The sequence below is a fragment of the Microtus oregoni genome, unplaced genomic scaffold (genome assembly GCF_018167655.1).
Source record: "Microtus oregoni isolate MIOR12 unplaced genomic scaffold, Mior012 000046F_ref0000063, whole genome shotgun sequence".
Classification (NCBI taxonomy): Eukaryota; Metazoa; Chordata; class Mammalia; order Rodentia; family Cricetidae; genus Microtus; species Microtus oregoni.
This window is the reverse complement of record NW_024543220.1, coordinates 2,116,465-2,404,822: the sequence shown is the minus strand read 5'-3', so window position 1 is coordinate 2,404,822 and position 288,358 is coordinate 2,116,465. Positions and strand designations below refer to the sequence as shown.

Genomic DNA, 288,358 nt, shown 5'->3' with positions numbered 1-288,358 from the left:
GGGGTACATTTACATAATGGAATACTACACAGCAGAAAAAAGTAATGACATCTTGAATTTTGGAGGAAAATGGAGCTAGAAAACATTATTTTGAGTGAGGTAACACAGACACAGAAAGACAATTATCACATGTACTCACTCATAGGTGGTTTTTAAACATAAAGCAAAGAAAACAAGTCTACACACCACAATCCCGGAGAATTTAGACAGTGAGGACACTAGGAGAGACTTATATAGATCTAACGTTCATGGGAAGTAGAAAAAGACAAGATCTCCTAAGTAAACTGGGAGTATTGAGACCTTGGGGGAAGGTTGAAGGGGAGAAGGGAGAGGCAGGGAGGGGAGCAGTGAAAAACATAGAGCTCAATAAAAAAAAATTTTAAAACATCTTGTCAATAGCAAAGGTTTAGAATTGAGTTTTCTACTACATGGCAACAAACTAAGATTATAAGGTATCCTACTTGTTCTTTATATAACCAAACGCCACTACCTGCAGGAAGTAACCCAAAGGATACTTAATCAAAGAAATGAAATCTGGCAGATGAATGTTTAATTTGGAAAATTAAAACATGTACACCACACCATTGATACCTAGTCAAGTTTCAATGGGAAAATGCTTTGAGTTCAGAAATCACATATTTACTAGAAGTTATGGCCATTGTGGGTATACCTGCACAAATAAAGACAGGCAATGGTCCAGCATATGTCTCTAATAAAATGAAGCAGTTTTTTGCTTATTATAATATAAAGCATATTGCAGGTATATTACATAATTCTACAGGGCAGGCAGTTATAAAAATATCAAATTGATTCATAAAGGTTATGTTAAACACATAAAAGGGATGAAAATACCCCCAGAAATATAGTGTACAATGCTTTATTAATCTAGAATTTTCTTAATGTCGATGAGGAAGGAACAAGGGCAGCAGAAAAACTGGATAATAGAAAAAAAACTTTTGAATTAAATCAGCCAGTATATTTCAAGGATGTGTTGACCTCAGAGTGGAAAGCAAAAGATGTGATATGTTGGAAAAGGGGTTTCACTCTTGTTTCTACAGAAGAAAAGCTATGGATATCATCAAAAGTTATCAAGATTTGGTTTGAAAAGGAGAAATCTCTTGATGAAGAGAAATGACAGCTCATCTACAGAGGTGACAATCCTATAGGTTGCAAGGAAACCTCATAAGGGTTAGGGCAGGGTTCTTTCTTGTTTTTGCAGGAGAATACCCATCTCTGACAAATAAAGAGACCTTAGACATCTAGATACTTAAAGATAAAAAGAGCATGGTGCACGCCTTTAATCCCAGCATTCAGGAGGCAGAGGCAGGCGGATCTCTGTGAGTTCGAGGCCAGCCTGGTCTACAAGAGCTAGTTCCAGGACAGGCACCAAAAACTACAGAGAAACCCTGTCTCGAAGAAAAGAAAAAAAAAGAGCTATCCAGAAGGAATCACCACGCAAAGAAAAATCTGGTATATGATACCAATATCCTCTGCAGGGCAAGATATTATTGACATACATATAATAGTAGTTGCCATTTATTAAAAAATAAAAGCTGGCTTTGGGGTTGAACTGTGGCTGTCCTTTTCTAAATCCAAACATGTTGTTAGAATAAAAATTCAATGTTTCTGTCTCATATCATCAACCACCTGGTATAGGGCAGAAGTAAGATAAAATTTAGGGACTACTATTATCAAAACTCTGCTCTCAAAAAGTTTTGCTTCTCCCCATACTATTTTTGTCTCTATGGTACCTTTTGCTATATTTTTGTCTGTATGAATAATGTTTAGGTTTTCCACAATGCACAATAAATTTTCCTGCAGTAATCTTTGAAGTTTCCAGGAAGAAGGTGAGGCCCCACAACAATGATTCCACCTGGTTGATATGATGTAATTATGCTGATAGCACCACTTTAAGATTGGTTTTGGGTTACAAACTGCTCAAGTTGATTCCATCTTTGCTAGCTGAGATGGTGTGCCTTCTTACAATGTTTGGGCCAGAACTTTAAATAAGAACTTCAGAAAAACCCTACCGACTACTCCAAGACTACCTAAATTATACCAGATAGTAATCTTGAAACTTAACCATCACTTATTTTTTACAGGAGCCCATAGAAATAACATTGCCTCATGACAGTTGGAAATAATTATAGAAAATAATGTCCCCTCTCCCAACAAAGTTTGTCCTCAGGACTAGGGATATTATTAAGTGTGGGTGATAAACTAGGCTCAGGGATCGCTCTTGAAAAAAAGGGGACAGGGTGAATAGATGGGATGGAATAATTGGTAGATTAGTGTGAGTTTACTCACACTAATAATAATAATGACATTACTTGTGAGCTATTATTTTTGGACAACTTACATTTGTATAGATTCTTTTTTTTCTTAACAGATACATGAGTCTTTAATATATTCTTGTACATTGATACAAACTCAAATTATATTTGTTATATTGAATATGCTCCTATTTTTGTTTACAATATTTGTGCAGCTATACAGTTATTTTGTCCATTGTATGCATGCATGTTTCTACCTCTGCTTAAGGTATTTTGTATGTTGATGCAATTTTATTATATATTTATCATATTTCACTATACATTTCTACTTCTGATCAATATATTGTTTACATTTTGAGGTCATTGTCCTCATTTGCTACAAGTTGTTTAAAGATTGTTTAATATTCTAATATGAAGTCTTAGTCTTTAAGTTATATAGGCATTAAGAACTGTAGGTCAACAGTCATCCATGTTTGTCATACTTATAGTTAGATTAATCAGGTTCTTTAGATGCATAGAGATTGTATTCTGTATAGATAGGTAATCTTCAAACACTTCAAAGAACTGTAGACTTGGCATTTAAATAACTTAGGATTCTGTTAATGTGGGACACAATTTCTCCTGGCAGCACTGATCCTGAGAGAATGTTGGGCACCAAAGACACTCCACTTGGAGCTTGTTTTCTTCTTGGCAGAACTGGCCTTTGGACAAAGAACTGCCCCTACCTTGACCACTGAGAAAATGAATGATATCCAGGATAGACAATCAAGATACAAGCAAAAAAAAAAAAAAACCTCCCAAACCTTGCCAAGACAGGATAAGAATGTTTTTCAAATTTTCCTGCCTGGGAAAATGGTCTGTTGGATACTCTAAGCCTTAGCCAAAGTTGTTTGCCCCAACGTTGCAAATGAGACTTTGAGTGATTGCACAGGGAGCCCGTTATCTCTGTCATTTCTTGCACTTTTTGAAAGTTGCTTGATTGTATTTCCTGTTCAGAATATTATTTTCCTTCTCATGTATTTGATGGGGTTGAAGACTAGATAGTCATATTTACTCTCCTCTCATGACTTAGCCAAGCCATTTTTAATATAAGACTTAGACTCCTTAGATTAGGACAACTATTGAAACATTGAGCATATTTCTTGTTTGATGTTGTTCATACTAGCTGTAATTCTAATTTATATACATATATATTGGTTCTTATTGTATATAGTTTTATATTAGGCTTAGAACTCTCTTATTTAGACAAAAGGGGGAGATACTGTGGGAACTCCCTCAAGCAGTAGCCTTTAAGATACCAGCCCACTTTGGGCGTGGTCTCAGTGCTATATATACAGATGAAAAGCATGCACAGATTTTTTGGCTGCTGGATTTGGTTTCAGTTCCCAGAGCATGTAGAAGATTGTGGAATGCTACCCTTCTATGAGTTTATACCCAAACAAATAAACCTTTGCTATACTCCATTCTGGGCTATTGTGGAACTCTTTTGTATGCCAACACTTTTCCCAAATCACTCCAGGCTGGAATGAAATTAACAGCTGGAAGTATGACAATCACTCATAAATATGTACATGATTTTTAAAAATTCTTATTGGATTTTACACTTAAGCTTCACATAAAAAATTGCTACTTATGAAAATCATATTCTTGCAACTTATGCCTAAAAACTTTTTCAAAAGTCTTAGGATAAATTTTAAGGTTATTTCAGGTCTTCTTCTGTTTCTTGTGTCAATCTTCTGACAATCTTGTGTCAGTAATATTTATATAGATATAACATGTTAAAATTGTGATGATTTTAATTTATAGTATTCTTTTTTATTTATTTATTTTGTTGCATTGGTGTCTCACCTTCCTGTGTGTCTATGTGGGGGTGTCAGATCCCCTAGAACTGGAATTACAGACAGCTGTGAGCTGCTATGTGGATGCTAGAAATTGAAGCAGGGTCTGCTGGAAGAGGGGTCAGTACTTTTAATCACTAAGCCATCTCTCCAGCCTACATGGTATTCTTTATTATTATATTTCACAGAATCTAAGATGGCATCAATGAAATGATCCCTCATTATATTACATATCGCTAAGGAATAAAAATTAATATATCATGAAGAGTCAGCCATCTGTATAAATGAGTTTTGCATTTGTGAGCTCAACTGACAAGCAAAAATCATTTTAAAATTTATATTTCTAAAAATCTAAAGATTATTAAAGTATATTTGCAAAAATAATATCTTTTGCATAAGGACCTTAAGCACCCATGAGTTTTAAAATACAAAGTTTAGGAGAGGTGGTTCTAGGTGACCCTGTTGCAATTTAATTGCTGTGATAAAATATATGATGTAAACAACTTAAAGGAGGAAGGATTTGTTTTGGTTCCTGTTTTGTTTTTGTTTTTTTTTTTTGTTATTTCCTGTTTTCAGAGGATGCAGTCCATGGTTAGATGGCTCCATTGTTTGGAGACCATGATAAGAAAAAGCATCAGGTTAAAGGGGTACAAGAGAACAGAGCTGCTCATCTTATGATGGCCAGAACATAAAAAATAAAAAGACAGGAAAGGGAGGGTCAAAGCAGGCCAAGGAATAACCTTCAAAGACATCCTCCCTCCCATTGATGTTCTTCTCTCAACTAAGGCCACCTTCCATTGTCCCACAACCTACGAATTGTCTACTCAAAATTTAAAACCTTTGATGGATTAAGTCATTGATGAACACAGAGCCCTCATGGTCCACTCACTTCTCAGAATCCCTTTTTCTGTGTATTGCTTTCATCGGGGACCGAGCCATACATATGCCACTGGGGGAAATATTCCATATCCTAATTATAACACATGCAATGCCTTCTTTCCATTTGATAGGAGATACCCTGAGTGACTGAGTGAATTTTAGAGTCAATGAATATGATCTGTCTTAAATCTCTTGTACACACATTTGCACACACACACACACACACACACATTTCCTGTTCATTCTAATGTTGGTAAAAAATATTGTGCCGTAAAGACAATTCATCCTGCAAAGCCCTAGGAATTTTATGACTCCAGACATTCAAGCCTGAGTAGCACCCAGCCTAAGTTACCACATTCATGAACATGTTAGCACAATGTATTTCCTGAAAAATGGTGCAATAAACAGATTTCAATTCTTTGTCATTGGGAAAGGGGGCCACAGTGGTTTTAGTTCACTGCTAAGCATGACTTTAAGATGTTCCACAGAGAATATCTATCTAATCATGCTTACCAATTTGAACTTTCCACAGTAAAACAGCAAGACTTTTTGTAGTCCATGAAGATAAGTCATGTTTACATATTTTATACATCATTGGCTAATGCATAGTATAAAAGGTTTTATAAATACTCAAATTAATAACTCTAATGACCCATGATTGTTATTTACATTACTTATATCTTTATAGCTAATTTTTGCCTGCTAAGGTCTCAGCCATATTAAATATCTTCAGTAATTGTGTATAGAGCTAGGACAGATTTTTCACATTTTGTCTTTATTGAAATGATATAATTTTTCTGCATTCCATAAACATCCTTTGGGGAACAAGCCATCTGAGAGAGGGGAGGGGAGAGAGACAGAGACAGAGAGATTTTTCACAATAACATTAATTTATTTGCAATGGAAATTCTAGTTCTCTTTTATAAGTTAGTTTGGATTTGACCATTACATTTTATAGAGAGAAGTTATTCTTTCATTTAATTCATAATGGTATCTCTAGTTGTATTTTCATTTGATTCAACACTGACATCTCTATATTTCTTCTCTATCTTTTTTCTTTTACTCGGACTTCTGAATTTCTCTCAGTGATCTCTTCTGATTTTCTCACTTTTCCTATGGTATCTAATATACTATTCAGGATCCTTCATCCTACTGTGTTGTTTTGTTTTGTTTTTAATCACCAATTAAACCTCCAAGTGGCTCTTGTCTATTTAAAGGCATTGTCCTTTACAGAGTAAATGTTCTCCAACATCTTTTTAAAAAGCATAGATTTGGTCTAATATTTCCTATTGCGTAAAGCTTTGGACTCATAGATGAGAACTAGATCTGCTTTTCAAATGCCTAATTTATTTAAATAATTTGTTTTGAGTTATGTTCATATATTCATATTTTTTTTTCTTTTTCTTAAGTTCTTTTGGATGGAGGGAGTATTCTAAGACAGGGTTTCTCTATGTATCCCTAGCTGTTCTGGAACTCACTCTATAGACCACGCTAGCCTCAAGCCCAGAGATCTGCCTGCCTCTGCCTCCTGAGTGCTGGGGCTTAAAGGTGTGACCACCACACCCAGCCCCCTTTTTGTTAAAGATATAAGAAAGCTTTACCCACATTCATACCTGTGATAGCTACTGACAGACACCAGAAGGTTAGATCCTTCAAGACTCAAGGAAGAAAGATGGAGGTTGGTTTTTAGTGACTAATTCTGGTTTTTGTTAAAGATATGTGTGTAAGGAAGTCTGTCTTCTGAGTGTCACGCTACATCAGTCTGGAAAGGACACGTCTTGATATTAATAAGGGTGTGTCTTCAGCATCCAACTGCCATGACTTTCCTCTACAACAGAACTTCCAGTTAGTGGATGAGTCACTAGAGGAAGTGGGAGACAAGTGTGTTTCCTTGGTAGCTCTGTTCCTGGTAGGCTTCAGAATCAGGGAATTTTGCACAGGCTTTGAACCACCCTGTCCAGGCCCCACAGCTTCTCCTTACCTCCATTTCCTAGCACATCAGTTGAGTATATCATTATATCATAGAGTTCTATTACAGAGCACTACTACTTATTAAAAACTGGGTTTTTCTATGAACTCTGAGTTGCTATACAAACTAAGTGGCAATTTATGTTAAAACAACAAACCACTAGTAATATGTTACCTTATAAGATAGCTTTGTTTACAAACAAGAGGATGACTAGTTATCTTCCAAAGTCCTGTCACTGCAATCTGCAGTACATGCTAGCTGTTTGAGTAACAAAAATTAATTGATCAGAAATATTTATTTTGTACATGTAATGATAGGTCTACAAATAAAGGTTTGAACTACAAACCAGATGACATCTTTCAAAGACAGTGCTCCAAGTGCTATGTTTGTTCCAGGACTACAGTAGTGAAAAGATAAAGAGCTTCATAGGCAGAGGCTGCTTGTTCGTTCCCAGCTGCCCAGACCGGATAACACAGAAATTCTATTAATTATGACACTGCTTGGCCAATAATGTACACTTCTTACTAACTAACTCTTACATCTTAAAATAACCCAATCCTATTCTACATTTTACCACGAGGCTCATGGTTTACTGGTAAAGTTCCGGGGGCATCTGAATCCTTCAGCAGCTACATGGTGTCTCCTAGACTCCACCTGATCTCTCTATATATCTCTGTTCAGATTTCTTGCCTGGCTATATTCTGCCTTGCCATAAGCCCAAAGCAGTTTCTTTATTAACCAATGGTAATAAAACATATTCACAGCATACGGGGGAATCCCACATCACTTCATCGCTTCAGAGTATGAGAATAACAGTGCACACATAATCATGCAAGAATTGCTCCCAAGGAACACCCAGTAACATGGTACTAGATAAGGAATACCTAAACACAAATGGGACAAATGAGTGGAGGATTGGGAAAAGAGTTTTCCTAAAGGAAATGATGTCTAAAGGATGCATTAGAATTATCTAGTCAATAAGAACATAGAAAAGTCTACTGTGTATCTGAGCTAGAACAGGTGATACTATTAGTGCTGTGTGGTTATGTGGTCAATAAAGGTGTGTCATGTGACTATGGATGAGAAAATTCATTAAAAAATTTCACTTCAGTAGTATCGGTGGCAGATAAGACTAGGGCAGATTTAGTGCTAGTAAGAGATACAGAACCACCACACACATCCCAGGCACTAAGAGAATACCTAGCACATGGTTGAGCACCTAGAATACATGAGGGAAGGAATATGCAAGATTTGTATACTACATTAAGCAGTCACGCCTTGTCCTAAGAGCAATTAGAAAGTCAACAGATGAAGGGGGGAGTCTGTGCTGAGGCATGTGGTTTCTCACATCCGTCTAGAAAGGTTGCCCTGATAGGAACCTTCCTCCTGCAGAGCTAGAGCTTCCCTTCCCCTCTTTGCCCTGCCTGTTCCTTTGCCAAGAGCACTGAACAGAAAGAGGTGTTTGCTTGAAAATGCAGCTGGCACAGTGAGGTTGTGAACAAGGATGGTACCCATTGCCTGAGCAGGAGACAAGGAACCCTGCTCACCGCACAAGGATTAGCTGATCACAAAGGCCAGACTTTGATCTGTATGTCACGCCAGACTTCCACAGAGAGATCAGGTAAGTCTGTCTGTCTGTCTGCCTTCCTGCCTGCCTGTTCATCTGTCACGTACCCCTGACACTTCACTTAAGGCTTCTATAAATGAGATTAGCATTGCCAAACTGTAAGCTTATAAGCAAGGGTCATTTTTAAGACTATATGTTGTTGAATTCCAGGAGACTTGCATATTGGACAGGGTTTTTGAAGCCACAAATGAAGACACAGTTTAGACCTAAGGCTAAAGTATACATGAAGGAGAAATAGCATGTCATGCTTTCTATCATTGCTCTGGACATGTCCGGGGCTCCTCCTTTCACCTGCCACCAGAATGCCTGTCTTAAAGCCCTCCCTTGGGTACTCTGAACAAGACACAAAGCTAAGACAGGGAGAAAGCAGTTTCATCCCCAGATACTGATGATGTTGCTCTGGTCCTCCTCACAGAATTCCCATCATCATGAACTGGAACATGATCATCTCGGGGTTTATTATAGTAGTGATCAAAGTTGCTGGAATGACCGTATTTCTGCTATATTGTGAGTATTTGTGTGAGCCTTCTCCCCAGCGCCCTTATTGTCGGAATGTCAGACTGAGTATAAAGGTTCAGAGCCCACATACCTCCACGGTGTCCTTCCTCACTCTGTCAGACACAGGGGTCAGGTTTACTGCTCTACAGTGGAGATGCACGGCTGACTGGGTAAAAAGGTAGAGTCCTTACATGAAGTTTTTGGAGAATATGAACTAAAATATTTAGCATGCCTTTTTATTATTGCTATAATTTAAAAATTAATACTGTTCCAGTTCAATCCAATAAGGCTGTGTGAAGGGCTAATATAAGATTAAGATTTAACTGAGGGATGTGTGTCTGTGTGTGTGCCTGCACACATGTGTGTATATACAAATTCTTCACAATAAATTTATTAATAAAAGGAGCTTCAAAACCAAAGATTTAGCTCTGAAGTCAGGAAAAAATGAAGGAGGAAGGAAATGTGAGCAAATGGCTGCAGTTGGGTAAGCGGTATTTTCCTTGTGACCCAATTTTAATATGCAATGACTATCATGAGAGCAGAGGAGATCCACAAGTAGGTAAGCAAAGACAACAAAAATATAAACAGTCCTCCATGAGGCAGAGAGCTCAGTGCTTCCTCCTGTGGTCACAGCTCCCTGGCATCCCCAGTGGCTCATTTGCTGCTGCTGCCATTTGCAGCCACACTGAGGCTGAGCCGCTAGCTGGTTTTCTTTTCAGTCCCACAGGTTTTTGGCAAGAGTAATGATGGCTTCATCCCCACGGAGAGCTACAGAACCACTAATGTGCAGAATGGTAATCTCCCTACTATCAAGCTGAATTCTAACAGTCCCTAAGAAACTTATGCACAAATGCTCCATAAAGGTCCTCATCATCTTTTCAAGTGTGAAAATGAATAGCAAACCTATTGATACTGATTTTTATCTCCTACTGGTACTAGGGATCAAACCCAGGACCTTGCTTGAGAAAAACATAAGCTACACCCTTAGCCTCTGCTTGAAATATACAATGCTCAGTTTTCCTCTGGGCCCGAGGATGGTCTGTGGGGGACTTCTGTAATGTTCTGTGTATATGTTTCGTAGAGTCTTACAAGAATGGTTATAAAGAAACCAAGTTCTAGACAGGTATGGTGGTGCAGACCTTTAATTCCAGCACTCGGGAGGCAGAGGCAGGAGGATCTCTGAGTTCTAGACTAGTCTGATCTACAGAGTGAGTTCCAGGACAGCCAGAACTATACAGAGAAACCCTATCTTGAAAAAAAAGGTAAAAACAAAAAAGAAAGTGAGAGAGCAAAGAAATAAAGGCAGGGAGGAAGGAAGGAAGGAAGGAAGGAAGGAAGGAAGAGAAACAAATTCCAGCATTAGGAGATGGTTCAGTTGGTAAAGTATCTGTCCCACAAGTATAAGATCCTGAGCTTGGATCTCCAGCACACTTGTGAAAGACAAGTGTTGCAGCAATGTCTGTAACCCCAGGTCTGGTGGATGGAGGCAGAGATGGGTTGATCCCTGGTGCTCATTGGCCAGTCAATCTAGCCAAACTAATAAATTCCAGGTTCAGAAAGAGACCTTGCCTTAACAAATGAGGTGGACAAGGTTTGGAGAAGGCACCCAATGTCAACCTCTGGGCTTCTCACATATGCACACACAAGTGCACGCACACTCCCACACACATGTACATACACCCACCAAAACATGTACGTACAACACACACACACACACACACACACAAAGAATTCTTGTTCCACAAAGAAGTCTAGGCATCTTTTCGTGTGCCAAACACTCTGCTAGAACAACTATAGGAGAATAAGACAGGTAAGTAATCAAGCCTCATGTATAAAACAAAAAGTTGAATGCCAGATGTTTCATACACAGAGAACAAGATGCTTCTAATCCTACTTCTTTTTTAAAAGATTTATTTATTTTTATGTGTATGAATGTTCTTACCTTTATATATATAGGTACACCGTGTGCATGTGTCACGTATGGATGCCAGAAAAGGACACCATATGCCCTGGAACTGGAGTTAGAAGTGGTGTGTGCCAGCTTGTAGGTGCTGGGAATTCTGCCACCTCTCTAGCTCCAAGCTCACTTGTCTGCAAGAACTCTGTCACTGCCTCTAAAGATAAGGGTTACTGTTGATATCTTTAGCACCCAAAACTGCCATCTCTAATTAAAACAGTCTTTTATAATATTTATAATATTACAATGTCTCTGAGCTAGGGAATGTATTAAAGGGTGAATGCTTATGTCTGTTTCATCATTATTATTTTAAGCAACAACTTCATGTCTGGGTAAATGGAAGTAGTTTTAACCATAACCAAAAAATAACCAGAGCCCCTGAAGGGAGATTTCAGCAGTCTATGGAGCCATTGTAGCTGTCTCTGCAGTCAGTGCTCTCAGAAAAAAGATCCTCTTAGGGGCCCATCATTCTCCATACCTTGTATTTTAAAAAGCAAACTTCTTATGCTTAGAGAAATCTCTAGAAGGTTACCTACCTCCTTATCTCCTGTAACTCTATGAATCTTGGATCTTCTTGTACTCAGTTACAATTCTTAGAGGAAATCCTAATTGAGAAAAGCATCTAAAAGCTGTCTGGAATGAAAGCTTTTTGTAGAGGGTTTGGACACCAGAAATAAAGAGAACAGCAAAGATGCTATATCAAGCCTAGAATAAAAGTGCTTTCAACCGCTCTCTGGAGGTGACCATATCAAACGTGTATATGGGAGGAGTAAGAGCCTTCTTGGGGTACTAGCCTCCTCTACCCCCACCCTCCTGTTTATTTTTGCCTCCTAGGCACCTACCATAATAGGGAGAAGTGGGGTTTAAAGTAGGACTTAGGCACCTAGCACAATAGACCACAGCAATAGCCAGATGGAAGCTTCAGAGAAGAAAAATTTCTCACAACTCTAGTTCAGAGGGACCAAGCCCCTTGTCTTCTCTATAGCATCTCTTTCGGGCCTTGCTTCCCTCCCTTCTTTCCCCCTTCCTTCCTTTCCACACACTCCCTTCCCAACTCCCAGCCTGCCCCAAACACTGGGATCTTCATCAAGAAAGATGATTTTTCTTTATACCTCTGGATCATCTAGAACATCTGGGATGCTTAGAAACAAACAGTCAGAGCTCAACAGCCCACACCTAATGGTTGTTGTGGTCATCGAATAGTAACCACCAGGCTTTCTTTTTATTTCAGTCTCACAGATCTTTGGGAGAAATAACGAAAGTGTCATGCCCACAAGGAGCTATGGAACAGGTACAGTGCATGGTCCCTGGTTTCTCCCATCCCCTCGATACACATAAGCTGGATTCTTTTGTTTTGTTCTGTTTTGTCTGTTTGTTTTGTTTTGTTTATTTGAGACAGGTTTTTTTCTGTGTATCCATGGCTGTTCTGGAACTCAGTGATGGCTCACACCGGTAGAATTTGCAGAAGGAGGCAAAGGCAGGAGGATCATAAGTTTGAGGCCAGCCTGGGTTGCACAAACTGGATTCTCAAGGAATTTTCCCATTGTCCCTTTCTTGTGGAACTTTTGTTCAAAGGAACATGGTCATTCCCTCTATGTTAGGGGCTGGAAGACAGACTAGAGCGATGGAATTTCTTCCTGGATTGGGAAGCATTTATACTAGTAGTTACAAAGAAACGTATGCCCCATCATTTTGTGTGTCAGTCCCAGGGTTCCCACTCCAGACCACTAATTAGCATGTATTCATTCTGCTTCTGCCTCTGCTCCTTACTCCCCTAATCTCTCCAGCCTGCCCCAAAGACTGGGATCTTCACCAAGGGAGATGCTTCTTCTTCTCCACCTCTGAATCATCTTGGAATAACAGCAGGGATCACTGTGCAACCAGAGGATCCACACTGGCAGTTGTCGACACACTAGAGAAACTGGTAACGACACTGGGAGGGTGTGATAAAATAGCCTGCCCGACGTCAGCTGCAGTTGGTGGAGTCTATGGGAAAACGTGAAGTGGGGATAGGACGCTGGCGAGAAATAGAGGCCTGCCTGGCTGGGGAGTTCATAGTCCTTGTTCTAAACCTGAGACTGAGAAATCCAGATCCTGTCGTCTTCCCCATAAACTACAGTATCAGGTTTATGTATTAAAGATGAACCAGGACATTAAAAGTGCAAGGCTTGACCAAAGACCTAGTGCATGCAGAAGTGATGTCAGGACCAGGGAGATGGCTCAGTGGGTAAAGTCACCCACTATAAAGCTTGATGACCTAAGTTCAATCCCTGGGACTTGCATGTTTGCAGAAGCTCCCGCAGGCCATCCTCTGACCTCCATAAATGCCACATGTATGTTCACACACATACATAGATGCATACTCATAAACTACAAAAGCACACAAACACAAAAGAAATATTACAGAATACTTTATGAGATGTTCATGTAAAATGTATATAGTAAAGGAGGAAGATATGCATTACTCATGATAGTAATGTGTCATCTCAGTGTGCATAAGAAAAAAGATAAATTACTATAATTAAAACAAAGAACTGGATCCCAGAGTTTACAGTTCACCTTTGTGAAAATGAGAGTAGAAGAATGCTTTGTCGCAGCTTTGTTTACTGCCTTCCATTAGCTTGTGGCTGCCATATTTTATGCATAGGCAATGAGGAAATTAAAGAAAAGTAATGGTTAGATTGTGTGTGTGTGTGTGTGTGTGTGTGTGTGTGTGTGTGTGTGTGTGTATGTGGGCACAAATGTGCCACAGCAGAAAGTCAGAGAACCACCTCACCTTCCACCTTGCTTGAGACAAGGTGCCTTGTTATTCACAACCGCATAACTAGATTAGCTGCTCCCCTCCCCCAGCCTTCCAGGGATTCTCCCCTTCCTGCCTCTCATCTTGCCATGGGAGCGCTGGGAAAACAAACGACATCAGGCTATCCCATGGGTTCTGGGAATCTGACCTCAAATTGCCACACTTACACAGCAAATGTTCCACCAACGAATACATCTCCTTAGCCAAAATAAAAGTTATTTGACCATCATATACTTAAACAATAGAACATTAAATTCATCATACTCATTTTACTTACAGTTGCCTCTCTTCAAATCTTAGCAATGATTGGATGTTGGGCACTAAACACTATTCATGTTTTCCTCCCCTATCCTAGCTTCTCAAAAATCATCCTGTGATCGGGCAGAATTTTCTAGGGGGCCAACCCTTGATAGATGACCAAGGTCAGAGATTAGGATCCCACGAAGCCTCTAGGGTAAAGCACCCAAGTGGAAAGCAATATGTTTTCCGGTAGAAAATCGGGAAGAAAAGAGGAGCAGGGTTGGGGAAAGAAAACAGGGGCTGGAGAGAAGAGAACGAGAAGAATTGATCCCTCTGTTTCCTCTAGTCACTATTTAAGTTTTGGTGCGTCCAGTGTTCACTGCCCACTCCCCAGCTTCTACTGCATAGTGACACAGACAAAGATCACACTGATGGTTTGCTGATAACCCGCAACACATTTTTCCACTTGATTAAACTTAACTGGGGATGTGAAATTTTCTGGAGTGATGAAAATCCCACAAAGAGAGGCATTCCAGACATAAGATGTGTACATGAAGCGGCCTGGTTTTGACTGTGGTGCCCTCCTTTCCCACACCTTCTGGGCAATACTGACATCACAGGGCATTTATCAGTGATGCAAATTCTTCATCCTTAGCTCTTCTGCACCGCAGGCCAAGCAATCTGTCTGGTCCAGATATCCAGGTGATCTTATGTCCGACCAAGTTTCAGAACTTCCCCAGGCAGGGTCCAATCCCCAGGAGCCTTCCTGGTTCCCAGAACCAGAGCCGCCATCAGCCACAAGCTCAGCACTGAAGAACTCACTGATGAGACGCTTCTTCTTTTTATAACTTCTAGAAGTATCTTCAGGACATAGCTGATGCCGAGAAGTACTTTGTTGGTTTGACACGTCAGCCGGGAGGAAAAAGGTGGCGCTGGGTCAACAACTCCGACTTCAATGGCAAGTACGTGAACACCCTGCGTTTATTTCCCTAGGGATTTTTACATAAGAAGACTAAACCTGAGAGTCACACTGAGACAGCTCAAAGGATGAGACTAGACTCTGTTCTGTTTTCCTAGCTGTTTCCAACCCACTCCCTGCCTATTTAGCCTATTTATTATAGGAAATAATCAAACATTTTGCATAATATAAAAGTAGAAGAAAAAATATTAGAATATTATTCCTATAATAAATTATCTTCTTCAAACTGACCCACATGCATAGCTCTGCTGCACCTCATATATTTCATAGGTCATTAAACTGCACATCATATCATTTCCCCCGATATAGTTCCTTTATCTAGAGAAAGTTTACTATATACCTATATCCTATCTATACCTTAAGGTTGGCCTGTATCTCTCAAGAACTATCTTCAGGGAATCATTTGGAGTCCACCTTTAGAGGAGGCTATACTGTTTCCAGTTTTCATATGGAAATACTGAGCTGGACAAGGAGCAAGCCAGGTCCCCTGCCTGCAAATGGATTTTCTTACAGAGAGGAAAAAATTAATATGTACTCACTGCCTTCTAAATATCAGGCACTATGCTGCGCTAAGCACACGCATGGATCATTTCTCCGTATTCACCAGGATGCCATGGAGTAATGCCATGCTATTACTTCCAAGTAGTTGAATTGGGTATGAGTGTTAAAATGAATATAAAATGTGTTGAATTTCACATAGCAGCAGGATAGAGCCACAGTTTGATTTCATGGATCATTGAGCCCAAATCTCATGCCACTTTTTCATGAAATGAGACTCTACAGTCAGACCAAAAGGATCCAAATGCCAGAAAGAAAGTAGGAGAAGGCCAACGGCTGGCCTCCACCAAGGTTTTCCTAGAGCTAGCTCCCATTCAGTAAAGGAAGAAAAATCTCTTTCCTCCTTTCTTAGGCCTTCCTGTTATAAACATGCAATCAATACTGAAAGATGGTTTTGGACGGTGCGACACCGCCCTCAAAGTTTGGAAATACTTCCAACCTTATGTGAACAAGTTAGACCTAGATTCTTGGAATCCGTGAATGCTCACAGGAGAGTTGAGAGGAAGCAGTGGGTACGGGACTGGACTGGAGAAGATGTATGGAGAAGAAAGACCCAGTGCAGAAAAGAAGGGTGTATCGTTACATGAGGCTGCATCTCCTCCATGCACACCTCCCATGTGACCCTCACCTCACTAGCAATCAAAGACAAAACTGAAACCAGGAGGCTTAACCATGCTTTCTCTACTCATTTAGTGTTACAAATGAGAATCAGAACTTCCACTGCGTCACTATAGGCCTGACAAAGACATTTGATGCTGCATCATGTGACATCAGCTACCGCTGGATCTGTGAGAGGACTCCCAGCTGATCATGGGTCTCTACAACAAGAGCAAATATATGTCTACAAAGACAGCAAAAGAGATTGCTTGCAACTGAAACTAGCCCAGAAAATACAGAACATCCAAGACTGTACCCATCTCCCATAGGCTGCTAGTCGAGCTTCCCGGTAAATCCTCAGGGTCAATAAATTATTCCCTTCCACACGCACCTTCACACAACAGGAGAATTCCTGCTCTACTCCGGGCACTTTCCAAGACCACACTTGCTGTGCTAGGGGACTGGATTCCAGTCATCTCAGTATGCAGAACGGGGAGGGGCTGAGTCTATGGTAGAGAGAATAAGTAACTGGATTCTAACTGGAGGTAAGCCCCAGAACCCAGACAACAGAAAGGAAATCTTGATCCACTTTGAGAAAAGAGAACTTCCATTGCCACACTTCCTGTCTTATGATAAAACAGTTGCAGACTATTGAGGCCAGGAAATGAGGACATCTCGTGATTTCTGTGGTTGAAGCCTGAATTTCCCGCAAGACGGGGGGTTACTCCTATGTAGCTTAATGAAGCTTGGGCAGGGACTGGAGTGAGAAAGAGGATATTCAGGGACTCTGTGAATGTTGCTTTAATTACTGGGGAAGGGCTCATGAAGGGTAGATAGATGTAGCCCTTACTAGGAAACAGTGATGCAGGTTTTCAAATGGATTTAGTAAGTCATTTGGGTTGGAGTTTTGACTTTGCTTCTGATACACTTTCCTTACACACTTCTTTAATGTCTGACACAGCTTGTATATTGTCTTCACAGCTTTATTGGGGCAGAAGTAGCATGTCAGAACATTCACCCATTTGAGATGTACAGTTCAATGGGCCTGGTACGTTCACAGTAGTTTGCAGCCACCACCTCAAAGAAATCCTGTACACACTAGCTATAGTTACATCATCTTCGTGTTACTCTCAGCCCTTTGGAACCACTTCTCTACTTCCTGTCTCTATAAAGTTCCTTATTCTGGGTTTCATATGAAGACAATCATACAGTGTATAATTTTCTTTCTTACTGACTTCCTCTGCTTATAATAAGGTTTTTAATACTCACCCACGTATTTCAGCAGGCAACAGTGTTCTAGCCTGGATCTGGAATACCCCCCATATGTCTGTATCAAAGACTTGTTCCCTGAGAGTGTGATATTTGAAGGTGAGAGAACCTTTAAGAGGATCTGGAAACTTTAAGACTCCTGGAATGTATTTATGACCCTGAGAGTGTGCCCTCTATAGGGCATGGACAACCTTCAGCCCTTTCATCTTCCCTTTCGCTCCCAAGCCAGGAGTGGTTTTCCTCCATTGTGTGCTTCTAACACAGTGTGTGCCCTCTCCACAGGACCAATAGCAATGAGGCCAATTGATTATGGATTGAAATCTCCAAAACCCTTTTCATAAGTTATTTATCTCAGGTATTTGTTGCAATGGTGTAAAGCTTGTTATCACAACCTGTATTTCATTCTATGAAAAAATTGTTTATTTCTGCATCAACTGGGTAATACTTAAGCTTTCCCATCTGTCAAATACTATAACTATTACAAACATTCACTTCTCAAGTATACACCTAGGAGAGTGATTGCTAGCTCTTGCAGTTCTAGGAGCATCTTCTATTTTCCAAAAGCTCCTGGAAATTGCATCTTTCCTTCTGTGATATATATATGAACTCTTAACAATTTCATATCCTTGCCAACATATGCTGTTATCTGTCTACTTGGTTTATGTGAATGACTTTCCATAGTGACTTTGATTTGTATTTGATTGCCATTCATCATCTGATAAAGAATTGGAAGCACCTTTCATGGACATATCACACTTTTCAGTTAAAGACTTGAGGAAGAGATATGGTCATATCAACATACACCTTATTCTCTTAACATTGCTGAGCTCTCAGCTTCTATTTTAAGATCTAAAAACATCTCCATACTTGTGGTTTTATGCCATATTAAAGATGAAATCCAGGGTTTTGTACATTCTAGGTTACCATTTGCCAATAAACTACAACTTCCTTGATTTTTTTAAGTAAATTTTATATAAAAACTTTCGTGTAAATAAGAACATCACCATGATTAACAAGACCCTAGATCTATACCATTTAACAAATTTATGTATATTTAGAATTGGTATTTGAAGTGAAAGCTGTGGGGCTTTACATTAAATTTACACTTTCAATAATAAATGTATTTTAAGCACTTGTCCACCACTCAAGCCAAAAAAAAAAAATGACAGAATTAGAACTTTACAATTAGAAAGACAAGTAATTTTACATCCTCTTGTAACTTCCCCATCATCCTCTTTCATAGCTCCTTTGTTTTAAGCCAGGCTATTACTGCACAGTTCAAGCCAGCCTAGAAATCACTATGTAACCCAGCACAGCTTCAGGCCTCTTCCATCTGCCTGCTGAGTGTTGGCATTGCAGCTATGCATCCAAACAGCTCCAAATGTCATACTTTGACTTCAAGACGATTTAACCAAATCTCTTCTTATTTGGACAAATTGTGTGATGAAGATCTTGGGCCTGCAGCATATATTAAGGATAGAAGTGTGATTTAGTATATCCTTAATGACAAATAAGGAAGATTCGATTATTTTATTTTGCATAGTAATTAGTATATGTACGCAGAAATGAATAGAATATTTAAAGGTGTACAGTGCCAGGTCTTCCTTTCCCTTCATTGCCATACTTTCAGGACAATTATTTATCACTTCCCTACGATGCCATTCACAGCAACTGTGAATACATGGCCACTGATACTCAGTACACTCTGGTTTCTCACTGAAGAATATGTGGCTCATAACTTTTCTAATCATTGCATGAAGAACATCTTTGTTTTGGCATCTTCATAAAATCCACTGAATAGCAGAAATATTGTTTAACTAGCTCCCTATGGATACCCCACAGAACATCGATGTGTAGTTTTTTTGAAATACTTCACTGGATTACTTTACAAAGTAGCCATGAAACCCTCTCTCCCCCCAAAAATGGAAACAATGATTAAGATCAGGGTGGGACTGACAGGAAGAAGGAAGTTGAGCAATGCTGGACACAAAAAGTGAGAGCAACACTGACTGCAGAAAGGTGGAAACCTCATGGAAAACTTTCTTGTTTTATTTGTTAGTTTGTAATGAGGGAAACAGGAACCTGGGAGTTTAAGCTGGAACAGCCAAGAGAGGAACACAGAGATGGCTGGAGAAGGGCAGCCACAGAGGATGAACAAATGAAGCAGAACAAAAGCAAAGAAGACCTTCTAGACCTGGAAAAGACTGAAGACTGAGAATCCCAGAGACGGGACAAGGGCTGCCTCTTCTGTTCCCTGCACTGCACCCCTTTGTCCAGGGCCATGGAAAGCCCAGCTCCCACCTCATTCTGGATCACAGAACACAGCTCCATCACCCAGATCCTTTGTGGCAGCAGGAAGGTAGGGGTGATGATGTAAAAGCTGAAACCTCAAGATAGCTTTCCAATCAGAGAGGTGACTGCTGTCTCAGGTAGTCCATATGTCTAGGAATCAACTCAAACTGGACTATGGGAGGATTTCTGATGATAAGATAAAGGCCAGCATGTTGTTAGTTGTTTTTGGTCCCATCTTTTGGTTCTTTTAAGGGCCCCACCACCCAGCTTCCAAATAAATCACACTCAGAGGCTTACTTTTAGTTATGAATGTCTGACCTTAACTTGGCTTGTTTCTGGCCAGCTTTTCTTAAATTAACCCATCCACCTTTTTTCTCTAGACTTTTATCTTTCTTACTTCTGTATATCTTACTTTGCTTCTTACTCCTTGGCTGGTTGGCTGGCTGGCTAGCTGGCTGACTGACTGGGTGGGTGGGTGCCTGGCCCCTGAAGTTCTCCTTTCCTTGTTCTCTTTCTGCTCCTCTCTTCCTTGTTTCTCTTTCTGTTTATTCTCTCTGCCTGCCAGCCCCACCTATCCTCTCTCCTGCCTCACTACTGGCCATTCAGCTCATTATTAGCCCATCAGGTGTTTTAGACAGGCAAAGAATCACAGCTTCACAGAGTTTAACAAATGCAACATAAACAAAAGTTGCACACCTTAAAATAATATTCCCCAACATTTCCCCTTTTTTTCTTTTGAAACAAATAAGAACAATTACCAAGTAAAGATTACATTCACAATATACTGAATTCCAATTCATTTGTGTCTGGTAAATTTAAAGAAAATAATCCATAATCTATCTTATTTTAGTAAATCCAAAATTTTTACCTAACTCACTTTCTATCACATCTAAGGAAAACTGCAACTCTAATGATTATCTAGCCTTCAACTCCTTCAAAGGCCCCAGTGTGCATTGCAAACTACTTCCAAAAGCTCTAGAAATGACAGTCGCCCAAAGTTCCTTTGCAATGCTGAGGCATCCATCTTTAGTCTACAGGCCCATAATATCTGGCAGACTTTTCAGTGAAGCAGGAAATTTGAAAAACGGTCCCACCTATATTGGCAGTTTGTCAACCACTTTCCTCCATTCCCTGCAGAATGTCTGTCTGTTTTTTCTGCAAAACAGAAACCCTGAAGACCGTCCCACCTTGTTTTGGCAAAATTCAATGGTCACTTTCCTGTGGGTCCTGCTAGTCCAGTTTATACAACATTCTGTCAAGCAGGCCAGGCAAATGCAGCTTCTTGCCCAAATGACTAGCTAGCCTTGCCACATTGAAAGCAAACTCCATACGGAGTTTCTTTGATGCCCATCATCTCTAAAGTAAATTGGTGTTGCCATGAGCAGATGTGTCTCACTGTCATGAAAAGTCCTAAGTTAACAAAATATTTTAAATGTCATATGCCATAGATCTTTGAAGTGTTTGAAGACCATTTATCTATCTAAAATATAACTCTATGTTTATGAATATATCTATTGTAGATAAAATGATCTAGAAAACATACCTAACATATCTGCAAATTTGGTTGCTATTAATGACGAACCACTAACCTATGTTTCCTGATTATTCTATGTAGTTCATAATAACTGCTTTTGAAAACTAAAATTTCACCCTACATTTCCAAATGAAATGAACTGCATAGGCACAATACTTTAAACAAAAAATAGAAACATGCATACATGTTTTAACAAAAATAATTTAAATTGTAATCAATATACAAAAATCCTTTTAACAAGAGTAGAAACATATATACAGTGTTGTAACAAAAGTGACCTTGAATTTGTATCAATATGCAAAAGTTCTTTAAACAAGAGCAAAGACATATATACAGCATAACAAAATTGATTTTGAATTTGTATCCATATACCAAAATTCATGCCAATGCAAAATGTCTGAGATTAATAGCTATCTTTTTAAACTATATTCCAATATTCACCTAGAGTATAACAAACATACATCCATGACCCACAAGATAACCAAAGACCACCCACACCACCTTTTCTCTTGGGAATATAGGCACAGTCCTCTCCATATTGCTTCCTGCTGGCTGTGGATGAAGACATCCCCAAGGGTCCCTGAGAAAAATTTGATCTAATAACCAAGTTCTGGGAAGACCAGTTATAACCTTTGTTGATAGATGCCAACTGTCAAGAGTCAAGAGCTCGGCCTTGATCAAACCAGATCCAAATCAGCTTGGAATGAATCTACAGCCTCTTGTTCCCGGTGGAAGCAAAAGCTAAACCACTTCTCCAACGCGTTTTTTATTTCCATTTGACAAATACATTTCTTGACATTTTAAAAGTTAAGGCATCCTTAAGATATCTAGGCTTGTTTACTTCCACAGTCCCTCTTTCAATGCCAGGTTTCTTAGCAGCTGTCCTTTGCTTTTCAGCAATCAAAAAATTCAAAATTGACACAGTAGCATACAGGATCCAGACTCCCTGTGAATTTTCCATCTTTACGTGACTTTTTTCTTTTACATTACTTTTACCGTCTCTAAAGACATTAATTCATCATTTTTAATCTATTTCTTTCTATGACTGCCTATACCCATTTTCTTTCATTCTTAAACCTATGCACACTGTAAAACACACTGGAACCTGTTTAGAGGTTTTTTCCACCTGAACCTCTTTTACTGCCTATCTTTTAGCTTTTTTTTTTTTTTTTCGCACAAGCAAACTTTAGACTGTTCAGCACCTGGATTCCCTGGGGGCTCTATAGGCTGGCTCAGTCCACTCTCAGGTCAGTCGGTTGGTCGTGAGAGCCAACCCCAAAGCTTACCAGGGTCAGAGGTGTGTGATCAGGAACTACATTCAATCCCCCAGAGCTCTAGAATGCCGATACCTGCCTGTGGCAGAGATTTTTTTTTTTTTTTTTTACTTAGTTTTTGTTTCTAGTCATCCTGGAAAATGCTGTTTAAGTGCTCTGCTTATGACAGGGTTTCTTCAAGGAAGCATATCTTTTTATTTTTAAGCTTTCTCAGGCTCTATGTGGAAATACAGCCCCACGTCGGTATGCCAAAATGTTGTGGTTATTTCCTCTTAGTTCTATTGCTCCTTTGCTCTTTTGGGGGACTGTTATCCAGCTCCCAAATAAATCATGCATGGAGACGTATTATTACTTATAAATATGTCCGTTCTTAGTTTGGTTTGTTCCTTGCCAGCTTTTCTTAACTTAAATTATCCCAACTACCTTTTGCCTCTGAGCTATTTCCTTTTCTTACTTCTCTATATCTTACTTTCCTTCTTACTCCATGGCTAACTGGATGGCTGGCCCCTGACATCCTCCTCTCCTTGTTCTTTTGCTCCTCTTTTCTTCGTTTCTCCTTCTACTTATACTCTCTGTCTGCCAGCCCTGCCTATCTTTGCTTCTGCCTTGCTCCTAGCTGGTCAGCTCTATATTAGACCATCAAGATGTTTTGGACAGGCAAAGAATCACAGCTTCACAGAGATAAACAGACGCAACATAAACGAAAGCGACACACCTGGAAATAACATTCTACAACACCACCATTCCCATCTGCCAAAGAAGCCATTAGTCTTTACCTCTTGCAGAAGGAGCGCATGATTACCTGGGGCTGTATGTGGAGCCCATGCTGGCCACCAGGTTCCCTCAGTCTCTATTCTCAAGTGCTTCTTGTACATTTCAAAGTCTCCTGGCCCTTTCCTCTCCTGAGCTACTCTGCCTCCTCATAACCCACATGGTTTATTCACAGCAAACATACATCCTCAGACTATCTCTTGCTCTCTTGCTAGCCTCACTATTCTCTCCTGTTATGCTGTATTCTCTGTCTCTTGCTGTCTCCACTGTGTTCACATGGCTCCACTAGCCCTGGTCATATCCAGTCTGTTTCCTTTTCTCTGTGCTCTGGACTCTTCAAGATGTCTCTGGATATTTTCTCTCTCTTATTCATAATAAAAATCCCCTTAATAAGGAAACAGTCATCACAAGTTTCTTTACTGTGTTCCCTTGCCTGTAGTGACAATGGTTTTGAAATGTCCCATCAAAAGCAGGGCAGATACACAGATGAACTCACAGGTACTGCAACAGTAGGCATAAGACCTATCCAAGTCCAAGCCTGAAAAAAAAAAAAAATCCCAGCATGAAGGAGGGGAAGTGAGCACAAACTCCCAATCCTACCCGAGAAGCCATTTGCAATTAATAGCTTCTGGGAGAGGGACGATGGATTCTCTTCAGTGGAGTGACACTTGGTGTACACTCCGCAGCAGGTCCCATGCTTGGGAGTGGATGAACAACACAACTAGGACCCACTGGTTTTAATGGAACTTTAATGTGGGGGGTTGTTTTTGTTTTGTTTTGTTTTAAAGAGAGAAAAGGAACACGAAGTTGGATGGGTAGGGAAGAGAGAGGACCTGAGAGGAAAAGAGTCCGATGGAAAAAATACAGTCACACCTTAAAGCCTCTGCACACAGATGATTTGATCATGATAGTGATTATGATGCCACTCAGAGCCGTTCTCCCATTACTCTAGCAATCTGAGTGCGTGCTTAGGCAGGAAAAAGGCCTCAGGGCGGGGCTAACTCTTGAGTAACTGGTAACAGTGTTCCACTCGGTCCTGGAGGGCTGCTATGACTTTGTCATTACGGAGCGTGAAGATGAAAGGGTAGAGGACCGGAGTTACGATGGAAATCATGACGGAAACCACTCTGTTGTAATCAGATGCCTGAGTTTGCTTGGGTTTTCACATACAGGAACAAGCAGCAGCGGTAGCCAATCACAATACAGGTGAAGTGGGAGGCGCAGGTAGAAAAAGCTTTCCTCCGGCCAGAGTCTGAGGGAATCTTGAGGATGGTGGAGATGATGTAGGTGTAGGAGACAATGGTAGATACCGAGAACCAAAGAAAACAGCCATTAAAAAGAGGATAAACTCTAGGAAAATAGGGTTATTGCAGGGTAATTTGAGCAACTGCCCTCGGTCACAGAAGAAATTGTCTACCACGTTTGATTTGCGGTAGGTAAGGTGAAATGTGGCATTAACTGGCCAGATTTGATAAAGGAACCCAAATAACCATGACACAGTTACCACGGCGCTGCAGGCTCGGCTGCTCATGATGACATTGTACCTCAAAGGGTGGCAGACAGATAAGCCACATAACGGTCCACAGGTATCGCTCCGAGCAAGGAAAACTCCGTGGTCCTCGGGGCAAGTTGCAGAAAGAGTTGTACAACACATTCAGCCACAGATATTGCCTCCATGCCGAAGAGCAGCAGCCCCCAAAGCATCACAGGAACAATAGTGGATGTGAGCAGGATCTCCGGGATGGAGAGGTGAACCACGAAAAAACACATGGGAATTGCAGGCGTTTATCAACACAGACGATCACGAAGATGACTGTGTTCCCCACTAGGGACACTAAGTAGAAGAAGCAGAAGGTAGCAAAAAAAGGATGTGGCACAGCTTTTCAGAGCCAGGGAAAACAACAAGATAAAACCCAGTGGCACTAGTGTAATTCCCCAACATTTAGCTCTGAGTCCTTGTTCCTTGTGAAATCTAGAATGAGAGAGAGAGAGAGAGAGAGAGAGAGAGAGAGAGAGAGAGAGAATGCTTCTCACCTTGGAAATGTTGAAGACATTACCAGTTTCAAGAAACATTTCCCCTGCATCCTTTAACTCCACAACATGGCTATTATTTCTATCTGAAATTGCTGTTAATGAATGGATAACCTATGTATGAATTCATATATGTAGACATATGTAATTATATAATAGAAGCGTGCAAATTCGAATGGATGAGTGCTGATCATCAGTAGCACACCATACACACCATAGACAGGGAAACTTACCCAGTATAACGTGCACCTTTGTCTCTGAGGGGGCTAGAAATCCTCCTACATTCTGCTGTGATGAGCCATCACACTGCTTCCCTCACAGTCTGCTCATGTATAACCCCTCCTCTCTGGCAGTTGTGTCCCCATCTTACAAAGTCCTGCTGCACTTCAATGATTCTAAGTATCCCCTGCCAATCCCACAGAGATGGGGATCCTTCTATCCTTAACGTCCGCCAAACACAGGCTCCATTTCCATTGTGTTCACTTGAAAGTTTTCACCTTTCAGTTATAGAGTGTGGTAGGGAAGCAGAATCTACACAGGATACTGTCGGAAGACAGGGCCTCTCCTGGAATCAAGCATTGTATCTTCCCCTGACTCTAGGCTTGCTTCCTGGAATAGTTCACCGCCTCTTCCACATTCTGATTTTCTGTTTGTTTGTTTGTTTGTTTGTTTCGGTATGATGAAAGGTATTCTCACCTCTTACCTCAGTGAAGAGTCCAGAAGGAGCAACAGAGCTCAAATTTTAATCTTCAGTTTCTGTCTGTCCTGCCAAGTGTCCTCCTGGGTCCAGAACACAACTGTGGAGTGAAGACAGCATGTGCTACGTCCCTTGGGTCTCAAGCTCTACTTTCCATGGGAGACAGGACCTCTGTGGGAGGCATGACCACTGTGCTCCTACATCCAACATGTCACGGTCTCGGTCTCACCAAGGAAATGCCACATTGACTCTTCTGTGGCACCCATTTTCTCCACAGTCCTGCGAGAAAGGGAAAGAATGAGAAAACACCAACGGGTCAGCGTGAGTTCCTCCCCTCACCTCCTCTGGGTCTCTGCACAGACGTCTCCTCCTCCCAGACTTTCATTTAGAGAGACCTCTTGCTCTCTGCCCTCCGCAGGACCGTACTTTTCTTACCATTGCTCTCACTGGTATCTCAAGTCATACTTTTGTTTGCTCAGTAATGTAGCCTCAAAACCCCACATTTAACTAAGATTTCCACAGCCCATCCTTCATTTTCTCTTTGTTGTACTGCCAGAGTCCCCCCACTGGAAAAAGTTTGATGACATATGTACTCAGTGATTTTTTTTTAAAAAAAATGATTTTGCCAATGAATAGAGGTGGGCGAATGGGGACTAAGCAGAGTACAGAGTGAATTGTGGATCTGCCAGTCCTAGAGAGCTACAGAATGACAAGCAGATAGAAGGATGGGGAGAAGAGAGAGGCAAACCAAGGAGAGCTTTGTGCCAGCCCTGCACAGAGCCCGGTAGATGTGCTCTCTGCTAAGGAGGACGCTGTGACTCCTGGCTCACCCAGTCTCTTTTCCATATGTCTATGTCCTTAGAAGATGAGGAGTCGAGCATTTTCATGATGGTGCTTTACCGTTCTGTAGTTTACAGGCAGAAGCGCCTGGAAGATGCCTCTAGACAAGGGGGAACTCAACCAGGAAGTTCATTGCCTCTCCAGGGTTCACCCAGAATGGCAAGCTCCGGGCTAGTCCAAACCTAGGGCCAAGAGGCAGAGCCAGCAACTGTTTTCCCCATTCACAGTGAAGAATGCTGTGCACACAGAGAAGCTTGGGAAACGTCCAGAAATCATAGTAGTGAGGAAAGTTCATTTGTCTTCTTTTCTGATATTCTCTCCTTCCTCCTTTCTCTCCTGCCCCCAGAAATAGTTCGCTATCCACTAAGGAACAATTTCTAAAAGTTCAAAGCTTCTCTAGGGATGGTGGCAAAGAAAAGCTGAACAGAACCTCTCTCCTTCTCTCTTGAGGCTAATCAACTTTCAGAACACTGAGAAGTTGGTTACCCTCCAAGAGTGTCTTTCCTCTGGGGAGACCCTTCCCAAGGAACAGCGAGACCACTTGTACGGATGCAAACAGCAAGAGGTTTATTCAGATACACAGGTACCTGGGGCGACAAAGTCTCTCGGAGGACTTGTGCACCTCCAGGTCGGGGTAATGGGTTTATATATGTTTTGGGGAGCAAAAAGCGCGGTACAGAAGCAAGAAGCGTAGTTACAGGGTTTTCATTGGTCAATTTGAATGTGGCCGAGTTCAGGTTGGGACAAGGTCTCTAGTTCCCGAGAATTCAGATATGGGTTGCCTTGGCTCTTATCTAGGGCAGACTTCACCGTTCCTCCCCGCCTGGGACAGACAGCGCCTAGCCACATTCTTGGTATTCCTGTTCCTCCCCCCGGCCCAGCCACAGGTGTCTCTAGCTCGTTCTGGCAGCTTCTAAACTGCCCTTTGTTCAAACCCTGAATATTCAGTACAAGCCTTGTAAAATGGCGTTACCGGTGCTAAGTTGTTTAACAAGCTGGGCGGGGGGGGGGGGGGGTCTTTCAGTTAGTCAGCAAACTTGAAGCTTCTCTCATCAGGAAGTTCTCAATCCCCAGGTCACCTTCTCTCAGATTTGAAGTTATGAACAAACAACCCAGACTGTGAAGGACAGGTCTGCACCTATCCTTGATGCACTTTAGCTCAAGAAAACCTAAGGTACTGTTGTGCTCTTTCTACTGGCCCCAATGTGGATATCAAAACTCGAAGTCAGAAAATAAAGGGCCAAGAATCGTCTCTGTGTCTCCAAGATTTTTATGAACTCTCTTTCTCAATTGATCTCTGGACCCCTCCTATCAGATCTAGTCTGTCTAAAATTGTGTGAATTATGGTAAGAGAAAACAGAGAGGAACTGCCCCTTATTTTAGCATCTTCATCTGCTAATGCTGAGTCTCTCCAACATGCACACTTTCCAGGGGCGGCCGCTTAGCTCAGCCATGCATTTTGGTGAGTATTCACACGCTATGCTTCTTTGCCTTGTCTAAATTGAGGAGTGAAACATAAAGAATATATATATATATGCAAAGAATATATATATATATATATATGCAAAGTTACATTTAAAATACTTATTTTGGGGCGAGGAGTAGGTTCACAGGGAAAGTGCTTGCTGTGCAGGCATGAGGACCTGAACCCAGATCCTTAGCACCCACATAAAAGGGTGTGATTTGTAGTGTGAGCCTCTCATCCCAGAAACAGAGGACCCCAGGGGTTTGCAGGCCAGCCAGTCTAGCTAATCAGTGGGATACAGGTGTAATGAAAGGGTCTGTCTCAATAAATAAGGAGACCAATAAAGAAGGCACTTAGTGCTCACCTCTGCCCTATACATGCACAGACACAGATGAGCACACCCACACCACATATGTACATACGTGCATATATCATACACATATACATGCACACACCACTATAATATAATAATAAATGAAGTAATAAGAGTGGCGGGGCTGCGTTCCCAGCACCCCGGCCGCCTGCTCGGCTAGCTTATGCCCCGAAATAACAACACACAAACTGTATTCTTTTAATCACTGCTTGGCCCATTCTCTTCTAGGCTAATTCTCACATATTAATTTAGCCCATTTCTAATCATCTGTGTGTAGCACCCCAAGGAGCGCTTACCGGGGAGAGTCTAGCCTAGTCCATCCTGGGTCGGAGCTTCATCCCGGGAGCGGGGCATGGCGTCTCTCTCAGGCTTCTGCTCCAGAGAAGAGAGCTGTCGAGAGACTGACCTCACTTCCTCTTCCTCCCAGCGTTCTGTTCTGTCTACTCCTCCCACCTATCCTCTAACCAATAAAATGGGCCAGGGCAGTTCCTTTATTAGCCAATGACCTTCCTCCATCAAATAAATAATCTATTTGTTTTTAAATTTTGTGAAACTTGCTTTTCAGGTAACTAGTACAGATTATAGTTTTAAAACAAAATTTTATTGATCTTGAAAAGATCTTCAGGCAACGTAGCCATTGAGTTCTTGAGTACAGTGATCTTATCATGTCCAAAAGACATTGTTTCAGCCTGGTTCTCCCTTGCCTCTGACTCTTATAATATTTCTCTGGTTCTGCAATGATCCTTGAGCCTCATAGAGGAGATAATGTGATATAGATGGCCCATCTGTGGCTGAGCACTCAACAGACACTTCTTTTCTCCACTTTGACAGTTGTGAGTTTCTTTGTCAACTGCCATCCACTTCACAAAGAAACATCTCTAATGAGGTCTCAGATGTGCATGAATCTATGGGTTTAGAGATACAAATTTAGAGGATTGTATGAGACTCAGCTGCTGCTGATGGCTGAGTGATGAAACAGTGACCAGATGTAACAAAGATGGGAGGGGCTGAGGGAAGCATTAAGTCACCATTTGAGGGTTCAGAGCAAATCATTCGGGACATGCTCTCCCCGAGGAAAGGTAGAGAATCCTGTTCCTCACAGCTCTGTCCTCGGAACCTCTGTAAGAAAGATAAGTGTTGAGCCTGAAGCTCCTCTTAACAGACAGTTGAACTAACTATAGTCTGAGGAGCTTTTAGAAGAGTAGCACAGAGGGAGACATGGACTCAGAAGTCCATTAAACATTTCCTGAAAAGTCCTAATAGAAGAATTGTCTCCTGATTCTTCGGTGTAAGTGCCCCTACCTAGCCATATCTGCTGGGTCTGGTAGACATCCCCGAGGAGACAAGTGGGCAGGGAATTCCAGTCTCTGCTGATCTTTTTACGCCTCACGAGGAAAGAGCTGAACCATCATGAAACTTGCTTTTTATTTGGCCATCCTAGCTGGTACGTATTTAAGACTTTCTACTCTGCCCATTAGACTCTGAGCTAATGTCAAATGTGGTGAGGCAACGGGAATGGGTGACTGACACACGGGCATCAAGAAATACTCTGAGTAGTTAGCGCAGTCTCTCCCAAGTGTTAAGCTTTTGGATAGGTTATGGGACATACCTGCCCTGGGGAGTCCTCAACAGTGAGTGCTCCTCTGGGTTATTGTAAACGATGGGCCTCATTACCCTCTGGAAAAGGTACGATCACAGGAACAGAGAATCCTGTTTGACTTGTGATCTCTTCTCTTCCCCATAACTTTTGAGTGCAGAGAATGGTAAAGGCAGGAACAAAAGGCTTGGTACATGGTCCCTCCTTCTGCAGTCACTGCTTTCATAAACGTGGAAGAATTTCCCACCACTCCCTAATTACCATGACCATGTCACATACTGGCTGGGTTGAGGCTGGGCAAGCTAATTAATCCAGCACCTAATATAGAGCTCAAAATCTCTTGCCCTTATTAATAACCTATCCACTTCGCTTTGAAGTTTGGAAGTGTAGTCACACGGAGGTGTGATGAGGTATAGGCCCAGATGTGGGAGGGTCAGCAGATGTACCAGTAAGAGCCAAGAAAAAAGCACCAGAGTCAGCCTTCCTCTCTTTTATACTCCACTGCTAATTTTTACAATATTTTATTAAAAACCATGTGTTTGTGTTATAAAATTTGGAAATCTTACAAGTAGGAAAAATAATCACACTTCTCAGTCAACTATACTGAATTTTCTTCGAGTTATTTTCTGCATTTAATTTGCTTCTTTTTGTTTTGTTTTTAGACAACTGAAATTGTATGTGTACCACTGAATAGAATTGTAGCATAAGTACATATAGTTTTCAATTCAAATGTCACTACTAACATTTTTGATGTGTTCTACTTGCTTAAATGTTTCTTTTTCTCAATATTGAGCAAGACATATTAGATATTTATCCTTCCAATGTTCAACTATTATAAGTATTGCTAAAGATAAGTACTCTTATTAAGTATCTTTGCCTACATCTGATTGTCTTTAAAGTGAATTCCTATTGTTGGAATTCTCAAGTCACAAGTTATGAACAAGTTACAATTCTTAATCCTTATTTCTAAATTGCTTTCCCAGAAAATAATATGAATTTATAAGTAATAAATTTATTTCTTATTATGTCCTTTAGTAGAAAAAACATTACCAATATTATCATCACTATGTCTTACATTAAGTATGTCACTTTAATTTACATCTTTATTAGAAAAATACTGTCCAGCTAACTGACTACTTCTTTAAAATTATGCACATCCCTTTTCTGCTGGGAAGATGTGAAAGTCTCATTTACTCTGATGCTTACGTGTTATTGCCTTCTCAGGGACAGTTTTCTTCACTCACTCAACTGTGCAGAAAGAGGACTATGCTCCTTATATAGCCTACCTCAAGTCTAACTTCAACCCCTGTGTGGGTGTCCTCATCAAGGCCAGCTGGGTACTGGCTCCATCTCACTGCTATTTACCGTGAGTACTGAGCATCTCTTCCCCCAAATGATTTCTACCCATCCTAGATCAGTGAGTCTCAAGTAGGGACAACTTTCCCCTAGGATATAGAAAAGTCTGAAGTTTTGGGTTTTCTGACTTTTCTGAAGTCTTGGGTTTTCACAATCAGGAAACAGGGCTACTAGCATGTAGTGGGACTTGCTCTAGCAGGATCCTGCTGGAGTTCCTGTAGAACACACGTCACCACCACGTAGACTCTGTGTTGCTGTTTAAAGGCTTGTCTTCGTTCTGTAGTTTCTCCCCACCCACCCCGGTGCCCCATTAGTATTTCTTACTGGAAGTAATTACATTTAATCAATTAGGGGTTCAGCAGGTAACTCAAATTTTTTAACTGAGTAAATTGAGAAGAGAATTTTTTTTAAGTAAAAAAAAAAGGAACTCATTGTAAAGAGATGGTTCATGTCCCACAGAAGAAGTATTAAGGAAATACAGTGACCATCCTTTTGCCTAAAAGGAAAGAATGGTTTCATCGGAATAACAGGAGTCCCTGCAGGAAGATGCTATCTGATAGAAACAGTAACCTTTGCCAAGACATAAAAAGTCTGTGCCATTGCCCCTGGGGAGGATCTGGGAAGACAAACACTTCAACAACACCCTTTCCCCTCCACTTTCCCACATTTCCTATAGACCAGAAGCCAGAGAAGAAAGCTCATTGATTTAAGACACATCACCTTCCAAATCTTCAAAAGGGGGGGGGGGGAGAAGATTGTTGGTGAGCTTGCTACCCAACATTCTGTCATTTCATTCTCCTGTGTCCACTAAGGTGGAAATTACTCAATTGGATAAATGAGGCCTGAAGCAGATTCAATACAAACTTTTATATCCATTATTTTTCCTTTCCAAGGCACTATATTAACAAAAAAAAAACAGTACTTAAGGACTCCACTGTTTACTCTGACCACACATAAATTGATACCATGTGTGCCCAGAACTTCATTTATAAAATGGGAATTAACTTACCGTGAGTAAAAGGTAGCCCAGATACAGCACTTGTCATGGTATCTTGCACACAGTAACATCTCATACCCATAATTACAATGATGGTGAGTGATGACGGTATGATCAAGATGGTAGTGGTAGTGATAGTAACGGTGGTTCCTTCCAACCCCTTCTTCCTCCAGAAATCTGAGGGTGATGTTGGGAAATTTCAAGAGCAGAGTCAGAGATGGGACAGAGCAGACAATTCACCCCATCCAGATCGTCCGCTACTGGAACTTCAGCCACACTGCCCCGCAGGATGACCTCATGCTTATTAGACTAGCTAAGCCTGCCACCTTCAACCACAAAGTCCAGGTCCTTCCCATCGCCACCACCAATGTCCGGCCGGGCACTGTCTGTACACTTTCAGGCTTGGACTGGAGTCAAGAAAACATTGGTAAGTGCACCTTCAGCGGCACGTAAAGCCTTTGGTTTCACTTATGGAACATACATGTCCTCAGAGCCATGAGATAAAATGGAGTAGAAAATGGATCGGAGCCAATGGTGACGCTATAGGAGTGGTCCAGAAAAAAAAAAAAAACCTGTCTAGAAGCCCAATACTTCTCTATTGTCGGGGTTTCAACAGAACCTTCATTGCCTCTGCGGGACTTTCCCGTGGGCCAACTGACGGCACAGAGACCTTATTGTCACAGGCACGATTACATTAAGGACTAAGGACACAGTGGTTCTAGTTCCCCGTGTTCATTTCACACGTAAAAAACATCGTGAAGAACCTGAACCAGATCACTTGTACATACAGACTAGAAAGAACCCCGTCAGCTGTCCACAGCATAAAGGACGATTTCCCATTGGCAGAATGCTTTTCTGTGGACCATTTCATCTGTAAAGTGAGGCTAATCGGCAGGGCTAACTCTCATGAAAGCACAACTTTGTTCCTTTTGCTCCTTCCTTCTTCTCTTTAGGCATACTCAAAATAATACCCGCTGAGGTACAGGAGGTGAGGATGAGGGACAGGTAACTCATGAACTGAGCCGGGTGTTCTTTCTCCCTCAGGCAGGCACCCTGACTTAAGGCAGAATCTTGAGGCTCCGGTGATGACTGACAAAGACTGCCAGAAAACACAACAAGGAAGCAGCCACAGAAACTCCTTATGTGTGAAATTCGTGAAAGTATTCAGCCGAATTTTTGGGGTAATCTTTTTGTCTAAGTTTAGATTTTATTTACTTGCAAGTGTCCAGTTGACTATTTCACCACAATACGTCTTAATTACCAAATAATTTGTGAGAATTTGGTAACGTTATTGCAATGATACCTGCATTTTCCCAGCACAGTCTGCCTACAAAGGATATTTATTTACTAAAGAGCATCATGTATCCCTGGTTAATAACATATTGATAGTGTTAATTATCGTAGAGACTAAGAAAAAGCTATGAAAACAAGCATTGTCTTAAATTTAATTTTTTTCTCTCTCCCTCCCTCCCCTCTCACTCTGGCAGGAGGTGGCTGTAGCTACTGTCATTTGTAAAGGCAAGCTCCAAGGAATTGAAGTTGGACACTTCATGGGAGGGGACGTCGGCATCTACACCAATCTTTACACATATATACCATGGATTGAGAAGACCATCAAGGAAAAGTTGAAATGATGCCCTGCTTTTCCCCTCTGCATCCCATTGTCTCTGCCATTGACTAAAGGAATTCACACATTCTCTAAACTCAAATAAACTCTCCAGGCGGAAAGTCTGGGATGCAGCACACTGGGAGCGCGTGTCTTTATGTCCACACCACATCACGATGGGAAGAAGGAATCTGTCATTACCTTATTCTTGGTTCTGGTCTCTATCATTTGTAAACTGTAAAAACCTTTGAAGTTGTCTTTTATCTCCCTTTAAAAATCAAATGTTGAGGCTAAAGTATTAACTGGTAGATACCAAAGCTTGGAATGGAATTGGATGTGAAGCATCAGACTCTAAATCCTGTGCTTTGAGTGTGAATATATGACACAACCTATTGCAGGATTTGGGGGTGATTCATAAAAAAAGGGGTGACCCAGTAGGAAAACTCAGGACAGTGCCGTAAACTCACAAAAAAGAGAAAGTATGCCTGAGGGAAGTTTCAAGACAGGCTTGCAATCTTTAAGTTTTGGCAGCGAAGCACAGAAGGCAAATAAATAGAGGGAGCTGGAAATGTATGCTTTCTAGGGGAGAAGAAGTCAGAGATGGGTTGGTTCAAGCAGGGCCTATGAGCACCTACCCAAGGTATATATATTTAGGGTTTATAAATATACTACTCATTAAAAAAGCAGTCATTCTATCCCTTCTTTACCATGTCTTCAGGAGTGCCACTTTTCTTCCCACCATTTGGCTTACACTGGTCTTCAGCAGGTAAAGCAGGACCTTTTCATCAGTGGAAGAGGGATTTCATAGCAAAGGAGATTCCCTGTTCTGTCCAGGTGCAGGAATCATATACTGTCTATATCAAAGGGTGATATAGATAGACCAACCTATATCATATATCATATAGCTATATGATAGGCCAACCCTGCCATTTGAAGCAGAGAATGTTATCCACAAAAAAAAAAGCCAGATTCTTTCATACTGATATTGACATGTGCCAGAGGGCAGCAGGGAAGCAAATAGCTATAGAACAGAAGCCCTTTGCCCTCTCCCTACCTTCTTGACTACCATGGCCCCTGAGCATCTCATCAGATGCTGGCTCCTGCTTTGTGGCTAAGGTCTCAAGTACCGCTAAGACCTGCTCATCTCACGGCTGCATGAATACCAGCATGCTACAGAAGAAGAACCCAGGGGAAGAGAGAGAAGGAAACAGTGAAGCTCTAGGCCAGTGTCAACAACTGTGAGAAATCCTGACCATTCAAAAGCCCCAAGTGTTTTCAACTACTGAGATGATCATGAGGACATTTGCCTTATGTTCGATTAATATGGCATACTAACTTCAAAGACTTTCCAATGGAAATAGCTTTTTATCACCAGAAAAACTTTCGCTATGTGTGGTACCTGGTCCTTATACATGTTGCTGAATTCAGTTTTCTAGTATTCTGTTGACTTTTTCTCTCTGTATTTATGTGCATTGTTGATATGTAGTTTAGTTTTGTTTTGTAATGTCTTTGTCTGATTTTTTTTCATAAGAGTGAAATTGACCTCATTGCATGAATGGAAAAGTTTTCCTTCCCTTTTTACTTCTTAAGTGGATTTTAGAAATCTTAGCAATATTTGGCAGACTCACCAAGAAACCCAATTAATCTTATACTTTTCGTTGAGGAAATTTATTATTATATTATACTATTCAACAGATCTTGTCATACTTCCTATTTCTCTTGGTTTTAGTCTTGTTTTATTTTTATCTGTGTTGCTGGGATAATATTAGTTATGTTAATCTTTTATTATAATACTGGAACCACCTGAAATAATTACTTTGAATAAGAAAAGATTTATTTTTGGAGGTTTCAATCCATGGTCAGTGAGTTCACTGTTGTGAGCTGAGGGTAAAACTGAAACATCATGGCGGAAAGGTACAGTGGAGGGAAGCTGCTTACCTTGTGAGCAGTGGCAGAAAAGTGAGTGAGGGCCTGGGCCAAGATATAATCAACAAGAACACATCATCACTAATGTACTTCAACTAAACCCCACCTCCAAAAGTTACCAGAAGGCTTCCAATAAAGCTGTCAAATTATAACTCCAACATGGATAAACGCAGAGTCCTCGTGTCCCAGGCACTATCTAAACACCTCACCCCTCACATTGCACTTAGGAACATGTCTTTAATACATCAACCTTGTTAGAACAGAGACAGGAGGGAGGGGCTCCATATCCAATGCTCTCCACAACCTCTCCAGCAAAGGCTATCATTGGTGTTTTTGATTTTAGCCATTCTAACAGGTGTAAGATGATATCTTAAAGTTGTCTTGATTTGCATTTCCCTGATCGCTAAGGAAGTTGGGCATGACCTTAAGTGTCTTTGGCCATTTGAACTTCTTCTGTTGAGAATTTTCTGTTCAGCTCAGTGCCCCATTTTATAATTAGGTTGATTAGTTTTTTACATTCTAGTCTATTGAGTTCTTTATATATTTTGGAAATCAGACTTTTGTCAGTTGCGGGGTTGGTGAAGATCTTCTCCCAGTCAGTAGGTTGCCTTTTTGTCTTAGTGACAGTGTCCTTTGCTTTACAGAAGCTTCTCAGTCTCAGGAAGTCCCATTTATTCAATGTTGCCCTTAATATCTGTGCTGCGGGGGTTATACGTAGGAAGTGGTCTCCTGTGCCCATGTGTTGTAGAGTACTTCCCACTTTCTCTTCTATCAGGTTCAGTGTGTTTGGACTGAAATTGAGGTCTTTAATCCATTTGGACTTGAGTTTTGTGCATGGTGATAGATATGGACCTATTTTCATTTTTCTACAGATTGACATCCAGTTATGCCAGCACAATTTGTTGAAGATGCTCTCTTTTTTCCAATGTATATTTTTAGCTCCTTTATCGAAAATCAGGTGTTCATAGGTTTGTGGGTTAAAGTCCGGGTCTTCTATTTGATTCCATTGGTCGACTTCTCTGTTTTTATGCCAATACCTACCTGTTTTAGTACTGTAGCTCTGTAATAGAGTTTGAAGTCAGGGATGGTAATGCCTCCAGACAATCCTTTATTGTATAAGATTGTTTTGGCTATCCTGGGTTTTTTGTTTTTCCATATAAAGTTGATTATTGTCTTCTCCAGATCTGTGAAGAATTTTGATGGGATTTTGATGGGGATTGCATTGAATCTATAGATTGCTTTTGGTAGAATTGTCATTTTTACTATGTTGATCCTCCCAATCCAAGAGCAAGGGAGATCCTTCCATTTTCTGGTGTCCTCTTCAATTTCTTTCTTCAAAGACTTAAAGTTCTTGTCAAATAGATCTTTCACTTCCTTGGTCAGAGTTACCCCAAGATATTTCATGCTATTTGTGGCTATCGTGAAAGGTGATGCTTCTCTGATTTCCCTCTCTGCTTCCTTGTCCTTAGTGTAAAGGAAGGCAACTGATTTTTTGGAGTTGATCTTGTATCCTGCCACATTACTAAAGGTGTTTATCAGCTGTAGGAGTTCTTTGGTAGAATTTTTGGGGTCACTTATGTATACTATCATATCATCCGCAAATAACGAGAACTTAACTTCTTCCTTTCCAATACAAATCCCCTTGATCCCCTTATGTTGTCTTATTGCTATTGATAGATCTTTCAGCACTATATTAAAGAGGTATGGAGAGAGTGGACATGCTTGTCGTGTTCCTGATTTTAGTGGGATGGCTTTAATTTTTTTCTGTTTAATTTAATGTTAGCTGTTGGCTTGCAGTAATAGCTTTTATTATATTGAGGTATGCCCCTTTTATCCCTAATCTCTCCAAGACCTTTATCATAAAGGGGTGTTGAATTTTGTCGAATGCTTTTTCAGCATCTAGTGAAATGATCATATGATTTTTTTCTTTCAGTTTATTAATATGGTGGATTACATTGATAGATTTGCATATGTTGAACCAGCCCTGCCTCTCTGGGATGAAGCCTACTTGATCATAATGGATAATTTTTCTAATGTGTTCTTGGATTCGGTTTGCCAGTATTTTATTGCGAATTTTTGCATCGAGGTTCATAAGTGAAATAGGCCTGTAATTCTCTTTCTTAGTTGGATCTCTGTGTGGTTTTGGTATCAGGGTAACTGTAGCTTCATAGAAGGAATTTGGCAATGACTTTTCTGTTTCTATATTGTGAAATACATTAAGGAGTATAGGTATTAGCTCTTCTTGGAAGTTCTGGTAGAATTCTGCATTGAAATCATCTGGTCCTGGGCTTTTTATGGATGGGAGATTTTTGATAACAGTTTCTAATTCTTTGCAACTAACAGGTCTATTTAGATCATTCACCTGGTCTTGGTTTAACTTTGGTATATGGTACTTATCTAAAAAAATGTCCATTTCTTTTGCATTTTCCAGTTTTGTGGCATAAAGGCTTTTGTAGTAAGATCTAATGATTCTCTGAATTTCCTCTGTGTCTGTGGTTATGTCCCCCTTTTCATTTCTGATCTTATTTATTTGCGTGTTCTCTCTCTGTCATTTAATTAGTTTGGATAGGGGTTTGTCGATCTTGTTGATTTTCTCCAAGAACCAGCTTTTTGTTTCATTGATTCTTTGGACTGTTTTCTGTGTTTCTATTTTGTTGATTTTCGCCCTTGGTTTGATTATTTCCAGTCTTCTACTCCTCCTGGGCACGTTAGCTTCTTTTTTTTTTCTAGAGCTGTCAGGTGTGCTGTTAAGTCTCCAATGTATGCTTTCTCTGTTTTCTTTAAGTGGGCACTTAGTGCTATGAACTTTTCTCTTAGCACGGCTTTCAGTGTGTCCCATAGGTTTGAGTATGTTGTCTCTTTATTTTCATTAAAGGAAGACTTTAATTTCTTTCTTAATTTCTTCCTTGACCCAGGTGTGGTTCAGTAGTTGACTGTTCAGTTTCCATGAGTTTGTTGGCTTTCTGGGGGTAGCATCATTGTTGCCTTCTAACTTTAATCCATGGTGATCTGATAAGACAAAGGTGGACACTGATATTTTTCTGTATCTGTGGAGGTTTCCTTTGTTAGTTTGAGTATGTGGTCAATTTTCGAGAAGGTTCCATGAGCTGCAGAGAAGAAGGTGTATTCTTTCCTATTTGGGTGGAGTGTTCTATAGATGTCTGTTAAGTCCAACTGCTTCATTACCTCCAATAATTCTCTTAATTCTCTATTAGGTTTCTGTCTGATTGACCTGTCCATTGGTGAGAGAGGTGTGTTGAAGTCTCCCACTACTAGTGTGTGTGGTTTGATGTCTGCCTTGAGTTCTAGTAATATTCCTTTTACATAAGTGGGTGCTTTTATGTTAGGGGCATAGATATTCAGGATTGAGACCTCCTCCTGATGAATTGTTCCTGTTATGAGTATAAAATGTCCATCTCGATCTCTTCTGATTGATTTTAGTTTGAAGTCCGTTTTGTTAGAAATTAGTATGGCCACTCCTGCTTTTTTCTTAGGACCATTTGCTTGAAAAACCTTTTCCCAACCCTTTACTCTAAGTAGATGCCTGTCTTTGTGGTTGCGATGTGTTTCTTGTAAGCAACAGAATGTTGGATCCTGTTTTTGTATCCAGTCTCTTAGCCTGTGCCTTTTTATAGGTGAATTGATACCATTAATATTAAGTGATATTAATGACCAGTGGTTGTTTACTCTGGTTCTTCTTATTGTTTTTGGTATTAGAGTTTGTGTGTCCCCCTTCCTTGAGTTGTGCTGGTGCAGGATCGCTAGATGCCTGAGTTATTGTAGGCAGTGTTGGCAATGTTGGGTTCCTTGAGTTGTGATTTTCCTTCTATAACTTTCTGTAAGGCTGGATTTGCGGCTACATATTGTTTAAATTTGTTCTTATCCTGGAATGTCTTGTTTTCTCCATTGATAGTGAATGATAGCTTGGCTGGGTATAGCAGTTTGGGCTTGCATCCATGGTCTCTTAGTTTCTGAAGTACCTCTATCCAGGACCTTCTGGCTTTCATGGTTTCCATGGAGAAGTCAGGTGTACGTCTGATCGGTTTACCTTTATAAGTTACTTGCCCTTTTTCCTTTGCAGCTCTTAATATTCTTTCTTTAATCTGTATATTTTGTGTTTTGATTATTATATGGTGAGGGAATTTTTTTGATCCAGTCTATTTGGTGTTCCGTATGCTTCTTGAATATTCAAAGGAATATCTTTCTTTAAGTTGGGAAAGTTTTCTTCCATAATTTTGTTAAAAATATTTTCTGGGCCTTTGAGCTGTGACTCTTCTCCTTCTTCTATCCCTATTATTCTTAGGTTTGGTCTTTTTATTGTGTCCCATATTTCCTGAATGTTTTGTGATGAGATTTTGTTGGCTTTGCTGTTTTCTGTGTTCAGTGCGTTAATTTTCTCTATGGTGTCCTCAGAATCTGAGATTCTTTCTTCTGTCTCTTGTATTCTATTGATTATGCTTGTTTCTTTAGTCATTGCTCGTTGACATAGATTTTCCATATCCAGCTGGTCCTCGGTTTGTGTTTTCTTCCTTTTTTCCATTTCAGTTTTCAATTCTTAAACTGTTTCCATTACCTGTTTGATCATTTTTTCTTGGTTTCCCAGGGTATCATTTACGTATTTACTCATTGCTTTAAACTTTTTGTTATACTTCTCATCCATTTCTATAAGGGCATTTTTTACATGTTTTTTAAGGGACTCTAATGCTTTCATAAAGTCAATTTTTTCCACTTCTTCTGTGATAGGGTGTTCAAGACCTTCTGTTGTAAGATCATTGGGTTCTGGTGTTTTCATGTTGTTTTTCAGATTGTTGGGTGAATTCTTGCCTTGGTACCTTCCCATCTCCTCCTTTCAATACTATCTAATGGGTCTTTTAAAACAGGATCAGGTTTCCCTGCTGGCCAGAAGCCTCTGCTTAGTAAATGCCCTCACTCCGTTTCCTGTCTCCCGCAGTGGGCCAAAATCCCTCTCACCACTCAGAAGGGTCTTCAGGAGCAGGACCAGGCTCCCTGTTCACCAGCGACCTCGTCAACAAAAGGCCTGCCTCTCTGCAGGCCAGCCACCAAAACAAAGAAACTCCCGTTGCCCTCTGCCCCGAGCACCCGACCCAGCGCCCAAAAAGGCTGAACTGGGTGATCCCATGGCCCCAGGGAAGGGAGGGAGAATGAAGGAGGCCCCTGGGCGCAGGCTGGGGTGGGCCAGGGAGAGAGAGGTCACAGCAGAGGAGTAGCAGCCCCAGCAGAGGGGGGCAGCCCTCACAGACTGACCAGATAGTCAAGGGGGTCAGAGAATGTCCCTGCACTGTTTCCTGGGACCCGCTGCTGGCCAAGAACACTCTCCCCACTCAGGAGGGTCTTCAGGGACAGGACCAGGCTCCCCGTTCTCCAGGGGACCTCGTCAGTGAGAAGCCTACCTCTCTGCAGGCCAGCCCCCAAAAAGCCTACTTGATTTAATTGTAGTGGGGTGATCTGCTCTCAGTGTGGGCTTTGGCATTTTAAGCGTGGACCGTCCGGTGTCCACCGGTCTCTGCGCCGCCGCGCGTCTGCCAATCCCCAGATTCTTATAATAAACAACTTGATTACAGTATATTACCATCTTCATTCAGTGTTGCATTCTATTCTAACACCTTGACCATATCTCTAACATCTTTTATATTTACATGAGTCTATAGTTTTCACCTCTTGTTTGTTTATGTATGATTTGGGTACTAAATTTCTTTGCTAATAGTGCTAATTTCTTCAACAGCTATGGCTGCTTTCTCCATACCTACCTTATCTTTAATTTTAAAGTCACTCAATACAGTGGGGATGTTCTATCCGGAATTCACCAAGGCCAGCTGGCTTGGGTCTGAAAAAGCATGGGATAAAACCGGATTTGCTGAACATAGCGGTCAATGAGGACTACTGAGAACTCAAGAACAATGGCAATGGGTTTTTGATCCTACTGCACGTACTGGCTTTGGGGGAGCCTAGGCAGTTTGGATGCTCACCTTACTAAACCTGGATGGAGGTGGGCTGTCCTTGGACTTCCCACAGGTCAGGGAACCCTGATTGCTCTTCGAGCTGATGAGGGAGAGGGACTTGATTGGGGGAGGGGGAGGGAAATGGGAGGCGGTGGCGGGGAGGAGGCAGAAATCCTTAATAAATAAATAAATTAAAAAAAATAAAAATAAAAACAATATATATATATATATAATATATATATATAATATATATATATAATGAAGTCACTCAAACCTTCCTTTCCTCACCAAACTGCATGTTTTATTCCTGTTTCTCTTGCTGTTCTCTCTCTCTCTCCTCTCCTATCCTCTCCTCTCTTTCTCTCTCAATGTAAAAGAAGCAACAATGCCACAGCCTGAAAGCTACCCTGCCTGAAATATTCTCCATTAAACAAATTCATCCATTACTTTTTTAAATTTGATCTCACTCAAAGTCTTAGGACATTGACAGAATGAAGCTAGATTTTTTTTTGTCAAAATGCAATGAGTAGTTAATTCTGTAACAAAATGTAGCTAATCAGATTTAACAGAAAGAAATAAATTTAGGGTGACGTGAGATAATACCACCTAATGAATAGAATTCAAAAGTGGGTACTCAATTATTTAGACCATGACAGGTGTGAGACTGATTTGAGTTTTAGGGAGAATACAACCCTGCTATCTCTGCTAATCAATCAGATAGCAGATATTGATTATTATCATCTAGGTAGTGAAAGTAATCACAAGAAAATTAAAAAGTGTGAAAAATGTGATTGATTGATTGTATGTAAGATGGAAGCTGATGATGATGAACGTACATTTTCTCTTATATGTAAGATGGAAGCTAATGATGATGAACGTACGTTTTCTCTTATATGTAAGATGGAAGCTAATGATGATGAACGTACGTTTTCTCTATGCATTGTTTGAGCTGTTTAGTCATGCTCATGTATTGCATTCGATCAATTCAAACATCTACTCTAAATTTATTCCGCGTCAAAGCACAGCACATAGTTGAAAGAAAGGTCACACACACACTCACACACATGCCGTACACACATACACACACATCAGCTACAATTCTGAAAATGCAAAATACAAAAGATGTAATTACATAGGATTCAATTCAAGAACCAAGATTTGCCTCCAGATTTGTATTTTTGCTAATACACAAAGCAGCCTTACACCTGTCACAAATTAAATCACCCAAAGAAGGGTAAGGAAGTCAAATCTCAAAAGGTGCATGGCAAAGAATACAATTTAACTGAGCTATAATTGGCAAATTAAAAACTTTATATTTATATTTTATTTATGTAATTCATGAAATGCCTGGCATAATAAAGGGAATTAACTTAACATTGTTTCACATGTTTTCCTCTGTATCCCCCATCCCTCTCCCTAGTACCAAGAAAAACAAGCTCTATTCCCCTAGCATATCTCAAGTGTGTCACAGAGAACTAACTGTGGACCTCATGCTGTATATCAGTTAGACCTGCAGAACCTAACCAGTCTGCCTAACTTAAACTTTATAGCCCTTGCTAAGTATCTCCCTATTTTCCATATCCTGACAACCACCATTTTACTCTGCTTCTCTGGGTTTATCTTTCAAATTCCATATATCAGAGGATCATCTGTCATTCTGTATCTAGCCTATTAGAATATTCTCCAATCTTCTTTAGCAATTGTTGGAGATATACAGTTGAATAATATTTTGTTGCAAACTTATATTGCACTTTGTCTATTTATGCAATAGTGGTCATTAGTTTGGTTTCACATCTTGACTATCTTTTTGTCATTAAATCATGCAAATTGGGATCATGGAAGAAACTTGAACTTAGTTCTAAATCATAAAACATCATTAAATTTGAAATATATTGGTACTTCACGTGTTTGAAACTATTAAAGTGCTTAATCATTTCACATGATAATCCTAGTATGAGTTTTTGTGTATGCAAAATGACCTACTGTTGATAAAGGCTGCTCGTTTGTTCCCCAGCCACCCAGACCTGAACTAATCACACAGAAACTGTATTATTACAACATTGCTTGGCCTATTAGCTCACACTTCTTATTGGCTAGCACTTATAACTTTAATTAACCCATTCCTATTATTTTATATTTTACCATGATGCTCATGGTTTACTGGCACTAGCACACAGACTTCTTTCTCCCTCAGCAGCTACATGGCGTCTCATTGACTCTGCCTATTCTCTTCTCCTCTATCTGTTTGGAGTTCCCATCTTGTCCTATTCTGTGCTGTAATAGACCCAAAGAAGCTCCTTTATTAGCCAGTATTCACAGCATACAGAGAGGAATCTCACATCAACCTACGAAGATGTCAAGAGAACAAAACTAGAGTCCAAAAGAATCTGGAAATGTTTCATCTGTATTGTTTACCAGCTAGTGAATCATGATACCAGCTTTGTCACCTATAAAGTAAGGATACAATTAATTATCATCATGCAGTAGGTGTTAAAATGATATATATGTGGATATAATATTGTTAGCATGATTATAGAAAATGACATCTATTTTAAAGGGACTAGTATGATAAACACTCATCCTATAGCTAAAAATACCACCATAAAGAAGTGCCCTTTATTTTAAAAAGAATTGATGTTACCATCTCCAGAACACAGAAAATGATACCTGGTGCCATGTAGCTCCCAGTAATACCATCAAAGCCAGTCTTCCCTTGAATAGTAGCATCCACATGTGAATAGCATGAAACGATTTGAAGCTTTGGGTAAGAGAAAGAGAATGACAGAGAGAGTAGATTATGAAAGTAGGTTGGTGTAATTTGGTAAGTAGGAAAATATTTAGTGGAATATTGATGTGGGAAGGTCATATGTCAATCTGTTGATTTCATTGGTTAATAAAGAAACTGCCTTGGCCCATTTGATAGGCCAGCCCTTAGGTGGGTATAATAGACAGAACAAAATGCTGGGAAGAACGGAAGTGGGTCAGACATGATGAAGCTCTGGCCCAAGATGGATGTAGGCTAGAATCTTCCTGGTAAGTCACCATCTTGTGGTGCTACACAGATTATTAGAAATGGGTTAGTCAAGATGTGAGAGTTAGCCAAGAAAAGGCTAGATATAATGGGGCAGGCAGTGTTTAAAGAATACAGTTTTCGTGTTATTATTTCGGGGTATAAGCTAGCCAGGTGGCCAGGAGCCGGATGACAGGAATGCAACCCACTGCTCCTTCTACAGTATATTCCAGATCCCTGAGAAGTGATCTAAAGAAACAAACAAGTACAAACAAAAATGAAAAAGAAAGCTGAGAAAGTAAAGGTCATAGAGAGGGGGATGTGATTTGCAGAATGAAGGTGAGGCTGGTGCTTGAGGAGACTGGCAAGGCATCAGGAAAAGAGAGCTAGACCAAGAGTCGGGGAACAGTAAGGGCTCCAGCACTGACACAGGCTCTCTATGAAAGCTTAGACAAGCACTGTCCCTGTCTGAGCCTCAGTTCCTTAATATACAGCACAAATAGGAACTTTAAGATTAATGAGTGCGGCTGATAAACCATCTTCAAAATACCAGTTTATTATGGGCTACAAAGTGTTCCCGTCTCTAGCATCATAGAAAAAAACAGAGTGTTGCTGTGGATTTGACATTCCAAATGCTCTCCAAACAACAAACACCAAATCCTGGTACTAAAGCTCCAACTGTGGCAAAGGAGAGCCCAGGGTGGACCAAGAAGGTGAAGGCATGACTTTTTCCATGAGCTGTGCTCTTTGGAGAGCAGAAGTAAGTGGTCCCAGTCTCCATTTTGCCCATCTAGGTCCTAAGCCTTACAGAATAACATGGATCACAGCAGTTAACTGACTTCCACAATAAAGGTAAAACTAGAGCGTAAAGAATTTTTTAGAACTTAAATGTTTTAGTATTTAAATTTAGATTTACTAAGGTGAATAAATGGGAAATTTGATAACTCCTTAAATAAACCTTATCCAAAATTATGAACACTGATAGATAGTTGAAAGCTCATAAAAGTAATGATAACATTTATTTTTATGATAAGAAAATATAATGTATACATATAATGTAAAAAATGAATTATTTGCTAAATAGAGAGGGAACACTATCGTACATTACAACACTCCTACCAAACATAAAATCCCTGTGTTCATTTTTATAATGCATTAAAATATTTTACTATACATTGTAAGAAGTGAAACAATGTTAGTTTATATTTATTAAATTGGTGTCAAAGTAGAAAATATTTTAAAAGATAGAAAATCCAACTCTGTTATAGAGAGCTAGCAAAAGAAGGTCTCCAAACATATCCTGACCTTCCCATCTCCCTCTAGATCCTGGGCCCCAAGTTCTCTTAACGCACACTGTCTTCCACAAGCTTCTCTGAGAGGGTTCACCCTAGGGATCCACATGCTCTACTAGATAGAGCGGAGAGAATGGTAAACAGCTATGAATGTGTCAGAGAATATGACCCTGGGAAGATCAGTGGGAGAATACTTGGAAGAGACAGAGAAGGGGATAGCCGCTTTATAAACCAGGTGAAGGACAGGAAAATAGACCAAGGGCTTCAGGGCAGTGGTGTGGGCCTGTGCCTCATCATTCTCCACCCAGTCATGTGGACATTCATCTTCCTGTTGTGTCTACACAGACAATCAGAGTCACAAAAGAAACAAGAAATAAACTGAAAGGAAACCAGCTTCCTGCGGTGAGATGAAATACAGAATGGAATGCTGCAGTTCCACCGGGCATTGGTGCTGATAAGCAGAAAAGTCATTACCAAGTGCCCCAGTAGGCACCAGAGACTCAAGCCTTAGGACTCCGGCTTCAATCACAAGTAGGCAGGGCGTTTGAAGGTCGTGATTTTGCTACAGTAGACGACACTGAGAAAAGGAGCAAACCATAGGCTGGCCTGACTTACCAGAGTCCACAGTACACTGAGAAAAGTAGCAAAAGCTCACGATTGTCCTCAAAACAATAAAGTAGAATTAACCCAACATCAGCAGCCACCGCAAGAGAAAGCAAGAAACCAGGCCTGGGCTAAGGAGGTTATATGAGGACTCCTTGGCTTTTCTGGTCCATCCTCTAAAATTCCTGGTCACGAAGACTCCATTTCCAACCAGGTCAACAAGAAATTTAGTTACTGCTACAGCCACCCATGGAACTAGAGCGACTGAGAGCTGACTGGGGAGGGAAGCCACTCAGCATCACCACCCGGGGTTGGGGGCATCCTGTTTCATGCTGATGAGCGGGCACAGCTCCTGACTAAGGTCACAGTCTCGGATATCATCCCCTGTTCAGACTTCCTTTTCACAGCATCAAACCTGGTTTCGGATTTGTTCTTCTGTAATCCATCCTCAAGCAGAAATGGAAAAGCTGTGGTCAGGAAAAGAGAACGTAGAAGTGAGAATGATCTGACGGCCCCTGTGCTTGGATCTGAATAAATGAACGCGAGACGAGACACAAAAGTTAGAAACACAAGGCCTTGACCTTCCATCTCAAGCTCTTGGAGGATAAGGCTACACACCAGGAAATAATTTAACAACACTCTCAAAGAGAAATATCAAATTAAAACATTCCCATTCTATAAAATGTCAGATATGGACACCCAGTCCCTTAAAACCAAGTTGTTTTAGCCAGGCACAGTGATCCAGGCTAGTATAATCCCTGCCATGGCGAAGCAGGAAGCAGGACGGGGGAGGTTAGATGCTAGTCAGTCTGAGTGACGTTAGACCTCATCTTAAAAAGTTTTATTTTATTTTCATAAAAAGAACATTGAACAAGTAAGCATGAAAGTTAAATAGCCAAAAATTGTTTTTATATTTCATTATCAAAGGGGGAAATGGGGAAATTTTGATAGAGGAAAACAAGCAGCAAAGGACATTCAAAAGCCAAACAATTGTTTTAAGTAAGCCAAGCAGTGTGGCTTCAGAGTCTGAAGATATCTGCCCTTTATGACCATTATCTGCAACTATGTGTCTCAGTATACTTCAGATACACATCAGAGAAAGGAAAAGGGCTCGGAGAATAGCAAACTAGATGAGTATGTTTCTCAATAAATGTAAGACAACTGCTTTGTTTACTGCCTTACAGATTCCTACTTGCTTGAAATATCAGTGTGTTTGTGACGAGCTGAATTCTAAGACTGCTCCTAGGGGTTCCATCTCTTGGCAAAGCACCTTGGACAATCTTGGGCATGGACGATGGGCTGTGGATGAGAGAGGGTGTCACTTTGGCAGTTAGACAAAGATCTTTTAGAGATGCTGTTCAGGGCCCAGCTCAGTCAGTTTTGAGTTAGGCAAAAGGTATAAAGCTCTGAAAGAGGAAATAGTCTTTTCTGTTTCTCTTTTCCCTTTTCCTGGGAAAAAAGTCCGCTGACCTTGAAGAATCTCACTACCTTGTTTTGAGAAGGCCCACGACAGGAGACTAGAGACACTAGGTGCTGAGGGTAGCCACTGGCTGACATATTGTGTTCTTCTTAGGCTGCTAGGCTTGTGCTACAAAGAAATAGCACAGTGATCAGATCCAGCTGGAGGTGACTATGAAGAAATATGAAGGGAAAGAAGTGTGAATTGGAGAGAAGTAGGAAGGCCAGGCTCTCTTCTTAAAAGTCAGTGTCTGTATGGAGGGAAGAATGACTTTCTGAAAGCAAGATTAGAATCTATAATGCTGCAGGCAGGCTACTGCCTGCTTCTGACATCAATTTCTCCATTAAAATCATAATGTAGCTTTTGGACGAATTTCTCATTTCTTCACAAAGGCGTGGAGTGTTTATTATCTGCCCACCAACACCATACTAGAAGTATCAATGTACACCATGGTCACTGTTGTCTGACAAGCACCCTGCCAACTGAGAAATCCCCCCGACACAATCCCTAGTTCCAGTTTCTTAGCCCCGGTGTTCACCATGAATGTCACTCTCTGTGGCTCTCATAAACTGGATGTTCTCAGAATATGGAAGTTCATATCCCATTCCCCAGAGCAGAGATTAAGTGGTCTCTGTCCATCTGTGTCTGTGAGACTTTGGTCTGTGCCCTGAAAAAGATGATGACCCAAGATGAAGAACAAAAGTTTTTGCCTGTTGATCAGAACAATCACCGAAATACTAAGGTTTGGCTGTGTGAAGTCAGAACATCTTAACTTCTCACCAGAGATTGTCTCTTCTGAGGCTCTCAAGGGCTCTGTCCCTAGTCTCTCTGAGCTTTGGGAATTGAAGGTGACCATGGTGTACATTGATACTTCTCATCCTGTGATCCTGTTTCTCCAGTTTCTGACACCTTTCTCTGTGTGTCTGTCTACTATGAGGGACCCAGCTACACAACGTAAGTTGAGAGCATCCACAGTAATTCCAAGTCCAGAAGAGATCCTTCTTCCCTTCCTGACACCAGGTCTTTCTGTGGGATAACCCTTCTGTATGATGTGAATTTGTATTCCTCTCATTGGCTGATGAAAAGGCTGATTTGGCCATAACAAGGCAGAATAAGGCTAGGTGGGAAAGTCAAACAGAGGTACAGAGAGAAAGAAGGGCAGAATCATGTGGGACAGGAGTCAGAACCCAAAGCACAAGACACAAGCAGATAGGTAAAGCCAAGGCCACATAGCAACACATAGATTAAAAGAAATGGGTTAATTTAAATGTAAGAGATATTTAGTAACAAGCCTGAGCTATAGGCCAAAATTTTGTAATCAATATAACCTTCTGAGTGATTTATTATTATTATTATTATTATTATTATTATTATATCATTATCAATTTGGTATTTCGAGATAGGGTTTCTCTGTGTAACAGTTCTAGCTGTCCTGGAAGTAAGTCCTATAGACCAGCTGGCCTCGAACTCACAGAGATTCACCTGCCTCTGCCTCCTGAGTGCTGGGATTAAAGGCATGTACCACCACCTCCTGGCCTGAGGGATTATTTCAAAGCTGTTGCTGGATGGTGCAGTCCAGAGAAACGTCCGTATTCAACCCCTCTCTATGAAATTTGTAAAATAGCTTCAGGATCACCTTAGTCAGAGAGTGTTGCCCCAGCATGCTACAGTATCTGATACAGATTTGTAGCACTGGACAGATGGAAGAGGGAGGCCAATACCTGTGATGTCAGCACTTGGCAGAAGAGTCAGGACCAGCAGATATTTGAGGTCACCATTAGATACATAGGGCCTTCATCGAGCTTCAGAATAGGCCACTAGCCCCATCTCAAAGAAACAGAAATCAAAATACTTTGAGATACACCAATAGGTCAACAAAAGCTCAATTAATTCTTTATGATTCCTTCTCCATTCTATCTCTCTCCCCACCGTGTGTGTGTGTGTGTGTGTGTGTGTGTGTGTGTATCTGTGATTCTTCTTACATGTATATGGATGCACTTGTGTCTGTGTGTACACATACATTCATTTGGTGTATGTGCATGTGGAAGCTGCAGGAAAACCTGTTTTTGTTCCTAAGACACATTCCTCTTGTTTTTTGACACAGGTCACTCATTTGTATCAGGTCTCGGTGATTCTGTTAGGCCGGTGGCATTGACAGTGATACCCAGTAACCAGCAGATGGCTGCCTTGCCCGTGGATTCCAAGCATATGTCACCATTCCTGTTTGTCAAAGGAAGGTGTGAAGACAGGATATCAAGCTTCCTTGCCTACCAAGCAATGAACAGACACCACTCTCTCAAGCTTCCTCTGCTCTTTCAGGAGAGGGTTTCTCTGTGTAACAGCCCTTGCTATTGTGGAACTAATTCCCTTTGTGAATGAGGCCGATATTGAACTCACAAAGATCCTCCTGCCCCTGCCTTCTGAGTGTGCTTCCTTTGCTTTGGTTTTTATGTTTTCCCTAGTTGCTCTGATATCTTTTTGTGTCTCTGAATTTCCTGAGGTAGGTCTGTGCTAACGGCAGGACAGCTGAAGCAGGGACATCTGAACAGAGGCACCTTCTCGGGCCTCTTTTTTTTTTTCTTGACCAATAAATGTTTTCCAATATGGTTGAAGCTTTACATAATTTAAGATCTCTTTTTCATTTGTCTATCCCAAAAAAATGTCTGTTTCTTCCCACCAGTGAGAGCTCTGGGACCATGTGACCCTGAGCACAGACCTTCCTAGCTACTTTCTGGACTACTCATGTCAATGCAGTAAGAAGCATCCAGTGTCCCTGTGGCCATGCGGGAGACATGACATGTCTGTGTGCTTTAGACACAGCTACCAATAAGGCATAGGTGCCCTGAAGCACAGGCTGCTACAAGAGTCAATTCCAAAGATTTTGTGTGGAATAGTTCTGAAAAATACCTGCCACAAGATCACAGAATATCATTAGAAAATCCTGACTGAGAAGCTGTGCTATAATATTTCAATTCACTTGGGATTGGATATCATAGGTTTATATCAATGTGAAGAGATGGGTCAGGATAAAAATCAAATGAACATTTAATAAAATAAATAAAAATAAAATAATAAATCAGCGCTTCCCAATCTGTGGGTCTCAACCTCTTTAGGGGTCAAATGAGCTTTTCACAGGCTCACCTAGGATCATCAGAAAACACAGATATTTACATTATGATTGATAACTGATGAAAACTTACTTATGAAGTAGGAACAAAGGTAACTATGAAGAACTGTATTAAAAGTTTGCAGTAATAGGAATATTGAGAACCACTGATCCAAAAATTCCCCTTGGACATGAACCCTGGATTCCCTGTCAGCTGGGAAGCCCTTGCTGACAATGAAAGCTGTTCACAACCTGCATGGTGACCACGAGGATTCTGCAGACACCTCACTCAGCAAGAATGTACACAGTAACACTGGCTGACACCTTGTAGCTCCATGACAGTCAATGTTTCCCCCTGATCCAGACCCCAGATGTCATCACTGGACACAGAGCAGTCCAAATCCTTGTCTGGCAGTGGTGTTCCACAGCCCTTTCAAATCTTAGTGACCTTTTCACAGTAGCCAGAAAAGTCCTGTAATTTTAGTCAATTAAAGTCAAAGGTTCACTCACTAGGATAAAAATACTACCACAGTTTCTGAACTTCTGGAACATGGCAAGGGCAGCATGGACCCTGGTGGCAGGAGGCAGTGAAGCAAAGGACACAGATGTTACCAGATCAGTCCAAGGTTGGTTAGAGCAGGAAGAGAAAGAGGCTCATGGGAAGGCATGCCCTTCTGTTCCTGGGAACTCATGCCCTGCACCCCATATATCTCTTCTTCAGGGAGTTTCTCCCGATCAGCCCGAGCAAGGTCCCTGTCCCTACCGAAAATGCTCATCTCTTTCTTCTCAGCTGCCTGACTGGAACTGGAATTTCCTATGGGCAGGCTCTCGTCCCCTTCCTCCTCACTCTCTTACTGATATTCTTCTGTTTTGCCTTGTCTCACACACACACCCCTCTCCTCCTCTGTGCCCTGTACCTCCTCACCTCCTGGGCTTGCACAGTACATGGACTTCTTTACAGTTGGCCATTGGTAGTATCAAAATTAGGGGATGACTTGGTGAAGACCCCAGGTTATGTGCAACACAAAGTTGTATAACGTGGATTGCAGAAGTTGGACAGCTGTCTCTTTAAAATGGGGTGACCGTGTGTCTCATTCCTATGTCTAGCCATAGTGCTGGGACAAGTATGAGCTCACCTTGTGGGAGCTAACAGCTCACACTGCAGGGAGAGGAGGGGTAGAGAGCTTGTACCCCTGTTGCTGGAGGTGTCTAAGAGGGAACATCATGTTTCTGAGTACACAGGTCTGTCAAGTTCTGACCTGGCTCCCTATTGTGGCTGGGAGACCACACCAGGCAGAACTGAGACCTGTGGTTTAAGAACCATGAACCCAGGCCTGTTCTTCAGTCCTTGAAAGGAGACACCAGCAAAAGACTCTGTTAGTGACCTTGACATCAATAGGACGTAACACTGGGCTAACCTGCTGTCCTATCGCTCTCTATTGATTCCTCTTGTCTAACCTGATCCCCCTTACCCAAGCCCAAACACCTCTTCTTCCCTCCACTGTCCTGGTTGCATCCTTTGCTTGTCTGCTTCAGGCTCAACTTCTCCAGAATCCACATAAAGGAATATAGTGGGAAAGCTCCTTCTAGGGTCACAGACACTAGGGTTCATGTCCTATAAATGGATGCAGTGTACAGTGCCAAAGGGCCTTACAAAAGCAAAGATCAAATACACAAGGAAAAGTCACTGGGCGTGCCTACTCGGTCTCATTGGGACTGCATTTCCCATGTCTTCCTGTCCCTCATCTGGGGCTTGGGTCTCCTTCCTTTGGGGTGAGAAGGCAGCAGAATAAACAGCAACACAGATGGTGAATTTGCATCCTCAAACCTTTCCAGCGCCTTCTTGGAGGACACAGCTACCCCCTAAGTTATTATCTCATTTTCATACTCTGTGTTCTGATTAGGGGGAGCATCCACGTTGTCCATACTGTCATGTGATAGCTCTATGAACTCAAGAGAGAATTCATTCAGGTCCCTGGGTGTGCTGATGCTCTTGGTAACCTCAGTATCATCCTGTGGTCCTGGGATTGGGCTGCAGTTTTTGTCTTCCAGGAGACAGCACATTGGGGGATGACTGACTGAGGGTGATGGTGTTTCCCATCTCCTGGATCTCAGCCTCCCCACCGTCATTCTGAGGCTGTGAGTTAGAAACCTCCAGGCATGAGAGGTAGTCAGTCCTTGGATGTTTCAGTATCACTACCACTATCAATAGAGGGAGTACTCTCTGTCTCCTCAGAATTTTTATTGATGTTATAGGCCTGCACACCATAAAACAGTGGGGCAGAAAAACATGGCCAGCTTCTATCTAGTAGCTTGTCTGGACGGCTGGATGATGTTGAGAAGCTCTTGTTATTTCTCGCTTCATTCACATCCTGCCCGTTGTTATCCTCAGATGCCAAGAACGTGGGCAAGGCAGGTTCACTCCCTCCCCTCCTTAGGGTGAGATGGAGGGTGTGAGGACCTGCAGGACTCCTGATATAAAAGGGTTTTGGAGCATGCCCTATTTCACCAAAAATGTTACTTTTTCTCCCATTGAACATAATTGTTTTTTGCCAAGGCACCATCAAGTCTGTTTGTTGCTATGAGTCCCAGGGTTTCTTTGGCCATGTGGCCTAAGCAACACAGAGCATCTACAATAGTGGAGATGAGCAGCCTGGGGTCAGTTTCTCTGGATGGTGCTGATACTTCTCCATTGCAGAGATTTTTACACTGAAATTCTTCCTCCATGATCCCCACCATGACAGATGGGGGATAGACCACCAGAATATACTAGAAGGAAAAAGACAGAAGCAGAAGAGAAGTTTATGGCTCTCGGTTTCTACATCATGAAATTCACAGCTCCCTCAAGCCTCCTTGATGTGGGAGTGTCATATATCAATCTGTTGATTTCATTGGTTAAGCAATAAAGAAACTGCTTGGTCCTGATAGGTTAAAACATAGGTGGGAGGAGTAAACAGAACAGAATGCTGGGAGGAAGAGGAAGTGAGCTCAGAGAGGCCATCCTCCCCTCTCCCGGGCAGATGCACGCAATGTAGCAAGCCGCCAGGTCAGACATGTTAAATCTTTCCCAGTAAGACCAGTGCTACAGTTTATTAGAAATGGGTTGATCGGGATATCAGAATTAGCCAGTAAGGGCTAGAGCTAATGGGCCAAGCAGTGTCTAAAAGAATACAGTTTGAGCCGGGCAATGGTGGCGCATGCCTTTAATCCCAGTACTCGGGAGGCAGAGACAGGCGGATCTCTGTGAGTTCGAGACCAGCCTGGTCTACAGAGCTAGTTCCAGGACAGGCTCCAAAGCCACAGGGAAACCCTGTCTCGAAAAACAAACAAACAAACAAAAAGAATACAGTTTGTGTGTTGTTATTTCCGGGCATAAGCTAGCCAGGCAGCCAGGGTGCCGGGGATGCAGCCCCGCAGCTCCTTATTACAACACCTCCTAATGATACATCTTTGGGTCAGAGGTTAAAAAGAAAATAAACGCCAACCCAAACCCCAAAGCAATTATGAGAAAGCATAAGAAAGATCAGAGATGAAATAAGTGGTCCCTTGAATCAAAGACCAAAGAAACAAAGATCCGGTGATTTGAAAGGATGAAGTCTGACAAACCCTGGACCTGTATCAACCAGAGAGAAGATTCTAATTCTTGAAATGTGAGACAAGATATGAAGTAGGATCTAGGGATCTGAGTGTGTGTGTGTGATGCGAACTGACTCTAGAGAGTTGATACTCCTGTAAGCAAGAGATTTCTTGAATCATGAAAGAGGCACTAACATTGATAAGATGTCAGTAAACTTAAATACCACTTGCTGCCTTTCAGCTACTATACCCTAAGTGTGAAGATCAATTCTGGATGTTACAAAACATGCAAAGTAATCAATTTAAGGGTGCAATAGAAAGAGGACTACAATTTCTGCTAGCAAGGACATCCCAGGACCAACAGAGTGCATGATGGGTCTTTCCATATAACGGAGACCAGTGCTCCTCGGGAAGCAACAAAAAGAAATGAGGAAAAAAAAAATGAGGAAAGATCATTGTAAACATAGTCTAGAAAGCCAGTATAACCTTGAGGCTGAACCCATAACAACAACAACCACCACCACAACACACACACACACACACACACACACACACACACACACACAGGCTTGAGTGCATCCCAATGTCCTTGACGAACATCCACTTGTACATGTTATCAGATTCCTTGCTTCTTCACACAAAGTCAAACAACACATGTCAGAATGGATGCTTCATGTTCACAGTGAGTTCAACAGGGAATCCAAGGACAACTCTATGGGGAAACTATTTGACAACACGCATGTAAGGAGGTGAAGTGAAGAGGCCCATGTTCAAGCACAAAAACATCAATTTTTTGTCATTCTCTAAAGAAAAATAGGCATGAGGCTCGTACTGTATCCCTCCGGTTCCACAGAAATGGTGACTAGAGCTGTGGATCAGTAGCTCCTTAATTGAAATGGGGGATATTGGGGCACACCCAAGGGACATCTGCAATGCCACAGAGCAGATAAAAATGATCCCAGGTCACTGCGTGCATCTATACAAGTATTACAGGGGATTCCTTACTTCACACAGATAAGGTTTAAAAAAAAAGAAAAATGAAACCAAAGTAAATTATGGCAAAAACTCCTAAATGGAATAATTAAGCAAAATGAACACATAAACAGAAATCCATGCCTCAACCAAAAGCACTGAGTTCATGTATCAAAAAGGAATGCAGAACACAAAACCCAAACAACAAAGAGGAAATCTCCCAATGTCAAAGTCCAGTTTATCAGGTCAAGTGTAGAAGTCCGGGTCCTCTCCTTCCAACAAGAGTTTCTCTGCGCATCAAGACGACCTGCAGACTGCTGCAGGACCTTATGTGAAGAGATTTCGATAACTTCTCACAAAGACTTTTTGTGATGTCATAGTAAGGAATGGAGCAGTAACAGCAAATAGCCCAAAAGATGATTCTCTTTCCAGCTTGAGGGACTGTGTAACTTTTGTCAAGGCTGTGAGTCAGTCCCAAACAAGGTGTATCATAAAGGGCGATGGTAGGGGAATGTGGTACAGTAGTGGTGTTGGGATATCCTGACTTATCGGGAAACCAGGATATACTTAGAGCCAGGATATACTTAGAACAGCAATAGGACAGCTGGGGGGGAGGTGAAGAGCTGCAATAGGACGGCTCTGGAGGGGGGGTAGGACCATAATAGTACAGCTCTAGAGGCTGGAGCTGCAATGGGACAGCTCAGCCCTGGAGGAAAGGTGTCCTGACTACCTGAAGGAAGCCAGGCTACCTGAAGCTGGGGTATGGTGGGGGATGGTCTCAGGATATAGAGATTCTGCTCTTCTCCTGGAGAGTCGCTACAGCTGAGTTCTGCTCTGTTCCTTTATGGGAGCATCCTAGCAGAGCTATCTGCTTCTTCTCTCGCCAAGATGTTCCTTCTGCTAACACTATGCTAAAGGGAAGCCCCCTGCAGAAATGTAGCAATCACTGGCTCTGGCGAAAAGTTGTTACTTTTCCTCCTCTGGCCTTGCTCAGCCGGCTTAAGGAGCATCTAGAAGGTTCTTCTGTTCTGCTCCACCTTGCTGAGGCCCCAGAGGGAGCCGGGAAGCATCTCAGCAAGGTTTTTCTGCTCAGTCCCCGAAGGGACGTCTCAGCCAGGTACTTCTGCTCTACACTCGCATGAAGACTCTTTTGAGAAAGAGATTTGGGAAGTAGTCCAGGAAAATGGCTGCCTCTGACACTCAACTGCAGCTCCTAACTGAAGGGGTGGAAAGGCTTAAATAGGGCTTCTTAGGGGTGGAGTTTTCCCAGGGAGAATGGGGATTGGTTAGTTTTCCCTACTCAGGGATTGGTCAGTTTAGCTGGTCAGGGGCAGAGATGGCCCTGACTTCATGACCAAACTGTGTTTCTTTCACTGGTCCTTTTTAGCTTTTTGACTCTAATCAAAGGACCAGGGCGTATTTCTTTCACTGGCTCTGGTTCTAGGGACAAAGTGTGTTTCTCTGACACTAGTTTCAGAGCCAGGGCTCATGTCTTTAGTTCTGAGTTCAGGGATAAAGATGTCTCTCTCCCTGGTTCAGGCCTCAAATACAGGGTGTGTTTCTTTCTCTGACTCTGAGTTTTGAGTCAGGGTGCTCAGTGATTGGTTGGTTTCCTGCTCCAGTTGTCCCTTTTACCCTACAGTGACCCTCGTCTCAGGCTCTCAGAGGACAGGAAGGGATGGCAGATGAGGATCTGGGAACTTGGGAAGACAGGTCTGAAGCAGTGGGTACGTGATTTTGGTAGACCCCTGTTGCATCCAGTCACCCACTTCCTCCTGATTCCCTGGGCTTTTATGACTTCCCCAAACTGCACCTCCTGCTAAAACCTAGGCATTCAGACACATGAGACCCTTCCTATCAAACCTGAGCGAAACACTTTGACTTTAAGAACATAGTAACCAGGTAACATAGTAACAAAGTAACAAGTACCATAGTAACAAGGTGGACAGACTCAGCAACTCTGTGCTGACCTTTGCTAGGGACATGGGTATGAACCTATGGTCTGCCCCAATGCCCTTTGTACTAGGATGCTAAAGTTCTCTAAGTATTCTGACTACTACAGACATCGTCTCCACACTTCATGTATTCAATTCCTTTATCTAAAACTCATATAGATGGTCATCTAAAGGATGCTAGCCCTCCCTGACACTGGGATGCTGTAATGAAATGGACTGTTCCTTGTTGTGGGACAATGGTCTGTACCCTATCAATTGTATTTTAATAAAACGCTAATTGGCCGGTAGCCAGGCAAGAAGTATAGGTGGGGTGACCAGGCAGGAAGTAGAGGCAGGGCAACGAGAATTCTGGGAAGAAGGAAGCAGATTCTGCAGTTGTGACCCAGCCTCAGAGGAAGCAAGACATGACTGCCTCACCAAAAAAGGTACTAAGCCACATGGCTAACATAGACAAGAATAATGGGCTAATATAAGTTATAATAGTTAATAAGAAGCCTGAGCTAATGGGCCAATCAATTTATAGTTAATGTAGACTTCTGTGTGGTTTCTTTGGGACTTAACGACTGCAGAAACTGGGCAAGACAGAAACCTCAGACAACAGTACCTCACGATACACATGGCATGGTTTTTGTTCCTTTTTGGCAGGGCATTCAATGCAACATAGCAAGTATGGAAGATAGTTACCAGGATAGGTGAACATGTAAGTGCTTCAGAGATTTTATGAGATAATAGATAGCACAGATAGATGGGATAAATATTCACATGGTGATGAAATAGCTGAGTTTTTTACAGGTTACAGTGGAGGAAAAGAAGCTTATGTCCAAAAACTCAGAAGGTAGAAGATAGACTCCTTGTTGCAACTCTCAGTCAGGGAAAAAGATCAACACCTACTCTACTCCCCACAAAATGGGAGGGTGCAGAGTTTTATGTAGCCCAGGCTGGACTCAAATTTACTATGCAGACAAAAATAGTAGGAAACCTTTGATCCTTCTGCCTTTGTCTCCCAGCATCTTGAACTGCAGGCATGAGTCCATACCTGCCATTGCCTTCAAAATTCCCTTAATTATTATTTTTAGTACACTTTGGGTGTGTGTGTGTGTGTGTGTCTTCTGATGTGTGCGTTCCTATGTGCATATGTATATGTTCCTATGTGTATGTGTTCCTATGTGTATGTGTGTTTGTTCCTACATGTATGTGTATGTGGGTTCCTATGTGTATGTGTTCATAGCATGTGTCTATCATAAGTACTTGCTATATATCCAAAGCTGGCACTGAACTCACGGGAATCCTCCTGCCTCTACCTTTTGTGTGCAGGTATTCTGGGTGTACTTTGCCATACCTGGTTTAATTTACTTTGTATTATGAAGAAAAGAGTTCACTTATGATGTGGGAGTCCCCTCTGTGTGCTGTGATTACCATTAATGAATAAAGAAACTGCTTTGGACCTGTTGAAGGGCAGAACTTAGGTAGGTAGGGAAAGCTAGGCTAAATGCTGGGAGGAAGAAGGGTAGAGTCAGAGAGAAGCCATGGAGCCTCCACCAGAGTCAGACATGCCAAAACTTTGCCAGTAACCACTGTCATGTGATGATTAATGGAGATGGATTAAATTAATATGTAAGAGTTAGCCAACAAGAAGCTAGAGCTAATGGGCCACGAAGTTATTTAATTAATACATTTTCTCTGTGATTATTTCAGGTCTAAGCTAGCCAGGCAGCCAGGAAGAACAAGCTGCCGTCCTTACAACACACTTAGTTTGTGTGAATAAAAATGTCTGAAAAGAAGCTGTATGGCTGTGGAAAACAAGCTGCTCCTGGAATAAGTCTGTATTATGTCTGCAGAGACAGATGGACCAGGGAGAATTTCAATACTGTGAAGAGGTTTGAATTGGATAGGTCCAGAGGCTAATTACTTTATCTTATGCTAATTCTAGCTCCTTGCCGCACTCAGTATCTGAGTTTCTTCCTGTCTTTTTACCCTCTTTTCTTTGGCTTTTCAAAGCCCACAGGGTTTGTTTGTTTATCCCTGACTGTCCTGGAATTCACTCTGTAGACCAGGCTGTCCTGGAACTCTGAAGATCCACCTTCCTCTGCTTCCTGAATGCTCGGATAAAAGGTGTGCACCACCACCCTGCTACCACTGGATCGGAACTAGTACCTCATGATAATAAATCAAAGTCTTCTTGAAACTATTAACTTAGCAGAACCTTAGCTTCTGCAAACCGAGAGCTCTAAGAAGGTTATCAGATCACCTCTTGAGCCTATAGAATACCACTCCCCAAATCTCAATGTACTAGCATCCCTGGTGTGCCCACAAATGTATTTTGTTGCCTTGACTTATGACCTTCTTTGTTCTGTAAAACTGTGCAAACCCTGTGAAACTGCTTCCACATTGAAACATGGAATTTTGGCTATGCTTATTAATATGTAAGTAACTGAACTTATTAGAAGACACCTATATAATAACAAAACCGGTGTTTCTAGGGGCTGGCGAGATGGCTCCGTGTATACGTTCTGCTCTTCTAGAGGAATCAAGCTAAATTCCCAGCACCCACCTACTAACCCAGCTCCAGGGAGACCGACACCTCTGTCCTCCACTCTCACCTGTCCCCACAGGCACAAACCCACACAAGTACACATACGGAAAACAAAGCTAAAATAAATTTAAAAACTAGTGTTAGCCATTCACAAAACTGCTTCAAAAGCTACAGAATGACTTAGAAATCATAATAAAATACTTGAAACAAAAGCACGTTTAAACAAGCAAACTTACTTTAAAGACACTGAAAACCAGTATCTCGTGAGCATTAGCTCTGTCAGTCACATTGGCTGCAGCGGTGGTGCAGGACAGAATCTGTGCCGGCTGCAGTGCGGGAGACCACGCATAGCAAGTGCCCCCTCACAGCGGCTGTGCGGACAAGGCCTCCCCCTTGTCTGGATGTTTGCCTAGACTGTGACTAGCTGTGTGCACCCGTCCCAGGCCTCGCTCTGTCTCTCACTGTTCACAAGCACACACGGTGACTAACGGTGTGCATCCGTCACAGACCTTGCTCTGTCTCTCGCTGTGCGGACCCACAGCAAAGCTTGCTCTGCTACTCACAGGTTTCACAAACTCAAACTTCTTTCTTTCTTGGATCTCCTGGAGCTTGCACATATATTCCAGAGAGTTTGTGGAAGTGCTACTGGGTCTGCTCCACTTGGAGATCTGCCTGTATTAAAACAACCACTGCGAGCTGACCACAAGACAGGGAGCTATCAACCCCAACACCATAGGTCAATAAACTCCAACCCGCGGTGCACTGTCTCCATAACAGAGGCACAGATGCACAAGAGTATGCATTGAGGATCAGCCATGAGGGAAGCACAAAGAGACGCCACCTTAGGGATGGGGTCATCCCAGAGGCTGCTAGAAGGGTCAGAGGTGGAAGGGTTGTTGAGGCAAGGGGGAGGCCACGTTGGGATCCTTGCGCACTTTAGTAAAGGCAGTAAAAATGGCATGGATGCTCACCACTGAAAACAGCAGGTGTGAATCCTACAAAAAGAGGGGGTGCTATCATCCCCCAAACATGCCATGGAGCACATATGCAAAGTACCTGAAAACACAGACTCAAAAAAGCCACGAGCGCAGCTTGGAAGGAAAAGCAACTGAAGTTTCTACGGACGGGCGGACATGCTCTATGAACACAACGGGATACAGTCTGCCCTTTGAAAGGAAATGGGCTAGACGGCTAGTTCAGTGGTACAAATCTCTGCTGAGCAAACACGAGGACCATAGCACCTACACAAAATGTCAGGTGACCATACACATGCCTATAACACAAGCTTGGGGCGGGTGCCACCATAACACGGACATCCCCCAACAAGACCACAATGGCTGTGGGGTGGTAAAGGATGCAGAGACAGTTTCAGGGAACAACATCTGCTTTATGGCATGTGAGCAACTGCTTATAAAGAGGAAGCCTATGGACCAGGATATGGACCTCTGACTGGACAGTGAGTGCTCACACCACCCGAGTTTCTGCAAAGAAGCTCATGAGAGGAGATGGAACATGCAGACTCGCCCACAGGCCAGCTACAGGATACTCACGTACTTCAGAATTCAGGGTTCTGACTTCAAGAAGATGGTGTGCCATGCTTCTTATTTAGAAGTGCAGTATGCCATGTTGACTAGCCACCAGGTCATGCCTACATTTTCTCCTACAGAGGGTGGACGGAGGAGGATTACTGGGGTTTGCTGGGCTTTTGCCTAGCCCCAGGTTCAAGGGAACAAGGCAAACTGATAATCGAGCAAGAAACCCAATGTCCTGCTGCTCCTTCCTTTGGCCTGTGCACACACAGGCTTGCATTCTCCCACACACACCTGTACACATATCACAAACAATGAGATATAACAAAAGGAGGCAAATCATACTGACAACATGAACACCTGTAGCCTCAGCTAAGGCAGGAGGACAAATGAGAGGCTAGCTGGGCTACTCAGCAAGACTGTGACTTTAAAAAGAAAAGGAAACAGTCCAACAGTGGTGATGCAGGACTTCAGTCCCAGCACTCAGGACGCAGAGGCAGGCGGATCTCTGTGAGATGGAGGCCCGCCTGGACTACAGAGTGAGTTCCAGGACAGTCAGGGCTACACACAGAAACTCTTATCTAAAAAGGAAGGAAAGGAGGCAGTTTGGAAAGGAAGGGTGGGAGAGCAGAAGGGAGGGAGGAAGGGAGGAAGGGAGGGAGGGAGGGAGAGAGGGAGAGAGGGAGAGAAGCAAATTATGGCAATGCTACCAGCATGGGTGAACTGTTAGGCTCTCGTAATGCAATGCTTCAGACACAAAAACAGAAACTCCAAATACATGAAATATCTAAAATAGCCAGGCAGAGTGACAGAAAGAATGGTGGTGCTGCTGGAAGCCTTGGGAAACCTACAGAGTCACAGGTAAAGGGTTTCTTTACGTTCTGGAGAGGGGTGGGGAATGGCTGCACAGCCAAATAAAGCATTAAGCCAATGATCCTGTACAGCTCAATGTAGTAATATGGGCGGCGGGGCTGCGTCCCCAGCACCCCGGCTGCCTGCTCTGCTAGCTTATGCCCCGAAATAACAACACACAAACTGTATTCATTTAAACACTGCTTGGCCCATTCTCTTCTAGGCTAATTCTCACATATTAATTTAGCCCATTTCTAATCATCTGTGTGTAGCACCCCAAGGTGCGCTTACCGGGGAGATTCTAGCCTAGTCCATCCTGGGTCGGAGCTTCATCCCGGGAGCGGGGCATGGCGTCTCTCTCTGGCATCTGCTCCCGAGAGGAAAGCTGTGAGTCTGACCTCACTTCCTCTTCCTCCCAGCGTTCTGTTTACTCCTCCCACCTATCCTCTAACCAATAAAATGGGCCAAGGCAGTTCCTTTATTAGCCAATGACCTTCCTCCATCAGCTCAAGAGGCTAAAATAAATGGAAGATAACAGTTTACACATGTTCTCCCTCCGTCTGCTCCTCATTGGGACCTTGGGAGCTCAGTCCGGTGCTCCAGTGTGGGTCTCTGTCTCTATCTCCATCCATCACCAGATGAAGGTTCTATGATGATATGCAAGATATTCGTCAGTATGGCTATAGGATAGGGTCATTTCAGGTTCCCTATCCTCAGCTGCCCAAGGAACTAACTGGGGACCTAGGTTTGGGCACCTGGGAGCTCCTCTAGGGTCAGGTCTCTTGCCAACCCTAAAGTGGCTCCCTTAACTAAGAATTGTGGTTCCGTGCTCCCCTGTCCAACCTTCCTTTATCCCAATCCTCCTGTTTCCCCAAGGCCCCCCCCTCCTTCCCTTCTAGGGTGCACCCACCCACTGAGACAGTGGAGCGGATCTATTGGGAGCTCACCAAGGCCAGCAGGACTGTGACTGAAAAAGCATGGGATAAAACTGGACTCTCTGAACATGGCGAACAATGAGGGCTGATGAGACGCAAAGGACAGTGGCACGGGGTTTTGATCTTGCTTAATGTGCTGGCTTGGTGGGAGCCTAGCCAGGTTGGATGTTCACCTTCCTAGATATGGACGGAGGGGGGAGGACCTAGGACTTACCACAGGGCAGAAAACCCTGACTTCTCTTTGGACTGGAGAGGGAGGGGGAAAGGAGTGGGGGGAGGGGGAGAAGGGTGGGAGGAGGGGGAGAAGGGTGGGAGGAGGGGGAGGGAAATGGGAGGCTGGGAGGAGGTGGAAACTTGTGTTTTTTTTCTCCTTTTCTCAATAAAAAATAAATAAATAAATAAATAAATAAATACAAAAAAAAGATAACAGTTTACAACAAATTTTAGAAGTTCCTAAAATCACAACTAATATTTATCTAGTATTTAATTCAAATGTTTTAAGTAAAATAAAGATTAAATGTAAAAGTTTAAATGAGAGATTCTACCTAAAAATTCGTGACTGTATGTCCCCAGAGATCATTCACCTACCAACAGTGTAAGCCACAGCTGAAACCCTGAAATCGTGTTGAGCGGTTAAGAAACTTCAGAGCTCAAAGGAACAATTCCTGCACATTATCATCGGTATAAAAGAGGGCTACTGATCTTTTTTGAGTTAATCTTGTATCCTGTTACATTACTGAAGGTGTTTATGAGTTCCATGGTAAAATTTTGGAGGCCATTTATACTATTATACTGTCAGTAAATGTGAGAGTTTGACTTCTTTTCTGATTTCTGTCCCCTGGATCTCCTTTTGTTGTCTTATTGCTCTATCTAGAACTCAAGTACTATATTGAATAGCTATGGAGACAGTGGACAACCTTGTCTTGTTCCTGATTTCAGTGGAATTGCTGGGCGTTTCTCTCCATTTAGTTTGATGTTGGCTATTGGCTTGCTGTATATTGCCTTTATTATGTTTAGGTATGTTCCTTGTATCCTTGTTCTTTCCAAGACTTTTATCATGAAGGGGTGTTGAACTTTGTTGAAAGCTTTTTTAGCATCTAATAAGAGAAATAAGATGATCATGTAGGTTTTTTCTTTCAGTTTGTTTATACAGTGGATTACATTGATGGATTTTCATATGTTGAACCATCCCTGAATCTCTGAGATGAAGTCTACTTTGTCATGGTAAATGATTTTTCAGATATGCTCTTGGATTCTGTCTGCCTTATTGAGTATTTTTGCATCAATGTTCATGAGTGAAATTGGTCTGCAATTTTCTTCCATAGTAGTGTCTTTGTGTGGTTTGGATATCAGGGTAATTGTAGCCTCATAAAAAGAGTTCAGCAATGATCCTCCTGTGTTTCTATAGCTTGGAACAATTTGAGGAGTAGTGGTACTTGTTCTTCTTTGAAAATTTGGTAGAATTCTATGCTGAAACTGTTTGGTCCTGGGCTATTTTTATTTTTTGTTGGGAGACTTTTGATGACGTTTTCTATTTCCTTTGAGGTTATAGGTCTATTTGATTTGCTTATCTGGTCTTGATTTAATTTTGGTAAGTGATATTTATCCAGAAAAAATGTCCATTTCCTTTAAGTTGTCCAATTTTCTGGAGTATAGCTTTTCAATGTATGACCTGATGATTCCCTGGATTTCCTCCATGTCTGTTATGTCCCCTTTTCATTTCTGATTTTGTTAATTTGGATATTCTCTCTTTGCCTTTTGGTTAGTTTGGATAAAGGTTTGTCTATTTTGTTGATTTTCTCAAAAAACCAACTCTTTGTCTCATTGATTCTTTGTATTGCTTTCTTTATTTCTATTTTGTTGATTTCAGCTATCAATTTAATGATTTCCCGTAGTCTAGTCCTCCTGCGTGAGTTTGCTTCTTTTTGTTCTAGAGCTTTCAGGTGTTCTGTTATTGCTAGTGTGGGATTTTCCTAGCTTCCTTGTGTAGGCATTTAATGCTATGAACTTTCCTCTTAACACTGCTTTCATTGTATCCCATAAATTTGGGTATGTTGTGTGGTCATTTTCACTGAATTTTAGGAAGTCTTTAAATTCTTTATTTCTTCCTTGATTCATTGAATTTCAGGTGAGCATTGTTCAATTCCCATGTGTTTGTGGGCTTTCTAAAATTAGTGTTGCTGTCTAAAATTAGTGTTGAATTCTAACTTTAACCTATGGTAATCTGTTAAGATACATAGAGTTATTTCAATTTTTTATATCTATTGAGGTTTGCTTTGTCACCGAGTATGTGGTCAATTTTTGAGAAGGTTCCATGGGGTGCTGTGCTTTGTCACCAAGTATGTGATCAATTTTTGAGAAGGTTCCATGGGGTGCTGAGAAGAAGGCATATTCTTTTATGTTTGGACAGAATGTTCTATAGATGTCCGTTAAGTCCATTAAAGTCATAACATCTGTTAGTTCCCTTATTTCTGTTAGTTTTTTGTCTGACAGACCTGGCAAGTGGTGAGAGTGGGATGTGGAAGTGTCCCACTATTAGTGTGTGGGGTGTAATGTGTGATTTAAGCTTCAGAAATGTTTCTTTTATATATGAAGGTGACCTTGTATTTCATCCTCTTCTTCCTCAGGGTTCCCAAAGTCCTGAGGGGAGGGATTTGATGAAGACATACCATTTAAGGCTGGGTGTTCCAAGGTTTCTCAGTCTCTGCAAACTGTCTGGCTGTGGGTTTCTGTATTTGTTCCCATCTGCTGCAGGAGGAAGCTTCTCTGATAATGGTTGAATAAGGCACTGATCTATGAGTATAGCAGAATGTCATTAGGAGTCACTTAATTGCTATATTATTTTATATATATTTATGAATATATATAATCAATATATATATATATATATATATATATATATATATAATCACTAGTATTGGTTTTCCACTAGGTCCCTGGGCTCTCTAGTCTCTGGTTCTTGGTCATTCAGTGCAGGTATGAGTTTCATCTGACGGAGTGGGCCTTAAGTCAGGACAGATATTGGTTGGTTACTCCCACAAACTAGTGCCACCATTGCACTAGCATATAATCAGAGAGGAATTGTATATCAGAGGGTTCGTGATGGTTTGGTGCTTATGCTTCTCCTTTGGTAGAATGTGGAATACTTTCCTGTACCCAAAACACTAGAATCTAGGGGCAAAGATTCTATGTAGGCACCATGTCTACTTCTCCATATTGTGTGGGTGTTGTCTTCAGAAATGGGACCTTGCAGTCAGTTTGGGGAAAGTAACCTATAGTCTTGGAAACTGTCTGGGATTTGGGGGAATTCCTATGGGACTCCTTTGGCCAACTACTCAATTAGATGTAATCCAATTCCAGTACTGAAAGTCTCATTTGGTAACAAGAGATGGCCAGTTGGGGCTCTGTCTCTCTCGTTATTTGGCAATTTCATTTAGATCAATCACCATCATATACGTATATATTTTAGAAAACCTCTACTGTATTAGGTTTCCATACTACCTCTCAAATGACCCTTAATTTTAGCTGTCCCTCCCCATATTCCCTTCCTCATCCCCCTCCATTGTGTAAATGTACTACATTTTATTTATCCTTTCTTTGAGGTTGTTCCCAGCTTCTGGCTATTATGAATAGAGCAGCAATGTTGGTTGAACAAGGATCTCTGTGGTAGGATGAAGCAACCTTTCGGTATATACTCAAGAGTCTTATGATTGAATCTTGAGGTGGATTAATTGTTATCTCCCTAAGGAACTAGCACACTGATTTCTATAATGGCTGTACAAGTTCACATTCCCACCAGCAATAGATGACTGTTTCTCTTACTCCACATCCTCACCAGCCTGAGCTGTCATTTGTTTTATTGATCTTAGTCATTCTGGTAGATATAAGATGAAATCCCAAAATAGTTTTGATTTGCATTTCCCTGATAACTAAGGATATTAAACATTTCTTTGTTTCTCAGACATTTGAAAAGCAATTTTTTTTTCTTTTGAGAATCCTGTTTAGGTTTCTACTCCATTTTTAATTGGATTATTTTACTTTTTAATATCAATATTTTTAATTCTTTATATATTTTTATATTAGCCCTTTATTAGATGTGTAGTTGGTGAAAAATAAAAAAAAAATGTTTTTCCATTATGAAGGCAGCCTCTTTGTCTGAATAAACTGTCCTTTGCCTCACAGAAACTTTTCAGTTTCATGAGGCCATGTTTATAAGTTGTTGATCTTAGGGCCTGTGCTATCCGCCTTCTCCTGTGTCAATGATTTCAAGGCTAGTCCCCACTTTCTCTTTATCCAATTCAGCACACCTGTTTTTATGTTGTGGTCTTTGATCTACTTAGAGTAGAATATAAAAGTTTTCACAGTCATTTTACCAATAACAAAATGTCTCAGCTTTTCTGTGAAAGTAAGTTGGAAATGTTGTCACGCACAGCCGGGATACACCTCTGTTTACATACTAGCTTTGTAAACAGTCTGTACATAGCCTCAGCCATTTGCTCAGTGCTTCTGAGCACTTCCTCATGAAACTCACAGGACACTTATAGCCACTTCTCTTTCCAAGATCTCATGCATCCCCACAGCCACAAGTCAGAGAACCCTCAAGCTGTTCTGAGGTTTCATTGACCTCATCTCTTTAGTTCTGTACATTTGAGGAGGGGTATACAGGCTGTGCCCCTTTCTGTCGCATATTCTCTCTATGAGCTCCGCTTCTTCTCTTTCCTTCCACTCATTCACACAGATCACACCCCTGCTGATTTGCAAGTCAGGCAAATTCTCATGCAGTCTCTTCTCACACTTTTCTCCTTATGGGATAAAACTGTGCATGGGCTGCCCTGTCTAAACTTAACACAACTGTTGCGTTCATTAACTCACGTTTGTGTTCCCTTGCACTCACTATCACATGAGCCTGGCCTTGTCAATCAGTCATGGAAAGGGAAGAGACTCATGAGGTATTCCCTTTTGTAGCTGAACTACTGGCTATTCACAGACTCTGGGAGAGGGTGATTACGGTCTTAGTTGGATTTCCATTGCTGAGCTCACTAAGGTTCTAATGCATGTCTCCAAACCCATGGTTACACAGATGGCCCTGGGTTTAGTCACTGGCTAACAAAACAAAATGAATAGACATGAACATGAGAGACTGTGGGGAAGAGGAGGTTTGACAGGAGTGGTAGGGAGATGGGAGAGAATAAGAGGTGGAAGGGATTAATATGCGTTGTGTATATGTGTGAAATTATCTAATGACAAATTTAATAACATTAGAAAGTTACCTTTTATTCATGATTTAAAATACTAATGTTTCTTCCCAAATGATCCTTTCTATTAGGAAAAAACCTTCGAAATGATTCATTAATGAGGAATCGCAAGCTTCAGTGATATAAAGAAACTTGTTTTCCTGTACTAGGCAGATGATAGAAGGAGATGCAGGATGTTAAGTATTTATACTAGAGAGCTGTTGTGTCAATTTCTACTTGACATGATGCAGAATCTCCTGAGAGATGAAACTACGAGCCTTTCTGGGGGAAATTAATCTTAATTTTCCTGCCCACTGTAGGCCCTGGTGGGAAACCTAGACTATGTAGGCAGAGGAAATGGGTTGGGTAAACAGCAGCATGTATACATGCATGCATTGCTCTCCTTCATTTTAATGGTGACTGTGTTTTGTGATGTGACCCAGGTGCTTCAATCCTCCTGCCTTGACCTCTCCACCATGATGGACTGTTCCTTCAACTTCGAGCTAAATAAACTCCCCTTTTCCTCAACATGCTTTTGTCAGATTACTTGATCACAGCAACAAGAAAAGAAGCTAAGACAAGAATCTGTATATCATGTATTTTTAAAAGACAAAACAAAATATGTTTATCTTCTGGTTAGTCTTTTCTTTAAAAAAAAATATGTGCCTATGTTGTTGCTCAAGAGTGGGTTTGTCACCCCTTTATGATAAAGATCTTGGAGAGATTAGGAATACGAGGGTAATACCTAAATATAATAAAAGCTATTTACAGCAAGCCGACAGCTAGCATTAAATTAAACGGAGAAAAAATTAAAGCCATCCCACTAAAATCAGGAACACGACAAGGCTGTCCACTCTCTCCATACCTCTTCAATATAGTGCTTGAAGTTCTAGCAATAGCAATAAGACAACATAAGGGGATCAAGGAGATTCTTATTGGAAAGGAAGAAGTTAAGCTCTCGTTATTTGCAGATGATATGATAGTATACATAAGCGACCCCAAAACCTCTACCAAAGAACTCCTACAGCTGATAAACACCTTTAGTAATGTGGCAGGATACAAGATCAACTCCAAAAAATCAGTCGCCCTCTTATACACAGAGGATATGGAAGCAGAAAGGGAAATCAGAGAAGCATCACCATTCACGATAGCCACAAATAGCATAAAATATCTTGGGGTAACTCTGACCAAGGAAGTGAAAGATCTATTTGACAAGAACTTTAAGTCTTTAAAGAAAGAAATTGAAGAGGACACCAGAAAATGGAAGGACCTCCCTTGCTCTTGGATTGGGAGGATCAACATAGTAAAAATGGCAATTCTACCAAAAGCAATCTATAGATTCAATGCAATCCCCATCAAAATCCCATCAAAATTCTTCACAGATCTGGAGAAGACAATAATCAACTTTATATGGAAAAACAAAAAACCCAGGATAGCCAAAACAATCCTATACAATAAAGGATCGTCTGGAGGCATTACCATGCCTGACTTCAAACTCTATTACAGAGCTACAGTAATGAAAACAGTGTGGTACTGGCATAAAAACAGAGAAGTCGACCAACGGAATCAAATAGAAGACCCTGACTTAAACCCACAAACCTATGAATATCTGATTTTCGATAAAGGAGCTAAAAGTATACAATGGAAAAAAGAGAGCATCTTCAACAAATTGTGCTGGCAAAACTGGATGTCAATCTGTAGAAGAATGAAAATAGGTCCATATCTATCACCATGCACAAAACTCAAGTCCAAATGGATTAAAGACCTCAATTTCAGTCCGAACACACTGAACCTGATAGAAGAGAAAGTGGGAAGCACTCTACAACACATGGGCACAGGAGACCACTTCCTACGTATAACCCCAGCAGCACAGACATTAAGGGCAACATTGAATAAATGGGACCTCCTGAGACTGAGAAGCTTCTGTAAAGCAAAGGACACTGTCACTAAGACAAAAAGGCAACCCACTGACTGGGAGAAGATCTTCACCAACCCCGCAACTGACAAAGGTCTGATTTCCAAAATATATAAAGAACTCAAGAAACTAGACCGTAAAAGGCTAATCAACCCAATTATAAAATGGGGCACTGAGCTGAACAGAGAATTCTCAACAGAAGAAGTTCAAATGGCCAAAAGACACTTAAGGTCATGCTCAACTTCCTTAGCGATCAGGGAAATGCAAATCAAGACAACTTTAAGATACTATCTTACACCTGTCAGAATGGCTTAAATCAAAAACACCAATGATAGCCTTTGCTGGAGAGGTTGTGGAGAAAGGGGTACACTCATCCATTGCTGGTGGGAATGCAAACTTGTGCAACCACTTTGAAAAGCAGTGTGGCGGTTTCTCAGGAAATTCGGAATCAACCTACCTCTGGACCCAGAAATACCACTCTTGGGAATATACCCAAGAGATGCCCTATCATACAACAAAAGTATATACTCAACTATGTTCATAGCAGCATTGTTTATAATAGCCAGAACCTGGAAACAACCTAGATGCCCTTCAATGGAAGAATGGATGAAGAAAGTACGAAATATATACATATTAGAGTACTACTCAGCAGTAAAAAACAATGACTTCTTGAATTTTGCATGCAAATGGACGGAAATAGAAAACACTATGCTGAGTGAGGTAAGCCAGACCCAAAAAGAGGAACATGGGATGTACTCACTCATATTTGGTTTCTAGCCATAAATAAAGGACATTGAGCCTATAATTCGTGTTCCTAGAGAAGCTAAATAAGAAGGTGAACCCAAAGAAAAACATATAGGCATCCTCCTGAATATTAACCTTTATCAGGCGATGAAAGGAGACAGAGACAGAGACCCACATTGGAGCACCGGACAGAAATCTCAAGGTCCAAATCAGGAGCAGAAGGAGAGAGAGCACGAGCAAGGAACTCAGGACCGCGAGGGGTGCACACACTGAGACAATGGGGATCTTCTATCGGGAACTCACCAAGGCCAGCTGGCCTGGGTCTGAAAAAGCATGGGATAAAACCGGACTCTCTGAACATAGCGGTCAATGAGGACTACTGAGAACTCAAGAACAATGGCAATGGGTTTTTGATCCTACTGCACGTACTGGCTTTGGGGGAGCCTAGGCAGTTTGGATGCTCACCTTACTCGACCTGGATGGAGGTGGGTGGTCCTTGGACTTCCCACAGGGCAGGGAACCCTGATTGCTCTTCTGGCTGACTAGGGAGGGGGACTTGATTGGGAGAGGGGGAGGGAAATGGGAAGCGGTGGCGGGGAGGAGGCAGAAATCTTTAATAAATAAATTAATTAATTTTAAAAATAGAAAAAAAAAGAATGGGTTTGTGTACAATGAGTGCAGTCTCTGGAAGCCAGAAGAAGGCATTGAATCCCATGGAACTGGAGTTACATGTGGTTGTGAGTGACCTGACACGGGTGCTAGAACCAAGCTTAGGTACAGCAAAAACAGGAAGTGCTCTTAGGCACTAAGACATCTACCCAACTCTAGTTAGTGGTTGATATTAAACAGAGAGTATGTTGAAACCAGAAAAGTCCCAAGCCTGTAGCAATAGAAAACAACAACAAAAAACAAACAAACAAAAAAACCCTTCAGTGAGGACTTTGGACAAGTGCTTACTAAATTCTCAAGACTTTTTCCAAGCAGCAAAAATAGTCAGTACAGAATTTCCATAGGCTTGTGTCCCTGGTGGCACACCAGCAAATGCAGCACTTCAGTCCATCTTAGAAGATATCCACCAAGGGAAGAGTGAGCATTTCGGGTCAAAGATGCTTTGAGAAATCCTTAAGCTTCTGCCAAAGTCAGAGGAGGTAAAGAAGTTAAAGACATTTAACGGCGATGTGTCCAAGCTTTCTCCTGCAGATTCCTTTCTGTACGGCTGGCTTTCGGTTCGGAATGAAGCCATGGTGCTAAGAAAGGAATTCCTGCCATCTTGCTCTTCTCTGTACAAAGACATAACAATGCTAAAAACTACTACACAAGAGCTGTCAAGTGAGGAGCTACATTCAATATTACACTCGGTGCTCCAGGCTAGGAATATCATGAGTGCCGGAGGGATGCTGGCAACGCTATAGGATTTAAACTGTCTTCTTACTCAAATTGGCAGACACAAGAGCAAACAAACCTGGGATGAATTCTCTGCATTTTCTCATTCAGGAAGCCCAGAAGCAAGATGTCATCCTTCTACACTTTTCCGAGAAGTTGCAGCATGTTCAGCAGATTATCTCTGGATGTCACTGAGGCAGAGCTACACTCTTTGTCAGAACAAAATCGCCTCAGGAAAACATCCAGCGGGACCAGGAGCTGGCTCAACAGATGGAATACTTCCCCCAGTTTTCTGTGGAACTGGTACTGGAGCTGGGACTCTGGAAATGGGAGCTGCAGGGCAAGGCTCATACCTTATAGATTTTTTTCTGTGAAGACAAACGGTGAAACTGGATAGATGCTTCTAGATATTCAGAGACTTCTGTATTCTGTATTTGTAGTCCACCAAGCAGTAAAGGACGGGAGGAACAAGAGCAGAAATCGCTACAGAGGCTGAAGGAGCTGGAACAGAAGCGACGTTCCTGGACAACTGGGGAGCTCGCGGGGTTTGGCAGGAGCAGCAGTGAGAATGATGTAGAGATCCTAGCTAAGAAGGGCACAGAAGATCTGCCATCCTTTCCGAAGCCCAGGCCCACCATCCCCTCCTACTGCCCCCCCAACAGCCGTTGCTCTCGCCTCACCCTGGGCATCTCTGCTGATCTGACCGAGAGCTTTTGACCTTCTTGGAGAGTGCCATCAGCAGTCCAGAGGACCCCAACAAATTCAGTTTACCCCGGAGCAGACCCACCGTCGCCTGGATGGAGCCCAGCAAACAGCAGAACCACGACCCTAACTTTGCGCAATTACCTCAGGCCTCCAAGAAGCAGAAGAAAGCCCTCTCCACTCCCCCCCCCACTCCCCCCCCCCCCCCCCCCCCGCTTGACAGAATCAGCTTCCTTCCAACACTCCGGTTGGTTGAGCCAGCAACTCCTTTCCCACTGGCTGCGAAGGAGCATGGCGAGTATTCTCCGGAAAAGGAACGGTGAACCTATGGGGTTGGGTCCCGCACAAAGCCCTCCTCTCTTACCATTGGATCTAGGGAACGTGAATGGGTCACAGGGTTGGCCCAGTTTGACCGCCAGAGTCCCAGGAGCCTGGGGGAAGCATCTCAACCGACTCTAAAGGACTTGTGTCCTACAGAGCTGCTCCCTCCAGGGGATCAGAGCTCATAATTCTTTGATGCTTGGTGACAGCCTCACACCCAAGGGCACAGGTCCCCAGGAGGGTCTCAGCCCAGCTGGGGAGAATGACAGGGCTGTCTCTGATGAAGCCAGCAGTGAAGCTCTTGTGTTTCTGGTTGTCACTGACCCGAAGGTAGGGATCCTGGGCCTCTGCTATGTCTCAGATAGCACAGACTTCTCACTGACTCCGGACTGCTCAGATGCCACGCACCACGGCCCCCGTCTGCACTCTATGAGTTAGAACCCAGTTCGCCAGCTTCGGGCAAGGGGCTGGAGGTTGGGAAACACACGCAGAGACAGACCGACACACAGACCTTCAATCGCTGGTACAAACGCCCTTCTTTAAAAGCACCATGGAGGCTTAAATACCCTGCAGTCAATGGCCAACAGGTGAAAATCCCATCCTCTGATCCTCTAGGCAAAGCACAGCTTTTAGTAACTTCAATTAGAAGGCTCTAGCAGGGAAGAGCAGCTGAAGGCCAGGACTCAATTAGTCCCAACACTCAGAGGGAACCAACTCCAGACGAGAAGGAGAAGAGCTGGAGGAAGAGAGAAAAGGGGGTGGCTCCGTGTTCTCTGGGACTGGAGAGGCAGGCAGCAGTCAGATCTTCTCCAACCCTGCTTCTAGTTCCCCTGTGGAGGTACCTGCTCCCGAGTCCAGCTGTCAGGGCGGCCTTTCGAAGGACAGAGCCAGCGAAGGAAAGGATACCATGGCACTAAAGAGAAAGTCCCTCAAAGAGCTATCACCGGGGGCCTCAAACCCAGTCAGTGCCTGGTGTAGCCAAGGGACAGCACCCAAACCTGTGAGAACTTTGAACGCCTCTGAGAATGAGCACATGTGCAAGGTGGTACCCATCTTCAAGTCCAACAGGGAAGCAGGGCCCTGGAAGCATCCGGAGCCAACATCCAGGGCCTCCCTCGGGAGACACCCAGCAGCATAGACACTGCTGTCACGAAGGAGCTCAGTACAGGGGACCTCTGACATTTCACCCAGGAGGCCTCACATGAGTGGACCTGGGGCAGAAGAGCCCAGGCTGCCCTGCTCTAGTGGCAGCACGAGTGGGTGGTGAGGGAAGGAGGCCTTGGGACAGCCCGGGCCCTTATTTAGGAAGCCCAGATGTCAGAAACATCTCCAGACAGAGACCCAAAGAAAACAAAGTCAGCCAAGTCACAAGACCCTGAAAGGCCCAAGGAAGAGCCCAAAGTACCTCAGGCTCCAAATGTCTCTCGAGCCCTTCCCCTTATCCCAAGTTTTGCTTGAAATATGGTGGCCTCCTTATCTTGGTGCATGTGTCCAGAGCCTCTGGCATCACCAGGACAGTCTCCCAGCTGCAGCTTAGGGTCAAAGGTGGCCCCGATGATTCTGCCTCAAAGGGCAGTGGCACTTGCAAGGACAGGCTGCTGGGGTGAGGCCATGAGAGGCCAATCTTTAATGTCTTGTTACACATCAAGAGACTCACGGGTCACATCATGAAAGGTACGTGGAGATCTGTAGCCTGCTGTGCAGACTTCTGCTTCAAAATCAAAGCTGAGAGTATTCTATTGCACAGAGTGCTTTCCCAGGCCCCAGCACCTCCTTATCGTTCATACTTAGGATCCTAACCCTAACTCCTACACGAGACAAAGATCTGGTGATAGTCTGGACATGTAAGATGGCAATTCTTATGTAACAAGTAAAAAAAGTTCTGGCCAGTTTTTATATATCAAAGACTTATTTTTAATATTATAAATATAAAATGATGTTTTTAGCTGGAAAAAAACCAGTTAGTACAAAGTTAGACTAGCTAACACCAAGTAGGAAGAAAAATAAAGATAACATAGGCTAATCAAGAGGCGAATCAGCAAAACTTTGTCAGAACAACTTAATATGTAGAGATTATGCCCATCCCAGAAACCATATATTGGAAAATAAAAAGCCCAGTGTTTAGTGTGAGATATATCTCCTCAGCTTGTTAGACAGAGGTATTCCATAGGCCCCCAAACAATACAAACCATTGCCATTGCTCTTGGTTGACCACTAGAACTTGATGGTAAGACTGTATTGCTGCAGACACTACACACGTTAGTCATAGGACATGGAGAAATCAGCATGGACTCACAAGAAATCTTCCTTCCTGATGGGTAGCTCTCTGGTGGTTTGAAAGAAAATGGCCCCATATAGACTCATAGGAAATGGCACTATTAGGAGGAGTGACCTTGTTGAAATAGGTGTGACCTTATTGGAGGAAGTATGTCACTAGCGGTGGTCTTTGGGTCTCAGAAGCTCAAGCCAGGCCTAGTGACTTACTGTCTTGTCTTGATGCCTATGAATCCAGATATAGAACTCTAAGCTCCTTCTCCAGCACCATGTCTACCTGCGTGCCACCATATTTCCCATCATGAAGATAAAGGACTAAAGCTCTAAAGCTGTAATCCAGCCCCAATTAAATGTTTCCCTTTATAAGACTTGCCATGGTCATGGTGTCCCTGCACAGCAATAGAAACCCTAACTAAAATATTCTTTTAGTATTGGAAGGTGTTAGAAAGGCTTCTGGCATTGTGGGGGATCATGGACAGTTTTACCCAGCTCTGAACCATGTGAAATGTAATATTGACCAGTGTGGCAAGCTATGCCCATAAATACAGTAATGACAAGAATGTCATGAATGTAGTCAACCACTTTCTCACAGGATGTAAGACCCACTCCACTGTAGGAAACACATGTCTAATACTTCAAACCTGGCCAAGAATCCATGGTTGAGGCAGAGGCCCCTGGAATGAACCTATTCCTATTATTTTGCTAAACAGACATTGTATCAAACTGCCTTTTAAATCTCTATCTATAGAACAGCTCTCAGATCACATCAGAGAAGTTTCTTTGTGAAGTAGGCGTGGTTAACACATTTATGACTGGCCAAAGTTCAGAGAGTACTCAGTCACAAACGGGACCTCCACATCACACCCCATTGCCAAGGCTCAGAGACCATTGCATAAGGGGGGGGGGGGGGGTAGAAAGAGTCACAGGTCACAGGTCACCATAGCAAAACATGCCTAGCAGTAAAAAAGAAAATCAATTTTCAACATAAAAATAATTGCTGTGTGCATGAATATGTCTTTATATGTTTCCTTTTAGACTTTTCTTCAGATGTACATACTTTTAAAAAACTGGCATAACGCATATATGTTCTTTTGTTTTACTTAACAAATAATATGTGTTTTGATTAGACTATTACAAGTAATTACATTCTATTTCATCATAAAGACATGAAGACATGTTATTGTATGAAAGCATGCTAAAGTGTAAGTTCCTTCATCAAGTTTACAGAATTAAACAAACTCCCGTTTTAATAAAAAACAAACAATGGGGATGTTTGTTTCTCATGATCCATTCTGGAATGTAGGCACCCACTTCAGAGATGGTATAGCAACACTCCCATGTCATGAACCATGCCACCAATTCAAGACAGATAACTCCATCATCACCAAGGGTTCTGCTCAGACACATTGTTTAGAATAGGCAAACCTTCCAGCCTATGGGCAAACACAAAATCAAACAGAAGAGGCAAATGAGAAGAAAGGCAATTGCTAATCCGGAAGCACACCTAGGAATTACACACATTGCCTCTCTTCACACTCGAACCGCAATACAGCACCAGCTTAGAGAAAAAAAATTATAAGTTCTGGACAGCTCATAATTTGATTACTAAGTAAAGGAGGAGAAGGGATAAACACTAAAGGACTAATGAAGGGGTCTGCCACTCATTTTGAGTTCTTATGGCACAGATTTCATTTATCACTTCATTTATCAGCATCTCTTTTAATCTATTAACATGACTAATACCTCCAGGTTTTATACCACTAATCCTGGTTGGGTAATATTTACTAAATATTACAGTGAAGACTGGGGTGGGTAGGAAGTGGAAAAGTCAGGCAATTTATACATTTTGAAAGTTTATTTTTGAGATGTATAAATATTATATAAGCATTTGATTCTAACTGTATGACATAAATGATGAATGCTCAGTCCCCACTTGATAACTTGTCAATACCATCATCAGCTCCCTCAAACAGCATTCTCCTAGACAACTGAGCAGTGTAGAAACCCATAGAAAGCCCGCCCAGCTCAGCACTCCACCAGCAGCTAGATGCTCTTGGCCTGCCAGCCGAACCCTGTCGCACAGAAGGCGGGTGCTGGGCTCTGTATTTTTACTCAGGGAGGGTTACTCTTACTATCTGAATAGAGCTTGCTTTTTCCCCAGGGCTACACTCTAGATATCAAGATAGAGTCTTGGAGTTTCAATTTTTTTAATTGAATAGTTTACTATCAGGGGCTAAATCAACTCGGACCCTTTCTGGATCAAGCCTAGAAATCCGGTGGTAGACTTTCTTGATAGTCACAGCTCAACAAACATCAGGACCTTTATTTGTTGTGCCCCACAAATGTGCACACCAATTTCCTTTCATTGTTCTCATTCTCTCTGAGACCCCCTCCCTCTTTTCCTTTTGTGCCGCCTTGTTACGCTTCCAGCCAATCTTCTGTCAGTGACAGCTTAACTATGAGTGGTATCTTCTTCGGGCATCCATGGTTAAATTCTCTAATTTATGCTCACCATGTACATCACAATGTGACCTTCACTCAGGGACACCCCCCCTATACTTCAGCAGCCAGTGGAACAGGATGACAATTCCCCATTGCCTAGGAATGTAATGACCACGCAAAATACACAAATGTCTCATACAATTCCTTAAGGAATGTGCTTTACTTCAAAATATTAGCCAAAAGACACAGTATTGACTAAAACACAGGCCCTCAGTATCAGGGTCAGGATGCCAGATACAGGATTACAAAATCAAGTCCTTAGATCACTGGGAAATTTCTAACCCTTGCAACTAAACCACGAAAAGATGCTGTCAAGCTTTCCTAATGAAACTCCACTGTTTGTAGAAACAGAAAATCTTCTTTGCCTTAGCTCTCAGTTTCTGATGTGTGATAATGAGGAGGACAGAATGTCCCGGAGGGTAAGCCGCAGTAATAATCATGCTAACACTGTGGAGTCTCAGATCCTTCCTTGCATGAGAAGGAAAATAGAGCAGGGTAGCCACTGAATACGGAATGTAGAACAGGAGGAAACAGATCATCAGCCGCATGGCACCCATGTGAGCCTCCACCTGGGGATTCCAAAAGCTGGTAGTGTTTCTCTTCATCGTCTGTATATGTCTTCTCAGGGAGTGTATTAACAAGGAAGCAAAGGTCACATTGAGCACAAACTGTAACAGCGAGCTCAGGATCAAAGAGGCTGCTAGGGTGAAGATGCCCTCACTGAGGTCAAATAATGTGTCATTTCTCCCCGTTATGTGTTCAGGGAAATGTGACATCTGTGTGAGCACGAGATACAGGAGAGTGGTGAAGGCAGAAATGAGAAGGCAGGCCAGCAGCAGGCTGGAGGTCTTTGCAGAGATTGTCCGTTTCAACAGAATAAACACTGGGTGTTGGAAATTAGTAATTTTCATGCAATACAAACTGTTCAGCAAGGTCACTAGCCAGAGACTGTTGGAGTCCAGAAACTTCCAACATGTTAGAAAAAACGTGGAAAAGTAGACTGACCTTTGAGCATTTGCAGTAAGGTAGAAAATGTTCAGTAGAAACAAGCCCAGAGTCAAGAATCTAGTGATGGCCAAACTGAACAAAATCCTGTCCGAAGAGGAGATTCTGTGGCTTTTGATCCATGTCTTATAAATGACCACTATAATAAAGAGATTTGCAGTGATTCCTACAAAATTAAAAATAAGCGTGGCCACATACATAAATAAGAACGTCTTCCAAACCATCTCTACTCACTGAAGCCTCAGCGTTTGCAGTGCCGATGAGAACAAACTGAAATGTGGTGAGGTAGGCACAGTGGTCAGCCTGCGGGGCTCCTTTTTTCTTATCCACCGCAGCAAATGAGCCCTTTCTGGTCTAAGAGGCAGCTGCTTTTACTGGGATGCAAATCTTTCAAGGATTAAATTACTATTTCTTCACTCCTCGTCTTATTTTCTTAGAAATGCCTAATTACAAGCACGCTGAAGTGAATCTGGAATCTATTCCTCCAAGAGCAGAAAGACTAGTGGGAGCTGTATCAGACTCCAAGAATTTCAAACCCGGACCAGAGTGCTCTGGCCCAAGACTATTGAAGTCTCTCAACAGCTTTACTTCATAGAAACCACACAACGTTGTGGGATTTCTCATGCCTCGCTCTTCCCATCTCCCTTCCCTCACGGCCTGTCTGAACCAGTGTGTGTGTCCCCATCTGTCGAAACTGCAGCCATTTTCTCTGGCTGCATTCTGACCAAGCCACTGCCACTCTTCGTCCCTCCACATCTGAGGTGACTTACTGATCCGTCCCCTTCCTTGAGACAAACTTTTTGTAAGACAAGTTGAGGAAAGGGGCAAAGCAGAGAGAGGGAAACTGTGCCATAATCTGTTCTGGGGTTCACCTAGGAAAAAGATCCGCTCTTTCATATTTTCCTTCATAAATCTGGATCTATACTTATGTCTATGTAGCTACAATATGTCCCCACAGGCATCAAAGTACTTTGATGTAAAATCCAGGGTAACTGTTTAAGCAATGTGGGTTAGAAACCCACATTCAGGAATGCCATGTATCCTAACTGATTATGTTCACAAAGTTAAAGAATTTTTTATGATACTGAACAATATTCTCACTGATTTAGTGGCAATAAATAAATGTCTATTCTTCTCTTTAAGTAATATTAAACATCAAAGTATATATACATATATATCCTATAAATTTTAAAAGCATATGTGCATCTTGGAAGGAACAAGCATAGGGAGAAGAGAGAAGAGGAGGAAGGAGAGGAAGGACAAAAACATTTGTCCTTTTACACAGTCAAAAAAACAAAAAAAAATTATTTGGAATTAACTTCAGTAAAATGTCAGTGAAACACAAGAATGGACCGGAACCTGGAATCCAAGGGTCTTGGTTTTCGTGCTATTGTTTACAGCATCACACAAAGCTTGTGGAAAGTGCTATCTTAAAAGGATTGATGTTGCTGCATAATTCATTGTTAGACATAATGGCAGCCTTCACTTAATCCAGCACTTTGCAAAACACATTGTTCTAAAATGTTGACACACATTGTCTCAAGAATTTCTACTACTCTCTGCATGATGTTATCATCCATATTTTAGGGTGGCGGAAAAGCACAAAAATAATTCATCCAAGAACAAAAATGGGAAATTGACAGAACAGAAATCAAGCCCATATCTGTGAAAAGCAAATGCTTTTGCTCTTCGTCTCAAGTCTGCAGCAGGTCTTCATTTACATACACATAAAAGTTAAGGTAAAACTAATATACAGACTGGCTATGCTTAAGTTAATGGTTATTAAAATACATCTCCATGTCTGCATAGTGAATGTTCTTTTTTGTTGTTTTATTTTGTTTTAATTTTTTTTATTGAGAAAAGGAAAAAAAAAGTATCTGCCTCCTCCCAACCTCCCATTTCCCTCCCCCTCCTCCCACCCTTCTCCCACTCCCCCCAAACTCCTCTCCCCCTCCCTCTCCAGTCCAAAGAGCAGTCAGGGATCCCTGCCTGTGGAAAGTCCTAGGTCCGCCCCCCTCCATCCATGTCTAGGAAGGTGAACATCCAAACTGGCTAGGCTCCCACAAAGTTAGTACATGAAGTAGGATCAAAACCCCGTGCCATTGTCCCTGGCTTCTCATCAGTCCTCATTGTTCGCCATGTTCAGAGAGTCCGGTTTTATCCCATGCTTTTTCAGTCACAGTCCAGCTGGCCTTGGTGAGCTCCCATTAGATCAGCCCCATTGTCTCAGTGGGTGGGTGCACCCCTCGTGGTCCTGACTTCCTTGCTCATCTTCTCAACATTAGCAGTTCCCAAAGACTGTTGCACCTGTCCAAACAGTCCTGTGGAGAGAGGTCTTCAGAAGCATGGCTTTTTATCTCTGAGACAGGTAGAATCAGGGGCAAAGCAGGCAACACCTCTCCTATTGATGGTATGGACTGATAAATGGGAGAGTCAGAAGGGCTCCATAGTGTTGAACTAGGCTGAAGAATCCCCAGGCCCCATCCTACGCCCTCTGCTATTTTTAGATCCAGGCTTCAAGTGAGCACAGACGTGAAAGCATCACTAAAAATGTCTGCTTCAGCTTGTTGTTGTACAAAATGAGAATAAATGAGTCCCCGACAAGGTATAACATTGTAATTACTACACCAATTATCCTGGCAATCTTAGGTGCTGGTAGAAAACGACTGAATGACAAAATTAGAAAGCAAAGAAGGTAGCCTAGGAAGAGTAAGAGGAAGGAGAAGATGATTCTGATGGCTCGTTTGTGAGCCTCAGTTCTCTGATCTCTGGAACCAATACTGTATTGCTGCATCTGCTGTGTGTGCTTCCCCAGAGAAAGGAGGAGCAGAAAGTAAGCAGCCAGGGAAACAATTAAGGGAGGAAGCTTCCACAGATTTACGAGGACATGCATCAGATCATATTCACTTGTTTTCAATCTGTAGTATTCGGTCATATTGGATATGCCTCTGTGTCCACTGAGGACAGAATAGATTTTAAATTCATTAGTCAGAGAAATGGTACAGACACAGGATAAGAGCAGTGCACCCCACAACATTCCAACAACCACCCTGGAAGCTCTCCATTTGAGCCAGAGGAATGTGGGGTGGGAGAAACTGGCTATTTTCAAGCAGTAGAAAACACCAAGACAGGAGAAGAGCCAAAGACTGAAGTGGTTTGTAAATGTCCACGAAACATCAATAAGTTGCATGACTATCCCTGAGTCGTGGGTATGGTAAGAGAACGCTATTATAAGGCCCTCAGTAAAGATGATCCACAGCAGAATGATTCTGAAGAGGGCCAAGCTGGTGATGATAAAGTCAGACAAAGACATTTTCTTGCTCTTAAGCCAGTGGCTGCCATTGACCAACCCAATGAAACCATTCACCAGATTTCCAAGAATAAACTCGGTGACAATGAGAACCAGGAACACCCCTTCAGTGAATCCCAACATATCAGAACTTAGGTCAACCTCCTCCTGCTTCTGTTCATGGATCTCATCTCCTTGTCAGTTTTAAGTTTTTTTCTGAGATCTACCTCCTCCTGTTCCTTCACTGCATGATTTAGTCTGTCTTACAGCTTTGTGGATCTGCTCTGGTCCTCTTCACAGACGGAGCACAATGTCATTTCTATGATCTTAACAAACCAGTTCCTAGTTAAAATGCAAATAGTGGCTGGTGTCACATGGACAAGGAAGGCATCTTAGTCGCAAAGAATATGGAGGACTGAGGCTCAATTTCGGAGGGAGCATGCATTGTGATTTGAATGCAAAACATCTCTGATCAGCTCATGTGTTTGAAAACAAGGTCCCCAGCTGGTGGTATTGTTTGGGAAGGTTAGGGAAACCTTAGGAGGTGGAAACTGGCAAGAGGGAAGTGCATTACTGTCACCAGAGGTGATTGGAATTTGATTCTTGTACCATTTTGTGTTCTCCGATTCCCATACAATATGATGGGCTGGCCTGCTGCACCCTCTGGAACTATAAGGCCCAAATAAACCCTTTCTCCCATAAGATATTTTTATTGGGGAATTTTATCACATTAACAAAAAAAGAAACAACAGGAAAGTGGTGCTGGGAACCACCCAGAAAAGAAAGATGAATAGTAGCTAAGGGAAGCATGGAACTACCTAAAACATAAGAGGGAAACAGGGAAATGCCATAATTCTAGCACACTGTAACATTTAAGAGCATAAAGTTCAGTGTTACTGGTCATAAAATCAGCTCATTTATTAAAAATTACTTAGCCTCAACTCGTGAAAACATTGTCAAGTTTTGAATTTTGCAAATAAGTCTCAATAGTCAAAAATTAACTTTGCATAAAGATTCAATTTTTCTCCCTACCCCCAAATGAGTAACAAATTTTACTGGCATCATATGTTGAATAGCCTATGCCACATACTACTTTTATTGGCTATTATCTCCACATAAGCATGATCAATTTCTGGACTCTGTTATGTGTCATTACTTTGCTTTGTATCCACATCAACAGTATACTTCCTCACAGTACACACACACACACACACACACACACACATACACACACACACATACATACACACACACATACACACACACACACTCACACATACACACACACATACACACACACACATACACACACACATACGCACACATACACACACACATACACACACACATACACACACACATACACACACACATACACACACACACATACACACACACACACACACACACACAAACCTTAACTAGCAGAGCATGGCCTCTAGCTCATTCTCCAAGATGTTATTCTTGGGCACTTGCTTGTCAAAGCATCTTCAAAATCAGCTTGTTGTGTGTCCCCCAAAGGATTTCTAAAAATTGATTTAAATTTCTTTCCAACTATAACGATGGCAATGTTTCCAATAATCATGTTGTACCAGTGTCTTTTAATGTGTTTTAATAAGGTTTTATAAGACTCCTCAGAGATCATTCTTCAAAGACTTTATATTCTGATATTCTAACACTTTTTCAAAATTAACTTTCTTTGATGTTGTTTAGAACTTGACAGTTGGGTATTCCTTAATTTCCTATAACTCTTATCTACATTTATTCTTGATGTAATCACAGCATTTGTGGATCACTTTCTCTCCATGATCCTAACTCTCATAACAGTACTTGCTAGTGTTAGTTCAACTATGTTGTTAAGAGTGCTCCTCTTTCCATAAAAAAAAAAAAAAAAAAAAAAAACTTTTAATGTTTAAACACACCTTTGGTACATAGTATTTATTTGTAAGCCACAACGTCAAAATTGGTGCACCATTAAAGAACCCTTTGTTCTGTGATTGTCCATGTTTTAGTTCATATTTTTAAGATGTTAGACTGAGTGGTTTTCTTTCTGCAAGCCCAATGCTAGGGACTGCATGAGGTCCCTGTTCCCCAAATCCATGCAGTCCTTGGCCTCCTTGTAACATACCACGCAGAAAAGCACTTGGAGATGACATTTTTAAGGAGGACACTAAGGTTATGTGAGATCAGAAAGGCAGGGCTCTGCTACCGCAAGCACACAAAATAAAGGGCAATTGAACCCAGCAGGACAGCCGCCACCAAGCTAGGAAGTCTTCTCCAGAATGATCATGCTGGTCCCTGAGCACAGCTTCCAAGGCTAAAAGGCAATGTCTGTTCTTCTCACTACCAATCTGTATTTCTTCCTGGCTGCCTGTGCAGACCAATAGACCTACCAACGTAAAACAAGCTATTCTGCAATTAGGAAATCCTCCCAACTCAATTCTCTAATCTGCCATCTGGAAGGGAAATATAAAGACTTTTTTTTTTTTTGAGACAAGGTTTCTCTGTGTAGCCTTGACTGTCCTGGAACTTGCTCTGTAGACCAAGCTGGCCTCAAAACCAGAGATCCACCTGCCTCTGCCTCCTGAGAGCTGGGATTAAAGGTGTGTACCATCTTATTCTTAACCTACCTATTCCCTTAGGAGGGCTACAAAGGTTCCTCACTAGGAACTATAAGAAAAATTTAGCTTGACAAAAACAAGAACAAAAACAAAAAGTTTGCTCAGTCTGACTGCTAACGTTTTGTATATTTTTCATGTCCCAACTCCCTCCCCAAATTCATAATGATCTGAGTTTAAATGGGAAAGACTATGGGATCACTGATGTCTTTCTTACTTCAACTTGCAGTATAAGAATATATATGTATATATAGCAAAGATGTAACCATTTATGTGACTATAAGGGTAGATGTTTGTGAATTTGTAAGGAATATATTCAATTGCACACAAACACAAGAGGTTTATTTGCATCTCCCAAAGAATTCAGAGGTAGGCTGTCCAGGTATGCTCTGGTGGTTGTTTATCATCACAGACTTGGCTTCTTCCATCTTCTACTCTGAAGACTACTTCATGCTCTGGATGGCACCTGGACATTCAGCCAGCATGTTCCCATTACAGAAAAGAAAGAACAGGTCAAGGAATGAGAGTCTAGAGAAATACAAAAGACACATTTCCAATAGTTCATCTAAGAACTCTCCTAAAAGCTCTACCAAACGACTTACACACAGCCTTTAGGCAATCCAGAACCACAAAACCAAGGATGTAGTATTTGAGTTGTGAATATTGTCATTCCAAACAAACACCAGTTCTGTGAACACAGAAATAATGGATAATGAGTAGTGTATTAATGACATTTGTAGCCTTGAATTATCAGAGCCCAGAAAGGGAGCTGTCCTCCCAGGGTTATTTTCTATGTCCCTTGCCTTGCTTAACTGTAGACCTTCCAGCAGATGTCCACCCTCTCAAGTCTGTTCCAATGCAGAAACACGGTGGTACTGTCTACTGCACACCCGACAGGAGGAAGCTCCAAATAGCATGGCTGCTTTTTTCTCTTACAGCTACTAGATGCCAGACAGAAACTGTCCATTTTTCTTGACTTTTTCATGTGTGCATGTGTATGGTATACCCATGATAGGGTACATATGCCCATGTGTACATATGGTGAAAGTTCATATTGGTTTCTTCTGTTGTTCCCCACCTTATTTTTTAATATAACCTGCAGCTAATCAATTCGCCAGAAAAGCCCTGGAAGCCTCCTGTCTCTGCCTCCTGACACTGGAATTACATGCATGTACAACTGTACTGGGTTTTTTACATGGGTTCTGGGTATCTTAACAGCAAGCACTTCACCCACTGAGCCATCTCCCCCAATCTTTTCTTGAATATTTCTAAGCTACAGAAAGCACAGGATCAGACTGAAACTAGAGCATAAAATGTGTTAAAACTATCTGAATTACAATTGTTCCTCAAGCCCAAAGAGGGATACATGAATTTCCCTGGGAAGGGAAGACAGAAGATATCTCCTAAGTCAACTGGGAGCGGGGATAGGGAAGGGGACACGAGGGACTGGGATGAGCAGGCTGGGGGGTAGGAGAGAGGGGAGAGTAGTGAAAGAGATGTCTTGATAGAGAGGGCCAAGATGTTCTGAACATTGTTCTCATTTATGATTATGTCACAAATATTATATATAGCCTCTTCGCAGCAGGCCTATGAGGTAGGTACAATCACCCATTTTACTTAAAAAAAAAAAGAGAGAATAACCGAAAGCAGAGGAAATCAAGTAACTCACATTCAGCTGGTAGGTGGATCTGAACTGTTGGACTGTATAGCCTTGCCTCTGAAACTTAGTACTAAAGACCACCCTTCTTTCTTTTAAAACAACTCATAAGACAGAGAAAGTTGACCTGGACACTTGTATAGCAAAATAAGACCCGGAGGTCTAAAACAAGCAAATGATTGGACAATTTTTAGAAATTAAAAAAAGATGCTTCCATAGTGTGGCTGCACGACACTGCCAGCCACAGAAGTCACCCACTGTCATAACATGGGGAGCCAAGAGGAGACAGAGAGAAAAACTGAGGCATGAGACCAAGGTTCGATTCTATTGGTGCCACCATTTTCTAAAAAGTGAGCCTGAAAAATTGATTTCAATGCTAGGTAAGTCAAGAGTAAAACCAGCGGACACCCCGAAGCTACTCGACCTGTAAGGAGACACCTGCTTGACACAAGGAAAGTGAGATTGTCCAGAAGCCAGCAGAGGAGCTGGGATTTGTTTTCCTATAGGATCACCAAGAGAGTAAGAGTACAGATATTTCCTTCACTCCTAGTTCTCTCCCTAACTGAAAACTACTAATTATCCCTAGTATATTGGGAAGTACACCGTATGGGACACACCAGTTTAGCAGTGGGAGATTACAGCTACCTAAGGCCAGCGGAAGGTGAGCACTGAGCAGAAAGCTAAATGCATCACTCACATACCTAAGTTCAAACTCCCACTGTGTGCCTTTGATTTTAACTTTTCTGTGTTTCTGAGCTTCATCTGTAAAATGAGACTGCCACTTTCTTCTTGGAAAGCAGTTACTCACATGGTACAGACTCATCCAGTGGGCTCAGACATGTCCAGCATTACTGTGATTGCTGCCACTGTCTCAGAGGTTTCCCTGTGACTTACTAACCTGAGGGGCTCCTTTGCTATGATTTGTCTTGCTGTCACTCCCACCAGTCTTCACAGCATATAATGCAAATCCTGAAAGAAAGTAAGTAAAATGATCCCGCTCTCATTTCCATGCCGATGAACCAGCACAGCACAGTGTGCTAGCCTGAGCCAGATGGGGACAAAGGGATAACTGAGTAGGGAGAAACTAATTCTAACAATTAAATGACCTCTTTTGGGAACAAGGGGAAACTTCTTGATAACTTTCTCACTGAATATTAAACTTAGCCTATAACCTAGTTGGCAACAATAACCAATCTCTCTAAATAGCCTAGCGAAAACAAATGTGTTTTGGGTTTGAGGCTGTGTGAGTTATCCTCCATTCTGAGAACTGTGACGGAGGTAAACAGGGTCTCACGCTGGCCAGTCTCTAAAGTACAGCCTTCAGAGCTATGTGCACACTGTTACAAGTGAATGAAGACAAACGACATAGCATAGGAAGATGCTGAAGAGCAGGAGACATAGCATAGGAAGATGCTGAAGAGCAGGGGGCTGTGAGCATGACAGCACTGACTACAGGGTGAGCAGGGCTACCTCTCCATGGTTTGGAAGCATGCATGGGAAGTATGACATAAGGAACTAGACACAATACGCTAGAGACAATCAGCATTTGCCGCTTATCTTTCCAGCCTTTTAAAGCACATCTATTCGCCTTACTTTTGAAAAATAACTATTTTTCAAAATTAGATACTACCACACATGCCATTAGACATTTTTCTCCTACCTTTCATCTTTCCATTTAACATGGAATAAAATCCCAAATCAAACTCACTAGTAAGTTTTCTGTAAATTTATACCTTGATACATAATCACATAAAATATAATCACATTAAAAAGGGAGCTTACAAGACCCCAAACTTGAATTACAAGTCCCTGTAGTCTCAGGGCAGTTAGATTCTACAGGTTTGCTCTGTGCCTGGTCCAGCCTGGGAGCAGTGGAGTTTCTCAGCAGATGGGGCTGTGTGGGATTAGGTGTCAGCAAACCTGACAGGCTTGGGATTGGCCAAAACCACTAGGAAGGCAGAAGCGTCAGCCTGAGTGAGAGTGATGCTGCCTCCACCTTGCGGCCTGTCAGAGACTGGAGGGCAGGCAGTCTCCAGCTCATGGAGCTGACCTGCAGGATGCACTGCACTACTTCAACATCCGAGACTCGGGAACAGCTTTGGGTTAGCTCTTATACAAGATCAAGTTTTTTCCACTTTCACCTTATTTTGTTGCTGTTGTTTTGTTTTTTTGCAACAGGGTTTCTCATTAGCTATGGAGTCTGTCCTAGGACTAGCTCTGTAGACCAGGCTGGCCTTGAACTCAGAGATCTACCTGCCACTGCCTCCCAAGTGCTGAGATTAAAGGCGTGCATCACCAACACCCAGCTGCTTTCCTCTTGTTTAAACTTCACTCAGAAATACACATAACCCCTCACTAAGTTTAGAATTATAAAAACTGCTTTGCTGAAAAAGGCATGGCAGTTGCTTAAAACAGACAACTGTGCCACCAGATTCAACACGTGAACACATAAAGATCTAGTATGTTGACCAATGATCCCACTAGCAGAAAAAGTAGGCAGATGGGAAGGACAGCAATCTTCTACTGTCCCTGGGTAAGGAGAGAGTAAAGCTAAGGAACAACTCCTTCCTTCAAACAAACTGCACTGTCAGTACAGAAAGGCTGTTCATGTATGCAGGAAACACTTCAGTAAGCCAAGAGTCCATAACACAGTACGTGAATTCTGAACTTCTTACTAATATAATCTAAGCTACAGTTGGCACCAATTCTCAAGGCAAGGAACGAATACGCAGGCTGGGTTGGGGACCAAGTTGGGAGCAGTGTGGAATAGAAGGAGGAATTCTCAACACTTGAACAAAGCAACAGATTGAGCAGTAGACAATCTCTGGAAAGCTGCAGGCTCACTATCGTACAAATTTTAAAAGAAAAGAAATATAAAAACTCAGTTTTCATAATCTTTATTGGCAAATTCCTAGTAAACTTAAAATGAAATTAGCTGTACATACTCTGTAGGGAGGCAAACCAAAGGTATTAAAGGGATCCCTGAAGTAGGTGTAGCTCAGTAGGAGGGGGCCTGCCTAACTTGAGACTGTAGGTTTGATTCCCAGTACCACAAAAATGACCTAAATTTTCACCCTCAAGAAAGAGACTAAAGGAACTAGAGTAACTGGAGAGGAACGGTGTCAACTCTACTTAGACTTCACTCTGGTCCTCAGGGCTGATGAGAGATCTGATAAACACTACAGAGAGATGACCAGTAGACAAGATATACGAATGGGTGACTCCTGAAGCAGTCCAGATGCCATATTAACTGTGGCCTCCTTTAACTGAGTGGCTCTTCCGTGCCAACACGAGTACGGGTGCAGGCACAAAGGGCAAAGTCAGTACTTACCATCAAGTCTACAAAGTCAAGTGGAGAACAACAGCATTTACAACATGCGACAGACTCCGGACACACAAGGCTAAAAATTAACCAGTGGCTGAAACAGCACAATGCAAGTGTGAAGCAGAAAAGAAGGCCTTCCGGACAAGCGTGTGCCTTGGCCACAGCACACATGGTGGAGCCTGAGAGGTCACTACTTTGTACACTTGTATAAAGCAATCACTCCTAAAAAAAATAAGCAACTAGTAAATGCCATAACTGACCAGAAATACAGAGGGTTATTTCACACACACAAAAGAAGACATGTCAGTCAGGAAAAATATTATGACTCATTTTATATAAAAATTTTTAATCTTTATGTTTAAACTATAGACTATACATGATTTGAAAAGGAGACTGTAGCAAACAATGATCAAAGAAGAATCATCCGCTCTATGCCTTTTCTTTTATCTGGTCACTCAGAAATATAATGTTATCTGGAAAGAAACCAAAGCGTAAGAGTTAGTTTCACAATGCTATCTTCATTTCATTTGACAATACCCCTCCCATACATCCTTTAGGGGTATTATATAATTTCAAAATATTAAGTAACTTTTGTTGTGTTCATGAGAGGTACACAAAAGGGGCATAAAATAAATAAATAAACAAACAAATAAGTACAACAGGCTGAAGCTGTTTGTCCAACAATTCAGACTTCGTTCTAGGATGAGACCACTAAGGTCTTCCCCAACATACTTTATACACAAGGTAAACATCTACAGATGCAGCCGAGACTAGTACGCACACCCATAAACAAGAGGACCAAGAAGACATTCCACATGCTACAAACATGCAGCAACTAGTATGCCCATGGCCACCTAGCAACTGCAAGTTTACTTGCTTTTAAGAAGATAAAATTATTTTAAATTCGAAAAATTAATTTCATATACTGATTTTTTTGGAAAGGCTTTATGTATTACAAAATAAAGCATTTTTATACAAAACCAAACTAACAAAATTGGACAATGTGATGATTATTCCAAAGAAAATTAGCTAAAAACAAGCAAAGATAAAGAGGTTACGGAGCATTTCTTGAATAATGCCAAACATTTTAGACCCTTGGTAACTATAAAATCATGTAAAGACAGTTATTGCAACCGTCACTTCATGACTGCACAGGACGAAGACTTGAAGGAATAAAATGGAAGTCACTATCAAAAGCCAAGAGTGCCATCTACTGGTGTGCTTCTGCTTTTGTTTTAAAGTTAAATATGGTCCCTAGGTGAAAATGGGTGGTGGCGCACGCCTTTAATCTCAGAACTTGGGAGGCAGAGGCAGGAGGATCTCTGTGAGTTAGAGGCCAGCCGGTCTACAGAGCGAATTCCATGACAGGCACTAAAGCTACACAGAGAAACCCTGTCTTGAAAAACCAGTAAGGAAAAAAAAAAAGAAGATGAAGGAGTTGATAAAACTGAAAAAATAAACAACAATAAAAAACCTAAAGATTAATTTAGGATGGTAAACATACTTTTGAAATTTTTAGATTAATCTCTATATTTGCTAGTGTTTACAACATGAAAAACAGGACTTGCTTTTGAGATTATATTAATATACATAAACAAAAAAGTTAAATGTAATCAGAAAAAAAACATCAAATAGGTACTATCTTCCAGAATCACTGAGTGCTCGTCAACAACAGAGTCGCCTGAGCAGACCAGTACCCACCATGACAAGACACTGGAACTGAACAATGTGAGCTGTCTCCATGGCTTAGTCTGTAACACCTCAATCATTCAAATATACAGAGTTTATCTGTAAACCTGGCTTACAGTGGAACACAAATGGAGTTTAAAAAATAGCTACATTGGTTTTCAAAGTCAAAATATTTTCCAAAAAAGATTACTATTAGAAAAATGTGATTATTGCTTAAAACAACTTATAATTTACCAATATGAATAGTGGTTAAGACATAAACAAGTAAAAGAGAAAGTTTAAAAAAAGAAAAGAGTTTAGATCATGAGGAAGCTGGAATAAACCAACAAAAGTTGAATATAGTGACAACTCTTTAAAAATGCTACAAGAGGCCCATTGGTGGTGGTGCACACCTTTAATCCCAGCACTCGGGAGGCAGAGGCAGGCAGATCTTTGTGAGTTCGAGGCCAGCCTGAACTACAGAGCAAGTCCCAGGACAGGCTCCAAAGCAGTACAGAGAAACCCTGTCTTGAAAAACAAAACAAAACAAAACAAAAAAAAAAAGTGGTTTCTTGGTGTTTATATCAATAAAAACAGAATAACTAAACTGAGGTTTTTAGTCACTTATTCAAGAATAAAAATATCTCATTAAAAGATGTATTTTAATAACATGTTAATTTGCATTTAACATTAAAATTTGTCAAAACAAATACTAATGAAAAGATTACTTTTTTAATTAAATGATCGGAGTCAAATTGGTAAGTTACCTAGACTTCAATACTCTACATCTAATTTTATACAAAACCACTTTTCACATTAACTTACAGATATATAAACAGCTGTACTGTTTTCAAAGTTCAGAAGTTTCAACTCTCCACAGTGCACTTCAATCTCAAGCTTTATCTCTATGCGTCCACGTTGTTTTATATTTTGTTTAAAGACAACAAATGTTTTTAAATTTCAAATGAAGTTGCTGCACTTTAAGTTTCAAAGTTTTATATAAATCACAAGTTCCTAACATCACATCTCTGCAACTGCCTTGGCACATGCCTATTCTTATGTGTCTTTAAAGGACACTAAGATTAAATTCTTCCAAGGCTTAGCAGCATGTACTCGAATGAGCACCTCGATTTTATACTCAAAGTTCCTCCTGAACTAAACATGTGAGTATAGAGAAGATTCTGAGAATAATAAATAAATGGAGACAGCCTTAGCAAACAGTAAAATAAAATCACAAAGGTCCACTGGAGAGGTCCCTGCAGCATTGACAGCATGGGTACTCACAGCCCCAGCGAACGCTGCTGATAGCACGCCAAGCTTTCCAGTGAGCACAGACAGGAAAGCCATCTACCACTGCTTACCAGCTATGATCGTCGTTGCCTGCCGCCTCACGTTATTTTTATCCATGTATTCACCATAGTCCACTTTCCCTTCCACAAATATGCGAGCCCTGATATAAAAACAAACAGTCATTAGTCTAAGAGTCTGATTCTGCCTCACAGAGGGTCAGGGCACAGGTGACAAGCGCAGGCTGAAGATGACACAATGGCTTTTCTAACACGTCTCCAGTCTCAGGAGTACTAATACACACAATGCACAATGTTGCCAGGCGGTGGTGGTGCACTTGGGAGGCAGAGGCAGGTGGATCTCTGTGAGTCTGAGGCCAGCCTGGTCTACAGAGGGAGTTCCAGGACAGCCAGGACTGTTAGAGAAACCCTGTCCCAAAACAAAACAAAACAAACAAAAGGATAACACTACCCAGGTATGGTAGGTAGTATTTACCTATAATCCGATATACAGTAATCCAAAACCAGAGGCCTGGGCAACTCAATGAGATCCTGCCTCAAATTTAAAACTTTATGTATGAAGTACAGGAGATGTGACTGCAATACAGCACTGAGCATATGCAAGGCCCTGAGTTCAATTCCTAATCATATTCATTCTCTCTCTCCCTCTCTCTCTCTCTCTCACACACACACACCATAAATGATACTGTTGACATTTTCCTTCAAATTTCCTGTGTTGAAGAAAAGGTGTGCAATTACTAAAAGAAATTAAAATTCTAGTCACTGCTGAAATTATTTCACATGAACTATTTTAGATCCATAAGTAAGCACATTTCTAAACATAAGAAGTACATCCATACAAACATTCTTTTGTCATTCTATGCTTTCAGAAGACACTTCTAATACATAATCAACCCAGGCATTCCAAATGAAAATTACTAAGTCTAAAGAATTATCAAATATAACTACTGTGAATATCACCATAATAACTCAGTACATCAAACAGCAAATATTCCAGGTTCTCTAAAGACTTCCTGTGGTTGCTCAGAGGTCACACGTGACCTCCCTGGTCACAGTGGCACAGGATCTCCTAGAGACGTGCTGTAGATGCTTTGCAAAAGTACACGCTGCAGTAGCACCAACTGCATTGCCAGATCCTGCCTCATCTGCTCTGTTTATGTACATACGCTGTTTGCCCGAACATGTCTGCAGGCTAAAAACCACAGAGACTTTCCATGAACATGATATTAAGGAATAAATACATGTTAATGTCAGTACTTAGGAACAGTCAGACAAGAGAACATTTGCTATCAACTCTTCGGGCCATTCAATCCAAAGATCCTTTCTTTAACTTACCCCTTTTTCACATACTGATATGCCAAATCTCTGAGGCCTGGTCGAAACACTGATATTCTGTGCCACGTTGTCTTCTGACTGACATCACCTAAACCACCAGGTATAGGAAATGGGGTTACAGATGCCAGCAGATAACACAAATGCCAACAACACAGAACATGTCTTGAGAAGACAAACTTATAATTTCTAAAAGAAAGAACTAATAAAAACTGACTTCACCTAAATTTCTAATGTTAGATAAGCAGTAATACTGTCTATTTGCTGTTGGTAAAATAAAACTATGGTCTTTTCTACTCACCCATTTGGTATGCGTCACTCTCCCCTGACCGCCACATCTCATTTGTTGCCATAGAAAATATCGTGACCGGGTTTTTTCCTTCCACCTGTCTCATGACAGGGTCCTGCCCGACTCGCCCAAGTAACTGGACACGGTTCAGAGCTGAAATACAAAGCGGAGAGGAAATGAGGCTGAGCCCCTGCTGGTGACTGCACGTTCACGCTCCCTTCCAGTGGGACAGCACCTGGAGGTGAGCTTTGCGTAAGTAATTAGGGTGAGATGAGGGTATGAAGGTAAAGCCTCCACGAAATTAGTGTCCCTAGAAGGGAAGAGAGAAACCATAACAGCCACCACTCCATCACCACCACAGAAAAACAAGAGAGGGCAACTATCCTCAAACCAGCAAGTGGGGACTGACTGGCAGCCTAACCAGGCTGAAAGTCTAGTCTTGGCCTTCTAGCCTGCAGAGTTCTAAGAAATACTATTGCTTACGTCATCTGGTCTATTCATTAGAGTAGCCAGGATAGTCACACAGGATAAACCCACACCTGAAACTGACAGAAATGCCCAGAGAATGAACAACTACAAATACTGCTTTAGCTTCAACCTCTGCATTATGAAAAACGCAAACTATTGAAGATCAACAAGTTTAAAAGGAAAATACAGGAAGGCAGGGAGGGGAGAAAGGGTTGACAAGAGAGAAAACAGAAAGCAGCCGCACAAAACAAATTTTAAGCTCTTTATCTTGAGCTAAAAGAACAAATCTGGGATTTAAGAAAATCTCTACTATAAAAAGAAGTATTTCTGCGAAAGTATCCTCCGCACCCCATGTAACACAGCCATGAAAGACTGAGCAGGACAGTGGCAGCAGGAGGGGGTGGCATCTGGACTGTAAGCTCTGTTTATACTAGGTCCTCACAGACAGAGGCGCAGGGGTAAAATGGACCAGAGATAACGGGCGGCACAGTTCTACCGTCCTGTGAGAGCATTAGCAGTGTGGTGTGAACAACACGGTAAACTTAGGAATCTGTTACTTACATCGTTCAAGAGCCAAACCGCCGGGCACTTCAGACTCATGCCTTACAAACTGATGAAACACCTAAAGGGAACAACAAGTAATGCAGCTTTAAAATTTTTAGTAAAGAAAAATATCAACAGAAGACCTACCCATATTAATTCACCATTTAATCAGTAGTTCCTACAAGTTCCAGGAAAGGACAGCAAAGGAGAATGGAGGATAAAGGACAACAAAAGAAAGCAGTGCTTTCTAATGAATGTAGTCATATATCAATCAAGTAAACATAAAAAGAAATTATCAAACAAGAATCAGAATATTTGGAATACAATCAGTGTATTAAGTCTCACTCTCAATTTTAGACAATGAGAAATTGGTTAAATGACAAGAAAACAGAACATCCCTTCCATTTTTCGTACGTCTTTCTGACACTGCAATAGGCACTGTGGATAAAACTTAGAAGGTCTATAATAAAATTGTTTTTCCTGATTGGTTGATCAAAATTCATAAGGATAGAATATCTCAGATGACTGGCCTAGAGTGTTTCATGAACAAAAATGATAACACTGATTTCTCGAGGCTGCTGCAAAAGGTCAACAGCTTCTAATGAGCCCTGGTCCGGTGGAACACTTCATTCTTTCAGCACAAAGAAAAACAAAACAAAATAAAATTTTTTACAAAAGAAAAGAATAAGTAAAAAAGTTCAAAGTATGGCTATGAAGTCAGTTACCGAAAAAGGATATACACAATCAAAAAATAGCATCACTTAATATGCTAAGAGAATTACCTATTAGCAGTTAATCCTAAACTATCAACTCAATGTCAAATTATCCTACCTTAGAACCAAGGAAAATGAAGCTCAGAGAGTGCCCACTTGTCCAGAACACTAGGAATTAAGTGGTAATTTATGACTTAGAACTCAGGGCTGTCTGACACCAAGGTTGTTTTTCCAACTTGCCCTCTGCTGCTATCTTAAAGACAGTCTGTTCTACCAGAAAGGTAAGAAGAATTCACATCAGCACACTCAAGAGTTCAGAGAGCGACACGTTGGAAGACAGAAACATTTCCCTAGTTGATCTGCTACACAGGAGAGAGAGGAGCTGGCAGGCCAAAGAATTCTCTTCTTAGAACAACAGGAAGAAAATGAACTTCTTCAGAACACTGGCTAGCTAGACAGTTAACAGGACTCCCAGCCACTTCAGGCAGTGGGCAGAGGGTGATGCCGCCCGTTTTGAAGTTCTCACCCTGTGAGTGAGCCACTCTGAAGGCAGTTCTCTGGCATATCACTGCTACCACTTAAGAAGGGTCATCTCAACTGTTTGTGCTCAGGCCTGTGAGGGCTGTTGTGTACATAATTTCGTTATGCAATCTTTCCATGTGAATAAGGGCAGAGACCGGGCTGCAGCTCTGAGGTGTCGGGTTACCACACTGATTTCTAGACCTAGCTTTTAAAACATTCCCTGCTGGGGACCTGTTTCCTTCACTGGTCTTTTAATAATGACCATCTCGCTCCATAGCACTCAATTCCACATCCATTCCTGAAGTGACCTTGAGTATATAACACTATCTACTACTCAGGATAGATACAAGAATAAGATGTTTCTCCAAATACAGGATCCAACTGCTAATCAGCTCCTATGTCATCATCACAGAAAATACTAATCTGAGAGATCAGAAAAGCCAGAGCTCATTGTGTTACAAAATAACAATATGCTTCATTTTAGGCACACACACACACACACACCAATCACAATTCAGTAGAAAAGCAGAAATAGGAAAAAGTGCAAACTTTTACCTCATATTTGGTTTCAAGATAATAACATACTATAACTTCTTCATTTAAAAAGACTAAAAGCATGTGTAGATTAAAGCAGGGACCTAAGGCTAGGTCAAGTAGAGAGTAAGATGGAGATGACAACAGGTTTTTATAAGAATTTGACTTATTAGCCTTCACATAGGTTTTACATTAGAATTTACAACTTGGTACCCACATGCCACTATGAGGAAGAATGGCAATGGAAGCCTTCTGAAGACTGGCCTGAGCAGAGGACACCCAACTAGGTGGCAGAATGATATTTGTGGCTGGTAGAGGTGGGAGTGGGAAGGAGAAGGGACAGAAGGTCAGAAAAGAGACCAGAGTCATATGGAAAAATGACGACAACAACAAAGCCAGCTATGGTGGTGCATGCCTGAATTACCAGCACTGGGAAAGTAGGGGCAGGTATATGAGATGCAATCTCAAAAAAATAAATAATATAATAAAAACTTTAAATAACGAAATACATATACTGACATAAGCACAAGTAACAAAAACATTTGTTAAATTAATGATTCATATTACATATGCGAATACATTTTAAAATCCTTTTTGATTCAGTAAACATTATGAGCAACACACACACACACAATCCATCCTGAACCTTTCCCACCAAATAAACACATGTAAGATGATGGGTAAGCTTCAGACTCTTTTGCTTATGTATCCGAAAGCAAAAGGAAAATCAGTGGCTACAGACGATGAAAACACAGCACTAACTAATGTAGAAAAATGTAGAAAAATGACTACCTGTAACACAGGTCTTCGAAACATGACTTCGGTTTTTCTTACAATCTACCCGTTGGCCTTTTCCTGAAGAAAAAAAGAGAGAGAAGATAAAGCTAACGCGAACACACGTTCGCTAAGTCCTAAGATTCTAAGTGCATCCGATTGTATGTGCACTTGATTTGCAATGACATCTTCGCAATTTGGTGATTTCCTTTCCTTTTAAAACAAAAACAGAAAGAGACAAAAGAAACTGGGAGTTTGGAATCTCAACTAACTGCTCTGTCCAATAACCAGCAGGAGGAGAAAAAAAGGAAAACCTGTTATTCTCACTTTCAACCCATTGTCTGTTAAAATTTCTTTAAAATACAAGTTCTCTTAGAGAATTTTTAAAATTTGTTCAGTTATTCTAAGTCCCTAAAACTATATCTAGCGAACGGTAAGGGCTCAATAAACACTGCTATTAAAGGGCTCAAATGCAAAAGTCGTTACAGTAAAAACTCAAGCGTCTCTGCTCCCGGTAGCGCAGAGTATGCCCTCCCTCCCCCCGCCCCCAGCCTCGCCACGGGGAGAAGCTGCTGCCCTTTCCCTCAATTGGCGCTCGCAGACAACACGGGCAGCAGAGGGGGACACTCGGCCTCCTGCAAGGAACCGCACACCTCCTCCCGACTCCCGCACGAGCGCGTGCACTCGGCACACACAATTCACACATTTCTGCCTCTAGCTGCCCCCTGCCCTCACCTGAGACGCAACACCTGACCGCAACCCGGCCACGGGCCCGCTTCCGGCGCACAGAGCTCGCAGAGCTCCCAAAAGGCAAGAGAAAACAGGAAAGCGAGGGTGTACGCCATTGAAATGCTACCGGCTGATATCCAGGGAAACACGACCCCTCAACTTAGAAGTTCCTGGAACGTCTTGCCAGACGGAAGTGGGTGGGTCGACAACGCTTCTGGCGTAGGTTTGTTTTTTTTTGTTTGTTTGTTTGTTTGTTTGTTTGTTTTTTCCTTCCCTGAATGATTTCCACCCTCAGGGGTTTAGAATAACTGAACAAATTTTAAAGAAATTTAAGCGGACAATGAATTTGAAGTGCGAATAACGGGCTTTCTTTCTTTTTCTGCTGTTTATTGGACAGAGCAGTGCCCTCGCACGGGCTAACCAAACTCTCTGCCCCTGAACTGTATTTCCAGCCCTGAACTGAAATTATTTGATGGTGTTCCCAGCCTGAGACAGGGAGCAAGGTAGGTGAAATAAAACATAGTTCAACCCCTGGAGGAGCTAAAACCCCAAGTTTCCTAACGCAGTAAGACTGGAGAATTAAAACAAGGGCTAAAATCGTATAATTGAAGGGCTATTAAAAACTAGGTGATCTGGATACGTTAATATGTTAAGTCAAAATTTAATTCAAGAAATACGTGAGGAGCAAAATAGTTAACATTTTTATTAAATACAGGTTCCGAGGCACAAGGAAAGTGGGCCTTTATATTGCATGGTTTTGTGTACTTTTCTAAACTATTAAAAGTCAATTTTAAATTTCTAAACATTTTATAGTGAAAGACCCCCAGTGCTGGAGAGACTCTCACTCAAGTCTCGGGATAATACGACCCCCCTCCCCCAAGTAACTCACGAGAGACCGTCCTTGCTGCAATCACAGGAGGCTTTAATGATGAGCTGAGACGAGAACCAGTGCACTGGGGCCGAGACTCATAACCCACGCAGGGGGAGAGTTCGACCCCGAGTGACAGGGAGAAGAGATTTTTAAGGGAAGAAACCACAGCCCAGTGATCCGGAATTGGCAGGGAGTGTGTCACAGAAAATTCCGAAAATACCAGTGAAGATTACAAGGGGGCAACCCCCTGCCTCTCAGGACCACTCCCAAGGTCATAATCAGCTAGTTTTAAGAACTGTTGTAGTTATGACATCTCTTCACAACAATAGAAACCCCAGCTAAAACAGTTGCCCTTTTAAGACATAAGAAAAAAATATGAACTATTTAACATGATTTTCAACTTAATTTTAACCTGTTCTGAAGTCTGGCTCACTAATGGTATGTTTATAGATGTTTACCCCCCTCCCCATATTTACACCATTGCAAAGTTGATTTCCTGAAATAGAAAGATACAGTATTGGAGCCTTGCACTGCTATTTGATAACAACACACCCCACCTACTACATTACTTCCATGCTTTCCAATGGCTTCCTCTTTAAAATCCTGCCTCTGCTTTGTGGACAAGGCAAAGGAAAAACTAGATTTACCTTTGCCTCCAGAGTGAAATTCCCTGCCCCTATTGCAAGCTTTGTTTTAATGGTGCCTGACTTGAACTTTGGGGTATTCGTAATTGTTTTTCCAGGTTACACACCCTTTCTTGTATGTGAAGAATGTAGCAAATGTTGTTTAAAGAAAAATGTAGGCATTTCCCTGCAAATTGAGGGCACCCCTGGGCAAACACTTAAAACTGTATAAATAGCACCTGAATGAATGGGCTGCCTTGGCTCAGCCCTGTTTCCACGCAGAAGGAGTCGCCACATTCTCTTTGATGCTTGACTGGAGAGGTTGCGAGTGCTCCTCTGTAGTAGGAGCTGTGAGCCTCTTCCCACAGCCCAGCTCCCGCATGGCTAGCTTTACACCAGAAATAACACACAAATTGTATTCATTTAAACACTGCTTGGCCCATTAACTCTAGCCCTTACTGGCTAATTCTGATATCCTGATCAACCCATCTCTAATAAACTGTGTAGCACCAGTCTTACCGGGAAAGAATCAGCATGTCTGACCTGGCGGCTTGCTTCATCGTGTGCGTCTGCCCGGGAGAGGGGAGCATGGCCTCTGAGCTCACTTCCTCTTCTCCCAGCATTCTGTTCCGTTTACTCCTCCCACCTATATTTTAACCTATGAGGGCCAAGCAGTTTCTTTATTATAATTAACCAATGACCTTCCTCCATCACTCCTCCTTCATTTATTTTCCTTTTTGACAAAAATTGTATTATATGTGTAGTTGTACAATTTCAGGGAGGAACTGTAAGTGAAGCATTTCTCCTGTTAGTGGATCCTTCCCAATGCAGCATGCACTTCAGCCTTGGTCAGCTGTCAGTATCCTCAGCATCTGAAATGTACACACTTTAAAGATTCTCTCCTCAACTAGTCACCCTCTCCCCCTTTTGCATATTGTAATATAAATGACCATGAAGGAGCCTCGCCCCCATTGATAAGTTCCTAGAATGTGAAGAACCTGCTAAGAATATACAGGTTGCCTTGAACAAACACAAGCTTCACAAAGGCTCAAGTCTCAGGACAGAAAAAAAACATGAATGGAAATATTTCAGGCAAATTCAAATATTCTGAAATGTTGAGGAACCTTAAAAAATTTAACTAAACTGAAAAAATGGCTCAAATGTTTTGCTAGAGATACAAAAATTTACAATTTGCTCCAGTGTCATTATAGGGGAACCAGGAACCCTTTCCATAGAGAGAGAGAGAGAGATGAGGCATGTGGTGGTTTGAATGGGAATGGCCCCTATAGACTCATATGGGAATGTTTAGTTATCAGGGAGTGGAACTGTTTGGGAAGGACTAGAAGGATTGGATGTGTGGTTTTATTGGAATAGGTGTGGTCTTCTTGGAAGAAGTGAAAAACATGCTACTACTGACCTACATTTTCTCTTAATTATAAGAAATTGTAAAATAAAGTTCACATTCTTTGTCCTTTCACATTACAAAGAAGAATGCTTTACCCATGTTTGTCTTTGGACAATATAAAAGTCTTTATTTAAAAATGTTCTGTTTCTCTAAATGTACACAGAGGGAAAGATTTGGATTAAAATATGTTAAAAGCACAGAAAACAAAGAAGTTCTGGTTAAACAAAATCAAGAGAACCTGGTGATGATATTCAAAAAGTTAATAGGAGTCAGCCACAGGAGAGCAGGACGTGGGGAACAACCACAGGAGGGCTAGAACACATGGCGAGCAAGTACATCCAACTTCCCTAGACCTCTGCTGATTTTGTTTGAGAAGTTAGTAAGCAGCTCAGAGATGTCCACTTTATGGTCTTACTTCTAATTGTTTCATATAATGATAGCATTTTATTGACTAATACAAAATCAGATAAGAGACTGCTTCTATCCGGAAGATATATTGGGCAAACTCCCTGATCAAAGGTCTGGCGGTTGGAGAAGTAGATGCACCCTGGGAAGCACTGCTGAAGTATAGGCAGCTTTCTCTTGTGAGCTGGTATTTAAAGCCGTATTTTATTCCTTTCTATGTACAGAGAAAGTTCCCTGGATCCACAGCAAAGAATAAGTTATGGCAGCTTCTTGACTGAAAGGCTAAAATAGTGTGTTTCTGTTCCTCTTTCAATTATGGGATATGTTTCTCATTCTTCACCAGAAGTCCTGAGTAAATGGCACTAGAGATACAACAGTAGGCAAGATGTGAGGCCGTTGCTAAGACACCCTAGAAGTTTGTGGCCTTGCCTGTGGATGCTCCACCAGATGGCTTTTGAAGTCTTTGTACATTCAAGCTGGCTCATTCTTGCATCCAGTATGTCCTCTGAAGGCTTGTGGCCAAAGGCTGGCTGGTGAGAAGTGGCTGGTTATAATTTCCCACAGGTTAATCTCGAGGGTTCCTTACTCCTCTCATCAGATGTCTTGTGCTTTTCAAGTCTTCGTGGGCCCAGAGATCACAGGGTCCCCATGCTGTCTGTCTCTCTGAGATTGCTGAACTTTTTTCAGTTCCCTGCAATCAATCGAGACAGGCTGGATAAATCCTTCCCTAGTTTAAGGCAGTATTTATAATCACAGCTAATCTCTTTTTATTTCAGTTTTACAAAATCAAGCCCAAGATATTTGCAGAATGAAGAATCAGTTTTAATGATTCTTACTATCACTAAAAAGAATGATACATTCATGGTTCATAAATCACCTTTAAAATTAAAATTATAAGTAAACAACTCTTTAGGCAAAATATAAGAACTGTGAGGGCAACAAACCACAGATCTCATTGAAACACAGTTAATTATTGTTATCTGATATACATATAGCAGATATATATACTATAAATATGTAATATATATTCAGTGGCTGTTTTCACTCAACGAAGACAGGATTGAATCATTACAGGAGAAATCATACGTACTAGAAACCGTGAACCATTTAATATCTAGTCCTTTAGAACAAGTTTACCACCCTTTGGTCTAAACCAGCAATTCTCAGCCCATGGGTCATGACATCTTTGGGGGTCGAATGACTTTTTCATAGGGGTTGCTTAAGACCATAGGTAAATACAGATATTTAATTACAATTCATAAAGGTAGCAAAATTACAGTTATGAAGTAGCAATGAAAATAATTCTATGGGTGGGGTCAACACCACATGAGGAATTGTATTGAAGGGTTGCAAGCATTAGGAAGGTTGAGACTCACTGGTCTAGACAGTTTCAAGGTACCATCTGCCCCATCTCTGTGGTTTCTATGATCATTTATACTGAAGAATGACAGACACTTGTACCTCCAACTGAGCTTCACAGAGCACTACACACACCTTCAAGAAATTGTCATGCTTCTGAGCATCATATTTGGGTATTTTGTAGTTTGTTATTTAAAATAAAAACTCAAAAAGAGCAATGAGTATGAAGTGGTTTAGGAGTGTCTGTTCAAGTTTTCAAACTAATCTTCCAAGAGGGACTTTGTAGCTAAAGAAAGTTGGACTTCTAAGCAATTTTCAAGCAGGGACCATATTTCATTTTCCTCTTTTTCTTTAATAGTGCACATATGATGCAAAAATCAACTGAGAATTTCTTCAAAATTCTACTTAAATGCCATTGCATGACCTCTTCCAGTCACACCCAAATTAATTCCCATTTGTTTTATGAGGGATTAAATTAATAAATGATAACAGGCCTATGTCAATTAAGGGTCAGATTGTCTTCTTTGCTCAGAAAAACATATAATTCTCTAAATATGTTATCACGATCCGATGTCTGCCTTCTGTCCCTGCAGCTTGGTATTTTCTAAAGAGGTCTCTACTCACTTAAGATCCTCAAACAAGCCTCTACTAAACTAAGATTATCTTAGGTGTTCACCTAACAGTTCCTTTGATACCTGCTGTCCCTCAGAGTCCAAGAACTCCCTTGTAACTGGTCTTTCCTTGCAATTCTTTTTCTTGCTTCCTTTGTATTACCTGGGATTCTCTCAAGTTGCCTAGACACAGAGCTACAGAGCCACACACCATAAAACATAGACACTGCCAGGTTTCTTGTGGGCAGAGCGTATGTCTGATGGTGTAGAATGTGCATAGACTTGGATCCCTAGACACACCCTGGCCTAGTCAGATCACTGTGAGTTGCTCCCACAGACCCTTTCTTGGTTTCAACAACCAACATACCTTTCCAGCATGGCTACCTTGGACTTCTCCAAATCGAGTTGCTTCTGGAGTTCATCTGTCCTTTCCGGGAAGGGCCAAAGAATTTGACTTCTGGTCAGTGCTGCTGCGGAAGGTCTCTGCTGTGGATCAGGGTGGATCATGCTCTGAAGATAGATTTAGGAGCATGGAAAGAAACAGAAGTTTCGATAGTGGCATCATCGCCCCATTCAAGCCAACTTCAGTTCAACATCTGCTGCTGGGTCTTGTGAAACTGCTTTTCCTCAGTGAAAACTTGTTCTGCCTTCAGCAGAAGGATCACCCATGTCTAATAAAACCATTCGTCTATACTTAGGACTTGGATTTAATGGTTGTGTTTGAGAGCTAGCTGGTTTGCTGATTTGCTAGTCTAATATTTTAATTATAAAGGGAAAAACTGGAGCTATATCCAAGTTATAGGAAAGGCCAAGACCCAGTTCTCCCAACTCAGTTCAGTTTCCTTTCCACTCCACTGTACTCCTTTGTCTCTTAGTGACTCTGAAAGATCACTTACCTCAAGGCAGACAGCATCTGTAGCCTAAGACGAATTGAATATTATAGCATCACCATGTGATTAATAGATGAGCATCTCTCTGTGTGTCACTAATAGTGTCAAAGGGTGACAAATACACTGGACTTTCCGTAACCTTCCACTTGGGATCCGAGTTCAGAGCAAACACCGCCATCCACTCTATAACTGTCCTACAGTTCATTTGATTTGAAACCAGAATAATGCTATCCTCTTCCTGGGGATGTTGTGAGGGTTAAGTCAATTAGCATAAAGTATACAGTATACATAGCACAGGGCTAACACTTTGATACCCAGTAAATGTGAACTAGATATGATTCACTTACATGCATAATATATGTGTATACATATATGAATGAATGATTAGGCTATGAACAAAAGAGCAAGAAAAAGGTTTTCCTCTTTCCAGGACAGAAAAAATGAAAGTAGAAGGAAGAATCAGTAACTGCATTTGAAATTTGCAGGTAAAAAAATGTAATGTTTAAGGAAGTAGGTATTTCTAAAGCAATGTTAGGGACCCTAACCAACCTTGTTTGCTAACCCATGATTTTTTGAGGGGGTGACTCTAAATCTTCCTGGTAGTATTAAGGTTGTTGGGGTGTGTTTTTGGTACTGCTTTGTTTTGTTTTTGTAGCTGTCTTTGTTTCAATATAATATTCCCCTTTATTATCATTATGCATACTTATGTAGAAAGACCAATATCACAGGTTTTTAAATTGACATCATGCCTTTTCCCTAGTAGCTCAAGTAAGTGGTATTGTCAATTACCAAAGCATTGCTTATTGTTTTAAAGATCCTCATGAGGTGATTCTTTTAGAAACTCTGTCATAACTGACCATTGACAACAGTGCAAGCCTGATGTTGGAAGGGAAAGACAAGGTTTGAATTTAGAATGACCAATTATCAACAAAATACAAGAGCCCCTCTAAGCTTGAATTTCCTCAGCTGCAGAAAGATGTGCCACCTGCCTAGGTTACTAGGAAGAACAAATAAAAAGTAGCCGCATGAGGGTATTGTAGAAGTCTTCTTAAGAAGTTCCAATCTGTCCTGTTTTCTCTGACCTTCCTACTTCCTTCCTCCTGTTCACATGACCCTGACTAAATTCATATTGACCTAACCCACCTCCACCACCACCACACTTCTCATTTCATTTAAAATAAATATGTCTCATCTTCAATTCATCTCATGAGGTTCACCTTGAGTAGACCATAAAAGTCATCTGAGAGCTCCTGGGCAACGTCTGGAAAGTTCCCCTTGCGGATATGATGCCACATGTCACCGTTACTGGGTAATGACTCTGCTCCTGCAGCCATTGCAATTGTTAACCCCAAGGAAAATATGTCTCCTTTGGGAAGGTGTTGATAATTCTACAAAACAGAAGACAGGGAGACCAGTTAGTCTGCCAAGTAAGTTGAGTCTAAAATGTGACTGGCAGAGGTCTAATTACACGGAAGCTCACAAAACTATGGCACAGTTATATGTACTGAAGTTGCTGGTTTATACCTAAGTAGCTAAAGGGAACATAAACAAACCTTAGTAATATTGCTGTGCCTGAAAGCCTAAGGTAGAATCTCAGCATCATTTTGTTCTGTCAGATTCACTGAGGCTTAATTGATTGATGATAATAATGATGATAACTGATCACAAGAAAATGTTTTTTTCCCTGAGTATTACCCCGAAGGAAGTTACAGTCTTGCTGGGTCGGACTTCACAGGAATTCTAGAAGATGGATAACGACTATTGCCATTTTAGTGATCAGAGCCGATGGGTTATCAACATGCTAAAGACAAGATGACCATGAAGGTAGGGTTTCCTTTCTCCTATGCAACCCACTAGACTAAGAATTCTAGAAATTCTAGAAATAGTGAGGGACCTTTAGAAGGAACTGTGTAACTATTGATTCATTGTTGATGAGATAGCATTCCTGTGCTTTGGGGGAAGTTCTTTACGGTATTTGGTCTCCATTCTGAATGGAAAAGAGACTGTTGAGTTTGAATTACAAATATCTACTCTTCATTTGGGGCATCATGAGCCTTCGTCTGAGAGTCAGAAGGTTGAAATGAATTATAAGATTCATTGCACATCTGTAGTCCCAGCTATTGGGGAAGCTAAGGCCAGATGGCCACAAGTTTGCAGCAGCCATATGGACAACATGGCAAGACTCCATGTCAAAAAATTAAAAAGTGGAAAAGAAAATGATTTCCACTCCCATTTCCCTAATGTATACCTCTCGCAAGATCTCCTTAGCCAGGAAGCGAATATCTCCTTCTTCCACTTTCGGGTTGCTGATTGATGTCACATGGCCCAGGTCACCTTTTAAAAACAGAAAGAGGGTGTTTTAAAGAACATTGCTCTCTTGGAGATGAAGTGAATGCAGTCATCAGCTTATTTAAAGTACTATGCTGACGGGATAGAAGCAGACTCACCAATTTTATACATCACACTAGCAGAGAGAAACCAGTCAGCCTCATTTTCAGTCTCTTCTGGACCTACAGGAGAGTCACTCTGCGACTTATTACAAATGAAGATATTACCTGAAAAAAAAAACCAGAGTAGACATAAGTAATAATTTCTGAGCTCCCACCCAACAGAGCCTTTCAAGGCCATGACCTTGCAGCTTCCCTCCTCTGGTGTGGTTGTAGAGTGATTATTCATCTTTGAATGTTATATTTTTCTATGGTGTGTGTGTGTGTGTGTGTGTGTGTGATATTCTGTCTCCCTATCTCTGTCTCATTATATAGCTCTGGCTAGCCTGGAACTCATTATGTAGATCAGGCTGGACTTGGACACAGAGATCAACTTACATCTACCTCCTGAGTACACATGTAATCTCTTTCCTCACAGCAGAACAGCCAGTGCTGGATAACACCTCTCTAAGCTGAACTGACTCCAATAGTCCCCATCCTCATGGTTACATGCCATTTCAAAATAAACAAAACCCACAAAATAATAACTTCTCCTTAGGTGTCACACTGAAAAGTGACAAACACATTCATTCCGTTCACTCTGATCAGGGCTGACTTAGAGACAATATAGCATTAGTTACAAACACAATCAGAATGTAGCTGACACACTCTCAGTTTTCTATGTGGTCAATTTAACATCTAGTTTTATATTTTGATCTATATGAGAAAGTGTCTTTTCCCCTTGGGTCCCCTGTCTTAACAAGAAGATGGCAAAAGATATTTCACTGAGTTTGTTATGGGAAGCGAATGGAAGAAAATAATTCTAGACAACACTATCTTTGAGGTTGAAGGTACACAGGTGCACATTTTCACAATAGTTCATAAAAGACAAAATACAGAAGGAATACGGACAGAAAAAAAAAAGATACTAACTGGGTTTGATGTCCAGGTGCACCATGCCAAAACTGTGGATGTACTTAAGTCCCAAGGAAACCTGTAGAAGGAGGTCTTTGAGTTTGGCCTCGTGGAAGTGGCTACCAGACTTGGCATTTTCGGATATCACAGCTTGCAAGCTCCCACCTGGGCAGGAATTGTGGCGAACAACCGGGCACATGAAGAAAACAGATGTGAGTCTCACAGGTGGAAATGACATAGAAAATGATCATGAGAGATTTGACCAATTTCAGTTCCTAGTTAATATAAAGCTCCCCACAACGGAGCCAGAGATGCCAGGATTTCAGGACTTTGAAAGAAGAAAATGAGATTCTAGTTTCTCAATATGTGGCCAGATATATAATATGTAGCTCCCTGTGTCAGATATGACAACTAACATTTTAAGAGAGGTACCTAATTATTAACCATAGGACGATCAAGCCAACTTGGGTAGTTACTATTGGTGTTTATAATCAGCCCCAAGTCAATGTCAGGATAGTCGTTATAGAGCATTAGTAATTTTACTGTGACCCCTATTCCATGAATAATAGATCATAAAATTAGAAGTTTAATGGTTGTGACTCAAAATTTAAAAACTCCATATATGCCCGAATCCTGTTCGAGCCCCAGTGTTTGTACATTGACTGTAGACTATCTTGACTTCTCTGTCATCAATAAGATATAAGTCCTGAGCTCTTGCCACCCCTGGACTTGGACACTCACCCTAAGGTGTTAGGATGTCTCTGAACACTTTGTTCAATGAATTAGAGTTCATGGACAAGAGGTCTTCAAATTCAAGTCTTGGCTCCTACCAGCAGGTACAAAGCCTAGAGTCCTATCTAAAAGTAGGGTCTAAAAGAACAGCATTAAGGATGTCTGTGCTTAAAAGTATTCCATGTAAACATTAAAGGCCAATTTGTCATGCTAAAATAAGTACATTCGGTAAGAAAAATCCACCCTTTTCAACGCATACAATGAGATGATAAAAGGTTACTTCTCTAGGAATCTTAGAAGAAGAATTTACATAAGGAAGACAAATATTTTCAATTTTGCTAAACGTGAAACTGAATTTGTAGGTGAGGTTAGTACATGTCAACAAGGAGGGGCTGCATCCAGGAGACTTGTACTGGCTGCAGCCAGCCTGGGCATTCCTAAGTGGCAAGAACCACATCTCACTCACATTCCTCTGGCTGAGACTGGAGTATAGTGCACAGTTTTCTGAATTAGATGTTTGCCTTGGCCATAGAGAAAGCAAGTAAGTTAAGGACCTCCGTCAGAACACAGTCTAAGAATGGAGTCACATGAGAACTCTGAGCAACTGGGAGAAAACTCCAAGAAAACAAGAGTCTTTCTTGGGACCTAAGTTTCTTCAAAACACAGAACTGTTCTTGGAATGTGTTTCCGTGCTCCTCCCAGGTGTAGCAGATAGGAGTGAGTTCATTTCGGCTGCTGTTACACATGTGCATTGTGGAAAAACATGTTTCTGCCATGTGCAGCTTGTCTTTGTGATTGCAAATCAAAAGCATTTTACCCCTTGGCAGAAAGAACATCTTTAAAACGTACATGTTTTCCTCTGTGCTAGCAGGGCCTAAACATATCACAACAAATAAAGAGCATATAACTTCTAACAATAAATGTAAAAAGCCGGTTAACAATGCAATGGAATATTTCATTCAGACCTACATATCCTCACAGTATCCTTTCATGGTGTTGTTGATATTACTGATAATGTTCTGCTGACAGGGTTGTTCCTTGTTTGTTCAGTGGGAAAATACAACCATTTATGACATTCTAAGGTGGATGCTGACCCTGGTGTGTCCTCTTATTCTAACAAATAGGACCAAGAGTTGGCTTTATGGAATTTCAATGGCAGAAGATTCACATACACAAATATTGTCATTACAGAGAGATAAATAGTCTAACCCAAAATTAGTTGAAATTCTGGGAGCTGTTGAATCTATTGGAGAACTTTTAGTTGTCTAGGCTCTTCCAGGGGTGACTTTCAAGGTATCTTGACAAGAGTCAAGGAGGAGAGGCCATCTGATTGATTCAGGCTTAAGAGGGAAAACTGTGTGACATGGGTCTCTACTAATAGTCATCTAATATGTATTTGTAAGACTCTAAATCACTTACAGTATCATCTAAATTAAAATCACAGCCGTACAGTCGGGCAGTGGTGGCACAGGCCTTTAATCCCAGCACTCGGGAGGCAGAGGCAGGCGGATCTCTGTAAATTCGAGGCTAGCCTAGTCTACAGAGTGAGTTCCAGGACAGGCTCCAAAGCTACACAGAGAAACCCTGTCTCAAAAAAAAAATCATGACTGTATGTGCCCAAGTCAGACTACTAGTCCGATGCTAGGAGATGAGCAATGAAATGGGAAGACATGGGATGAAAAGAAGGAAGGAAAAGTAGGGGGTGGAGCCTTGAAGGAGGAGGAATGAGGTCTTGGAAAAGTTCCACCTATAGAATTACAAATTGCAAAATCAGTTAAACATCACTGAATGAGCACTCTGTGAAGGTAGTGGGGTCAATGTAGTGAACCTATTCCCTGCAACCTCTCACCTACCACTTCTAATCTGAAAGCCACCGACAGGTTTTTAAAGTCCTGGATAGTACTGCTACCTTTTGTCTTGCTGATACTATTTCCTACCACAGGATCACCCATATTGGGATTCCTTCTGTCTGTTAGGTCAGACCCACTCTCAGTTCTTTGCCTTTAGCCCGCCTGATGTTCCAACAACTGGAAACCTTCCCTCTGATTTCCTAAACTAACCTGCTGAAAGGTCTAACTCAAGCCTTGCCTCCTTTAGGAAATCAGACGCTGTTCTATTTTTATCATGCATCAGGTATTGACTCTGCTAATATTTCACCTGTGCTAATGTCAATTCTCAAATGACTTCTGTAATAAATATTACCATCCATTTATGCCATTTTGAATGGCATCCCAGTAATTAATTATACAGGCAGTGAGCATCAGAATTGGGCTGTAAACATAGGCCCCTTCCAGTACCCTGTCGTAATTCTCTGACTGCTTCTTTACCCATGACTGTACCAGACGGCTTTGTTCCAGATTGTCTGGTACAGCACCTGGAAGGATTTATCAATCCTTCACAATCTTGAGTATTTCTCTATCTAGAGCTTAGTAGAGGGTCAGACTTAGGGAAGGCATCCAAATGCCAAAATAAAGTAAAAGATGATTGGAGTAGAAGCAACCTCCCCATCTCAATATTTCTGGAACTTTTTCATTGACTCTACAGCATATTAACATTTTACTCTGCTAGTTAATCTTCCTTATTTCATACTCTGTGCTAATAGAAAAAAATCATGGAAAGCAAACCGGTTTTCCTTCTAGAAAAAGGGGAGGAGAAAAAAGCAGGGAGCTTCAGGTTTTAATATGAGGGAGCTGGGAAGAAAAGGTGATTAAGAAAAGTCTTAATCATAAGCATAAAGAAATGTTGCACCTCCCTAAGAACTATTAGAGCAAAAGGAAGGGGTGTGGTGAATTTAGAAGTGTGGGGAGGGGAAGACATGCAAAGACCACAGCTTAAGGCTGGAGCATCTTTTCTATAAAGGAAATGATTAAAGAAATGCCAGGTTGTTGTTTTGCAATATGTGTGTGCCATCCCTTGGTCTTTCACAACAGGATTTGCTCACTCACTTAGTTTTCTGATAGAGAAGCTTTGTTACCCGTCATTATACTCAAGGCCAGGCTGGATGACTATACCTGGGGCCTTCAGGGTGCAATGAAAGTACCGGAAGACAGACATAGAAACACTCAGGGTGGCTGTGGGAAGGAGGATTTTCAAATATTCTGTGGTCAGAGTATGTACTGTTACCCCTAAAATTAGAATGGATTTTACTCAGCTTGTGAAAAATACACCTGAAAGCACCAAATTGGGTCACAGCAGCATCCCATTGCCTGTACTGTGGTGAGAACAAGTAAGCTCAAAGGTTTGGACCAGCAACAACATGAAAGACCCCTAGACTCGGAAATCCCTAGAAAACTAAGTGAGACACTGAAAGCCTTACCAAACCAATTATAACTAGGACCTTTATTCTAACCTTCCCCCAAATGGTATGGTTTATACCTTTCCAGTACCTGACAGATGGTAACAGAATTGTTTAAGCTAGTATGGTAACATTTTTTCCAGTATAAGATAAACTATGAAGGGATTAATAGCATTTTTATATCAGCTATACTGGCTTTGCATGACACAAGGCACACACACACACTCCAACTCCATTCTTATTCTGCTTTCAAGCACAAGCATCTTTGGTGTGACTCCAATATGTAAAAGCTTAAACTGTGAGGAGGCAAATTTATTTCCAGAATTTTAAAAAGTATATCCCTTTCTGTGTATTAGTCCACAGTCTTACCGTTACAGTATTCATTCTGAATGATCATGTGATCGTTTTCTGTCCATGAAGAATAGTAGCGTACCACATGGGGGTGATGGCCAAGCACTGCATGAGCATAGACTTCATGCAAATCCATACTCCCAAGGGAAAGAGAAGCATTTAGAAAAGTTAATTGAGATAATATAGATTCAAAGATTTTGACAATATTTTTATTTTATATGCATTGACATTTTGCCTACATGTATGTCTGTGTGAGGGGGCTGGGTCCCCTAGAACTGAAGCTACAGACAGTTGTAAGCTGCTATGTGGGTGATGGAAATTGAACCCAGGTCCTCCGGAAGAGCAGCCAGTTCACTTAACCACTGAGCCAACTCTCCAGCCCAGATTAAAAGATTTTTAAGGGAAACATAAAAGACATTAAAAATAAAATATTTTTTTGCCGGCCTGCTGCATGCTTAGTATTTTATCTATTCAGTCTTTCTAGATTCTTGGTAAGATACACTGGAAACCATGATGAGAGGAAGTGACTGTCCATGGTGAAACTGGTAATAGTAGACCTCAGGGCAGAACCTTGTCAACCAGTGCCGGAGTCCATGCTTTATTCATTGAGCGTGGCACATAGAGAGGTGCCGTCTGTGCTTGCTTTCCCAAGAACAGGTGTGCTTTGGGTCTTAATTTCACTGCATCAGAGTGCACATTGTAGCTTGTTATGCCTGTTAATAGGCACTACAAGCAGGCCATCACACACTTATTGTGGACGTTCTGATGGGTCTGTCTTCTTCATGAAGGCTAGGTAGTCATTAGAGTCATGATCAAACCCAGCCAATCTGATGAGCTACAGGGGAAAGCTTTGGGAGAAATATGCAGTCTACAAAAAAGAAAAGCAAATTCTGTCCTTGATCGACATCAATATTAAAACAAAAGCCTGTAATATCTGGCTCCACATGGTCGGTATGGATGAAAGAAGCTCACAAAAGCATCAACTCAATCTAAAAGTAGTTTTTTCCTTATGTATCATAGGAAAAATGAAAAGTTAATTCTGGGAGTTAAATATAAGCATTGCTAATAGTTTTCCTTTGCATACAGTATCAAACTTCACTACTGAATTTATTGTTAGTATGTGTACTGGTTAGTTTATTGTCAACTTGGTACAAATTGGAGCCACCTAGGAAAAGGGAATGTCAGTTGAGGAATTATATAAATCATATGAGCCTATAGCCATGTCTATGAAAGATTGTTTTTGCTTGATATTTGGTGTAAGGGCCCAGCCCACTGTAGGAGGTACCAATTTTAGGCAAGTATGAAAAAAGCAGGCTGAGTTAGGCAGTAGTGGCACATGCCTTTAATCCTAGCACTTGGGAGGCAGAGGAAGGTGGATCTCTATGAGTTCAAGGCCAGCCTACCAGGAAGCAGTGTGCCTCCGTAGTTTTCATCTCTACTCCTGTTCAGACAGTTTTTGTCCTGACTACCTTCCATGGTGGATTGTGACCCAGAAGCATAAACTGAAATAAACCTTTTCCTCCTCCACAACTTGCTTTTAGTCACAGTGTTTATCACAGCTGCAAAAGTTAAACTAGAAGAGTACAAAGTAGAGATAAATCACTGATAACATTTCCTATCTGACAGTATTTCAGAGGAACATAAGTAGGTACCAGGAAACCGTTCCAAAACTCAATTCATTAGAATGACAGTAAGACCAATACCAATAGACAGAAAATCCAACAAATTGAAAAACAATGGCATGCATGGGCTAGTGCATGCTTTTCATCCCAGTAGAGGCAGGCAGATCTCTAAGTTCAAGGTCAGCCCGCTCTACCTAGGGTTCTAGGCTAGCCAGAGTTATATGGTGAGATCCTATAATTACAAACAATAATATGATCTGAAGCTATCAAGTTCTGTTTTAGGAAATGCCACTGGTGTTCTGGTTGATTCAGTAAAGCGATGAACATAAAATGACATCCAAAATGGTAGGGACAAATTTAAAATCAAGCAAATGGGTATTTTCATTGATATTGGTGCTATTTTTGAAACTATAGAGAATCAATATAGTACGACATCCAAGTTTGTTCATCTAGTACTTTTCAAAGGTACTCACTCATTTGATGATCCCGAGAATGGTTTTGAAGAACGCTTTATTGCATAAAGGTATCCATCTAGCCTCTTAATGCACTTGTAGACTGTACCAAATTCCCCAACCCCAATTTTTTCTAGCTCCAAAAATTCCTTTTCATAGCGGGAAGCCATATCAGTTTCTTGTAGAATACTCTACAATATTTAAAAAGAGAGAGGGGATAAGTCTTCCTATATACCATGAGCAATAAGACAGAGCTGTGTTTCATTTCCAAAACTGCTTTTTAAAACGTGAGGCAAATGCAATGCGTTCTCTTTGCGCTGGTCGCTGGTAATCATGGTAGCAAAGAGTTTTGCCAATGGCTGGCCACACCGGTGTCCTTTGTAACCTTACATACAAGTCAGTCCTGAACCTAGTCAGTTTTAAATGTCCTTTCCTTTATCTGATCAGACCATTCTGTTCAGAGACCCACAGTTTCTGAAGCCTAGCACAATCAATACCAAAAACTCCTCTTGATTCTCTACCTTTCTCAAGGCCTGGGTACTAAATTTCCACCTTAAGTTGAATAAATCTTCTTGTTTCAATTTATTTTCACAGAAGTCTTAATCTGGGAAACAAAATTATCAAATGTATTAATCCGTCACATGTGCTCAGCATTACCTCCCCCTAGTGGCCAGCTGGTAATATCACTCATTTTCCAGCTAGTAAATCAACCAGGGAAATCAGTTTTCTGTCTGGACTGTGAAGTCTAGTATTATGATCAAAACCTCTACAACTACATGTGAATCTAATTTAAGATAATTTCTCTCTTCAACATCATCTTTTTCTTAATGTCCCAATTAGCATCTAACTTTAGCAAATTAAAAAGAAAAATCTCGACTTTACACAATCATTTTTGCATCCAATTCCCATCGGTTCTTATCAGCAAGACCTGTAATTTCCTTTGCCCATAGGGAACCCTAAACTCTGGTTCCTCCATGTCTGGATTTGCCTCCATCATCAGCTCTTTCCAAATCCTCTAGTAATAATTTTGCAAAAGGATTCTGCAGAATTAAAAGCCTAGTTGTTTCCCAAGAGAAAGTTGAACTCTGATAATAGACCCAAAGCTTTACTTCCAACTGACACTGAGTACTTTGGCTACTCCATAGCTACCAAACAGGTCAGCTTGATGTCCACACCACTGCCAGCCACTCAACCGCCCAAGTCACCCTCTTACACAGGACCCATTCCCCTGCTTTCAGAGAAATATGTTACTTCTTTTCTTTTCCTAGAATTATCTTTATACATATGTGTTCTACCACTTTGCTTTCCACGGGGATTATTTTTACTGCCCTTGCAGACTTCAAATATATGCATACATTCACACAGCACACATAGGTTCATATATAGGCTCATGCAGATCCAGGTATCTTTTTGCTTTATATTTATGTGTACATCATTTTGATATTTCAAACATGTTAGCTTCTCCTGGCCAGGGACTTTTGTATAGATATATTTTCTCCATTTATTGAATTATTTGGCATTCTATCAGAAGCTACTTAAAGACTTATAAAACAAATGAGGAATAAAATTCAAAGGAAAAAGCAGTGAAGGCATGGGTGGGAAAAACTGAAAGCCTAAACCCAGAGCTGTCTCTGTGGCAGTTACAGTAGCCAAGTGCTGACATTTAAAAATACTACATCTGGGGCTGGAGAGATGGCTCAGAGGTTAAGAGCGCTGCCTGCTCTTCCAAAGGTCTTGAGTTCAGTTCCCAGCAACCACATAGTGACTCCCAACCATCTGTAGTGAGATCTGGATCTGGTGCCTTCTTCTGGCCTGCAGGCACCAGGACACTGTATACATAATAAATAAATAAATCTTAAAAATAAAATACTACATATGTCAGAGTGTGATGTCCCAAACTTGCCATCCTAGCACTCGGGAGGCAGGAGGATCATAAATTCTAGGCCAGCTTGAGCTATGAGAAACCCCATGCCAAGGAAGAGAGGTAGTCATGGAAAGAGAGAAAGGGAAAGAATGGAGAGAATATTGACTTACTTATATGAGTAAGATTTGCTCAAGGAAAGTTTAGTAACTATCAGTGAGAACAGCTGTGTGGTCTCTGCCATTCGGCGGCACCGAAATAACAGCTGCCACTGCCATACCCGATGTGATTGACACGGATGTGCTTTGCCGTCATATACATTTTTGAGTTTTGTACACTGAATACATGCTAAGAAGTATGTTTCCATGTGCTGCAAACACCTTAAGAGCAATTTCATATCCTACTGACTTTATATTTAACCTCGCCACTCTCCTATTACTGGGCTTTCCAGCGCCTTCCCCAGTTTTCAGCAACTACAATTCAGATGCGAGAAACATTTTAGAGTCAAATGGTTATAATATTAATATGATAGGCTAGATTACCATATATGTATGATCACAAAAATGAACAAATAAGGATACATTCAACAGCTGAAATTTTACATATAAATTTCGGAACCAACGTCACTTTCTCCATTTCAATTTTTTAGTTTGACAAATAAGAGTAGCTTAATTTCTCATTCCTTCTCTACCCCAGTATGAAAGCTTCCCCCAGATTAAAAACAGAAATAGAAACTTTTTAAAGAATTATCCAAAAACTTAGCTACTGCTTGCAAACATAACAGCTGATTATCCAGAGGTAAATTATCCTGCAGCATACACTACTAAAGCCGTAAAATCTGTATGTGTGGCAGAGAGAGGAAGGGGAAAAAACAGGGAAGGGTGGAAAGGATGACGGAAGATGAAAGGAAGAATAGGAGAAAGGGAGAGAAAGAAGGTATCAGGAGAGAAAGGACAGGGTAGAGCAGACTGGGATTAAAGGGGTGGAGGAAAGAGGGAGGGGTAAGGAAAAGCTTGAGAAGGAAGAAGGAGGGAAACTGATGAGGAGGGAGAAAGGAGAAGAATGAGGGGAGGAAAGGGGAAGGAGAGGATGGAAGAAAAAGAGAAATCAAGAAGGACAGGCAGCGGAGTGAGGGGTAGAGACATACTAAATAGGACGTTGTGACTGCTGGACCCAAAGACCACACTCACCTTAGTAGGCAGCACCTGTTCTGATTTGCTTTCCCCTTCTTCCATTTCCTCACTGAAAGGAAAAGGTTAGAGCAAGAGTGATTACTCACTGAGGCCGGTGTTGGGACAAGTTCTGTGGCTGCAAGTTAATAAATTCCTTTCCTCTTCACTTCGTGTTTGGGAGTAGAGATGACCCAGACATTTAATACTGGAGCCTAGGACAGGATAATGACAGCACTGGGAGAGACCATGAACGGCACCAGTTATGTGAGGATCTCAAGAGGGAAAAGGGCTTTCCCAGAAGATAATATGTAAGCTAAGCTAAGATTCCAAGAAGGAATGGGAACTGACTGAGGCAGGGAGTGGGTGTTTCAGGACTACCACATGCTAAGACAGTGCCTTTCCACCTTCCTAAGCTACGACACTTTAGTGCAGTTCCTCATGCCGTGGTGACCCCAACCAGAGAATTATTTTCATTGCTACTTTATAATTGTACCTCTCTACTGATGTGAAACATAATGGAAATATCTAATATGCAGGATATCTGATATGTGACCCCTGAGAGTCATTCAACCAAAGAGTTGAGACCCAGGGGTTGAGAATCCCAGTGCTAAGACCTACAAGCAAGGGAGAACACCATACAAAGGGTAGGTACTGTTTCCCCAAAGGAGCCAGACAAACCTGAGACATTAAATCACTCTGTGTTCCACAACTAGCGAGTGGAAGAGCTTGGATTTTAAACCGAGTCTAATCCCAAGGCGTTTTTTCTTCACAATCACGCTATGCTCTCCTTCCAACACTGCCCCCTGACCCAGCTTTCTAATTCAGTACACAGATACATATCGCGTACAGCATAAATACGGTTTTGCCTAAGAGATCTTCAATTTGCAACAAATCATTTGTGAACATGCTTCTTTGTGTGAGCCATTTTCTGGGTCTATAGCAAGACGTCAGTGGACACTCCAGACAGCTTCTTTTAGAGAAATACAGGGGAGAGATTGCAAACAAATGGCACCATGTTCGTGAAATCAGCTGATGAACACGTGTGATTTAAACTTAATACTACACCCTGGCAACACAGTGGATACGGGAGAAAGATATTCTCTCATGAGCATTAAGAGATGTCACAAAAGAAATCAAACAAACAAACAAACAAGTAAAGAGATGTCGGGCGGTAGTGGCGCACGCCTTTAATCCCAGCACTCGGGAAACAGAAGCAGGCAGATCTCTGGGAGTTCGAGGCTAGCCTGGTCTACAAGAGCTAGTTCCAGGACAGGCACCAAAAACTACAAAGAAACCCTGTTTTGAAAATCAAGAGAGAGAGAGAGAGAGAGGGAGAGAGAGAGAGGGAGGGAGGGAGGGAGGGAGAGAGAGAGGGAGGGAGGGAGGGAGGGAGGGAGGGAGGGAGAGAGAGAGAGAGGGAGAGAGAGAGGGAGAGAGAAAGGGAGAGAGAGAGAGAGAGAGGGAGGGAGAGGGAGGGAGGGAGAGAGAGAGAGAGAGAGAGAGAGAGAGAGAGATCACTCACTACACAGTATCGCCACCACTTTCATCCAAATTATCTCTCTTCCTGCAGACTTCACCAAGTGGGGAAGGGAGCATTAGGTGTTCTACAGAGCTCTGACAGGTAGCTCTTCATTTATGTTGCTGAGTATGTATGTTTCTATTACATAAAATGAAGTATCAAAGAAAACTGGTAAAGCAGTATCCCCAAGTTAGCAAACCCAAAAGGGCAATGAGATGGCTTAGCAGGTTAAGGCACTTGCCAGCAAGCCTGATGACCTGAGTTCAAGCCCCAGGATCCACATAGTATATGGATAGGACTGATTCCCTAAGTTGTCCTCTGACCTCCAGTCATGTGCTGGGGCATGTGCATTTTCTCCAACACACACGCACACGCACACACACACGCACACGCACACACACACACACACACACACACACGAACACAATGAAGAAGGATAGGGAAGGAGAGAGAGATAGTTTAACCAAAATAATTATACCCCCCAAGTAGCACACATAATCCTTATTTAGGTGACTTCTACTATTCTGAGGCATTGGGGGGAATAGGGTACTTGGGCTGTCACTCATTAGCATCTCTGAAAGCAGCACTATCTTTTACCCTCTTCAGTTTTCCATCACCTACAGAGAAGTTCAAACAATTGCCCCGTAGCTCTCGTCACCAATATCACCAGGTATCACAAGCCAAATTCAATGCTGCAATATATACAGTTTGAAATATGAATGCTCTCCCAGTCATTAGCCTCATATTAACCAAAGGAAGTCCATCAAATTCGGTCCCTACCAACTCAGCTGTCTACTGTAAGTCAGATCTATTGCTTGCTCTGCCAGATTCCTGTCAAAAAGCTCCTTTCAGTACACGTCAGAATGGAAAGATGCCCAGGTCTCTGTGACCAACACTGACCTGCAGGGATGAGGGACACATACACAATACTTTGGTTTCATTCAAATAGAGAGCTCTTGTTCCTAACCTTATTCTAGCACTGTCCCAAAGGAGTTCACAGAAATTAAGAGAACTGTATACTTACTGGTAGCCTCTGGTTTTCCTTTTCTCATTTGATCGAAGGACTGATTTTCTATAGGACTCTGGAGTGAATGGGTTGATATTAACCAGAGACAAAGAGGTCTTCTCATCCATGAAGGGAGAAAGTGAGAGTCTCGGACGCTTAGCGCTTTGGGCAGAGAGGTTTCCTTTCAAAGTCATCTCACGTGGATTCTGAGGATGACAAAAGGCAAATCAGGATCGGAATTTAAAAAGTAAAAGAAAATTAGTGGTAGATGCTGGATTAGATATTGATGGAGACAGAGATAAATTGAAGCTCCTGATGAATCTGGTTTGTTAATCAGTTCATCCGTGTCTTTTTAAGAGACATATTTCATAGACTTCCTAAGTAAAAAGGAGAGTTCTTAAATTCACTTAAAAACACCACATAAAATAATAAGAACCCAAGTTTGCATTCTCACCAGCAATGGATGAGGGTACCCCTTCCTCCACAATCTCTCCAGCAGAGGCTATCATTGGTGTTTTTGATTTTAGCCATTCTGACAGGTGTAAGATGATATTTCAAAGTTGTTTTGATTTGCATTTCCCTGATCGCTAAGGAGGTTGAGCATGACCTTAAGTGTCTTTTGGCCATTTGAACTTCTTCTGTTGAGAATTCTCTGTTCAGCTCAGTGCCCATTTTTTAATTGGGTTAATTAGCATTTTAAAGTCTAGTTTCTTGAGTTCTTTATATATTTTGGAGATCAGACCTTTGTCAGTTGCGGGGTTGGTGAAGATCTTCTCCCAGTCAGTGGGCTGCCTGTTTGTCTTAGTGACAGTGTCCTTTGCTTTACAGAAGCTTCTCAGTTTCAGTAGGTCCCATTTATTCAATGTTGCCCTTAATGTCTGTGCTGCTGGGGTTATACCTAAGAAGCGATCGCCTGTGCCCATCTGTTGTAGGGTACCTCCCAATTTCTCTTCTATCAGGTTCAGTGTGTTCGGACTGATATTGAGGTCTTTGATCCATTTGGACTTGAGTTTTGTGCATGGTGATAGATATGGGTCAATTTTCATTCTTCTACAGGTTGACATCCAGTTGTGCCAGCACCATTTGTTGAAGATGCTTTCTTTCTTCCATTGTATACTTTTAGCTCCTTTATCAAAAATGGGGTGTTCATAGGTTTGTGGGTTAAAGTCTGGGTCTTCTATACGATTCCATTGGTCGACTTCAGTGTTTCGGTTTCTCAGGAAATTCGGGATCAACCTACCCCTGGACCCAGCAATACCACTCTTGGGAATATACCCAAGAGATGCCTGATCATATGACAAGGGCATTTGTTCAACTATATTCATAGCAGCATCGTTTGTAATAGTCAGAACCTGGAAACAACCTAGATGTCCTTCAATGGAAGAATGGATGAAGAAAGTGTGGAATATATACACATTAGAGTACTACTCAGCGGTAAAAAACAATGACTTCTCAAATTTTGCATGCAAATGGATGGAAATAGAAAATAGTATCCTGAGTGAGGTAACCCAGACCCAAAAAGATGAACAAGGGATATACTCACTCATAATTGGGTTCTGGCCATAAATAAAGGTCAGTGAGTCTATAATTTGTTATCCTAAAGAAGCTAGATAAGGTGAACCCAAAGAAAAACATATAGCTATCCTCCTGGGTATGGGAAGTAGACAAGATTGCCAGGCAAAAATCAGGATCTTAAGGGTGGGGTGGGAGGGGGGTAGGGGAAATGGGGAGAGAAAAGTGAGAAGGGTAGGATGGGGAGAACTTGGGGCAACGGGATGATTGGGATAAAGGAAGGTTGGATAGGGGAGCAGGGAAGCACATATCTTAATTAAGGGAGCCATCTTAGAGTTGGCAAGAGACTTGGACCTAGAGGGGCTTCCAGGTGCCCAAGGCGAGGTCCCCAGTTAGTTCCTGGGGCAGCTGAGGATAGGGAACCTGAAATGAACCTATAGGGAACCTATAGCCATACTGATGAATATTTTGCATATCATCATAGAACCTTCATCTGGCAATGGATGGAGATAGAGACAGAGACCCACACTGGAGCAATGGACTGAGCTCCCAAAGTCCCAATGAGGAACAGAAGGAGGGAGAACATGAGCAAAGAAGTCAGGACCACAAGGGGCACACCCACCCACGGAGACGGTGGGGTTGATCTATTGGAGCTCACCAAGGCTAGCTGGACTGTGATTGAAAAAGCATGGGATAAAACCGGACTCTCTGAATATGGCGGACAATGAGGGTTGCTGAGAAGCCAAGGACAATGGCACTGGGTTTTGATCCTACTTCATGTTCTGGCTTTGTGGGAGCCTAGCCTGTTTGGATGCTCACCTTCCTAGACCAGGATGGAGCGGGGAGGACTTTGGACTTTCCACAGGGCAGGGAACCCTGACTGCTCTTCAGACTGGAGAGGGAGGGGGAGAGGAGTGGGGGGAGGGGGAGAGGAGTGGGGAGAGGGGGGAGGAGTGGGAGGCTGGGAGGAGGCGGAAATTTTTTTTCTCAATAAAAAAAAAGAAAACAGAAAAAAAAATTATAAGAACCCCATGAAATGAAATAAAGAGATTAAAAATAATCTACATGTATACATTCCTAAATATATAAATACAATCTGCTCAGTCCTATAATGTTACTAGTATGTATATGATTTCAGGGTTGCTCACTTGGTATTCCCTAGAGAACACCACTTTTTCTACTCTCAAAATCTTTTAATTGCCTGTAGGTCTTTGTCTAGGGTAAGGAAAAAGAAGCCAGAGGCCATGAATTTGAGAAAGACAGAGCATGCAAGGGGAGAGTGGTATGGGGATATGGGGAGGAAAGGGAAAGGGGGAAATAATGCAACTATAATAATTTTTAAATGAAAGAAAAATGACTATAAAAATAAACAAAGGAAGAAAAGGGTCTTTATCTATTAAAAGAGTTTATCAGGAAGAACGGCAACATTAACACTGTGCATTGCCCAAGCTTAGAAGGAGAAATGAAAGAACAGAAGAGTTATAAAGATTTTTAAACTAAACACACCCTAACCAGGAGCATTTTACAGAGGTATAATTTAATATAAACGACCATATGTGTGTGTGCACTCATGAGTGACCGGCACTGTTGTAGATGTTTAAAAATAAGGAGGTCTCTCTTCCCTTAGAGTATATATTCTAGAGAAGTTTAGTGGTGATAGTTCAAGGTATTAGTTCTAAGAATGGGTAAATATACCAGGAAATAGAAAATAACCACTACAATTATTCAAGCAGATGATAAAGCCCTCCAGACAATGTTTTACACTTATGCTGAGTGGATTGTTATTAAACAATAGCAGCTCTAAAAGTTATATATATAATCTAAAATAATCTCTTAAGATTTTAGGGCTTTCACCCTGACACTGTTGGAGCCACAAGACCCAGGATAGACCAGAGACCTAGGATTCAACCAAACATGACTACAGAGAGAGAGAGAGAGAGAGAGAGAGAGATTCTGCTATACTCATAGATTGGTGTCTAGCCCAGTTTTTATCAGAGGCTTCATCCAGCAGCTGATAAAAACAGATTCAGAGACCCACAGTCAAACATTCAGTGGAGCTCAGGGAATCCTGCGGCAGAGTGGGAGGAACGATTTTAGGAGCCAGAGGGGTCAAAACCCATAGAATCGACTACCTGGGCTCATAGGGGCTCAGAGAGACTGAAATGACAACCAAGGAGCCTGCATGGGACTGACCTAGACCCTCTACATATGTTACAGTGTATAGCATGGTGTTCTTGTGGGATTCCTAACAGTGGGAACAGGAGCTGTCTTTAACTCTTTTACCATCTTTTGGGACCCTATTCCTCATACTGGGTTGCCTTGTCCAGCCTTAACATGAGGGGAAATGACTAGGGTTATTGCAACTTGATAAGCTATGTATGGTTGATATTCATGAGGTGCCTGCTCTTTCCTGAATAGAAATGGAGGAGGAGAGGAGTGGGGGGGTCAGAATCGGAGGAAGGGAAGAGGAGGGAGGAAAACATTGGGATGTAAAAGTAATAATAACAACAAAAATCACTAAAAAGATTTCAGGGCTTTGATATGGCTATAAACAGCTATCAATAAATAGAAGAATGAAGACTTGCCAATACAGCTGAACCTAGGTTTATCCTGAATTTGACCAATTTGCCAAGTTCAAAGACAAAGGATCCTGAAAGAACAGGATGTTATTAGATCTACGTGTCAGGATCTAGAGAACTACCCATGCTGTATTTCTGCAAGCACACAATAGTATACACGTGGTCAAGATAGAACTCTACAGCATGCTTGTTGCACTTGGGATCCTACTATTTTGATTCTTTGACTTTTTAGTGTAACATCAGAAGCCAAACTACCTCTGATTTGTTAAATACGAGCTTTCAAAGATGGTTAGACTTAATAGATACTCAATAAAAAATTGACATAAGCAGAAATGAAAGATGTTATGGAACATACAACTTAGCATAATTTTGTAGGTGAAAATAGACCAGTGGCATAGTCAAGGATTTTTTTATAAGTGTCTTAATGTATCTTAGAGTTCACAGAGTGAATAATCTTATGACTGTGTTCAAAACCCACACTGAAAATGTCATTGTTTTCTAGTGAATTTATCATAAAAAGGGCTATAGTTTCAAAATAAGCAAAACTATAGTACATAATGCTATGTCCCCATTACCAGTGTAATCTTGGAAATAACTCAGAATTGTACTAGACCATTCCCCCAATGAACATTAGTTTTATAATGCTAAGTACAATGCATCTTTCACATATTTAATGCAGCGTGTCCAAATCTGCAGTGCTTCCCATAATTCTTCTGCCATATTTTAAGGAAAATAAAAAGAGTCTATGAAATTTTCAGATAAAAACAAGGAAAAAAATCATACCATGGCAGATGACACTAGGATTTCTAGCTTGGAAATATGAAGGCCAATAGAATTTGTGGTCACCAATAAAAGGAAAGATATTAATATTCATTCTTAAATAAAGCTTTGCCTGAAAGTAGAGCAGTTTGCAAAGCAGATAGAGAGGGTGTGTGCACTCCAGAGATTGTGGATAGATGTCTAATGACAATGCTGGCCGATTAAGGGAGATGTGAGGGACAGCTACTTGACTTCTGAAGATCATGGTGAGAAGGCAGCCTCTTGTCAAGACAGCGTTGGAGTGTTTGCAAGCTGCTAACTCAGAGGCCGACCAAGCCTCTGAGTCTTGAATCTACGACGTTGCGATGTAATCACCATCAGCTAATGTTTAACGTGATCAGCTGCGCCAACCTTACTAATACGCTTTCTTCAGTGTTCTTCAGTGGTTCTGCTAAGAATCCCTTATGGAGAAGGAAATGACACCATTTCTGCCCGCACCTCATAGAAAAAGCAGAAATATGCCTACCCTGCTTTCCTGTGCTTCAGCAGCAGTGTCTCCAGAAAGCAGCACGAGTTGATACCCTGCTCTGTTCTCATCCTGATTTAAATGTACTGTAGGGAAGTGGGTATTTTCCCTATTGTATTTCCACCTATTTTCCCAGGCTCTATTCTATACCTGTTCTTCATCTTGCCATGGGCCAAGATCAGTAGCACCTGTCTTCTCATAGCAGACATGTGACCTGATTCCCAGCCATGGCTTCACTGGTCTCCTAAATGCCACATGGCTTCAGTTGTTTTCCATGTCCCACATAGCCAATTATTTATTCCACATATCTGTTTTATTCCTCCCCCAAACGTGTATATCCTCAGTGTCTCCTGTCTTGACCCCAGGCTCTACCTATTTAATCAAGCAAGAGGCCTCGCCATTATCTTCCATTCCTCTTTTCCATGCAACACCCCATCAATTTACCACTAGTTCCTGAACTTCTCTCAATTTAAGCCCTGCACACGCCTGTCCTAATTCTGGCCCTTTTCTGCTCTCAACGGAATCCATTGTGAATTGTTCCCTGTGTCAAGACTTTCTCTGATCTAGTCTACTTTCTGGACTAGAATACCCATACTCAAAACCATTGCATGGTTAATTCAACACTTTTAGGATAGACTGTTCATCTCTCCTACACAAAGACTACTGTTCCACTGAATAGCAAATGATTTTCCTTCCCCTCAGATACTCAGTGGATGCTTGAGGGTCTCCTTTCCCATCTTTACTTAGCAAACTCAGGTTCATTATCCAAGTCTGTTCTCAGACAGTTCTTCCTTTAGAAAACTGCCCTCACTGTTTTGAACCTTAATTCCAAATTTCTGTTCCTCAAACTCTGCCATCCTTCTACATCACATTTTCTGGGTGTTTATTACTTCTTTAGTTGCTTATTAACTGGGGGAGGGGTACTCGTTAAAGAAAGTAAATGGTGTCTTCCAGCAGAGGGTCTGCTAATACAGAGCACATTGTGGGTGGTGTAATGAACGAAATATATATGCTCATCCCACTGTCCTGCCTGCACATTCCCAAAGCCCATTCCCTATCACCCGTTGAAACATCACGAACTGTCAGTGCTGTTCCCTTGCTCCCATCACTTTTTTCTTTCCTAATCATCGTACTGAGAGTCATTATTCACAGAGAACTCTCAAAATACCACTCTGCTCATCTCCTGATGAACTGTAAGCTGGTTGAAAAGAGAGATTGTGTCCTGTGTTTATTACCTGCAGTGTGTTCTCAAGAAGAAGAATACAGATAATCAGCTGGTCAGGACTGGAACACTGAAACACCTTCTGATGGATAGCAGAACAGATTTGATTGTCTATAGTTCAACGGGAAGCCTAGTATTTCCTGGTAGACACACTCTGGCCCTCAGCAGGCACCACAGAGGCCCGCTGGCAGTGACTGTGCCGTGCACAGGATCACACAGGTTATAATGATCTTAAGTAGCTCCAGCTGAGCTGGCAGGGAGCCAAGCTAATATTCAACCTTGGAAATCACACCATGTCATCAGAATCTCCTAGATGTAACCATCCCCAAGCCCCTGGCTTCAATAAATGAGCAATGTAATGTAGTGTAAATCAAAAAATATGTGATCTACAAGCAACCATTGCTTACTTGCTGCCACTTTCAATTCTCAAACAAGTTCTGCTTTCCCCAAGTATAATAGAGGTGCCAGCACTGCACCAGGCCCAAACCAGAGGGGACTCTGTGCTGGGAAGAGCAACAGCAGCAGACATGAGCATGTGCTGATGGTTAACGTGACCATCCCTGTACCAGAAAATATTGGTAAGCAATTACCCAGAAATACAGCCAGCTGGCATAACGAGAAGGAAAACAGACCAAACCGAAAAATGAAGGATCCAGCCTTACTTCTGACAGCAGCTGAGGTAAGACTCTTAGAAACTGGGTTTCGTGTGTGCAAAGTACACAGGATGGCTGCGGACCTCCACAGCTCTTCCAGTTCCACTGTTCGTTAACTAAGATCTTTTCAGCTAAGATGTTTGCGTAGCTAATACCAAATAGTAGTTGAGGGAAACAAGCAGCTAGACATTTCATTCTGTTTCCTAGTAACTTTAAACTTGCATCCATTCCCACTAAGAAACAGGCAACAGAAGATACATCATAGATGCAAACGACCAAACCCTCTTCTCCCATCCATTGATCCACAGAACAGATCTCAGAGACCTGGTCCCCCCCCCCCCAACGGCTTACTCACTTTGGGTGTGGAGAAGCTGTCAGCGACTGGCGGCTTGCTCTTCTTGGGTGGTCTTGGCGTCTCTGGACATTTGGGAAGGGCTGGAACCCACATAGAGGGACCCGGTCTTTCCATGTCTGTGATCTGAGGAGGGTAATGTTCACCTCTGGGGGGAGACTTGGGTTCCTCCATCTCCTCATCCTTATCCCTCTCAGACGCTGGGCTGTGGGCCTCTCCGGTGCCTTGTGCTGCCATCTGACCTCCACTCTCAAAATCTTCTTCACAGACAGAGAAGTTTAGTTCTTTATTCTGGTCAACCCCTCTGTCAGCCACCTCAGCGAAGAGCCTTACAGTGCAGGCAAGGAGGTCTCTGGGAAGGGAACATAGCTTTAGGTTGGCCTTCCCTCTACCCACCAACAGCTGAGAGACACACTGCACATGTTCTCCCTTAAGTACCACACACCTAAGGCCTCAGCATATGCTGATTTCCATTCTGATTAAAGAACTCTCCAGCAACTCCCCAATCAACTGCATCCAATCCCTGTAAGAACTCTCCTGATATCCCACAGAGTCTCCCAGTGGCCAGTTGCTGTGAAATACTAATAAGATGGTTTGGCATCCTTTAATTTACGAAAAACGTCCATTAGTCAATTGGGGAGCAAGTCCATTATCAGAAGGAAATTATTTTCTACTCTTCACACCTGCCATGCATCAGGACCAATCTCTACTGCTTTCACACCCCACCCATCTCCCGGCGCGCGGCAGCAGGCAGCAGGATTCAGCATCGCTTACATATCCTCACGATCCTTGCACAACCTGTAGCATGTCTTGCCCGATGTTCACCTCCTCCTCAGTGGGGTCACCTCCTATGCCTTTGCCAGACACACCTCTCCTGATTCGAATATCATCCCTCCCTACCAATTATGAGCAGTTAAAGCGATCAGGAGATTGAACAAATGTTTGAGTTGACAAGGTTTAGAAAGGACAGCAGGGCCTGGAAGTGAATGGTAGTAATAATTTTAAAACACAATCACTTTGAGCCAAAATTGGCCGTATTTTATAAAATGCCTTTTTTAAAGATATTTTCAAGTATTTATTTTCTTCCTCAGAAGCCTCTTTGGTGGAAAAAGATGATCCCACAATATTCTTCAGTGAAATTACCCCCCAAAGGCAATGAAAACAGCACCTCAAAGAGATGTCCACATCCCCTTGTTCTCTGCAGCACTGGCACAACTCGGACGTGAACCAGCTCATGCCAGCTGCAAATGGATGCGTTTCCCAAACTGTGGCACGTATAGCTAATGGAATGCTATCTGGCTACAAACAAAAGCAACCCTGCCCTTCTGGCAATATGGGTGAACCCAGAGGACACTGTGCTATTAAGTTAGTACAGCACAAATGCTGTATGAGCTCACTAATATGTGGAGTCTAGAAAATGTAGACTCCCAGAAGCAGAAAGTAGAACAATGTCTTCCAGAGATTGGGTACAACGGATTTAGTTATAAGGTAGACAAGTTTTGGGGGTCTAATCCCATAGAGGAGGGACATGTTAATTTGATTATAATAATCATTACACAGTGTGTACACAAAATTATGAAATGAAAGAGATGGGGGAAAAGGAAGCCTCACTGATACTGCAGGTGAAATCTATGTGAAAGGCAGTCAGTTAAAAATGGAAAACGATGGAACATTTAAAGTGGCTCTGAAGGGGCCTAACGTGAAGAGAGCAATAGAGAGGACAAAGAGATTGAGGGACCAAGGTAGCTTAAAGAGTTTGAAACAAACTGTACTCCCCCCTCACCTGAGTCTTGGATTTACAACTGCTTCCCATTCCTCTCCCCGCTGGTCCCTTCACAAGCTGCTCCTCTCCCACTCCTTCCCCAAGGAAGTTCTAACAAGGACTCACAGAGAGGGCAGCCTAAATACAAACTGGGGAATGAGAACGCATCCTCAGCTGAAGGCTTCCTCATGAGCCAGGGCTTTGGCAGGTGGCCCACTGATGAGTTTTTCTTGGTCTTCCCCACCCCCTCCCACCAACACACACTGTTTCAGGTTCTTGAACAGGCAGCGAAATAATCCTCTTAACATGTGGAAACTCAGTGCCCATGTTTGTCAGAGGTTCAGCATCCCATAGTGGCAATAAAAAGCCATCCAAGGGAAAGGAAGGTACAGGTTACCAGCAAAAAATTTATCATCAACAGAAACTCTGAGCCCAGGTGTAAGGCTCTTCCCTTCTTCACGTCACATAACTTGCCACTTCTTCAGGCCAGCTGGTTGTTGGCTTTGCTCCCAACAGAATAGAGCCTGACATTAAATACTGAGTGTGTCTTGGACCTGAAGATGGGGCACAGCAGCTGGTCAGGTGGGCGGTTCCCAGGTAGATCAGATGATTATTGTTTACCACTGTGCCCTGCCTTGCCTCTCTCCCTATTAGACTTCTCAACTACAAATATACTAAATCATTTATTTACAAGTATATTGTTTGTCTGGGGAGGAACTGTGTTTAGCTCTTGTGTTGCCAATGGCTGTTCTCTAAGAATCTAGTGCCAGCCACACCCTTTTCCACCAATTGTGTTAGATGATGTTAGGGTGGGAAATCAATGAGAATTGAGCAGCTGCTGCTTCGATGACCCGGGCTTGCCTCTGGCCTGGAACCTCACCTCTTTTACTGTCATGTTATACCCGATTCTCCATTCCTAGCCTCTTCACACTATGGAAAATTCCAGCTCTGCTTCAGCGCATCCGTCCCAGACATCCCATAATAACCAGGGTGATCTGTTAACAGAGGCCCCACATTATCTGTGTCAATGGGAGCAAAAGGAGTTCCTTCCCTTAATTCTGAGCTCACAGTAGGTGTTCCATCAATGGTTTTTGGATGGATTTGGGGAAATAATAGTTCTTAGTTTTGTTTAAAATAGTCAAATATTTCACTTTTTTTTAAAAAAAAATACTCTAACAGAAATTGCTGCCTAGACAAAACTAAAAATCACAAAAGTGAAATGTGTATGAAGGAATCTAACCTCATGTGCCAGGAGGCATTCAGATCCCCAAGCCTCCTATCTGGGGGGAGTTTGTCTTTTGTAAACATACCACCAAATGGTAAGGAGAATCCACTGTGGGTCTGGGGTCTTAGCGAAAGCAGAAGCTAGATCTGCCTGCTGCAACTGATCCTGCAAGGCATGGAACTTGTGTTCACCTAGATCACAGATTCTTCTAGTGGAAGTATGAAAGTATAGCCTCTAAGATTATCAACCTCCCCAATGCTGCGACTCCTCAGCAGTTCCTTATGTTGTGGTGGCCCTCAGCCAGAAAATTATTTTTGTTGCTACTTCATATCTGTAATTTTGCTACTATGTTGAATTGTAATGGAAATATCTGCTATGCAGGATGGTCTTAGGCAACCCCTTGTGAAAGGGTCTTCAGCCCCCAAAGAGGCCTCGACCCACAGGTTGAGAACCACTGCATTAGAAAGATGAGACTGTGTCACTCCAAGGAAGGTCATATAGGCTGATGACCCCTTGGTCTGGAGAGAGACCACCACGAAATTCTGCCACATCATTTCAAAGTGAAGTAAGCAAGCCTGTCACTAAGATAACCCCAGTTGTGATGTTAGATTGTTCTATATTTGGTGGGACTGCCCCCACCGGAAAGCACTGGAACACTGACTTCCCAGTAATACTTTTGTTTACATTTTTCTTCTTTTAGATTCATTTTTATTTTGAATGTATGAATGTTTTGCCTGCAGACCAGAAGAGGGCACCAGATTTCATTATGGGTCCATGTAGGTGCTGGGAATTGAACTCAGGTCCTCTGAAAGAGCAGCCAGTGCTCTGAACCACGGAGCCATCTCTCCAGCCCCTGGGTTTGTTTTTCAAGAAATTATCTCATATAGAGCAGCCAGCCTGGCCTTCATCCTCTAGGAAGCTGAGACTGGCCCTGAGCTCTTGACCCTCCTGTCCCTTTCCTAAGTGCTGAGATTGCAAGCATGCACCACCACACTTAGATTAGAAAGCATTTTAGGAGCAGTTGGAGATGGTTACTCACCAGAAACTCTGAAAATTCTGAAATGGTCCAAAGTGGTTTCTCTAAAGATAGAGTGGAAGTGGGGAGCTAGACATGGCAATCTCTGCTCTTTACATCTCTTGTGCAGTGTGATTGTTTTGCTCGTGTGTGTGTGTGTGTGTGTGTGTGTATGTGTATGTTCTTGTATGTGCAGGTACATGTGTGTGTATGGAGGGGTGCCTGTAGATGACAGAGGACACGAGTGACTATTATCTGACTTCTTTTCCTTTTCTTTTTCTTTTTGTTTTGGAGACACAGTCTCTCGCTGGTTTGGGGATGAAGGCAGAATCCATTTGTCTCTCTCTGCCTGCCCAATGCCAGGATTAAAACAGTGTGCTTCCATACCTGGGTTTTTAAATGTGCATTCTAGGAAGCAAACTCAGGTCCTCATGCTTAAAAAGCAGGGGCTTTACTGTCTAAGTTGTCTTCCAGGCTGATCAATCTTTTACTATAAATATCTACTTATTAAAATGTTTGTGATAATATTAAATTACCTGTAACCAAATAAAATAATTACACATGTATCTTAAAATCTGATCCATAAAGTGTTGGAATGACCTCTCTCCAGTTCTGGCCTCTCAATATGGAGTTCAGTGGGCTCAGTCCTCTAAAACTGGTCTGAACCCACTTCCACAGTGTCATTACTAGAGATGCCGTCTATCCACAGACAACTAGCACTGGTATTTATAACTACATCACAGTCCTCTTTCTGGAACTTCAGATTCTCATTGATCTTACCACAGATTGCTCAGCCTGTTGAATAGGCTCCTCTCAACCCCTCCTTCTGCACTGTTTTCATGTGAGAACGACTCACTTTCTCTGAAATCCCGTCTCTGTTTCCCCCACCCCCATGCCTCTTCGCTGAAGACGTCAGGCTCATAACAGGGATCCAGTACCTCACTACACGTACTCTTTTCTGCATCTAGCAGCTAATGGGCAAGAGTAAATAGAATCATAATGTTCTTATCCTAAGACTTTCCAGGGCCTCCCATGGGTGTAGTTGGAGTGTAAAAATAGATAATGGCTAGAAATGCATAATCAGCAAATACAGTAATTAAGCATTGTGTTATAAAGGAATTGCAACTCAAAGGAATTAAAGAAATAATTCCCTAAGTACATACAAATATAGGCTATTCAGTGGGAAATGTTAAGTCTCACATGATAACAAGACTGAGTAAGATTAAGACATTAAATGGACATGCATGTTCTAAAGAGGAAACACAAATTTCTAGCATATATTTTGAAAAAAAAATGCAGTCACAAAATACAAGCATACAACAATCAAGACCGTAAGAGAAAATGCACTTGAACCCAGTCGGCCACCTCGAGCTGTTAGTGGTGACTGATTGTCTATCCTCGTCCCACGTTTTACCAATTGCCTGATAGCTGCTTTCCCTGCTGGGGAATGAGTCTGAGAAACATCTGTCTTTCTCACATCTTTCCCAGTATGTGCACAGGGCTGAAGGTTACAGAGCTTTACGGTAAGTGTGAAATTCGGTCAAAACTTGAGACACAGCAGAAGGGGGAAGAGCTTTACTCTCCGACAATGACAGATGGTGATATAAATTATCCGACTCTCACATAACACTAGCCACCAAAATAATGCATGTAGTTTTCCTTTATAGGATACCAAAATGTTCATGATCTGATGTAAAGAGAAAGAGAAAACAAACCCAACACAGACTGTCAACAAGCAACCACAGAAAGGAAATCTCTGATAAATATCTATTTAAGACAAGCCCTTACACTTCCATGCCCGTATGGCCATGGAAACCAGTAAAAGCAGCCTCCTACAAAGAGGGCTAGATAAGGAAACTTCTTGTTTCCGCTTCGTCCCTAGGGAGAGGAATGAAAAATCTCAACAAAGGATTTGGATTACAAGCCAATATTTGAGCTAGCCTTCACTTGGAAGTCACCCTGCCAGCCCTATCCAAGAGACTTCAAGCAGGGCTTTGACTCAGCTTAGTCTCAGGTTGGCTCTTCCCCATGGCTGACAAAGCAACCAGAAATCTCTTCTGTGACAACCAGACCTCAGTGACAATTGTCAAGACATCACAGCGTGGTTAAACACAAATGCACTCTGTGTTCTAGAATTGATGAGATCGGACAATTTAAGTCCTTACAATTACCATCTACATTGAGGCTGTAGACTAAAAACATTCTGTACTTTATGTAATGCAGATATAGTTAGTATTTGAGAAAGTAAATGATTTATTTTAAAATTTAGACATGGTGTTCTAGGTGAACCTGTTTTGAAATATCATTACCTCAGGCAAGTATCTCTGGTATCATGGCCTTTCTCCCATGGTTTTTCAAATACTTGTTCCCAAGCAGAACGGCTCTAACAGCTAAACTCAATGTCTCTGTATTGTTATATGACAGCTCAGTAGATACAGAGATCAATCTGGTGGTCAGGATCAAAAACATCTTTCAGACTGTGAATGTGTACACTAAAGCAGAGCACTGGCACCATCACTAACATCTTGGTGCACCTACCACTTGCAAGATACTAAATAAATTCTGGCAAGAGGGCCTATGGCTTGGGAGCCCAAGTCTCTGCTTTCACTTCCTGAGTTGACGGATATCTGTTGAGCAACTTCATGCAAAGCACTAGGAACATACTGTTGGGCTCCATGGTCAGCAGACTAGACTATGCTGAAGACAGAACATGGCTGTCAGTCTGGAAACTTCGCTCTTCTGCATCTACAGAGAGCTGGAAGTTACATTTATGGGTGTATATATAGTCCTAGGACATTATATTAGGGGGTGCTGGTAGAGGCACACATTGCCATAAAAGATCAAGAAAGGGTCTTTTTCAAGAAAGAAAAAATCCATTTCCCCTAAAACTGGTGACTTTGGAAAGGTTAAGGATTATTTGCCAACCCCCATTTTGTAATAAAAAAATAAAATATTGTATGTCTCAACCTCAGGAACTTTGGCTGTGGCGCAGTTTTCTCACATATTGGTGTATGGCCTTGAGAGTTTGTGAATAACCCAGCCTGGTGTGCCCTCGAATTAAAACTGGATTGTGTCTTGGCTGTGGCTGGGATTGTATGTCTCTGAACTCCCATTTCAGGAATGACCTCATTAACTGAGTGCGATGACCACTCCACATGTCTTTAGGGGATGGGAGTCAGGCTGAACTAACTAATGATGATGGTAGCAATCCCTACTCTTTTTTGGTAAAATGTTAAATTGCAAGTCTCATATTTGGAACTAGCAGCAGCTGTGGGCAGTCATTGATGACTCTCTTGAGACTAGGATTAAGCATATTATTATTGCATCCCTGGCAGGAAGACCATGAGCTTCACAAAGGTCCCTGGAATAACAGGTAACACAGAAACCCACCAAGTCCTTGTCTGAAACTGGGCCTTCTTGAAACGCGGGGTGACTTGTGTATCTATGTAATTGTCTCTTGCCATCTTATTTTTTTTCTTATGATTTTAATGGCTTCTTTTGCATACTTCTGAGCTAGTCACCAGGTTGACACCTCCCCCCCCCCCCAAGTTGGGACATTCAAAATTTTATTTGTTAATATAAAGGGAGTTCCTAGGCAATCCTTACTTTCTAAAGGCACAGGCATAAGGACTGACCTCCCCCACTCCTCTGACTTCTTTTTCTGCTCTTTTTAATGTAGAACAACACCCATAACCATCCAACTTAATATCTTCAAATGGCACATACACAAGGAAATAAATTCCCAGTGTTATCCCAATCAGTCACCCTACAATCCTGAATTATGTGTAGATTTGAAACATCTGGGAAGTCAGCTGTCCTCTGCTTTACTTCCTGACTTGGAAGCAGCTTTCACCAAGCTCTCAGGATTATATAATATATGTGCTCCGGTCCTTAAAAATAATGGTGACGTACACAAATTCACTGTGGAATCCTAGGTGGCAAGGCGCTTCAACCCACGCGCAGGTGGACAGACTAAGGGATGTCCGCCCTGCACCCAACACTCTGGGTCAAGAGCACCCACATACAGAGATGCAGAACTGAAGCCCAGGCCAGGCCCTGGGGCACGGATCCCGAGCGGGCCACTTTCGCGAGCTTCCGGGCTATGCCCATCGGCTGGGACAGGGGCAGGGGCAGGGGCAGGTGTGGCCAAGCCCGGCGGGCACCAAGAGAGCGGCCGCACGGCGCAGAGCGGCAGGGCGGGCAGGCCCGGAGGGGAGTGCCCGCAGCCCGCCCCGCCCCTCGCGCCTCGGCTCCGCCTCGCCTCGCCATGGTGGAGCAGGGAGACGCGGCGCCGCTACTGCGCTGGGCCGAGGGCCCCGCGGTCTCTGTGCCGCAGGACCCCGCGCTGCAGGCGGGAGGATGGGCTCGGGGCGGCGGTGGGAGCGGCCGAGCGGCCGCGGAAGCGCCCCGAAGGCGGGAACCCGACGAGCCAGCACCCCCCGAAGTGCTGCTGCAGCCCGGGCGTCTGGAGCTGGGCGACGTGGAGGAGGACCAGGTGGTGGCTGTGTTCGTGGTCACCTTCGATCCCCGCTCGGGTGAGAGACGCTTAGGGCTGGAGAGATGGTTGGGAGGGGAGGGCGACCGCCCGCTAGGTTGCGGGGGAAGGACCCGTTGGAGGCGCACTCCCTGCACACACCTGCATCCCTCCGCGCCCGGGGGTCCCGGGGCACGGGGGCGCTGTGCCCCAGATGGGAACCCGGGGATCTTGGGGGCTTTGTTCCGCCCGCTTCCCCGTCCCGCCGCGGCTCTCAGCTGCGCTCCGGTGCCTCTTCGCGGCTCTCCGGCTCTCCCGCTTGCTCCGTTTCAGTACGGGAGGGTTGGTTTGTGGCCGCGGGCACGTTGGCTTTTGTTTTCTCTCTTTTTCCTGCTCAGCTGGAAGGTTCTTTCGACGCCGAGAGGAGGGAACCCACCCCCACTCTCCACCCCCGCTTAAGTCGCCTCCCACGCGGGTCCTGAAAGACCCTGCTCTGTGCTGGTTGCTTCCAGCGAGGTAACTTTCCTAGGCGCCAAGTTCACTTTCTCCGAAGGCTTTATTTTGAGGAATTAACGTGGGAGCATTTGGAGATGGAGCTGGAGAAGCCTTCTCTGGCAGGCTGTCTTTCTAGGAGAACTAACTGGTTATGTCACACCGTCTTTACCCTAACCACCCACTGCGGGGGGGGGGGGTGTGCGTTGCCACAATGGGCGGTTCCGAATGGGGGGGGGGGTAAAAGTGAATGCAAGGGCTGTGGGCTCTGCATCGCAATCCCCAAGCCGCTGTGCCGCTTCACATTTGAAGGAGGAGGAACGCCCAGATTCGTCCTCCCAGCTTTCCCCTTGGAGTTGCTGGAGTGAGGATTTGGTGTTTGTGAAGGAAGGAAGTGTTTTCTTCTTTCTGGGAGTTCCTACTTCCAGAAACCAGTCTTCCTACCCTGAAGGTATGCATGGTAGGAAGATTTGGATTCTGTGAAAGGGATCCAGATGTGATGGGAACTGGTGGCTTCTCGGAAGAGCGGCTTAACTGTGGTCAAAGATTCTGAGCCCGCAAACAGGCATACATGGTCCCTAACTAAGGCGACAGCCCCATTCCTAGTGGCAGGGTTTGTGGGAAGAACTCGAGTCCATTTGGTTCCTGTCTGCCTCCTCACCTCATTCCACTGACTTTCAAACTTTTTTTTTTTGACTTCGACCTGCTATGTGGAATTAAATTTACATTACAACCAGCACATTTGAACCAAATGAAGCCAGAGTTTCCTGAAATAGCATTGACCGCCCCCCCCCCGTACTTTTTTCTTACTGCTATTACACATATTGCTTGACTCTTACAACTAGGACTCTTATACGTACATGGTTTTAAAAAAATACTAAGATTTAAATAAAAAACCCAAACCCTTAATGTTAGACAAAACAATACTTTTTTTTTTAAAGCTAACTGTATTTCCTGTGGAGTACCCCTTCTTGTGAAGGTAAATAGAGGCAAGCTTAGAAGTCACTTGAAGTGTATGTAGGAACTGGAAAGTGGGCATTGATGGCTCCTGACTGCATAATGGTAGCTGTCTGGTGATATAGTCGAGGGAAAGGAGGGGAAAAGAAAACCTCACAGTAATCACAGGCAGAGCTGAAAAGATAGATTATTGATCACTTACTATCACTGATCAGTTATTGGTAGCCATCAGTTGGTAATTAATATTGATCAATTCATAAAAGCTCCCAAAGACTGTGTGGGCTTCTAGTCACAGCTGCTGACTATGGTTTTCTTGTTTATGCCTCTCTCTCTCTCTCTCTCTCTCTCTCTCTCTCTCTCTCTCTCTCTGTGTGTGTGTGTGTGTGTGTGTGTTAGAGAGAGAGAGTTTTCAGACTAAGGTTAATGTGAAAAGACAGAGCTGTCACTCACCCTGCCACGTGTGCAGGCGTTTTACTATAATCCTGTTTGGTTTAATTCGAACTGCTCTATAATTTGTTGATTATTTATACTTAGTTTATTCGTGAGGAAAGGCACCAAGGATGGTTCCAGATTTGGGGATGAACTAGCCAGTATCTACTTGACTCTTAATCAGCTATCTTTCTAGCTGCCTGATCCTCTGTCCCCTCACTTTGCCTCATCACAACCCTAGGGATCTGGGGAGAGGAAGGTGTGTGCACCTGGGTAGGCGTCATTAGCTTGGTTTAGTGGTGAGGAGAAAGCAGCTGTTTCCTATCCATCTCCTTTCCTCTAATCCTCCCACCCTGTAAATGACTCCTCTCCTGCGAAATCTGCTGGTAGTTCTTGTGTAAAATAAAGTTGCATAGCACATCTTTTAGAAGTAGCAGAGGAATGGATGAAGGCTGCTGAGAAGTCCTAGGTCACTAACTTCAGCACCAGGACGACAGAAAGAGCACACGGGCCCCTTGTGGATGGTGGTTGAGGAAGGACAGTGTAAAGAGGTGAGTGAAATCCACTCTGTCCTGCAAGCTGGAGCCATCACTGCGGTTAGAATTGTGCCTCTGTTTTAACCCAGGATCTCATCCGCTCTCTGAAGCCCCATCTGCCTTATGTTCCTAATTAATATTGAGCACCCAGGCAAGTTCCCCAGCCTGTGTTACCAGAAGTAGTCAAGTAGAAACTTCTGCTGTGCCCAGATCAGAGTGGGTCTCATCAAGTTCACAGGTGTGTAGGTTCTGTCTCACGTCTTCCCCATGTCTTTCCTGTCTCCGTCCTCAGAATCCACCCAACCACTGTCCAGACAGTGGACTGTTCATGTATCCTCTCACCCAATACGGGTTACTTTTGGCGTATGTACAAGTCAGTGTGTAAAGGCAGACAGACAGACAGGCAGACACACACACACACACACACACACACACACACACACACACACACGTTGGGGTGTATGGAGAAGAAATGGGAGGAGGAGAGACTCCGTAGCTGTGGTTTGTCTGTCTGGCGGTGGCTGTAAGGGGGGAACTGGTTACTTTTGTAGTTTCTATTACAAAATATCTGACGAGCAACTTAAGGAAGCAAGGGTTTGGCTCAGTGGCGCTAGTGTGTGGTGGTTTGAGGAGACACAGTTCACCATGATAGGAAAGTCACAGCGGCACGATTGTGCCGTGGTGGGTAATAGCACATGAACAGGAAGCGGAGAAAGATGAATGCTGGCTCCCAGCTTGCTTTCTCCCCCCTTTCCTTTTTTGTTCAGCCCAGGACTCCCGCTCATGGACGATGCTGCCCACATTCGGAGTGAGGCTTCCCTGCTCGGTCAACACCCTGTCAGACACACCAGGGTATGTGTCTGAGGTGATTGGGAAACGAGTGAGGTTGACAGTTAGGACTAACCATCCCGAAAAGCCTATGAGGGAAAAGTGGATTCCGGCTGGAATAGGGGTGCTGGTGTCAGGACGGGGATGAGTGGTCCTCCGGTCCTCCGAGGAGTGAAAGGAGAGTAAATTGTTTGCACTTTCAAGCAAAAGCTTGGGAGAGCTTCGGGCATCCGGCAGAATAATCAGAGGGAAGTGGTTTCTTCTGGGCTCCTGGCTTGAAACTTAGGGTTGTCTGACCTCCAAACGACACGAAGATCCAGGGCTTCAGGTTCAAGGTAAGACTTGCATAGAGACACACAGAGGCTTTATCTGAAGCTGGGAACTAGCTGTCGGGTGGCAGTGCTGGCCATCTGGGCCACAAAGCTGCTATTGAAACCAGTCCCAGATGATAACTTGGCATGCTGGGTAGAAGAGGTTCGCTGCCAGAATATTGCTTTCTTCGTTGTGTTCAGTTCTGTGACGACTTAGGCCCAGATTTTATATTGGTTTCTAGGGTTTCTAGTAAAATTTCCTTTTTTTCTGCTTGGTTAAGGAAAAAAATAACCCTACCCTTGGGATGCCCCCTGCTGGTGGCAGGAACTGCTGTCCCAGGGTAGTAGAGGTCAATGCAGTTTCAACCTCTCGGTTCCTGGCTGGGGTCCTATGAATCTAGCTACTTCAGACCATTTCTTTACAAGAGTCACTGTGCACTGCTCTTATTATGGGGCATTTCCAGGGCTGTGTGTGTTCGCCTTGGGGTGGTTCAGAAGGGCAGAGAGATGGTTGCAGGGCATATCACCTGGCGAGCTTTTCCTTCCTGATTACAGATGAATCACCTGTTCTCTCTTAGCCTCCAGCCGCTGCCCACATTACGCAAACACCTCTTCCTTTATCCAAATACTGCTGCGCATCTGTCAAATGGGGACATTTGCAATCAGCCATATGTACAGCCAGGTGTGGTGGTGCATGACCAAAATTCACAGTTCAAGACTACTCGGGGCTACATAACAACCTATTTTTTTTCTTTTTTTTTTTTAAGAAAAAAAAATCTACACACACTTGTTCTCATCTTAAACTTTGTCCTGTCATGGAACTACAAGAAGAGCAGGTGGAAAGGAACTATGATATTAGAGCTAGGTCTGGTGCCCAAGTCAGTAATGACTTGGAGTGCTTCCCAGCTCACCTGACTCCTTGCAGACGTGGGAGGGGCCGGTGGAAAGCAAGCTCTGGGAGTGGACAGTAGTCCTCAGAGTGGCACTCATGGGGTGGGAAGGGGAAAATTGACCCTGATAGGCAACAGGAAAGTCGCAGAGGAGGGCTAACTCTGTCACCATCCTTCCTCCGTGTTTTCCACCACCTGTCAGTGGTTGATTGGAATACCGTTGTGGTTATTGATTAATGCCACGTTGGCAGGAGTTTTCCTGAGCTGTTGGTGATTCACCTGCTTTGTGGTTTCCAGCCTGAAAGTTGTAACCATCTGTTGTGAATTTAGTTTCTTCTCTTGAGGACCCACAGAGAGAAAAGGAAGGGAGGTGGTTACAATGCCCACCACGTACTTTATGCCTGCTGGGGTCTCTGGGGCTGTACTGTGGGGTCTAAGGAGCACACCTTTGATCCTCCCAAAGAGTCTACACAAGAGAGAAATAGACACCCAGAGCTGTGGAGTACACCAGAGTGAGAGTGGCCTGTCACGAGTTTGGTTTTTTTTTTTTTTCCCCTGTGTAAAATTAGTGCATTGGAATTCAGCTGTAGGCTAACATATGGCTGCCTCGAGATTGCCAGGATTAACTTCTCCCTGATTCAGAACTCTCCATTCTGTCTCTGCCCCTTGTTTTGGTTGTGTTCTCGTCTAAGGCAGTGTAAGATTACATCAAAAGCAACTGATATGGACTAGACAGAAGCTGGGCCAAACACTCTTTGCAGTTTTTTCTGTCTCTAGGATTCAGTGGCTTGTTAAAAAGTGATTATATATAAGTAATCTGTTGTTGGGACCAACAGTGCTCCTGTTTCTTGCCTTTATTATTGTCTTTTTGTTACTTTGAGGCAAGATCTGTCAATCTAACCCAGGATGACCTTAAATTCACCATATAGCCCAGACTGGCCTCAGACTCTTACCCTGGCCTCTTGAGTGCTGGGATTACAGATATGAGCCACTATATCTGGCTCCGTCCTGAGACAGAATTCCTATTTTACCTCCTAGCTGAAGCCAGAGCACAGAAGTAAGTACTGATGGGAAATAGCTGAGGGAAGAGATCAAAGCCAGTGTACAAGTCTCAGGGGATGTTATACAGCACCCCTGCCCTTAGGCCTATCGGAGTTGGAAGATGCTGCTCACTGTCTTGTCCAGGAAACCTCAACAGGAAGTGCTTGGCTGGAGCCCCCCAATAGAGGGAAGTGCTTGGCTGGAGTCCCCCAATAGAGGGGAGAGCCTGATTTCTAACTTACAAGAGAATGGAGTCGAGATTGTTGTTTTCTCCACTTTAAATATTTTGAGGTGAGCTTTGTCAGCTTGCAAGCCAGTTTTTAGGAGGATGTGTACCGTACTGTGTGAACTGTGACATCCAGTACGTAGGGGTAAGGTTATTTCACTTTTAAGCAGAATATTTGGGAGATAGACACAGCCCTATATAGAGGGGACAACCTGTATCATGAGCTTTGTTTGTTCTATTGTACCTGGAATTGAACCCAGGGTTTCACAAAGACTAAGTAAGTGCTCTGTCCCTAGCCTGGGACAGCCTATGTCTTGTCTACCTCAAGAGTTTCTAAAGCCTCACACAGAGCCCCTAGGCTGACCTTAGGAGCAATGGGATGGCAGAGTTCATGCCAATGTCTACATCCACAGCCCTATTACCTTCCCCTAGATACACAAGCTGCTAGCCCAATTATTTGTTCGTCCTGGTTCCCTTGAATAGGAGTATGTTTGCCTTTGCATGAGCTCAGCACCGGACACTGTGTTGCCAAGTTAGGCCCCACCAGTATTTACTGAACAGCCAGACTGGCTGAATGTACACAGTTCAGACCACCCCATTTGTTCCTTTGGTGAACGTGTGAAATCCTCCCCCTAAGCTGTCTTTGTGGGAAAGACTAGGGAGGACCTATAGGTCCCTGTGATATAGGCCCACAGCTGGGAGGATACAGAGCTGGAAGGAAGCCAAGTTGGAAGGGAAAGGCCTGTGTTAGTGATGACGCTCTTTTATAAGGTCACTCCCGTTGAATTCTTCCACGCACGCCGCCAGACTATGTTTTTGTTGATAGAGTGAGGATGTCGGCGAAACTGAGAGCACAATATAAAGTCTGAGCCTGGAATAGGTAGGGAGGACTCTGTGTAAAGCTTTTCTGGCATTAAATATTTTCTCTTAAGGATTTCCATTTTTGTAAAATCATTTTTCTTTATACTTCTACAAATTCCAGGTAGAAGTTGATCTCTAATTCAGAATACTTTTTTTTAATAGAAAAATGACCTCAACTCATAATAGGTATGGTCCCTTAATTGTGGTTTTGCAAAGTCCTTTATGTATAGGTAGGTAGGTAGGTAGGTAGGTAGATAATAGATCCTTTTTGTATAGTTAGATAGATAATAGAAAGATAGACACAGATATATATATATATATATATATATATATATATATATATATATCTACCATTTCGTTTCCCTGATTTGTAGTCAGATTGGTTAAGCCTCAGGAAAAATCTGAAAGAACTTGTGTATCCTTCATGTCGAGTCTCCATCTGTTGACATTTTTGTCATATTGGCTTCATCCTTATACAGTCAGTTCCACTATAACATGAAATAACGTGTTCCAGAAACCTCTGCTAGGAAATATCATGCCATGCAAATCAATTTCATGAGAAAAGTGAGAGGTGGGCACAGCCCTCAGAAACATCAGAGACACAGAGAAAGGGGAGGGAGGAGGAAGAACCTAGTAGGGATAGTAGGAGAGTCTCCAGTATATGAGGTGGGTAGGAAATACATAAATACTGCATAAGGGTGTGACGCTCTCAGAGAAGCCTGCAGTTTGCCTAAGGAGGCGAGTGTTGAAGGGCTGAGCAGGGGGACTGTGAAATAGGACAAGGGCTACCTGAGCTCGGATGGAAAGTTGTAATACTAGTGGGTGGTGATGGTTCCCAGCACACACCAGACAGAGGTGGGAGAAGGAAGAGCATTGCTCATTTCTCCGTGGCTTGAGTCTTCTGCATTGTCTGGTGTTTCTCATGGCTGAAATCATGTGAAAAATAATTTGAAGATGTCTGTCATCAGCCCCCGAGTTAGTAGTTACTTCTCCCTCTGTTGTAAGATACCTGACAGAAACAGGTAAGTAAGCCTGGCTTTTGTTCCTAGTTTCAGAGGTTCTGTTCACACACCTTTACCCACTGGGCCATCTCGCCTGCCCAGAACTTTAGAATTAATTTCTCATTATTTATTAAGTGACTAACTGGGCTCCTTTTTAAAAATTGGGATTGCATTGACTCTAATAGAAAATAAGAAATTCTTTGTGTTCAAATTGTTCCCTAATCAGCACTGACCCAGATTTAGCAGGCATTGTAAATGGCATTGATTTCATGTGGATTTAAATATTACCCCCGCCCCAGCCTGAACTATTTGAAAATAAGTTGCAGTGATGTTTATATCTCACTTCTAAATAATTAAGAATGCACTTCCTCAGAGTAAAGCGGTTTTCCTGTATAACCACAATGTCATTTCCATTCCCAGGGTAATTACCACTGATTCATCAATTAGCTGTTTAAAAGACATTGCTTGTTCCTAATAAAGCTGTATTGTTCCCATTTGTTTTGGTTTTATTGCCCTTCCTCTCTTGTCCCAGGCACTGAGCTGTGTTGGGATGTGAAAAAAAAAAAATCAAGCCAAAGTCCTCCTGTCCGGCCTTTCAGAGTCTACAGATTAGCAGAGAGACCGGCATCTAAGGCATAATAGTCTAGAGGAGCAATACGAGTGGCAGCTTGTTTTTCTTTCCTTCAAGGAGCATATCAGCAGAAATGAGCTCTGCCCAGAGCGGTGTTCCGAACCTCTGCTATGTCCACAATCCACTTAGCTGCTTCTGATGTACCTTGCTCCTAACCCAGAAGGGCTTGCCTTCCTCTAAAAGCAAAGGATGCAGCAGGCAGGATGTTCTCCTCCCCTCCTTGCTTTGGCCAGGCACAGAGCTGCAGTGGAGAGGATCTTGAAAAACCAGGCTGAAGAATGGCGACATTATTCTTTAGGGCAGCTGTATTAAGTCGAATATGGCCTTGCTCATGAATACCGGGCATCCAATAGCTATGGTCTAATCAAGATAGGATCCATTCCTTTTTCACGTATGTCTTAGCTTGCCAAAGATTAAAGAATCAGCTCAGATCTATGGAGCCACCCAGGGACCTGGGTTCATGTCGGTTTATAGCTTTGTTGTTCCTCATATCATGACATCACCCGCATCCCATGCTAGGAAGCATGACAGAGGAAAGGGCAGCGTGTTCCTTCCCTTTCGGGCACATTTTGGAAGCTATGCGTCTCACTTCTGTCTGTATCCCACACCTATGTGCAGGAAGGGCTGAGAAACGGTCTTCATTGGGAGTCCTTGTACCGAGCTAAAAATAGCAGGGTTTGAGAATGGATATGGAGGGGCAGCTTGCAGTACCTGTTATACCAGCATGCCTAAAAGCACCGAAGGGACTTTCAATAAAATCAGTCCCTGAAAATGGTCCATAAAAATGCAATTATTGCGAGGCATATTGATTCATGCCTGTAATTCTAGTCCTTGGACTGAGGAAGAGAATTGGGCTACACAGCGAGTTCCTGGTCAGTTTAAGCTAGAGTGTGAGTCCCTGTATCAAAATCCCACTAAACAGACAACAGCAAATAAAGCCCAGATGTATTGTCAGTGATTTTGGAAAACATTAAGCACTATCGATCTTTTTGCTCAGTGAATGTCTATAATAATAATAAAAAAATACATGGTGGTCTTTGTTCAACTTAAAAAATCTGGCCATAAAAGTGTTTCACACCATACTTTATTTTTCTTTGAGAAAACATGTTTACATTAGCTTTGGGATTCCCAAAGGTTCCTCAGTGAAACAACAGGGGTGTGTGGGAATTGTGTCAGTCGAGACTCGGACAGAAAAAGAGCAGCTACGTAATGTATAGAAGGATCTTATGTAATGCAGGGGCGAATTTGCCAGTCTGTGAAAGGCTGCTGTCTGCGTGGAGTTTAGTGTCTGATGACATGGATGTGAAGGAGGACAGTGATCTTGGGAAGAAGGAGGCAGATAGGACTCATGGGAGTGGATGGGGGCCTAGCCCAGCCTATTACTGCTCTCACTATGTAGCCCTGACTGGCCTGGAATTTAACCTTATACTCAGAGATCTGCCTGCCAAGTGCTAAGATTAAAGGCGTAGGCTACCATGTTTGGCCAGTGTTGGTGATGTGGGTATCCTATAAGAGAAGTTGATATCTGGGACTGGAGAGATGGCTCAGCAGTTAAGAGCACTGACTGCCCTTACAGAGGACCCGGGGTTCAATTCCCAGCCATATGGTGGCTCACAACCATCTATAATGCCGGATTGTGGCATAAAGCATCTAATGCATTTAGACCGCTTATGCAACAAATAAATAAATCTTAAAGAAATAGAAGTTGATGTTGTTTGTGGAATAGAAAACATACCTACCTTCCAAGCTCAGGTATCTGTAGCATCAGCAGGCCTGGCTGCTGTTCCCACCTTAGGAGGTGAGGATGAGCAGCCCTGCAGGTAGACAGCTCGATGCCCCAGCACCAACCTTCCAGTGTGTCCATCACATCCACCTTCAGCTGTCAACTGGAAACAGGTTTAGTGGAAGTCTGAGCCACGTAGTTCAGCCTGCTCAGGTAAGAGCCTTCAGAAGCCAGCGCAGGCACTTTCCACATGGCAGCGATAGAATTGTTCCAGTCATGCTAGCTGTCATGGCTTTCAATGGGCACTAACCTAACTGGGCATCATAGTTTAGTAGATAAAGTGCCACGCCCAAATGATAGAAGCCATATGTGGACACATCATTCTTATCACCATAGGTGAACAAAAAATGAGCAAAAGACATACTGGTTGCTTTTTTAAAATTTGAAAAGGGCCAAGCTGATTCAGAGCTGTAGTTACCTGTAAGAGGATGGATGTGGATGGAGGGCTCTCCAGGGGTGCTCTGATGCAGATGCTTGACCTTCCTTTCCTGCCCGAGCAGGAATGCTCTCTTTGGGAAAACTTAATGTGTTGTGTAATTTATACTTAATACTAGGCGTCAGTGCAAAGTTTAAGTAAAGTTTCCTCAAGTTATAAGTAGTTATGGGTTGAGGAAAATAAACTTTTTATTAGGTGAACCCCATAAAGAGTAGGGTAGAGCCTAGGGATGTAGCTCAGCTGTGTCTGATATGCACAAGACCCTAGGTTGGGTCCCTTAGGTTTTAGATGGATGTTCGTGCATAATAAGGGAGAGAATACTGGGATATGGGGAAGCTTGATGCTTAGGAAACTTACCTTTACTCTCAAACTTAACACTCCCTATGAACATGTTTTCTTTTCTTTAACCCAATTAACAGAATGTCATTTTAACCTTTTTCTGTTTTATGGAATTTTAATTCCCTTCTTTTCATGCTTTTTTTGTTTTCAGTGAATTCATTAGTTGGATATAATTGTGATTCTTTTCTCCAAAATTTATTATTTGAAAGTGCCTTGGGCTATTGAGTGTGGGACTGGGTGATCCCCTGTGCTGTCTGCAGTGGCTTGCAACTAGATTGTGTTCTCTGATGTTCCAAACAATTATCTGAAAGTGGTGGTGGCTAAGAGAGTTGATGGTGTTTTTAAAGCCTAGAAAACTTGGACTTGGAGTGCTAATCAGTTTGTTCAAAAATGAAATCTTACAAGTTACTTATTCTTTGACTTTGGGAAGTTTTGAATATGCAAAAACAGGACAGATGATTCTACGTTGTTCTCTCTGCCTGTAGCTTACGTGGCTGATTGTACAGTGTTCATACTCCCTCTTTTGGAGGATGATTGTTGCTGGATTCTACCTTCCTGCCTTCTGTCATAGCAATCATCCAACGGAGCTGTAACTGCTGGTCCTTTTCTCTGTCACCTTTTAACCATAGTTATGAGTGACAGAGCCCCAAAATTCCTGAAGAGAAGACTCGATAGTTGATCTTGAAGATCACATCTGGGAAGAGATGAGAAGGAGGTGGTATATGCTACACTGCTCAGAGAAGTAGGAAAAGATCCAGAATTGTATCTTATCAGGGAAATTGGGAGAAAGAGAGGCGTTTTGCGGAATTAGCAAACATCACAAGATGGTCAGTGAGAATTGAGGGTTTTTTCGGGTTGCGGTCAGATATTAGTGGCTATAGATTGTAAGATTAAAAACAATATCTCAAGAGATCAAGGTAAGAATATCGGATGGAGAAATGGGAGCATCAAGTCAAATAAGTAAAATCTCCCTATACTTAGAGCCATAAGAGGAAGGTTTGAGAAGGATACTGACTTTCAGGAGAAGATGGGGTCCCTCCATTGTCCCCTCCTGGCCCCCTGGTGTAATTCATCAGGACGTGGATGAGATGAGCCTCCTGGTTCTGGACCCGTCTGGTCAAACAGCACATTTCCGAGAAGCAGTGTGTGCTGCGCTGTGCTGTGCTGTGCTGTGCTCTTTCGCGGAGTGATTTTTGTTTGTTTTAACCTGACCCCCCTGTTTCTGCAGGAAACATGGTAGAATGGTGCTTACCACAAGACATTGACCTTGAAGGTGTCGAGTTCAAGTCTATGGCCAGTGGGTCCCATAAAGTTCAGTCTGATTTCATGTGAGTACCTCTGAACCCATCTTGCTCGGATTGACCCCTCCTCTTTCACGCTCCCCAGAGCATGTTATCACGAGGTGTCTTCAGGCAGTGTATGTGTGTATTCTGTGTTTATCTGGTTTCCCAGCAAACAGGGTTTCATCTCTCAAGCTTGCAACGGGTCCTGACGCTCCCAAGCCGACAGCACCTACAGTAGAGGTTCTGCTATTACTGCATGATTATGTAGCCCTTGTGGAGGTTTTTGGTTTCAGTGTAAGAGAGGAGTTTCAGTTTAGTGTGGGTTAACCTAAGACATCTGTGTCATAAACTTGGAGTACTAGCTTTAAGCGGGCCAGTTTTTAGTGCTGTGCAAGCGGCACATTGTGAATTTTGCGAGAAGCCAATGGATATGCTTTAAGGATAATTTGTAGCTTTAATCTCTGCATTGGACTGGAACCATGGCTGATCCAAGCATGTAAAGGGAAGGAAATAAAGCGTCGGCCTCACTGGAGCTGTCAGAAGCCAAGGAACTGAGTACGTCAGGGTTTGTTCTGAGAAAACAGACTGCGTTCCAAAGGCGCCTGGAGGTCAGCGTCGGTCCTGGGTCTCCCCTTGAAGCTGTTAGTTGTGCCAGAGAGGATACCAGGGTCTGTGACTGTGAGCATTTGAGCCGCACGCCTGTAGAGACCACATGCTATCGCTAACCCTTGACTCTGGGATGGCAAGTTCTAGAGTCTTAGAGCCTTGACTGCTCTCTGGGAGACTGAATGACTTCTTTTATGGCCAAACTTTGTTATTTGGAGCTCTGAACGTAGCTGTTTGCACCAAGATTGCATTACAAAGGAGAAAAGCAAAAAGTATGTCCTTTTCCTAAGCTGGAGCCACAGTACATATTTGGTCTATTTCAGCTATTTTCGAAAGGGGCCCTTCTTTGGCCTGGCCTGCTTTGCCAACATGCCCGTGGAGAGCGAGCTGGAGCGTGGTGCACGGATGAAGTCTGTGGGTATCCTCTCTCCATCCTACACCCTGCTGTACCGCTATATGCACTTCCTGGAGAACCAGGTTCGGTAAGTGGCTTCTGTATGTGGCTTTTATATGTTGTGGGAAAGAGCAGGATCAGCAAGCTGGAGCCTGTGCATTGAGTCCCTGGACGCGGAGGCCAGGACCACAGGTGTCTTTCCTATAGCATCTGTGGCCCTGGGCCAAGCCTCAGTTGATGCTCCTTTCTTTCTTACAGCAAATTATTGTAAAATAATTCCTTATCGTAAAACGAAAGCTGGGGAAGATACTTGCTTTCAGTTTTTATTAATACTCTCATCAATTTTAATGACATTGTTTTAATCAGATATGAATGTGATCTTTGTTTATACTCAGCTGCTATACTTACCGTCTTCCCAGGTAGGCAGGTAGAACATAAATATAAAGTGTTTTATGTCAAATCACTTAATATTTGGAGTAATAAAAGAATATATAGCAGCAGAAGAAAAATTATTACTTTCTCTTTATATATACATACACACACACACACACACACACACACACATATATATATATATATATTGTATAATGCAGATAACCTAATTGAACATCAAACAATGCTGGAGAATGTTATCTCTAGTCTACTCTTGGAAGCACCGTTAAAATTTTAATCTCTTTTCTTATATGTATATTTGTGCTTTGATAAAATATGCTTGACAAGTGGGCAGAGTGACCCAGGAAATAAAGGCTTTCAGTTTACATTACTAGCAACATACCAAGACCTTATTTGTCACGCATACAACATATATTAGTGTGTGTATGTATAGTGTGTGTATGTGTGTGTGTACTTAGCATAGATACTATAAACTATTTCATTTTATGCATTATTTACTCATTCATTCATTTACTCATTTTGAGTTAGAATCCTGATTCGTAGCCCAGACTGGCTATTTAATTTGCAGTCGTATAGAATCCAGGCTTTTTATGTGATTAATGGCTTATAAACTGCAGTCCTCATGATTGCGCAGCTGTTGCTCTTAACCACTGAGACACCTCTACAGCTCCCCTGGGTCATGGTTTTAGTGGATGGGATCTAAGCTAGTCCATCCTTCTTTCTTTCGTTTTTATGTATCTCACATTTTATCCTTAGAGTCTGACTCTTCCCCCTGCCCTTCCCCACATCTGCCCGAGTACTTTGGAGTGAGCAAGACTCTCAAATGCTTTTTAGTACAAAGAAGTTGATTTTCCCAGCCTCACGAGATCTAAATCAGTAGATCAGAGATGATCAGCTTTCCTGAACAGCAGTTAAAAAAAAAAATCACTCTCTTCTTCAGCTCTTAAGCCAATGGTTTTTGTTTCTATAGCAACTCATTTTCTGGGTACCAACTTCTGCTTTAGCTAAAATAGAAGCTAAGTTACTGTAACAGAAAAGAGACCCCAACATATAGCTGTTCAAACAAGTCGGAAGCCCACCTTTCTAGCACAGCTTTCCCAGACCAGATGGAGGGAAGGGTCTCAGCGTGGATGGCGCCTGGAACGCGGTCCTTCTGTCTCACCTGTCTTCTAGCATGATGGTGGAAAGTGACTCATTGCTATCCTGTGACATTTCAACCAGGAAGCAGAGAGACTGATGCAAAAATCTCAACTTGAACACATCACTTCTGTGCACATTCCGTAGGCTAGTTGTTGGCTGCTGGCCAAACCCAGCTGTAGGAAGTCTGAGGACATGTCGTTCCCGAAAGGGTGAAGTCATCTAAAATGTGGAGGCTCTGTATGCTGGAGGAAGAAGTCTCTGCCAGTGCCATAAACTGTAGACTTTCCTCAGTTACCATAGCCACCCAACAGCCCCATTACCACTGTTAGTTCCGCATGTCTTTTAAAATTGATCCGTTCGCATGATTGCAGATATAGATCACACAAGAGAAAGCATGTGCCATGTTTGTATTTTCCCTTCTCCTTCAGCAGTAGAGGAGCTCTCATGTGGGCACACTGGAGGCTTCCCCATCGTTTTCCCTTGCTGATTCAGGAAGACTAGAACAGAGACGAGACTTTGATAACAGGGCACAAGGAAAGAGGAGTCAGGTCTAGATGGGACAGTAACTTCTGTGTAGGTTAACCAGACTTCGTTTCTGCACTGCCTAATCTTCATTTAAATTGACTCTGACTTCCGATGTCCCAGGCTTACTTACTAATATTTTAGCTATAGTTATTACCTATCTGAATTCAATCACCACAACCCATGTAAGAGAAAAAGCCCAGATGTGGTGGGGCATGTTTGCAATTCCAGCACTGAGGAGGTGGAGAGGTGGATCCCTAAGGCTCACTGGCCAGCCATCCTAGTCTACCAGGCAAATTCTGGGCTAGTGAGAGACCTTGGCTGAAAAAAAAAAAAAAAAGAGTCCTCAGAAACCATACCTAAGGTTGACCTCTGATCTCTACTTATACTATTGAACACACGGTCTGGGTAGCTTCACAGCGTGGCAGAACAGGTAACTCCTGATTTATTTAACCATTCCATTGTATTGAGCTTTAAGATGGTTTATTTTTTGCACACAAATTTCCTAGAAATGGAGTCGTTGGGTCAGAGGATGGACACAGTGTGCAGTTTGACACCCCTTCAGAACAGGTTTCCCCCTGAACCAGCAGTGAATGGGAATGCCTGATGGTTCTGTATCTATAGAGCCCACTGACAGACTGGTTCAGACGACAAAGTGAGGTCGCTGGCAGAGCATCTCTGAGACTCGGTGGATGAATTAGTGCGGAGTACGGTAGGGGACAGCAAGGGTCTCTGTCCTGAGCATCTGCACAGCATGTGCCCCATCAGTGCAGTGGGCTGTGGGCCTAAAGAGAACCCAGCCTGGCTGCTCCTGCAGGGAAATCCTTGCTCTGTCATTTGTCCCCGCCATTGACAGGACTGTCACACAGTTTCCATGGGTGGCATGGTATGTGCTTCAGTGTGGTGGTTTTTAAATTTACCTGCCCTTATTGAACATCATCGTTTCCAGCTTTGAAAAGCCACCTTGTCTTCTGGCACTCAGTGGCTCTAGTACCTTTGGTGTTGTGGTTTGTTATCTATTACAAAACCTACAGTGATGTTTAAACTCTGAGGCTTCCATACAACGGTTGGATAGCACTTCTCTCTGGATTTCCGTTTATGCCTGGGCCTCTGTGTTCCCTTCTCCATTGTCTGTTACTGCCATGTTAAGGCAGTGATACCTTAGGCTGTCGAGGGCAGAGTCCTGATTAGCTGTTTTCGTTTCACATCTAATGTTTATTTTTGTATGGAGGAGTGAGATCAGGCTTGATGAAAAGGATTTTACCTGCTGAGCCATCTCGATGGCCTTGCCTTTAGCTTCCTGTCTAGAAGCCTCACAGTGCTGACTTTTTCTGGAGGCTCTTGGTCCAGCTACAGCGTTGACTGCTGTCAGAGTAAAGACCAGCAACTGAGTAGCAAATCAGCAAACAAAATGAAGGTGCCTTATTTAAATTACTGTGGATAAGTTACCTCTTTGAAGACTGAGTATATAGATTTTTCGTGGGCTGTTAAGGGAAAATGGATCTTAACTCAAACACATTTGAACTTCACACATTTGAACACATTCCAGCTGGCACCCCGCTGCCTTTTCAGAATGACTAGCCAGACCTTAGCCACCAAGGATTTCCCGTCCAGCCCAGGAACGTGTCTGAGTTACAGCAGTTGCTGTGAGTGCCCTCATGCTGGTTCATCGCTGCTCGAAGATGGCCGCCTCCCGAAGCGAAGCTTTTCGGACCCCGAAAATTAGAGCGAGGTGCTTATTTTTAGTAATTATTTTCTTTTTTTTTTTTTTTTTTTTTTTTTTTTTTTTTCGAGACAGGCTTTCTCTGTGGCTTTGGAGCCTGTCCTGGAACTAGCTCTGTAGACCAGGCTGGTCTCGAAGTCACAGAGATCCGCCTGCCTCTGCCTACCGAGTGCTGGGATTAAAGGCGTGCGCCACCACCGCCCGGCTTTAGTAATTATTTTCTAAACTTTTCTTTGGGAGGAGGCAAGGGCCCATTGTTTAATTTAGGCTAACCTTGAAGTTATGATTTGTCTGCTCAGCCTGTTGTTGGATTATAGGTATACACTGTCACAAACAGCTAATAACACACACACACACACACACACACACTTTTTTTTTGTTTGTTTGTTTGAGACAGGGTTTCTTTGTGTAACAGCTTTGGCTGTCTGGGAATTCCCTTTGTAGACCAGGCTGGCCTGGAACTCACAGAGATCCTCCTGCCTTTGCCTCCTGAGTGCTGGAATCAGAGGCGTGCGCCACCATGCCCAGCAGCAACATCTTTTTTAAGCACAATGATGACGGATGTTACTGCTCTCAATACAAATTTCTGGACAAGGTCTCTGCCATTATCTTGCCATTGAGTGCTGGAAGTCACTCTGGGGGGCGACGAAAGCATCTGCTACTACTTTTTCATTGGACATCTTCCTCTGAGCAGCTTGAGTTACAACGCGCGGCATAGGTGATGCCAGGTTGGTAGACCGGAGGAGCAGGGACTGCCTGTTTGTGATCAGTGTCGTTCCAGCTGTCATCCGTGATGCTCCTTTTTAATTGTTCAGTGGTCGCTGGAAAATAAACCAGGGTTGAGAGGACTTTTTATTCACCCTTGTGTTAATTTGCTGGGACAGTCTAACAGCATCTGTAATGGGGTGCCTTAGAAGAAAGAGACTTCCTGTTGCATAGCTCTGGAGTCATCAGTGTTACCGCTGTTGGTTCCGCATCTCCCCCAGCTCTGTGCTTTGCTGGCGGTCTCTGGGTAGCTTGGCATCTGCATCCCCAATATCTACCTTCATCTTCATATAGCTACCCCAGGCCTGTGAGTGTATATGAATTTCCCCCTTTTAAGTCACACTGAATTGGGATTTCCTTGAAAAATACCTTGGTTTAACCTAATTACCTCTGTGCAAATCATCCCAATAAAGCCAATATAGGTATTGAGATAAAGGTACCGAGGTAAAGGCTGAGATTCCATCATATCTCTGGGGAAGGGACAAGAATCAGCTTCTAATATTTCCATTAATCATAATGCCTTGGTTTGGAGGCAGGATTCTGTGTTGTCCAAATGATCTAGGACCTCAATGATATTTTCTTGATCTAAGGGTCAGTTAACAAGACTTTTGGCCTGAGCACAGGGTGTGTCAGAGTGGAGTGCAGGGTTCGTGTGTGTATGTGTGTTTGTGTGTATGTGTATATGTGTGTGTGTGTGTTTCTGATTCATTTACATTATTACTTGATGTGAAAGTGTGAGCCCCCAGTGGCCTTCAGTCATAGCTTTTCCTTTCTCTGAAACACTATGGGCACAGCTTCTCCCTGTTCCTTTCTACCAGCACCAAGCACAAGCACGCTCACATTCTACACAAAGCAAAGCAGCTGTAGGCAGGACGTGTGTGGCTTTCCAGGTTCTTCCCACAATAAACAGCGCTTGGAGAAGCACAGGTGACCAGCAGCATAGCTTGCTTAAGAAAATCAACACTTGGCCCTGCCTGTTTGTTCTGAACATTTTACATGGTGCCATTGGGGGAGTTTCAGGCCCATGTGTGCATTTTTCACAAAGATGACTTGAAGGGAGCGTCCAGGTGCAGACCTCCGGAGTACGTCTGGGCCTTTAGCTCTCTGGGTGGAGATTCACAGTTGTGCTGGGCAGAGCCGCTCAGCTCACTGTGCTGTGCGTGTGTGTGCTCCACAGACACCAGCTGGAGATGCCGGGACACTACTCTCATCTGGCCGCATTCTATGAAGACAAGAAAGGGGTGCTCCACGCCGGCCCCGGAAGGGGCGGCAGCCTGCCACCCGTCTACTGGCTGCCTTCCATCCACCGCTACATGTACCCCGAGATGAAGGTGAGGCTGGTCATCCTCTCATATCTGGGGATAGTCATGGTAGGTTAGTTTTTAAATGATAAGGAAGTTATGCCTCAGCCTCGTGCAGAATAGTGCTTTTGGTAGAACTGGGTTAAATGTAAGCGTTTGGGTTCATTGAAAACAGAAGGCAAATTGCCTTAAGCAATATGGCGTCTGGAGCCTTCTATAATCATAGCACAAATCCACATACGCTGGGTCACAAGGGGCGATCTCCTGGGATGCAGGATGCTTTTGATTGTGTCGGTTGCTTCTGCTATTAATCTAGCCAAACATTCGAACTAAAGATGAAGAGTTTGATGAACAGACAAGGTATTTCTTAGCTGTGTTATTTTGACATTATTTTATTTGGAAATTCTGTCGCATCCTTTGCACTTGTACTAGCATGTTTGTTTAATGTTAACAAGAAAGTCGACCGTGCAGCAGGTGTTGAGAAGATACAAAAGCGTCTAAGAATATGAATTTCTGTTGTCTCTTCCTTCTCCTTCTCCTGTGGCTGGGCACAAGATATTTCAGTAAAACTCAGGACTCCTCTTTCAAAGAAATTAATTTATCAATGCCTGTTGCAACATTCTTTTAAAGCAAGGTTTAAAGAAAAGTGTTCTTTTTCTGTTGTTTGTTTTTTATCCTCGTTGTCTGTTTAAAGCAACTGAATGGTTCACTGACTTGCTGTAGGCCTTTATAGCTCGGAGACTGGCAGAACTGAAACACAGGACTGTCAAAGCCCGTGTTCACTCCCTGCCTCCTTCATGCTTTTCCAGAGATTTGCACCAGAAAACAAAGACATGGCTCATGGGCCAAGAGCAAATTACTTAAATGAGATTGACTTTTTATGTCATTTGGCCATAAGGAAAAAAAAATGAAATAAGTAAGATTTTATCAGCAAACCAAGAAGAGTATGCTAGGTATCTAAAACTAATTCAAGACAGGAGCTCAGTAGTGGAGGGGTCAGAAGACTGAAGGAGCAAGCAGAGGACACAGTAGCCCCTCCCCTATATTTGTAAACTCGCCACAGTTGCTACCCTGTATTGGCCAGCTATTTCTGCCTAACAAACCACCCAGGATTAAAAGCTCGAAGTAGTGCATGTATGTGATCCCACAGTTTCTGTGAATAAGGACTTCAGTCCTGGCTTAGCTGAATTCCCAATTTAGAATCTGCTATGAGAGACTTCAGCTAAGGCTTCAGCCAGGGTTGAACTCTCATTTCAGCACAAGGCCCAACTGGGCAAATACCCATTTTTCTAAGTTCATACGGGAGTTGACAGAATCAGGTTTCTTTTTCTTTTAACTTCTTTATTGAAACTTTGGGGATTTCACATCATTTACCTCAATTCTGTTTACCTCCTGCCCCCCCCCCATATTCCCTCCTCATTTCTACTGCACCCCTCCATACAAAAGAAAACAAAACGAAGTAAGCAAGCAGACAAAAACAAGAACAGAAAACCCCCAGTAAACCAAAAGAGAACAAAAAGCACATGAGGAACAGAAAAACCTCTGCTTTTCCTCTCCTGCCTCTCCGTCACCTCTTCACCTGTCCTGATGGCACTGGGGGAGTTGCTGTGTCATATAGTGTACCCCTTTGTCCTATCAGCTTGACCGGCAGATGTTCGCTGCAGTAAGTCACTGGTCTGGTTCAAGGCCCCTTGTTTTTGGAGCACCATCCTCCTTGGTTCCTCATCAGAGCTCCTCTGGTGAATCCTGTGGCCATCCCAAGTCTTGGAGATCTTGTGGGTATTGTTCCACAGGACCAGTCCCTTCATGAGCTCCAGCAGGTCCCAGGTAGGGTAGATGCTAGGGTGGGTCAGCCAAGGTCTAATTGCGAGTCTGGGTGTTAGCCAGGCAGGTCAGATTGAGCCACAGGGGGCACCCACCTCGGGCGTGTCCTCAGGGTAGGTTCATCCTCGCTTGTAGTGAGGGGTGGGGATCCTCCCGAGTCCAGGGGCCAGCTCTTTTACTGTAGTGACCAGCAAGAGGCAAGGGCAGCTTTCCCAGGGCAGTGAAGGGCGAGGCCAGCTCAGCATAGCCCTCTGATTTCATCTTGCATGGTTCCTAAGGCCTCCTGGTGTGACACTGGCCATAGGCATCAACATAGATTCCAACTGCTGCTGGACCACAGACTCAGACATGGTCCATGGCAGCAGCCTGGGTCCGGACAACATCCTGGTTCTAGGGTCCCACTCAGGTGGGAATGGTCTGGCAGTCGTGTGGCTGCCAGACACCACCAAGGCCTCAGGTTGCAGCCCCAACCCTGGGCCACTATGTGACTGCTAGAGTGTGCCCTTTAGATATGAAAACACCAGAATTTTATATGTGTGTGTACATATGACTGTGTAATTCACCACTGTTCAAGTAGTAGGCAGCTAGAATGTCCGTGTAGTAAACAGCCATTATGAAGAGTGAATCAGAATGCAGCTGATGCAGGAAAGGTCTGCCAGGTCTAGTTTATGTGCGGGTAGCAAGGGCAGAACACTGCACAACTGCGATCACAGTTTGTTGAAAACTCAGTCTCAGGCAAAACCATCATGTACATATTCTGTGTATTTTCCGTGAAGACAGAAAAACATGAATGAACACATACATATGTATGTATGAATATATACATCGTGATGCCTATGTAGCCGGAGAGCAAGGCGAAGTGCAGAGAGTCAGGGAGGGCAGTGCTTCTGTTTATAATGCAGAAAGGGCTTGGGCAAAAGGATGGGACTGGAAGTGGTACAACCTAGCCCTGTGCCTGTGGTTCTGTCTCCAGAGCCAAGCAACACATCCGTACTGAACATACACAGGCTTTTTTCCTCATGATTCTGCAGACAGTGCTGCACAATGATTACATGGTGATTTAGTTCTGGTTTCGGTTGCTGTGAAGAGACACCACGACCACGGCAACTCTTATAAAGGAAAACATTTAGTTGAGGTGACTCACTCACAGTGTCAAGAGGTTAAGTCCGTCATCATCATGGCAGGACATGGGCGGCGTGCAGACAGACTTGATGCTGGAGAAGTAGCTGAGGGTTCTACATCTTGTATGCAACAGGAAGTAAGTCTGTAATACTGCGGGGGGGTATCTTGAGCATATATGAGACCTCAAAGCCCACCTCCACAGTGACACATTTCCTCCAACAAGGCCATAGCTACCGCAGCAAAGCCACACCTCCTAATAGTGTCACCCCCTTTGAGGGCCATTTTCTTTCAAACCACCACATATAGCATTTGTAGGGCATTAGGTATGTCAATAATTTAGAGGTAATTTAAAGTCTGTGGGAAGAAGTGTGTATGCTACATACTAGTATTATTTCATTTAAGAGATCACGATCCACAGGATTTGCTACCTGGGAGTGGGTCCTGGGAAGCAGCTCTCCATGGATACTGACCATATATATTATAACTACATTTGCTTTTTATGGAAGATCATGGACATGTTCAAAAGGAAACTTTATTTTCTGCAAAAGCCCCTGAGAAACAAGCTGAGAAATTGTAGACATTTAAATCCAAGTAAGAGAAGCACCTGTGTCTTTGTGCACCTGAGTGGGGCGCAGCGAAGAAGGGACGGGATCTGCAACTGACCTCAGAAGAGGGAGGACACCTGGGGTGGTCTGCGTGTGGGACCTGAAGCACTAACATTCCCTCGGCCCCACAGCTTTGTATACACTCATCCTTCAGCCAGAGAGTGTCCTGCAGATTCGTTCGCTATGTTGACGCTTAGACTCCACTTACTTCAGGAAGCCTTCTCCGTCTTTCAGAACGCAATCAAGCGCCTTCCCATTTGCCCCCAACAGTCGCTGTCCTTGTTCTGTCACCTCAGGCTATATTATGGTTGCTCTTTTACTTGCTCTGCTCATCAGGTAACTGCCAAATTCAGGGTCTGGGTGTCTTTATTTATTGTTGAAAATAGCTTAGTGATTTGGCACAAAGTAATCACTTAGAAGATACTTCTCAAGTTAGTGGATATGTGTATCTATGAATGAACGAATAAATGAGATGAGAATTTAGAACCATTTATCCTAGGACATATATGCACAGTCCCCGGCAGGTCTCTATGCAGCGCAAGCACATTCATGTCAAGGGCCTAAAGATGGCAGAAGGAAGGCAGGGGAAGAAAGGATTGTGTTTGAGCTCCCTTTTTGTGTGGCTGCCATTTGACTCCATAGAAGGCAGTGACTGGAGAGATCTGACCAGCCTTGGCCCACGAGGGCCCCTCTCCCTGATAATTGAATAAAGGGCACAGGAAGTAGGCTAAGAGTCACAGCAGGCTTGCACAGTGGACGGTGGCCTTGCTTGCAACAAGGAGCTGGTGAATGATATCAGGGTAGAGGTTGTAGGTTGCTTTGGAAAGGAAAATTTCCCTCCCAGGTAGCCCCATCGAAGCTCTGTAGATTGAGGACAGCCAGTGGAGGCGTAGTACAGGGGCTGCAGCAGGGCTGGCTTAGGACTTGGCCGCCCCCCATTCCTGCAGCTGTCAGACTTTCAGCTCCGTGTGTACTTTGGGGAAGCTGCCTGTCTTCAGAACTGTGCCTACCTGCCTTTCTTATGGCAGATGAGCCTGCTATGCCTACAAGGAAGCATCAGAGTGGCCTTCTGAGCTATCACAGGTCGCTGGTTTGACGCCTCTGTTCTGCTAGTGACACCGGTGTTTTCTGTGCTTTGGTGTTCCTAGCTATAAGTCACTCATGTCTCCAGTGGTCCTTAAAGCCAGCCGAGGTAACCCATCGTCTGGTCTCCCTGTTTTACGGGCTAGGAAAGCAGACTGGAAACATTGGCTCCCTCTCCCAGGCTTCCCTGTTAGTAAACAGCTAAGGCAGGAGCACAGTTCTCAAGCTGACACTCTGAGCCCCTACCTTTCAGAAGGTAGCTCCGAGGTAGGGTGGCCCCCTGCAGTTAGCGTTCCAAGGAAGATGGTTGGAGTTGAAGTATGCCAGAGGTAGCCATGAGACTGTTGGACCCTCCCTGCCTGTAACTGCTGTAGATACTGGACTGTGCACAGGAGAGTCCCCAGGTCCCTGCTGTTGCAGTTTGTTTGCTCGTCATTGTATTGCAGTGCTCAGTGTTTTGTGTTGAATGTTCTCATTGAGGCATACATACATATCTTCAAGTGAAGTTTCTAAACGTACATACTTTAAAAAATGCCTGCATTCGAAGCCCATGTGCACATACAGGCACATGCGTGCCCAGGCCAGAGGAGAGCTCGGATCCCTTGTATCTGGAGCTGCAGGTGCTTGTGGGATGTCTGTTATGTGATACTGTGATCTGAACTCCTGTTGTCATGAATGTACGTTAAGCACACTGAGCCATTGAGCCATCTCTCCGTCTTCCAAACTGCTGAGTTTCAAATAATAAAATCCAGCTGTTTCCTCTGCACTACTCTCCAGAGTAAAGTGTTTATAGTTCTTAAATTCAGACTTCATTCTGTTGGGAGAGCTGACACATCAGAGGAATCAAGCACCAGGTAGCATTTAGTGTGGAAGCAACTGTCTCTGAACTCTTAGGGATTTCTCGGAAGGCTCTTTCACAGTGACCACTTCTAACAAGCTGTCCACCCGCCCTTGTGTGTTTCCAGATCACACACCCGGCTGGCTGCATGTCTCAGTTTATTAAGTTCTTTGGAGAACAGATCCTCATTCTTTGGAAGTTTGCCTTACTCCGAAAGCGCATTCTGATATTTTCTCCCCCACCCGTGGGCGTCGTGTGCTACAGAGGTAACGAGAAGCCCAAGTGAGGGGCTCTTCCCAAACACCCAGTACATACGCCCTAGTCCTTCAGTTACTGAGCAAGTTAGGAAGAGTTTGGGCCCAATCAGTGGGGTCAAGGCTTCTGGTTAGATTTGTATTTTAGAATGTGGAGTCTAGAGGCAGCGAGGACAGATGAGGTTTCACCTTCATATCTGGGGGAGAGATGAGAAATGAGGGTCTGGGCTGAAGCAGAGATATGAGGTAAACTGGACAGGGTTGACTGAAGTATGCAGGGATAGTTGAGAAAGAGTCTAGGACCACAAAGATGATGGGGCCACCAAAATGGGGAACCGAGGCATGGGGGTGGGGAGTAAATTTGGGTGTGTACTTCTTGAGACATTTCCGGGGAGATGTATCCAAGCACTTGTGTGATTGGGTCGTGACCTGTGGGGAATCGTTGACCTTGAGAAGAAGGTTTGAGAGGGATGGACAGCATTACCTGGACAGAGTGTGAGGAATGAAGGTGTCAGGTGTGAGAGGCTGACGAGTGTAGTGCAAGGACAGGTGAATGAAGGAGATGATGGAGAGAGGAGGACCAGAGGATGGAAGGTTCCAGAGGGTATTGAGGAGGGGGAAGGTCAGCAGAACCAAAGTCTAAGTCAGGTCAGTGAGAGAAATTCAGAAAACACCTGTTTGACGATACATTGCTGATGAGACCTTCAGGATATCCAGTTCTGCAGTGAGGCCCTCAAAGATTTTCCAAAGCCACCTGGTTACAGGATAGGTAGCACAAACCAGGCCCTCCCCAGCTCCGGAGACAACTTCCCATTGCCCTAGCAAAACACAAGAGGCTGTGAATTCCTAAGAGGTTTGTTTGGGCTTTTAGTTCTGAAAGTCCAAGAGAGCGATGCTGGCATCTAGTCATCTTTTGAAGATCCCCTGGCGGAAGAGATGGTGCAGGAAAGAGTAGTGTGGGGGAAGGAGCAGGGCGACTCTATAACATGCTTTAGAGATCACTGACTCAGCGTCTTCAGACACCAAAACTTGTATGAGCGTGACACCTCTTTGACGTAATTCCATCTTAAAGATCCCGCATCTCTCAGTAATACTACGTTGGGGGCCAAGCCTCAGTGCGGGGTTTGACAAGAAGAAACCACAGAATGTAGCAGTTCCCATGTAGATCAGCTGTTTGGAGGTATTGACCTGCGCTCGGTCTTGAGTGGGGGAGATGGAGCAGAAGGGAAGATTCCTCACTTCTGTTGTCCCCACCCTTCCAGTGTACTGCTGCTGTTGTCTGGCCAATGTCTCACTGCCTGGCATTGGAGGCACCATCCCTGAGTCGAAGCCTTTCTTCTATGTGAATGTGGCTGACATTGAGAGCCTGGAAGTAGAGGTGTCCTATGTAGCCTGTGAGTATGGGGCCCTCCCCTCCCCTCCCCTCCCTGTGTCCAAACCCTTTCTTCTCAGAAGTAGGCTCTAGGACTCTTGGCTCTGTAGTCAGATTGGGGCGGCTTTCTCTGTGCCCCCTTGGGGCTACCTCATTAATCCTGGGCTCCACAGGCACCACAGAGAAGATATTTGAGGAAAAGAGGGAGCTGTACGACGTCTATGTGGATAACCAGAATGTAAAGACACACCACGACCACCTGCAGCCCCTGCTGAAGATCAACAGCGCCGACAGGGAGAAGTATCGTCGGCTCAATGAGCAGAGGTGAGACAGCTGTCCGCCATATACATGCCGTGTGTGCTAGTCAGTGCAGCCCAGGCCAGCGCTGTGCTAAAAGGGCCACAGGTTTGCAGGGCAGTCAGGAGCACCATTCTGTTCAGGATGGCTCTGTGAAATCTGTGCAAAGCCTACGCCGCCACCCCTTTCCTTGAGCATTTCTAAAGGGGGGGATGGGGAGCAGGGGGTAGAAATCAAGGGGTGCTTTAGGAAGCTGACATGCTACCCTCGCTGCAAGGTAGCAGACACTCATGTGTGGTTTCTGGTGGGCTTGAGACTCTGAGATCCCATGAAGGAGCAGTAACAACACCAGCTTTTAGAAACACCCCGGAAGACCTTGTTTAGATTTGCCCATGTATGTTTGGAATAGCCGTTCATCTGCATGGTATGGTTCCATTAGGAAACTTGTCTATGCACACCGTCCCACGTAACTTTCAATTCTGTTTATCCTAGGAGAGAAAGGGTTAGCATATATTATCCCCATCCAGTGGACAATCAGGCAAGACAGTCACCTGACTAAGGGGGTTCCAGTGGCAAAACGGGCCACAGATCCTGGGTTTGAGTCCAGGCTTAGCTCATTCTCTTCCTAGTCTCTGGCCTGGCGCGAACTCTGCCTGGTGCTGTTTCTTGGGAGATAGGGACATTGTTAATGTTGGATTGCTGCCCATCACGTAATTGGGTGCAGCAGCCACTAGAGCCTGATAGTGCTCTCCCCTCTAACAGACAGATGCTGCTGTACTCCCAGGAAGTTGAAGGAGACTACAACCCTTGTGAAGAAGACCTCTTTGTGCTGTGAGTTGGCCTGGGCAGGAGCTGTGGGTCTCTGGGAATCCTTTCAGTACTAACTTCTATGGACAGACAACTTGGTTTGAGCCCATGCAACCCACTACAGTTTCAGATGTCCTTTATTCTCAGAGCTCTCAGGGCTGGGTCCTTAGTGGTAGCCAGAGTCCTGCACACCTATCAGGGTGAACCCAGAGTTGCCGAAGAGATAGGGACAGGTCCTAGAGAACGGGGACCCTGAGCATGCATCTGATTGACATTTGCATCCAGGATGTCACCACATAGCTGTCATCTCTCCGCCCTCTCATTTGTTGACCTTCTGGAAAGACCAGTTCCTTGTACTGAGTGTTACGAGGTCAGCTGGAAATTCTACCCTTGAATCGAGGGTAACCTTTCCTCTCCAGATCTGGTAGACATTGGAAGGGCTGGCTTTCAAAGAGCCCCAGGAAGTCCTGTTTCAGAATCAGAGCAGAATGTGGTTGAAGTAGAAATAAATGCTCTGGAGGGTCCTTAGCTTTGATGAGGGCATCTCCACGGAGCTCTGTCTTGTTTCCGAGTCTACTTCCTAATGCACACGCACTGTCTGGGCAGAGTGTCTTGTCAGGGTGTGACAAGCCATTTTCTTATGTCTGTGGAAAGCCCCTGACTCCAAAGCAGCATGGCTGAATGAACGCCTTTCTAAACACAGCTCGTTTACTCTCCCAGCATGTGTACAGCTGTGACCCTGAAATCCTTTTCTTACTGTATAATGCTCCCGCAGACACCCTCCCAAATGGGGCAAACACCAAAGAGGCGCTATGAGCCTTGCCATCCTCAGTGAGTGCAGCGTGCCTCCCCTTTCCCCTGCTGGCTTCAGAACTGCCCTGTGCCTGCTCGAGCCCCTCTGAGCTCTCCCTGTCTGCGGGCAGCATCAGCGACCTAGGGCTGCAAGGCCAGCGCAGAGTCCTGTGCTCTCTAGCGAGGCTTGTTGGCTACCAGCTGCAGCGGTCCAGGCAGGGCTTTGAACAATGTGCATTTTCAGTCTCTCGCTTGAAGTCTTGGCCTCAGAACTGCATTCCCAGGCTCTGTGTTTTCACTCTTCCCTGAGGGTTACACACAGGGAGAGAAGCTGTTTATGGAGCCTCTCCGGAAGGCCATGCTTAAAACAGGAAAGTTGTAGTCAAGCCGCCATCCCTACAGATTACTCTGTCATATGGTGATTCTTGCCCTATGATTTACTTGCTGACATCATTCACATTCTAATAACCATTTTACATTTACTTCCTCTAAAAATTGTTAGATTTAATTTGGAAGTTTTGCACAGTTCGGGCTCTGTATGTTTTGGTTATATGGTTGACCTTCTGCTGCGTCTTCTCTCCCTTTCCTGTCTTGGAAATGCAGGTTTTTCCTAGAGCAAAACAATCGGATTTTTCAGACTCTGTTGGAGGTGTCCGCCAGTCAAGACAAAACTCTAACAGCAGAGCATGCCCGAGGCATGGGACTGGACCCCCAGGGAGACAGAAGCTTTCTGATGGACCTGCTGGAGGCCTATGGCATCGATGTCATGCTGGTCATTGATAACCCCTGTTGTCCATAGGAGGAGGACCAGGACTTGGTGGTGAGCCGCTCATGTGGGGTGACAGGAGCCTGGCGTGCACCCCAGGCCCTCGGCAGCTTCAGTTTAAGTTAACACAAAGGACTGTTTCGACTCTCCAACCCATGTAATGTGTGCCATTTCCTTTCTCCCCTCCGCCCTGGGGCTGAGGTGAGGCCATCGGGTTTTGTAACCTTTGGTTGGACATTGGAATCTACTGTCTTCCGCTGCTCCTGCTTTGGGTTTAGTCTTAGGAGTTCCGTCAGTCAGAGGGAGAATATGATACCCATGAGTCCTAGTGTGGCCTTAGATGTGCATCTGCCTAAAACCAGAAACTAATCAGATGACCTTTTAGGGTCACCAAGTTCTAGGGGTCGGGTTGTGATGACCTACTTGTCACAGGACAAGTCTGCGTCTTCTGGGTTGATCGGAGTGGGGACCACAGGGAAGGGAAGCAGTGTGTCTGACAGAATGTCAGGGAAAGGTGGAAAAATGGGATGAATCTTTGAAACCCTTTCTAAAGTAAGGTCATGGTAGCTACACAGCATAACACACCCCTAGCCCCTCCTGCATCTGAATCCCCTCCGGATGGCTTGGTGAATTCTGAAGGTTGGAGCTGGCCCCGGAGCTTATATAAGCAAGTTCACTTGACATTTGAGTCTCTTTTGAGGGCTGACTATCTTCTTGGTGTAACAGGTTCAACAGGTAAGGGAAGACATCTCAAGGTTCTCTGAGAGCTCTCTGGAGGGATTGTTTGCTGTCCTGAAGCAGATATTTCTAGTGAATTCAGAAATGTAGCCAGGGTCTGAGCTGGTTGACTCAGTTTGGGATGTGGTGGGAACAGGTCTCTTAACTGGTTTAAAACTTCCACAAACTTATCTTTAGCAGAGAAAACATTCCTTAGCCTAAGTAGCTGGGTCCACAGATCCAACAGATTTGACAGGGAAAATAAAAAGTGCCTCCCCTGCCAGAAGAATAGCTGGAAATCGCAGATGAACAACCAGGCTCGCTTTCTTTGGCTTGGGATAGAACTTGCAGTCAACTTGTTCTTTGGGGCCAGGTCACTCGCGACTGCCAGGTTCCTAGATGAGACACACTGGATGAGAGGCAGGTGTTAACCATACTCAGAAAGCCAGTTCCAATGCTAGTCTCCTTAAAGATTTTGACCGAGTTTGCGTTTTCAGTAATGATTTCTTCTCCTGTGCTCCTACTGCCTGCCTCTGTTACATGTGAACAGCTAGCTAGCCATCCAACATCCATGTCTGTAGCCAAAGAGCAGTCGGGCTGATGTCTGCAGCAGACAGAACTTCAGATCGCGGGGCTGGGCCTCTTATCTCAAGTCTAGGTTCTCGCTTAACTCAAGTATTTTTGCTGTAGTTCCCTGATTAAAAATCCAAGAAGGAAGAGATTTGGGTGTGTGGAGATGCAAATACACACTGATGAGTCAGGGTAACATCTTTTCTGTAAATATATAAATAAGTTTATGCATTGACATAAACTGTTCAGCTAATAGGTTTCTCTCTGCAACGTGGGTTTAGCTGTCATCCCAGTAACGTTTACAAAAAACAGCTGTGCGCAGTGGCTCAATTTTCACCTGTTCCTTCCTGTGGCTGACTTCTCCTCGTGCCCCAGGGCCAACTGAACAGGGACCATCAGATGCTGATGAAACAACACTTCCAGTAATCTCTGAGAGCCTCCAAGTTGGACATAGATATCCAGCTAGAGATAGGAAGAGCCTTTTCTGAGAACCTCCCCAGAGCCTTCTGCTTGCCACCACTGTTCCTGTGCTGATGCAAGCTGATCTAAAGATAGCAAGGGGGAGAAAGGCTGTCCTTTGTGAAGTTGGGCCCTGTGGACCCTTTCTAACTAAGCCCCTGATTTCCTGGTCTCTTTGTACCCCGCCCACCCTTGCAGAGGACAGTGTATAGGTGGCCCAGAGGGATACAACCCCCAGATGATGCCATGTCTTAGGTCATAGGTTCTGGGCTCTGCTGACCCCAGAGCAGGACTTCTTGTTCAACATCTCTTTCAATCCTTTCCTACTCTGCCAGCTTCCTCCTGCAGCCAGAACCTGGCACAGACCTCTGTGTGGCCCAACAGATGTATGTTAGCACCTCTGCAGCCTTTGCCTCCATTATCAGCTTCAGAGTATGCCTTAGAAGTGAATTCCTGTCTGTGTCCCCGTGAGGTCTCACTTCATCAGACTGATCCCCCCAGTGGCGGTGAGCGATGCAGGCCTGCCTCATGTGCTGCAGGTTCCCCATACAGCAAAGACATTTGGGTAGACGGATACAGGACCCCTCTACCATGATGGCACAGAACCTCGCAGCCACAGGATTTTTTTTTTTTTTTGCCACTTTTTGAAATACTTTCTAAAAACCCATCTTGTTTTATTAGGAAGAAAGAAGTGAGTTCATACCCTTCACAACTTTCTAGGTCTGACGGTCAGCAGAGTCAGGCATTTTTTTTTCTTTTAAATTACCACTGGCCTCTAGGAAACAGGGTTAAAAATCAGATGTGGGTCCTGCCACTCTCCTGGTGGCCCCCACCAGATCCCTGCCTAAGCTAACAGAGCCCTTCTGGGGAGCACTAAACCCCATCTGTACCATGCTATGAACCAGAAGCACTTCCTGACTTGAGTTGCTGGGCTACTCAGTCATTCTTAAGTTAGAAGAAATTCCAAGTGGCCACAATCCTCAGAGGGATTGGGATTTTAGAGTTGTGGACATCCATATTAAGTATAACAAAGGCCTCTTAAAGTGGATGTTGTCAATTTCATTAGCAGATGGTAGGAAATAGTTGGCTAGCTGGTGCCTGGCTCAGGACTCTTTCTCCAAAAGGAGTAAAAAATAGCAGAGCTTATCTCCCTAGAGTCTTCAGAGGAAGGCCAGGTCATTGCTTGGTATTAGCTTGGGCTTTAAACATGGAGCCTTCCCTATGCTGGGCGCAGATCCAGGCCAGTGTTGGTGTCCTACCTGGGGCCCATATGGTCCCGCCAGTTAGGAGTACAGTGTGACAGGAGGCGTTGGCCTCCCACACTCCCACCCTCCCTGGCTGTGCCAGAACAGGATAGGAACTCGAGACTGTCGCGTACCTTGCTGAAAACCACAGGAAAAGCACGGGAAGGGTGAGAGAGACACTCGGGAGACAGGAGTGTTAAATGCTTCGTGGGAAGGTTCGCTTACATACTTACCTGACGTTAGTTAGCTAGGAGATAAAAGTAAGTTAACTCATAGCTCGTGGCTATCTTCCTTCTGGTGGTGGCAGGCGGTGAACCTGCTCTGTCTTGAGGCACTGAAAGCATATGGATGCAGTGAGAGAGGAAAATGGGACTTTCAGGGAGACTTGCACAGGGTGGTACCCAGTTAGTCTTCTGGTGGCAAACGCTCGCCTCTAGAGACACGGGCACTCAGGAACTGTCCTTTCCCTTAAACTCACAGCGGAGAGTGGATTGCGGTGCTCTCCCCAGGTTCCGTGCAGTGGTCCTTGTGAGGTAAAGAAGGGATACAGGGTGTGGATGAACAGAATTACAGGATAATGCCGAGCTTCACAGTGTGGAAACGGGCGAGAACCTCTGTAGGAAGACCCAGCAGGCCCCCCAGGGCTGCCATCTCCCCACCAGACTTGCAGGCATGTAGGCTATGATTCGAAGAGCTGTCAGCCCTCCTATCTCTCACCCACGGCTCACAGTTCTACCCCATGGTGAGGATCCTGGGGGCCTGTGGGCTTTACCTCAGCAGACCTAGTCTCATCCCTTCTCATCTCATGAAAATCCTTTCTGATTCAGGTAAGGGAAGGGGAGAGGCTGGGGGCTCCTTATACCCAGCGCGTGGGTTTTGACTCTTCCACTTAATTGCTAGCATACCTCTGCTCCCAGAAGCGACTGGAGTACTGAGTGTTGTAGGAAAAAGACTGTGAATTAAGGTAATGTTTTCCCTATGAGAAACACAAGTTTATTTTTATATCAGTGTTACTGAGTACTAAAGTGTTGCAATGGAAAGGAATTGCAAAGTCATAATCTAAGAAGGAATAGGCAGCTTTGTAATTGGACAGCTGCCGAGGCCCTTAGTGTCATTGTCCATGACAGTGTACTGAAGCTGAGCACAGACTGTGAGAACTTCTTCAGTGGCACTAGTTGGCCTGGGAAGGATGAGATGGCCACCACCTTTGGCTGAAGCTCCAGGACAGAAGGGATAAATGCAGTCCTTCGGTGACTGCTTCCTCCTGGTCAAGGGAGACGGTGGGAATGGGGGTGGTTTCTAGCTGGCACTTTAATTCACTGAAGCGACTGCAAGTTGGGTGATGATGCTATAAATTTAGAAAAGGAATAGGAAGTTTCTAGTGCTATATAGAGAAATGAAGATGGGATAAAGAAAGCTCTGCTTTCATCTTGTTAGAACTTATTCTAGAACCATGTTGACTTAAAAGTCTTTACAGCAGAGGATTTATTTACTTTTGCAGCAGGTTCCTGCTCAGTCTCACAGTGAGTTTATTTTGGTTCCGATGATACTGGGGCTTATGGGGGCAGAATAGGGTTTTATAAATTGTGTATAGATGGAACTTCAAAGTGAAATACCCAGCAAATATATTTAATTGAAATTGTATCTGGGTAAATTAAATAAAGATATATAAAAGTTAGGAAAACTAACATCAGCCATCAGCAATGGGGCATTCTGGCTGGGCTCCTGAACTGCCAGCATGGGTGGCTTCTAGGATTTGGGGTGGAGGTAAACAAAACAAGTTCTTTATTTGTCCAGAACTTGCTGGCTAAATTTTTATATAAGTCTGGAATATAATCCTTTCCTGAAGAAATAGTTGTCACCAAGGAAATCTGTTTTCCAATTTTTTTTCTTTTTAAAACATTAACTGTCCCTGTTGCCTTAAATGTAAAAGCCTACTTTGAGTAATAACCCCAGCCTAAGAGTTATAGCAATAAGAGAATCCAAATCTATTTTTGTTTCAAGTCTTTACCTCTATGACAAAGTCAGAAAGATAATTGGTAAGTTTTGCTCTGGGTATTACTGCAGACCAATGTATCCTTTCTCTGTGTCTTCAATTGTGTGTTATTTACAGACCTGGAGAGAGCTGGGCTTAACCCTGAGGCTAAGTGCAAATGTTTCTTGAATTGATTCTTTCTGTGGTACAAGTAACACCTGTGTATATCTGTATATATCTGAAGCAAGTTATGTGCAGAGGTTGATAATAACTATATTTACAAAAACCCCCAAATTTTTACAATTAAAGTCCACATTTTAACATGAGCCTGTGTGCTGTGATCTCTAGCAAGGTGTCTTGGTAGGAAGGATGATGGCCCCAGCTGTGAGCAGAGCCCGAAGGCTGATGCTGCTTTTACCTAGAGATGAGGACACACTCTGGGGAGCGGCAGCCAGTCCTTTGAGAGACTGTGGTTGGATAAACATCTCCAGGTAATGGAAACTAAAGTCAGAGAACCAGGACTGTGTATCTTTAATCCCCACAGGAAACTTCTAGACTCTAGAGAAGCTATTTTGTGTCAGAAATATCTTCTGAGAGTTTTATGTGGCATTATATAGATATATGTGCACATGCTTATCTGTACTCTAAAACTTTTATTTCAGCTTTGCCTTTGGGGGAGTGATTTTAAACCAGTATAGAGTGAATGGCAACACTGACTGATGGCAAGGCTAGGTTTCTATTTTCTAAGTGGGATGGCATATCTAAGAGTGTGCCTTATAAGAACTAACATTCTTACAGTTGTTTTTATAATAATGTTCTTATAATGCCAGTTGCTTGTATAAAGGCCAGAGGTGACCCCCATGATCCCCTTGGCAAAGCTGAGCATCTGTATACTTGTTAAATGTGGGTATTTTATGGATGTCCAAAGAAAAGTAGATAATGAAACCCAAGTCCTTAAAGGAAACTAGGGAGTAGCCACCCCCCATCCCCCGCCAGACAGGGTTTCTCTGTGTAGTCCGGCTGTCCTAGAACTCACTCTGTAGACCAGGCTGGCCTTGAACTCAAGAGATCTGCCTACCTCTGCCCTAAGTGCTGGGGTTAAAGGTGTGTGCCACCACCGCCAGGCATGTGAGTAAAATTCTTAATGTGGGTCCAGTATCTTTTCCTAACCACGTGGCACTTACGGTTAGACTCTGCAGCTACACGGTGTTCTAAGAACGAACACTGGATTCCATACTAGTCCTTCATGCCGTTACAGAAGCACAGATTCTTTTATCTCCTTACAACAGAGCAGCTCTTATCATCCACAGCTGGCTTGGGGTGAGTGATTCATGCTCATCTTCAGACTCACCTGTTGCTGATAAAGCAGAACATTTGCCTCCACCATAAACATACGGAAATAAACAGACAAACCTTATTTTTGTATTCTTCAATTGAGGGCTTTCTTGTAGGTGCTGTCTGTCTGATCCATTCATGCACTGATTTTACTGGAATGGGACATGTGGATGGGTATAACACTGTCTTTAAATTTTATCTTCCTCAAGTTCCTGTTGCTATGGCTGTCACTTTCCCTTTCAAGACAACAAGGGCTCAAGCCAACTTCAGACAGAGTAGGCCTTCTAAAGTTCAAGGTCTTCTGGGTATGAGCAAAGGAAATGCCCATGCTAGAATTAAAAGTAAATGGTACTGGGGCTGGAGAGATGGCTCAGTAATTAGGACCCAGGTTCAATTCCCAGCACCGACATGACAGCTGACAATTGTAACTTCAAGATCCGACACCCTCACACAGATATACATGCTGTCAAAAGACCAATGCACATAAAAAAAATAAATAAATAAAAAGATGTTTTTAAAAAAAGTTGATGGTACTAATGATCTGGCAGGAATCCATTATGGAAGTCAAGTGCTTTTAGTTCTCAGCTTGCAACAGACTAGAGAAAGATCTAATCAGATTGTTAGTTAAAAGATCATTATTAATATTCATGCAGTAGTATGCTTTTTCCTACTAATTTCAAAGCAATTAAAAATGATGTTATAATTCTTACATCTATTTTGTGGGCTCATGAGTAATAAAAATAAAAAAGGAATATAACTGATACAGAATATCCTTGTCTCACCAGAAATAATATTTATGTATCGTATAAATGAACTAGTTAGGAGCAACAACATTCTAATAATATAATTTTTAATTACCAAAAATTCATTACTGCTTTAAATAACTATTTCTAATAATATGGAACAATAATTGTTAAAACAGTTGTTCTGTAATGAATTAGCACTTAAGCTACTTTTGCTGATAGACAGTGGTATAGAGATGTACCCAAGGGAGAGAAAAAAATAATTTAAAAATTTCATATAAAAAGAGTTCACTAGTTTATTTACATAAATAAATGAGGGGTGCATTTAAATTACACTGGATATGTTTAAAAGAATGATGCAACACTTTATTTGTAAACAACGGTATTTACACAACACTAGAAAGTACACTGACAAGTCTTTAGCTTCCCATGAAAAATGATAGATGTCAACATGAATACGTGATTTTTTTAAAAAAAAATAATACATTTGGGAAAAGCAGGAGTTTTGAAGTAGTTTTAAAATACATTCTCCAGGTCTGGTTGGTTCAGCTGTGAAGCAGCCGTTTAAAATGAAGATTCCTGCCAGATTGAGCTACACAGCTTGGGGGTGGGTCCCAGGTCGGTTAGTTTCAACGTGCGCTTCTGTCATACACATGCAAACTAACAATGAAGAAGCGCAAATTTGTCTTTTAATAGCATTTTATAATATGTTAGCCAGGGCTGAAAAGGAAACAACCTCACGTCTGCTTTCCAGATTGAGACCAACCAATTGGAGCACGGAGGAACAGCACCCATGAGAGAGGCACCCAGAGAAGGCAGCTGCTTCCCTTGGATGCCCTAGGATGGTCAGAAAGCGGGAACCGTAGCTTAGTCTCCATAGTCCACTCACCACTGTGGGGCAATCACAAAATTCCAACCCTTTCCAACTCTGCACAGCTGAGCACAAGAACTTCCTTGAACCGGCCTGAGCAAACCACTAAGGAGGAGGGATCGACTACCACAGCACAGGAAAGCAGGACTTAAGGGATGCTGGTCACCAAGTGGGTGAGGGTGACAGGGTATGCTCACTAGGAAGCACTACAAGTCAGGAGAGGAGAGGTCAGGACTACTTGCCATGAAAATTCCCTTGGGATCCTGTGACAACACTCTGGGGAAAGAAGCACACCCATTCCCTTGTGGTCCCACTGGTGGCGTGAAGGGCAGTCCGCCAGCGCCGTGCTGCAGCCGGATCACTGAGATGCACTCTGCAGCATCTGCTCCCTCTTCCGTGGGTCACAGAAGAACTGCAGTTTCCTGGGCAGCAGCGTCACCTCCACAGGCATGGCTTCATACTCCTCGCTGTCGATGCTGAAGGAGCCCTCAGTTCCCTGCAGAGAGGAGGGATTCTAAGTGCACTTCTATGACCTTCATGATGAAGAAGCATCTGCTGAGGTCAGTCAAAACAAAATCTCCCAGTGCTCACTGGTCCTGGAAATACCTCAGTTCTCTCTCCATCCATGAAAAGGGATTTTTCTTTTTAAAACTTCTATCTCAAAAAATAATTTTGTAGCTTGAATAAGGTTAAAATTTTAAAATATTTACCAAAAGACAATAAATTATCAAAGAACTAACATGATACATAAGCAAGGATATCCATTAGGAGAAAAAGTAATGACCATGTAACTGAGGGCCAGGGACTATAATTCTTCTAGGCTAAAAGAAAAAAAGTCAGGTAATTTTCATTTGAGGGACATTGTGTCTCCTGACTCATTTTCATTATTCCCCAGACTTGCTGGGCTCTGGACGTGGATGTGCCAACACTAGTACCATTAGAGACTTGGGGCCGGCCCAGCCGTAACCCAGTTAATGTAGCATTTGCTCCATGCAGTTGCGGCGGCAGCACATGTGACACCTCCCATTGGCCTAGAGTTCAATGCAGTGCAGCAGCACCACGGCCACGGCTCTTCAGAGACCTGCAGTAACCTGTGGGGCAGCAGCAACCACATCAGCTTCAATTCCTGCATCTCCACGTTTGATTCCTACTTCAACAGGTTACTACTCTAAGCATAGCACACAACAGCATACTGTACAGAAAAAGTAAAACCCACTGCTTACCAGCTAGAAAATTCCTAGACAATAATATGATTATAAATGTCTTTTGCATTATTGGCATGAAGAAGCAAAGGGCAGGGGACGTAAGAATCACTTTGAGGGAGGAGCCTGGCTTAGAGACTCGAAGTCCTCAGAGGCCTGATCCATATCAGTAACTTAAAGCCGTTCTCCCTTACCTAGGAACTGATAATGAGTTTGCCAAACAGAAGGTGCCTAAATGGAGGTCAGGTAATACGGAAGAAGGAGGAAGAAATGGAGGGACAGACAGACCAACCCAAAAGAATGGTTCCCCCCCCCCCCGTACCTCAGGTGGTTGCCCCCCCACCCCCACCCCCTTACCTCAGGAAGGAGGAGAGTGCAGTGGCTGGCCTGGAGACACTCAGTACCAGCTGCACGCAGGTCGGGGTCTCTCATCTTCTTACTTCTGTTAGTGGAAGAAAAAGTGAGGTTAGAATCCTTGATGGCAGTTGCATTAGGCTGCAGAAAGCCCAGTTCTCCCTTATGAGGGCAAGGAAACCACTGAAGACCAAGGCTCAGTGACTAATTCCCTAGGATTCTGGCCCAGTGTTGTAATAGGTTCCAGGCCAGTAGACTGACTACTGACGTTCTTGCTGCAGGGAGCGTCATAAAGCTGAGGCCAAGTTTCTCTCAATTGTTCTACATCTATCTAATTCTTAAACTGTTAACCTCACATTTCAAAATTAGGATATAATTAAATCCTCTGAGAAAAGCACCACACTTCTGTGACCTTTATTAAAGACAAAGTAGTCTTATTCTAGCTTGCGGTAGATACCTCTTTAATCTTGAAAGTCCCAGATAGTTTCTGATAAATCTCCATATGTAACAGCCTGCTTTGCACATATACCTTTATTAGCTGGCCTTGGAATAAAGCAGTCGGGCACAAATACACCTGACCTCAGTGCATATGTACCCCATTTCGCTAGTTATAACAAATACAAAAAGAGGGGAAAGGAAAGAGGCAGGAGTTTACGGCCAGCCTGAGCTACTTGGGGAGTTAAAGGCAAGCTTGGGTCTAAGAGACCCTGTCTCAAAAAAAAAAAAAAAAAAGGTAAAAAGTCTATTATCTATCTTTATTTGGAAACAATTCTTTCCTGTGGGGTTGTCATCAGCATTTCCCCACGTTCCTTTAAGATATTCAGGACACATGGATTGCACACATTCACACATTTACTTCCCTTAGGAACCAAAAGGAAACTTGCTGATAAGAATGCTGACTACAGCGCCATCTAACTGAGGGATACAGGGGAAGTTTTGTTTGGCTGTCAATTTTATAAAGGAGATTTGAATATGGCTGCCACCACTAGCCACAATCACTCAAGATACAGTGTGATCTGTGCACACTGTAGAGGGACAGCCTTTTCCTTCTTCCTTTACTATACACCGAGAATAATCAAAGGCTGCAAGGAGCCATTAGAATCTGAAGAATTTGTATCAAAGGCAAGAACAACACAGATTAATGAAAGCCATTCTGCTGCCCACGCTGGAATCGATAATGACGCAGCCATGGAGACGCAGCTGCAACAGCAGCAAGGTCCAATCCCTAAGTGGGCACGAGAGGGAGCACCAGGACAATGCAAAGGCAGCTGAGCAGATTACTGGTTGGCATGGGAACACACAGCTCCACAGATACTTGGGAGATGTCTGGAGGGTTACAGAATTCTTAGCCAATGAAGTTCCAGCTGAGGCAGGACTTAACAAATCAGGCAGGAGTCTGAGGAGTCTACTGGATTACTAAAGGGAAACCTGGGAAACGTCCAGGTACGCAGTGTCCTTTCAAGTTTGTCCTTGATGTTCTGGGAACAGGGAGACGGGGAATGCATGCACAATAAGAGATACTGGGGAGTGAGGCTCACTGTCAAAAGCCTCCTGGAGACTGACAAGCAGTCCTGAGACAGTAGACATGATTTCCTTCTGTTTTACAGATGGCAAAGTACTCAGACAAGTAGATGACCCTAGAGTTCCAAGGCCAGGGAGGAGCCACTCAAGCTCCTGCACTGAACCTCGAGTCCTTGACTATGCCAGAAACATGGAATTCTTTCATTTCAGTTGAAAGGCAGACTGTTCCATTCTCATTTCCCAAAATGAGCAGAGGAGGCAAAAGCATTCAGGCACCAGAAATGCCAGCCCCATTCTAAAAAAGAAGAGTTCCCAGACAGGCAGACAGACAGACAAGGCCTTTGCCGGGTCTCCATCTGAAGTAGACAGCCCACTCCGAACAGAAAGGGTTGACAACACAAGTTATTTCATGAACCTCCATTTCCCACAGGGCAGACACTTACCCTATGGTTATGAAATCTCCTTTGCTGACAGTATCAGGCTCGATGCAAATGTTCATAAAGTCTTCTTTGCTCTAGAAAGATCAAGAATATGAACGTTAAGACATGGAAATTGGGCTAATGCAGCTCTCACCCACAGGAGTCTGTATTTAAAATGTAAACATGATAAGCAATCTGTTGACAGGTTTCTCTGCCTGGTTCCACAGCTATTCAGTCCCAATAAAACACACAGAGGCCTATGTTAATTATAAACTGGCTAGCCTATTAGCTCAGCCTTCTTATTAACTAATTCTTACATCTTAGAGTAACCCATAATTCTTGTCTGTGTTAGCCAAATGGCTTGGTACCTTTAACAGTGAGGCCTTCTCATCATGCTTGCTCTGTGTCAGGGTGGTGACTGCAGACTGAGCTTTCCTCTTCACACAATTCTCCTGTTCTCACTGCCCCACCTCTACTTCCTGCGTGACTACTGGCCAATCAGCAATTTATTAAAAATAATGTTTTATTAAAAATAATACAAGTGGCAAGATAAAAGACCATTGTCCACAGCAAGCAACCCTTTCTATTTCCCAATAATCACTGTAAAGCTTTGTGTTTCTATCCATACAAAACCCTGAAAGATTAATCTGTAGGGAAGCACTGTGGCAAGAGGCACGATTACTGTGCCCCTCCTCATTTTGCTCCTAGTTATTAACTAAGAACATTAGCCCAGCTTTGTGAAACAACCCAGCACATCTGTGTGGCTTTCTTGGAGTTCAAAACACATAGGCCCAGGAGAAATACACAAGCCTCTGATCCCTTGCCAGAGCATCACAGGTACCACCAAAGCACAGCTGAATCTACTAGGAATCACACGATGCTCTGACCTAATGACTGCTCAGAGTTCTCATTTCACTCTGCTACCTGCCGAGTGCCAGCGAATTTCAGCAATCCCTGAAATGTTTGGTTTACATCACTAACAAAAAAACACAAGGAGTTTAACCCACAAAGAACTTACATTTCACAGTAGAGAGTGCAGGGAGTAGAACAATAAGTATATTTCAGAATACAGTAGAAAACAGTTATACTAGAAGTACATCAGAATATATTACAAAATGTCATAAATAGACGAGCCTCAGATGACATTGGTTGTAGTAACTTTTAAAGTATTTATTTACTTTATGTATTTTGTTTGCATGTATGCCCATATACTACATGTGTTCAAGATGTCCATGGAGGTCAGAAGAAGGTATCGGATCCCTTGGAACTAGAATAAACTGGTTGTGAGCCACTGTGTGGGTGCTGGGATTTGAACCTGAGTCCTCTGAAGACCTGGGTCTTCTGGAAGAGTAGAAATATCTTCTACTGCGGAGCCATCTCTCCAGCCCCAGTGAGCAATACTTTAAAGAGAGCAGGAGCCCAGGAGGTGAGCAAGAAGAAATATCTTCATCTACAACAACAGTCTTCAAACAGCAGGTGCCCAGGGGGGCTAGACGACATCAGGATCCTGTTTGTATTTGCTGGTTTAAAGTTAATTATTGTACAGAGACTCAGACTCTGCTATCATTCTCAGAGTTCCTTGCTCAGGGCCTGCTGTGAAGCTCAAGAATTTTTATTTCAAACCATATCCAGGAATCTGATGTTGCCGATCTAAAGGCCATATATTGGAAACCATTATTCTGTGAACAAGCCATCCACACAAAGGGAGTGCCCGGCAGAGGCCTTCAGGTGGCGGAATCCCTGAAATGTACAGAGAATGGCATAGAAATCCACGTGTCTGAAAGAGACTGAGTGGCAGGGCCAAGAGAAGCAGATGAAGATGGGGAAGAAAGCATCTTGTTGGCAGGGCTCTGCAGACCACTATAAGGAATGTGTTTTTTAGGTTGGGTGAAATGGAGAGCCGTGCAGGGCTCCAAGGAGGTAATGTTATGGCTTTTGTAACAGGGCCACTCTGCCCACTGTGCTCTACCTGCAGAGGCAGGTGAGAGCCAGGGAGGAACATGACAGAGAAATGAGAGGGAGGAGCAAATGTTCAGCAGATGCCAGGATAATGATATGGGTGGATGATGGGACATGGCATTGGGAGCTGCCCGGGAGCAGGAGGAAAATGATCCAGTTGCCAGGTCTAATTAATTCACAGGGGATAAGGGGAAAAAACAGCATATTTAAATTTGTTGGCACAGGCATGTTCATTTGTTTCCTGGCTGCGGAGACATGAAATAATCACTCAGAAACTATATTATTTGCAATACTGTTTGGCCAATAGCTTAGGTGTCTTTCTAGCTAGTTCTTTTATCTTAGATTAACCCCTTTCTATTCTGTGTATCACCATGTGGCTGTGGCTTACAGGACAAAGTTCCATCGGTTATGTGGCATCCCCCTGACTCTGCCTACTCTCTCTATATATCTTTTCCAGCCTTGCCAAATTCTGTTAAGCCATTGGCTGAAAGCAGCTTCTTTATTCATTAGCCAATAAAAGTAACACATATACAGAGGGACTTCCCACATCATAAACTTGCAGCAGGAGAGCACAGCCATCCTCCAGTTAGAACGGACACCAGCATGTGTTTTCTGGTAACAGCCAGAGAGAGTTATCACAAGTCTCTATGACTGCACTAGGTTCTGCAGTATAAAACAGCCATGCAGTACTTAATAATATGTTAGTGTGTTCGCATTCCAACAGAATCCACAGAAACTTGAATCTGTGTGACTCCATTGGTGAAAATGTAGCGACCCCTCGCTTGAAGGCGGCTGGTGGGGTGGGCCTGTGGTTAGCCTCCAGTGACAGCTACTCTGCGGCTTTGTTCGAGGCAGTGATGTGGCCTGGAAGTGGTGCCTTCTGTTAGTCTCCAGATTTTACTAGAGGAAATGTCAGCCTGGACTCAAGACTACTTTTGTCCCATTACTGAGGAAAAGCCTTTGAAAGCATCAATACCCCAGAACTGACAACTATGTTCACGTTTACCTGATCTTGTTATGTGCCTGAATCTCCTAGGACTGGGCCGGGTTCCTGGGAGGAGTTCTTTACCTCAGGTGGCTTCTCATATACATACCTCAGTGAACATGCAGACAAAGGCTACAGACATCTGTGGATCCCTGGCTCACCCCTCAAGGATGTTTTCTTTTACTTTGCCCTGCATTCTCATTGCCCTGAGGCCCTAAATTCTCAAAGAAGACTTCTCTGAGGAGACCTTGGGTCCCTGATGAGCCCCATCTCCATTCAGCGGCCTCTGTCAAGCGGGGGCCTGGGAGAGACATCAGGCACAGCTCAGCCAAAGGCCTCCTTTCCGGGATCCCTGCCCTACGCTGTTTGTTTCTGGCCAGTTCTGCCAACAGTCATTTCATTGATTTTTCTTCAGTGTTTAAGCTGCAAAGGTAAAGCTATTGCTTGTTCTATATCTTGGCCATCTCCATCTCTCATATCCATTCAAAAATCAACTCAAATTGGCAGGTTGAATGAGAATCTTATTGTCTCTTAGAATTTAATGTCTAAGATATTTAAAGTTAATAAAACTCTTAACAAACCTCCCAAGATTTCTTTATTAGAAACTTCCTTATCTAATAAAAGATATCCAAAAAATTTATACCAAATTCAATAACAATGCAATAGCTCCCATAGGGCAACGGCTCCCTGAAGCACTACTCCTGTGCAGCACGGAAGGCCCCACAGGAAGTAAGGAAAGACAAGGGTGGTAAAGATGAAGTCTTTAAAAGGGAGAAACAAAACTGGCTCTGTTTGTGTTGATATAGCAAATCTAAAAGAACCCATAGGCTACATCATAAGAATTAGGATGCTGATTCAATATAAACACAATCAGACAAAAATCAATTACATGTCTGTTTCTTTAGTCAGAGAATGATGTTTTAAGAGCTATAATGATAATCGTATCAAAAGTAAGATAACCAGGAGTGTATTCAGTAACAGGCAAATACTAAAGACAAAACCATAAAACTCCATTGAGAGAAATTGAAGACATCAGTAAGTGAAGAGATACATCACATTGATATCCCAGAAGGGTCAATACTATAGAAATGCCATTTCTCCTCAAATTGATCTATAAGTACAAGACAACCTTATGAAACTTTTATGAGGAACCTAGTAAACACTCTAAAATATTTACAGAAATCATGGAGCTGAAGAGATGGCTCAGGAGATAAGAGTGCTTAGCAGCTGCTCTTCCAGAGGGGCTGAGTTCAGTTCCCAGCACCCACACTGGGTGGCTCAACCACCTGCGCAGCTCTGGGGGAAAAGATGGGCGGCACTCGAATAAACTGGCCCGAACAACTGGCTACTGAAATGAGTAAATAAAATTGGAGCCCTGTCTTCATCAGTCACCTCCACAATGCATCAGTCACCTCCACAATGCATCAGTCACCTCCACAATGCATCAGTCACCTCCACAATGCATCAGTCACCTCCACAATGCATCAGTTACCTCCGCAATGCATCAGTCACCTCCACAATGCATCAGTCACCTCCACAAAGCTCACTTTCACGTGGCAGCTTTTCTCTTTTAAATAAAAAGGGACCAACCACCTCATGAAAATCATTTTAAGTTGATTTTCACTCAGCCATATATGATTAGTATTTTGCCACATTAGTAAATACAAAGATCACATATTACTTTAAGTAAAAGCATAATATTCATTTAATCAACCTATTGAATGTCTTGCTGTTAAAGAATAAACATGCTTTATTAAGAGACATTAAATTTCTGACATTCTACACTCCTAAAGCTGTTTTCATACTTGGAGATAATATTTTAATGATAAACATTTCAAGCTATTACATCAGCTACAGTATCTGAATATCTACTGTATTTGCAAAGCGGTGGGGGAACGAAAAGAAGAGTGTGCTCCACTAGTGACAGCACAGTGTCGCAGACCTTTGTAATGAGCACAAGGAGAAGAGCAGTCAGCGTCCTGGCTGTGGCTCACCTAGAGCTGCAATCACAGCTCAGTTCAATGCATCACAGAGATTCACTCATCAGAGAACAACGGCAAAGGAGGACAAGCAATATCCTGGGAATACACTGTCACCAAAGACTAAGAATAAAGAAAATGTGTAATAGAGATTTTATCTTCTTTTCAAAAATCCCCTGAACAAAGGACTTTTCAACCTCTCGGTTCACGGTAGTTTCAGAATTCTGTCTAAGTACACTAAGAATTTAAGTGTTCACGCCCACAGCTAAACAGCTATACTTGCCAGGACAAGGGGTATGCATGGGTTCTAGACTCTTTATAGACACTACCAAAAATAGTGTTACAACTTACAGTCTCCTGAAGGCTAGGAGAGAGGTCTGTGCCCATGCACATCACCCTGAGTGTTACTGTGCTGTGTAACACATGGCAATCCAGAAGTTACTATTTCAGGTTCTGCTTCTTTGGAATTGATTTTTTTTTAACTCCAGTATAAAATGCAGTTAACTATTTGCACATAGACTCATGTGGTATAGTCTGAGGGTAACATAACTAATTTATGTAAGATTCTGTGAACAATGACTCACTCCCATGTAATAATATCAGCAAATATGAGTTCTGTTTCCTCAAAATTTCCCTTTGTGCATTTTCTATTTTTAGCCCTTGGGCCATTGTTTAATATTGTCTCTGTTCACTTCTTAGTGATTTATTTGAGGAGTTTATGATAAGGAGACCTAATAAATGCTGGTCTGTCATACTCAAATATTCTCCCTAATTGTCACTCCGAAGTTATTCTTTTTTAAATAAGTAGATTAATTCATCAATATAAAATTTTCCCTAGGTGTCATGCTTAGAAAAACTTTTGTACTTTCCAAGTTTATGCTGATAATCATTTAAACTTAACTCAATACTTACCAACACCAGCCAAAACAATTTTCTACAGCAATGGACGTGTTCATGTCTGTACATTTAGTATGGCGATAAGCTACATATGGCTATTGAACATGATATATGTCTACCATGACTAAGGAACTGCATTTTAACCTTTATTTTAATCCCATATACTTTACTGCCACATAAGGTTAATAACTACTGCTTCGTACAGTGCATTAAATCATATATGATAGCCTACACATGGCACACTGGCCTGTAATTTTACCATTTAGGAGGCTGAAGCAGGAAGATCACAATTTGAGGCTAGCCTATACCACAGAGCAAGACTCTGTCTCACCAAAACCAAACAAAACCCCCATATGTGTATAGCTATGGATTATGTGTTTCTCCTGGGGAATCTGAGTCTATGCATTTAATATATTCACAAAAAAATAACACATGTTTACTCAAGTGAAAGTTCAACTTTTTTCTAGCTTTACACTTTTAAAGCTTCTGTCCCGAGTCTTCCAAGGTCACGCAAACAAGAGTCAAATACTTGTCCAGAGATCCCTGCGCTCCTGTGCCCCAATGCACTCAGCTACCACTTCTCAATGCTATTGTCTCTAAAGGCACACAACAGCCTCCTTTACTTCATCCTTTCATCTCTGTGTCCACAGAGTAAAACATAAAAATATTGAATTAGTGCACGGAAAGCACCCGTCCTTTTTCCCCAGACGCCAAATTTCTTTTTAAAAAATGAGTGCACTTGCCATCAGTTCAAGTTGGCTGTTTCTGGTTGTGATGGACAGCTCAATCGTGGACAGTTGTACATCTTTCCAGATCTTTGGGCTCACTTCTCGGGAGAAGGCTGTGGGAATCCATCAGACATGGGTCAGTGCTTCTATTGACATTTCACACACACACACCAAGACTGTGCTTGGCTTCCTCAGTCCTTTGTCCAGCTCTGTACTTTACCTTTCCTCTATGAAGGAATACACACTGGCTCTGTAATCTAAAGCACGCTCACTGAAATCAGGCACAGTGTCAGTGACAAAGAGTGCACAGAACCTGCTGTGCCCATTCACAAGGCTTTGACGCCTGCCCTGGAAACACCCAGAAGTCTGAATTCAACTGGAATGGCTGGAATGGCTCCTGCTCCACTTAGGTATCTAGAACTGATTCTTGGTGTCTGCTCCAGGGCATTTTTGAAGCAGAGCAGGGCTAGTAACCCACAGTCACCATGTTGCTCACCATCCTGTGGCTGTGCCCAGAATGAGGCAAGCCTGCGCAATATTCTCCTGTACAGAGAAGGTCGGGGAGGGATCTCTTCAGGCTCACTGGGAGGTCGCTCTGTAGGTTCCGTGTAAGAGATGGAGGCCTGATGAGTCTGAGGCCATTCCTGCCAATGAAGAAGAAATCAGTTTCACCAAATCCAAAAAATTTCTACCTCTGGGGGCTTTGCTTTGGAAAGGTCAGAACTCTAACAAGGTAACCATCTCTTCAATGGGTAGAGTTCTCTCTGCTTTGAAATGTGAAACCTTTAAGCTTCCTTTTCTTCTTAAAACCTTGCCTTAAAAACCATGAACACAATGGCCCATGGTCTCTATTACTTCCCTAACATACAGCAGGGAGACAGCCAGGTGGAACTGACAACTACTGCTAATACTTATCCAAACAATAGAAATCAGTATGAATGAGCAGTGGTCCCATAATAAACTGTGTAGACCAGACTGGCCTCAAACTCACAGAAATCTGCCTGCCTCTGCCTCCCGAGAGCTGGGATTAAAGGTGTGCGCCACCACTACTGGCTGTCTCCATTTCCTTTCCTCTCATTTATTTCTTAGCTTTCTTTGTTATAATCTAACACTACTACTTTGGAGCTTGACAAACCTTTGGCAGCTAACAAGTTCAGAGAACACTCCCTGTTCTTATTTAAACTCCTGCTGTTGCTTCCTAGAAGTTGTACTTTCTCACTCTTGAAATACCTCTTCTATTGGCTGCTATATCGATTCCTTTTTTCGGCTTTTCTCTTAGTACAGTCATTTTCTAAACATTTACAGTCCTTTGTGCCATTCCTGGTCATCTGTTCTTAATGGCACTTTTACCAAACCCATACGTTCAATGGCAGTTACATCCTTAAGACATGGAAACAGATTTCTTTATCCTAGAATCTCTCTGAGGTTCAGACAGATCACAACTGTGTCTATACCCCTTTGTACTACAGATATGCTACCCTCACCACATACAAAATAAAATTTCATCTTCCTCCATGAACTGGGTCTTACCCTAATATCATCAACATTAATGAAAAGCTAAGTTACACAACTCTAGCACCTCAACTAGAAATCTGGATCTAATATTCTTCAGCTTCTCAGCAACCTCAGTCTGCACCGCAGCACTTACTCTCTCCCTATCACTGGATGACCTGGTCAGTCTTCTGTCTGCTGTCTTGGTCTATAGCTACTCATGCCCAACTCCTAGTGCATGCTGACGCCAAACAGGTTTTCCACAATGCAGATCTCTGTGTGATACCTGCCCAAGTCAGCCCTATTCTTCCAGCTCCGTTTGCAGACAATCTACTGCACCAACCTGAATTAATGACCATGGTTTATCACACTGACTTCACACAGTCCAATTCACTATCCCAAATGTCCTTTATCCAGTTCTACATAGTTCCAAATTTAGCATAAATGTCACCTCTCTCAAGAAGGCTTTGTGACCCTCGGTGAAGTTAGGAGGTGCTCCGCTGTTCCTGTCTTACCATCTACACTTCTCTCCTGCCGTCTGTCAGTCCGCTGGTCCACTGCACTTCTCTCTGGCACATGATGACATCCTGAGGCCAGAAAGCCTGTGCAGTGTGTGCTCTGTGTGCCAATCACCTGATGAGTACTGAGCAGGGAGTGTTTATAGATCTAGAATGCCATCATCTGAACAGATGGCTACTGCTTCTCCCTAGGTGTTACCGCTTCTCCAGCAAAGTTAGTCTCCTTAACAACAGTAGTTTTTACTAACCAGTTTGCTTTAGGAGTAGAAAGAGCTTGGCTTTCCTGTTTGATTTTTTAAATTATGTGTGTTTTCTCCAAGTATTTTACTGATGTTCGTTTTAGTTTTGTGTATTTAATTTTTTATTCCAAGTGGAATTTCTTAGAAGGTTAAGAGAACTACATTTTTCAGTGTGTGTGTGTGTGTGTGTGTGTGTGTGTGTGCATACAAATGCCAGATAACTCTAAATATTAACACTGGAGCCTACTTTCTTACACCAATTTTCAGATTAGTGAACCAAATTTTGGTCTGCATGAAGAATGAAGATAGAATATAGTTCATCTATTGTGTGACTTTCCTATTTACTTTTTCATCTATTTGACATAGTTGAGTCTTTTCTATGCCCCCTACTCTCTCATTGGTAATCAAACCGAGGGCGTTATACATGCTAGACAAGAGCTCTGCCACTGTACTATGCTATAACCTCAGACCTTATTACTTTTTAATATATACTTTATAGAGCACAGCCCAGCAGAACTTTGTGATGAGGGAAATGTTCTGTATCAGTACTGTCCAGTATAGTAGGTACCACACTTATTTAACCAACACAGTTTAAAACCTACTGATAATATATAGACTCTAATATAATTAATTTATCCATAATTGACTCCAAATCTTCAGGTCATTACCAGGTACTAATAGATACACATATTAATGATCTAGACATTCTGTTCAAGGTTTGTCTGGCAAGGGTGTGTGAATGAGTAGCAAAGGCAAGTATCCAAGACGAATAAAAAATTTTTTTTTCATGAACAGAATGAGCATGGATGGATGGACGGACAGACAGACAGACATGAGGGGTGCTTGTCTATCAAAACAAGAATGTTTTCTATAAGTATATAAATCAAATGCACACAACATGTGATATGGTTCTATAGCAAGGAATTAATATCTCAAATACACGCATCACAAAGAAACATTGAATTAACATAGGTCAGGTTCTAAATTGTAAATCGCTTTTACCTGTAGAGTGCTGAAGAAGTGGGCTGCTTTGATCTTCAGTGGACCGAGATACCAGTACCTTAGGAGACCAAGATGAAAGTGAGAAGAGTGAGCAGTGTTAGAAATCATCGAGGACAATCAATGCAGCAGGACTGTACCTCTGCTGTGACTGGCTGCTCTTGAGGATTGGCTTGAGGACTGTAGCATAATACAGCCATAATTTAATATAAATTTTAATAGCACACTTAATAATATGCAATTAGATGGTAGAAAGATTCTTGTAGTTAATAAGAAATGTATATCCTAAGTCTCTTTGACCCCTAAATTTACAAATCATTATAATACAGACTTTCACTAATATAATTGATTCAGTATACAGGCAAAAGAGCCACAAGAAGAGAACAATAAAGCCACACACACATATTGTATTATGGATGCCGCTTGACCTAATATGTTATAGGATACAGGACAGAGTCCTGTATTCCATGGCCCCTCCCACATAAAATGTGCACATTCATATACACTAGTATAGCTCATATTACTCACCTTATACAGCTTTAATATTCCAAGTATAAATTCTCAGAGTAAAAATTCATTGCATATTGCTAAGTGCATAAAAGCTACTTGAGAGAAGAAGATGTCAGGTTGCAATCAGAAAGTGATGTAAATGCTACTCGATACATGTAGCAGATACCTACATGCTACTTGATTGCTCCTGACTGATTCATGTCAGAAGGCCTTTATTTAGCTCCTATTACATATATGGAGAAAGGTATGTAGAGTATAAACATGCAGAAAAACACTTTAAAATTCCTACCTTTGCACCCATGATTTGAGAAGTTAACGACTCCCAAATAATACTAACTAATAAGTGACGACATATGTTGTAGTATAAACTGATCACTATTTACTGGTAAGAAAAGTAAGGAAGAAAGAAAACAGGGTGGTCACGCTGTGAAATAAAAGACACAGGATAAAGCACAGGTATGGAGCAGAAAGTGACTGGAAGCGACCCAAATCTAGACGATGAAAGAGGGAGGAAAAAACTTCAGGTCGGATGAGGGATCACAGCCAGAGAAAGGGCAAGACTTAAAAATAAAACAGAAAATTGGCCATTAGGGACGATGGGGCCATAAGTTGGGCCCAAATTCTAGAACAAGGAAGTCAGATAAAGCCAAACTAGAGCCATTCTAAATTATCATTCAGGTTAATACTGTAAGGGTATCTATGAGGGCCTTAGATATTTGGTATCTTATGGTATTTTTGAAGTCCTCTCTCTATACTCCCTTTTCCCAAGCAGAAAAATGCCCTGATTCGGGCTATCCATTTCTAAAGTATCAGCAGTCCCTTGCACCTTTTCCAGTAGTGAACCTGACACTGTGGTTGTAGTCTTCCAGTGGCCAGCAAGGGAATGGTTCTTATTTTACACAAGAAGTGACTCAGTAGTCAGTCCTAGCCAAGGTGTTATGTGACCACCTGCAGATCTTAAAACTCAAGGTTCAGAAGCCATGGGGCAGGGAGATGAGCAGTTCCTAAGACAGCTGACCTGCACTGGTGCTGAACTGCGGACCAGGATACCGGGAAGTGGTTTGTTCTGAGCAGACTTTCTCAGAGAAAGCTAAGCAATTCTCCCAGCGAGCTGTGGGAATCCGAGATGACAGATCAAACCCAAGGTAACCTGTGGCATCAGCATAACCATGGCACACTCGCAAACAGAAGAACAGGAAGCATTTACGACTGTGGTGCAATGAGACACAGCAGGACTCTCCTCCTGACACTCCGCTCTCAGGAATCCATCACCAGGGACAACAGAGTGAAGCGTGTGAGCAATCTCTGTGAAGAATGTTTAGCAGTCTGTCCATAACTGCGAGAGAGGGTCTTGATGAGAGAGCTGTACACTAACTCAATCTTACCTCAGTGCCTCTCCTACAACCATAAGCCCTGGGCTCTAGGCTAAGTTAGGACAGCACCTCCACTAGAAATGAAATGAACCTTGGATGTTGTCTCCTTCAGTCCTGCCTCAGGCAGCTGGCCCACACTTCTTTCCTAGGCGGAAGCTTCATTCCACATGAGTCTCCAAAAGTAATTCTATCCCTATGAGAGCCAGCAGCGGCCTGCCAGTCGCTCCTCCTGAACCTGTTCTTGCAGTCAGCAAATCCAGACCTCACCTTTCTCCACCCAAACACGGTCTGCTGGCCAACTAGGACCTTACTTGCTCCCTGAGGCTAACGTGCAGGCAGCACCTTGGAGTTCATCTAAGTATGCTGCTGTGTGATAAGCAATGCCGGTTCTTTCTTCTAGGTAGCTTGAACTTAAGCTACATGTGAGAAAACAGACATGCCCTTCTCTTTATGGCTATTCTCAGTCCTTAGCTTATAGGTTCCAAACTCTTAGCTGGTGCTCCTATTTCAGTATCAAAACCAAATTCAGCTACCTGGCCAAAAAGATTTACCCACAGACTATTGTTTTAAAACCTCAAAAGCAAGGTTGGAATAAAACGTTTAAAGAACCATCACGCATGAACACAGCAATCCTTTACTTGCTAACTTTGACGCCAGCATCTCTGAAGGATCCCCATCGGAGGCCAGTCATTGCAAAAACAGGTTGTTCCTTTTCGCCCTGGAAGTTAAATAGAATTGATTTAGCTTTGTGAATATATATGTAAATTCATAAAACCAAACATCAAACCAAACATTTTATATGTAAGTTCAAATATTAAAGCAATTAACACTATGCCATTGTAAAAGTGCTTGAATGATCCACACTTGCATTAGTTCTCATGAACCTACTGGCAAGGGAACGTATTAGCTGTAATTTTGAGTAGTTAAATTCCAATGGCTGAAGACTGATAGATACCAGGCCCCACATTCCAAGAGAAGTACAACACTACACACAACTCCAGAGTTTGCTGGAAGACAGAAGGACCAACTTAGATTCTCTCATACCATCAATTCTCTGCCATGGCCAATATAAGCTAGGATCAAGACCTGGGCAGGGGGGATGGAGGGAGGATCTTTGGCACGAGAAGTTGCTGTCCTGGAGAAAGTACGTTGCATCTTGTGTTCATGGGATCAAGGGCTCCTTCAATCCCAGCACCAGCATCATTTCACTGTGTCCAAGCCAAGCAAGGGAATTTGTTAGAGAAACACACAGTAGGAGAACCATCCAAGGAGACACACTGACCGCTCACCCATCTGCTGTGCACCTGTCATGCAGTAGAATGGCGTTGCTACTCTCTGTACTAAGACAAGCATGGGAAGAATAGCGGAGAGAGAGAGAGAGAGCAGAGCAAGCAGAGAGGGGCTGCTGAGGCACCAGCTGACTGGCACAGTAAGGACATGTTTGTCTCTGGGTGCTGAGTAGAGAGAACTTCCTCTGAGAGCAGTGGGCCAGGGGCTAAGGCACTCGGGCATGAAGAGGCTATGAAGAACACTCAACCTGAGAATTAGAGTTCAAATAAATGAGGCTAAAACAGATTTCCAAACTCAAAATGCAATGTCATAGGGAGCTATACAAAATTCACATACGAGCCCATTAGAGACCCAGCAGTGAGGCACCTGCAGGTAAAAGGGAGATAACACTACCAGGTAAGCAAGAGTTTCTGCTAATCCTGCTCCTAGGTTCCCACAAGAGAGAAACTAGAAACAATATGGTGAGAGGACAGTGGAGCCAAAATAAGTATTTCAGAGATACCGCTAGGAGGATAAATGACTAGTTAATATAGGGATGAGAGAAGATGCAGTTGATACGTATCATTTGAACAGAGACCCGAATCAGTACCATCCAGATGAGGTCAAGGGGAACCAGATCAAAGACATTAAAGGGAGGAGACACTACCGAGGCCTTAGAGCAGAGAAGTGATGTGCCCTAACTTGTGACCACACACTGGTTGTTACAAAGCAGAGGCAAGGTCATAGTCAGAGAGCTCTGAGAAAAGATAAAGGCCACCAGAAAGGGACATGAGACTGAAGAAGAGATGCTGGCCTCTAGATAGGTTTTGAAGATGGAGCCCACATGGTTTCTTGCCCCTCTCCTATCTGTGGTCTTATATAATACATCACAGGAGGAAACATATCTTGACTTCCTTACCAAATTGAAATGTTCAATGAGATGTGAGCACACAGTGAACAGTGAGCCAGCCAAATATGATACCATTATATTCGGTGATATCATGAAATCTGGAGAATCTTTAGTTCATATTAGCAGGTTATGGTGCTTGTGGAAGGAAGGACTGGCATCTAGCATTGCCTAGAACGCTTATGGCATTAAGCTTTGTCTATAGAGCTTTTTCTTCAAATTCCAAATGCAATTTTCAGAAAGAAGACAAATAGGAAAAAAATCAATTAAACCAAACTGATTCCTCAGAAACTAGGGTAGAAGCCACTGTTCCACATTTTAAAGAATTGACTTGATTAAAATTTTTCTGCTTCCTGGGCTGTGTCATTAATATACAGAGATTATAAAAAAATCTGATAACAATTTGCAAAATCAGTATATATGAGAGAAGGGGGTTGAAATGAGACATTTAAGTACAAACACAGCAAGAATTTCCACTTAAATTCAATTTACTTTGTAATATATCACTTCTAATACATATATAACAAATACTAAACTACTGAGTTATTTTATTAAAATAAAATCTCCTGACTCACCTTCTTTGGTAATGATCATATTTTACAACAATGTCTTTATAGCCAGCAGTCTCTCCTAGTTATTCTTTAATCAGTCCTTTTGCTTTGTGAAAACAACTTAGCTGTATTATACACTAAAGATCAATTGCAATTTAGAGTATGATTAATGAGATCATGACGGGAAGTCTAGACATGGCTGTACACTTGTAAGTTCACTGTTGTTGAATTGTTGTTTTTTGTTTGTTTGGTTTTTATTTTTGTTTTTTTTTCGAGACAGGGTTTCTCTGTAGCTGTGAAGTGTATTGTTTCTATGCCCTTTCACATATTTCTAAATCAATTGATCCTCTACACATCTACAAATAAGAAAATGTTTCACAGTTCAATAGAAAAATGAAAGATGCAAGAAGCTATAGAAAACCTTATTCACACCCTAAGAACAAGAAAGGTTGGACAGATAATCAACAAAATCCTAAATTTTTTGTTTTTGTTTTTTCTAGACAGGGTTTCTCAGTAGCTATGGAACCTGTCCTGGAACTCGCTCTGTAGACCAGACTGGCCTGGAACTCACAGAGATTCGCCTGCCTCTGCCTCCCGAGTGCTGGGATTAAAGGCATGTGCTGCCACCACCAAAATAAAATCCTAAATATTCTTAAACTAAGACTTGGAGCTAAAACTCCAAGACAACCATGTGAACTGAAAGATAGAGACCGGCTACACCAGCAGGGCTTGAGAAAAAGTTTACCTGTCGCACAGCATGAAAGAAAGATGCAGCCAGCATTTAAACAGGTACAGAAATCAGTCATTGTTTTAAATACTTTATGAGCTTTTTTCCTTTTAGAAGACAGGGTTTCATGTGGTACAGGTTAGTCTCAACTAGCTCTGTAGTTGAATGACCATGAAAGCTTCATCCTTGTGCTTTCTCCAGAGAGTAGGGATTATAGATAAACAACACAATGTCTAGCCTTGAGGGTTCTTCTAATGGTCAAAACAACAATAGATGGATTTCTTGTAGTAGGTGTAGGAATTAAAAACTAGATATAACTATATTAGGAAGTTACGCAAAGAGATTTTTGTGAGTAACAAAGAGGCAAAGAGGCAAGATCAAAGCTAAGGTATCAAAAGGTAACATCATACATTTAACACTACTGAAGAGCAGACTTAAAATGACTACAGTTGTCAGTTTTATATCACATGATTTTCATCACAGTTACTTTGGCGAGGTCTTAGGGATTAAACCCATGTAGACACACACTATCTTTATCTATGCCTTCAGCTCCATACAATGGCATTTAAAGACGGATCATAAACATATTAATTAGTGATAACAGAATCATGAACACTGCTTTTCTCTGGAGTCTAATAGTGGGGATAGGAAGAGAAAGGGACTGCCATGTTCACCACAATCCCATGTGAACTGTTGAAACTTCATCTTCTTTAACATGTCCTTATTACTTTCATAGTTTTTTCAAAATCTGAAGCAAAGATTTTTACCTTGATCTGCAAGACATCAAGCGGAACCGTTTCTCCTTTCACAATGGCGAGTGTGGCGTCTGTAATGTGTCTAAACAGGGAAACATGGAGAGGGTCTGGTTGTAAAAGGTAAACACCACCTGCTCGAGAGCACAGAACGCATACATGTGTGCATACACACCCAACCTCACATACTCAGAAGCCTAGGATAGATGTCAGGAAAAGCTAGAGTTCTCAAATATTATTATTTTTTAAAAAATATTCTAAGAAAGCAGAAGGAAAGCATGTGAAAGAATTAGCAATTCAGAACAGTATAAAGTTCTTAGAGGTTCATAGAGAAAGATTTGGAGCTTATATAAGATACTGACCATTTCTTTATGTAACATTGACTGAATCACTCCACTGTGCCTATTACTGGGAAATGTGGTACTTAAATACACAATGATAACACAGCACCTTTTAATCAGTGTAAGAAATTCAGTCATTTCCCCCTAAGAACAACTTTCTTCCCAAATAGCCAGATGGTAACTAAAGGACAGGACTTAGAGTTATCTTAGCAAACTATAAACCAGAACCCAAGATATATTTTCTTATTTTCTAGGGCTACAAGGATGTTCTTCATGTTTTTACTGTTAATTCCTTCATTCAAGATACAAGACTCTCCTTACATACATTCTGACAATCTCTTGAAAGATACACACACACACACACACACACACACACACACACACACTTCATCAAAAGTAAATACTATGTATTACACATACAGGCAATATAAAATTATGCCAGATCTGCAAACAAGCCTAGAGTTTGTACTGGAAATTCAAAATCAGACATATATAAGACACAACAGAGGGTCAACAAGGGAAACATGAAGTGGCTAGACAGAAACACATCTGCTCTCATGTGAGAGGATGCATAGACCACATCAGATACCTGCTCGGAATGGCCGTCAACCCTTCCGTTTCCTAGGTGCAGCCATTACAAGTCCGTTCCTCTCATCCCTCAAGTCTAGCAGATGATACCACCCAGAGGGGCCCACTCCTTCCAGCCTAGCAGAAGGTCTTTCACTGTGATCACCACTGAACTGTAGCTGTCCTTTCATAACCACAGTCTGAACTTATTAACATTATCATTGGCCTCCTGGAGAATAAAAGTTCCCCAAAGCTAGTGACAATTAGTGTACAGACCATGAACTCTCCATCAGCACAGTGCAGGTCAGACAACAGGCAGTCAGTATTTGCTGAGTACAATACTTTATTCTCTAGAATTTCCAGCACATAAACTGCAGATAACTCCTGTATATTCCTCACTCGTATTCAACAACCATCACCTCATGACCAATCTTACTTCACAATCCTGTAAGGCTTAATCAATGAAAGAAAATGTGATACCTTAAAAGTTTATTATGTATCTTCATAAGAGACTTTTATGAGATATTATTATACTTAAAATACTGGCCCACTGTGTAACAACATATTTATTCAGTTCTCAAATTTTAACAATTAATATACACATATATATGTTACCTCCTTTGTTCAAGTCAAGATTCAAACAAGACACATAAATGGTAACGGGCTTGTGTTTTAAATCTCTTTCACTCATTAACTGTTCTATTTTGTTTCGCTATTTATTTAAGAAATATGCCATTTGTCTACTGAGTTTCTGTGACCTTGAACCTTAGCAATTATATGTGTAAGGCCCTGGTATATGTATGCATGTATGTATTATTATATTAGTATTACATTATATATTTATTATTATTACATCAATATATTATTAATTACATTATTATTACATTAATATATAAACTTATATTAAAATTTATTCATATATATATAAATTTTATGTATTTTCTGAGTTAGAATACAAAATTTAGATCAATTCAGCCTTGAGATGTTGGCAACAATAATCCCAATGTGGAGTATATACTTTTATCAGAAGATAAAAAACACCTGGTTGTCTTTTGGTGATGATGGGAACTAATGAAAATAATTACCTAGATCCATTCCAAACTAATAAAAAAAAAAAAACCTGAATTTTCTCTCCAGTCTGAATTCTACCATTCTTTCTACTTTATCTTCTATCTACCAAAGAACCTTCCCCTCATTAGCAATCTGGATACACTATAATGAAGGTCATATAAGAAAACCAAGATTAGCCAGATGTGGTGGCACGCGCCTTTAATCCCAACATTCAGGAGGCAGAGGCGGGTGTATCTCTGTGAGTTCAAAGCTGTTACATAGAGAAACTGTGGCTTGAAAAACCAAAACCAAAACCAAACAAACAAAAACAAGAACAATTTAACTGTTTTAAAACCATGAGACAGGGTCTATGTATCCCAGGCTCACACTTTGTAGCCAAAGATGGCTCAACTTTGATCTCCCTACCTCTCTCTCCCCAGCGCTGCAATTACAGATGTGCACCAGGGTTTATTCCATGCTGGGATGGAAGACAGGGCTTCATGCTTGCTAGCATTTTGCCAACTAACATCTCTTCTCCCTTTTTCCTATTTATTTCAATAAGGTCTGACTTTGTCCCCCAGTTGACCTTGAACTGGCTACATAGATCAAGCTGACCTTGAACTCACATGCCTCTGCCTTTTGACTGCTGTAATAAAGGCACGCACCACATTGGTCCTCCCCCAACCCTGCCCGATTAAAAACAACAACTCTAAAAACCAGTTTTCTAAATAATAACCTGGTTTCCCATACCACACAAATGTATTCAGTATTTCAATTTTACATGTTTTCTAATTATCACTATGAAAATGATCTGGCATGTTTCAATACACTGTAGATATTCACCTTATTGACACAAAAATAAAGATGGGATAAAGGATCGCTATATAATTAATGGTGAGAGATAGCCACAGAGGTATATGCTGATGTCAACAAAACTCAGAAAAACTAGAATGCATCTCTAATGCTTGCTTAATCAAATAAAGTTATTGAAGTTTGAAAGGATTATGCTTCTTTTTATTGTGAAACTCGTGTGTGTGTGTGTGTGTGTGTGTGTGTATGTGTGTGTGTGTGTGTGTGTATGGGTGTTGATAGGGATCACATCCAGTACATTTACATAAAACTTCTTTTTTAGAGCCATCTTAGGCCAGGTTCGTAGGGACATTTAAAGGCAAATACAGAAGTTTCCCTAGATAACCCTTCCCTCCCAGAGAGCTATTCTATTACCATACCCTCCCTCCCCCAAAACTGGTCTGCTCTTTTGTCACAACTCAAGAATTTCTACTGACTTATTAATGTCATTCAAAATCTAGTTTTGGTCATAGCTGCAGCCTAATTGGGTTGAGATAAGGTTAGTGGCATGTACCCACTATCACAGTACACATAAAGGAATTCAGACATCACACAAATCTCTTTGCACCACTACAAGCCCTAACAACTCTCCCCTTCTTACTGTGGTAATTTTCTAGTCCAGATCTCCAACAGTTGGAGTCATACAGTGTAGCCTTTTCCACACTGTTTTCCTTTACTTGGTCACATGCATCCAAGTTTCTGTTTTTCTGTGGTTCATAGCTAATGTCTTTCTAGCACTGAATGAGATTCCACTGCTTGCATGTACCAGTTTATTAATCCACTTGACAATTGTTTGTTTCTTGCATGAGCAGTGCCAAACCGTCTTCGAAGGAGTTGGTTTGTTCCGAGGTCATCAAACTTCTGGGCCTAGAGTTACCATCCTTTCCATGTCATAGGCTCAGCAGCGATGTCTTCTCTTTCATCACTAAAATTAAGCATTTGTGTCCTTTCTAGTTTTTATTTTTCCAGGCTAGAGATTTGTTGACCTATTTATCATTTCCAAGAACTAGCTTTTCCATTGACTTCTATTTTCAATTTATTGAATTCTTATTATTTTCACTTGTTTATTCTGGATATAATTTGTCTTTCCTTGTGTTAATTCTAGATTTAACTTGCTTTGCTCCTCTTCCTGACTTCAGAGGCAATGTCTGAGTTTGTAGCCAGGCTGATCGCAAACTCACACTCCCCCTGAGTCACCTTCCCACGTGAATGCCTCTACAGTGTGACATCACAGTTAATCCCGCTTTGCCTCTGTTCTTATGCATAAATTTTCTCTACATGCTTTAAATTTTCTCTAACCACAACTTACCACCATTCGGTTACCACAGGACACATGCTCGTTGTCAGCACGCATACTTAAAGGAAACCATCAGTGCAAATCTGCCCTCCCTTTACAAAAGGGACTTACAATGCAAAAGGAGAAAAACTGTATGGGTCAGAGATGCCATCTCCGTATCAGCTCCAATGACATTAAGTACTCACCTCTACCCTGACTTCGGGAATTCCTATTAGATTAGGAAGGCACCACAACACAATTGGGAAACACCCCAATTCTCTGAAAGGCTGGATACTCCCTCCCAATAATGTGAAGTTTCAAACTACCAAATTTGCAAATTCGACTGTATCATACATGTGGATCTCTGTCCTAGGCTCTATCACCTACAAAGGTTAGCATTCCATAGTGACAACCTACTGGACTTTGTTTCCACTTTCGGCAAAGAGGGTGTGACTCAAACTACTGGTCTGTCCCAGCGGGATAAATCCAATTGGAATCTTACTGAAGGTAGCCTGGTAAAACAAAAAGAAGAGAAAGTTGTACTGTTATAGTCAGAAAATTAGGTTTAACAGAGAGGCATCTGTGTGTCCTCTATGACAAAGCAACTGGCCTGTGTCTTCCTCCTCATCTCCAATGCCCCCTCCCTATGCCAGTGAGCAAGTACTCCAAGTGAGCATTTTCTAAAACAAAGCAGTCCATGAAAACACAATGATGCAGAATTTAGAAGATATCCTTGGGTGCTCAGTACTTGCAATTATTAGTATGAAACTGGGCTAAGACAGCGACAGTCTTACAGCTACTGAGTCAATTAAGCAGTGTGAGAGTTGCTAAGCTATCACACTTCGTAAGACATATACAGACAAAATTCAACTAAAATATCTACTATTTCTACAGTGACGAGTGACCAGTGACAGGGGGCACTGTTTCATAAGCTATATCAAATACAAATGAGGCAAAGAGTAAGTCAAATAGCTGTCAGTTAATGACATACTAGGTGATTTAACTAAATGTCACATATGTAACAGATACTTAAAGATTCTTAAAGATTATTTTCAATAAATTTCTAACAAAATCCTATAAGCCCACAACCCAGATTTAAGAATATTTATCGTTTTGTTTCTGATGTTTTATGAAATAAATTGGATCTCAAAATTAAAATAAATAAATAAATAAGTAAATAAATAGACAGAGAGACAGATGAAATCCTTTGAGATTCTGTTCTCCTGCCTGCTCTTCGAGGAAATCATTATGCTAGGTTGGTATGACTTTCCCAACTACATTACTTTTTTCTTACTACATACTATGCCACAAATAACACACAGTGGCGGTACTGTTTCCTGCATTCTGAAACCATGTGGAAACATACTCCAGAATCTTACTCTGTAGTTACCATTTCTAAGATCTAAAGATGTAGACACTCATACATCTAGATCATTCCTGTGCATGCATACACGTCTTTCTGTGCACAGGTGTGTGGGTGGTGCTGAGGATGCACAAAGAGGCCAGAGGGCAACTTCCCGGCCTGCTCCCTGGGCACTGTCCACATTTGTCTTAGACAAGTGTCACCCATGGCTTGAAACGTGCAAAGTCGGCTCTCCTGGCCAGCCAGCACCCGGCTACCAGCAGCACCACCGACTACAACCAACTGATTTTATATGAATCCTGGGGAACAAACTCAGGTTCCCGTGCTCACCCTTAACTAAATAAGCCTAATCCATTCATTTCAGGGCTATCTAGTTCCTCTTAGATGAACACATCACTATTAATTTATGAAAGCATTCATTAAAGAAAAGATTCTACAGGAAATTTTTCTATAGTACAGACTATTGTTAAAAGGTACTGGGTACTCTAGATTACCAACACAGCAAGTCCACCATGGGTTCATGAAAGTGACCTATGACAGAGGAGCCAGTATTGCTTCATCTGCTCAAAAATCCAATCCCATCACAACTGCACTGGACTGAAACTATAGCACAAGAGTTGAGCATGGTGGTCTGTGCCTGGAATCCCAGAGACTCCAGAGACTGAGGGAGGAGAATCACAAGTTCAAGGCCAACCTGGGCAACTTATCAGGACCATGTCTCAAAATAAAAATTAAATGAATAAAGAGCTGGAGGTGTAGCTCAGTGGTCCAGTGCTTACCCAGCATTCACAAAGCCCTGGATTCAATCCACAGTATAGCATATATTTGTATGTGTATATTGATATATACATGCATGCATACATATAAATACATACATTATTTTATACATTATATAAACATAATGCATAAATATAAATATGTATGCATGAATCATGAGGAGCAAAAGACAAAAAAATGACAGCAAGTAAAACGTAAATTTATTGTTACAAGCTCACCTCATCTGTCCTTCGAAGGACTCCAGTAACAACCTATAAGTGTAAAAAAATTATTATAAACAACATGCATTTCCTTTATCATAACAAAATTAGATTCAAATTTCATGGACCACAAACTTACTTGTTTTCTTCCAGAAACAATGTTAAATGATGTCCTAGATCTTAAAAACACATCAATTTCTCAAATATGATCAAGGCTAAATTGGATTTTATTTTTAACCTAGAAGTAATAATAAAAACTAAGATAAATTATAGAAATTCCATATTACATTAGGAAAACTGTGTTTCAAGGTCTACAAAACCTAGCTTTACTAATGTTAATGTTGTAGGTTCAATAGAAATCTGAGCTCTTTTCAATTATACAGAAAAGTCTATGTTACCCCTTTGAGATACATAGACAAAACGATGCCTTATTATAATCAGAAATCTATACTCGAGTGTTTCTTCCTAAGGGCTATAAAGACAAGGGGTTAAACAAGTAGTGTTAATCACTTCTTTATTTTATTTATTCCACCTTTGAGACAGGATCTCATTAGGTAGTCTACACACACAGCATTCCTCCGGCCTCAGCCTCCTGGGTTCCTGGAAGCAGGTGCGAGCGGTCATCCCTACCCAATTCTTTCTCTAGCCAATGTCTACTTTAATGTGTAAGAGCGCACCAAATATACAAAACACTGTCTTTCTTTAAAATTATTTTGTAAAAATAAAGGTTGACACATCTCATCCCTTTATCTTGTCCCACCTAGCTCACTGGGTTTCAGTATTAAATGGGCTGTCAGTGGTCTACCTCATTCATACAGAACTCTTTCAGTATTAAATGGGCTGTCAGTGGTCTACCTCTTCCATACAGAACTCTTTCAGTATTAAATGGGCTGTCAGTGGTCTACCTCATCCATACAGAACTCTTTCAGTATTAAATGGGCTGTCAGTGGTCTAGCTCATTCATACAGAACTCTTCACATCTCATCAGTAAGCTATAAAAACAACTACAAGATCGTTAGCAGAGACTTTTAAAAAAGAAGGTTACTGAGGTTCAAATGACAGCCAAATAAAAAACAGGACAGTCTCTGCTGTTCCTTTCTGATCCCTTACAATGATGAACCAAAGAGAGTTCAGTCAAAGGCAACCATAATGTAGTGTGGGTGTACAGTACAGCATCTGGTAAAACTGATGAACCTGCACTAAAATTACAATCAAAACTTTATTGTTTAGATTGTTGTTCACGCCATGCGATGCACATTACAGGTTTCAATAAACAGGTAATGAAACCTAGACATCAGTATCATCTCTACAGTATTTTCATTGCCCTAAAAGGCCTGTGTGCTGACTGCTCATCCTCCCCTTCTCCCGACTTCAGGAAACCTCTTCACCTTTCTACACTTGAATGGCCACGAGTCAAACAGTTGAACTGTAAACTATGTATTTTCATGCTTTCTTTCACTTAGTAATAAACACTATGATTCCTCCAAGTCTTGTCATAACAATAATTCTTATTTTTCCATGCTAAAGAATCCATTACTTGGATATGCAACTCTACTTACCCATTGACTAATTAAAAGGCACCTTTATTTCTTCCAAGTTTTGTCAATTATAAATAAAAACACTATAAACATCCAAGTGTAATTTTTTACTTGTATGTACAATACCTGTGAACTCCTCTGGATAACTTCCAATGAGCACAATTGGTGGACTACAGGGTAAGAGTATGTTCAGTTTTATGGGAAACCATTCATTTTCCATTTTGGTTATCTTAGATTTGGGTTATTCTAATATGTAAAGTGACTAAACCATTCGGCATTCCCACCATAAATGAATGATAGTCCCTACTCAACCACCCTCATCAGCATTCAGTATTGCCTGTGTTCTGGATGCTGGCCATTCTAATAGGTGTAACATCTGACTAAGGGTAAGCGATATTAATATTAGAACAAAGACAGGGCTAGGGATAAAGCTCAGGAGTGCGAGCTTGCCCAGCATACAAGAGGTGTGTTCTCTAGCACTGGCTGCCAAACAACCTTAAAAGTGACAGAAAAATAGAGAGACGCATACATGTGACCAAGCAGCACCTCGTCCTATAAATGCAGTACTAAGAGTTAGCTTTCTACACAACAGGGGTGATGTGAGTGGGCAGAGAGGTGTTTTCTTGAGAGACACTGTCGTCTGAGGAGACCTTGTCCTCAGTGAACCCATGAGGCCATCACAGAGCTGCTGTGCACCAGGATGCACAACATAACAGGTTCAGCCCATCCGTACCCATTCTGCCTCCTGTCTCAGTCAACGTCTGAGATCTAATCTTGCTGTGTAGTCCAAGATTAACTGCAACTCAAGATCTCCCACTTCATCCTAAGTGCTTACATTTATAGAGCCTTGTTTGTTTTATTTAATTTCGTCAAACAAAATTTATTGCATATAATCCCTTCTTTTTGCTGGGAGGAAGGTTTACCAAAAGCAAGGAAGGAAAAGTACAGGAGCAAAGCTTAGGGCTGTATTAGCTGTGAGCAACAGCCCTAAAATAATGAACTCCAACAGTTTCCTTAATTCTTGTCGCCACTGTTCTAGAACTAATTTTTATTCTTATCCCCTTAAAAATGTTCCTGGATGGGGAGGGGAGGATCCTACCTCCTGCAGTGTCCCATCTCCTCCAGCAACGATGATCACATCTGTGTTTTCCATCAGTTCCAAGAGCTTCTTGGCCTGTCCCTCATAATCTGTCTGAAATGTAAAAGAACGCTCTGGTAAATCTGTCACTGTAGGAACACAAGTTCAAAGGATGAAAAGATGAGATACACTGTCTAAAGTTTAAATTGACTCTATTTTCTCAAGAAAATTTTATGAAAACAACTAGGTATGAATTTTTGTACTTTTATACTTTCTGAGTCAGGATTATACTTCAGAAACTATCTACTCAGCTCCTTATTTTAAAAATAAATTCAAGCCCAATAACTTGTTTCAGTGATAGCTAGTCAGCCAGCGGGCTCATTTCCAATCCAGTGTGGCTTCTGTGACACTGGTGACAGGAAGTCAAGTGCACATGCAAATGGGGAAGCAGATGTAATGGAAAGAGCACAGACTGCAGCACCCAAGAGACCCACAGCAAATCTAGGCTCTGCTACTTTTCAGCTGAATGGGCTTAAACTCACTGGATCTTAATTTCCTCATCAATGAATTTCCATGCATCAAGGGAAGGGTAACCAAGGCTTCCTGCACTATTGCTGCACAGCACAATCTAAGGCAGCTAGAAAAGTGTTTGCAACTGGAACTCTGCTAAGGTGATGGAGATTGGTATTTTTCTTTTGTTTGCTATGATATTACAAAAAATGCAGGTGTGTTTTGAAGTTCTCACAGAAGAGTACTTCACCTTCCCATTTTTATAAGAATGCTCATCTCAGATACACGCATACATGTAAATGTACATTTCAGCCACCACCAGGAGTGCATTGATGTGTACGGCCCTGAAGACAAATGCTAAGAGATTAAAGGGCATAAATTCAGTGAAATAGAAATATTACCTCCAATCCAAAACACACTAGACACAACAGCAGGCCAAACCTAAATACTAATCATCAGACGGGATAAAACACCTGTAGTATAATTTGAACTATCTGGGCTTTGTGCCCTGTTCTAGCAGAGAGCTCTGAAGATACAGAAGATCTCCTGTACTCACAGGAAGCGCACCTCACACACCAGACTATGTGCTACAGAGGTAGCTTTGGGAGGATCCCTGGGTGGCTTGGAGATGGGAGCTGGTCACCAGAGAGCAGCAGATGATTTAACGGTTAGAACTGTGAGCTCCTCACCCTGACTTCCAGGGAAGAGAGAGGAGCCCAGGTGAGCTTGTTCATCAGGGCTCAATGATTTCATCTGTGTCGTTTGAAAGAAAATGGCCTTCAAAAGGGGTAGCACTATTAGGAAGTGTGGCTTGTTGGAGGAAATGTCACTGTCAGGTGTTGCGGGAGGTCCTTCTTCTCCTCCAGCCAATAGCCCCTGAGATACCAGCCCATTGGGGCGTGGTCTCTCTCTTTAAAAAAGCGGCCTCTTCCCTCCTTGCTCTCTCTTACTTCCTGCTCTGCTTCCAGTGACTAGACTCCTTCCTGATTGCACAGAGGGCTGTTGTCTGGGATGGTGATCTGTAAGTTTTTTCCCCTTTAAATAAATACCACCTTATTAATCATAACTCCAAACTGCTGTGAAATTGTTTGTGACTTACGCCTTCACCTGGCGCCCAACGTTTGGTTTTAGGACCTCTCCTTCCCCTGCTTGGCTGATGGCCATGAGTTCCGCTTGGTGCAAGCCCTCCCTTCCTCAGCCACGGCCTGTGCCTTGAGGCCTGTGCCTTGAGCTTGGAGCTGGTCATAGACTGGAAATGTCTCCTAACAATCTTTGGAAGTCATTAAGAGTCTTTAACCGGTTTCTCCTAATTTGTGCCTTTTGCGTTTTAATTTTCTCTAACCCTATTCTGTAACCTAGGTAATTAATAGAGTTTCCTCTTTGAATCTTTTCAGGGGCAATTTGTAATCCCCACCTAGGCAAGACTTTCTTTTAAGGACTTCCAAAGATTGTTAGGAGACATTTCCAGTCTACGACCTGCTGTTGAGAAAACACCTGATCTAATAGTTCATTTAAACAAAACCTTAGATGGTGATAAAGATTTGAATAGTCCAAGAAAACTGACAGCTGAAGCAGAAAAGGAACTGACAATGATTGAGGAAAAATTACAGGAGGCACATGTGGATAGGGTGAACCCAAATCTTAGCTGCATCCTACTCATATTGCCTTCCAGAATTTCTCCTACAGGGATTCTAATGCAGAGGGAAGATATTATTTTAGAGTGGATATTTATACCTAATAAACCAAGTAAAAATATTAAAAACTAAATGGAAAAAGTCTCTGAATTAATTATAAAAGGTAAGCTGAGACTTCGTCAACTAGCAGGTATAGACCCAGCAGAAATTATAGTGCCTTTTACTACTGAAGAAATAAAAAAGTTATGGGAAGACAATGAACCGTGGCAAAGAGCTTGTGCTAATTTTTTGGGAGAAATTAATAGCAACTATCCCAAAAGTGGTAGACTTAACCTCACAAAGAGAACTTCTTGGATTCTTCCTAGAATTGTACGTGATGCTCCAATAACTGGAGCCCGTACGTTCTATACTGATGCAAATAAATCAGGGAAAGCAGGTTACAAGTCAGATGAATTGAGTAAGGTGGAACAAAGCCCTTATAATTCTGTCCAGAAGGCAGAATTATATGCCATTCTTATGGTGCTAAGGGATTTTAAAGAACCTCTTAATATAGTTACAGATTCACAATATGCAGAAAGAGTTATTTTGCATATTGAAACCGCTGAACTTATACCAGATGACACAGAGTTGACTTCATTGTTTATCCAGGTACAAGACATAATCAGGAATAGGCTTTGTCCGATGTATATAACACACATCCGGTCTCATACAGGTCTGCCTGGTCCTCTAGCACAAGGCAACACTGAGATTGATCAATTATTGATTGGAAGTGTGTTGCAGGCCTCAGAATTTCATAAGAAGCATCATGTCAATAGTAAAGGCCTAAAGAAAGAATTTTCCATTACTTGGCAACAAGCTAAGGACATTATAAAGAAATGTCCTACTTGTTCTTTCCATAATCAAACACCGTTGCCAGCAGGGAGTAACCCAAAGGGTACTAAGAGAAATGAAATCTGGCAGATGGATGTGTTCCACTTTATGGAATTTGGTAAATTAAAATATGTACACCACACCATAGACACATATTCAGGTTTTCAATGGGCTACTGCCCTGGGCTCAGAAAAGGCTGATTCAGTAATCACACATTTATTGGAAGTTATGGCCATCATGGGTATACCTGCACAAATAAAGACAGATAATGGTCCAGCATATGTATCTAAGAAAATGAAACGCTTTTTTTATTATTATAATATAAAACACATTACAGGTATACCAAATAATCCTACAGGTCAGGCAGTTATAGAAAGATCAAATTGTACTATAAAGGATATGCTGAACAAACAGAAAGGGACCGAAAATACCCCCAGAAATAGATTACATAATGCTTTATTAACCTTGAATTTTCTTAACGCTAATGAGAAAGGAACGACAGCAGCAGAAGGACATTGGATAATGGAAAAGTCTGCTGAACTAAATCAACCGATTTATTTCAAAGATGTGCTGACCTCTCAATGGAAGCCAGGAGATGTGCTACATTGGGGAAGGGGTTTTGCTCTTGTTTCCACAGAAGAAAAATTGTGGATACCATCAAAATTAATAAAGTTTCGATTTGAAGAGGAGAAACCTCTTGGAAAGGAGAAATGACAGCTCATCCACAATGATGATATTTATACAAGTGGTAAGAAAAACATATAGAATGGGGGCAGGGTTCTCTTCTTATCTCTGCAGGAAAACACTCATCTTCAGAAAATTCAAGGAACCCTGGATATTTGAATACTGACAGATGGAAACTATTTACCACCCAATAAGAATCAGCAAGTAAATAAAATAGGTCTCGTAAGTAAAATTATTCTACTCTTATCTTTAAATATGTATTAATGTGCATTTATTTATAAATATATAGAGCTGGTTTTGAAGTTGGACTATGGCTCAGTACCTCTCCAATTCCAAGCCTGTTGGTAAGAGAAAAACCCAGAGTTTCTGGAGTTTCTGTCTCATGTCAAGAGCCATGATATGGGACAGCAAGAAATATGAGTTTAGAAAACATCTTTGCTTTTCTTCATATCTATTATACTTTTCATTGAATATATCTATCATGCCTTTCATTGAATATATATGTATATATGTCTATATATGTCTATATGATTAATGTTTAAGTTTTTCACAATGAACAATGAGTTTTTCCTGAAGTGACATTTGAAGTTTCCAGGAAGAAGATGGGGCCCCATAACAACAACTCCACCTGGTTGATATGACGTCATGATACTGATAGTGCTACTACAAGACCTGTTTTGGGTACCAGCTGCACAAGACAGTTCCAACTTGGTTAGCTGAAATGGTGCACATCTTATACAACATTTTGGCCAGACCTGCACAAAATACTCAGAGACTATTTGCAATTTTAAAAGACATTGATCTTGAAATTTAACCATCATTTTACTTTCACAGGATCCCCCAGAAAGAACGTCGACCCCATAACAGCTGGAAGTAATTCTAGAGGACGACGTCCCCTCTCCCAGTAAAGTTTGCCCTTGGGTTTAGGGACATCATTTAGGGGTTGATTATAATTAGTATACGTTTGACGGTTGGGGGAGGAATTTTATAAGCTCAGGGATCATTTGAAAAAAAAAAGACAGATAATGGGATGATGGTATGATGATTGGTACATGTTGGTACACGTGAGTTATTGTTTTGAGTCAAATATATTGGTATCGATTCTTATATATTGATACAAAGTGAAATTATATTGACTATTGTATGCATGCATGTTTCCACCTCTGTTTAAAACAGTTTTATGTATTGACATATATTGTATTGATATATATATATATTGTATATATTTACATTTGCAGTGTACATTTCTACCTCTGATTAAGATACTTATATAATGTTTGTGTATTGATATATATTTACCATACTGCAATGTATATTTGTACATTGTTTATATTTGGAGGTCATTGTCCTCATTTGTTTCACAGTCGTTTATTGTCTTAGTCTTTAAAGTTAGATAGATATTGAGAATTATATAGATCAATAGTCATCTAAGTTTGTCATTTATAATTAGACTAATCAGGTTCTCTAGATATATAGAGATTATACTCAGTATGGATAGATAATCTTCAACCTCTTCAAAGAGCTGTAGAAAATGGCCTTTAATCTAACTCAGAGTTTCGTGATAGTGAAACACAATTGCTCTTGGCAGCACCAATCTTTTCCCGAGAGAATGTTGAGCACCAAAGACACTCCACCTGGAGCCTATCTTTTTGGCTGAACTGGTCTTTGGGCAAAGAAATGCCCATACCTCAACCACTGACAGAGATACAAAATATCCATGAATGGAAAAAACAGGACTGTCATGTCTGGAAGCAGAGCAGGAAGTAAGAGAGAGACCTTTTTCTCAAGCCTCACTCAGTGTGACAGTCAGTCTACTTCCTGTTGCTCTGAGTCAAGATGTGGGACTCTCAGCTCCATGTCTCCTGTGCCGCCATGCTTCCCTTCATGATCATAAAGGACCAACCTCTGAAAATGTAAGTGAGCCACCCTCAACTAATGTTTTCTTGATAAGAGTTGCGTTGGTCACTGTGTCTCCTCACAGCAATAGTAAACCCTAGACTTCATCCATGAGCTCCACACAGGAACTCCTACACGTACATTTATGTCAAGAGAAATTATGCACAAACAGTAAAATGTTAGTACTCTGGGTGAAGTAGATAAATATATATGTTTTGTTTTTGTAACTCGTTTTGCATATCCAAACTTTTTTCCAAATAAAACTTAATATAAAAGATAAGAAATCAACCTTTCAAAAACTAATAATTTCAACTAAACTAATAAGAAGAAAATATTAATATTTCTACTAAGATTAAAATTTCTAATACCTATTTTCTGAATATGTAAGATAAATCACATAATAGTTTTCATATGTAATTGCTGAGTATCTTAAATTAGAAAAATCATAGGCTTTTCGTATTGAGAAATTTTTTTTTGCCTATCTTTTTTTTTCTTTTTTTTTTTTTATTGAGAAAAGGAAAAAAAAGTATCCGCCTCCTCCCAGCCTCCCATTTCCCTCCCCCTCCTCCCACCCTTCTCCCCCTCCCCCCACTCCTCCCCCTCCCTCTCCAATCCAAAGAGCAGTAGGTTCCCTGCCCTGTGGAAAACCAAGGTCCGCCCCCCTCCAACCATGTCTAAAAAGGTGAACATCCAAACTGGCTAGGCTCCCACAAAGTCAGAACATGAAATAGGATCAAAACCCCGTGCCATTGTCCTTGGCTTTTCATCAGCCCTCATTGTTTGCCATGTTCAGAGAGTTCGGTTTTATCCCATGCTTTTTCAGTCACAGTCCAGCTGGCCTTGGTGAGCTCCCAATAGATCAGCCCCACTGTCTCAGTGGGTGGGTGCACCCCTCGTGGTCCTGATTTCCTTGCTCATCTTCTCCCTCCTTCCGCTCGAGAAATTTTTAAATTTGTTTGGTCTGAAGATGTCATTATAGGTACGAAGGAAACTGTCCTTTCTTGTTAAAACATATACAGTCAAATGTTTAGGGAAAAAATGTGACAGTGTTTTATTTACATCAGAGAATGCACCTACTCTGTGAGGATGGTTGGTGAAGACATGGGCCACACAACCGTCACCTCAACCTAACATGTGAGTGGGGCCATCAGAAGTATGCTCTACCCAATCCACTAAGGATTCCTGAGGAGACTAACACCGACTGTTGACCAACAAGATCCTGATCAGGAAATCAATATCTGAGCTAAGGCGCTAAGTCCTAATGCACAGCTAGCAGAGAAATGGGTTTACACATATAAGCAGTTGGCAGGAGAGAGGGCTCAGTCACTAAAAGCTGAGGTCCACATGCAAAATCTACCAACATAACAAACGTTTATGGACCAAATTGTCTTTAAACTGTCTTGTGTTTATTCTTTGAGAATTAATCATCTCAAGAAATAAACATAAAAAGCAGACAAAACTGTCTATAGAAATGGGCAAATGCACAATCATGCTAGGAGATTTGCAACTCCGTGACAGGATAGCTTAAAGTTATTATTATCAATAAAAACAAAATAAAAAAATTAAAAAGGGGGAAGAAAAGTTTGCAGTACACAGTGAACAGACTTGGATGCAGGTCATAAACAGAACACAATTTATCAGTTGATATGAATTACTCTTAGGCATGCACAGAACACTCATAAAAACAGACACAAACACCAATCCCAATAAGCTTTAAGATCCTGAACTTATATAGAATATGTCTTTGACAACGATGCAGATAATTCAGAAATCATTGACAAAATGATAACCAGAAAAACTTAGATCTAGAAATTAAATAGCTCAAAGGCCAACTAAAAATCACAATGGAAATGAGAATATATTAGAAATGATAATGAAAGAACTGTGTCAGAGGTCATGGATACATGAATGAAGCAACAGAGTTTAGAGCTTTAAATACATATTGGGGGGGGATAAAATCAACCCATGAGAGCAACACAACAGAGAACAGAAAAACTAAATACATACATACGTACAAACATAACTGAAGAAAATAATTTTTAAAGAAAGACAGAAATGAACCAACCTTGTCAGTGAGAAAATCAACAGGCAAACTGGATCTTGAGCAGGAACTAATTAAACTGAAAACCATCTTGGGGACTACAGAGCAGACGCAGCTAAGGTGGGGGGTGAAGTGGACACCACACAAGCTACAGAAAGTTAAGAGATGAGAGGAGCACATTACGGACAACTGGATGACAACTGACTTGAAGACCAAGGAGAAGGAATGAATTCCCTGAAGAACGTACACTGCCCAAGAGAAACAGAACTTCCGCACTGGCTGTACTATTTGGAAAGCCATGCAGTGTCTCCCCTCAGCAAAGCTCCAGGCCCAGAGTTTACCCGAGAGTGTCATCAAATGATAAGGAACTACTATTGGTCTTACAGCATCACCCTCAGGGCTCTCATCCCTAGACTGCGGCACATATAGATGCTCATGAAAATGGTTTCTCCTTTCTCCTGACCCCAAAGGCAAACAACTATAAGATCAAGCCTGACAAGTTAGAAAAGAGAATTCAGAAGTGAATGGCCAGTTACATGACATGACCTTCTAATGACCTTCTAATTGCTAAGAGACACTCAAAGTGTAATTTAGGAATAGAATACTATCAGTCCAGTCAACACTCTAGGATGGAGAAGGAGGGGCTTAGGAGTTGTCACCACTAATTAAGGAGCTAGTGCTAACTGGTGGCTTCTCAGGAAGAAAGAGATAAGTTGTCATTAAGGGGCGGTCCCTGGTAGGTCCACTACACTCCAATGGAGGGCAGCAAACAATCCACTGAATTATTATTATTATTATTATTATTATTATTACTATTTTGGTTTTTTTCGAGAGAGGCTTTCTCTGTAGCTTTGGAGCCTGTCCTGGAACTAGCTCTTGTAGACCAGGCTGGCCTCGAACTTATAGAGATCCGCCTGCCTCTGCCTCCCGAGTGCTGGGATTAAAGACTTGCACCACCACCACCCAGCTATTGAATTTTTTTTTTTTAACTTATTTCTTTATTAAGGATTTATTGAATTTTTTTTAAAGATATAAAAAAGAAGGGATTAAGGATCTAGAAGGTACAATAGAGGGACAGATCTGAGATGAGTTGGGGAAGGAGTAGGGGATGAGAATTATCAAAATACATTATATGAAACTCTCAAAGAATTAATAAAATACTCTTAAAAACAGTACTTTAGCAAGGAGGCATATATGCAAGTGTCTAGAGGGAAGAAATGGAAGGTGGAAATGATGCAATCATATTATAATTTCAAAAATAATTTAAGAAGAAATAAACCCAGGTTTGAAACACTGGAGGGAGCAGGGGCTGACGAGATGGCTCAGCAGTAAAGTGCACCTGCTGCTCTTCCTGCAGATCTGGTTTGAGTCCTAGCGTCCACATGGTGGCTCACAACTGTCTATAGCTGCAGTTCCAGGGAACACAACATCCTCTTCTGGCTTCTGCAGTCACTAGGCGTGTATGTAGTGTACGTACGTACACACAATTCTCTTTAATTATTTAAAAATAAATATAGCAGAAAGCTGGTTTGGACTAAATGCTCACCCCACACATACATACATATGCCACCTGAAGTTCACCAAAATACCTTCTATAGATACAAGGTATATGTGCAATGCACAAACATAGAACGAATTCTCCTTAATTAAAAATAACAGGTGGTTTTGAATAAATGTACTCCCCCCACACACAAACACAAACGCCATTTGAAGTTCACCATAATGGAAACCTGAGACAGAATCTAAAATTTACAATTTCTCCTAAGTCATGTTGCCTAAAATCTCAAAACTCTAATGATTTACTTTTTAAAATTCCCAGTCACTAATAATTCTTTACAAGGAAGAAAATGTTTACCTGCTAGTGGAACTACGAAGAAATTAAACCAGTTAAACTGTACGGCTTTGTATTTTGGGGAACACACTCTGACAACTAAGAGATAACTCCACCTGCTGCCTCGCAGATGGAAAGTATAGGGTCCCCACACACCCATGTGAGCCCGTGCTCCACACACCCATGTGAGTTGTATTCCACACACTCATGTGAGCCTGTGCTGAAATGAAAAGCAGACAAAGTCAGGAGAAAAGAAAGCTTCTTTGAGTAATTAGTAAAACAAGACATAACATTGATTTTCTTCTTGTCTTAAATGGAAACCTGACTTCTGTTTAGAAAGTAAGAGCAAAGGACACATGAGAGGTGGCCTTGTGCAAACAAAGACTTGAGAGTCTTTCTCACCTTGACAACCGTCACATCCATGCCAGACAGGTGTAAAATTGGGGCAGCATTTTTCTCAAATAGAGCTCTGGCTTTGCTGTAGACAAAGAGGGGGGAAAAAAAAACCACAATTATTTAATACACATTCTAAAGCTGAGAATACAATTTAACCATGTGCCCTAGAGAACACAGACTTGATTTGTTCAAGAATAGGAAGTTCACAGTGAGTTCCCATAGGTAGAAAAACAGATTGTCCCTTGTCTCATACAATCAGCTTGTATACATTTGGGATGCTACATTCTCTAGACAAACAATCAACAGTCAAACAACAAAGCCTGACCCCCTCAGAACTCCCATGGCAGGCCCAGCAGAGAAGAGAACGGACGGACACAGGGCTGGCCTGCAGACCTGGCTCTCAGAGCACATGTGCTCTCCTGCAGTTGACCATACTCTAAAGGGAATAGAGGTATTTACTGCAACATTAGTGATAGGGCCCAGGGCAACAAAACAGACTCACTTAACCCTTTACTAATCAGTTTGCTCTTCTGGGAAGAGACACACCGTTTTTAAAGTTTAAACACTATGGGTCATCCCAAATCGAGAAAGATAAAGAGTTTTTTCCATGACAGCTGAGTTTTTGCTAGGAAAGGAAGCATCAAAGTTATCCCTTAGGATGGATGACTAACAAGGATAACTAACAAGGAGCTGGTCTACATCTCCCAAGCACAGACGCCATCTCTGTTCCTCTAGCACTTGATACATCTGTCCATCAACAGTGCTTTCAATGCATGATGAGGACAGCTTTCACCCTGTCTTTAGCACAAGACAAGAAACTTGCAAAAACAGTTACCAGTCCTTAGTAATTCTTGAATCCTCCAACTTCTAGGAGGGGATATTCAAAGGTATTTACTAAGTATCTGATGAATTAGTGTAAGAATGAATCTGAATAAATCCCCACATGTAGGGAGATGAATTCTGAGGAAAGGCAAAGATGATTGCGATATCGTACTGGCTGTAATATCTTACAGTTAGAGGAATCATCAAGCAGCCTTGGATGGCTTTGTGCATTTCTCATGAGCATCATTCCATCAGTGCAATCTCGTCCAATCCAGGTCAAGATTCAGAAACAGTCTAGGGCTCAGAGGCAGAAGTAGCAGAATGTCTCTTTGCATGAATGGTAGATTTGAAATCAAATAAATGTCAAAATATATCAACTAGTTGGCCAGTCTTTTACCCTGGCATTTTCAACTATCACACATGCACACAGTATTAAAACATCTCACTACTACCTACATATTTACTTAGCTCTTTTCCTAAAACAGTTTCCTTAAAAACGAGTGATGTATACCTTACCTTTCTTAAGAATATTTGTATGAGAAATACAAAGGCAGCTAAGGAGGAGCACTTAAGGGCTGAACACAGAACAAATTCGCCATCTTTACTGAAAGCAAAACCACAAATTGCACACAAAAGGAAGATTATCAGCAACTTCAATGGAAGCTGAAAAGACTGCACAAGATTCCACAAGAACCATCAAGGCTCTAAGTGGGAACAAAAGCAAGTTCAATATTTGCCACCTTTCCTGGTGCTGAATAATTATCAGTAGGAACATAAAAAGCTACATGGAAATGAGTCCCCTCTTCCCCTCCACCCCTTCTGCACCATAACAAAAGGAGAAGCTGGGGACATTGTGAGGGATGCCTTCACTGCTGGAATGATAAGAACAGAACAGCGGGGAGTGGATCAGACCATCCCCTAAAAGCAGAACTCTGGTCTCAATCTGTCAGATCAATCACACCAAATCTGTAGTCTCTATGAGCTCCAGAGAAAGGACTCGAACATTTGCTGTTTATTTACATCTTTACATGAGGTCACAGGTTCAGAAAACCTCTAAAATAAGCAAAGACTTTTCTCCAATTGAAAAACACATGCTGCCAGTAAGAAATACATTATTCATTATATAATTAAGGGTGCACTACCACCAGGCCTGAATAAAAACTTTATGTACTTACAGCAATTTCTAGACTCAGGCCGACACAAGATAATTCCTCTTTAATGTATTATTTATTAACACTAAACACACAGTTATCTTATTTCTTAAGGTTCTCCTGAAGTTTTAAACCAGTCCCACAGAACAAGATAGCTGCGCAATAAATTATACATTGTATTAGTGCATGGACATGATGACAAAAACCGTGCCATTAAATAGTAAAAGCTTTGAAACAAAAGGAGCTGGAGAGTTTCAGAGCAACTGTGTCCTACATGCATGTGGAGATATACCTTGTTATAGGAAGAAACGCACTCAGGAAAGGCCATCTGTGGCAGCATCTTAACCTGCCTTTAGATAAAGTATTATACTTGCAAACAAGAATCTGCTTTAACTTCAAAAATGTAAATCGGGGCTGGAGCGAAGGCTCAATAGCTAACGCTGCCTGAACAAGCTCAAGTGTGAAGATCTGGAGTTCTGATCCCAAAACTCACATAAGTGCCCAGTGGGTGTGATGGCAGCCAGGCCTCTGAAGACAGGGCTGGGATCCCCACAGCAGACATATTGGCAAGCTCTGAGTTTGATTGAGAGACTTTGCCTCAATGAATAAAATGGAAGAGCAACTGAAGACAGTCCCTACATCAACCTCAGGCCTCTATAAACATGTGCACACATGTGCCCACACATATGCAGGCACACACACACACATGAACACACGTATGTTTATGTTCATGTAGTTATATATAAGATGTAAGAGGGACCTAAATCATCTATAAAAAATTAAGTTTGTTGGGCTGGAGAGATGGCTCGATGGTTAAGAACACTGGCTGCTCTTCCAGAGATCCTGAGTTCAATTCCCAGCAACCACACGGTGGCTCACAACCATCTATAATGAGATGTGATGTCCTCTTCTGGCATAAAGTCAATAGAGCTGCCATATACATAAATAAATATATAAATACATCTTTAAAAATTAAATTTGTAAATATAAAATAATGTGGCCTAGGGAAAAAAGCAAAACAGCAGAAAAAAGCCAAACAACAAAAATCCCACTTCTAAGGAAGGAAGAACTTACAATAGTCAATTCTATCTTAAGGAAACTGCCAAAACTCTGTCACCAGAAACTGAAGGTTTCTAAAGGACAAGCACAACAGGCAGCTACCTTTAAAGAAAGTGAAGGGGCCATGGAAGAAATCTTGGGAGAAGTGAGAGTGTGAGGTGGAGAACATTCTGAACCCAGCCAGACACTGGCAGCAGCAGACAGTCCCCAGGACTTTCTATAAACAATAACACTCAGAAGCACCATCCCACTTAACAAAATAAAAAAGACATCTGTGTTCTACATACTAACTCTTACAGTCTGTGTTTGGTTTTGTGTCTCTTTTGTTGTTTAGTTTTATAGCTAAGTAAACTGAAAATTTACGTGGCTGAGTCACTCGGAATATTCTAGAAGCAGAACAAAACACACACACACACACTGAACTCTCTGCTTCCTTCACCAGGTCACAGTGACTGATGGACTGGGTATTTCAGCTGTGCTGTTTAAGGACCTAGCAATATGATTTATTACTGATGTGAAACCCGGTGTTTATGAAGAAGGGGAGAGGCGTGAGAAAGCCTAGCAGGAGTCTATTAAGCAAGGTTAATCTACATAATCAGGCACAATTTACAGAACGGGTGCATACACCACTTAGTGTGGAGTCAAGCTCAAGCTTCCCCAAAAGATCATACATATCCCCCAAATTGACTTTGAGGCCCCTGCTCCTTTTTGCTCCATTTGCCTGGACATTTAAAACCTGACCCTAACTACTCATTACCAATGTCATGTGACTTCAATTTTATAGCATCCAACCTAATAAATATTCACAAATTACTCAAGACTCAGCACAACTGATCTAGACACTGGGAAAACAATAGGCATCATTTTTTTCCTCTTCTATTCTTTCATTCTATTTTATAAAATATAAATCTTAAATTGCTTTTTTCCAAAATGGTCAGTGTCTTTGTATTGATCTCCCCAACCGCCTAACTAACACTGTACACTTTCTTTTTTCTGTTCTGCATTTTCCCCTCACTTATAATCACTTTGATTCCTCCGCACCCTCTCCTCGCCTTCACAGTACCCCTCCATTTCATTGAGTACACACGGCCAAGAAAGACAGCATTGTAAACAAAAGCCCAGCTTTCCTCACACTGAATTCCCTCCGCACAATCCCTTTGTACATCAGTTACTGAGGCACACGGTCTTTCTTCTCCCTATCACTGCCCTATTGGCAGCATCCTCGTTTGGGAATAAAGAACATGCTGCTCCAGGACCAGCTGAGGATTCCCTTCTCTGGAAAGAGCACACTGTCCTCCTGAGTCCACAGTGCTCATGGTCATCTCTACATCTTTGTCTATGGTGACAGCCTGACACCATTAGTAAAGCAGGGCGACAATCGTTCCCAAGAGGATCACTCCCAAGCTGACACAAAGCCTCGGTGTTTGTTGAAGGTCAGACCACCTATGGTTACTTGACAGGAACCTGTTACTTCTACTTTGAGAGTAACTCCTGTGGCTGTGAAGTATTGGTCCCAGTCATTCTGGTCCTACACAGCCTAACCACCTGCCTGTGTGGGGATTTTATCTTTTGTCTTTAGAAACACTGAGTACAGAAAGTCACAAGCTGAAATACCCTTTGCAGGCCGCAGGATTGAGAAAGACTGTGGCTTTCTTCACTTGTGCATTGGGAGGAATGAGCTGGTTGCCAAACACCTGAAAGGGAAAAGAGGAGTTTTCAATTAAATGCCCTTTATTAAGCCAAATAAATGAATAATTATCATGTATTAATTATCACATACATTTTTTTCATCCCCAAAGAATTTACTTCTGGCCAAAGAACAAAAGCTCATTCATGATCTCCATAACAGAACCACCACAGGCAACGTAACACAGGGACACAGCTATTCAGTGACAGTAAGACATTTTACGTTAGGATAAAACCTTGCTTCACTTACCAGAGGCAGTGTCTTCTAGAAAATATTGCTGACTTTATTACAAGCATACAACGTGCAAGGCCACAGGCTATGAGAAGGGAAGTTTAACCCATGTAGCTTCAGTTTTCAGTGGACAATCCTTTCTCTTCCAGTTCATTACTAAAACTTATCCTTCCCCACCCCTGTCAAATCTATGTTACCAGTGAATTTTCACATCTGCATACACAAAAGAAACCCATTACTCAAGCCTTTTCCACTCCACTGGTCTAAGGCTGAGTGGACTCAAAAAGCAGAGAAGTAAATGTGAGCATTCAAACTGGCAACAGGACGGCAGCTCAGACTGTGCTGTCTGGAGCGGAGAGCTGGGGAGAAGAACGATAGGAAGAGCAGAAACGTGAGCTGGGCAGTGGTGGCGTACACCTTGAATCCCAGCACTTGGGAGGCAGAGGCAGGTGGATATCTGTGAGTTCAAGACCAGCGTAGTCTACAAACTAAGTTCCAAGACAGCCAGGCTGTTACACAAAGAAACCCTGTCTCAGGAGGGGAAGAAGAAACAAAGCTGGTCTATGACAGCAGAATTCTAGAAGAGAATTAAAAAGTAAAGATTAGAGAAAAAAGGTATAAAAAGATACTGTATTAAATAACTCACTCTAAATCTACCACCTTCCTGGTTGTCCATTCTTGCTTCTAAATAAACACCCTCTGAGCTGAGGAGAGGCCTCAGTGGGGAAAGGAAGAATAAAGCGCTTGTTGTGCAAGTCTAAGGAACTGAGCTCAATCCCCAGCATCCAGGTAGAAAGTGGAGAGTGTCAATGTAGTCTACAGCCCCAGAGCTGGGAGGTGAACAGGCAGGTCCTAGGGGCAGCGGGTCTGGCTGGAACAGCAAGCTCTGAGTTCAGTAAGAAACAATGAATTGGAAATTAGGTGGGAAATCTACTGAGGATGACATACCAATCCCAACTTCTGGCTCACAGAGACATAAGTGCACAGACATGCACACACACACACACACACTTTCCAAATGCTTCAAAAAGATATTTTCTTTACAAAAAACTACCTGGCCCATCATCATTTCTGTTTTTTTTTTTTTTTTTTTTTTTTTTTGGTTTTTCGAGACAGGGTTTCTCTGTGGTTTTGGAGCCTGTCCTGGAACTAGCTCTTCTAGACCAGGCTGGTCTCGAACTCACAGAGATCCGCCTGCCTCTGCCTCCCGAGTGCTGGGATTAAAGGCGTGCGCCACCACCGCCCGGCTTTCTGTTATTTTTTTACTCTTACTCAGATTGACATTTTGCTGCTAAATCCCAAATATCATTTTGTTCCGTTAAACTCCATTCTAGAATTCCAGCAGGAAAAAAGCAACTAAGCCAGCTGTGGTGGTCTGAATAAAAATTGCCCCCATAGACTCACAGGAAGAGGAATTATATACGCCAGCGTCAATTAAATGGTTTCCTTTATAAGTGTTATCTTCATTATGATGTTTCTTTACAGCAAAAGAAACGCTAAGACAGAAGTTGGTACCAGGAGTGGGGTATTCCTGTGATCAGCCTGACAATATTTTTGCCTTGAGGAATATGTAACACTTGGACTCTGGACTCAAAAAGTGATTGGACATTTTAAGTGGGGCTTAGCGGGCCATACTAGTAGAAGAATGGAAGAAAATGGTGCTGAGGGTGATATGAACTATGGGGGCTAGCTCAAGAGGTTTCAGAGGACAAGAATTTTAGTATGTGGCCTAGAGATTGTTTTGTGATATTTTGGTGAAGAATGTGGCTGTTTTCTGCCCTTGACCAAAAACTCTGCCTGAGGCTAAATTAATGAATTATGGATTAACAGTTTGGCAGAGGAGGACATTTCCACACAAATTAGCATTACCATGTTGTGTGGCTATTAGTGGCTAGTCTTATGTAGATCTATAATGAAAAGGACAAGTTAAACAAGAAAAAATACAAAATGTGAAGTTGAAGGAGAAAAGCAGCACCAGGACGTGTAAACAGATAAAAAAGCCTGATGCTTAATGGAATACAGGGAGTGGTAACCTCAGAACAAGACCCTGCCTAGCTAAGCTTCCAACATGTGAACAGTGAAAAGGAATTAAAGAAAAGCTTAGGGTCAGGTGTGGTGGCACACACCTTTAATCCTAATACTGGGGAAGCAGAGGCAGATGGGTTTAAGAGTCCAAAGCCAGCCTGGAATACAGAGTAAGTTCCAGAACAGTAAACTTAGATAGTGAAGGAAAGTATTGAAAACTGAAAGCTGGTGAAAATGTATTTGAACAAAGGGGATAATTGTTTGAACTTGGCAGTTCTTGGTTGCACAGTTCTGGTTTTAGAGTTAAGCATAGAAGAAATGGGTATGGATCTCCCTTCTCGATTAAGGAAAGGTGCTGAAGCCAGGCATGCCAGGGTATCCCTATACGGAAGTCTAGAAAGGCCATTGTGTGAAGCTGTAAAGGTGAAGCCTGGATTGCCTTGGAAACCCCAAGATGTTGGAGATGCCAGAGCTGTAAGATACCTGCCAAGAAAGGTGCTAACAGGAAGCAGAACCAGCCCAAGAGAAAACAATGTGATAGAGTCAACAAAGCTGAAAAGATCTGAAGAGCACTTTGGCATCATGCATGGAAATGTGGAGTTTGGAGTTTACCAGCTGGTTTTCAGTCTTACTGTGGTCCCGTATTTCCTCACTATACTACCTTTCCTCCATTTTGGAATGGGAATGTATATCCTGTGCCATTGCATGTTACACGTATGTAATCTACATTTTTTTAAATTTTGATTTTACATGGGCTTATAGTTAAGAGATTGCCATGAGTATCAGAGACTTTGGACTGTGGACTTTCAGACATAGTTGAGACTGTGATAGACTACAGGACTTTTGAAGTTGGACTAAATGCACTTTGCACTATGATGCAGCTACAAGCCTATGGGGGCTAGGGCATGGAATACAGCGGTCTGAATGAAAACGGCACCCACAGACTGATAGGATAGGGCATTATTGAAGATGTGACCTTGTTGGGGGAGTGGGCTTTGAGGTTACAGATGCTCAATCCAGGCCCAGCATGGTGATCTCTTTCTATTGTCTGATCCTCTCTTCCTACTGTCTGTCCACCCAGATGTAGAACTCAGTCAGCTACCTCTCCAGAATCATGTCTGTCTGAGTGCTGCCTTGCTTCCTCTCTCTCCTTCCCTTCTCCCCTCTCCAATTTACTCAGGAGATCTTGTCTTTTTCTACTTCTCATGTGGATTAGATCCACCTATGTTTCTCTTAGGGTCCTCATTGTTGTCTAGTTTCTCTGAGATTGTGAATTGTAGGCTGCTTTCCTTTGACTTATGTCTAAAAGCCACTTATGAGTGAGTACATACGATATTTGTCCTTCTGGGTCTGGGTCACCTCACTCAATATGATGTTTTCTAGATCATCCATTTGCCTGCAGATTTCAAGCTGTCATTACTTTTCCCTGCTGTGTAGTACTCCATTGTGTAAATATACCACATTGTCCTTATCCATTCTTCAGTCAGGGGGCATTTAAGTTGTTTCCAGATTCTGGATATGACAGACAATGCTGCTATGAACGTAGTTGAACACATGTCCTTGTGGTACAATTGAGCTGTATGAGTTTGCACTCTCACCAGCAATGCAGAAGTGTTCCCTTTATCCCAATTCTCTCCAGCATAAGTTGTCATCAGTGTTTTTGATCTTGGCCATTCTTATAGGTGTAAGATGGAATCTCAGAGTTGTTTTTATTTGCATTTCTATGATGGCTAAGGATGTTGAGTATTTCCTTAAGCGTCTTTTAGCCATTTCAGATTCCTCTGTTGAAAGTTCTCTGTTTAGCTCTGTACCCCATATTTTTATTGGATTATTTGTTCTTTTGACGACCAATTTCTTGAGATCTTTAAAAATCAGCCCTCTTTCTGATGTCAATAGTTACCTTGATTTTATCATTAAGTATTGTATGCATGTACTAGAGTATCATACTGAGACTCATGAACAAGTATAAAAATATTGTGTCAATTAAAAAACAAGCCAAAATCTTATTTTTGGGGAGAGGGTCTCATAGTACAGTTCAGACTAGCCTGAAACTAATTTTGAACCCAAGAGGTAAGCTCATGGCAATCCTCCTGCCTCAACTTCCAAAAAATTGGAATTATAGTTTTAAACTACCATGCTGATCTTTAAAAGAAAATTTAAAGTTTATTTAAATTGATTTTTAAATAACTCTAAGCTTTACTAGATGATCTAACTGTGCAGAAAGAAAATCAAATTCTTAGAGCATATTTAGAACCAAAGAAGGATTTATTAATAGTATCTATTGAAGTGAAAACACTTCAGAAACAAACATGAGGTCTGCCACCCACTTCTACTAAATGTGTTCTCTTTGTCATTTTAACTTTCACACATCTCTTTAGATATTTCTGACGTCATAAGCTTAAATGGCATAGAACAAAAAGGCACTGAGTCACAGAACTCTATCTGCAGGGTATAAACTACACATTGGGAAGAGAGCAAACCAGGGTCTTAAATCTGAAAGGTTTGCAATTCAACTATCATCGCCACAGTCAGAGAAACGATGCTACAGCAGAATCCCAGGGAACTGGAGAGCAATGCAACGTCATGGATCAGCCATGTCAGGGAGACGGGCTTTAAAAGGAAGAGTAAACAATTTTAACAAGACTTGGCTCTCAGAGCAACATCTGCTCTGAACCGTTATCCCTGGGGGCGATTCAATCAGGAATGATTCAGGCTTTAGCCAGATCTTCAGGGGTAACTGCAACAGGCACCAATTCCCAGCTCTTCAGCCAGTCCAGTTATGTGTTCTTGGGGTGATCCAGAAGTAAACAAGTCTAAAAGGGTGGGTGTCAGAACCGCTCTTCACCAGACGGCTGACTTCCCCCATCCTACTCAGAACTGGCTGACAGCCTGACCCATCTGGAGGTGGAGGAAGAGTCAAACTACACTGATGCAAGACCCCAGGTGAGTCCCTTGGAGGAGCTGTCTCTCCTGCACCATGGAGATAAGGGACGACTTAATTTTATCACAGGAAATGGCATTACCTGAGCTTCTTGACAGGCTGCTCTTCTTAGCAGGTTATCACTATCAAAGCAAACAAAAGAGACCCAGCATTAGCACTGCTAGAGATTAAGACCCAAACTGAATTGGTAGGTTCTTAGGTTGGGGAGGTACCTATAGTGAAGATTTCTTAAAGACCTGATAGCAAATCAGAAGCACATTAGGGAAATACATTCTGAGGGAAAGCTTCTGCTAGCTATTCCCACATTCTGGTGGACAGAACAATGGCCTAGACCCCTGAGACACCTACAGCCCAATTTCCAGAACCTGAAGATCTGTGACCCCGCATAGCAACAGGAAAATGCAGGGAAATTGAGGACTTCAGGATAGGGAGGACATCTTGCATTATCCCTCAGGTCCGTTAGGCAGAGCAGCCTTTCTGACCATGGTCAGAACACACATGACTCTGGGAGGGTGGTCACTTGCTGCTTTAAAGATGGAAGGGGCTATGAGCCCGGGAATGTTGTTAAGCTGGAAAAGTTAGGAAGCAGCTTCTCCCCTGAGAGCCTCAGGAGGAATGGCAGGCCTATCAACCCTTGAACTTTAGCCCATAAAATAGTAAGATAAACATCAATGGTTTGTTAAACTGTAAGTTATTAGGTAACAATAGGAAACAAATAGACGTGTCTTGTATTTTCTTATCCAAAAGATACTACTCAGGTCATTTGCCAAAGCTAAATTTGATGTTTAGCTGCTTCTACTACTATTTTATCTAAGTCCCCTATTTTTTATATCACTATTAGATACTCTATTATATCACAAATGGAAATAAGAGGCAACAGTTTGGCTTCCAAAAATGAAAACATTTTATCAGAATGCAGGCATGTGTTTGATTACAGAAAGTTCTCCACAATGTGTGGTGAGAGCACATTCCATGGCTCTGATGCCTGCAGAGGCCAGTCTTCAAACCTTGCACTTCCACACTTCCTATTGCTAAGGAAATAACTGAAGGGTAAAACCAAACATGACTGTTCTAAAAAAAATAAACAAAACCATTCTTAATAATACTCTGCTGTACTCATAGATCTGTCGGTGCCTTATCCAGACATCAGAGAGGTCTCCTCCTACAGCAGATGGGAACAGATGCAGGGACCCCCCCCCCCCCCGCCCCAGCCAGAAATTACGTGGAAAGAGAGTGGAAGCTTGAGGTCTCCATCAGATCCTTCCCCCAAAGCTCAGGGAATCCTGGAGAAGAGGAGGCCAAAAGAGTAGATGGAGGGAAGAGAGGACACCAGGAGAACAAGGTCGTCTGAATCAACTGAGCAAGGCACATATGAACTCACAGAGACTGAAGCAACAATTACAGGGTCTACATGGGTCTGCACCAGGTCCTCTGTATATATACTACAGCTATTAGCTTAATATTTTTATGGAACTCCTGAAAGTGAGAACAAGTGGGTCTCTGACTATTTTGCCTATTCATGGACTCTTTTCCCCCTGTTGGGTTGCCATGTTCAATTTTAATATGATAGTTTTTGCTTTATTTTATTACATTTTATTTTGTTAAGTTTGTTGTTATTTGTTAGAGGTCTGTTCTTTTCTAATGAGAGACAGAAACAGAGTAATGAAAGGAGAGAGGAGGTAGGAAGAACTGGGAGGAGTAGAGAGGGGAACTACAATCAGGATATATTGTATGAAGAAAGAATCTGTTTTCAATAAAAGAAAGATATATAAAAAAGGAAAGGAAAGAAAGACAAGGTAAAGGCTCTGGTGGAGAAATAATTGAGGAAAAGGGTTAAGTTTTCCTTATATTCATCATTTCCTTTGAAGTTGCTTTATACTTCTTGATTTTGTGTTCAGAACTCCAAGATTTTGGTCATTTTCTCTCTCCCCAGATTTATGATTTAAATGTGAACTATCTCTAATGGGTCCATTTTTCAGACACTCAGTCCCCAGCATGGGGTGCTGTTTTGAAAGTTACAGTGCTGAGGTTCACCATGGGCTCAGCCTTTTTGTTCCAACTGCCTTCTCTTGCCTTCTGATAATGAAAATTTGCTAGTATTTACTCCTGCTAAACCCACAGCACAGACTCTTGCAGACAGTGGGAACTCAATGAATACTTGTTAATAAGTAAGTGGCAAATGTTTGGACAGGAAAATTGACTCACTGGGCTCGAAAGGCACACTTTATGCTTCAAGGGAAACTGATGGTTACTCTTGTATGAGTATCTGGCAATCCTGAACCAGCAGATTAACCGAGACAGCTCTGCAGTGTAGCCAAGGGCAAGGATGAAAACCCACACTCAGGGTTATGCTGCCAGGTCAGGACCTCAGACTGTGTGAGCATGTACATGCAGCACCGTATGCACTAGGACTCTTCAAAACCAAAGCAGGGAATTCTGACCTGATACCACGGAGCCCAAGAACTGTTCTAGTGTCAGAGAATTCCAGATACCTAATGGATCTAGAGTCTGAATGTGAGCTAGAGACCTACAGAAAACAGACTGTACATCAACTGGCAGCCCATGCTCTGTCTATACAGCAAGGTACCTCCTAGGCACTAATAGTAAATACAATTTACAAGAGGTGTTCCAAAATGTAGTCATATCAGGAAGGGGCCTGAAGACATACTCAGAAGCAAAATGGAGGCTCTTTGACAGAAATGAATTAGAAGCTTCTGGATTAGAAAACAGAACTGGGTGGTGGTGCAAGCCTTTAATCCCTGCACTCAGGAGGTAAAGGCAGGAGGAGGTGGATCTCTGTGAGTTCAAGGCCAGCCTAATTTACAGAGTGAGCTCCAGGATCGGTTCCAAAGCTACAAAGAGACCCTGATTTGAAAAACCCAAAGGAAAGAAGGAAGGAAGGACGGAAGGAAGGAAGGAAGGAAGGAAGGAAGGAAGGAAGGAAAAAAGTCAGCTGATCTTATTGCCTGAGGCTTAAAAAAATATGAACTTGCCTGCTACTACAGGTAATAGGATACTTTTTACATAAATGCTTTATTTATTACTTTAGAACTGCAAAATACGATAAGTTGTTACTTCAATAACAGCATTACATGGAGAGAAGACTTACATTGATCCATCTTATTTCCCAAAAAGAGTATTTCTCACTACAGTTAGAGGCAAATTGTTCAGCAATTTCTACCACCAGTTTCCCCTTGGTGCATGCAAACACTGTCTTTGCCTTGCACAAAACAGATTTCAAGTTTAGATGTTTACAGTGACCATGGAGACTTACTCAGGCTTCCTAAAATAATTAGTCATCACATTGCCAGGGGCTCCGCTCACTGGTGGTCAATGGAGAAGGAGGGATAGGAAAAAAAATGGCAGCAAAGCTACAAGTGACTCTTGAAAAGTGACTACGGAGGGGAAGCCATTTCCAACTACACATTTCAGCCCCTTCTACATGCCCGGATACCTTCCAGACAGGTAAAGACTGTGCAGGGGCCTCAGTTGCATGGGAGAAAACAATGGCCACAGCACTTCTGCCGAAGAGACAGACCTCGACCCAGCAGAGGGAAGTGCAGCCTGCTGGGAAGAATGTCCAATCTTTCCTTCCTAAAGTATGTCCAGTTCTTTTGGGATCAGAAAAAAATGGTCAATGTGACAGGTTAGAAAACCAGGGTGACAATCCAAATGTTAAAGATTCTTGAAAGGATACGGGATCCTTCACTCTAGTATTTCTGTTTTCATGGACATCAGCTTTCCTTGTTCCCTGGCCTCTCTATGATGGACACCAAAAAAATTTATATTATCTCAATTCTCTCAAGCACAAAATGAGAAAGAAATTTCCTAAAATCCTGAAAACATAAGAAAGGAAAATATTCTATGGATTAATAATATACTAAGTGGCAACTGTGTATATTTCAATGCCATGAAAGTATATGAGTGTGTATACACACACACACACACACACACGTACTTATTCCTAGTCTGCAGTCATGACACAGCCACAGAAGAAGTAAGATGTGACTGTCTCAATAATAAGGTACCCAGCCACGTGGCTAGCATAGACAAGAATAGGCTAATAAAAGGGTTAATAAGAAGCCTGAGCTAATGGGCCAATCAATTTATAACTAATGTAGACCTCTGTGTAATGTCTTTGGGACTTAACGATTACGGGAACTGAGCAGGACAGAAACCCCAGCAACAAATGGCACCAACATGGACAACTGCATCTACATAAAGCCTGAGAGAGCATGAGAAGTAATTCTAGACAGAAAAGAATAGAGTAAAAGCATGGCTTATTGATAGCAGCAATTCTTCAGGTCTGCTCTGCTAGAGGCAAGCACTCTCATTTAAGAGAGGCGTCCTGACTCAGCATTAGCTGCAAAACTTTGCAGCTTTTTTCAGAGGTACAGTCAGGAAACACTTGAATGGTGTTGATGTTGATAGTGGCAGGGAACTTGAAATGCCATAGCGTTGTGGCATAAACATGGCTCCAGCTGGTACCTCTACCACGAGGCTGGAATCTCAGAAAGCTAAACTAAAAAATGGGCTGGATCCAGCTGTCAAAGCAACGGCTTTAATCCTATCCACATTGCTTAGCAAATTAAAGACTCATGGTCATAAAAAGAGAGATATACAATAAAGAGAGTTCAAAAGACAAAGAAAACCTCTAAATGGTTTCCAGTGTGTTAAAAATATATACAGGATTTGGAGAGAAAAGAAAAAGGTTAAAGTTCTTAAAATAAAAAAGAAAGAGAGTAGTTGGGTGTGGCGGCACACACCACTAATCCCAACACTTGGGAGACAGAAGCAGGCAGACCTCTGTGAGTTCAAGGTGTGGTAGCACACACTTTTAATCCTAGCACTTGGGAGGCAGAGGCAGGTGGAACTCTGTGAGTTCAAGGACAGCCTAGTCTACAGAGGGAGTTCTGTATAAAAGATATACAGAGAACCTGTCTCAAAAAGCCAAAAATTAAAAGTAAAAATTAAAGAAATAGAGGTTAAAATAAAGACACGTAAAGATGAAAAATACACAGAGTCTGAATACTGTATGTTATTATGCTCTCTTTGAATTTTTTGAATGCTGAGGAAGGAGCAACAGCTGCTAAAAGATATTTGTTTATAAATGCTGCTGAATTAATCCAAGATAGGTATTCTGAAAATACCTTGACTTCAAAATTGAAGTCAAAAGATATGTTACTTTGAAGAAGAGGTTTTGCTTTTGTTTCCACAGAAAATGAGAGGCTATGAATTTATTTTGAATTAAAAAAAATCAGATTTGATCAAGGAAGACCACCTGAGAAATCTCCAGTAGAAACAGATGGCACAGATGTCTGAGTTCCACATTCAGAACAGACTCAAAATGCTGCTTGAGATGACCAAGCCTCACAGGATACTCCAGTCAGGACTTGATCAAAATTCTAAATTTTCTTTAGGTCCCCATAAGATTATCAGTGCCCCCAACCAGCAGGAAGTAGCCTGGAAAACTATGCCCACAGTCCCAAAAAATGGACTATGGATATTTTCCTTTGTTTAGAATGTTGGTTACAAGTTGTTATGGCTAGTGGTCAGGAGAAAAGCTAAACAAAGCATATTAGATTCAGAGTTCTTTCTTTTTTACAAAAAAGAGGGGGAAGTGGTGTGGGAAAATGACCTGTATTCTGTCAATTATATTTTAAATAACCGCTGATTGGCCAGTAGCCAGGCAGAAAGAATAGGCGGGACAACCAGATAGGAAGTAGAGGCAGGTCAACGAGAACAGGAGAATTCTGGGAAGAATGAAGTCCTGGTCTGTAGTCATGACCCAGCCACAGAAGAAGTAAGATGTGACTGCCTTGCTGAATAAGGTACTGAGCCCCGTGGCTAGCATAGACAAGAATAATGGGCTAATATAAGTTATAAGAGTTAATAAGAAGCCTGAGCTAGCCGGGCGCTGGTGGCGCACGCCTTTAATCCCAGCATTCGGGAGGCAGAGGCAGGCGGATCTCTGTGAGTTCGAGACCTGCCTGGTCTACAGAGCCAGTTCCAGGACAGGTTCCAAAGCCACAGAGAAACCCTGTCTCGGAAAAAAAAAAAAAAAAAAAAAAGAAGCCTGAGCTAATGGGCCAATCAGTTTATAACTAACATAGACATCTGTGTGATTTCTTTGGGACTTAAAGATTGTGGGAACTGGGCAGGACAGAAACCCCGACAACATTTTATTTATGTGTGTGTGTGTGTGTGTGTGTGTGTGTGTGTGTATGTGTATGTATGTATATACATATATATATAATACTTAATATATATTATATATACTTAATATATACACTTAAAAATATATGAATAGTGTGTGTGTGTGTGTGTATGTGTATGTATGTATATACATATATATATAATACTTAATATATATTATATATACTTAATATATACACTTAAAAATATATGAATACAAATAAAATATAATAAAAAGTATATATATATATGTGTGTGTGTGTATGATGTATATGTATATGTATATAAAAGAAAACAAGGAGCCACACCGACAATGGTTGGCATCAAATCCATCACAGTCATGTTGCTGAGTAAAAATGGGTAAAGAGCAAGAAAGTTGCAAACTACCAGAAAATGTGTGTACAACAGCCTCCTGGGCTAGTGAAAAGTGAAGCAGCTTTTTAGTTGGTGTCTTAATTCAATAATGGAAGAGACATTTCTAAATAATAATATAAAGCAAGCTAAAACCAGTTCCACGAATTATTATTTGGACAGTGGTAGCACATGCCTTTAATCCCAGCACCCAGGACGCAGAGGCAGGTGGATCGCTGTGAGTTCAAAGACATCCTGGTCTACAGAGCAAGTTGCAGGACACAGAGAAGAAACCCTGTCTCGAAAAACAAAAAAAACAAGCTAACAATTATTTGCTAAAACAGAAGAGAGAGAAGAGATTTGGAAAAAAGTTCATAGAACACAATGAATTTAACACAACAGCTACACACAGAGGAACGAGGAAGAATCCAGCAGGAGGATGTTCAACGATGAACTAAACACTCCCAACAAGTCTTTGCCAAATGTGTGAACCCACTTACTAAATGAGATTTGTGATTCAGCCCAGAATTTTGAATTTGCTCACTGTCAAAGCAAGGATTCCTGAATACTGGCAGCAATGTTTATTTAGGTCTGCAATCCCTGCTTTATCATCTTTGTTCTCTGACAAAGCACAAAAAGGCAAACAATAAATATTTGCAACCACAACAAATCAATGCTTTTGTCAAAAGGTGTCCACAAGCCCATTTCCTAGAATTCTGCAATTTTAAGGTTGAAAGAGTTCTTAGAAAAGATCCAGCCCATGGCATTACAATCTCCCTCCACAGAACCCAGCCCCCATCAATCAAATGGATGACACCACTCCACTAGTAACAGAGTCCTACAGCAGTGAGTCTCATCTTGTAATGAAATATAAAGAGAACCACTGAGACCCAATCTCAGTCTCCAGGCCCCACAAGATTCTGGATGTGCACTTAAGCCGTTTTCTAATTCCTTTGAGCTCCTAGACCATGACTCATTGACCTAGTTTGGGGAAACCTCTGGGCTGGGGACATGCACACTGTTAGAAAATGACTGGAATCCTAGCTCTGGAACTGCAATACCCTGCTTCTCAGCTGGCGTGGTCCCCTCCAGCTCTCCACCTGCTCTCCACAGACACTCTCAGAGAAATGCAGTGACGAAGCTCTACCCACGGCTTATCCGTCACCCATTTCACCCGTTCTCACTGCACTGCTACTGGAGTGCTAGGATAGTCTTTCCTCTTGCCAGTAGGCTCAGGAAAAAGCCCCCAAATCTATTCCCACCCTTTAATAATTCAATAGTATTTATCAGGCAAAGACTCAACCTCTACCCAAGATAGGAAGGCCTCAACTCTAACAAAATCCAAAGGCTGTTCTGAACAACGCTCATTTGGTGCCCATTCTTTCTTTCACACTCTGAAGTCAGAAATCCCCCCAAACACCTTTCCTCTGTCTTTCTGTCAGATCACAGCACTTGTCTCCACATGTGCAGAACAGGCATTACTTACAAAAAGTTAAGGATCCCCTGCTTTCTCAGGCTTCCTCCTCACAGCCTGTTCCCCTTCTGGCTCAGGGTAGGAAATTATTTAATAAAAGATGGCATCCTTGAGGGCCTCTATCCTGTGAGCCTGCTCTGTAGAACTTTTCATTAGCCAGAAGATGGTTCGGCAGTCTATGCCCCCACACACCCACCTATTGACCAACATCAACATCAACAGCCAACATCAAACTAAAAGGAGAGAAACTCAAAGCGAATCCACTAAAATCAGGCACAAGACAAGGCTGTTCACTTTCTCCATATCTATTCAATATTGTACTCGAAGTTCTAGATAGAGTATTAAGACAACAAAAGATCAAGAGGATACAAATTGGAAAGGAAGAACTCAAACTTTCACTATTTGCAGATATGATAGTATACTTAAGTGACTCCAAAAATTCTACCAAGGAACTCCTATAGCTGATAAATACCACCAGTAATGTAGCAAACTACAGGATCAACTAAAAAAAAATCAGTAGCCCTACTATATAGAAATGATAAAAGGGCTGAGAAAGAAATCAGAAGCATCACCCTTCACAACAGCCACAAATAACATAAAATATCATGGGGTAATACTAATCAAAGAAGGGAAAAACCTCTACAACAAGAACTTAGTCTTGGAAGAAAGAAATTGAAGACATCAGAAAGTGGAAAACTCTCCCATGCTCTTGTATAGGTGGGATTAACATAATAAAAATGACAATTCTACCAAAAAAGCAATCTACAGCTTCAATGCAATGCCCATTAAAATTCCAACACAATTCTTCACAGAACTTGAAAGAAAGATGTTCAACTTTATACAGGAAAACACCACAGGAGAGCCAAAACAATGCTGTACAAGAAAGGAACTTCCAGAGGCAACACCAGAGCTGACATCTAGCTCTATAATAGTAATGAAAACAGCTTGATATTCACATAAAAACTGATAGGTGAACCAATGGAATTGAATTGAAGACCGTGATATTAATCCACATACTATGAACACCTGATTTTTAACAAAGAAGCTAAAAGTATACATTGGAAAAAAGAAAGCATATTCAACATATGATGCTGACATAACTGGATATCAACATGTAGAAGAATGCAAATAGATCCATATCTATCACCATGCACAACTCAAGTCCAAATGGATCAAAGACAACAACATAAAGCAAATCACACTGAACCTCATAGAAGAAAAAGTGGGAAACAGCCTTCAATGTATGGGAAAAGGAGACCACTTCCTAAGCATAATACCAGTAGCACAGACACTGAGAGCAACAACAATATACCACAAGAACTAGCAATAGAACTCTTGGGCATAAATACAAGAAATGCACACTCATACCACGAGGATATATGCACAACTGTCTTCAAAGCAAGATTATTTGTAATAGCCAGAACCTGGAAACAACCTAGATGCCTCTCAACCGAAGAATGCATAAAGAAAATGTGGTGTATCTACACAATGAAGTACTACTTAACACTAAAAAACAATGATATCTTGAAATTTGCAGGCAAATGGATAGAACTAGAAAATCCATTCTGAATGAAATAACCCAGACCCAGAAAGACAAACATGGTATGTACTTACTCATAAGTTGATATTAGATGTAAAGCAAAGAAAAGCCAGTTTATAGTCCATGATCCCAGAGAAGCTAGGTAACAAGGAGAACCTTAAAAGAGACATATATGTATTCCCCTGGGAAGGGAAAATAGACAAGATCTCCTGAGAAAATTGGGAGCATGGGGGTGGGGGAGGAGGGAGGTGAGAGGGAGAAGAAAAGGAGAAAGGGAGGAAAACATGAGGGAATGGGATGGCTGAGATAGTGGAAGGACAGAGAGGGAGAACAAAGAAAAATATATCTTGACTGAGGGAGCCATTATGGGGCTAGCAAGAAACCTGGCACTAGGGAAATTCCCAGAAATCCAAAAGCTACGACCCTAAGCAATGGTGGAGTGGGTGCCTGAACTGGTCTTCCCCTGTAATCAGATTGATGACTACCTTAATTGTCATCATAGAACTTTCATCCGGCAACTGATGGAAGCAGATGCAGAGATCCACAATGAAGCACTGGGCTGAGCTCCTAAAGTTTAATCAAAGAGAGAGAGGAGCAATAATATGAGCAAAGAGGTCAAGATGATGACATGGATAGCCACAGAATCAGCTGACATGAACTAGTGGGAACTCACTGACTCTGGACTTACAGCAGGGGAATTTGCATAGAACCAAAACTAGACCTTTTGGGTGTGGGTGACAGGTGGAAGGCTGGGGCAGTCTGTAGAGCCACTGGCAGTGGGACCAGGATTTATCACTACTGCTTGAACTGGCATTTTGCAGTCCATTCTCTTTGAAGGGATATCTTTCTCAGTCTAGATATAGCACATAGGCCTTGATCCTGCCTCAAAGTGATGTGCCAGACTTAACTCCCATGAGGGGTGGATGGGGAATGGGGTGAAAGGAAGGTGGGAGGAGCCAAAGGAGGGGAGGGAGTGGGAACTGCGATTGATATGTAAAATGAGAAAAGAATGTTTTAAAATAAAAAATAACTTTAAAAAAAAGATACGAAATTATTCTACTCTCAATCTAGACTCAAGTCTTGGCAAGATACCAATGTTTCTTCTTACCCTACTGTTCTGCTATTAATGAAAGCACAAACAAGTGGACTGAGTACCCTACACTCTGGATAACAGCTCCATCTCTGACTGGTAGCTACATCTCTGTGAGGTCTACACAGTACCACAATTAGGGAATGTGTCAGCTCCCATCAGAGAGCATCCTCTGACCTCCAGTTTTTTATAAAAAAGATTTCTACTTCTATGTAATTCATTTTTAATTTTACATGTATTTGTGTGAGTGGTACATATACCATAGCCTATGTGTGGAGGTCATAGGACAATGCTCAGAGGTCAGTTCTCTCTTCCCACCAAGTGGCTCCTGGGAGTCAAACTCAGGTTGTCAGCCTTGGCAAGAAACACCATCATGGTGGCTCCTATCTAGTTCTAAGAAGACATTCTTTCATGGTTGATTCACTTCTATTTTCCCTTTATTTTTTTCTTTTTTTTTTTTTTTTTTTTAAATATTTATTTATTTATTATGTGTACAATATTCTGTCTGTGTGTATGTCTGCAGGCCAGAAGAGGGCACCAGACCCCATTACAGATGGTTGTGAGCCACCATGTGGTTGCTGGGAATTGAACTCATGACCTTTGGAAGAGCAGGCAATGCTCTTAACCTCTGAGCCATTTCTCCAGCCCTCCCTTTATTTTTTTCATCCATTCATTTTTATCCCTGTAAACACCTTATTCCAGATTTCCCCCCCATAGAAATATATCATCTACTTTACCAGCTCTCCAGAGACCAATAACCATCATAAATACTGACAAGTGTCACTGAAAATAAATAAACACCGAGTCTCATGTGCAAGGTACTCAGGTCCAGAGAAAACGAGAAGACAAAAAGTATTACATAGAGATTATGAAGGTATTCAAGAACCAAAAGAAAACCTAACAGTTCCTCTATAAACATCCCCATGAGATGGGATTCACTGTGGGCTCACAGCTCCACAACACATCTGGACAACTTCTGACCTGAAATCACGTAAGTTAGTAGCTACTAATATCAGGGCTCTGCTGTTCTGAAATATGCTCCATTTGAAATGCTGGCTACTACCTAGAGAAGAGCTGCTTTCAGCACAGCTAAGATTACTTTCTGTACAGGCCTGGAAACAAGTAAAACCACTAACATGAAAATCTCCCCAATTATGTGAAGCCAAAAACACAAGATATAACTTAAATATACCTCCTGACTTCCATCTCAGATACAAGAAGATAGAAATATCAATTTTTTTAAAGGAAGAAATTTGTTTTCCACATAATTTAACAAAAGGACATGGAAATAAGGGGAATATAATTAAATGTCATTGTATTTAAAAAGTTAAAAGTTGCCTTATTCCCTATTAAATATTGGCTGACAAGCCTGTTATTTAATTGCCTACAAACGAGAGCTTCTTTAAATAGCACCGATTAAAACCCCACTTTCAGCATCAGCCTGTGCACAGGGGTGGGGAGCTTGATTCAGAATGAACTTAGAAATGACAAAGCAAACTGCTTTATCAAAATTTCAACTAATGTGAAACAAAGAGAAGCTAGGAAGGGGAATAAACCTCCTGCCATCAGCCATCGGTAAGGCAACTGAGGCAGGGGAGGCGGCCAGATCCCAGACATCTGTCTCAGAGTCAGAGGCTGCTCTGAAGGGTATCGGGATGAAGCATCTCCCAGATATCCAGAGATACTGGGAACCAAAGCACAAGACGTTCCTGAAACCATACTCTCCACCAAAAGAAAACTATCAGTCTAGTCAAGTGTGGCTCATACATAATTTACCCCTGGGAGCTAACACATTCCCCTTGTCTCTCCTGTCAGGGTCTCAAACTCAGTGTGCCTAAAATAGAACACAGAATCTCTTCCTCAAACCAATTCTTCCTGGTGACTTCCTTCTCTCTGCATCACCAATTACACCAGTCTTGAAGGCCTAAGATGACTTCTCCATGTTCCTCTGCCTCAGTCAAACACCAGTCAGTCTCCAGGGAATCAGCACAGCTAGCACGGAGGGGCTAAACTGGAGCACAGTGAAAGCATCTGACCCACACCTCCTCACTGTCCCTGAAACTCAGCTGCAGACACAGAGAATTACACCTCCTGTGGGGCCAAGGAGCTGAGGCTCAGAGGTAAGTGGTTTAAGTACTTGACAAGGCCATGCAGCTGACAGGGAGCATATCTGAAACCGGAGATGCCTGCGCCTTCAAAGCTGTGTTGGCCACAGAGCCACACAGCTCACACTTCCTGTGTTCTTTCCTCAGAACCCCGTGTCAGCCGTCAGTAGCTTTGAGGTCAACTTCTGAAATGTGCTCTGCATAGGAGAGAGTTAAACTTCTAGAATGTTACCTTGTTCATAATATTCTTCTCCCCTTACCATCTTTACATGCTACTCAAACACAGGTATCCTATACACAAGTTCTCCCACAACCTGGCTTTTCCACGGTCTGATGAAAACATGCAACTTCACTCGTGTTCCTCTTCTTCCTTTTCATTTATTCTTTGTACCTTTCACATCACTCATCCCCATCCCATTAACTGCCCTGTCCCTGTGTCACTCTTTACCAGTCTCCACAAATCCACTACACTGCATTTCCTAGCTATGCTTGAGCAACTGACACTCCTAGAACACTGTGCCAGAGTCCGCAAGGCCCAGCTCAAATCTTTCTTAAGTTTCCCTCATGAGGAAAAAATCAAAAGCTGTGTTGCTTCTGTTAATGTTCACTGCAGCAACGGAAGTCTAAGAAACATCTGTCTGACAACCCACAGAGATGGGTGCTATTGCTGTTTACTATCTCTAAGTTATAGGCAGAGAATCCAAACCTGGAGATGTGGCATTACCCAGAGCTCCACTGCTTGAGGAGGTCTGAATGAGAATGACCCCATACGTCAGATCAAGGGTTCAGGCATATCTTAGAGGTTGCAATGGTTTGTGCCCTATAGTTTTGAAGTCATGCTGTGTGAAATTTCAGGTTTAGTATACACTAATTCTATTTGTATGTGTGAGTACCTGTATATACCTATGTGCACCATGTATATGCATGGTGCCCACAGAGGTCAGAAGAACGTATCAGATTCTCCTGAAGACGGAGTTACAAGGGACTGTGAGAGGCTATGTCAGTGCTGGCAAAAACACGCAGATCCACTATAAGAGCAGCAAGGACTCTGAACCAGAGCCATCTCTTCAGCCCCCACATCAGACTTCAGACTAGTCTTTGTCAGACTGTCTCATCACATGCAGCATGAGAAAAGGAAACGGCTCAGATCTTGTTCGATCACCTGGTAGGTCCTTGTCTTCCTGCCCCACTGGATAGCTCTCACGTCATCCACTGCCCAGATACCATCAACACTTTGTTTTAACTCTCCTAGTCCTGAGTAGTTATTACCTCAAATTACTTGGAGCATTTATTTGACTTCATGTCTAGAATACCGTCAGCTAGAGTTACCTTATTCTATCTTCAGTGACTCACAAGACACTACTATGCCCATTCCACAGTTGAAGAGTGTCCAGCTTCAAGAGCCCAACGTCACTCTGCTAGGACATGTCAGGGCTGACTGACTCTAGAGACAACCTCCATACTACACTGCTCCCTTTCTCCTGCTACTTGTTAATCAGCAGGCTCTTTGCCACTAAAAGGGCTAGAAAAAATGGAAGACGGTTGCAGGTAAATGGCTGACATGATGAACTAGCAGCCTGGAACACAATCTTCCCCAGGGATCAGAAGGCTCAGCAAGAGCAGTTGGAGAGGAATGAGCAATACTTAAACTCCCTTTACTCTCAGCACACGGGGTCATTGCCTGCTCTTCAATTGCTCTCACAGAGCTGTGCTGAGAGAGACTCACCCGTGCTGCTCCTGCCTACTATAGCAGCCTGCAGCAGGAAAATTATACAGGAGAAATCTTGAAAAAAAGAATACTTTCATCTTTGAGGCTTGGGAGAAGAGAGAAAATAGAAGGAATTCTCAAAAGAAAAGAAATTTATAAATACTATAAAAATGAAATAAATCCTGAAAATGTGATATCAAAAGATAAGAGGAGGCAATAAAAATGAATTATAGGCAGATAAAATAAATTAAAATCTGTCTTTTCCCCCACACCTGCTGTGAATCCCCCTCCCCGCTTCTATTTACCTGGAACCCAAGAGAAGATGAATGTCTAAAGAAACACAATGACCCCAGAAACTATGTCTCTTACCTGAGAACAGCCATGTGGTTGGTTGGGGGTCCCTTACAAAATATGCTAAGTAAGAATGCAGACTGGAGGACACCAGAATGAAACAAAACCAAAAGACATCTGGAAAGTAACTGAAATATATCACAAACTACTGAATCCAGCAGGTAAAGACTGAAAGGTGCTCACTCATTCAACCAAGAGGCTATTCATGACTTTTTCAAGAGCAAGCTCAATCAAACGATGGAATATAAACCAAATTTTACTAATCTGGTTTAAAGTGGCAGAAAAGGATAAGAGATAAACATTAAAAATTGGTATAAATGGAAAGATAGGTAAGACAGTAAACAAATAGAATTGTCACTTGAATGGAGATAAGTTTAAGTTTGGAATGATTTTGATCAGCAAGGAAGAAATCTGAGATTAGGGATACAAATGAAGGAGCAGATGATGAGGGGCAGGTACTAAGGAGAGGCAGAATGACTGGCATTGGGCAGTAGAACGGCTGCCTACCCAGTGAAGGAGAGGCCACAAGTGTGCATGTGGAGACTGGCCTGAGCTCTGTAATCTCCTCTTTAAAATGGGAGTTAAGGTTGCCTGAGTATAGAGAAGGCAGCAGATAGAACAGAGAAACTCATGAATATTTCAAGACACATTTGTGAAGATGGAAGAGGAGCCTGACTACAGATGGAGCACACTTGTTTTTGGGGAATTCAACAGCCTGGGTGTGTGGGTTCAGAAGGGGCAAACACAACTGATACTTCGCTCTGAACCCCATCCTTTCATCCTCTCCAATAAACAGAATGTTCACTGAGTCCCCTCTGTGTGCAGGGACTTCAGGATAATACCATGCAAGACAAAGTCCATACAGTATTTGATAAGAGAAGACAGAAGCAGAAGAAAATCAACACAATGGCGATGAATGGTTTCACTTGTTTGTGTGTGTGTGTGTGTGTGTGTGTGTATGTGTGTGTGTGTGTGTGTGTAGGCATGCTCACTTGTACGTGTGTGTGTGTGTGTGTGTGTGTGTAGGCATGCTCACTTGTACGTGTGTGTGTGTGTGTGTGTGTGTGTGTGGTGCACTGTGTGTAGGCATGCTCACTTGTACACCTGTACTTGTGTGTGTGTGGTGTGTGTGAGTGTGAGTGTGTGTGTGTGTGGTGCACTGTGTGTAGGCATGCTCACTTGTACACCTGCACTTGCAGAGGGCTCAGGTTGGTGTTGGGTGTCTTTCTCCATCACTCTATACCTTCTTTTTTGGAGACAGGGTCTCTCAGGGAACCTGGAACTCAGCTTTGACTAGAGTAGCTAACCAGTAAGCCCAAAGGACTGTCCTGTCTCCACAACTCCAAAGATGGGGTTACAGATGCACATTGCTATATCTAACTTTTATGTGGGTGCTGGGGATCCCAAATTAGATCCTCAAGTTTGTGCAGCCACTGAGCCATGCCTTGGCCCCACAACAGCAATGAGTGTTTTATACAGGAAGAGCTCATAGCATAACTGCCTAAGATTAGATTGGGAGAGCTCTTTGAGAAGTTAGTACTTGAGACTTGGAGAAACTTCAGTTGCCCAGAAAAGAATGCATATGCGAAATGCCTTCTAGGAAGTCTGAAATATAATAATCACATCACTTGAAAAGATCTGAAGCCAAATCCTAAAATGTAGAGTACAACAAGGTCCCGGATGTATTCAGGTGAGGCCAAGTTTCTGCACAGCTTGTTAAGACTTCGGAATTTGAGTCTAAACGCAATAGCAGGCTTCACTTGCAAAACAACAGCATAGCAATGGTGTGCAAACCAGAAGCAGTCAGAAAGCTGGGGAGCTAATTAGAATTTGATCAATAAAGGAGGGCAGTGTGGATGAAGACAGAGACAGCGAGGACAGACAAAAGAAACAGAACACATTAACAAACTCTAAAATCCTTTAGAATCTATGCACAGGATATGAGAAACGAGGATAAGGAGGAACAGAGGATGTTCCAATATCTAGGGAAATAAAATGATGGTGAGTAATACCAATAACTGAGGAGCAGGTGTGGCAAGGGGCTTTTGTTTTTAGGATGCTGGGCCAGAAATACCTGTGAAGCAGCCGAAGATAAGCACATGTATTGGTTCCTTTTCTGCTGCTGTGGTAAAACACCAGGCCAAAGCAACTTAGAGAAGACGAGTTCATTTTAGCTATGGTTCCAGAGACTGAGAGTCCATGACAGCAGAGCAAAGATGTGGTGGCAGGAGGAGGACACTGAGGACTCACACCCTGACCCACAAACAGGAAGCAGAGAGTGCAAACTGGGAAGAGTGGGACATCGAAAGCCACTCCTATTGAGACAGTTCCTCTAGCAGGGCCACAACAGCACCACTAACTGGGGATTGAGTGCTCAGATGCCACAGATAACGGGGACTCTCATTCAAGGCAACACAGCACTTGAATACACATTTAGGTGTGGAGCTCAGAAGACGTCTTTATAAAGACAAACAAAATCTTGTAATGGGACATCTAGAGATGGAACAGAAGACAGTATGGGCAGGTGAGATCATTCAGGAGAGGGCATGACATGAGAAGAGAGCCTAGGGCAGAGAACTGCCTCCCCCTAAAGGAAGGGGTCACAGAGAACGAGAAGGGGAATGGCAAGGGGAGAAAGAGAGAGGAAGGAGAAGAAGCAGTTGGGAGGGCAGAGACAATGGGGAAATGTGTCTCCCTGTGGTAAGAAAGGTCATGAGAAACTGCAAAGCCAAGAAGTACAGTAAAAGGAATGAGCCAGAGCAAGTATGGAAGAAGAATAAATTACAAGTGCTAGGGGGCGGCACATACCTACAATCCCAGCACTTGAGACAGGAAGTACTAAGGCCATGGCCAGCCTGGGCTACAAAGAAAGACTCCATGGAACTGAGGGTTGGCGGAGAAAGAAAAGAAGGGGAACAAAAAGGAGGAAGAAATAAAAAGTATCTAAACAGGAAAGGAAGAAGAAAATTATCTTTTTACAGATGACATGATCTTTTATATAGAACACTAGAATGGTTACACCTAAACAACATAGACGTGTTAGAACCATAAAACAACTTCAGCAAAGCTGTCAGACAAAAAAAGAATTAACAAAGCAAGCTGTACTTCCATACACAGAATGAACAATGTATAAGGAAACTAAGAAATCAATCATGTAAGACAACCAGAAAACATAAATATTTATGAATAAATTTAGGTAAGTGAGACAGATGGGATCCATAAAAACCACAAAACAGACAGGAAGATGCCATGTGCACAAGGATTGGAAGACAACGCTGTTAAAATGGCCACAATACAAAGCAGTCTACCAAGTTCATGCAATCCCTGTCAAAATCCCAATGGTATTTTCTGCAGAAATAAGAGAATGCCACATCAGAACTGATATGAAATCTCAAAGAGCCTGAATAGCCAAAATAATCTAGCAAAATAACAAAGTTGGAAGCTTCTCACTTAATTTCACTATTTCTTGAAAGTCTATAATAATCAAAATGTGGTTCTGGCATACAAACGTATATACATGTACATGGAACAGAAAACCTACAGGTAAACCTCCATTGTATATGGTCAAAATATCTTCAACAAAAGTCCCAAGACCACATGGCAGAGAAAGAATACCTTTCTATAAACAGTGACAGCCTGATACCTACATGCAAACAGTAAGGCTGTACCTTAGTATTATACCATATACACAATTAAACACAACAGCCTAAACGTGACCTAAAACTATACAGCTCCTAGAAGCAAACATGGGGGAAAGCTTAGAGCCATTGGATTTGACAATAAATCCTTGGATGTGAGAGTAAAAGCTCAGGCAAGGGCTGAGGAGATGGCTAGGGTGGTAATGTGCATGCCCTGAACGCATGAGAACCTAAATATGGAACCCGTGCACTCATGTGAAACACCAGTGTGACAGCTGCAATCCTAGCACTGACAAGCAGACACAGGGATAACAAGAACCTGCCGGCCAGCTAGTGTGGCACAGTCAATGAGCCCTGGGGCTGAGGAGTTACGGTCCCCAAATATAATGTGGGGGGCAATTAAGGAAAACATCCAACACTGACTTCTGACCAACATATATATGCAGAGACATTCACCATACACAAATCTACCCAAAGCATGGGCAACAAGAACAAAGATAGACAATGGGACATGAACTTTAAAAGCTTCTGGACACCCTAAGACACAACAACAAATTGAAAGGCCAACATATACAATGAGAAAAAAAACTGTGAATGATGTATTTCATAAGGGGTTAATATCTAGAATATATAAAGAATTCATACAATTCAACAACAAAGTTCAATTAAGAACTGGGCAAAGAGCTTTACAAATTTTTCTCCGAATAAGAAATATAAGAGGCCAAAAAGTATGTGAAAAAAATCTCTATATTTTTAGAAAAATGAAAATCAACACAAAACCCATCACAACCAAACATAAGTTAATGCAGATGTAGAGAAACTGCAACTATTTTGCACTATGGTAGTACTGTAAAGCTGTTACCAAAAACATTTTGAAGGCTCCTTAAAAAAAAAACAAAAATAGCACTTCTTAACGTATGATCCAGCAGCCATTCTTCTAGGTTATGTCTCTAAAGGAACTGTAAAAAGAATCTAAGAGGTATTTCCTCTCCCTAGTTCACTGCAACGTTATTCACAATGGCCAGCAGACAGAAGTAACCCAATCTCCACTGAGAAATGAGTAAAGTATGACGTACACATGCAGAGAAACAGTAATTACTCAACCTTTGAAAATAAACCTGACATCCTATGATGTGGATGAATATTAAGGACAGTGTACAAGTGCAATAAGACAGTCAGTCACAAAAGAGCAAACACTGTATGATCCTGCCTACACTGCATGTCTCTGTCAGTCAAACTCATGGAAAAACAAAGGGGCTGGTGGCTTCGAGGAATGAAGGAAAGAAAACAGGGAGAACTCAATGAGTATAGTTTCAGTTTTGCATAAACAAAGGAGTCCAAAAAATCTTTTGCACAACATGAGTATACTCAACAACACTGACGTGCACATTCACTCACGAAGGATCAAAGTATTCAGAAGAAGTGTGAAAAAGAGAAGAGGGAGACCCTAGAGCTGCATCTGTGCCATTTCAAGGGTGGGGAAGGAGCACGTGAGGCCTTCAGTCAAGCTGTTTCAAACCTCCTTCAGAGTGAGGCCTCTTCATGCTGGAGAACCAAAGGGTCTTTTAAAACAATGAAGACTTCAGGGAGTATCAGAGGACCTCTGAAGACACAGTGAGCTCTTCAGATCTTCACCTGGTGGGGACGGGGCACCCCCAGTGAGCCAGCATCAGTGTGCTTAGAGGCCCTGAAGTCTGTACAGACTCCCCTGAGGCCCAGGTTAGAAACTGGAAGAAAGGCCTGCTAACTCTTTCCTTACCTCACAGATGCTAAGCTGTGCGGATACTAGCTAACACAGCTTGATGCCTAGCTCTGAGAGTACTTGCAAGGAAAGAACCACTCCGCTGCAGATTATCAGACCACACACTACAGTGTCAAGTTTTTTGTCAGCAGTAAACTGAACACTCATTAGAGTATCAAGTGTGGATCTCTTTTCCAATACAATTTCTACCTCTTCCCTGGTCAGCAAAGCAATATGGAATATATCTGGATTTCTGTGTTGGTATACATACACGTAGCACTTGGTTACATAATTATAAGACTACAATTAGGTTGATTTCTTAAGATTTTATGATTTTTATACAACAAAAAAAAAAAACCCTGCTTATGTAAACTTACCATACAAAGCCAGAAGAGAAAATCTGGCACTTTCTTCTCCTGCTATGTGTGAAGGCTGATATAACACATGATACACTGAATTCCTTATTCAAACACAAAGGAGATAGATGAGTTACAATTTCAATTTACTACTTACTTGGGAGAGGACTTTATTCTGTCCAGAATGGGTCCTAATCTCTTCAACAAAGAAAGTGAATAAAAACTGCTTTCTTTCCAACCTCACTAAGCAGATGCATTGATGTGTAAGTGTTACAGCTATAATTAACTATACAGTTTCATATGCTTACTTCTATAGGACAGTTTACAAGAAGCTTTTGCCTTTTTATTTGAATAACTTTGTTTAGCTACCATAGTTTATAAAGACATGCAGCTGAACAAAATTGCAACACAGGCCCTTTGAATCATTCTATAGTGGAGTACAGAAGGGGTGGGGCTGTCAATATTTACCAGTGCTTTCCATAGAGCCAGTGACCTCCCCACGTCAGAAAGCAGAGCCCAGCTGTAGTTTTCTTCCAGTGATTTCGAAGTGTTCTAAAGAATGCAGTCATCTTCTCCTACACATTTGATAGGCGGGAAAAGGAAAACAAATTACCCAAGATAAGCATGGAGCATCCAGTAGTCATTCCTCTATGGTCTCCCCTCCCCTTTTCCTTTTGTTTTCTCTTATCCACTTCTGCTGTGGTTCTTCTCCTCTTTCCCCATCTAGTAACATCATCAACATCTCTCATCCACTCACAATCTTCACTTCCTTCTTTATTCACGTATTTCTATCTCCACTCTCCTCCTTCCTTATCCAATCACCTTTCCCTATCCATATCAGAAGGAAGGAGGAGGGAGGTAAGTGGAGATTTCCAGGCTTCCTCTGATGTCTGTCTTCACTGTTCCACTACACCACTGTTGAGTATTTGCCCATCACATACGAGGAATTCAAAATACCAGCAACAGCTTATTCAAAACAGAAGAAAACACCAGGTCTTTGATATGAAAATGAGCACAGAACATGCATACAAAGCTCAATGCACATGGCTAAGTTTTTTATGCTCATCTTACTAATCAAAGACATGTAAATTACAAAGAGCTATTATTGTTCCCATATAAAATTCAGTTTTAAATTATCATTCACTGATTTCACCGATGACAAAATACAAGAAAGGTATTCTTGCCTACTCCTGTAAGGAAGGTAAATTAGCTCTATACGGAAAAACAAAATGGCTCAATATATTTATTCTGTTTTTATATGGCATCATTTGATGATATTTATATTTATCAATATGTTACCTAGCTTATCCACTAAAGTAAACCCTGAGAATGTAGGGCTTTGGGTACTGCTAGAACCTCCACACCAAGTAAGATCTGGCACAGGATGGGTATTCTAGAAACATCTATCAAGTGAGTGAGTCATATAACAATTCAGCTTTTTAAATGGAGAATTTTCAGAAATGTACAAAAAAACAACTCAAAATACAAAGTAAGTAAACATAGCAGGGTAAAAGACATCTATAACCAGCGTTATCCCAATTATGTTCAAACAGTTCCACCAATAAAAATCCCAATAAACAAAAGCAGAAATTTTACAAAATTTCCTCTAAGTTGTAGAATGGTAAATGATATCTTAAAATTGCAACGTACATGCAATGCTAAGTTTTCTAAAATAAAAAATTATCTAAACAGATGGAAAATATTCCTCCCTTTAAATATTTTCTCCCTTGGTTAAAATCCCTCCCATAGGAAGAAACATCCACATTGCAGACATCAAGGAAGCGATCCAGGCTAGTGCACACAAAGTCCCAAAGGACCATGTAATCACTGACCTCTCCCCATCAGGCCCTAAACACTTATACATTGACGAGGTCTTTAAGAGACAACATCTGCTCTGTGTTAAGCGCAAGGGCAGGGAAGGGTTAAGTCCCACTCTCAAATGCTCATAATTGTTAAATCCCTAAGTGCAGTACAACCACATGAGCTAAGTTGCAACACAGTAAGATAAAGGTTGGGAGATGAGGACAGAAGTCCACAAACACTGGCCTAAGTGGGATGGACCTGCGGGGCCAGACAAAGCCCTACGGATCAGGAGTCAGAGGAAAGAAGTTAGGAATACGCTAAGGCCTGAGAATCTGTGTCTCTGAACTTCTAAGTGAATCTCCTAATTCCAAGTGAAATGGCATTAGGATGTAGAAATAATGGGGCAATATGGGTGTTGCCCTCATAATAGGATCAGCACCTCTCTAAGAAGAGACACCAGCCAGATGTCACATCCCATCCACAACCCTCCCTATGAAGACAGCCACAAGACAGCCACCTGCAAACTAAGAAGAGTGTACCACACCAGTGCAACCATCTTGGATTCATAGTTCCACTTTGCACATTGTGAGAAATAAACTTTTGTTATTTAAGCCACCCCAGTTAGAGCAACCTGAGCAAAGTATACAAAGACCATAAATATATTTGTGTGCGTGGGGTAAAGGCTACATACAAAATGAATACATACACATATATATGTATCAAATTATGCTCTGAAAAACATAGAAAGGCAGTAGACTGAGGAAGTAATTTCTCTTCTCACCCATGACTAAGACTCCTATAGCAAAACATATTAACAAACAAACAAAAAGGACATAAATCTATGTGATGAGTTTTACCTGACAACGAACCTTCAGAAATAAAACCCTGTGTATGTTAAATTTGATGAAGAGTAGCAAGTTGTACAGAAACATGACAGAACAAGGTGCCATGACAACAGGTCTGTTTGTTCAGGTCCTTGTGTAGCCCTTCATCTTAAGAAATAAAGGTGATCATTTCCTGCAGGCATAAGATGAGGGCCTTATACAGGAAGTCCGCTTCAGGTTAGAAGAGCAACAACTTCCTGCTTCTGCTGCTTCCTCGACTGCCAGTGTACTATGTTGTAGATTAACACGCCTAAGCACCATCAATAGAGTGTAAGTACAGGATAGCTTCTAGAACACTGGTTCTCAGTCTTTAAGGTCCTTACTAAACCTTATTAGAAAGCAGAAAATATGCTGGAATTGTGTATTCTTAGTTATTACCTCCCTTCCCCCAAACCCCTTTGTTCCAGAACTGAGTATCATCTCATATTTAGTTCGTTAGCAATTACTATCATAATTTAATGTAGGTGATAAACACACCAGACTTCGAAAAACAATAGTTTAAAGATAAAAGATGGGAGTGGAGGGAAGATATGAAAAGACTGAGTCCACACTAAGGGCTTTGGACATTATGCTGAAGACAACAGAAAGAAAAAAAACTTGAGATTTTTAGCAGATAAAGGACATAATCATATCTGAGCTGCAGAATAAAAAGACTGTGAGAACCTGAAAGGTAAAGCTGAAGTGGAGGGAGGGCTGGGGGGAGAGGCTGCCATAATGTCTGGTCAACTAAAGGGAGGAACAAGAGTCCTCTTGTCTCAAGGGAGGTCGCGGTCTGGCAGCACTTGGTGACCAACTGATTGCAGGAGGTGCGAGATGAGGAAACAAGCCAGGGTTTGTGCTTAGGCAATGGACCAGAATGAGATTTCAAGCCTTTGATTGATATTGCAGGTTTGTGGGAAAACAGTGTGCGGCTAAGGAGTCTCTAGACTGTTACACCTGCCGGGCACTCTCAAGGGAACCCACACAGATGTCTGGACTTGGCTGTTTGGAAACAGGAGAGATTGGACACAAGCTACAGAACTGGAATTCACGTCTGTGAAAGCAAAGTATGCGGGTTGCTAAGGGCATCCAAGTGAAGGGTAGCATGGAAAGACCATGTCAGTCGAGGGCACTCTGAGAGGAGGGTCTTTACAAGCCACCCCTTCCCCAGCAACTCCCTTTTTTGTCATAAATGATTCATCTGTCACTGAAGGACGGGGAATACGCAGGCAGCCTAGTGTGCAAAGAGGACTGGTCCAGCTGCCTGAACTAAATCCCAGCGTTGTCACTCACAGGTAGTTGGACCCTGGGTAAGTCAATTAACTTCTTCACTAGCAAAACGAAGAAACACCGTCTGCCCTGATTACTTAATTTGGCTGTGAAGATCAGCTGTGATGGGGTTGTGACAAAATCTGTACATGTTTCCGTATCTAAGCTGTCTTCACAAATATGTACGACATTAACAGTGTATATTCCCTTCTCAGCAGCCAGAATGTTCATTCTCATTAGCGTCAGTTAAAAACTCAATTCCATGTTTAAATCAGCATATATTTCCCTTTAAAGCGGGTTGTCCCCAACCGCATAAGCTCCCAAATTCTAACTGCGGCCCCTCTCCTGACCGGGAAGGTGAGGATTTTCTCGCTAAAGCAGCGCTCCTTGGGGGGTTCTAGCCATCTCCATCAGCAGAAACTAGAAAACGGAATGAATGAACAGACCCGCCCATCAAATACTACTGGTTCCGTTTCTGTTCCGGGGGACCCCACTGCCCAAGGGGGTGGTGACTGAGGGGGCCACAGATTAGGGACAGCTCTGGGACTCGAACCAGCACACCTGACTCGCAGGGACCACAGGCGTGCGCGCCACGCCGGCCCGGCCCAGCCCCCTTCTCCCACCGCGCCGCAGCCAGCAACTGCGCGGCCGATCCCCGGGCGCCAGGCGGATTCCCGGGACGCCCCGCTCAACCCAGCCGCCCGCGACTGCACCCCACACCCGGGTCACACACACCCAGCGGCCCGCACCCGCTCCCCGAACTCACCGCTACCCGCCGCTCGGCGCCCGGCCTTTCCTGTGTGCTCTCGCGAAACTCTTCCTCCCTTCAGCGGGAAACTGTGACCGCTGCCCTCGGGTTCCGAGGCGGGGCTGCGCGGGCTGGGTGGAGCCGAGCCCTCCAGTGGCCTCAAGGGGTCACTGCCCTCTCTTTCTGTTCTCCCACTTCCTCATTCTTTCAATCTCTCATCCCTCTACCCTTCTATTGCCAGCCCATCGTTTCTGGAAAGTTCACAATAAATAACACGAACAGTTTTACAATTTGGAACTAAATCAGAAAGTAATGAAAGGAGTAAGACAAGTTTAGACAGTGGTAAAAGAAAACCACACCGGTTGATGAGTTTGGGGGGTGCTGTGTTAAGTTAAACAGTGGAAGTTTGAACTCCCCAAAAGCAGAAAGAAGAGGATCAGGTCAGAATGCACAAAAGACAGAGCAGGTCACAGGAGCCTCAAACACAAAATCAGAGATGAACTAGGCCAGTGTGAGGGAGGCAGAGAGAGGTAGAGATAAGGAGAGTGATGAGGCTGAAGAGGCCATGGAGATGTAGGGGCACCAGAAAATGTGTCTGCTCAAAATACAAAGACTTCTGAACTGAAGATGAGGGACAGATGCAGGGGAGCTTCCTGATTTCCTCAGTTTGCTTAAACCCAGGCAGCTAGTTACAAAGACTTTGTATCTTGCCACTATCAGGGAGAAGTCAACAAAACAGTACAGAGTTTGCTACAAAGAGAAGTTGTGGAAGTCTATCTTGAGGGCATGACATGGCCATTGGTGTCTTGAAATGGGAACAGCTGTGCTTACTCACCCACAATCGTCACAAGATCAGACACAGTCACATTCAATCCCTACTGGCCCGCCTCTTAGAAGAGATACAAGCAAGGAAAGGTTGCTGGGGCCAAGAGGTCTGAGGAGTGTTGGGGACAGCAACTTCTTCGGTGCTGTTGTCTTCTGTGCGCCGTCCATGTCCCTGTTGGTCGTCCCTCACCCATGTGGCTCTAAGTAACCCCAATCAAATTAGTTGATTCACAAATGTAGACTTCAGGGGGATCATTTCTATGGAGTCTGTCTTTGTCACCCTATCTAAAGAAAATGGGCGTTTATTCACTGGTGTCTCCCAAGGGAAAGTCAACAGGAACTGAATTTATTCCCAGCCAAATATGACCATAGTTTGGGAGACATATTCAAGTTGCCCTGAATGACATGTTCCACTGTGGAACAGGTTAGTTGAACAAGCAAGGCTGAGCACATGTTCTTGTGGTTAAACAACTTTGTATTTAGGCCCAAAATGGGTATTGCTAAGTTTTGAGGTAGATATTTGCCTAATTTAAAAAAAAAAATAGACATAATGGGAGACTCCCAATGCTGGAGAGACTCTCACTCAGGTCTAGGGATGGCGCTGGCCCCCACATGGCTCGCCGGAGACAGTTCTTGCTGAGGTCACATGCACAAGGCCTTGATTGGCAGGGGAGGAGTTCGACCCCTAGTGACCGGGAGAAAAAATTTTTGAAAAAAGAGGCCACAGCCCACTGGTCCAGGAGGGTCATAAATTCCAAAAATCCAACGGTGGTCACGGGAGGACAGCTCCCTGCCTCGGGACCACTCCCAAGGTTGTAATCTGCTAGTTCCTAAAACAACAAGCTGATAATCACAAGGAGGAAACTCACTGTTTATCGGGATTGTTATCAGGATTGCAGTCTGGTTTTGTCTTTAGCTAGTTCCTGGTGCAGGGTCGCTAAAGCGGCTAGTCCTGGATTTTTGGTTCTTCTCTTCCTGCTGGAAGAGTCTGGATTTGTTCAGGTTTTTCAATACCATGTGTGATCCAAAGATGGCTGTGTCGATTTACACTTCCAACAATAAGGTTTTTTCTTTAACCACATTTTCTTAAGCACAAATTGTTAGCGATAATTTTTAATCTTGGTCATTTTTACAAGGTTAAGATAAAATCTCAGAGTTTTGGTTTACATTTCTCTGATGGATAAAGGATGTTATGTTTAACAATTTTTTAAATGTCTCTCAGTCATTTTTAAGTTCGTCTGTTGAGAATTTTCAGTTTAGGTCTGTAATAAGTAAAGATCTTTTCCCACTCTAGCCTTGTTATACAAAAGCTTCTCAATTCAGGAGATTTATGGTTTCTCCAAATGTTTGTGCCACTGAGGCTGTGTTTGAAATGTGGCAAAGTGTGCTTCAAAAATTTTTCTCTCTGAGGTTCAACATAATTTTTATATGCTAAGGCCTTTGGCTCATTTAAACATAAGTTTTGTACATGGAGATGGATGTAGATCTATTTTTATTTTTCTACATGTTGGGGCCTGGTCTTGGCACCTGATAAGATCCAACAAACTACTGCTATAAAATTTCTGGGGGCAATTATATCCCCTTTGAAGGTGACCCCTCAAAAGATTTCCATTCGCACTCATCATTTGAGGACACTTAATGATTTTCAACAATTATTGGGGGATATTAATTGGATTAGGAGGTATTTAAACATCCCCTGGGCAAAGTTGTTGCCCTTGTTTTCTATTTTGGAAGGTGATCCAAATGTTAATTCGAACAGAACTTTGACCCCCTTGGCTAAAAAGGCTTTAAAACAGGTGGAGAAAGCAATAACTAAGGCACAATTTGCCGAGTCGATCCTGCTTTGCCCATATTCTTATGCATCTTAAAAACTGCACATTACCCTACTGGGGTGCTATGGCAAGATGGCCCCTTGTGGTGGATCCATGGTAATTCTTCAGGTACCAAAGCCATCCAATATTATCCCGAGTTGGTTGCTTCTCTAGCGGTATTGGGGATAAAACATTGCTTAACATCTTTTGCAACCATGCCAGATAAATTGATTATTCCCTATACCAAAGGACAGGTGGAGACATTGGCAGCTACAGTAAATGAATGGGCTGTTTTGGTTTGCGCTTTTCCTAACCTTATTGATAATCATTATCCAAGACAATCCCTATTAAATTTTGTGGAAAGGAACTTAGTGTATTTTCCTAAGGTTACCTTTAAAAAGCCCATAATATGGCCTTGACTGTTTTTACTGATGGCTCCAAAACTGACAAAGGTGCCATAGTAATTCAAGGTAGGGAACCTATTTTGCTTGATTTTCGACCTGATTCCCCACAAGTCACAAAATGTATGACCGTGCTAAAAGTTTTTAAAAGATTTTCAAAACCCTTCAATTTATTTTCAGATTCTAAATATGTGGTAAATGCTGTTGCCTCATTGGAGGTGGCTGCCTTTGTTAGAAATTCAAGTACAGTTTCCAATATTTTATGTCAAATTCAAGCATGCATTTTACAAAGGGATAATCCCTTTTTCATTGGACATATTCGGGCTCATACTTTGCTTCCAGGACCCATGTCTGAGGCCAATGATTTGGCTGACTGCCTTACCCGGTCCATGGCTTTGGTCGTCTTGGACCCTGTAGAATTAGCACGAGATTTTCATAAGCTTTGGCATGTGCCTGCCAATACCCTTAGAAAAAAAATTTCATATTTCCAGACAGATAGCCAGAGATATAGTTAAAGCCTGTTCTTCATGTGTGACCTTTTTATACCCCCCTAATGTTGGGGTCAACCCTAGAGGGCTGCAACCCAACGCGTTGTGGCAAATGGATGTTACCCATCTGCCTGAAATCCCATGGATTTCGTGCCTTTTGCGCACAGTTCCAAGTGACCCACATTATGGGTCTTCCATACAATCCACAAGGACAAGGTATTGTGGAGAGAGCCAACATAAATATTAAAGAAATTCTACAAAAACAAAAAGGGGGAATAGCTGAATCCGCTTCCCCCAGGGAAAGAATCTCCCTTGCTCTCTTCACACTTAACTTTTTAAACCTGAATGAGTCGGGTACTGCAGCAGCTGAAAAGCATGCAGCAGGCCCTATGGAACAAAAGGAATATGTGATGTGGAAAGATGTATTGGATAACAAATGGTATGGACCGGATCTTGTGGTGTCAAGATCCAGGGGAGCTGTATGTGTTTTTCCACAGGGCCAAGAGGCTCCGCTTTGGGTTCCGAGCCGGCTGACACGCATGATCAAGGAAGTTCCTAAGGATGAGGCTGAGTCTCTGGAGGAAGTTCCTGCTAACATCCCTGATGACATGGATCCAGGGGAAGGTGGAGCACAGAAGGAGAATCCTGTCAGCCTTCCCAAAGGCAATGCCTGTTCGGCATGATGCCACAGTTTTTCCCAGATTTTTACCACTGATAGAAACCTTGAGTTACCATTTTTAATGTATAAGTCTAAAGTGGCCCTTTTAGGAGAAGCACGTAACATTACAGTGAAAGGGTCCCTGTGCTTTCAGTTGCGTGGGCATGTTTTTTGGCAAGCTGCCTGGGTGGCTGTGTGTTGTGTCTGTGGTTGGTTTGCTGCCTTCGAGCCCAGACCAATAGGGATAAGGCTATATTGGGATAAGGTTGTAATCTCTCTGGCATTAGCTACCCTGGAGTGTGGCTCCTTCTCCCAAATATGGTTGTCAGCACTAAGAGACGCTTAGGGCTTCCATCCTGCACAGCCTTTGCACCCCATGGGATCTGTTGATCCATTGCACTTGGGTAGGTGTGCGGATGTAGGTTTCTGCGGCACAGCCTATGCACCCCATGGGATCTATTGATCCATTGCACTTGGGTAGGTGTGCGAATGTAGATTCCTGCGACACAGCCTTTGCACCCTCGGGGTTCCTATAGTACCCATTGCACAGGGAAAGGTGTGTCCATGGAAAATATCTTCCATCCTCGATCGACCAACACATCATGAGGTGGGGGTCAGATTGGATGACGTTAGTCCTGCGCTCATTGCTTACAAACAATAAGGGGGATCTGTAGTGAGCTGGACAGGATCGCCATTACAAGATGGCGCCGACATCCTGTCTTGTTGGAAATAAACAACTCCATATTTGGCTATGGCTTTGAGAGCTGCACATCCCCACTTCCCGCATGCACGGTGGATGAGGATCCTTGAGCCTATCCCGATGCGGTCTGGTGTCAGCTGTTGGTGGCAGCCAATCACAGGGCGACCCATGTGCCAATTCCCTATTTAAGCGGCTGCCTAAGCGCCCGCCCCCCCCCCCCCGCCCCTTCACTTCCTGCTGCCTCTCCCCTTGCTCCCTGCCCCTTCGCTCCCTGTCCCTCGTTTTCCCGCCCTCTCGTTCCAATCAAGGGCACTCCAGTAAAAGCATGTTCTGAGTGGAATCCTGATGTGATGGTCATTCTTCGTCACCGGTCGAGAAGTCCGCCACAGGGAGACATATTCAAGTTGCCCTGAATGACATGTTCCACTGTGGAACAGGTTAGTTGAACATTTATAATCACAGAATAAAATAAAGTCACAATTTAATTTGGGATGTCAGATTGGTAGGTTACAGCAAAGTAGAGCAATCTCTTCCATGGGTTTCAGATGCTGTGTGACGACCTTCCTAGAGTTGGGTGGGCAGAAGCTTTCAGTTGTATCACTCCTAATGTCTTACCTAGTAGACATAAACATGGGCCAGGAGAGGTAAATGGCTATTGAAGGTGAGAAATGATCCTTTGGGCTATCCATCTGCGACACCCCATCTCTCCATTGTGAAGTTCTAAAGTCTGCTGGTCTGTCAACTCTGGAAGACCAATGCATCTTTTTTCTTAGAACTTTAGTCTACAGACAACAAAGGCTAAACACTGAGGACAGCTTTAGGTCCTCATCAGCATTAGGAACATTACTTAATGAACAAATCTTTATCTGCCATGTATTTACCTTCCCCTAAATTGCTGCCAATAAAAAAAGTTCAAGATCACTTCCCCACTTAGTCTCCTCTCTAAATGCTATTGTTTTTTGTTGCAAGTGCTAGCTATCTAAGCCAGAGTCCTAAGCCACTGCTTTGAGCTTTCTGCTGGTGTTCGAATGTTAAGAATTCTGTTCATTTCTCCTTTTTTTTCTTACAATATTTTTTTACAGGAGTCTCCCTCACTGATAGAGAAATTATATTCCTTTCCATGCAGAGGAAAATGTTTTAGACTTGCCATTAGTGGAATAGGATTCAATCAGCAGAATTGGGGCATCTCTAGTAACAGTACCAGTGAGAAGATTCCAAACAAAAAGCTACATGAACACAGCTGATGCCAACTTCCAGACAGTTTAAATTCGGTACCAGCAACCCCCATATTCACGTGGGGATCAATCCAAGCAATACAGCTTTCTTCTTCCATCTCTCTGTCAACCAGCATCAGTGGAGAGGTCTGTGACGGGCCTCATGGAGAGCTCTGAGTCTGGGCTCATGTTCAGTGCCCTGCAAAGTGCCCACAACCTCGGGGTCCTGCTTCCTCTTCTATAACTTAGACTCCACACAAATGCTTGAAGGACAATGAAAACATCCATGGAGGATAAGTACAGTACAGCACATATGATGTCCAGCTTCTCGCTGGGACAGTGTGAGCTCCTTACCACTCACTCTCTCCACTCATAAGTTAGAAGATGGAAGCACATCAGATTTTATAAAATTCCCTTAGAGCTTAAAACATTTTAATAATTTTATCATTTAGAAAGAAATGATTTAATGATTTAAATGAGTTTCTTTCAGAAATTCTTTCCCAACTAGCTAAAATGCAGCCCCTTGGCTGCAGGCTGGAAAAACCTGAGATTTGTGGGATGGTTCATAGGCTTTCGGTATTGGGAAGAGGGGGGATCCTGAAAATGGGAACAGGTAAACTCTGATACATTTTCCAATCAGGAAACAATATTTTTTTAAAAATTTATTTATTTTTTAAGGATTTCTGCCTCCTCCCCGCCACCGCCTCCCATTTCCCTCCCCCTCCCTCGATCAAGTCCCTCTCCCTCATCAGCTGGAAGAGCAATCAGGGTTCCCTGACCTGTGGGAAGTCCAAGAACCGCCCACCTCCATCCAGGTTTAGTAAGGTGAGCATCCAAACTGCCTAGGCTCCCCGAAAGCCAGTACGTGCAGTAGGATCAAACACCCATTGCCATTGTTCTTGAGTTCTCAGTATTCCTCATTGTCTGCCATGTTCAGCAAGTCCGGTTTTATCCCATGCTTTTTCAGACCCAGGCCAGCTGGCCTTGGTGAATTCCCAATAGAACATCCCCATTGTCTCAGTGTGTGGGTGCACCCCTCGCGGTCCTGAGTTCCTTGCTCATGCTCCCTCTCCTTCTGCTCCTGATTTGGATCTTGAGATTTCTGTCCGGTGCTCCAATGTGGGTCTCTGTCTCTGTCTCCTTTCATAGCCTGATGAAGGTTAATATTCAGGAGGATGCCTATATGTTTGTCTTTGGCTGCAGGCTGGAAAAACCTGAGATTTGTGGGATGGTTCATAGGCTTTCGGTATTGGGAAGAGGGGGGATCCTGAAAATGGGAACAGGTGAACTCTGATACATTTTCCAATCAGGAAACAGTATTTTTTTTTAAAAAAAAAAACCTTTAAAATAATTCCATGTACATGTGATGCGTGTGTGTGTTTATGGGTGTGGGTGTGGGTGTGTGTGTTCTCTTTTAAGGCTGATATCTTGTTTTGGATCCTTTATGTAAAGGGAGCACTACAATCCTTTTTGGATTTAGGACCTCTCAGGAGCAGAATCCAATATTGCTGCCACATGGGCATCCCTAGTGAGGATGAACTTGACCACATGATCATCCCATGTGAGCGTGATATTTTTTCCTCTTTTAAATATTTTATTGAGCTATACATTTTTCTCTGATTCCCTCTTTGCCTCTCATCTCTGCTTCTAGACTCTCCTATGAACCCCCATGTTCCGAATTTACTCAGGACATCTTGTCTTTTTCTCCTTGCTGTGTAGATCCATGTATGCTTCTCTTGGGGTTCTCTTTACTGTCTAGGTTCTTGGGGTTGTGGATTAGAGGCTGTTTTTTTTTCTTGCTTTGTGTCTAAAATCCATTTATGAGTGAGTATTTATTATATTTGTATTTCTGCGTCTGGGTTGCCTCACTCAATATGCTTTTTTTTTCAGATCCACCCATTTCTCTGTAAATTTCAAGATATCATTATTTTTTTACCACATGGTAGTACTCCATTGTGTAAATGTACAACTTTTTTTTTCCTGTTCTTCAGTTGAGGAGCATCTAGGCTGTTTCCTGCTTCTGGCCATTACAAATAATGCTGCTATAAACATAGTTGAGCACATAATCTTGGGGTATGATTGAGCAACCTTTGGATATTTACCCAAAAGTGGTATTATTGGATCTTGAGGTAGATTCTTTTCTGGTTTTCTGAGAAATCACCATACCAGTTTCCAAAGCGGCTATACAACTTCACACTCCCACCAGCAATGGAGGAGTGTTCCCCTTACCCCACCTCATCTCCAGGATAAGTTGTCATCAGTGTATTTGATCTTGGCTATTCTTACAGGTGTAAGATGAAATAAGAGTTGTTTTGATTTTCATTTCTCTGATAACTAAGGATGTTGAGCATTTAGATAAGTGTCTTTCAGCCATTTGAGATTCCTCTGTTGAGAGTTCTCTGTTTAAGTCTTTACCCCATTTTTTATTGGATTATTTGTTCTTTTGGTGTCAAATTTCTTAAGTTCTTTGTATATTTTGGAGATCAGACCTCTGTCTGAATTGGGGTTAGTAAAGATCTTTTCCCATTCTATAACCTGTCATTTTATCCTGTTGACCATATTCTATGCTTTACAGAAGCTTCTCAGTTTCAGAAAGTCCCATTTATTAATTGATGTTCTCAGTGTCTGTGCTACTGGGGTTATATTTAGGAAGTGGCCTCCTGTGCCAATGAATTCAAGTGTTATTCCTACTTAATCTTCTTTGAGGTTCAGTGTGGTTGGTTTTACATTGAGGTCATTGATTCATTTGGACTTGAGTTTTGTACATGGTGATAGATATGGATCTATTTGCCTTCTACGTGTTGATATCCAATTATACAACTATCATTTGTTGAATGTGCTTTCTTTTTTCAATTTTAGATTTTTTGCTTCTTTGTCAAAAATCAGCTGTTCGTAGGTGTGTGGATTAATTTCTGAGTCTTCGATTTGATTCCATTGAAACCTCCTGCTTCTTTTTATGCCAATACCAGGCTGTTTTCATTACTGTAGTTCTATAGTAGAGTTTGAAGTCAGGACTGGTGATGCCTCCAGAAGTTCCTTTATTGTACAAGATTGTTTTGGCTATCCCTGATTTTTTTTTTTTTTTGCTTTTCTATATGAAGTTCAGTATTGTTCTTTCAAGGTCTGTGAAGAATTTTGCTGGGATTTTGATGGGAATGCCGCTGAATCTGCTTTTGGTAAGATTGTCATTTTTACTATGTTAATTGTAACTACCCAAGACCAAGGGAGATCTTTCCATTTTCTGGTGTCTTCAATTTCTTTCTTCAAAGATTTAATGTTCTTGATATACAGGTCTTTCACTTGTTTGGTTAAAGTTACCCCAAAATATTTTATGTTATTTGTGGCTATTGTGAAGGGTGATGTTTCTCTGATTTTTTTTCTCAGCCATTTTATTATCTGTATATATGAGGGTTACTGATTTTTTTTTAGTTAATCTTGTATCCTGCTACGTTACTGAAGGTGTTTATGAGTTGTAGGAGTTCCCTGGTAGAGTTTTTGGGGTCATTTATGTATGAAAGACCCCTATCTAGCAGCATTAAGTTAGCAGCAATAACAAGCCCAGCCACCCCCCCCCCCCAGCTCCAAGAGTAACTTATAGATTTGTGGGACTCCCAAGCACCTCATTCCTTGGCATGTAGGTTAAGCCAGACTAAATCACATGGTGTGGAACCTACTGCAGGTCCCTCCAAACCTGTGAAAATAGGGAGATGTTCTTTGTTCATAGTTAAAGACCCTCTGGACATTCCCCCCCACCAGAACCCGCAGCTGGCCTGCTCCCATGAGAACATCCTGTTCTCTTGAGACCCTCAGGACCCTCTCAGGACCTGCAGCTAGCCGGCTCTCATGAGAACATCCCGTTTGCTTAGGGAAACAGGATGCCTATAGTCAGCACATGTGCCCAACTTAGAATATCAGCAATTCACAAAAGAAACAATTCCCCCTATGAAAGATCCCAGATTAGCTGCTGTAACGTCATTTCACAAAGCTTTTGACGAACAAATTTAAGTGCAGAGTGAGGTCAGGGTCCCTGGCTGCAAAGCAGGATATCTATATCTATAGAACAGGACAGGACATCAATTAACAGGAAATCTGTTGCCATACATCTGTGCTGGGAAAGGAAAAACCAAAAGAGGAACAGGATATCTGTTCCCATACATCTGTGCTGGGAAAGGAAAAACCACCTATGCCCCTTGCCCCATTCCAACTGACCACTAACCACGCATTTGCTTCTGTAATCTGCTTCTGCTGCCCTCTTTCCTATAAAAAGACCTTCCCCCAGTCTGCAGGCGCGCTAGTCCTCCGAGCGACTAAGACACCCCAGGTACCTGTGTATCTGAATAAACCTCTTGCTGATTGCATCCGTACGAGTGGTCTCGCTGTTCCTTGGGAGGGTCCCCCAGACTGAAAGGCAGCCCACCTCGGGGGTCTTTCATGTAAACTATCATATCATCAGCAAACAGTGAGAGTTTGACTTCTTTTCCAATTTGTATCCCCTTGATCTCCTTTTGTTGTTCTTCTGTTCTAGCTAGAACCTCAAGACCTATATTGAATAGGTATGGAGAGAGTAGAAAACCTAGCCTTGTTTCTGATTTCAGTGGGATTGCTTAGAGTTTTCCTCCATTAAGTTTGATGTTGACTGTTGGCTTCCAATATATTGCCTTTAATATGTTTTGGTATGTTCTTCGTATCCCTGCTCTCTCCGATACTTTCAACATGAAGGGGTGTTGAATTTTGTCAAAGGCTTTATCAGCTTGTAATGATGATCATGTGTTTCTTTTTTCTTGTGGTTTGTTATACGGTGGATTATATCGACAGATTTTTGTATGTTGAACCATCCCTGCATCTCAGGGATGTAGCCTACTTGGTCATGATGAGTGATTTTTCTGATATGTTCTTAGATTCCATTTGCCAGTATTTTGTTGATTATTCTTGCATAAATGTTCATGAGTGAGATTAGTCTGTAATTTTCTTTCTTAGTAGTGTCTTTCTGTGGTTTGGGAATCAAGGTAACTGTAACCACGTAAAAAGAGTTTGGCAATGTTCCTTCTGTTTCTATTGTGTGGAACAATTTGAGGAGTATTGGTATTAGTTCTTCTTTGAAAATATTCTAGAATTCTGTCCTGAAACCATCTGGTCCAGGGCTTTTTTTTTCTTAGAAGACTATTTAATTTGTCTGGTCTTGATTTAATTTTGGTAACTGGTATTTATCCAAAAAATTGTACATTTCCTCTAAGTTTTCCAATTTTGAGGAGTACAGGTTTTTGAAGTATGACCTGATGATTCTCTATATTTCCTCTGTGTCTGTTGTTATGTCCTTCTTCTCATTTCTGGTTTTGTTAATTCGAGTTTTTCTCTCTCTTTCTTTTGGTTAATTTGGATAAAGGTTTGTCTATTTTGTTGATTTTCTCAAAGAACCAACTCTTTGTCTCATTGGTTCTTTGTATTGTTTTCTTTGTTTCTGTGTTGTGGGTTTCAGCTCTCAATTTGATTGTTTCCTGCAATCTATTCCCCCTAGGTGAGTTTGCTTCTCTTTGTTCTAAAGCTGTTAACTCACTAGTGTGGGATTTTTTTCCAGCTTCTTTATGTAGCCATTTAGTGCTATGAACTTTCCTCTTAACACTGCTTTCATTGTGTCCCATAAGTTTGGGTATGTTGTGTGATCATTTTCATTGAGTTTTTAGGAAGTCTTTAATTTCTTTCTTTTTTCTTCCTTGACCCATTGGTTATTCAGGTGAGCATTGTTTAATTTCCATGTGTTTGTAGGCTTCCTGGAATTAGTGTTGCTGCTGAATTCTAATTTTAAGCCATGGTGATCCGATAGGATATATGGGGTTATTCCAATTTTTTTATATCTGTTGATGTTTGCTTTGTTACTGAGTATGTGATCAATTTTTAAGAAGATTCTATGAGGTGCTGAGACGAAGGTATATTATTTTACGTTTGGATGCAATGTTTTATAGAAGTCTGTTAAGTCCATTTGAGTCATAATATCTGTTAGTTCCTTTATGTCTGTTAGGTTTCTGTATGACAAATCTGTCCAGTGATGAAAGTTGAAGTCTTCCACTATTACTGTGAGGGATTTAATGTGTGATTTAAGCTTTAGAAGTGTTTCTTTTATATATGAGGGTGCCTTTGTATTTTGGGCATAGATGTCCAGTATTGAGATTTCCTCTTGATGGATTTTTCCTGTGACTAATATAAAATGTCCTTCTTTGTCTCTTTTGATTGATTTTAGTTTGAAATCTATTTTGTTAGATATTAGGATAGCTACTCCAGCTTGTTTCTTAGATCTATTTGATTGGAACATTATTTTCCAACCCTTTACTCTGAGGTGATGTCTGTCTTTGAAGTTGAGGTGTGTTTCTTTCTTTTATTTTATTTTTTTTAGTTGTTGCAAAAAAAAATTCCCATTTCCCTCCCCCTCCTCGCACACATCGTCCGCTCCCCCCACTCCCCTCCCCCTATTCCCTCCCCTCCAACTCCATTCCCCCTCCCTCTCAAGAAGGAAGAGCAGTCCAGATTCCCTGCACTGCGGGAAGTTCATGGTCCTCCCACTTCTATCCAGGACCAGGAAGGTGAGCATCCAAACAGGCTAGGCTCCCACAAAGCCAGTTCATGTATTAGGATCGAAACCTAGTGCCATTATCCTTGGCTTCTCATCAGCCTTCATTGTCCATCACATTCAGAAAATCCGGTTTCATCCCATGCTTATTCAATCCCAGTCCCACTGGCCTTGGTGAGCTCCCAATAGATCAGTTCCACTATCACAGTGGGTGGGTGCACCCCTCGTGGTCCTGACTTCCTTGCTCATGTTCTCCCTCCTTCTGCTCCTCATTTGGATCTTAAGAGCTCAGTCCGGTGCTCCAATTTGGGTCTCTGTCTCTATCTCGATCCATCGCCAGATGAAGGTTCTAAGGTGATATGCAAGATATTCATCAGTATGGCTATAGGATAGGGTCATTTCAGATTCCCTCTCCTCAGTTGCTCAAGGTACTAGCTGGGGACATCTCCCAGGACACCTGCGAGCCCCTCTAGAGTCCAGTCTCTTGCCAACCCTAAGATGGCTCCCTTAATTAGGATATATATTTCTCTGCTCCTGTGTCCACCCTTCCTTTATCCCAACCATCCCATTCCCCCAAGCTCCCCCCATTCTCCCCTTCTCACGTTTCTCACCCCATTCACCCTTATCCCCATGCCACCTCATCCCCAAGTTCCCAGGTTTTGCCCTGGAATCTTGTCTACTTCCCATATCCAGGCAGATGACTATATGTTTTTCTTTGGGTTTACCTTCTTATTTAGCTTCTCTAGGATCACAAATTATATGCTCAATGTCCTTTATTTATGACTAGAAACCAATTATGAGTGAGTGGACCAACAAAAGAACATCTCCTCGCCATATAATAATCAAAACACAAAACATACAGAGATGTGTTTCTTGAATGTAGCAGAAGGATAGATTCTGTTTTTGTATCCAGTCTGTTAGTCTGTGTCTTTTTATAGGTAAGTTGAGTTCATTTATATTAAGGGATATTAATGACCAGTGATTGCAAGTTTCTGTTATTTTAGTTTTCATTGTTGGTGATGTTATTGTGTGTATTTTTCCTTTATTTTTTTTTTAATTTGCTGCTGTAAGGTCATCTATAGTCTGTGTTTCTGTGGGTGTAGCTGACTTCTTTGGGTTGAATTTTTCATGCTAGTACTTTGCATAGGGCTGGGTTTTTAGCTAGGTATTGGTTAAATCTGGTCCTGTCATGGAATTTCTTGTTTTGTTCATCTATATTGATTGAAAATTTATATATCTATATCTATCTGTCTGTCTGTCTGTCTGTCTGTGTATATTGTGGTCTGGGCTGGCATCTGTGGCCTCTTAATGTCTGAGTAATGTTTATCCAGAACCTTCTGGCTTTCATTGTTTCCATTGAGAAGTCAGGTGTAATTCTGATAGGTCTGCCTTTGTGTGTTACTTGACCTTTTTTCTTTGCAGCTTTTAATATTCTTTCTTTATTCTGTATATTTGGTGTTTTGGTTATTATATGGTGAGGGGACTTTTTTTAATCCAGTCTATTTGGTGTTCTGTAAGCTTCTTGTATCTTCATATGCATATCTTTCTTTAGGGTGGGAAAGTTTTTTTCTATGATTTTGTTGAATATATTTTCTGTGCTTTTGAGTAGGACTTTTTCTCCTTTATCTATTACTATTATTCTTAGGTTTGGTCTTTTCATGGTGTCCCTTATTTCCTGGATATTTTGTTTTAAGCTTTTGTTAGATTTAATGTTTTCTTTAACTGATGAGTCTATTTCCTCTATTGTATCTTCAGGGCTTGAGATTCTCTCTTCCATTTCTTGTGTTCTTCTGTTTATGCTTGCATTTGTGGTTCCTGATGGTTTTACTCATGATTTCTGTTTCTATAATTCCCTCGGTTTGAGTTTTCTTTATTGTCTCTATTTCAGTTTTCAGGTCTTGAATTGTTTCTTTTATCTGTTTGATAGCTTCTTTTTGAGTTTTTTTTTAAGGATTTTTTTTATTTTTTCCAACTTTTTGTTTGTCTTTTCCTCCATTTCCTTGAGGGAACTTTTCATTTCTTCTTTAAGGGCCTCAAACATTCTCCTAAAGTTATAGTTTAGGTCATTTTCTTCTGTTTTATCTATATTTGGGTGCTCAGGTCTTGCTGTTATATGGTGTTGTGGGAGCTCCTTCTGCTCCTTTAGCCAATAGCCACTGAGATGCCAGCCCACTGGGGTGTGGTCTCTCTCCCTTTGAAAAAGCAGCCACTTCCCTCTGCTCTAGCTCTGGCTTCCAGCTCTGCTTCTGGCGAGTAGGCTCCATTCCTGATTGCGCAGACGGCTGTTGTCTAGGACAGTGATCTGTAAGTTTTTCCCCCTTAAAATAAATAACCTCTCTAATAATCTAATTCCAAACTGGTGTGGGATTGTTTGTGACTTACGCCTTCAATTGGCAACCAACGTGGGGCTCGAACCCATGACCCTGAGATTAAGAGTCTCATGCTCTACCGACTGAGCTAGCCGGGTGGCCAGGAGCTGGGCGGCAGGAACACAGCCACAGCTCCCTTTAACAGTATGGCCACTAGTTTTTATTGGTGTAGTATTGATCTTTGTGGTGTTGAGTGTGTTCTTACCTGTCTACCCATCTTTTCCTCTGATTGGTGTAGTTGGGGCTGTGTCTCTGGTGGCCAATCTTCCAAATGCTAGTGGATCCAAGGCTCAGATGGTTGCTCCTCATAGTGCAGTCAGGGCCATGGTTTCAGTCACCCTGGAGGTTCCAGGATGTGTTCCTGGAGGTTTCTCAGGGCTCCTAAGTGTCACTCTGCAATACTGGGGTTTGTTCAGGTCTGCTTGCTTGTGTGTGTGTGTGTGGGGGGGGGGGTGTCTCCTGATGATGAGGTCACTGCCTTGGGCCTGATCCAGCAGAGGTCGCTGATTCATACCCGGTGCTGTAGAGGTCTCTGGCTCAGGCCTGCTCCCTCAGAGGTGACTTCCTTGTACTTGCTCCTGTGGAGGTTGTTGCTTCGGGCCTGCTCTGGTGAAGGTCACCGGCTCAGGCCTGTTTCCACAGAGGCCCCTGACTCATGCCTGGACAGTAGCTCCCTTGACCTGCTCCTGTGGAGGTCGCTGCCTTGGGCCTGCCCCTGCAGATGTCTAAAAGTATCTTTAAAATAGATTCAAGATGATTTCAATTCAAATCAAGGGTTTGGGCATAGACATATGAAAATAAAAGATTTTGAACTTCAGATAGAATTTTGGAGAACCTAGGATAGGTGGTGGTAACATTTTAAAAAGGAATAAAATTTGACAACTTATACTATTCAGTTTTAAGACTTTCCAAAAAAATTTTATTAATTAAAGTAGGAATGTATTGTTCATTTTTCTCATTGATTTGATGCATTACTGAAGGAAAAGTTCATTTTATTTCAAAATGCAAAGGGACCTCATCATGGTGGGGAAAGCATGGCATGAATGATGAGAGAACAATGCAGCTGGTCACATGTGTCCAGGCAGGAAGCAGGGAGATGAGTGCAGCTACCTTTCTCCTTTGTCCTCTGTAATTGTGTCTGTGAGCCTAGCCCATGTGCCAGTGCTGCTCACATTTAGGGTGAGTGTTCCCTCCTCAGTTAAAAGCCTAAGAAGACACCCACAAAGCCATACCCATATGTGTATCTCCCAGGTAACTCTAAATCCAGTCCATTTGACAAGCAAGACCTACTCTTACAAGTATGATAGATAATAGCATCAGGATAGACACAGAGACCAATGGAACAAAAGAATGAACCAGAAGTAAATCAGTATATACGCTTGCTGACAATTTCCCAAGGTAAGTCAGAGGTAGAAGGGATGGTATGTTGTCAAACAATAAAACAACTGGATGGCCAAATGAGAAAAGAAAAGCAAACAAAACTAGCTGTGGCAGTTTGAATGTTATTGACCACCATAATCTAATAGGGAGTGGCACTATTAGGAGATGTGGCTATGTTGAAGTGGGTATGGCCTTGTTGGAGGAAGGGTGTCACTGTGGGGACGGGCTTTGAGGATTCCTATTCCTGTTGCCTGAAAGAGGGAGGCCTCTCAGCTACTACTCTAGAACTATGTCTGCTGCAGGCCACCATGTTCTTTGCCATGATGATAATGGACTGAACCTCTGAAACTATAAGCAAGCCTTCCCAATTAAATGTTTTCTTTATAAGACTTGCTGTGGTCATGGTGTCTCTTCACAGCAATAAAGACACTATAACACTACCTTGAAATAGATGTGAGATCTAGACATGAAAGTGAAAATTATAAAACTTTAAAAGGAAATAGGGGGAAAATCTTAATATCTTAAGTTAAGCAAACAATTCTTAAACAGATCGTATAAACATGCATGCTATGAATGAAAAAAATTACTAAGTTATCTTTGCTAAACTTTAAAGATTTTGTTCTTCTAAATATACTATTATCAAAATGAAAAGGCAACACATAGACTGCTAAAAAATATTTGCAAAGCATATGAAGGAGAACTTGAAAATCAAAATGCATAACAAGTTCTTACAATTCAATGAGAAAAGGATTACCTTTTTTAATGTATAAAACATTTGAATAGCTGCTTCAGCAAGGAAGATCTTCTGTAGACAATTATACAAATCAGGATGTCTTCAGATAAAAATAACTGACATAAATGTAGAGATGTGTATCTGCTGGGACTGTGTTACATGATTTCTAAAAATATAAAATTTTAGAGAGTTTGGAAAATAGTTTGGCCATGTCTTAAAAAGTTAAGCATTCACTTAACTATAATTCCCCGCTATTGCCTTATTTACACAAAATGAAAACACAAACATATACACACACAGATGAATATGCAAATGCTGGATCCAACTTTATTCATGGTAGAGAATATCAAATGCGACTATCCATAAACAAGTGAATGGGTGAACAAATTGTAACAACAACACCAAACAGTTGACGACCCATCTATAAAAAGAACTCTATAAAAAGTGGATATGGCACTGTGCTGAGAGAAAGAAGTCAGAAGCAAAACATTATATACCAAAGGGCTACATGTATAGGCAACTCAACAAGAGACAAATGGGATACGTGGTGACAGGCAATAGACCAGAGGTTGTGTGGTGCAGGGGATTGACTGAGATGTATGCAAGGGTTAACTGGGAAGAGTTAGCAGCTGGTGATGATAGAAATGGTCTATAACTTCACTGTGGCCAACACGGCAGTGTATACCTTTACCAAAGGTCACCCATTTCACTATGGGTGCATTTTAATGTCTATAAGTTATATGTAAAATCAAAATTGAAGTGATATAGATTCTGGGGTTGCGGGAGGAAATTAAGGGTGCTCCTGGCTTGTTCATTTTTTTCAACCTTATCAAGTATTTATTATATGCACATGAAGAAACGCATATTTTGCAGGAAAACAAAAAATCCATACTATCTCTCTTGTATAAGTAGGAGTGTCATCAAAAAGAGGATGCTAAATATAAAATAAATAATCAAACTATTAAATATATAATTACAGGTTACTATGGGCTAATAATCTAAGAAGAGAAAGCTAAGGAAGAGTTAGGAATAAGTTCATCATTTATTTTATTTTAAACTAATTTTATAGTGTTGGGGATTGAACCAAGGATCTTGCACTTGTCTGTTGTGTGGAGACATTGCTGTCCTCCAGAGTCCTTTTGTATTTGCTTTAGCACTGAGCTATACTCCAACTATATATATATATATATATATATATATATATATGTATATACATATGTATGTATATATATATATATGATGAATCATACATATGCTTAAGAGAGTTTTATTGGGTGAAAATGCTGAGCTGAACACAAGGGCAAATGAAAGTTAGCTGCTAACTAAATAGAATGATCAAGCAAAGACCTTGAGGCTAGAAAGAGTTTGGTATGTTCTGATATTACAAAAAAATAATAATTATAGAGGCCTGGGGAAATGGCTTAGTCAGTAAAGTGCTTGTCATTCAAGCATGAGGATCTGACTTCAGATCCTAGCACCCGTGTGAAAAATTGGTGGTATATACCTGTGATACCAGCACTGGGAAGGAGGACATGGGAGGGAGCCTGGGACTTGCTAGCCATCCAATCTAGGGCTCAGTGAGGAGCCCTATAAAAAAACAAAATAAAGTGAAGAGCAATTGAAGAAAATACCCAACATCGACCTCTAACCTCTACACATCCTAATGCACCTCACACATTCATGCAAATCCATACACAGGTAAACACATACACAAATTATTATAGATGGGTTTTAAAGAATTAGTGTAAGGATGAAGCTATAGAAACTTATGGGTAATATTGGCAAATATTTCATCACTAGAAGACTTTATCTGAGGATATCTAAAACATAATAATATGAAGTTGAAGATTTTCTTTTAATACCAAAACATTTCAGTAGCCAAACACAAAGGCACAAGAAACCAGAAAATATTTGGAAGCCAAAGGGCTTTCATCCTTACTTCAGAAAGAAAGTACATCAATTTTTAGGAGAAACATTAAAATATGGGTCTACTATAGTCACTGTTAAATGGTTTTTCTGAAACAATTTGATTCTTCGGTCATATAGGTACATTTATAGAATTTAATAGCATACATATACATAAAGAGAAAATATCACAAAATACAAGTAAATGACACTGTCAAATATTTTATAGATGAGAAAACACGTGTAATCCTATGCTGTCTGATATATGGGACCTTCTTCCTCACCCCTGAGACATTTCGGGTTTTCTTCTGCTGGAAACAAAAAAAAAAATTTAAGTCTGGAACCATTTTTTTATACTAATTTTCCCTGTTTTGAGGTTTTTAAATTTTTAAAAATATTTTTGTATGTATTTATGTATGAGTCTATGCCACATAAGTGTGGGCATTCTCGGGGCTACAAGAAGGGATGAGAACTGGAAGTAGATTTATAGGTTACATGGGTGCTGGTAAATGAACTCAGGTCCTTTACCAGAGATACAAGCATTCTTAATCACTGAGCCATCTCTCTAGCTCCTAGAGATTGTCCCATCACTGAGGAGGTGTGGCAGGGAACATTTCTCCTGCAGAGGAGTGCAGCTGTGTTGAAGGGTAAGTTTTCATAGAGTGGCTTAGTGGTAGGTTTTGCTTCTCACTGGCCCTCTCCGTAGGACTCATGTGTTTATCTCTTGGGTCTCATTAGTGCTGAGGAAGAGGTCTGAGCTAGAACCTTCAGCCCTGGCAATGCATTGTCACACGTTTGCTCTCTGGGATCATGACCTATTTAGTTCCCAGTCCTGTTGGATTTCTTTCTGTCTGGCCAATTTAGTTATGCACCTTGGGTAATTTTGTTTTGTTTTACCTAGAATTCTTTGAAACTGTAGTATAGTGTTAGGAGCCAATTTCCTCCTAAAATCATTACAGGAACCATCACCCTGGGGAGTCTGCAGAGAACCCCACACCCTTAATTGTGTTAGGAATAGTTCTATTGACAGAGCCTACCCCACACCCAAATTTTCTGTTAATGAGAGCTATCTGTTAGCGGAACCCACCCCACATTCCAAACTATCTAGGGATCTAGGTGTGTCAACTCATGACTTCTAGGCCTACAGTGACCTGACCGAAGACAACCTCCTGCCTACGTGACCAACTCGGACCATGTGACCAACGTGAACCACGCGGCAAGAGCCCAGGCCCTGTGCCCACCCCCCAACTCTTTACCCTATAAAAGTTGTACCTCGTCTCTAATAAACGGAGGCTTTGACAAGAATTCTCGCTTATCCTCCTTCCGCTTTCCTAGCCCATTATCTTCCAGGTGGTGCCTCTCCGTGACCCTGGAATAACTGACTGCCGGGTGGGTTACAACCCCTAGACGGAGTAGCCCACCCCAAGGGAATCAACAGTATAGAGATTTTCAGGTCTATTCCACCATGCCCAAAGCAAAATTCTGAGTGGATCTTAGGAACAGGTTAGATTGCTGTTGCTGGTTGGTGCCCTCCATCTAAAGAGTTATTCTTATTTTATGCAGGTGAAAAGATGCAGCTGTTTTAATTGCATGAGTGTTTATTAGAATGACGTCACAGAATTATTATTCTGACTGAAATGTCAGTTTTACTAAACAACATCAATGTGAAGCCAAATCAAACCACTAAGAAATTGATGGACGTTCTGCTTTTAAAAGGGAAAACAACCACTAAGTTTAAAACAAAAACAAATGCGTTACAGGTGGAATTTCCCCTTCTCATTTCAGAATACATAGAAACTGGATTGTCTGGGAGCCTGGGAATTGTGGGACAATACTGTAGACCTGCTTCATCCTAGGTCTGGTCTTTGTCCTTATAAACTATCATACAGAATAGACAACTACAATCGCCAGCTGGGGCCCAAGCGAGGTGAGGAGGCGGTGGCACAGGATGACAAGGAGACACATTAAAACAAAGAACCATCAGAAGAAAAGAAAGAGCTCTGGAAGACACAGGTGACAAGGTGCTTCACAGAACTCCTAAAAATCCCATGCAATGATATGGAAAATATTCTGTCTCCTAAGAAGCCATTGGTTTATTGAAAGGCCTCATTTACATATTTCCAATCTGGTAGCTGTAGATTCAGTGGATATTAAAGGTCATAATAAGGAAAGGATTTTAAGCATAAATATCACAAGAACAGCCCTTCATATTTTCTTGCAGGAAACACGGAGTCTAAAGAACTATCTGTGTGCATGAAGTGAGTAAATACACCAAAGTGAATGTTCAAAGAATTCGCTCACATTTTTCATGATAGAAGCGCTTACACTAGGGAGCATCTGCTCCTGCCACAGAACTCATCTGAGGAGATACAGGGAGAGTCTAATAACAGGCAGACGCGCACCCCAACACCTCCTTCCTGGAACTCTTCCCCGTTATTGATAATGCATCTATAGTAAACGAGCACAGCCCGGGTCCAAGAACAATCAAAACGACTGGAGAATGAATCAAGAACAGTAAAAGCTCCAGCAGAGCACTGACGTCTGCCAGCTATTTCTATCATTGATTTTCACTTATTCCCTGCCTTAAAGCCTCCACTTGTCCTATTAAAAACAATGTCCTCACTCTGGCCACCAACAGCCTGCGGTTTGTAAGTTGTCAATGGGTGTTCACAGCTCCTGCCTTTGATATAAACAGAATACAATGTTTTACATAATAGGATGTATAGAATTTTGGCACAATCAAGATCCAGACACAGACTGACCACTTGGTTCCATGAGATCATAAAGATTCTTGTTTTTTCTACCTCTTTTTTTTTCTGTCACTCTCTGTGAAGTGGCTCCTTTCATGGATGAGCAATGATGGCATATGGATATTTATGATCCTATGGAGTATAATGTGGGAACATCTTTTTAATAATTCTTTTTTTATTTATTGAGTGTATGCCTGCTTACACGTAAGTGCATCATGTGTGTGCCTAGTGCTCATGAAGGCCAGAGGCAAGTGTCAGGTCCTCGGAACAGGAGTTACAGATGGTTGTGAGCTGCCATATCAGTACTGGGAACCAAATCCAGGTGTGCTGAACCATTGAGGTGTTGCGGGAGGTCCTCCCACTCCTCCAGCCTATAGCTGCTGAGATACCAGCCCATTAGGGCGTGGTCTCTCTCCCTTTAAAAAAGCGGCCACTTCCCTCTCCTCTCTCTCTTCACTTTCTGCTCAGCTGGCGACTAGACTCCCTTCCTGGTTGAGCAGGGGGCTGTTGTCTGGGACCGTGATCTGTAAGTTTTTCCCCTTTAAATAAATACCACCATTATTAATCATAATTCCAAACTGGTGTGGCATTGTTTGTGACTTATGCCTTCAGTTGGTGCCCAACATTTGGTGTTAGGACCTCTCCTTCCCCCACTTGGCTGCCCGCCGAGAGTTTGGCTTGGCGCGAGCCCCTCCATTCCTCAGCTGCGGCCTGTGTCTTGTGCGTGGAGCCAGCAGCTTAATATAAATCATCACGCAGTGGCTTTTCTTGCTGCAGTTCTTTATATTTTCCCTTTAGACACCTCAGATTGACCCAGCCCCCACGCACCCTGTCGTCTGCCTTCCCAAGTGGATTTAAACTCCACAGGCCTGCGTAGTCTCTGCCCGCGTGGTTTGCTCTTTTCTGAGTCGTTTTTAAATCTCCCTTGCAAGCACAGCTCTTAAGTGACATGAACCAGAGCACGCGGTTGCAGGTTGCTGAAAGCTGCAACCCCTCAGGGTGACTCTGTCACGTGGAGGGAGAAGAGGCTTCCAGATTGCTCTTCTCTACCCCTGGATTCTGGGTTTCTGGTTCCGTCTCTGAAATTGATTTAATTACATTTACTTTGATGAGAAACTTGCATTTTCCAGTTTTTAACATCTACTAAGGCACTGAAACAGGACCCCGTTTTCATCGCGACTCGGCAACAGCGCCACCTGCTGGATAATAGGTAATATGGCAGTTTTCGTTTCTAACGCAAATTTTACTGCTTTGTTTTCACTAATACAATGGATTAGTAAATTTATATTTACTAATACAATGGATTACATCATATAAGGTTTATATGATTATGGGGATACCTTAATTTGCTTGTTACTAGGTTTCAGTTTTCCATATTCTATCATTAAGGAAGAATATGGCACTCCTAAGTACGATAGAATCTTTACGACTAATAATGAACAACTAATTGACAGGATTAAAATTATTGAAAATCAGAGGTTATCTGAACAAGTGGATACTATGACAGACAAAATTGACTCCATATCCAAGGGTATTAGAAAGTTGCCTGAAAGGGTTCAGGCTGTTGAATTTGACCTTCAGACTTTATCACAAAATTTTGATAAGGTAACAGACAGAATGTACCTCCAAGATGGGAATCTACATGATATACAAGAAAAGTTTAAGGAGGACATGTTATCTTTGAAGGAAAAAATTAAAGCTTTGGAATCACAGGTGCAGAATGGGGACCAAAAAATTGATACCTCAGTGAAATCACTGGAAATATATACAGGTCAGGAGATTCAGGATTTAAGAGACACAATGATAAAAAGATTTGAAAAGATTGGAGAAATTATTGCAGCTGGTGAACAGAGTAAAGAGGCACAAGGACAGGATACAATGCCTCCACCAGCTATTAGAACTGGCTTACCCAGGGTTCTAGTGACATACCCTATACTTAATTCTGACAAAGTGTCAACTTCTAAAGGCTCAAAGGGAGTCAGAGAAGCTAGATGGACGCCAATAGCAATGAATGATCTGAAAGAAATTAAGCAAGCTGTTGTTAATTTTGGCTTGCACAATGCATATGTAAAGGAAATGATAAGGACTTGGGCTTCTAATGCTAGAGCTACCCCCCATGATTTTCATCAGTTAGTGTCTGCAGTTTTAGATAATGGACCTTCCTTGATGTTTGGAACTTATTTCAGAGAAGAATCCAAACATATGGAACAGCAAGGAAGAGCAAAAGGTGTTGAGGTTTCCCAAGATCAAATTCTTGGTGCAGGAGAATATGCTGATCCACAGGTCCAAGCTCTTTATGACGATGAAGTACTGTGTCTATGTCACCAAGCAGCTTTAAATGCTTGGAATAGGATACAAGATCCAGCAAAAAGGGTTGAATCATATACCAGAATTAGGCAGGGACAGAGAGAACCCTTTATTGACTTTTTGCAAAGATTAATTAAGGCTCTGGACATAGGGGTAACACACCCAGAAGCTAGATGAATACTTCTTGAATCTCTAGCTTTTGAGAATGCAAACATAGAATGCAAAAAGATAATTGTGCCTTTAAAGTCTAGATCAGCACCTATGGATGAATGGATTCAGCATACGATGAATGTTGAGACGTTTAGCTATAATGAAGAATCTTGGGTAGAAGTGATTTCCAAAGCAATGAGGAGACATCAAACTGCCAGGTGTTTTAATTGTGGTAAATTAGAACATTTGCAAAGGGATTGCAGGCAAAGAATTTCTAGGAATAATATCTCTTCTGGGAATGACAAAAACAGGAGACCTCAGCCTTCAGGTATATGTAGGAGATGTGGTAAAGGTCAGCATTGGTCCAATGAATGCAGGTCAACAACAGACAGATGGGGCAATCTGATATCATCGGAAAACTCCTTGGGGGGCCTCTTGCAGGCCCCCAAGCCAACAGTGGCCCAGTCATTCCCAGTCACAGTGGAGAACGTGCCTCACCAAGAAAATTAAAAGCTCCAATTTCTGCTGTAAAAAGTAATACTGGTCTAAATGATGAATTACTCATGGAGGATAAGTCAAAAAACCCAGTAGGACAGAGTAAACGTATATTTTGGCAGACTTCTATTAATGATCAAAGACCAAAGCTAAGAGTCTGTATAAATGGCACTTTTATTGAAGGCTTATTAGACACAGGTGCGGATGTAAGTATCATTACCCCAGAATCTTGGCATCCAAATTGGCCTCTTCAAGAGGTAGATGTTCAGTTCCTGGGAATTGGAACCCTATCTTGTGTAAAACAAAGCACAAGATGGGTTGAATGCATAGGGCCCGAAGGGCAAATAGGAAGACTAGGGCCATATATAGCCAATATTGCCATAAATTTATGGGGCTGTGACCTGCTACAGCAATGGAATACCCAGATTAACATTCCTGTAGTTCCAGGAACTCATAATTCTGGGAAGGATATGATGAGGTATTATGGGAAAAGGTCATCAGCCATTCAGGCTGTACAAGAACATACAGCAAATACCAAACCTTTAGAGGCACCAACAGCCCTACCTTTAAAATGGCTAATTGAGAAGCCAATAGGGATCAAACAGTGGCCTCTAGCTGAAGATAAACTACAGGCATTGGAACAGCTGGTGCAAGAGCAACTAGATGCTCACCATATTGAAGAATCAACCAGCCCTTGGAATTCTCCTGTGTTTGTTGTAAAAAAGAAATCTGGTAAATGGAGAATGGTGACAGATCTAAGAACTGTCAACAAAGTAATTCAGCCTATGGGCCCACTACAATCTGGAATTCCTTTGCCTTCTCTGTTACCAAGAGGATGGCCTCTTATAGTTATTGATTTGAAAGATTGTTTTTTCACTATACCGTTACAAGAAAAGGATAGAGAAAAATTTGCCTTCACAGTGCCTACTCATAATTATTCTCAGCCTAATAGGAGATATCAATGGACTGTCCTCCCACAGGGTATGCTCAATAGTGCTACATTGTGCCAATATTTTGTAAGTAAGCCATTGGAAATAATTCGTAAACAATTCCCCAAGTCCATAATTTATTACATGGATGACATCTTGTTATCTGATTCAAATAAAGATACTTTAGAAAGGATGTTTGAGGAAGTAAAGAAAGTCTTGCCTAGGTGGGGATTACAAATTGCCCCTGAAAAGATTCAAAGAGGAAATTCTATTAATTACCTAGGTTACAGAATAGGGTTAGAGAAAATTAAAATGCAAAAGGCACAAATTAGAAGAGACTGGTTAAAGACTCTTAATGACTTCCAAAGATTGTTAGGAGACATTTCCAGTCTACGACCAGCTGTTGGGATAACACCTGATCCAATAGTTCATTTAAACAAAACCTTAGATGGTGATAAAGATTTGAATAGTCCAAGAAAACTGACAGCTGAAGCAGAAAAGGAACTGACAATGATTGAGGAAAAATTACAGGAGGCACATGTGGATAGGGTGAACCCAAATCTTAGCTGCATCCTACTCATATTGCCTTCCAGAATTTCTCCTACAGGGATTCTAATGCAGAGGGAAGATATTATTTTAGAGTGGATATTTATACCTAATAAACCAAGTAAAAATATTAAAAACTAAATGGAAAAAGTCTCTGAATTAATTATAAAAGGTAAGCTGAGACTTCGTCAACTAGCAGGTATAGACCCAGCAGAAATTATAGTGCCTTTTACTACTGAAGAAATAAAAAAGTTATGGGAAGACAATGAACCGTGGCAAAGAGCTTGTGCTAATTTTTTGGGAGAAATTAATAGGAACTGTCCCAAAAGTGGTAGACTTAACCTCATAAAAAGAACTTCTTGGATTCTTCCTAGAATTGTACGTGATGCTCCAATAACTGGAGCCCGTATGTTCTATACTGATGCAAATAAATCAGGGAAAGCAGGTTACAAGTCAGATGAATTGAGTAAGGTGGAACAAAGCCCTTATAATTCTGTCCAGAAGGCAGAATTATATGCCATTCTTATGGTGCTAAGGGATTTTAAAGAACCTCTTAATATAGTTACAGATTCACAATATGCAGAAAGAGTTATCTTGCATATTGAAACTGCTGAATTTATACCAGATGACACAGAGTTGACTTCATTGTTTATCCAGGTACAAGACATAATCAGGAACAGGCTTTGTCCGATGTACATAACACACATCTGGTCCCATACAGGTCTGCCTGGTCCTCTAGCCCAAGGCAACGCTGAGATTGATCAATTATTGATTGGAAGTGTGTTGCAGTCCTCAGAATTTCATAAGAAGCATCATGTCAATAGTAAAGGCCTAAAGAAAGAATTTTCCATTACTTGGCAACAAGCTAAGGACATTATAAAGAAATGTCCTACTTGTTCTTTCTATAATCAAACACCGTTGCCTACAGGAAGTAACCCAAAGGGTACTAAGAGAAATGAAATCTGGCAGATGGATGTGTTTCACTTTATGGAATTTGGTAAATTAAAATATGTACACCAAACCATAGACATGTATTCAGGTTTTCAATGGACTACTGCCCTGAGCTCAGAAAAGGCTGATTCAATAATCACACATTTATTGGAAGTTATGGCCATCATGGGTATACCTGCACAAATAAAGACAGATAATGGTCCAGCATATGTATCTAAGAAAATGAAACGATTTTTGATTATTATAATATACAACACATTACAGGTATACCAAATAATCCTACAGGTCAGGCAGGTATAGAAAGATCAAATCGTACTACAAAGGATATGCTGAACAAACAGAAAGGGACTGAAAATACCCCCAGAAATAGATTACATAATGCTTTATTAACCTTGAATTTTCTTAACGCTAATGAGAAAGGAACGACAGCAGCAGAAAGACATTGGATAATGGAAAAGTCTGCTGAACTAAATCAACCGATTTATTTCAAAGATGTGCTGACCTCTCAATGGAAGCCAGGAGATGTGCTACATTGGGGAAGGGGTTTTGCTCTTGTTTCCACAGAAGAAAAATTGTGGATACCATCAAAATTAATAAAGTTTCGATTTGAAGAGGAGAACCTCTTGGAAAGGAGAAATGACAGCTCATCCACAATGATGATATTTATGCAAGTGGTAAGAAAAACATATAGAATGGGGGCAGGGTTCTCTTCTTATCTCTGCAGGAAAACACTCATCTTCAGAAAATTCAAGGAACCCTGGATATTTGAATACTGACAGATGGAAACTATTTACCACCCAATAAGAATCAGCAAGAAAATAAAATAGGTCTCGTAAGTAAAATTATTCTACTCTTATCTTTAAATATTAATTATTAATATTAACTATTAATGTGCATTTATTTATAAATAAATAGAGCTGGTTTTGAAGTTGGAATATGGCTCAGTACCTCTCCAATTCCAAGCCTGTTGGTAAGAGAAAAACCCAGAGTTTCTGGAGTTTCTGTCTCATGTCAAGAGCCATGATATGGGACAGAAAGAAATATGAGTTTAGAAAACATCTTTGCTTTTCTTCATATCTATCATACTTTTCATTGAATATATCTATCATGCCTTTCAGTGAATATATATATGTGTGTCTATATATGCCTATGTGATTAATGTTAAAGTTTTTCACAATGAACAATGAGTTTTTCCTGAAGTGACATTTGAAGTTTCCAGGAAGAAGATGGGGCCCCATAACAACAACTCCACCTGGTTGATATGACGTCATGATACTGATAGCGCTACTACAAGACCTGCTTTGAGTACCAGCTGCACAAGACAGTTGCAACTTGGTTAGCTGAAATGGTGCACATCTTATACAACATTTTGGCCAGACCTGCACAAAATACTCAGAGACTATTTGCAATTTTAAAAGACATTGATCTTGAAATTTAACCATCATTTTACTTTCACAGGATCCCCCAGAAAGAACGTCGACCCCATGACAGCTGGAAGTAATTCTAGAGGACGACGTCCCCTCTCCCAGTAAAGTTTGCCCTTGGGTTTAGGGACATCATTTAGGGGTTGATTATAATTAGTATACGTTTGACGGTTGGGGGAGGAATTTTATAAGCTCAGGGATCATTTTGAAAAAAAAAGAGGGATGATGGGATAATAGATTTGTAATTGTGAGTTACTGTTTTTAGACAAATATATTGGTACAGATTCTTGTATATTGATACAAAGTTAAATTATATTGACTATTGTATGCATGCATGTTTCTACCTCTGTTTAAAGCATTTTTTATGTATTGACATATTTTATATTGATATATATATATATATTGTATATATTTACCATATTGCAGTGTACATTTCTACCTCTGATTAAGATACTTATATAATGTTTGTGTATTGATATATATTTACCTACTGCAATGTATATTTGTACATTGTTTATATTTGGAGGTCATTGTCCTCATTTGTTTCACAGTTTTTTATTTTCTTAGTCTTTAAGTTAGATAGATATTAAGAATTATATAGATTAATAGTCATCTAAGTTTGTCATTTATAATTAGACTAATCAGGTTCTTTAGATATATAGAGATTATACTCAGTATAGATAGATAATCTTCAACTTCTTCAAAGAGCTGTAGAAAATGGCCTTTAATCTAACTCAGAGTTTTGTGGTAGTGAGACACAATTGCTCCTGGCAACACCGCTCTATTCCTGAGAGAATGTTGAGCAGCAGAGACACTCCACCTGGAGCCTTTCTTTTTGGCAGAACTGGCCTTTGGGCAAAGAAATGCCCATACCTCAACCACTGACAGAGATACAGAGCGTGCATCAATGGATAAAACAGGATTGTCATATCCTGCCAAGACAGGGTAAGATAGTTTTGAAAAGTTGCTTACCTTTGAAAATGGTATGCCAGTTATGTTAGGCCTTAGCCAAAGTTGGTTGCTTCAACGCTGCTAATGTGACTTTGGATGATTGCCCAGGTAGCTAGTTGTCTCTGTAATTTGTTGCATGTTTTGGAAGTTGTTTTGCTGAACTTCCTAATTACCCAGGTAACATTATTTCCCTTCTCAGATCTTCGATGGGGTTGAAGACTATATAAATATAGCTACTTTATCTCATGACTTGGCCAATTTATTTATTATACAAGACCTAAGCTAGTTAGAATAGGATATTTGTACTTATTGTATATAATTTCATAGTAGGTTTAGAACTCTCTTATTTAAACAAAAGGGGGAGGTGTTGCGGGAGGTCCTCCCACTCCTCCAGCCTATCGCCACTGAGATACCAGCCCATTGGGGCGTGGTCTCTCTCCCTTTAAAAAAGCGGCCACTTCCCTCTCCTCTCTCTCTTCACTTCCTGCTCCGAGGGCGACTAGACTCCCTTCCTGGTTGCACAGAGGGCTGTTGTCTGGGACTGTGATCTGTAAGTTTTTTCCCCTTTAAATAAATACCACCCTATTAATCATAATTCCAAACTGGTGTGGGATTGTTTGTGACTTCTGCTGATGCATATGGATATTTATGATCCTATGGAGTATAATTTTTAATAATTCTTTTTGTATTTATTGAGCGTATGCCTGCTTACACGTAAGTGCATCATGTGTGTGCCTAGTGCTCATGAAGGCCAGAGGCAAGTGTCAGGTCCTCGGAACAGGAGTTACAGATGGTTGTGAGCTGCTATATCAGCACTGTGAACCAAATCCAGGTGTGCTGAACCACTGAGGTATCTCTCCAGACCCAGAGTCATCTTTTTTCTCTTCTCTTCTCTTCTCTTCTCTTCTCTTCTCTTCTCTTCTCTTCTCTCCTCTTCCCTCTTCTCTTCTTCTCTTCTCTTCTCTTTCTTTTTTTGTTTCCTTTTACACATTTCAGCCATTTAAAGTTTGTGATTCATTAGTTTGAATATAGTCACAGAGCTGTGCAGCCACCACCACGTGCATATTGAGAACATCTTCCTCTATATACATATTCAGAACAGTCGTTTCTTATCCGCCCATACCCCAGCCCAACATCTAATCCTTTTCCATTCCTATGTGTTTTCCACATCTGGATGTTTCATGCATGCAGAGTCACATAACATGCAGTCTTGTCACTGGCTTACTTCACCTAGAATAATGCTCTTAAAACCGATCACCACAATTTTGTCAAATCCTTTCATGTAGGAACGAACACTTTCTTAGAGGTATTTCAGCAGACATCCCCTCAAGAATCTTTGGACTTAATTGGGATGTACGACCAAATTCCCAGTCTAATCAACAACCCAAAAGAGGAACTTCTATGGTTACTGCAAGAGAGAGTAAACCGGTTGGGTCTGGGTGAAAGAATCACCTGTGACACAGTCACAGGTTAGCAAGGCATGGGAAGGTGGTGGCCTGAACAAAATTCCCATAAGGAATAAGGTTGAGATAAATGGATGTCAGAGAAGGAAGTAAAATGGGAACACACTTCGAAGCAACACGGTGGTTACGAGTGGAGCTATGAATCAACACTGTCTAAGGTGTCTATTGCCATTTAGAGACACCATGACTTCGGCAACTCTTATAAAGGAAAACATTTCATTGGGGCTGGTTACAGTTTCAGAGATTCAGTCCATTAGAATCATGGTGGGGAGCACGGCAGTGTGCAGGCAGACATGCAGCTGGACAAGTAGCTGAGAATTCTACATCTGGATTGGCAATCAGCAGGAAGAGCCCTGGCTTTAGACCTCAAAGCCTGCTCCCACAATGACACACTTCCTCCAACAAGACCACACTTATCCCAACAAGTTCACCCCTTCTAATAATGCCACTCTCTATGGGCCAAATATTGAAACACATGAGTATAGGACACTCCTATCCAAACCACCAGAAACAGGAAAAGATGCTGAGATTTTGGTTTGTTTATTTTAACAGACAAATCTTCATATTTTATTTTCACATATAACCTTCAAACTCTGGGACAGTGAGCGCCAGATCCAACATATCCACCCCTATAATTGATTCTATGACCAGGTTTCGCAAAGCTGACCTACTTCAGAGGGTTCCAGGGAGCAGTAAAGGCAGGAGGGAGTAACTGAGGTGTAGGAGCATCCCTATGCCCAGGAAGTCATGACACACCAGTTTGGAAAGACAGCTTTGCTTTTAGCTTTATGTAGTTGATGAACGTATGAGATGGCAAGAATGGGTGTGTGTGACAATATTGATTTTCAAAATCTCATTCATGGGGAAAACTGAGACATGGAGCTGTTTAAAATCATGGTTCCTTCTCCCATGGTGTAGCCACATATATCCTCATTCTCTTTCCTCACAGAGGTTGATGTGGGAGGTCACCATTCTTCCATTGTGACAAAATATATCACAAAAGTAAGTCTCAGGCTAAAGAGCTGGCTCAGTGATTTTGCTCAGAGAACATTTGCTGCTCTTGCAGAGGACCTGGGTTTGGTTTCCAGCACTTATACAGTAGCTCACAACCACCCGTAATTCCAGTTCCAGGGAATGCAACATTCTCTTCTGACCTGCAGGCACCAGGCAAGCATGTGGTACACACACAGGCAAAACAGACACACATGAGATGAGGCTGGGAAACACACACCTCCCGAGTGGGAGGACTAGAATCTGAAAACCCATAAACTCACACAAATGCTAGTTTGGTATGATAGTCCTTTATAATTCCAGTCTCTGAAGACAGAGATAGGGTATTCCTAGACCGAGCTGGCTAGCAAGAGTAACCATGGTTAAGAGCTCTGGTTTTGACTGAGAGATCCTGACATCATAAATATGGTGAAGAAACAATGGAGGATGATTACCAGCATTGGCCTTGGGCCTCTCAGACATGTATACACCCCCACACACATATATGAAGCACCCCCAAAACCATCCATATGCACAAGCACATCACACACATGCATATAGAAAATGGAAAAAGTAAGTTTAAGAAGCAAAGATTTATTTATATTCATGAATTTAAAGGTTTGGGCCTACAGTCACTTGATATCATTACTCAGCCTCTAATGAGGCAGAACTTTACAGTTATGAGGACCATGCTCATCTCATTGTGACTAGGATGGCAAGGGACAGAGTGAGGGTTGGGGGTCCAAGAGGCCTTTCACAGTCACACCCACAGTGCTCTACTTCCTCCAGCTAGCTTCTGTCTCTTAAAGTCTTACCATTTTGACAACGTTTTTGGAAAACATTTCAGAGCCAAGCCACAAAGGCAGGGTGGGGTGTACCAATTGGGATGTAAATGCTCCTTATTGAACGGTTGTGCCACTCTTGTCCCAGTTTCTTCCCATACTACTTTTAGACAGAGGTCGTTTCTCTCTAATATCTTCTGAGCCAAGAGAATGGTATCCCAGGGTTGTTCTGAACTAACTACAAGCTACTGCATTTCAAGATGGTCTGTGACGGTTTCCTACTGAAAGACTACACTTTCCAGCTTCCCTTGCTGACTATAGATCTCCTTTCTGTCCCCATAAGGAACAGCATCCCATTTTCCAAAGATGCCCCCTCGCGATGAATAAGCATAGTCTCACCTAAAGTCATACCGAACCTCTCTTTTACTTTCCATCTCTCTACAGCTGCTTTTAAGTAATCCAACAGTCTGAGATCATTGGGGAAGGATCCTACACACACTGAGACCCATTAAGACTCTTCTGGTTCTGGGACCTACAGGATATATCCAATAACCAATATCATAGTCCTTCAATGTCTTCATTGGAACCCGGCTTGATTTTATAGGTAACAAAAGCCCATGCTTTCAATGTGTAGCTCATGTCCACTATATAGAAAGTGCCTGTGTGCCAGAGTGCCTGATATGAATAAGAGATTCTAGTCCCTATCTTTGACAGTGTAAAATGTTCCTTTCCAAAGATTCCAGGCAAGTGCTGACTGTTTCTGTTCCTCCAGTCAGCTCTGTTCCATCACCAGGCTTTCAAATAACCACACAGAGCCTTATTATTATAATTGCTCGGCTGATAGCTTAATCTTGTTACTAACTAGCTCTTATCTCTTAAATAAACCCATATTTCTGATCTACGCTCTGCCACATGGCGGTATCTTTTTTTCTGCATGGTGTGTTCATCTTCTGCTTCCTCTGCATCTCACTGGTGACTCCTGTTAATGGTGGCCTTCTTCCCATCATCCTCTTAGTTTAATGTTCTTGCCTAACATCTTTCTGCCTCACTGTTGGCCAATCAACTCCTCATTAAACCAATGAGAGTAATACATAATCACAGTGTAAAAAGAAAAGGATTATTCCACAGCTTGTTGGGGCATCTTCCAGTAGCTTCCAAGGAACACTTTCCTGCTCTTTGAGAACTTCTTTCAGTGATTTCACAGTGGTCAAAGAACACGGGATTGGAAGAGCACAAGCCAAGCCTGTCTTTCATCTCCATGTCTCTTTGGCTTTTCCTGTGGCATGGACATGTTTTTGAACCCGGGATCTGTACCTAAGATGCTGCCCCAGGTACCTAAAAGCCAATCATGTCAGACACACATGCTCATTTTGTTCCAAGGAAAGCTCTGCCAGATGTGTCCAGCTTTGGATACTGTGACAAGACACTGTCATTTACAAAGTGTATACTTAGGAACCATGTTGTTAAGATACAAAAATATAAGAAAAAAAATCATATTTTAATTAAGCATGTGAATTCATGTTGGGCCACATCCATGGCTATTTTGGTCACATGTAATTCACAGAGGCAAATTGGACATGCTGATAAGGATTTCCACAGCTGTGAAAGAGGCTAGTCCTCAGTCCTAGAGTAACAGAAGGTCTTGGGGCTAAGTCAGTGTCTCATAGACTGCAGAAGATCATGAAAAACTGGTTAGTGTTAAGATTGATGATTTTATAAGCTGCATCTTGATGAAACAGGACTCAAAATACAGTAGAATTGAACAGGTCTCCAAACCCAACCTTCTTACCCACATGCAGGTGAGCATTCAAAAAGATCAGGCATGTTCATGGTTTTATGGTCATAGACTTCAGGTATATATTTAGAACTTTGTCCATTACCTTTGATACCTTCGTTCTTATAAAAAAAAAGTCACATTTGATACCTAAAGTGAGTGATGCACACTAGAAACATCACCTATCACCATTGTTTGGAAAGGGTTGGGTCAAACACCACGTAGGGAAGGGAAGCCTGGATAAGGGTATAGGCATGATGGTATTGTCAACGTATTTTCTGTGACTAGACAGAACACCACAGCTATAACTGATACATTTAAAAATAAATCTGTACTCAGGCCATGGATCTGAAAGCTGGGGATTCCAGCTGCTGAGAGTTTTTGGGTAGTAGGATAGGCAAACAATCATGAAAAGAAAAATCAGGCCTAACTCACACCTGGCCAGCATGAATCTGCTCCTTGCTAATGGCATCAATCCGTTGGTGAGGACAGAGTTCTCATTCTACTTACTTCATTAAAGGTGTCATCTCCTCTCATCCTTCCAACCTAGTAGTGAAATGACAATTAACCTTAACATGAGTTTGCAGAGGACACTAAATCCATAGGAGATGAATAGAGAAGGGGCTGGAGATACTATTTTGTAGTGGGGATGCATGCAGGAACCCACAGATGGCCTTATGCAAACAAAATGCCAAACATGAATAATGAACTACAATACTAATCTACTGAAAGTGCAATATCAGTCTGGCACAGCTTGGCTTTCCTGGGAAGCATATTCCAAGACAATGCGTGCTAATCGCTTGTGGCTGCTTAACAAATTGCCCTTGTTTAATAGTTTAAAAACAGTCTTGGGAAACAGAATCTAAAATGCATCTGTGGAGTTACATTCCTTCTGATTCTTGGAGAGAATTACAGGCAAACTTAGAGTATTAGAACATTCCATGTAGTCAAATTCACACTCACACGGAATAATCATGTGGTAAAGATCACATTCACATAGGAATGTGATTTAACATATTAAATGTAATAATGTGATAATTACATTTAACATAGTAAAAATGACAATCTTACTGAAAGCAATCTCCAAATTTAGTGGAGTTTCCATCAAAATCCCAGCAAAATTCTTCACAGACCTTGAAAGAACAGTACTGAACTTCAATACGAAAAAGAATAAAGTCAGGATAGCCAAAACAATCCTTCTAGAGGCATCACAATCCCTGACTTCAAATTTTCCTACAGAGCTACAGTACTGAATACAGCCTGGTATTGGCATAAAAACAGACAGGAGGACCAAAGGAACTGAATTGAAGACCCAGATCCACACACTTATGAACATCTGATTTTTGACAAAGAAGCAAAAAATATCAAATGGAAAATAGAAAGCATATTTAACAATTGGTGCTGGCATAACTGGATATCAACATGTAGAAGAATACAAATAGATCCATATTTATCACTGTGCACAAAACTCAAATCCCGATGAATCAAAGACTTCAACATAAAACCAACCACACTGAACCTCATAGAAGAGAAAGTAGGAAGTACACTTGAACACATTGCCACAGAAGACAGCCTTTTAAATATAACCCCAGTAGCACAGACACTGAGAGAAACAATTAATAAATGGAACTTCCTTATACCGAGAGGCTTCTGAAAACCAAAGGACATGGTCAACAAGAAAAACAGCAGCTTATTGAATGGGAAAAAATCTACACCAACTACACATAGAACAGAGGGCTGATCTCCAGTATATACAAAGAACTTAAGAAATTGGTCATCAATCAACCCAATTATAAAATGGGGTACTGAGCTGAACAGAGAATTCTCAACAGAAGTTCAAATGGCTAAAAGACACTTAAGATCAATGCTCAACTTCCTTAGTGATCAGGAAAATGCAAATCAAGACAACTTTAAGATACCATCTTACACCTGTCAGAATGGCTAAAATCAAAACACCAATGATAGCCTTTGCTGGAGAGGTTGTGGAGTAAAGGGTACACTCATCCATTGCTGGTGGGAATGCAAACTTGTGCAACCACTCTGGAAAGCAGTGTGGCGGTTTCTCAGGAAATTCGGGATCAACCTACCCCTGGATCCAGCAATACCACTCTTGGGAATATACCCAAGAGTGGCCCTACTCTTGGGAATATACCCAAGAGTGGCCCTATCATACAACAAAAGTATATGCTCAACTATGTTTATAGCAGCATTGTTTGTAATAGCCAGAACCTGGAAACAACCTAGATGCCCTTCAATGGAAGAATGGATGAAGAAAGTATGGAATACATACATATTAGAGTACTACTCAGCAGTAAAAAACAATGACTTCTTGAATTTTGCATACAAATGGATGGAAATAGAAAACACTATCCTGAGTGAGGTAAGTCAGACCCAAAAAGAGGAACATGGGATGTACTCACTCATAATTAGTTTCTAGCCATAAATAAAGGACATTGAGCATATAATTCGTGATCCTAGAGAAGATAAATTGGAAGGTGAACCCAAAGAAAAACATATAGTCATCCTCCTGGATATTAACTTTCATCAGGCAATGAAAGGAGACAGAGACAGAGTCCCACATTGGAGCACCGGACTAAAACCCCAAGGTCCAAATCAGGAGCAGAAGGAGAGGAAGCATGAGCAAGGAACTCAGGACCTCGAGGGGTGCACCCACACACTGAGACAATGGGGATGTTCTATCGGGAACTCACCAAGGCCAGCTGGCCTGGGTCTGAAAAAGCATGGGACAAATCCGGACTCACTGAACATAGCGGACAATGAAGACTACTGAGAACTCAAGATCAATGGCACTGGGTTTTGATCCTACTGCACATAATAGCTGTGTGGGAGCCTAGGCAGTTTGGATGTTCACATTACTAGACCGGGAAGGAAGTGGACGTCCTTGGACTCCCCACAGGGCAGGGAACCCTGACTGCTCTTCGGGCTGATGAAAGAGGGGGAGTTGATTCGGGGAGAGGGAGGGAAATGGGAGGCGGTGGCGGGGAGGAGACAGAAATCTTTAATAAATAAATAAATAATTAAAAAAAAGAAATTGGTCATCACAGAAAAAATAATTCTATAAAGAAATAGGATTGGCAGAGGCAGAGAGGCGCGGTGTCTAGACATACAGAGGCATCACAATCAGGAAGAGGCTTTGGGGGACCAGCGCAGCGGCAGACGCAAGCGGTGGGGACGGGTGTGCAATAACGAGAGCAGATCGTCCTACTACAATTAAATCAAAGAGGTAGGCCTTTGTCAGGGAGGTCACTGGCAAACGGGGAGCCTGGTCCTGTCCTGAAGACCCTTCAGAGGGGTGAGAGGGTTCTTGGCCTGCGGCAGGAACCAGGAAACAGAGCGAGGGCATTTTGTAAGCGGAGCCCTTGGCCAGCAGGGAAACTTGATCCGGTGTTTAAAAGACCCATTAGATAGGATAAATAGGAGGAGATGGGCAGGCGCCAAGGCAAGAATTCACCCAATAATCTGGAAAACAACATGAAAACACCAGAACCCAATGATCTTACAACAGAAGTATTTGAACAACCTAACACAGAAGAAGTGGAAAAAATTGACTTTATGAAAGCAATAGAGTCCCTTAAACAACATGTAAAAAACGCCCTTATAGAAATGGATGAAAAGTACAACAAAAAGTTTGAAGAAATGAGTAAATACGTACATGATACCCTGGGAAACCAAGAAAAAACGATCAAACAGGTAATGGAAACAGTTCAAGAATTGAAAACTGAAATGAAGGCAAGGAAGAAAATACAAACTGAGGGCCAGCTGGATATGGAAAGTCTAGGTCAATGAGCAGAGTCTACAGAAACAAGCATAATCAATAGAATACAAGAGATAGAAGAAAGAATCTCAGATGCTGAGGACACCATAGAGAAAATAAACAAAGAGATCAAAGAAAACAGCAAAGCCAACAAATTCTCAACACAAAACATTCAGGAAATATGGGACACAATAAAAAGACCAAATCTAAGAATAATAGGAATAGAGGAAGGAGAAGAGTCACAGCTCAAAGGCCCAGAAAATATTTTTAACAAAATTATGGAAGAAAACTTTCCCAACATAAAGAAAGATATTCATTTAAATATTCAAGAACCATACAGAACACCAAACAGATTGGGTCAAAGAAAAACATCTCCTCGCCATATAATAATCAAAACACAAAATATACAGGTTAAAGAAAGAATATTAAGAGCTGCAAATAAAAAGGGCAAGTAACTTATAAAGGTAAACCGATCAGACTTATACCTGACTTCTCTATGGAAACCATGAAAGCCAGAAGGTCCTGGATAGATGTACTGCAGAAACTGAGAGACCAGGAATGCAAACCCAAACTACTATACCCAGCCAAGCTATCGTTAACTATCAATGGAGAAAACAAGACATTCCAGGATAAGAACAAATTTAAACAATACATAGCCACAAATCCAGCCCTACAGAAAGTAATAGAAGGAAAATCGCAACCCAAGGAATCCAACACTGCCAACACTGCCTACAATAACTCAGGCATCTAGCGACCCTTCACCAGCACATCTCAAAGAAGGGAGACACACAAACTCTACTACCAAAAACAATAAGAATAACCAGAGGTAACAACCACTGGTCATTAATATCACTTAATATTAATTGGCTCAATTCACCTATAAAAATTCACAGGCTAAGAGATTGGATACGAAAACAGGATCCAACATTCTGCTGTTTGCAAGAAACACATCTCAACCACAAAGACAGGCACCTACTCAGAGTAAAGGGCTGGGAAAAGGTGTTTCAAGCAAATGGTCCTAAGAAAAAAGCAGGTGTGGCCATACTAATTTCTAACAAAACTGACTTCAAACTAAAATCAATCAGAAGAGACCAAGATGGTCACTTTATACTCATAACGGCAACAATTCATCAGGATGACATCTCAATCCTGAATATCTACTCCCCAAATATAAAAGCACCCACTTATGTAAAAGAAATATTACTAAAACTCAAGGCAGACATCAAACCACACACACTAGTAGTAGGAGACTTCAACACACCTCTCTCTCCAAGGGACAGGTCAATCAGACAGAAACCTAATAGAGAATTAAGAGAATTATAGGAGGTAATGAAGCAAATGGACTTAACAGACATCTGTAGAACACTCCACCCAAATAGGAAAGAATATACCTTTTTCTCTGCAGCTCATGGAACCTTCTCGAAAATTGACCACATACTTGGAAACAAAGGAAACCTCCACAGATACAAAAAAATATCAGTGTCCACCTGTGTCCTATCTGATCACCATGGATTAAAGTTAGAAGGCAACAACAATGCTACCCACAGAAAGCCGACAAACTCATGGAACCTGAACAGTCAACTACTGAACCACACCTGGGTCAAAGAAGAAATTAAGAAAGAAATTAAAGTCTTCCTTGAATTTAATGAAAATAAAGAGACAACATACTCAAACCTATGGGACACAATGAAAGCAGTGCTAAGAGGAAAGTTCATAGTACTAAGTGCCCACTTAAAGAAAACAGAGAATGCATACATTGGGGTCTTAACAACACACCTGAGAGCTCTAGAAAAAAAAAGAAGTAGACACGCCCAGGAGAAGTAGAAGACTAGAAATAATAAAACTGAGGGCAGAAATCAACAAAATAGAAACACAGAAAACAGTCCAAAGAATCAATGAAACAAAAAGCTGGTTCTTGGAGAAAATCAACAAGATCGACAAACCCCTATCCAAACTAATTAAACGACAGAGAGAGAACACGCAAATAAATAAGATCAGAAATGAAAAGGGGGACATAACCACAGACACAGAGGAAATTCAGAGAATCATTAGATCTTACTACAAAAGCCTATATGCCACAAAACTGGAAAATACAAAAGAAATGGACATTTTTTAAAATAAGTACCATATACCAAAGCTAAACCAAGACCAGGTGAATGATCTAAATAGACCTGTTACTCGCGAAGAATTAGAAATGGTTATCAAAAATCTCCCTTCGAAACAAATCCCAGGACCAGATGGTTTCAATGCAGAATTCTACCAGAACTTCCAAGAAGAACTAATACCTATACTCCTTAATGTATTTCACAATATAGAAACAGAAGAGTCATTGCCAAATTCCTTTTATGAAGCTACAGTTACCCTGATACCAAAACCACACAAAGACCCAACCAAGAAAGAGAATTACAGGCCTATCTCACTCATGAATATCGACGCAAAAATTCTCAATAAAATACTGGCAAACTGAATCCAAGAACACATTAGAAAAATTATCTATTATGATCAAGTAGGCTTCATCCCAGAGATGCAGGGCTGGTTCAACATACGCAAATCTATCAATGTAATCC

General features: G+C 42.0%; 8 protein-coding genes, 1 long non-coding RNA gene and 2 pseudogenes across 10 annotated transcripts; 4 read left to right on the top strand and 7 right to left on the bottom strand.

Moving 5' to 3' along the window:
* Window positions 1-8,479: 8,479 nt before the first annotated feature.
* On the top strand, window positions 8,480-16,491 carry Clec5a (C-type lectin domain containing 5A). 2 transcript variants are annotated; one of them, XM_041635098.1, is made up of 7 exons: window positions 8,480-8,580; window positions 9,002-9,093; window positions 9,804-9,878; window positions 12,273-12,332; window positions 12,829-12,965; window positions 14,937-15,043; window positions 16,312-16,491. In XM_041635098.1, exons 2-7 carry the CDS (start codon window positions 9,015-9,017, stop codon window positions 16,424-16,426), a joined length of 573 nt encoding a protein of 190 aa, XP_041491032.1. In that variant the 5' UTR covers window positions 8,480-8,580; window positions 9,002-9,014; the 3' UTR covers window positions 16,427-16,491. The 2 variants fall into 2 exon arrangements, with proteins under 2 accessions (XP_041491032.1, XP_041491033.1); XM_041635099.1 differs by lacking the exon at window positions 9,804-9,878.
* Window positions 16,492-24,352: 7,861 nt separating this feature from the next.
* LOC121435182 lies at window positions 24,353-25,297 on the bottom strand (annotated as a pseudogene).
* Window positions 25,298-30,171: 4,874 nt separating this feature from the next.
* Prss37 (serine protease 37) lies at window positions 30,172-34,345 on the top strand. Its single transcript, XM_041634273.1, has 5 exons — window positions 30,172-30,205; window positions 31,583-31,724; window positions 32,885-33,138; window positions 33,756-33,892; window positions 34,199-34,345. Exons 1-5 carry the CDS (start codon window positions 30,172-30,174, stop codon window positions 34,343-34,345), a joined length of 714 nt encoding a protein of 237 aa, XP_041490207.1.
* Window positions 34,346-61,738: 27,393 nt separating this feature from the next.
* On the top strand, window positions 61,739-74,462 carry LOC121435651 (annotated as a pseudogene).
* Window positions 74,463-79,411: 4,949 nt separating this feature from the next.
* Tas2r4 (taste 2 receptor member 4) lies at window positions 79,412-80,329 on the bottom strand. Its single transcript, XM_041635119.1, has one exon. It carries the CDS (start codon window positions 80,327-80,329, stop codon window positions 79,412-79,414), a length of 918 nt encoding a protein of 305 aa, XP_041491053.1.
* A 2,233-nt stretch (window positions 80,330-82,562) lies between these two features.
* On the bottom strand, window positions 82,563-83,559 carry Tas2r3 (taste 2 receptor member 3). Its single transcript, XM_041635118.1, is given in 2 exon segments — window positions 82,563-82,638; window positions 82,640-83,559. Coding segments are annotated over 2 exon segments (975 nt in total). The 5' UTR covers window positions 83,539-83,559.
* A 2,776-nt stretch (window positions 83,560-86,335) lies between these two features.
* On the bottom strand, window positions 86,336-89,023 carry LOC121435188. Its single transcript, XR_005972555.1, has 3 exons — window positions 88,568-89,023; window positions 86,615-86,700; window positions 86,336-86,478 (listed from the first exon to the last, which is right to left on the bottom strand). It is a non-coding gene; the product is annotated as an uncharacterized LOC121435188 (long non-coding RNA).
* Window positions 89,024-91,323: 2,300 nt separating this feature from the next.
* Window positions 91,324-99,968, bottom strand: Ssbp1 (single stranded DNA binding protein 1). Its single transcript, XM_041634839.1, has 7 exons — window positions 99,880-99,968; window positions 99,163-99,225; window positions 96,620-96,680; window positions 95,603-95,743; window positions 95,305-95,392; window positions 94,024-94,112; window positions 91,324-91,467 (listed from the first exon to the last, which is right to left on the bottom strand). The coding sequence occupies exons 2-7, from the start codon at window positions 99,184-99,186 to the stop codon at window positions 91,424-91,426; spliced, it is 447 nt and encodes a 148-aa protein (XP_041490773.1). The 5' UTR covers window positions 99,187-99,225; window positions 99,880-99,968; the 3' UTR covers window positions 91,324-91,423.
* A 3,522-nt stretch (window positions 99,969-103,490) lies between these two features.
* Window positions 103,491-137,262, bottom strand: Wee2 (WEE2 oocyte meiosis inhibiting kinase). The gene is made up of 16 exons (XM_041635117.1): window positions 137,019-137,262; window positions 134,782-134,871; window positions 129,776-129,887; window positions 128,995-129,343; window positions 128,000-128,011; window positions 121,407-121,594; window positions 118,882-118,933; window positions 117,036-117,038; window positions 115,852-116,021; window positions 113,775-113,893; window positions 109,397-109,543; window positions 108,485-108,592; window positions 108,286-108,371; window positions 107,255-107,425; window positions 105,515-105,657; window positions 103,491-103,539 (listed from the first exon to the last, which is right to left on the bottom strand). The coding sequence occupies exons 1-16, from the start codon at window positions 137,260-137,262 to the stop codon at window positions 103,491-103,493; spliced, it is 2,043 nt and encodes a 680-aa protein (XP_041491051.1).
* On the top strand, window positions 137,219-171,400 carry Dennd11 (DENN domain containing 11). Its single transcript, XM_041634687.1, has 9 exons — window positions 137,219-137,528; window positions 149,457-149,556; window positions 150,441-150,599; window positions 156,232-156,385; window positions 161,955-162,093; window positions 163,344-163,475; window positions 163,627-163,777; window positions 164,513-164,581; window positions 165,953-171,400. Exons 1-9 carry the CDS (start codon window positions 137,261-137,263, stop codon window positions 166,146-166,148), a joined length of 1,368 nt encoding a protein of 455 aa, XP_041490621.1. The 5' UTR covers window positions 137,219-137,260; the 3' UTR covers window positions 166,149-171,400.
* A 2,102-nt stretch (window positions 171,401-173,502) lies between these two features.
* Window positions 173,503-247,516, bottom strand: LOC121435583 (acylglycerol kinase, mitochondrial-like). Its single transcript, XM_041635035.1, has 16 exons — window positions 247,477-247,516; window positions 243,244-243,350; window positions 222,309-222,348; window positions 216,957-217,036; window positions 212,317-212,392; window positions 202,470-202,562; window positions 199,851-199,883; window positions 197,910-198,004; window positions 193,425-193,494; window positions 189,842-189,921; window positions 187,324-187,381; window positions 184,570-184,717; window positions 184,089-184,186; window positions 177,550-177,620; window positions 175,589-175,673; window positions 173,503-174,525 (listed from the first exon to the last, which is right to left on the bottom strand). The coding sequence occupies exons 2-16, from the start codon at window positions 243,342-243,344 to the stop codon at window positions 174,388-174,390; spliced, it is 1,266 nt and encodes a 421-aa protein (XP_041490969.1). The 5' UTR covers window positions 243,345-243,350; window positions 247,477-247,516; the 3' UTR covers window positions 173,503-174,387.
* Window positions 247,517-288,358: the final 40,842 nt, after the last annotated feature.

Excerpts from the sequence above, each read along its gene's own strand:
- Clec5a (XM_041635098.1), top strand. The coding sequence starts at position 9,015 with ATGAACTGGAACATGATCATCTCGGGGTTTATTATAGTAGTGATCAAA. Across the intron at positions 9,879-12,272 it reads AACCACTAATGTGCAGAATG|TCTCACAGATCTTTGGGAGA; the intron begins GTAATCTCCCTA and ends TTTTTATTTCAG. Across the intron at positions 15,044-16,311 it reads AACTCCGACTTCAATGGCAA|TGTTACAAATGAGAATCAGA; the intron begins GTACGTGAACAC and ends CTACTCATTTAG.
- Prss37 (XM_041634273.1), top strand. The coding sequence starts at position 30,172 with ATGAAACTTGCTTTTTATTTGGCCATCCTAGCTG. Across the intron at positions 30,206-31,582 it reads TTATTTGGCCATCCTAGCTG|GGACAGTTTTCTTCACTCAC; the intron begins GTACGTATTTAA and ends TTGCCTTCTCAG. Across the intron at positions 33,893-34,198 it reads TATTCAGCCGAATTTTTGGG|GAGGTGGCTGTAGCTACTGT; the intron begins GTAATCTTTTTG and ends TCACTCTGGCAG.
- Tas2r4 (XM_041635119.1), bottom strand. The coding sequence starts at position 80,329 with ATGGTTTGGAAGACGTTCTTATTTATGTATGTGGCCACGCTTATTTTT.
- Ssbp1 (XM_041634839.1), bottom strand. The coding sequence starts at position 99,186 with ATGTTTCGAAGACCTGTGTTACAG. Across the intron at positions 94,113-95,304 it reads TATCAGTATGTGAAAAAGGG|GGCTCGCATATTTGTGGAAG; the intron begins GTAAGTTAAAGA and ends TTTTTATATCAG. Across the intron at positions 91,468-94,023 it reads GGCAACGACGATCATAGCTG|ATAACATTATATTTCTGAGT; the intron begins GTAAGCAGTGGT and ends GTTTCTTTCCAG.
- Dennd11 (XM_041634687.1), top strand. The coding sequence starts at position 137,261 with ATGGTGGAGCAGGGAGACGCGGCGCCGCTACTGCGCTGGGCCGAGGGC. Across the intron at positions 150,600-156,231 it reads TTCCTGGAGAACCAGGTTCG|ACACCAGCTGGAGATGCCGG; the intron begins GTAAGTGGCTTC and ends TGTGCTCCACAG. Across the intron at positions 156,386-161,954 it reads ACATGTACCCCGAGATGAAG|ATCACACACCCGGCTGGCTG; the intron begins GTGAGGCTGGTC and ends GTGTGTTTCCAG.
- Wee2 (XM_041635117.1), bottom strand. The coding sequence starts at position 137,262 with ATGGCGAGGCGAGGCGGAGCCGAGGCGCGAGGGGCGGGGCGGGCTGCG. Across the intron at positions 134,872-137,018 it reads GGCTTCAGTTCTGCATCTCT|GGACGAAGCGGAAACAAGAA; the intron begins GTATGTGGGTGC and ends TCCTCTCCCTAG. Across the intron at positions 105,658-107,254 it reads ACTTTTATGGTCTACTCAAG|AGCATGATCCACCCTGATCC; the intron begins GTGAACCTCATG and ends ATCTATCTTCAG.
- LOC121435583 (XM_041635035.1), bottom strand. The coding sequence starts at position 243,344 with ATGACTGCATTCTTTAGAACACTTCGAAATCACTGGAAGAAAACTACA. Across the intron at positions 198,005-199,850 it reads TCCTTCGAAGGACAGATGAG|GCTACCTTCAGTAAGATTCC; the intron begins GTGAGCTTGTAA and ends TTGTTTTACCAG. Across the intron at positions 187,382-189,841 it reads GCTGGCGTCAAAGTTAGCAA|GTACTGGTATCTCGGTCCAC; the intron begins GTAAAGGATTGC and ends TGGTCTCCTAAG.